The sequence below is a fragment of the Mytilus californianus genome, unplaced genomic scaffold (assembly GCF_021869535.1).
Source record: "Mytilus californianus isolate M0D057914Y unplaced genomic scaffold, xbMytCali1.0.p SCAF_15, whole genome shotgun sequence".
NCBI classification, from domain to species: Eukaryota; Metazoa; Mollusca; class Bivalvia; order Mytilida; family Mytilidae; genus Mytilus; species Mytilus californianus.
This window is the reverse complement of record NW_026262637.1, coordinates 3,061,825-3,350,182: the sequence shown is the minus strand read 5'-3', so window position 1 is coordinate 3,350,182 and position 288,358 is coordinate 3,061,825. Positions and strand designations below refer to the sequence as shown.

Genomic DNA, 288,358 nt, shown 5'->3' with positions numbered 1-288,358 from the left:
CTCAAATTTACCTATTATTTTTACTTGCAAACAATGTTTAATAACTTAAGATAATAATATAATAATTCAAAAATATCCAAGTTGACATTTTCATACAACAAATTGTCCATCACGTCATTATATAAGGATGAACTTAAACTCTATATATTTATTTATAAATATGACAATAAACGGCTAACTGTAAGTTTTAGTGACTTTGAGCACCATCGATGAGCTGATAGCTCAATAATTTCTTATTTGTGTTGAATACCTAACCTTTACGAAAATCCGTACAAACAACGGTACATTGCCGGCTCATCTGCATGTTCTAAAAAAGGAATTCTCCATTAGATTGACAAAAAGTCTGTCCGCAGTGAAAGAGGGTCTTCAGAAATACTATGAAACTCTTTACTCGCCTAGTGGTATTAAACATATGTGGATTCTAAGAAAACTGTTAAGAACTTCTGAATAATTTTAAATCTCGACCTTTCTCTGAAATCAATTCTATCAAAACTTTTGATTTTTCAACCCTGTATACCACCATTCCCCATGTGAAATTAAAAATTGTCTGAAAGAAATAATCCACAATGCTTTTCAATATAAAAATGGTAGCATACGCTATAAATTTATTACTTTAGGATACCATACGGCATATTTTGTTAATAGTGAACACAAAGGTAAAACATACTACAAAGAGGAACAATGATCAGTATGCTGGAGTTTCTTATTGACAACATATTTGTTGAAGTTGGAGGTAGTCTTTTTCAACAAAGTAGTGGCATTCCTATTTGAACGAACTATGCGCCTCATCTTGCCTACCTCTTCTTATTTCGGAGTTCCTTAAGACACTTGTCAAAAACAAGAAGATTAAAGAAGCCAGATCATTTAATTTCACATTCAGATATATTGATGATGTTCTTTCCATTAACAATCCAAACTTTTATGATTGGGTTCCATTAATATATCCTCTAAAACTAGAAATTAAAGAAACAACAGACACGACTTCCTCTGCCTCATTTTTAGACGTATGCCTCGAGTTCGACATACGCGGTCATCTCAGTACCAGAATCTATGACTATCGAGACGATTTTAATTTTGAAATTATCAATTTCCCCCACCTTAGTAGCAATATACCAACTTCACCTGCATATGGGATATATCTTTCCCATCTCATTCGGTATTCAAGAGCTTGCAGCTCTACTCCTGACTTTAAAAAACGTCACCAGTGTCTGAGCAGAAAGTTGATGGACTAGGGTTACGCCAAAGAACGTCTCGTCCTTTTTCTAAAAACGTTCATCGGAAGATACAAAGAACTTGTTGATAAATATTCCGTATCAACTTCATAAATGATACATGATGGTCTTGAAGTATATATTTCAGGTACTGACGTTGTTTATCATCTTAATTACAAATTATAGTGTTCTTTTATTTGTCTTTGTAAATTATTAACCTTTACTGTTTATATAAATAAGAAGATGTGGTATGAGTGCCAATGAGACAACTATCCATCCAAGTCACAATGTGTAAAAAGTAAACAATTATAGGTCAAAATACGGTCTCCAACACGGAGCCTTGGCTCAAACCGAACAGCAAGCTATAAAGGGCCCCAAAAAGACTAGTGTAAAACAATTCAAACAGGAAAACCAACGGTCTAATCTATATAAAAAACGAGAAACGAGAAACACGTATGAACCACACCAACAAACGACAACCACTGAACAACAGGCTCCTGACTTAGTACAGGTGCATTAAAATGCACCGGGTTTAAACATTTTAACAGGCGCCAACCTTCACCCTAACCTGAATCAGTGGTATAACATTACACCATAAAAAGACACACAATAAAATATCAATTTAAATGGCATAACTGGATCAAAAGAAGTCCATTTTTGGTAATATCCTTTTCGCGTGACTCGGTACTTATGCATCCCGTCATTGTGTTGTTGTGTTATGGTCATTTTTTGTATTCTTGTCTTTCATTTTTGCTTATGCCATTTTGTTTTTCTTTGTTGATATATTTGTTTGTTTTTATAGTGTGTTAGTTTTGTTCACATATTGTGGTCAATATGATAGAATTTTATGCGACTGTCATACAAGTGAGAGGTTAAGCTAGCTGTAAAATCAGGTTAAGTCCACCATTTTCTACATAAGGAAATGCTTGTACCAAGTTAGGAATATGACAGTTGTTTTCCATTCGTTTGATGTGTTTGAGCTTTTGATTTTGCCATTTAATAAGGGACTTTCCGATTTGAAGTTTCCTTGGAGTTCGATATTTTTGTTATTTTACTTTTTTCTTAATATAGTATAACAGTACCCCACCCGTTAAACCGCTGAGAGATTTCACTTGCATATATTTCCATATATTTTCAATATATCTAAATAAGAAATAGCAAGAATCCGTTTTACACCTGCTCTAATCAGTTTTGAACATGTAAATAGTATAACTATATTATACACAAGCAATTCGAAACACCTTAGTTCCAACGAAAATAAAATATAATCAAATGAATCTATAACTTCAGATACTACGTTAACAGTGAAATGTGACCACAATGGGCAATACATCCCACATCCAACAGACTGTCACAAATTTTATCATTGTGCTTGGACTACACCAGTAGAAAAGGATTGCCAAAATGGTTTGGCATGGAATGAAATTATACAGAACTGTGATTACATTGATAATGTTCCATTGTGTAACCAGATTGGATCAAAAGAAAACTCTCCTCGGAACACCAGTAAAGATACCTCAGGTCTTCAAATTAAACATGAAATAAATTTGAAGGGTTGAACAAAATTATAAGCTTTGAAAGTATAAAACAGGTATGAATGAAGTATATGTGTCGCACAATTTAAAAAAAACAACTGATATTTTATTCACCAATAAGCTTGTTACATAGTTACATTAAGAGCAAATTAAGAGTAGGCACCGATGAACGGTCGCCGACACAATATATAAAGTAATAAATGTATCGAGGATATTTATTTTTGTATTAGACTAAAACAAAATCTATATACTTGGTAACTTTACATTTTTTTCTTACAAGCAAGAAAATATATATGCAAGTTCAGCTTATTATTTATGTACTAAGCTGTACTGGGGCCGAGACAGATAATGTTAAAACAGTAAAACGGACTCACCGATCAAGACTATGAGAAAAAAAAAGACATAATAACACACAGAACATGGCATAGTAAATAAGTATTAACAAACATACCGAAATTCAAGATAAATTCAAAATACGGGAAGTCCATAAAACCTGACAAATAAAACGCTCGACTGTATGAACAAACGGAACGAATAAAAACAATTGTCAAACTCCTCACTTTGGACTGATATATTCTGGAGGACAAAGTGGGTTAGACAGTTTTATTGCTAGCTAAATCTCTCACTTGTGTGACAGTTGTTTTATTGACAAAAGTAGGTGAGCATCTCAAACAGACATAATTTGTTAACATGACATTAATTGGGATCCAGCAGCTAAAATTTGTAAACATACATTACAGATATACAACACAGCTTACTTAAAAATTCTAACAATATACAAATAAATCTGACAAAGACGCCAATAAAACAGTTTTTTTGTAGTTGATAGTACTCACAGTATAGTAAAACATAACGGCATATACCCTTTCCCGATAAAGTAAAATTTGAATTCACGGGTATACAAAATGAAAACATCACTATAAACTCATGCGTCCGAATCGCACATCTGGACCTAACTGCATTAGGGACACCAAGCTAAAAACCCGAAAGCTGGATGTACGAATACCGAGTAACGTTAAGATTCATACGACCAAAAGGAACATAATCATACAAACACAAATAAATGAAAATATGTAGCGAAAATAAAATGATACACAATCTAATCAAGATGAGACCCAATACAAATCGGTCCTCCGGAACTGTAGGTAGTTTTATCCACTGTTTTTCTAAATATAGGAGATATAAGATTACCTCGGTCAATAAAAAAACTCATCGTAGATTTTGTATTTGCGCCAGACGCGCGTTTCGTCTACAAAAGACTCATCAGTGACGCTCGAATAAAACAAAAATGTTAAAAAGGCCAAATAAAGTACGAAGTTGAAGAGCATTGAGGACCAAAAATTCCAAAAAGTTTTGCCAAATACAGCTAAGGTAATTTATTTTTCAGGAAGAAAAGCCTTAGTATTTCAAATATTCAAAGTTTTGTACACAGTCAATAACATTTCTAATTACAGGTGAATTTGAATGCGGAGATCAGATAGGATTTCTTGCAGATCCTAAAAACTGCACCACCTTTTACCGTTGTGCACATGGACAGATTCACCACATGTCTTGTGCAACAGGAACTTACTTTAGTGGAGGTGCATGCATTGTAGGAGAGTGTTAAACAAATTCCATGTAAGATGATTTATAATTTTGTGATGCAGTAAATAAGTTATAATATAGAAAAATACTAAAAAGTTAAATGAATAAATGTGAACCGAAATAATTAAAAAAAATGCAATCTATGTATAAAATCTAAAACTCTTTCATACCGGAACTAAGCATCGTCTGAAATTTGTGTTTTCCAGTGAAAGTCTGAGAGGGAGAACTGCAGAAATACAATCGCTGGTCCATAGCTGTGGGTTTTGTCTTTTTGAGCGCGTTACTGTATTGATTTCGTCTCAAAAAGGAATGTGGCTAAAATAAATATTTTTACATTTAAAGTAAGATCGAATTTCAATTATCAAACCAACTAAAGGGTTACTTTCTATATTCAACTGCAATAAATAGATTAGTATTGTTTACACGGTACACATGAGTAGAACGCTTAAAATGAGGAAAAAGTTGGAGATTTTTTTCAGATCGAAATTTGAAATATATGATATACATGATATAATTAAAGATGTTTCATTTTCCTTTTTCAGGTTGACATAATTCGATACAAAGATACAACATAATCAGACTACTTTATATAATTTTTAATAGCAATCATATGTGAATGAACACTTATCTTATAATATTCAAGAAATAAGTACGTTGCTATTTTTCATTTAAATAGTGACAAATGCAGACTGTTATAGCTTTTTAAGACAGATTTGTGGTCGTACTTTGCAACTGCTTATGTTCCGTAAGGGGATGACCATTTGATATTCAGGGGGAGATAAGTTAGGGGGATGCAGGAGATTTTTTTTGCGGATTGACTATTTATTTTCGTCTGTTGCTATGCATGCTTATTTTTCCGTGGAAATTTATTTGCACTTTTTTACACCATTGTTTCCTGCAATTTGTGTCATAGGATGATAATTTTCTACCGGTCTTATGCAAGGTTATTTATTCTTTATTGTCAGCTCTTACTAGGCCAGGATACCGGTATTTATTTACCCGCCCCAACCCCCAGAAAATGAAATTGACGTCCTTGTACGTAAAAAATTCCGCTTATGTCGAAAATGTTTTTAAAACAATCAAACTTGTATTGTCTTGGTTTTATCTTTTATATTTATGGATATAACCACAAACCTTTTATTCAGTATACAACTACAATTAAAGTAAGAATAAATTCATTTTTTACTTTCACTTTACTTAATATAAACAGGAGTGCAGAAATTATAATTTGTTTTAAATTTAATACACAGCATTAAGCAAATAATATACATTTGTACTAGTCTGAAGAAATCAAACCATGACACAAACACTAGTTTAAAAATGTATTATAAGTGATTTTAAAATTGTATTATTCTTTTCAATTCCTATATTTAGAACTTATAGCTTCACGTTGCAGGTTTAGTGAGGTAATCATATTATACTAACATAACATTAATTGTACTGCAGAAAATAATCAAACTTTATTTCTTTTTATCATATTGAATCATTTATATTTGCAATTATTGTATCTAAATAAATAAATTTTTAATCATTTAACGCAGTATGGGATTCTTTGCTTTGCTATGATATACTATAATTGTTTTATAAATGTCCACTTTGTTTATTTTATGATTTAACCTTCCAAATTGTGAACTTGCCATTACTATGTAGCAACACCTGTATATGGAGTATATATATATCTCAGTTGATACGATATTCCAGAGCTTGAATTTCCTATAAACCTCGATAGAGGGTTGATGTATACGAGGAAACTATTAAACCAAGAGTTCCAAGTGGTAAAGTTGAAATCAACCCTTTTGAAAATTTACCGACGCCTTCAGATTGTTTTTTACCATATTGGACTATATGTGTCACAGATGACAACGGATATGTTCGACTTGTCGTAACCACAATCTCGTCCTCTTTCCTCGAATGTGACTTTACGAATTAGACTTATCACCGAGTTTGTAGTTACATAAGCAACACGACGGGTGCCAAAACTCTTTCATAACACTTGAGATTAACTCCGATTTTTAATTGGGTTCTTGTTGCTCAGTTTTCTAAATTGTGTTTTGTATACTGTTATTTGCCATTTGATCGTTTTTCGATTTTTGCCATAGCATTGTCAATAGATATAGGAAGATGTGGTATGAGTGCCAATGAGACAACTCTCCATCCAAGTAACAATTTATAAAAGCAAACCATTATAGGTCAGCTTGTTTTCGGCTTATGAAATTGGACACCCCTTTGTTTTCTTTTTCCTCTCTATGAAGACGTAAATCATTTTACAAACAACTATATAAATCTGATGATCACATTTGATTTGTAAATTAAAAAATGTATATTACAGACATTCGCATATCTTATTTTGAAAATAATTTAAGAATTACTAAACATGTATACAATACATCTAGGATTAAACATCCCCTTCAGCTACATGTATTCAGAATATGTTTTATGGTTATAACGCCCAATAAAGCAGCCAACAATTCAAGGAACCTGTGTCCTGTGAACGGATATGGCTACCGTATAATCATTTTATATTTCTGAATAGTTACACCAAAAGTATGAAGTATACTCTAGAATGCACTTTGTAAATACAGCTGTTTCACAAACCACGCCTCTGTTGTGGAATATTTAATATTTATAGAATTTGTTTTGTTTACCCACTGGTTCCCAGATTTAATATCTATGTTCCATCTCATAGAGACACTATTTGGAATGTTTACCATTATAAATACACATAGATAGCGGCCAAATTGAATTCTGAGGAAGACCACAAGTGACAGAAGGGGTAGTATAGAATTTTAGTATACGTTTAAGCTCTTAGAAGTTCGAGGTATATTAATGTTGAAAATATGCCGCACAGCCCTATGTTTTGACATTAAAAACATAGTAATGTATATGATTTTCCAATTCTAGGATATTTTGTTTACGAAACTTCATTGTAAAAGTGACACAGTTTTAGCCGTAAAAGGAGCTCCTATGGGAAATTGCATTGTCTATATTTACAGAAGTGCAACCTCTACACAGATAGAGTTAGATTTTATGCAAGTAGAGCAAAAACAAATAGATAAAACACGGGAAGAGGTAATTGCTTCCAATAAATTGAATCAGAAAAGTTATGTTTCAGATTTTCAAACCCTTTCCTTTCGATACATTGTACAATTGCGGTGAGTTCTAACTTCTATTTTAAAATGTAATAAAGGCTGCAATACTGTAGGTGATAACTGTAAGAGATTTGAAAACTTATTCAAACTGTAGTTCAAATATCGAACTATTTGAGTGCTTAATCTGTTTTGAAGAAGGTCACACAAACATTTTTCCATCCATTATATTATAACAAGACGATTGGGGTATGTTTGACAATGAGTCAATTTTCTACCAAAGACCAAATGATGTAGATATTAGCATCAATAGTTGACCTTCAAAAAAAGCAAAACCAATATTGCATAGTAAGCTATTAAATGTCCTGAAATTACGAACGTATAACAATTCAAACGAGAAAACTAATAGCCTTATTTATGTTCAAAACAATAATCGAAAAAACAAATATTATTCACAGCAACAAACGACAACCACTGCATAACAGGTTCCTGACTTGGGACAGGCACATATAGAATGTTTGCTGGCATCTAACCCTCCCCTAACCAGGGACAGTGATGTAACAGTAAGACATAAGAACACACTATAAAAAATCAGTTGAAAAGGGCTTAACTCATCAGATCGATGTAAAGCACATAAAATCCTAACAAAAACACAAAAGATACAAAGTACAGATCTGAGAGTACTCGCAGCTACTGACAGCTAGTTGAAAGCCAATTACGTCTCATAAAAATCATGTGTCTAAGACTAAAATATCAATCGTACACATCCAACATCCAATGAATTTAGTGTAAAGACGCCATTAGAATTAAAATCATGACCTTTTGCCAGGAATAAAATTTCCAAAGAAAATATTGAATTATTTGGAAAATGATATACTAGTAAATGTACTAGAGTTGTCCTTCTTGCTTTGTATACTGCAGAATTATGTGACTTCTCTACAATTCTAATGATGATCTTCCAGAGTTTTTTTTAAATCGGTTCTATCTGAGAGTAGAAAAAGAAGCAAGTGTATGATGTTCATAGTGTCCACATCAAATAATCATTGCCACACAAAAAATCTTATCAAAATTTATTACGTGTCATGTAAATTCTCTAAACTTTACATTTCACTGAATGTGAAGGCTTTCCAGAAAACAGGACACTATTACCGGTAGAAGCAACACAGACATTGAAACCAAAAAAGGGACAAAATAAAACACTGAAAAGTCATTTTTAAAACAAGAGCAACCCGAAATCCTTTAATAAATTGATGAACTCAGGTGCTCCGAACATGTAAGTACATATGCAGTTCCTGTTCCAAAAGTGGTACACGTTGGTTTATTCATTGCAAGTTAATATTCGATGATGAACTGCCTTCGTTGACATCGCAATCGAGAAAAAAAGTACGGAGTTGTGATCATGACAAGCTGAAAATATATACTTGGTCATCTGTGACACTGATACATTTGTAACCCTTATAACGGTCAACCAAATTATGATGGAATCCATAGAACGTTGAAGGGATGATATATAATCAAATAAACATATATATATATATATTTGTTTTGGAAAAGGGGGGGGGGGGGGGGGGGCTGGGGAAATGAATAGCAAATCATATATATATTTTATAGTCGAATAATTCTTAAATACAATAAAGAAGATCACTAGAAACTGAAAGAAGAAGATGAGTCCTTGGTTAATAGCTTCTATGTGAGCAGCAACTTTTTATCAAAAACACTATACTTCATGAACAGGCGCTGCCGGAAAATAGCTACAGAGGAATGGAAAATTCATAATAAAAACCCGTTATTGTATAGGTCAGATTATTGTACATTTACCCCATTTAAAAGATAACACGAGGAGGATTTATCTTTTCAAGTAAAACTGAAAGATTCATTTACAAGATTTTCATGGTACTTGATATATGATGTGTTTGTACTTAAAAGTTATATCGATAATTATGATTGAATTTTACAAGAAGTGCAATGTATAATTCAAATTCAAATCCCTCTTTCCTTGTCAATTGCTGCGGTAAGTTTCATTAAAATGCCCATTTTCCTTTTCTTTTTTCTTTATGTCTTTTGCATTTATCTTGGTCTTGAAAGACTAACTAATTGAATCTTTTTAATAAACTTGTGTTGTACATATCTGATAATTCTAATGTGCTAATATCTGTGTTACAGATGACCACAGATATATCCCCATAGCAATAATCCCGTCCTTCTTTTTGTCAATTGTGACATCACTGAATGCGATTTGCCATTAGGAAAGTAACGGGTGCCACCGATAGAACAGGAACTGTTTACTCTTCCGGAGAATTGAGTTTCCCCGTTTTTTTTTTATGTGCGTTTGTTTTGCACAGTAGTTTTGTGGGCTGTTGTTTTGTCTTTCGAGGCTTATCTTCTGATCGTGCCTTTTAATTTTTGTATTGACATTATCTGAGAATGAAACATATTCATGGAGATGAAAACAATGACGTTTGTCACTAGTGAGGTAGGAACTGCTTATCGTTCCGGAGTACCTGAGTTCCAGTTTGATTGGGTTCGTTTAACTCCATCTTAAGTTTTCTCAGTAGTGTTTTGTGGACTATATTTGTTTTTTGTCGTTTTTCTTGTGGACATGATGTTGGTTTTTTTTTCATTGTTTCTGGTTGCTTCCTTGAAATCGTCTTCCCCGTGTATGTTGGACAAATGTAGGACAACATTAAAAGTACTAAAAACCTGGAAATGTCATTAAAGAAACAAAACAAAAAAATGAGTTGAGTGTCTTACCTCAAAGTTGATGTAATACTTTTTTTTCTTGAGAAATTGTCAACTCCTCATAAACTAAAATTTCAAATCAACAAAACTTACAATACATGTATGCAACAGTATTCAAAATTTGACTTCTGAACCCCTCAAAACAGCATTCCTCAACTTAGAGTGTAAGCCAAATTTAAAGACATCGCCAGTATAATTGTTGTATGTCCTATCTTACTTATCTTATAGATGAAAACTTTTCGGCTCAAAAGAACTTGTGTTTATGATCAGATTATTATTATATTTTACAGAAAATGAGTATTAACCCTATTTAACCTCAATCACCATGATAACATACTCCTATAATAGAAAACAAAACTTGATGACGCGATAGAATTCACAGTATTTTTGCTTCCAATCTAAACAATGAACATTTAGCTATTATTTGGCCATATTAAAATTTGCTAAGACAGCACCATTCTTAATTCCTTTCAAAATTATATTATATTTTAGAATTTTATTGATAAATAAAAAGGATATATAAGTGGGTAGTTTAGTGTAAAAAGTCTTCTCTGACGTCACTGTGATGTCTTACATTGTAAATATGTCAATATTGACATAAATGATAATTGTACCAATAGTTACGGGATGATAATGAGACTCATCTGACTTCAACAACTGTGTATAAGACACCATACACTATTGGTCAAATCGTTGAACTAATGACAAGACGAGACTTTTGGAAGATTTGTGTGTCCTTACAGGGTATGACGTATGCAGTACTAAACAAATAATCTACACAATAAACATTATGACATGTGAACGATGTTATTTGACAATTCTATAATACTTTTTTATTTTCGAAGTTAATGGACTAACAAGTAGCCTCATTCTGTCTTCACCTTTTACGCAGTTGCATATAAAACTTTAAGATCTGCACCAAAAGTTCTGAAATGACACAAAACCATGCATTATTAATACGCGAAATGTTTGATGTGCGTGACTCTGTTTTCAATATTTATCAGTATATAACAGCAATAAATTAGTCTTGGAACTGAAGTGTTTGATGAATCCAATTGTCAATTTAATCAAGGAAAATGTTTGCAAAACTATCTCACGTAGAAAGTAACAAATGAGGTAGGGCAAACTTCATAAGAATGTATTTGCCACCAGTGGCATTTTCAAAAAGTTTTTTAATCATTACTGAAATTCACATCCACGTGTGTGTACTCTAACATTGTAACAATAGTATGAAGTGTTTATAAACATACAGTATGACTTATGTCTAAAAATAGCGAAACATTGCACGTTTGAAGACGCGATAGAATCGGAAAAGTTTCAAGACTTAATAGATAAATATTCAGTGTCTAATTCACAAATAATACAAGATGGTGTTGAGTTATAGATTCTAGGTGCTGAAATTGTGTATTTTTTTATTTTACTTTAGTTTCCCCGTAATTTGTACATGTCCTCGTTCCATTATGGTTTGTGTTGTATTGGTCGTATGACATTTGACGTGACTCTGTATGTGAGTATCCCACCATAGTGTTTTTGACTTTGAGCATTTCAGTTGCAGGTGGGTCCTGTTGTGCGATTCGGACACCCATTTACAGTATTGTTTCTATTTTGTTTACCTTTGAATTTATATTCAGTTAATTTTAAATGTATCGAGAAAGTGTATACTGTATACTGTATGTATGTACTATCAACGACCAAAATATATTTTCTTGATGGTCATACGTCATTGTCAAATATACTATCTACTACACCTTTTTGTTGATGTATTTCTTAGATTAATTTGTATATGATTGTTTGAATAGTTTAGTCAGTTGAGTTGTATGTCTGTGTGCAAGTTTACACAGTTTTGGCTGCAGGATCCCAAAAATTGTCACATTAACCTATTATTTCTGTTTGGGTTGGTCACCCAATTTTGTCAATATTACAGAACTATATTCAACTGTCATACAATTGGGAGGTTGAGCTAGCTGTAGTTTAAGGTTTAAACTACCATTTTCTTCTAAAAATGCCTGTACTAAGTCAGAATATTGCAGTTGTTTTCACTTGTTCCGTTGGTTGATAGGGTTTGGTTTTGTCAGTTTTTATGGGCTTCCCCCTTTATAAATTTGCCTTGGAGTTCGGTATTTCTGTTATACTTTTTTGATAAAATTGATAAAATATTGAGGATTTTTTTCATAGTTTTGTTATTTGTACATTTTAAGGATCTGCTAGGAGCTTACCATGTACTCAAGGTAAAGACAAAGACAATAATTACCTTTATTCATTTCTTTATATCCTCTATTAAGAGATTCAATGAACAACTATATGTACATGTAAACAGATTAAATTACAAAAGTTTGCATAACATGATAACACAATTTAATATTACAATATGCACGATAGCTATAGTTATGTATTTATTTATTACCAAAAGAAAATTTCAAGAAACTTGCTCTCACTAACGACAGTTCATGTACTGGCACGCTACTATATCATCCTTCTCGTTAATCTGCTATATTCAGCGACGCAGTGTGCATTCAACGTGTCCGTGGCACAGCTTTAGAAAACTGTCGGTGTCTATATTGACTGTTGTTACGTGCTTGCCCAAAAGAATGCAATATAACTTCATTGTCGTAGGAATAAAGCTCCACAAATAACTGTAACGGAAATTTTTCAATTATGAACTCCCACCACACATCTCTGATTGATTGAGTTCTGCTACAGCTACAACATGCATGCACGTATACGTCTAAAAACTGCCTGTTACATAGCTCGCACTTGCTTCCAGTGTTATTTGGAATGTCAGTAAGCAATGTAGTAATAAAATAGTCGTTTAAGATTTCTCTGGATGATCTTGAACTTTTCCAGAATTGTGGAACCCTAACTGATAGGTGAGTATTTCTAAAACGAGAAAGGTTATTGTCATTATTTAAACGACGAGTCCATTCATCAGTTTGCACTTTGTCTACTGTATTTGTTCGGCTTTGGGCGTTCATGATGAAGGTAAATCCAGAAAAGCGCTTCGGACGCATGAAAATTTATAACGTGTTGTTTACATAATTTTTTCACTAAAACTTTCCAAGATTGTTTATTTGGAAAAACTCCCTCTCCCAAAAAGTTTAGCATATACCCATGAAGGCGATATCTATACAAAATATCCATTTTTTCTGGAATGAACCCATGATGTTTGCTTTCATTGTCAATACAACAAGTATACAGACGCACAAGAAATATTGTCTTCGTTTAGAACTTGTCATCAAGACTACAAAGTTTTGCAAGAAAGTAAGGACAATGTTCGCAATATGCCAGTCGTATAGTACCCGAACTTCCCGTGGGTTCAGGGAAAATTGCATAACACATGAAATCTTAGCATTGAAACAAAACCTCCATCTATATGCATAGTCAGCATATATATCTAACATTCGCTGAAGACCTAACGGAGTTGTGCCAATACCTGAAATGTCGTAAACGAGAGCAGGAGAACAACTAGCTATGTGATAAACACCAGTTTTCTGATTACCTTTTTCAAGTTCAACCAACATTTCGTTTATAAAAACTAAATATAATAAACCAGACAAAACCCCTCTTTGTCTAACCCCTTTTAATACAGGAAAGAACTCAAACTGATAGATATAAGAAGATGTGGTATGAGTGCCAATGAGACAACTCTCCATCCAAGTCAAAATTAAAAAAAGTAAACCATTATAGGTTAAAGTACGGTCTTCAACACGGAGCCTTGGCTCACACCGAACAGTAAGCTATAAATGGCCCCAAAAATTACTAGTGTAAAACCATTCAAACAGGAAAACCAACGGTCTAATCTATATAGAAAACGAGAAACGAGAAACACTTATGAACCACATCAACAAACGACAACCACTGAACATCAGATTCCTGACTTAGGACAGGTGCAAACAAATGACACTGGTTTATTATTGCTGAACTCATAGTATCAACATGACAGTCATTAATAATTGACCATATTTTACCTGTAACCCCTATTTTATACAAGTTATACATAAGACCAATTCTCCAGACAGTGTCAAAAGCTTTTTTACTGTCTAAGAAGGCGAAAAATACTTTACTGAGTAATACAAGGTTATGATAAATCGTCTCATGTAAATTAAATGATACAGTTAAACAACTAAGGTACTTTTGAAATCCTTGCTGTTGGAGATTTGGCAGGTTTTTTCATACAACACAAAATGAATTTACCAAGCTTTAATAATACTTTCAAATAATTTCAAAACACAGGACAGTAAACTAACTGATCTGTAATTATCGGGGGAAGTTTTACACTTAGTTCCACCTTTGAAGATAGGAACAAGGAGACATTTCTTGTTCAGTTATCAATCCACAAGGTAAGCATTCACCTTCAACACCACAGGTTTTAATAATGTCATTGTATACTCTCTCAATAGAACATTTAAATTCATAGTCAAAATTATCATTGTCCTTTGGTTGGCACAGCTCATAAAAATACTCAGCGAAACAGTTTGCTACAGACTCCGGAATACTACACTCTTTATCTTCATACACAATCTCGGGGTAAACTTTGGACGAGCAACCTTTAAAACGTTTCATTTGTTTCCAAAACAAACGTACATCACATTCTGCGGTTTTATTGAGATTATCATAACACTTCTGTATATACTGCTCATTAACCGCTTGTTGTACGTGTCTAAATTCGGACTTTGCTCTTTTGTACATTCGATAAGAGTCAAAATGAATTCCTTGACGCTGACCTTCTAGAATCCAACATTTCCGCATTGATCTTTCATTGTCATGTGATCGCTTTACATCTGCGTTCCAATAAGGTTTGGTATGCGGATTGAATCCGCATTTCGGAATTGCGATGTTTGCAGCAGTATGCAATATGTTTACGAATTCGTCATAGATAGTGTCAATATCAGCAAAAGAATAAGAATTCATTTTATCAATTAACATTTCGACGGGGTCGTTCAGCAGCTTTTGGTATTCATTGATCTGGGCACCAGATACCTTATGCCAAGCAGGTAATTTGTCGCTGGAGTTAATTACACGATGCGGGTCGGAGTCCGTCACAAACTCAATCACCACTGGCAAATGGTCGGACGTGCTACTTATCGCCCCTTCATCAAGGATTTCATAGTACCTTAGTTTTCTATATATACTTTCATTACATAGGATATAATCTAACATTGTTTGTTTGGTTATATACGTATAAGTTGGCCCTTTATTGTGTATTTTACCCCCAGCATACAACAAATGATGCCTAAAGACAAATTTTTATAACTCTTTTGATTTATTACTATTTGAAGTAGGTCTGTCTTTATCTATAAGCAACTAGCATTTAAATAACCTGCAATTATACAATTACCATAAGTACTGTAGTATGAATATAAATTATCTAGTATATTTATTTCACTCTTATAGTTTTCAATAGAGTCATGAGATGGTAAGTAAATACCGGTAAAAAGTGATCGATAAGACTGGTTCTTTAGTTCAAGACCAGCTATTCTACTAGAGTAAATGTCACATATTTTATTTACAGAAAGCTGTAGTGAAGTTTTATATAAAATGGCAATGCCACCCTTACCATGGTATGCATTATACCCTGTAGGTAATGCATCAGCTTAATATATACAGTTGTACCTTCTTTCTATAGTAGATAAATTACGTAAAGACCTTTCTTTCAATTTATGTTCAGATATACCACATATATCACAATCACTGTCCTTCAACAATTTACTAAGACAAATAGTAGAGGACATGATACCCCTGAAATTCAATGCTACTAACTTAATACTAGACATAAACTACAAAATACGTAATACACTCCGAAATAATACAACAATTGAAATATTAGTTCTATTCATCATGTATGTATAAGCTGACGCCTTGTTTTTGGTCGCTTGGAACCGCCGAGCCTCGTTGATACCATTCCTGGCTACAAAGCCAACGCCTACAATACACACCGACTGGTCAAAAGTTTCCCCCTGAACAATATTTGCACAGTTTGAAGATACGTTCAACTTAGCAGACACATAGCGCGCACTATTGCGCGATTGAAACAATCTCAGATATGTCATTTGCACATTTCTACTCTTAATATGTCATAATTCCGGAACGAGTTGACTTCGAATCAATTCCTGACAAGTCATACCTTGCGGACCTTTTCCGAGAAATACCAGTAAAAAAATTGTCATCAGTGGACTGAACTGCAGCGGTAGAACCCTGCAAACGAACGGGTATTCTGTACGTCGTGGGTTCATCATTTCTATAATGGTCATCTATTTTTACAAGTACATTTGTACGGCGTGTATCGTGTGCTTGTTGTGATTCATTTACTGTACCGTTAGACAACTCTGATTTTGGTGATTGCATTTGTAAATTATAACTCTGAATTGTACTATCAGAAGAATTCACCGGAACGCTATCTGGGGTAATGTGTGGGTTAACTTTCGTTGCGTACGACTGTTGACACGACATTTTCAATTCGTTTAAACTTTTTTGTGCATTTAGAAGTAATTTGCTGTGTCGTATCTGTTTATTGTCAATCTGTTTAATTTTTTCTGAAAACATCATGTACATGTTGAAATCAAATTCACCAATTGCTTTTGATTGTTGATTTAGTAATTTTAAGTTTGCTTCGTACTGTGTATATTTAGGTTCGCTGAATACAATATGCTTACTCAATCTCTTGTTTGTGTCTTCTAACTCTTGTCTCAACTTTTCATTCTTATTTTGTAATTTGTCAATCACTGTACGGTTTGCTTCACCTAACTTTTCTACTTTGTTTAACCTATCAATAGTCATATGAAGCGTTGTTCTTAATTCGATGAGAGGACAATTCAGTGGTATCGTGCTATGTTTGCTTACGGATTTTGGCTCGTCCTTACGAAAAACTTCATCAATGCTAGATGGGTCGCCAGAAATAAACTGTTGTAATAAGTAACAGTCTTTTGCGTACTTTTGTGAGGATGAACCTTTGTTTGTACTTTTCCTTGTGATTAATTTCCCTAACGGACAATTTACTTAGCTCTACTGGTTAACATACTCCTATAACATGTTATAGTATCATCAGAGCCATTTTTTAATTCAATTTTTCGATATATAGGAAGATCTATTAGTTTTTGGTCTAGCATCGCTTATCCACTTTATTGAAACTTTGGTAAATAGTTGTCTCATTGACAATCATACCTTATTTTAATTTTTATTTTAAATGGTTCTTTTACCCATAGTTACGGGATGATAATGAGACTCACCTGATTTCAATAACTTTGCATTTATAACACATCTTACACCGAAATATCTACTGTGGTGAGGTTGTTTATCATATCAATAAACTAATGCCAAGATCTCAAAACGAGACTTTTGGAAGATTTGTATGTCCTCACATGGTATGACGTTTGCAGTTCTAAACAAATCATCAACACAATAAACATGACATGTGAACGATAGTATTTGACAGTTTTATATCACTTTGTTTTTAATTCTTTAATCTAAAGAACTAACAAGGAGTCTCATTCTTTCTTCTAGTTTTACGCAGTTGCATATAAAACTTAAAGATCTGCACCAATTGTTCTAAAATGACACGAAACAATGTATTCATACGTGAGTTGTATGATGTGCGTGACTCTGTTTTCAATATTTATCAATATAACTGTAATAAATCAGTCTTGGCACTTAAGTGTTAGTTGAATCCAAATGACAGTTCAATCAAGGAAAATGTTTGCGTCTGGCGTATTAAATTATAAGCCTGGTTCCTTTTGATAGCTATTATTTGTGTTTGTCTCTGTCCTGTATGTTCTCCCATTTATTTGTATTGTAGTCCTGTCCAGGCATGGGGTAATGCAAATTTGTAATTGTAATGCATGGTAATGCATTACATTTTTTCCAAGTAATTGCATGTAATGTGTAATGCAGCAATTTGTGCATTACATGTAATTGTAATATAATGCATTACTTTAGCAAAACGTTGTGCAATTTCATGCATTACATGGCATTACATGTCATTACTTTTTTCACATACCACATCTTTAACATATTGTTGGAGTTTTAACTAAACCAAATTTAAGATTTCTTGATTAACTAAGAATATGTTAATCATGAGAATATATTCTTTATTTCATCTTATTTCATACATTTTCTTGCATAAAAAGATTGATATTTGAAAAGCATAACTGTATTGTTGTTATAAGATCAAAGAATATCTTGTCTTGCTTAAATAAAAGAAAATTAAACTTTGTTATAAAACACTAATTAGTTTGTTTTACAATCAATATTTTCACCATTTAGACAATTGTTCATTAATTAAGGTCTATGTTTATTTTATAATTAGGGAAGTAATTCACAGTAATTAAATATTTCGTTTAAAATAAAAAAAACAACAAAGAGTATATTTATAAAAGTAAAGTCAACATTAAATTAAAATTGTAAAAGCCGAATTAAATAGACTTTTTACATGTATACTTATATTCAATTCATGGAACAGTTGCTGCATATGCTAGAATCTTTTGTGACTTCTAGTTGTTTTTCAAGATGTTTAATTTTTCTATTCACTTAATAAAACTTTCAAATGTAATGTGTAATTTAAGGCATTACTTTGCAAAAGTAATTGTAATATAATGCATTACTTTTATAAATGCATGTAATTGTAATTGTAATATAATGCATGGTTTGGTCAAAATAATTGTAATATAATGCATAACATTGCAATGTAATTCGCCCCATGCCTGGTCCTGTCATGTAATCTTGTCATTTTAATGTTATATTTAACATTGCCATAAAAGTGGGAGGTTTGGCTGGCTACAAAACCAGGTTCAACCCACCATTTTTTTCTTAAAATGTCCTGTACCAAGTCAGGAAAATAGCCATTGTTATATTATAGTTCGTTTCTGTGTGTGTTGCATTTTAGTGTTGAGTTTCTGTTGTGTCGTTGTTCTCCTCTTATATTTGATGTGTTTCCCTCAGTTTTAGTTTTTTTTTCGATTTATGAATTTCGAATAGCGGTATACTACTTTTGCCTTTATTTTGCATTACTATCTTACTTAGAAAGTAACAAACGAGGTAGGGCAAACTTTATAAGAATGTATTTACCACGGCAGTGGCATTTTCAAAACGTTTTTCAATCATGTGTGTACTCTAATATTTTAACTATCTTAACCTACCGTATGACTTATGTCTGAAAATAGCTAAACATTGCACTTTTGAATACGCGATAGAGTCGGAAAAGTACCAAGACCTAATAGATAAATATTCAGTGTCTACTTCATAAATAATACAAGATGGTCTTGAGCTATAGATTCTAGGTGCTGAAGTAGTGCATCTTTTTATTTTACTTTAGTTTCCTCGTTATTTATCTTCGTGCTATTATGGTTTTAGTTTTGTTGGTCTTATGACTTTTGACGTGACTCGGTATTTATGCATCCCGCCATCAAGTTTTTGAATTTGGGCATTTCTGTTGCAGGTGGGACCTGAGAAACGGTTCGGACACACATTTACAGTATTGTTTTTATTTTGTTTACCTTTGTATTTATATTCAGTTAATCCAATTGTGTCAATAGAACAGAACTATATTCAACTGTCATACAAGTGGGAGGTTGAGCTAGCGGTAGTACAAGATTTAATCTACCATTTTCCTCTGAAAATGCCTGAACTAAGTCAGAATACGGCAGTTGTTATTGATTTTTTCCGATGGTTGATAGATTTTTGTCAGTTTTATGGACTTCCTTCTTTTTTATTTTGCCTCGAGTTCGGTATTTTTGTTATATTTTCTTTAAAAAATTGATAAAAGTTTGAGGATTTTTTTCTAGTTATGTTATTTGTACATTTTAAGGATCTGCTAGGAGATTATCCTGTACTCGGGGTAAAAACAAAGACAATATGCATGAATTAAAAAAAACACTTCTCAATGAAGCAGATTTACTACGTGACAAACCACCCAAATGTTTTTAAGATATTGTTATAAATCTTTGTCTGAAGTACTTTAAAAAAAAAAATTTTTTTTTACATTATTTAAAACGCAACATGCGTTGATACAAAAAGTGCATATAGTACATAATCGAAAAAAAAATCGAATTTATGACAAGGATGTAATAAAAATAAAAGTATATATGAATATTTTTGTATTTATTTGTCACTGTTGATCACGTTCCGGAGAAAGCAATGAGATCTTTAATCAGTCTGTGTCTGCTACCTATATTTGTTTTGTACGCTAATGGGTAAGTTAAAGCATTATCTACCAGTAAAATTATTATGTTATTTCAATTAGTTTCTTTGTATGAAAGGAAATATTTCGATTATAAAAATGAGGATGAGGGATGGATAAATACCCTGTCACGTTCGGTCTGTGATTATGTTTGAAGGTTTTTTCTGCTTTGTATGGATCTGATGAGTTAAGTTTTTTCAACTGATTTTTATAGTTTGTTCTTATGTTGTGCTGGTACACCACTGTCCCAGGTTAAAAGAGGGTTGAGCGCTCACAAACATGTTTAACCCCGCCACATTCTTTATGTACCTGTCCCAAGTCAGGAGCCTGTAGTTCAGTGGTTGTCGTTGGTTCATGTCTGTCATATTTGGTTTTCGTTAATTGTTTTGTTACAAATTAGGCCGTTAGTTTTCTCAATTGAATTGTTTCATATATATAAAGGTCAGGGCCTTTTATAGCAGACTATACGGTATGGGTTTTTCTCATTTTTGAAAGCCGTACGGTTGCCTATAATTGCTTATATCCACTTTATTTGAACTTTGGTGGATAGTTGTCTCATTGGCAATCACACCTCATCTCCTTATTTCTTTACAGAAATCAAACAAATCTACAACCATTAGTGAGGACATTTTCAAGGGACGATCAATTAACTTGTCAAGCCCTTTATTTCTAATTAATGTGATTAACAACTATGTAGTTCGTATATGTAAAGAGAAAAATAATTCCTTTCTTCATGATTAAGTACGACCGTTCGCGAATAAAGGGATTATTTTTCTCTTACAAACTTAGAATATTGTAAAGTGATCAAGGCTCAAATGATCTGTTGATTGGTTATATTTAAGAATTGGTTCAATTGTCAGTGCCATGTTTGTAATTAATGCATGACTTCCTTTTCATACTTTTCATTGATAGATTAGTTTTAGTGATGAAAGGACTTTCTTTTTCTTTTTTGGAAATTGAAATTAACTATGTTTTAAACAATAGATGACACTATAGCACGATGAAATGGTAGGAATTGTATAAGTTTCCTGATTGTGAGTATGAATGTTAATCATGTAATATTTTAGTGAGGAATAATCTTTTTGTTTGTTTACAGTTCAAATCAATAGATTCAATATTTTATTTACAACTAGATTTTATCTCAGCCAATATTGTAGTCCAGCTCTTTACATCATATACTACAACATTATGTGAGTTAATTAACTAAAACTAAATGTTCAAATAAAATGTATATATATTCAAAAGTTAAATTAAATTCCTGCCTTTTCCTTAATTTTATCGGAATATATATTGGAAATTACGGTTCTTACTAAATAAAGGCAACAGTGGTAAACCAGTGTTCAAAAGTCATAAATCGATTGAGAGAAACCAAATCCGGGTTACAAACTAAAACCGAGGGAATACAATTGTAACCAACAGCGGATCCAGTAATCTCAGTTTTTGGTAAGAGTATTATAGCTGAAAATTTAGGTTTACGTATATTTAATTTTAAAACTTTGTTTTTTTTGGCATCGCTTTAATATTGTTAATATTTTTAGTAATTTTGAAGTAATTAATATTCTCATAATAACATTAAGGGTACAAATTTTACTGCACCAGCAAACTTCAACTATTTATTTATCTTTTTGTTTGTTTTAAAATTCAACTTTTAGTCTGTTTCAAGTCACAAATCATTTCAAGCGGATACATAAGTTTCAGGGCATTTGTAACTCATTTATAGATACTCATTGATTTGAACTGTAAGTAGGCATAAACAAAAGGATAACCCCTTACTAACTAACTTCAAATCCGACAATTTCATCGGTCGAGAGGACTTTGATATATTCTAATTACATTTATTTTTATAATTAAGAGTTATGTAGTGTTTCTAAGTCCTCGGCCGCAGACGAAATCATTTACCAAGTTCTTAATATAGCGACTAAAACATATTAAAAATATATTAAAAGAACAATTACAAATTCATCCTGAAGTAGTATAATTGTATTTGATTTGGAAGGTTTTCAAAAAAGTCGATTGTTCATAGACACTTTAAGATGCCTAGTTATGTCAATACTTCAAAACACGACAGGTTTCATATATTTGAAATAATCTGAACGTCTTCTTGTTTTTTTCTTTCGTCATTTGCCTGCCTACTTAATTCATTACATTTAAAGTACTAGTACCACTTTTGTTTGTCAAAAGCAATGAAGGAAGTTTTTTCATAGTTTTAATAAACGCATATATTTTCTTCCACATCATAGAAGCTGCAAGACATCCTATAGGACAGAGCCATATCAGTCTAGTTATTATATAGCATGTGGTATTTGGAATCGATTTAGATGCACCAGGTACAGGTAAGTCTTTGTAAAGACAATGCCAAAACAAACAAAAAAGGCAAAAGGGGTAGCCTACTTGTGTGATATAAATTTTTGTAACCCCCTTTTTTCGGTGTCCTTTAACACATATTTGAAAATAACGTCTTAATTCTGCAATTCAAGAAGAAGTTGAATTACACAAATGCATTCCTGATCTATATTTTGTGTAACACACAACAACAATTAAAGCATTTAATGGAAAACAAAAAATACTAAATGAATTATAGATAATATATTTTGTTATTTAGGCAGATTCCCTTACTTCTTTTTTCTGTAAGAATTTAAAAATTAAAGACAACTTTTAGAATCGTCTTTAAAATTATAAAATTTGTTCATGAGTAAATGGAGATGATGGAGAAAACGTCAATGAGACAGCAATCCAACAGCCCCCTAAGAACAAAAGAAAATAAAAAATCTTTAGGGAGCAAGCCCACATACCCCTCGCTCCCACATTTACTATGCTTTAAGACTATAAGTTTGTCTTCCGCAAATATATTTTTAGTACGTTTGACTTGATCTTAGACCAAGAGACTTTAAAATCAAAACGAATCTTCTTCTTCATCCTCTTAACTAATGTGACCACATATCAAAGTAAGGATGCAGTTCCATAGACATGATGAAATCAAATTTTATTGTCCCCTGCGTAACGCGTTGCGGGGAACATGGAATTACCGGTCGTCCGTCCGTGTGTCCGTCTGTCCGATTTTGTTAGCGCTCTCACAGGTACAATTCTTGCAAGATTTTTATAACTTATACTATAGGTTAATATCAGCAATATCTCGGACAAGTTCTATAATGGTGGACGATCGACTTTTTTAAAAAGAGTTATGCTCCATAGAAATTTTAAATTTATGGAAAATGGCCTCGTTAGCGCTCTCATGGGTACAATTCTTACCAGATTTTTATAACACTTATACTATAGGTTAATATCAGCAATATCTCGGACAAGTTCTATAATGGTGGACGATCTACTTTTTTTTTAAAGGTCGACAGTGACCTTCCTTGCATTATATGTAATAATATATCTAGGTCAGGTTGTAATCCCATTTGTAATATTTCGTTAAGCATTCGGAAACCCCTTTTCTGCACCAGTCTGTAGTAATTTAATCAATAGGGATCACCGTCTTATCCACCATATGAAACGATGTATCAAATGAGAGTGTATTCCCATATGTAGTTTTTGATTTTGTATCCGGGGATCTCGGTTTTGCACAAATGTCTGTTACTTTGACCTTGACTTTTGATGTGGTGATCCCGAAATCTGTAGGGATCGTAATATCATTATATGTTACCATATAACCAAGTAAGTATGCAATTACATATACCGTATTTGAGATAGCATATGATATGGAAACCACTTTTGATGACACACCTCGGTCTATTTTTAAAACTTCGACTTTTGAGGTGGTGCCCTAAAATCAACCAACCATTATTTTCGGAAAATGTCTCTACCAAGTCAGGAAAAGTAGAGGTGTTGAAAACGTATTGCTTTGTCAGTTTTTATGGATTTCCCCTTTTTGAATTTACCTTGGGGTTCGCTAATTTTTTTCAATAAGAATAAGGATCTTTCTATCTTCACATGTGACCTATATCTATGTAAAGTTGCTATCCGGTATAAAGTATGAACATCCGGAAACTAAAATGACTGACTGACTGACGGCCTAACTGACTGACAGACAGGTCAAAAACTATATACCCCGCCTCCCGTATAGAGGGGTATCAAAACACTAACAAATACACAAATCATAGACCAAATTCACCAAGTTCAAATGCAATTAAGTGATAATCACAGTTTTGATTGGAGAACATTTTTTATTTTGAGGGTGGGGGGATTCCACGTTTTATCGGTTTGTAACTTTTCAGTTTTTATTTAATTTGGATGCGATTTCATGAATGCATCATATGGTCTATAAAAGAAATTGATACCACTTTTACATATTTGGTTGATATATTGGCTCTCAATTATGATGGCTTCAGTATGTACACTAAAGAGATTCATCCTGCTGAACTGACTTTAAATAAAGCTAATACTAACAATGAACACTGCTTTTTCCTCGATCTTGATATCTATATCTTTATCGGGAAGCTTAATACCAAAATTTATGATAAAAGAGATAATTTTTCATTTCCTATTGTTTATTATCCATTTTTAGATGGTGACGTGCCATTGTCACCATCTTAGGGTGTTTATATATCTCAACTTGTTCGATTCGCTTGTGTATGTAACAACGTATTTGATTTTAACGAAAGAAATCTCTGTATTACTGAGAAACTATTACACCAGGGTTTTCGATATCACAAACTAGTCAAAACATTTACTAAATTTTAGCATCGGTACAAGGACATCATTCGTAAATACAAATCAACATGCAGACATCTTATACGTTCAGGTATTTCACATCCAATATTTTATGGTAATATTCTATACAAAGCACAAAAAATGTCGGCACTCACCTCAAAAGCTAACCATACCTTTAAACAGACTTATTCAGAAGGGATATAGTTACGATACTGTTGTCAAGTCATTAAGGATTGCATATTTTGGTATTAATGCATTTATTCTAAAACCAGTTGTTGGCATGATACGGGTTATGTTCTTCTCAAATATTTTATGATGGTATGACACTAAACCCCTAACTGGAGGGATTGTGCTTGATTTTCATATGATGAAGACATAATCTTTCAATCAGTTTAATTGAGGTCTGGAGATGACATGTCAGTAACTGCTAGTAGTCCTTTGTTGACTTATGTATCATTGTCATTTTGCATAGTTTCTTTTGTTACCTATTTTGACATCGGACTCTGACTTCTTTAATCTGATTTTTTCTGTGCGTATTGCTGTGTGTTTCTTTACCAAGTCAGGAAAATGGCCATTGTTATATTATAGTTCGTTTCTCTGTGTGTTAAATTTTAATGTTGTGTTTTTGTTGTGTCGTTGTTCTCCTCTTATATTTGATGCGTTTCCCTCAGTTTTAGTTTGTAACCCGGATTTGTTTTTATCTCTATCGATTTATGAGTTTTCGAACAGCGGTATACTACTGTTGCCTTTATTTATTCTATATTGGCTAGAGGTATTGGGGGGGGGGGGGGGAGGCGGTTGAGATCTCACAAAACAAGTTTAACCCCGCCTCATTTTTGCGCCTGTCCCAAGTCAGGATCGTCTGGCCTTTGTTAGTCTTGTATGTTTTAAATTTTAGCTCATCTATATATTTTGGAATTTAGTGTGACGTCCATTCTCATTTTTGTTTAGGGGCCAGCTGAAGCCATTGTCTCGCCGTTATTGATTTACGAGATTTTAACATCGGTAAACTGCTGTTGCCTTATACTGATGTAGGCCAAACTTGAAATATATTACAGTTATCTCCTAATTATTTGAATACAAATTTTAAAAAAATGCCGACAATATTAGTAAGCACCACCTTTGACGAGATGCCTGCATTCACTGAGGCACATTGAAACACAATATCATAATAATAGTTACCGGAATAGCTTGTGACTCTAATATATCTGTATTTTGTACGATCTAAACACAGCCACAAGCAAGATTGTACTAAAATTATAGCAATCTGCTGATTTAGTACGTCCAACTTGATTTAGAACATCAATGACATGATAAACCAAATTCTGTTATGTTAATTAATTTATTTGAGTACTATTTAACAAAGAAAACAAATACTAGTAGAAAAAACTTATTAGTTGTGTCTCATACTGTTTAAAATACACGACGCACTGGTTGACAAACAAAATAATATAATTGTAACCCGTTGCAATGATGCTAAAATAATGTTTTGAAGAACATGGCTGTGTTGGTTTATAAATGACTCTAAATACTTGACAAAAAATTGACATTAACTGTTAGAGACGGGTTAAAATTACTGCCCTCGATAGAAAAAAGAACAGAACACCAAATGTCTTTTTTTTTTATCTTTCCACATACTGAATCCATAACACTAATTATGCAAACACTTACTGTTAATATTATGATTTCAGGACCTCGTACAAACGAGTATCGTACCTGTATTGTGGTAAGGAAATTGTATCAGTTAACACTCTTTAAAAAGCTCGCATTGTTTTCTTGCTTAAAAACTAAGACTTCACAGGAGGTACTACTAATCCGGTTTTTCTATTTGCTAATGCTTGATAATACTTCCCGTGCACCTTTTATGCAGTTGCATTCCTATTTTGTCAATATTATTTATTTATGCAAAGCAATCACATAGCTACAGGGACGTTAACATCTTTCAAAAGCCCAGTTGTAAAAAGAACATATAGTGTGACGGAGGAATAGAAGTATGTGTAAGTAGATTTCACCAGTGTCACAGTAAACTTCGTGATAGAGGGAGAGTAGTATTCAAGTTTGCGTAGCAAAATGTATACCTTGATGAACCCAATCTAGCAACGTACTTGCTATATGTTTGTTGTATAAATTTTTGAACCTATCCGATATACCCTTGCGAACTGCTGAAAGTTAAAACTATCAACTGTTTTTGTTGTTTTTTTCGTATCACGCCTAGTTACTCAAACATGACTAAATGATAAGGAAAGGAGATTTACAAAGAGCTGTAACCGTAAGCTATATGCATATAGTTAAAAGAGAGAGAACATATAAAGGGGGCAATACAAAAATAAAAGTCTAATAAAACACAAAACACTAGCGTTCAAAAAAAAACACTAAACAAAAAAACTAAAGATTGTGCAACAGGAGCTCAACCAAAAATACAAGGATGAATTCATGTGCTCTGGAAGCGTAAGCAATTCCTTCTTCACAAGTGGTACCCTCGTATTACTGATAGCAATTAAAATTCGGTAATTCGTTTTAATTCGCATTCGTGGATGTTACAATCGATGGAAAGAGGGAAGGATTATAGCTACAAAAGTGGAACCTATACATGGTCATCTGTGATACAGATTTTCCATGACGGTCAAGGAAATATGCTCCCGTTCGTAAAAAATTCGAAGGGATGACTTCAACTTTACCGTTTGAAACTATTGGTTCAATAAATTCATTTAAGGCAATGACTCTCTATCATTGACATCATGATAGAAAACGCATGTCCAGTAAAGTTGTTTTCAAGTCGGATACATATGCTCTATGCGCAGACGCTGATTGAATGTTCCTTCACAGAAATGGAAAATGTATGATGGTAAAATTGTAATCATAATCGTTTTGTTGTTTATGCCAAACTAAGAGATTCTTCACTGGGGCAATTATACAAGAGGTATACGCCTAAATTTGATAATGATGTTAAAATTATGGCAAACATATATATAATCGCTTCACGAAAGTACACAAAAGGATAACAGGAATTACCAAATCATAACATTACAAGGTGAGATATCAGGAATTCACTAGAAGAACGTTCTCATCACTGATGATGTTTTAGGTATATCATTATCAAGCTTTTGAAATAAAACATTAAAAAGTATCAATGAGTAAATCAAGTAAATGAGGTAACAAGCCAAAACAGAATGAACCAAAAGACACACAAAAAGCATCTATAGACAGTTGACTTTCCAATATGTAAAGTTTATCATCGTCCCAAGCCTATAAACGGTGTAACTAAAATATTTCAGATCTGTTACTAACGCCCAATTCTCCAAATAACGAAAAACATACAAAATGGGTATTACAAGTTCGAAGTGCCACATATTGAGCAGGGTTTGCTTACCCTCCGAAGCACCTGAGATCATCCCCGATTTATGATGGGGTTCGTGTTGCTCAGTCTTTAGTTTTCTATGTTGTATTTTGTGTACTGTTTTTCGTTTTTTGCCATCCTGCTCTACATGTGGCACCTCTGAACTTGTGATACCCATTTTGGATGTTTTTCGTTATTTGGAGAATTGTTTTCTTTTAACAAATACCCGAAAATAAGCCATTTCTTAAAATTGATAATTTGTCACTTTTTTTCTGCACAAGAGGAATTCATATCGTGGTTATAATGTCTGTTGAATACATTTTGTCTCTTCAGATGGGGTTGCTTACTCAAAATATACTCCATGCTTTTCATATTTGTTTTTTCTTGTTTTCTTTTTCTTGGTGGTAGTTGTAGTGATATCATGATGATTCACGCTTGTTTCACCTTTATAAGCTAATTCAGACTGGAGCAGCTTTCACTATATTGCACAAAAGAAAACGTTATATTGTGCTTCTAATTACCTCTGTTTAATCTATTTTTCCTCGCCAGATGGAGGTTGGAGTAGCTGGTCTGGAATAAATTGGTCCACCGGTTGTTCCACTACTTGCGACGCAGGAATACAGTATGGACAGAGAACAAGATCATGCACAAATCCGAGCCCTAGGAATGGTGGGAAACCGTGTTCAGGATCGAGTACCCTTAAAGTAACACGTGCTTGCAAAATTACCAATTGCACAATAGGTAAAACATAAATACTCAAAGTAATTAGTAACTTATTTTAATTTCATGAATAAGTAAAAATAAAATTCACAAATTAACAATTGAGTTTCAGCTCTAGCAGGAAATAAAGCTGTCGATAATTGTATGGATGATATCGTGATTTGATTGACCATTATAATTGTTTATCTATGTAGGACTCTAAATTGCGATGGTTCTCTAAAGTGTGATAGTCACGCTAAAGTGCGATAGTCTACGCTAAAGTGCGATAGTGTTAGACGCTAAAGTGCGATAGTGTTAGACGCTAAAGTGCGATGGTTGTTAGTTTTTTTTAAGTGCGATCAGATGACACGCAAAAGTGCGATGGTAAATGACACGCTAAAGTGCGTTGGTTTAACACGCTTTTAAAAGTGCGATGGTGGAACGAGGATGGGGTTCAGGCAATGGTTTTTGTTTTTTGCTGTGTTCATATTAGTTATTCGTCTATTGTGTTGTTTATAAATCATGCTGTCTTTCTCTATTGAATTGTTTTACATTAGTCATTTCGTGGTCCTATATAGCTACTATGCGACGTAAGCCAAGGCTCCACGTTGAAGTTCATAATGTTGCTAAGTGCATATGGTCTTTGGTGGATAGTTGTTTCTTTGACAATTACACTACATCTTCTTATTTGTTTTTTGTTTTTGTTTATTGTTATCCATCTCTTTATCAGACATGACGAACCATATTGTAAAAAAATGTTTTATAAAATAATTCAATTAGAAAGTTAAAACGTAGCTTTTATTTCACACAGGTAAAAGACATGGGATTAAAAACATAGAAGGAGTTTCTAAATTAAATTTGGACGAATGAAATACTTTGACCATTGGTGTATTTTGCCGTTTTCGCTCTCTTTTACGGTATACACCTTCCCCTTACTATCGTCAGTTTCTAAGTTTATGAGAAACACGTTTGTCCCCGTCGACACAGCGGAATCAAAGGTTTGCATTTCTGTTACTGTCGATGATTTTTTGGGAAATAATTCCTCCGCATACAAACTCTTCTAGCACCGACCAAAATTAAAATCATTTGTTTCTCTTTTTGAGTCTAGTAAAAAAACCTTTATCTGCACAAACATTCTTGTTTACCGGCATGTCCAGTTTTGTTTGTACAAACGGCGTGTAGCGTCATAATGCTATTTATGGTTGCAAACGTCCAAACTTTCGCGAACAAACGCATTTTTGCGGAAAACGCACTTTAGCTTGTTCCATTAAATATCACATACCATCGCACTTTAGCGTATCAAACCATCGCACTTCAGCCTAGGCCATCGCACTTTAGCGTGGCCATCGCGTTTTAGCGTTCTTATCGCACTTTAGAGTCCTACATATATATACTGAAAAGTTAACACAATCCCGTTTCCTTTTCCTCGTTGTTATTTTGGGCATTTATTTCTTCTGTTTTTCGTCCAATTATGGTTTCTGATTGCCCTTTTTTGGCAATACAACACATGGACCATATATACTATAAAGTCTCAGTTTTGTTTTATTTCCATGTTTGAACTCTAGTTTGAGATTAAACAGTTTAATCATTTACAAGCTGACAGATAGATAATTTATTTTCAAGCGGACATCAGTCTGAGAGTTTGTCCTCAAAAAATCTAACAATAAGAGAAATGTCGGTACACATACACCGTCTGTTCGTTTTGGAATGTTGAGAAATGAAAAATGATTTTGAGGATTTCTTCTTATAGACAATTCTTTAAAAAAAATTTTAGCAAGCTCCTATGCTTTTATAAGATTAGAAATTTAGCTGTTCAAATTTTAATTACAAATAGATAAAACAAACGTGTGCTTTTCTTTTTTTTTTCGTTTTCCTTTGTTGTTTTGTTTCGAATGGTTAAATGTATGCTTCGTGATTAATAAATAAGCAAGTAGTTTAAGCATTGCTTATTTGTTTTCGAATATTTCATATATGTTTGATGATACTAAATGAAAACAAAATGTCGATAAAACAGCCCAAGGCCACCAATAAGTCTTCAACACAGCGAGAAAAGTACGCACAATATATATTAATAAACTTCTTTCGGTCATACTTTTTGTTAAGTAACAGCCTAACCATGCTTACCCCAAATAAACTTCATGTTTTTCATATTTTTTTGTTGTTGTTGATGGTAGTTGTAGTGATATCATGATGACACCGGTTGTTCCACTACTTGCGACACAGGAATACAAAATGGACAGAAAACAAGAACATGTACAAATCCGAGCGCTAAGAATGGCGGGAAAACGTGTCCAGGATCGAGTACGCTTAACGAAACTCGTGCTTGTAAAGTTAGAAATTGCCCAATAGGTACAAAATAAATGCATAGAGTTATGTGTGTAATAATTTAGTTTCATAAAATAGTAGACTCTTGTGACAATAATTAAATTGCATCCTTAGTATGAAATCAGTTTATAGAGAATTGTATGGACACATCGTGATTAGGTTCTTCGTTATATGTGTCAAAAGCTGAATACTGCCGTAAGCACAATGTTATTCTCTGTTTCTAGATATGGACATAACCGAATTCTGTTTTATTTTTTATCTATCCATGAGAAAAGAACAAATAAACTAGTGTTGGAGCTATTATTTGGTTTTACTGATCATATGAGTTCACCACATATTCCAAGTGAATTTCGTGTTGCTCAATCTTTGTTTTATGTTTAAAAAAGGTTAAGTTAAGATACCAGGCTTATAATTGTGTACGCAAGGCGCGCGTTTCGTCTACACGTCTCAATAGTGATGCTCGAAAAAAGAAGTTATATAATTCTTTTCGTTGTTGTTTTTATTTGTCAATTATGCTGTCTGCTTTTCTACGAATAATGTGTCAACTATAAAACAAATGGATCACATATTTAAGCTTAGCCTACATAAAACATAGGATTTACTGTCGCGAATTGAGTGAAATTAGCGACGCGTAGTGTAGAATTTACCACGTCAAAATATGTGATGTCGTCTAATCAAAATAATCAATTATAAACAAATTACATCAGAATAAACATTTATTTTCAGAATACGTGCATAATCAAACATTTGTTATTGAAAAATGCCGAAAGACAATATATGTTTTCTTTTAGATTTTTGAGAAATGAAAACGATGTTAAAGATGTCTTTTCATATACAAAATGTATTTTACATGCTGACGAAACCATGCAGAGCGCCAACATTTCTGATAATATCTTTTGCTATTATACTCTTAAACGATTAAACTCTCCATTATTTTTAGTTCAAAAGAATAAAACGACTGTGTGTATTTCTTTTTTCTCTCACTTTCTTTGCTTTTTTTTGTTGTATTTTTTGGTTTTGTGTTTCACAATCGTTTGAGAAAATAACATTGTATATTTCTTATAGATAATACAAATGTTGCGTGTTTTGTGGTATAAATTACATACTTGTCCTTTAGTATTTTAGCAAAACAGGCCAAAAATCTCACAAATCAATAAAGAAGTCAAACCATGGGAAATGGACATTTGAAAAGTTTAAATCGTCACGTTAGTCGTAGATTCTACTTTGATGTCGTCTAACTGGTTTTTTTTCGAAAACATATATGAAGCAAATTTTCTTTTTTCTGCATTATAAAGTTTAATTTCATTTTCAATCGGATATATGAGATGCTAAAACTCACGGAAATGTGGGTTATTGAGTGACAGGACATAATGATATATCTGAAAGTCAAATTAAAGAACTCTGTTTTTTTTTCCTTTCAAAAGTAAAACAACAAAAATACCGAACTCCAAGGAAAATTCAATACGGAAAGTCCCTTAACAACTGGCAAAATCAAAAGCTCAAACGAATGGAAAACAACTTGACTTGGTACATGCATTTTTCTATGTAGAAAATGGTGGATTAAACAGGGTTTTAAAGCTAGCTAAACCTCTCACTTGTATGACAGTCGCAAAAAATTTCATTATATTGACAACAATGTGTGAACAAAACAAACAGACATATTAGGTTAAAAATGTCAAAAATAGGGGTACAGCAGTCAACATTGTGTTATAATCTCAATCACTATAAAAACAAACATATGAACACCAAAACTAGTGTCTGCCAGTGCACAATTTGTACTACTCATTGGAATACCGACTGTTTGTTGAAATATCAATTAACCAAACCCAAAAAATATGCAAGAAAAGTATTTACGCTTAAATACATAATTCCCGGTTTTAGTTTAGTATTTGCTTTATTTTGTGTGTAGTCATTTTTTATATACATTTGTAGTTGTGGCATATTTTTATGTATATTTTTTTCTGCCTAGAATTGCCAATGTCAAAAATTCAAACTGAAATAGATTTGTATTCATTTTAAATTCTTTACTATGGCTAGTTGATATTTAATACATACAAAATGCCACATTACTGTAAATTCAGAAATTATTGTTTCCATTTATTATTTTGATTGTTGGCCAATCGTCACAAATGCGACTTTATTGCAATTTCAGGAAATGGTGCATACAAATAATGCTATCAATATTAAAATGCTCGTTTTTTTTTTTGCAACACACCTATCTCGTAGCAATTTTCAAAATAATATAAACATCGCAAACATTTCTGAATTTACACATGTATCTCATTCGCATCAGTCATACTTGTTGAGTAGTAGTGTCAAAGCTGCTTACCTCAAACGTACTTTATGTTTTTTCATATTTGTTTCATTCTTTCAGTTGGTGATATTTATGTATGTTTGTTTTACTTTTTTAAGTGCATGGAGGTTTCATTTACTTTCACTATATTGTATAAAAAAGGTGTATCTATAATGAGTTTATCTAATAATCTCTGTTTAATCTGTTTATTTCTTCTCTTAAGATGGAGGTTGGAGTAGTTGGTCTGCCATAAGTTGGACTATCGGTTGTTCTACAACTTGCGACGTTGGAATACAGAATGGACAGAGAACCAGAACATGTACAAATCCGAGCCCTGTGAATGGCGGGAAACTGTGTGTAGGGTCGAGTACGCTAAACATAACTCGTACATGTAAAGATAAAGATTGTCCACCAGGTAAATGCTGAATGTGTGAAGTAAGATGTTGAATGAAGAGAGGCGAAAGATACCAAAAAGGGATATTCAAAAATCGATAACAAACTGATATTGCCATTGCAAAAACCGAAAGTCGACGAAATCACAAACAAGTTAAGATAAACACTACGCATCTAATTCAGGACTAAGCCAGACGAACCCAACCTACGTTTCGTTAGTTCTAGTAGCATTTGCATATTTCTTTTCTCTTTTGAAGACTTATCTTAGGAAAATGTAACTTGTCTATGAACACAACGACGAAGGTCATAACACAAATGACATCATTAAGCAAAATTATATTTCGCATTTCACTCCCGGTTTTTAATTTGTCTTTTGATTATATTTTTTGTGATGTATTTGTGATACTTTAATGTTATTTTTGCATGCTTTCCATTGCTTTATCAATTTATTGTCCTGAAAAAGAAAAACAAAATTAACAAAAATACCGACTCCAAGGAAATTTCAAAACGGAAAGTCCCTTATCAAATGGTTAAATACGATTTGTATTTCGTTTTAAAATATTTTAAATGTTTGGGTAATTATGCAATGTAAAATGCCCTACTAACACAACACAATATCTAATATTATTCTTCATACATGAAACTTTGTCCGTCGATTGATAATCTTAAATTAATCCCTTAACATATTGTGTTTGTTACATCTGTTCATTGGTACTGTTTACTAGTAGTGCCAATAATACATACTCAATACCTACCCCCATTGTATTCAAATTTGTTACAATGTTTTAGTTGACCGTAGTTGGAATGATTACACGAATATCCATATATTTTTATTCTATAAGTTAATGGTGACTGGAGTGATTACACAGCAGTGTCGTGGAATGACGACTGCTCCACTACTTGTAAAGGTGATTACGGGATAGAATCTGGATACAAAAATAGAACCTGTACCAATCCCGAGCCTGCGTATGGTGGTAAGGATTGTGTTGGAGAATCATTCGCTACTGACATCCGTCAGTGTACTCTCAAAGAATGCCCAGGTATCTGTTTCACTTTATAGTATGACAAATATAATGTAACGAAAAGAGACTGAAATAGTTTTGCTGCGTAGTAATAAGACTGAATCGAAGTATAAACAAAATAGAAATGAACTGGAATACAATAGTCATGTATAAAAATGTGTACTGCCTATTGTGTTTTTTTTTAACTTTAATCGTTACACAACTCAACTAAATAGGTGTAATATGAAAACCGGATTTTGTATAATCATGCTTTCTTTCTGGTATCTATCATTAAACCTACAAACAAATTATTATAAAATTCAGTGTTTTGATTTCCCGTTTATATTGAATACTCGTTGTAACATATCTACATGTTAACGTAAAAAGCTTACTCATAAAAATTTTAACTCTTAAAGTTGATGGCGGTTGGGGTAATTACTCGCTTGTGCAGTGGAGCGGCGACTGTTCGACAACTTGTGGTTTTGGAACAGAATCAGGCGTGAAGACCAGAACTTGTAGTAATCCTAAAGCAGCTTACGGCGGTGAAGATTGTGTTGGTGAAACAAACTCAACAGAAACTCGTCAGTGTAAACTAAAAGACTGTTCAAGTAAGTATGTACTTTACTAATGTTAATTCTTTGCAGTAAGTTAGAGTCTTTAAACGGAAATGTAATATTGAGCCATACGATCGTAGCATTACTTACCCTTAAGATACTACATTTAAAATAGTTGATGACGACAAAATTTCGAATTAGTCAGAGCGGTCGATAAAATGCGGGGGACAATGAATCGATGAATGTTTAATTTCAGGCATCGAAGTATATATATTTTTTTTATACATATAAATATGAATTCATTGTGTAATTTCCCTGGTTATTCAATGACTATAATTCACAGGGATACTCGGCCAACTGCTGTAAGTCGAGTATATTGTCATAACAGCAAAGAATAGTGCAATAAAGATGTTTAGATAAAAAAAAAGAAGATTCTTATTAATGAAGTCGGATTTGTTTAAAGCTTACTTTGTCTCTTTTAAATTGGTTTGCAATTGGCTTTCGAAAATGACAAAATGAGCATCATTCTTGAAAATTCAGCATACAAAATGATTGTAAAAAGTAAAATCACAAAAATACTGAACTCCGAGAAAAATTCAAAAAGGAAAGTCCCTAATCAAATGGCAAAATCAAACGCTCAAACACATCAAACGAATGGATAACAACTGGCATATTCCTGACTTGGTACAGGCATTTTCTTTTGTAGAAAATGGTGGATTGAACCTGGTTTTATAGCTAGCTAAACCTCTCACTTGTATGACAGTCGCAATAAATTCCATTATATTGACAACGATGCGTGAACAAAACAAACAGACACAACGTTAACGTTGTCTGTTGTAATTTCGGTAATTTTAAATTTAGTTCCTTGCCTTTACAAATTGTTTCATGGATTATTAAATCAGCTGGTCAGATGTGCAATTACTTGTGATTGATAAAACAAACCTGTTAAGTAGTTTAATGATCATATAACTTCAGATAATACTTTAACAATAACTTGTGACCACAATGGGCAGTACATCCCACATCCAACAGACTGTCACAAGTTTTATCAATGTGTTTGGTCTACACCAGTTGAAATGGATTGTCCAAATAATTTGGCATGGAATGGGATAATACTGAACTGTGATTACATGGAAAATGTTCCTTTGTGTAACCAGTTGGGATCAATAGGCGACTCGTCTGGCAACACCAATACAAATACTACAGGTATTCAAAGTGAATGATAAGATTTTAATGGCGTGAAACACAATTATTAGTATAGAAAGCATTAATATGTCGAAGTACATGCTGATCAGACATTGATTAAACAGCAAATTAATATTAGCAACGATGAGCAGTCGCTGGTACACATATATAAAGTTATAAATGTCTCAAGGATGTTAATACATGTATATGCATTTGACGGCAAACACATCAAAGGAATCTATAACAATCTGTCACATAGAGTAATGATAATTTCAGCTAGCGCTGTTTTTGGTAGTATTTTCCCTGAGGCGCATTTATGCAGCCTAAATAGAAGTCGTTACATATTTTCACAGTAAAATTATGAAGGAGTGGGATCAAAATGGGATAAGAGTTTCTTTATAGAGCGAATTCATAGAAATTCGGCAATACTCATTTTATGAAAAACTGCTATGAATATAGAAAAACAAAAAAGAGAAAAATATAAAGGCAATCAGAAGTCTACGTCAACGAAAGTCAGATAAAACCGTCAACTAAGAAAAGACGTATGATAAAACTACAAAAAAAAAAAAAAAACACACACATTGAAATTTGAGCAACATCAATCTTAAAGAAGGTTAAATATGGTCTTCCAGATTTGAAAGCAGTTTCCCATTCACTATTGAGTCATACCCAATATTACAATATAGTCATCAGTTAGCTCTCGAGGTCAAGGATTTTTTAAGGATCTGTAATGGTCCTTAGAAATAAGAAGATGCGGTATGAGTGCCAATGAGACAACTCTCCATCCAAGTCACAATGTGTAAAAAGTAAACAATTATAGGTCAAAGTACGGCCTTGAACACGGATCCTTGGCACACACTTTTGCTAAAAATTGTTTTTAATTGTCATCGACATTTTAAGGAGTTATTTGGCATTCAACGACTCGCCATTGCTTCTAGTTTACGTTGCTCTAAAGTCATTGCAACAATATGGCCTCATTTATTTACGTTTTCGTCAAAATGTCCTATGCGAGGTTTAACAAAGTGAACCAAATGCAATATCATCATTGTGTCTGTTATTTAAAAATTTGACCCAAATAGAAGCAAACGAAGCACCTTCTACTTTGTCTAAATAATTTCTGAAGAAGATATAACATCGGTCAATAGTATTTCTATTAAACAGGTGAATTTAAATGTGGTGATAAGACAGGATTTATCGCGGATCCTAAAAACTGTACCACATTCTACCGTTGTGTACATGGACAGAAATACCACATGTCGTGTGCAGCAGGCACTTACTTTAGTGGAGGTGTATGCATTACTGGAGAGTGTTAAATAGATCATTAGTAAGTGATTTATAATTTTGTGATGAAGGATTTAGTCAAATTAAATCAAATCAAATCAAAAGCTGTATTTAAGTCGGCATAGCTTATAACAATAACATAAGCTCTTTGAGCTTTTATAACCGGCGAATACATACATTTACACAATAAACATACACAATACACATACACAATACTAATATTAAAACATAAAAGACATAGAACATATATTCAAGCACAGTTAGGCAAGGCTGAACTAAATTAAATACTAAACATTATATATATATACATGCATGAGCACTAAGCTAAAAACAACATTAAAGCAGAAACATAAAATACTACAGCACAGCAATCACACATTATAAAAAGCTAAGCAAATAAAACACTAAAAGAGTGGAAGTATAATAAACAGCACTAAGTACTATGTTTCAAAGCTGTAACATAAAACATAAAAATATATACTAAGCACATGCTTTGCAATGGCATAAGTTGCCATTCCATGAGTTTATAAGACTCTTAAATTGGGTAAAAGATGTTTCAGTTCTAAAGTGGTTTGGCAACTCATTCCATAGTTTGGCTGCAGAATATCTGAAAGATTTCAAGCCATACCTTGCAGGCATTTAGCTAAATTTTGATATCTGAAAGAATATTTTGTTTCTTTAATGTTTATAAGATCATGTAGGTATATTGGATTTTCTTTATTAACTGTTCCAAATACCTCTATTGCCATGGTTCTTATGCGTCTTACTTTAAGTGATGGCATTTTTTATTTTAAAAGTAAATCATCAAAAGTGGTATTGTTATCATGGTAAATGAACCGGAGTGCTCTTTCTTGTACGTTTTCAATTTTAGTAGGATTTGCCTCGCTGCAGAAATGCCAGGACAATGAGCAGAAATTAAAGTTTGACATAATAAAGAAGTGATATATTGTTAATTTTCCCATTTTGTTCAAGTATTTGCCAAGTCTTTTAAAGACATTAAGTTGTCTGGTTGCTTTTTTGCAGATGTTAGATATATGTGTGTTGAAATTTAGTTCAAAGTCAATGGTGATGCCTAATAGTTTGACCTCTTTTTCACATTTTATTTTGTTACCTGCCATATCAAAAGTAATGGTTTTGCCCATTTTTTTTTTTTTTGGCAAATTGCCAAAGCTTGAAATTTTTCAGGGTTTGCCTTTATTTGAATGGGAGAGAACCAGTCTATCAGAGCCAAACTGTCTTTTTCAAGTGTGGAAATAACTGTGTTTATATCCCTATTTAAATAAGAAAGTGTATCGTCGTCAGCATAATTGTAGAGTAAACTGTGTGTGGTGAAGTGAAAGGTATGATTTAAGAAAATGTTGAAAAGTATAGGATCAAGAATAGAACCTTGTGGTATTCCTTTGGATATATTTTGCCAATTGCTCAGACTGGAGCCATCTCGAACACATTGTTTCCTGTTAGATAAGTATTTTTTATCAGTTCTCAATGATTCTGAGTAGAGTAGTTTGACATCCGTATTTTGGTCGAAAAGCTGATAAGTATGGATGAAAGTGTGTATTGAAGTATTCGACTAGCTGGTTGTAAATTGCTCGTTCGAAAAATTTTGAAATAACTGGAAGTATACTTACTGGTCTATAGTTGCCCACAGCAAGTACATTGTTCTTTTTGTGCAATGGTTCAACTTGTACCTGTTTTAGTTGGTCTGGAAAGTAGCTGATTTTATAATCTTGTTTATCAATTCAGTTATTGGTTTTGTGATAACTGGTTGTGCTAGTTTTAGGAATTTAACTGAGATGCCATCTATTCCTGTTGCCTTTTTTAAAGTTTAAATTTTTTAAGTTGTTTGTCTACAAATTCATTTGAGATGGTACTAAATTCTAGTTTCCAGAATTTAAATCAGTAGAATCAATTTGTGTAGACTTATTTGTTCATTATAGAAAACGGCTAATAACAGGGTTATATAGACCACCATCTAGTTTAGTAAATTATAGAAAACGACTTAAAATATTAAATTAATAAATGCAAACCGAAATAATAAAAAATGATAATATACGTACAAAATCTAACACTCTTTCATGCCGGTGCTAGGAATCATCTAAATCTTGTGTTGTAGGCTTTAAAAGTTTTTTTTCCTTTGGATGTCTGAGATGGAGTAGAGCAATACAATCGTTGGTCCACGGCTGTGGGTTTTGACATGTTGAGTTCTGTATTAATTCAGTGTTAAAAATCAGAATACATGTACTAGAATTCAGAGCATATTTGAATAAAAATATTTTTTGTTAAAATAAATACTTTTGAGGTTAGATCTAATTATCCAACCAACTGTCTATGGTGAAAGTGCTACTTTCTATATTGCACTGGAATTATTAAATTAGTATTGTTTACACGGTACTCATGAGTAGAACTCATAAAATAAGAAATAAGTTGGAAATTTTTTTTATTAGCTCGAAATATAAAATATATGATCTACTGTAACTTATAAATATAGTTTTTTTCTTTTTTCAGGTTGGCATAATTCGATACCAAGTGACAACATAATCAGACTATTTTACATAATTTTCAATATCAATCATTTGGAATATGACAGTTTGATGTGTTTGAGCTTTTGATTTTTTGCCATTTGATAAAGAACTTTCCGTTTTGAATTTTCCTTGGAGTTCAGTATTTTTGTTATTTTAGTTTTTATTTATGAACGAACACTTATCTTATAATATTCAAGAAAAAAGTATGTTGCTATCTTTCATTTAAATATTGCTAAATGCAAACTGGTAAAGATTTCGTAAGACAGATTTTTTTTACCTTACTTTGCAACTGTTTATATTCCGTAACGTGACGACCATGTTATATTCCGGGGAGAGCTGTTAGGGGGATGCAGAAGGATTTTATTGCAGATTGACTATTAATTTTATCTGTTGCTATTTCGCGGAATTTCATTTGAATTCTTACACAGTTTTTTCCTGCAATTTGAGTTGCAGAATATTCGTTTTTTATCATGTCTTGTCCAAGGGCATTTATCATTTATTTTCAGCTCTTATCAGGCCAGAATATACATTTTCAAAATCGTCCTGCCCAAAATCCCCCAGATAATCAAATACCCCCCCCCCCCCCCCCTATTCTATTCAACTTATGTTAACAATAATTTTAAAGCAATCATACTTACATGTTGTCGTTTTATCTTTTATATGTATGCATATAAACATCAAACTTTTATTCAGTAAATGAATAAATACATTTTTTTTTCAATGTCCTTAAAATGAACAGTAGAGCAGAAATTGTTTTTGTTTTGTTTTATGCAAAACAATTATCAAACTAATAACATACATTTGTACTTGTATGAAGAAAACAAACCATGGCAACAGTGCTAGTTTAAAAATGTATTATACGTGATTTTAACATTGTATTATTCTTTTCAGTACGCATATTTAGAACTTACAGTTACACATTGCAGGTTTATTGAGGTTATCATTGTACTTACGAAACATTAATTGTACTGAAGAAAAAAATCAAAAAGTGTTATCTTTTTTCATCATACTGAATCATTTATATTTGTAATTATCATGATGATAATTGTATCTAAATAAATTAGTTTTTAATCATTTATTGCAGTGTTGAGTTTGTTGCTTTGCTATTAAACACTATTGTTATATAAATGTCCACTCTGTTTATATTGTGATAGTCTCTATTATTAAATTACATTAATGATTTCTGTTTCCCTATTGTGAACTTCCCATTTCTATGTAGCAACATTTCTGAAGGATACAAATAGAAATACATCTAACAAAATAACAAAAAACACAGAGTGGACGTGGTCGAGTACTTATACATCCCAACAACAAAAAGACATTAAGTACAGATCTGAGAGTATTCGCAGTTACTGACAGCTAGTTCAAGCCAATAACAACTAAAAAAAATCATGTATCTAAGACTAAAATATCAATCAGTACACATCCAACATCCAATGGATTTAGTGTAAAGACGTCATTAACAGTCAGAGAAAAACATGACCTTGTGCAATGCCAAACTAAAGGTATCGACAGATTGTAGTACCGGAAAAGTACATATGTGTAATATTTAGTATGGTTTTAATTTACTGATAAAAAATTCAATATTTATACCAATAAAAACAATATTCAAAGATTTAATTACAGTGTTGAATAAGTAACCTTTTAGAATAAGTTTATTTAAAGGATTGATAAGTTTACCCGGATCGTATCTAAATTTCCGGGCTCGGTTAACAACATCACCGTAAAATTTATGATGTGCTATTTCGTTTCTTCAGGTACAGCCAAGCTTGCCGATCAAATCTTTGTATCTATAGAAGAATTTAGTAAAGGTTTTAAGTAATTTGTGGTAACGAAATCCCTGACTTTATAATTTACTAGTAATACATAGATTAAGCTCATTGAAATTCAAAACGTCACTACAGACACGAGCATAGCGAACGAGTTATCGGTTTTGAAACCCTTTATCTGTTTTGAAGAAGGTCACACAAACGTTTTTGCATCAATATATATTATGAAACTTGCTACTGACCTGCTGCCATATAACGATTCTATAATTGTAGCGAACTTTGACCAAATTTGCAAATTGATCATTGAATAGTTTTCCCTGCGTTATTACTTACCTTCGAGTATAAAAAAAACTTTAATATTATTTTCTGAGAACATGTCGGTATATAGTATTTGTAATGAAGATATACTAGTAAATGTATTAGAGTTGTCCTTCTTACTTTGTATACTGCAAAATTATGCGACTTCTCTACATGTCAATGATGATGTTCAAGAGTAACTGTTGTTAACATCAGTTCTATATCTGACAGTAGAAAGAAACCAAGTGTAAGCCGTTCAAAGTGTTCACCTGAAAAAATCATTGCCACAAAAAAATTGATAATCTGTCATGTAAATTCTTTATTCTTTACACTTGACCGAATGTGATGGCTTTCCAGGGCACAGGACACCAGTAGAAACAACAGACATTGAAAACAAAAAAGCACAAAATACAACACTGAAAACTCATTTTGAAAACAAGTGCAACACGAACTCCTTTAATAACTGGATGAACTCAGGTACCCCGGATATATAAGTGCATATGTAGTTCCTGTTCCAATAGTGGTACCCGTTGGTGTATTCTTTGCAAGTGAACAATCGATGATTAGCAGTCTGAGGTGACATCACAATCGAGGAAAATAGTACGGAGTTGTGATCATGACAAGCTGAAAATATATATGGCCACCTGTGACAATTGATACATGTGTAACCCTTAACGATTAACCAAACTATGACGGAATCCATAGAACGGCGAAGGGATGATTTTACCATCCTTGTATTTAGTATCTATATGTTTTTTTTTATTTAAATTAAATGTACATATATTGTTTTTCTTTTTTTTTTTGCTGTTTTCTTTTATTTTGTTTGTTTTTTTGTTTTTTTTTTTTTGGGGGGGGGGGGGGGGGGGTATGGGGAGGGGGGTGTTAGTTTGTAAATAACAAATCAAATTTTATAGTCTACGCCCGTCGAGTAATCCTCTTTTGATTACGAAGGATCGCTAGAAACTAAAAGAAGAAGAGCCCTTTGTTAAATGGGTTCTTTGTATTTGCATTGTATCATAGATCAAATTTATTTGTTCAGTGTGTGCTCATCGGTGTTAATATGTCTTTTGATTGAGTTAAGCCATTTCAATTGATATTGTATAGTGTGTTTTTCTATGTTGTGATGTTACACTATTGTTTCAGATAAGGGTGAAGGTTTGGTACCATTAAAACGGGTAAACCCGCTGCAATTATTTGCACCTGTCCTAAGTCAGGAATCTGATGTTCAGTAGTTGTCATTTGTTGATGTGGTTCATAAGTGTTTCTCGTTTTTTATATAGATAAGACCGTTGGTTTTCCCGTTTGAATGGTTTTACACTAGTAATTTTTGGGGCCCTTTATAGCTTGCTGTTCGGTGTGAGCCAAGGCTCCGTGTTGAAGAGCGTACTTTGACCTATAATGGTATACTTTTATAAATTTTGACTTGGATGGAGGGTTGTCTCATTGGCACTCATACCACATCTTCTTATATCTATCTATTTAAGCAGCAACTCTTTATTAAAGAAATCATGATTAGAGACGCAAGCCATGTAGAATCGTATCATCTGTGAGATATACTTCATGAACAAACGCAACTGGAAATAGCTACAGAGCAATGGACAGTTCACAATGAACAAAAACCATCAATGTGTATGTCATATTATCGTACATAACGTCTTTAAACTAAATCCATTGGATGTTGGATGTGTTCTGATTTGTATTTTAGTCTTAGATACCTGACTTTTTGATAAGTTGTTAATGGCTTTGAACTAGCTGTCAGTTACTGCGAGTAGTTTCAGGTCTGTACTTAGTGTTTTTTGTTGTGTGGATGTATAAGTACCCATCCACGTCCACTCTGTGTTTTTGTTAGATGTCTTTATATTTGTATCAATCTGATGAGTTAAGCCTTTTTTAACTGATTTTAATAGTTTGTTCTTATGCTGTACTGTTACACCACTGATCCAGGTTAGGGGGAAAGTTGGCGCCTTCAAAATAGTTGTACCCCGCCATATTCTGAATGTGCCTGTCCCAAGTCAGGAGCCTGTAATTCAATGGTTGTCGTTTGTTGCTGTGTAACATATATTTTTTTCATTATTTTGTACATAAATTGGGCCGTTAGTTTTCTCGTTTGTTTTACATTTTTCATTTTGGGGCCTTTTATAGCTGACTATGCGGTATGGGCTTTGCTCATTGTTGAAGGCCGTACGGTGACCTATAGATGTTAATTTCTGTGTCATTTGGTCTCTTGTGGAGAGTTGTCTCATTGGCAATCATACCACATCTTGTTTTTATATGTATCCCATTTTTAAGATAACACGAGGAGAATTTATCTTTTCAAGTAAAATTGAGGACTCATTTAAACTCAACAGTTATTGTATTTTTCTTTTTATAGTAACGCGTTTCAAAATTACCAGCAGATGTTGAAATTAAACACGGTTATAATTATACTAGTGTTGTAGGGATAATTATCAAATTGCTAACTTATAGTTTGAAATAATAACAAAAATTTACTTTTGTTTATTCTCTGTATAATTTGTCTTTGGGCAGTGCATAATATATTGTCTTCCTGTACTGTTTGGAGAATACTGTGTTGATACAGATCTTTGGTTTGTTTTTTTTTTTTGATTTGGTTAATTTAATTTTAAAGAATCCGGACAATTTAGAGCTTGCCAGGTTGTGTAGACACAGGTCTATTGTTGAAGACTGTATGTTGCCGTCTAGATGTCTTTTATTTTTTTTTCCGTCGTTGTGTTGCTGTCTTATTGACGTCATTTGTTGTACATATTTGCTATAAGACTTCTATTAAATGGAAAGTTAAAACGCTGCCATAATAGTTTTATTTGACATCTTTTAATTACTATGTTTTGTGCATTTTTCAAATAAATAGATTACTGGTGTCTTTACAAAGATGTTGATATGATAGTTGATAAATGAATTCAAGCATTTAAATAGAAATTTCACTTAAGGGTTCATATTGTCGAATATAAACACTTTAACTTAGTAAGGCTTCAAAAGAACTATTGGCTGATTTAATACAACTTTTTGAAAATGGAGCGCATATGATTTTTTCTGGTATAGTTATAAACTGTTACGACATTAATTGATATTTTCCTCTCTAAGTTGTGTTGTAATATGAAACAAAAACAACCTGAGTTAGTGGTATATAGTTTAGCCGGTGGGGATCTAGGAATATTTAATTATGTCTATACCAGGTATACTGTAATGGGTATTTCTTGTATCTTTATTATATCACATAATTCCTATCTACGTTCTAGCCCCTTACTACATGTATATAGCAATGGAATCATGGAGTCTTACAACCATACGATATTGATTAACTCTTGTATGAAGTATATATACATATGAAAAGATTATATCACATTTATACCAGAAGAACTTTTATCTATAGACAATATGTTTACTCCACTTAATTTGTTATCTTATTTAAACAGGTATTATACTAGACATGACTTTAACGATATTGACTAAAATAAACCCAAAATGTAACAAACAGTATATACAGTATATTCTCTGTATGAAATTGAGAATGGAAATGGGGAATGTGTCAAAAAGACATCATTTTGAATTAGCATCGATCTCCCCATAACATGAAAAACAATGTGAAATTTTGAACAAAACAACCCACCTCTTTAAAGGCTCTCAGCTTCAAATCGAAAATTATGAAGATTTCAATATTTTCTTCAAGTGATGTAGTGAAAGAATCCATCCAAAAACTAGAATAGTAGTACATCAACATACAATATTATTGAAACTCACTTTAACCGGAACAATACTACATTGTACTTCTCGTGTACAGTTAAAGCAGGCGGGGTATCATACATCTGTTGTTCAAATGATCAACACTCGCAAAAATTATTGGATCCTGTCTTATTCAAATTCAAATCATAAAATATCTTCAGTAAAGATTCACCTTTGCTGATTTTTGTTTTATTTTCTTTTATCTTTCAATTGTGCAACTAACAATATAGAGGATGATTGTTGGGTATTAGTTTCTATCTAAGTGCAAGTAAACAAGAGAAAACCACCCCATTAAAACTAAAAACAAAAACACCGCAACTGGATCATCGGAACAAAAAAAAAAGCAAATACATGCCATGACAGGGAATCCATTCAGGATTAATGTTTCATTTTATATATTACTGTCGTTCATTTAGGAATTTGACAGTTGGTAGTATTATAGTTTTGTTCTGTTTTTGTAGAAAGCCGTTTTCTATTTTGTACATCACTATAACTATATGTTGACATTGAGATTCTGAAATTCCATTGGACGGTTCACTCGATGTTGGAAAATTATTTTACGATATTCTACCGTAAAATTGAGAATGGAAATGGGGAATGTGTCAAAGAGACAACAACCCGACCAAAGAGCAGAAAAGAGCCCAAGGCCGTAGACTGTAAAAAAATAACGTGTTACATGACATGAAAATGCATACTAAACAACCAGCGATAAATGTTAAAACAAGAAAATAAGATAAAAAAAATTTAATGGTTATCACAAACTTCCAATAGATCTACAATCTTGAAAATAAAATAAAGAATTTTATTGAATTTATTTCGCACCAGTGAAATTTCCAAAAAGCATTTCATTCCTTAGCAAAATAAGCAGCATCACAGCTCCGTGTATGTTATGTGAGATATTTTGTCAACTTTTGAGTATTTATAAGAAAATGTACAAGGACATTAGTTCTTAACCAAAACCAAACTTCTATTAAAATGCTCTATGTAAGCATATTATTAACTATTTAATTTCCATCATGTTCAAACAACTTTTAGATATTGTTTCTGTGAGTGATACATGCGAATATGATTCTACCTCTTTTCCGAACCCAAGATGCTGTAACATGATAATCAAACCCCATAGATCAACATCTCCAGACAAAACCTGTACTAAAAAGCCCCCGAAATCTTCCTGACACTTTAAGCTAGAAAGTTTAACCTTTATATGTCCTTATCACATGGTATCTAAGGTATAAACCATTGAGGATTACTTTTATTTTACATTCACAATGACTATGTAAACTTAATCAAGTCAAGTTTCATTAACTACTCTCAGTGTGTACTAAAACAATTTACTTTTGTTTATATTTGTTCTACGTCTAAAGGAATGTGTTCTTTATAGCCTTCAATTTATCAATACTGTAACAATATATATGAGATGAAAGCAGTGTGTGTGTGTGTGCATCAATTTTCATTAACATTTCAAATCTGACAATATTATGTAATATAAGTTATCCATGCAGTATTTTCACACAGGTTTTATAACAGGCATTGAAGTATTGTGAAAAGACTTGTATAACTATGTAGATCAATCATTTAGACAAAACTAGTCGTCGTATTAAAACGTTGTTAGATAAGAATGTGTATTGCTGTGCAAAAGTATAAGACTAACTCGTATCGTTTTCTCCAATTCGACACTATATATGAATCATCTTTTCTTTCCTTCTTTTTTTATTTTGCTTGCGAACTTGCTAACTATACACGACTGTCATACAAGTGGAAGGATTAGCCAGCAATAATACTAGGTTTGACACACCATTTTCTTTTCGGAAAATGCCCGTACCAAATCAGGAATATTGATGTTGTTTTCATTCGTTCCGTTGGTTGATATAGACTAGCGTTTGATTTTGTCATGTTATATAGACTTTCACCTTTTAACAATATACCTTGGAGTTTTGTATTTTTGTTAATACCTATTTTGGTTATATAGATATAGGAAGATGTGGTATGGTTGCCAATGAGACAAATCTCCATCCAAGTCAAAATTTATAAAATTAAACCATTATAGGTCAAAGTACGGTCTTCAACACGGAGCCTTGGCTCACACCGAACAGTAAGCTATAAAGGGCTCCAAAAATTACTAGTGTAAAACCATTCAAACGGGAAAACCAACGGTCTAATCTATATAAAAAACGAGAAACGAGAAACACTTATGAACCACTCGACAACCAAACGACAACTACTGAACATCAGATTCCTTACTTAGGATAGGTGCAAACAAATGCAGCGGGTTTAAACGTTTTAATGGTACCAAACCTTCACCCTTTTTCTGAAACAATAGTGTAACATCACAACATAGAAAGACACACTATAAAATATCAACTGAAATAGCTTAACTCAATCAAAGGACATATTAACACTAGTGAACATACACTGAACAAATACATTTGACCTATATGTATAGATAAGTTCTTGCTTTACTAATGTCAATTCAATAGTAAAGACGAACGCTTCTTTCTGTCAACTGTTTTCATCCCCTTATTACATGCATTTTTGATTCAACACCCCATTACTAAAGTTCTAAATTTCATTTATGTTGCTTAACTGAATGTCAACACATTTGAAGAAAAAAAAACTAGAATACGCACGCATGCGTAGCAAAAACATGTTGTATTGCATGGCAATGCATACAAGTAACACACATCTGATTCCCTGTAATCTTGTCATTTGTAACTGTTATAAAATGTCCATTTTAGGTGAAGATGACCAATATGTATTTGTATCCGACCCGATTAAGAGATTGATATGATGTTTATAAGACACTATAGAAATAAGAAGATGTGGTATGATTACCAATGATACAAATATCCACCAGATACCAAATGACATAGAAGTAATATAATAATAAGAAGTTGTGGTATGATTGCCAATGAGACAACTCTCCACCAGAGACCAAATGACATAGAAGTAATATAATAACAGGAAGATGTGGTATGATTGCCAATGAGACAACGATCCACCAGATACCAAATGACATAGAAGTAATATAATAATAAGAAGATGTGATATGAATGCCAATGAGACAACTCTCCACCAGATACCAAATGACATAGAAGTAATATAATAATAAGAAGATGTGCTATGATTGCCAATGAGACAACTCTCCACCAGATACTAAATAACATAGAAGTTATATGATAATAAGATGTGGTATGATTGCCAATGAGACAACTCTCCACCAGAGACCTAATGACGTAGAAGTTATATATTAATAAGAAGATGTGATATGATTGCCAATGAGACAACTCTCCACCAGAGACCTAATGACGTAGAAGTTATATGATAATGAGATGCGATATGAATGCCAATGAGACAACTCTCCACCAGAGACCTAATGACATAGAAGTTATATGATAATAAGATGTGGTATGATTGCCAATGAGACAACTCTCCACCAGATACCAAATGACATAGAAGTTATATGATAATAAGATGTGGTATGATTGCCAATGAGACAACTCTCCACCATAGACCTAATGACGTAGAAGTTATATGATAATAAGATGCGATATGAATGCCAATGAGACAACTCTCCACCAGATACCAAATGACATAGAAGTTATATGATAATAAGATGTGGTATGATAGCCAATGAGACAACTCTCCACCAGATACCAAATGACATAGAAGTTATATGATAATAAGATGTGGTATGATTGCCAATGAGACAACTCTCCACCAGAGACCTAATGACGTAGAAGTAATATATTAATAAGAAGATGTGATATGATTGCCAATGAGGCAACTCTCCACCAGAGACCTAATGACGTAGAAGTTATATGATAATAAGATGCGATATGAATGCCAAGGAGACAACTCTCCACCAGATAATGACATGGGAGTAATATGATAATAAGAAGATGTGGTATGATTGCCAACGAGACAACTCTCCACCAGAGACCTAATGACGTAGAAGTAATATATCTTAATTAATAAGATGTGACATGATTGCCAATGAGGCAACTCTCCACCAGAGACCTAATGACGTAGAAGTTATATGATAATAAGATGCGATATGAATGCCAAGGAGACAACTCTCCACCAGATAATGACATGGGAGTAATATGATAATAAGAAGATGTGGTATGATTGCCAACGAGACAACTCTCCTCCAGAGACCTAATGACGTAGATGTTATATAATAAGAAGATGCCATACGATTGCCAATGAGACAACTCTCCACCAGAGACCTAATGACGTAGAAGTTATATAAGAATAAGATGTGGTATGATTGCCAATGAGACAACTCTCCACCAGAGACCAAATGACATAGAAGTAATATGATAATAAGAAGATGTAGTATGATTGCCAACGAGACAACTCTCCACCAGAGACCTAATGACGTAGAAGTAATATATCTTAATTAATAAGAAGATGTGACATGATTGCCAAGGAGACAACTCTCCACCAGGGACCAAATGACGTAGAAGTTATATGATAATAAGATGTGGTATGATTGCCAATGAGACAACTCTCCACCAGATACCTAATGACGTAGAAGTAATATACATTTGTAATAATAAGATGTGGTGCGATTGCCAATGAAACAACTATCCACCAACGTTCAAATGAAGTGGGTAGTCTTCCTCTTCTTTGAAAGACCGTTTGTTGATACTGTTTTTGCTTTTGTGTCGTTAGGGCTCTGTCTAATTGGAGTCCATCCAACCTGTCCTTTTTTACAGTTCGAGTTCAGAGTTTTAAAACCACAACAATCATTGGTAATAACACGATAAACCTGAAAGACAGAAAAGAAACACTTACTATTAAATTCTGTTATAATTCACGTTTGGTGTACATATTTATTTAGTTGCTATCATGTGATTCAATATAATATTCAAGTGTACAGTCGCATAACGTGGAAATTCAAACATTTTAAACGATCTTATCTCTTGAGTTCGATATGATAAACCCTTTACATATCCTAATTATATACGTCAGCCATGATTGATTATTTGTCTAACTTTTCCAAAACTACGTCAATAATAATTGATTTCAAATGTTTTAAAAATTATTTTTATTGCTTCCTTTTAGAATTTTTTTTTTAATATTTTTTTTTGTTTTATCGTTAAGTTATTATACATGCATTTTGTTTTCCTTTTTTCTAACAGTATACATTTGAATTAACATAAGGATAATCCCACTTAATGCTCACATTATGTTAATTAAGAAAAAGCTAAGTATATTTGACGTTTATCTATCCTCTATGAATCACTTTGATGCTAGTATATAATTTAAATACATCTAACTGTCGCATTTACAAAATATAAATAGGCTTGCTCTCTCTTTTGTTACTAGTATAACTTGACAGTGATAATATGAAGCTAAAACGCCTGTAAATATTTTTAGCATTGTAAGGGTCAAAGATCTATAGTTAGGGTGCATGGACAACTATATTCCAGCCTGCAATCTTTCTGCGCAAACTTCACCAATAAATGTTCTTTAAAAATAGTGTACATACATAAGTTATTCAAAGAAATCGAAGTATTTACAAAATGCGTACACCAATTTTCTTGCAGGGTAACAAATTATAATTACCTTTTTACACGAGACTCTTTTAAACAATGATAAATGTACATTGTACTCTTTGCTTTAGATTTCAACGGCAACAAATTTTGAATATTCCCCTGGTTTCTTCCGCCTTTTTTTTTTTTAATTAAGAAACATATGTTATTAAACTATACAAACCGTAATTGACCGTTATAAAAAGAAATATTCACTTATGATTCACGTGTAGTGTATTCTGTATTTCTCTTCAAAGAAGTTAACATGACTTTTGTTTGTCTTGTACGGATTTAATACGAATTGTTTTTCAAGATAACACTTCAAACGTACACCAACAAATAAGTATGCCCGTAATATGCACACTTCACACGTACACCAACAAATAAGTATACCCGTAATATGCACACTTCAAACGTACACCAACAAATAAGTATGCCCGTAATATACACACTTCAAACGTACAACAACAAATAAGTATGCCCGTAATATGCACACTTCACACGTACACCAACAAATAAGTATGCCCGTAATATACACACTTCACACGTACACCAACAAATAAGTATGCCCGTAATATTCACACTTCACGCGTACACCAACAAATAAGTATGCCCGTAATATGCACACTTCACACGTACACCAACAAATAAGTATGCCCGTAATATACACACATCACACGTACACCAAAAAATAAGTATGCCCGTAATATGCACACTTCACACGTACACCAACAAATACATGTAAGTATGCCCGTAATATACACACTTCACACGTACACCAACAAATAAGTATGTCTGTACTATATGATTACTTAGAGTGTGTTTGTATGCCGTAACAACTCTCTCAAAACAAAGTGATTGAATCAGATTGTATTCTAAACTTAGGGTATATAACCATTTCTTTGTTCTATCTCTAAGCCTCTTATAATTTAAAACTTGAAAGTTTGATCGATACCAGATTTATGTGTAAATTTTATTTCCAAACCTTTTTAATTGTAAAGACATGTTCCAAGTGTACAAATTGGCTATTACATACAAAACAGCGTAAATAAAATGGATAAATATTAAATTTACATTGAATTGTAAAAGGTACTTAAGTATAGTAACAAAAGTGTTAATTAAAATGCTTCATGAAAATGACGGATCTTTTGTGAAGGACAATTATACCAAACAAAGACGGGCTTCTAAAGAAAGTCGGAAAAAGAAAACAAAGATAAAATCAAGAGATCACGACATTCATTTTATGACAAACTCTAATGAAAACGAATTAGACGGAGAACAAGCGTTAAACTTTAATGGGAATAATTTAAATCATGATACAGTTAGTGATCAGACCAATCCACGGAGTAATGCTTCTCCACCGGAGGTTTTAAATTGTATTGATAATAGTGGTAATGAAAATAGTGATTTAAATAAAAATCGGAAAGATTCAAATAAAGAACGCCAAGTATTGACTCAAGGTGACGAGACTTTAAATGTCACTAATAAACAAGAAGTTTCGTTCAATAATACAATAGTTAACAAAGTTGTGGATACCGGTGTTAAACAGTCGGAGGAATATAGTAACGACTCGTATTCTTCTTCATTTGAAAGTTCCGATGGTGATGGGGACAAGTGGAGTGCACCAGATAATAAACCAGTAAAACAGGGACCCAGAGATCGAAACGAGAAACAAGTGTCAAAGAAAATAGTGACTAGTGAAAATAAAGAAAATAAAATTACAAGCAAATTTGAAGGAAATGAAGTAGAAAAAAGTAAAGAAGAACCATCGTCAACGTCAACTCCAAGGAAGGATTTAGATCAACAAGAAAATAGTGAAGCCTATGCATATTCCAACACGTTCGAAACTGATTCAAACACTAAGGTACAGTCCAAAACAGTAAGTAAGTCTGATCCCGGAAATCAAAAAGGTGACGCCGACGCTACGTTGAGTGAGTCAAGTTGGCCATCTTATTGTCAAGATAACAAAGATTTTGAGAACGCGGAAACAAAATTAAACAGTAAAACAGCAACAGAGTTAAGCGATAACAAAACTGAGAAAACAGGTGGCGTGAAAAATACAAATGTCAACAAGCAATCAAAGGATAACTCGGATATCAACAAAGATAAAGATGACGATGATGATCCAACACTAACAGAGACAAGTTGGCCGTCATATTGCCAAGACAAAAACAAACAGGAGGCAGGCATCGATCATAAAAAGCATATTCACGTTGAGGAGACTAAACAACAAAACATAAAATCCTCTGATCATAGTATCATTAGTCATTCTGATAAAAGAACAGACCAGGACGAAATCTCGGTAAAAAATCATTCTCAAATTTCTGTTTCATTTTCGAAGAATTCAAAAAATAAATGCGCTGGTGTAGATGATGATACTTTTGAAAAGAAAAAGGAACAAGAAAGCGATGATGCTACAATAAGCGATAACTCGTTTCCAACGTATAGAAGTGAAGATCCTGTCGTATTAAACGGTGGTCACTCTTCTGAAGATAGAGGTTCGAAAATAAAGGTCAGAACATCCGGGGATTCCACGTCTGATAAGTTCACGAATAAAGAAACTGCCGTTTCTTTGTTAAATAAATCTGTAAACAGTAAGGGTAACGAACAAAAACCTCCAATTGACACAAAAACGTTATTATCAGATACACTAACAGACGCACAAAGGGAATCACAAAATAGGAAAAATAGAGAAACACGGAAAAATTCAAGTCCTGACGATACTTTGGAGGATATTGAACCCATTTCAAATATAGTCGCTCCATTGCCTCTTGATACTGACAAAATAAATAGTGAAACAATAACTGAAATAGACAAAAAGCCAATGGCAAGGCAGAAACTTGTGAGACAAGCTGTTAAAAATTCTGATTCAGACGTCGAAACTGAAAAAATGGAAGGAACTAATACCACAAAGGCAAGCGAGGAACAGCCAGTGCACCTTACAAACGGCGATGATGGGGTGTTTTCTGAAGAAAGTGACATTGAAGGGAAGGAACATCATGATAGAGGTGACGATGAAGAACTGACGAATGTAAATGAATCTAATTCCCGACAAAGAAACATATCTGATTGGGGAACAAACGAAGATTTTAAAAAGGAACATGAAACTGGTGATGATAATATTAAGGATAAAATTGAAAACGAACAGGATGAAAATAAAAATACTGAGAACAATCCGGAGCAACCAGTTGATTCCGAGGTTCCAACAAAAGACGAGATACAGGAAAATGGTCAAGACCATACACAAGCACGCGAGGACGACCAAAACATGGATGAGGCACGTGATCAAAATATAGATGACGTTGGTGTTGAATCTGTTGAACAAATCCGAAGGAATATAAAAATCGACAATGCTGTAGAGACTGTGTCTGAACTGGAGGTCAAAGTTCAAGATTTAATGGAAAACATGAAAGATCTTATGTCTGAGTATACAACACGGTTAAATAATCAACCATTGTCCGATTTTGTGATGGATTTAGACAAATTTAAGGGTGATTTTATATCACTTAGAGATGCATACAAGAAATATGAATCTTTATTTGTCTTTTTAAATAAATGTTTAAAGGATTTACGTTCTTCTGGTGATGAAGTGAACAACTTGATAGCAAAACGATTCCGGGAAGAAGATTTAACCACATGGATGGAGTCACAAGAAAAGTTTGAAGAAGGTGAGTATTCCTAATGTTAATAGTTTTAACTTCAGGTGTTAATAACGACCTCAAGGGGGATGAACAAGTATGTTAAGTACGTAAGGGTGTCACGGTAGAAATATGAGTTTCGAGATTACTTTAGCTGTATTTGACAAAACCTGTCGGAATTGGTGGGTCCTCAATGTTCTCCAACTTTGTATTTTATTTAGCCTTCTAATTTTTTTATTCGAGCGTCAATGGTGAGTCTTTTGTAGACGAAACTCGCCCGTCGCGTTGATCTACAAAATCATAAGCCTGGTACCTTGGGTGAGTTTTTTTTCTACATTTCGATACTGAACACAGCAGGTTATGTATGTATGTACATATTTCTAGAGAAGGAGATATAATATTTGAACGAGAGAGCAAGACATAAATGATAGCTAGTTATGTGTAAATAGTTTAACTTATCTGTTATATATCAAAATATTGAGATAAGAGAATGCAAGGTAAAAATGAACATTTTACAAACTTCTACTTTATACTTAAGTGGGTACATTCAACCGAGAAATACTGTGATACTTTTAAAAAAAAAAATAATAACGGATTTAAAACTTAAATACTGAGATTGTGTTGCTATTTTCCCCCTCTATAACACTATAAACATTGCTTTGTTTCATAACAATATAAGACGTTTTAACTCAAAGTGACAAAACTTGATAACTTGTTAATTCTGAATTTTAAATTTTAAAAGTTCAAAAGTTTTATGAAAACATTTGACAATAATATAAATGACGATCAATACATCAAACGTCAGTTTATATTAAACATTCTTTTGTATCACGGGTACATTATATTTTCTTAAGTTATAAAGAAAAATAAAGAACGTAAAGCCTATTTAAAGCGTGACTTTTAAAAACACGGTGTGTAATTAGAAGACAAATCTATCATAAGGCGAGGTTCGTCGACGGGGTTTCACTGTATGTCAATAAAAAGGGGTGTTGGATATAGTGCGTCAGTGATACAGAAACCCAACGACACAAAAAAATAAAGACAAACTGAGGTCAACCTAAGATCTTCGACAGAACAGAAATGTCTATTCAATAATTAAAGCTGTGAATCGAATGGAGTATAGAAATGTTTTTTAGAATTATATCAGAGACTGCAATTAACATCACAATGACAAAACCTATTGATGTAAAGCTAAACATGCGCTTACAACAATATCGGTATAACAAAAACAAAAAAAACTATTATACCGTTACCAATGATTGCTCGAAGTAACAGTCGTCATGAACATGCATGAAATATTTGCCACTGGACATTAAACAACCAACAATCAATCGATCAATCGGAGTTTCAGAAAGCATGCCAAATATACTAAACTTGCTGATAAGCAATCGTGCCGTTCTACACTGTAAAATCGGTGACTGTATTTCTTTAATGTAAATATGTATGCAGAAAAAGATATAAAAATGAAACGATATTTTTTTTTTCGGAGGTTCTGTAAGAAGGATAGATCGAGCGATGACAGATATTCTAAAAAAGAGATAACGTGCAGGCATAAAAAACTTATACTGTGGAAGGTCGAATGAAATTTACGATTTAGATTTAATCAGTTCTTTGACAATTTTAACGACTAAAGGTATATCACCCTGCAATACATCAGTATAGTAAATGTTTATGTGTGACGGAACCCCCACCAGTAAAGGTCTATCTATTCATTATTTTATACAAAAAGGGTTGTTCTAACAGTTTAAAAATTTTCAAATGGTTTAATTATCTGTCAATTTGGCTCACCATGAGAATATTTTAGACTTACTAAACTCGAATATTAAAACTATCTTTTTATAGTTGGACGTTGTACATGGTTTATTTCGGTGATTTTTAATTGTTGAAATCTAAGCCTATTAGTTTCAGAATTCACTTGATTAAGATGACATAATAGCACTGCAAAGTATATAATTTACAGATTATACAAGTAATTGTATAGGTTAAATAGATTAATAGTTCATTAATGATTTTAATCTCTGAATCATTACAAGTAACAGAGAACATTGAATAGTCCCGAACTTGAATATTATATTTATTGAGTATATCAACTTTGCTTATAAAATTAGTTAAATACAAAAAAGGTGCTAAATTGTGTCTCTGTTGTATCCCGTCCTATGTTAAAAATCTTTTTTTCTGATTCAAATATTTTCCGCTGAACACGAATCAAAAACAATTTATCAGTTCATGATTAAATTTAATTTTCTTGTTTTACGTTATGAATACAAACGAATGTTTCATATTGATAATTATATAAGTTCTTTTCAGTAAGTTGAAATCACAAATTTGCTATATCAAAGTAATACTCTTTTAAAATGTTTAATGAATGTGTCAAGAGGAAATGAAGCCTAAACTAACCTTATATGTATAATGGTTTATGTTACATTTTATTTAAATGAAGCATATTTTTAACTCTTATTTACTTTTATGAACTCAGTTTTAATATTATCTAACTGTAATTTGTATTTCACATAGTAGTATATATAATACACAGATAAGAGAACTGAATGAAACTTCCTCTAGACTTATGATTAATACGTTAGTTCGTCTGTAATTATTAATTTAGGCATGAAAATTACTAGGCAAGAAGTGTAGGGTTATAGTACCTTTCTATTCAAGCAGTAAGCTGTTGTTCAAATATTCTATGTAGACTTGATAGTATTTAATAACAGACATTTGTGTACATTAATTTTATTTTACCTATTCAGTTAAGGTTCAACATAATGTATGAGAAGTCATTTATAGATGTGTGAATTAACTAATTTTTTAGAAATACAAAAACCTTCAGTTGAAATGACATTCACGTTTATATAAATCCATTTTGAATCCATAGCTATCTCTGTAGGGAATATCTATTTGATTTTTTGTCAAATATTCTACTAAAATTAAACCTTTCTGAAAAGATTTATAATTGTATTTGATGTTGACATTTTATAAAATCAATTTGGGACAGGAAATTAAATTGGACTTTCACCAAGTAATGAAAATATTAATCAACAGCAATCTCAGATATTTTCCCATGCAGAAACAGAAAAATAAACACTTTACACAAAATTATATCACGGCTTAAATACTGACATGTAAGTTAATTGATTACATGTATAAAATGTTTATCTTTACCTTCAATTTAAACAAAAATTCAGTTTTGTGCGTTACAACAAATATAATAAATGAAATTGATTACCATTACTCAATATGACTTCTGAAAGACTTCGATCTTATGTTGTACTGTTACACCACTGTCCAGGTTAGGGGGAGGGTTGGGATCCCGCTAACATGTTTAACCCCGCCGCATTCTGTATGTATGTGCCCTTCCCAAGTCAGGAGCCTGTAATTCAGTGGTTGTCGTTTGTTTATGTGTTACATATTTGTTTTTCGTTCATTTTTTGTACATAAATTAGGCCGTTAGCTTTCTTGTTTGAATTGTTTTACATTGTCATTTCGGGGCCTTTTATAGCTGACTGTGCGGTATGGGCTTTGCTCATTGTTGAAGGCCGTACGCTGACCTATAGTTGTTAATTTCAGTGTCATTTGGTCTCTTGTGGAGAGTTGTCTCATTGGCAATTATGCCACATCTTCTTTTTTATATTGAAAATTATAACATATTTGATATTTAGACATATTCATCTCCAAGTTTGACTTTGGTAAATAAATATGATCATCCTCGGACTTATCCCGTCAGGCATTACTACTCTTGCTAAAGTGGAGCATCAGTTAGACTGTGCGGGATGTATAAATACGTAGCCATATCAGTTAGACTGTGTGGGATGTATAGATACGTAGCCACATCAGTTATACTGTGCAGGATGTATAAATACGTAGCCACATCAGTTAGACTATGTGGGATGTATAAATACGTAGCCACATCAGTTAGACCGTGCGGGATGTATAAATACGTAGCCACATCAGTTAGACTGTGCGGGATGTATAATTACGTAGCCATATCAGTTATAAATACGTAGCCATATCAGTTAGACGGTGCGGGATGTATAAATACGTAGCCATATCAGTTAGACTGTGTGGGATGTATAAATACGTAGCCACATCAGTTAGACTGTGCGGGATGTATAAATACGTAGCCATATCAGTTAGAGTGTGTGGGATGTATACATACGTAGCCATACCAGTTAGACTGTGCGGGATGTATAAATACGTAGCCATATCAGTTAGACTGTGTGGGATGGTGTGGGATGTATAAATACGTTGCCTCATCAGTTAGACTGTGCGGGATGTATAAATACGTAGCCACATCAGTCAGACTGTGCGGGATGTATAAATACGTAGCTACATCAGTTAGACTGTGCGGGATGTATAAATACGTAGCCACATCAGTTAGACTGTGCGGGATGTATAGATACGTAGCCACATCAGTTAGACTGTGTGGGATGTATAAATACGTAGCCACATCAGTTAGACTGTGCGGGATGTATAAATACGTAGCCACATCAGTTAGACTGTGCGGGATGTATAAATACGTAGCCACATCAGTTAGACTGTGTGGGATGTATAAATACGTAGCCACATCAGTTAGACTGTGCGGGATGTATAGATACGTAGCCATATCAGTTAGACTGTGTGGGATGTATAAATACGTATCCACATCTGGTCGAAAAGATGACATTTAATGTGCTCACCCAGTTTTATAAATATAACGGACATACAAACAACTGTCGTACAAGTGGGAGGTTAACCTAGCTATGAACTAGGTTTAACCCACCTTTTTCTTCGGAAAATGCCTGTACATAGTCAGGAATATGACAGCTGTTTTCCACGCGATCCGTTGGTTGATAAAGTTTACGTTTGATTTTGTCAGTTTTTACGGACTTTACCCTTTTTAAATTTACTTAAAAGTTTGATATTTTTGCTATACTTGTTTATTCCAATAAGTTGGGGAATTTCGAATGCCATTGTCTCATTGGCAATTATGCCACATCTTCTTTTTTATATTGAAAATTATAACATATTTGATATTTAGACATATTCATCTCCAAGTTTGACTTTGGTAAATAAATATGATCATCCTCGGACTTATCCCGTCAGGCATTACTACTCTTGCTAAAGTGGAGCATCAGTTAGACTGTGCGGGATGTATAAATACGTAGCCATATCAGTTAGACTGTGTGGGATGTATAGATACGTAGCCACATCAGTTATACTGTGCAGGATGTATAAATACGTAGCCACATCAGTTAGACTATGTGGGATGTATAAATACGTAGCCACATCAGTTAGACCGTGCGGGATGTATAAATACGTAGCCACATCAGTTAGACTGTGCGGGATGTATAAATACGTAGCCATATCAGTTAGACGGTGCGGGATGTATAAATACGTAGCCACATCAGTTAGACTGTGCGGGATGTATAATTACGTAGCCATATCAGTTATAAATACGTAGCCATATCAGTTAGACGGTGCGGGATGTATAAATACGTAGCCATATCAGTTAGACTGTGTGGGATGTATAAATACGTAGCCACATCAGTTAGACTGTGCGGGATGTATAAATACGTAGCCATATCAGTTAGAGTGTGTGGGATGTATACATACGTAGCCATACCAGTTAGACTGTGCGGGATGTATAAATACGTAGCCATATCAGTTAGACTGTGTGGGATGGTGTGGGATGTATAAATACGTAGCCTCATCAGTTAGACTGTGCGGGATGTATAAATACGTAGCCACATTAGTCAGACTGTGCGGGATGTATAAATACGTAGCTACATCAGTTAGACTGTGCGGGATGTATAAATACGTAGCCACATCAGTTAGACTGTGCGGGATGTATAGATACGTAGCCACATCAGTTAGACTGTGTGGGATGTATAAATACGTAGCCACATCAGTTAGACTGTGCGGGATGTATAAATACGTAGCCACATCAGTTAGACTGTGCGGGATGTATAAATACGTAGCCACATCAGTTAGACTGTGTGGGATGTATAAATACGTAGCCACATCAGTTAGACTGTGCGGGATGTATAGATACGTAGCCATATCAGTTAGACTGTGTGGGATGTATAAATACGTATCCACATCTGGTCGAAAAGATGACATTTAATGTGCTCACCCAGTTTTATAAATATAACGGACATACAAACAACTTGTTTATTCCAATACGTTGGGGAATTTCGAATGCCATTGGAAAGGTGGATGGGGATAGACATTTTGCTTTACATTTACCTCAGAGAATACTTAAAGTACAACACCAATACAAATGATCAACATAAAAACATTAAGAAGCATCGATCAACACTGACCAGCCACTTAATTTCGGAGACAATCACATCCATGCGATTAGCTCGTGTAATTTTAGCCTCTAGACTTTAAACAACCAGTTAAGTTGTATATCCAATTGCCAAATATCTCTCTAAACTTAATAAACAATGAGATATTCATTATTTAAACTCGAATATTGTGATACCAAGTGATAATTTCACTCATAATTATTTTTTTGTTAGAAAAACACAAAATTCGTGAAGAGCGTATTGCTGTGGAACGATCTGCATTGGCCAAAGCTTCAGAAGCGAGGGCATCTATTGCCAAGGCAACCATAGCAGTAGCAGAATCAACTCAATTAGCTAATGAGACAGAGATCGAAGCTGCTGAGGCAGAAAGTCTGGCAAAGAAGGCATGGGAATCGGCTGAAGTGGCTCTGAAAGCCGCTGAGGAGGCAAGGAAAGCGGCTATAGAGAAACGTAAAGCTGATGATGAAGCTAGGAAACGAGCGCAAGAAAGGGCAGAAAAGAAGGCAGAGGAAGAGAGAAAAATAAGAGAAGTAGAAGACAAAGGATTAATGGAAGAAGCAAAGAAGAAAGGAACAACTTTTCAGGATGAACGGAAACGTGCTGACGAAGAAAAAGCCAGAAAAGAAGCAGAAAGAATAAATCCAAATAATTGGCCGAGATACATGTAGGTATATTTTATCGAGAAATATACGATAAATAAAAGTACACTGTCTGTATCTAATATAAATAAGAAGATGTGGTATGAGTGCCAATGAGACAACTCTCCATTCAAGTCACATTGTATAAAAAGTTAACAATTATAGGTCAAAGTACGGCCTTCAACACGGAGCCTTGGCTCACACCGAACAGCAAGCTATAAAGGGCCCAAAAATGACTAGTGTAAACTAATTCAAACAGGAAAACCAGCGGTCTAATCTATTTAAAAGACGAGAAACACCTATGAACCACACCAACAAACGACAACAGGCTCCTGACTTAGGACAGGTGCAAAAAAATTCAGCGGGTTTCAACGTTTTAACAGGCGCCAACCTTCACCCTAACCTGAGACAAAATTGTAACATTACAATATAAAAAGACACACTATAAAATATGAATTGAAATGGCGTAACTCGATCAAAAAGATATTTAAACTAAAACAAGTAAACATACACTGACCGAATAAATTTGATCAATGACACAATACAAATACAATATTAAAACGTAGGTGCCTATATAGGAATGTCTGTCCTCTTTTTGGCCATTGTTTGTCTGTCCTTTCAATGTATATGATCACCTATTGTAAGCCTCTCTTTACTTGTTCAATTTTCAATGGCGAAGCTGTTCAGTCTGTTTTAGTCTGTCTTATCCTTTCTAAGTCTTTCTTTTCATTTTTAAGTCTGTCATTTTCCTTTTTAAGTATGTCTTTTCTTTTTTAAGTCTGTCTTTTTCTTTCTTTTAAAAGTTGTCTTTTCCTTAGCTATTGTAAGTATGTCCATTCCTCTTCATATTGTGTCTGTCCCTTTCTTTGACTATTATGTGCTTAAATAAACTCAGATTGAGGTCATTCAGGAAATTTGTACCTATATTGTGGTATATATGAATAGTTCAGATCAATATTTTAAAGATTTGAATATGTAGCTTACGGTTGATAAAAAGATGAGACAAATGGAACATTCTTATCAGAGAAAGCACTCCAACAATAGTAAATCATGTAGCTATCAAAGTCATAAAACCAATAAATTACCATGCAAATGAAAGTAACTGCATCTCGAAAAGTTCCTATAAAATTACGTCAGGAAAGAAAAACATGTAAACCACTTAAGAATGATTCTTTAACAACAGGCATGGAAGTTAATACACAAAAGGTTGAAAAGTTTGAAAAATAGTATTATGATCATCAAGATACATTAAGCTCATAAAGATCCCAGTTAAACTGCTTAACATGAAAAAGGTACTGCAAAAAATGGAGATACTGAACTATATTACAATTGTTTCATCATACATGTTTTAAATCTGGTGTATATTAACATTCAAATATATATTTTCTTGTAAAATAGATACAGCGTTGACCCTGGGGATTATGACCCTGGAGTTGGATGTATCATCAGATCTCTTAAGGGATCTTTAAATCGAGAGGATGTTGAAGTGACAAGACTTGACCAGGATACGGGTGTACTAGAGCTGACTGAGACTGAAGAGCTCGTGAGCAATATCATAGAGATTAAACCCACAGACAACGAGAAGAAATTTAGTGTAAGTTTTCTATGAAAGAGTTTGTCAAATAGGCTACCGACATCGAGAAGTTGTCTTTAAAAGAGTTTGTCAAATAGGCTACCGACATCGAGAAGTTATCTATAAAAGAGTTTGTCAAATAGGCTACCGACTTCGAGAAGTTGTATGTAAAAGAGTTTGTCAAATAGGCTACCGACATCGAGAAGTTGTCTATAAAAGAGTTTGTTAAATAGGCTACCGACATCGAGAAATTGTCTATAAAAGAGTTTGTCAAATAGGCTACCGACATCGTGAAGTTGTCTATAAAAGAGTTTGTCAAATAGGCTACCGACATCGAGAAGAAGTTGTCTATAAAAGAGTTTGTCAAATAGGCTAACGACTTCGAGAAGTTGTCTGTAAAAGAAAATATTAAATCCAACAACGAGAAAAACTTTATTCGCATGTTCTTATTTATACTTACGGATTGAGAAGTTGAAATAACTGCCTGTGTCTGAAGCCCCTTGTCATGGATTAACCTTCAATATCTTACGGATTGAGAAGTTGAAATAACTGCCTGTGTCTGAAGCCCCTTGTCATGGATTAACCTTCAATATCCTTGAGGTAATACGAAGTAATAGAGAGCCATAAAATGAAAGTAACCCTTTATAAATTGTATGCGTCCGTAAAAGTTAAGAAAGTTATACGCCATAAACAAAAAAAGAAAAATAATGCATATGTTGCGTGTCTATTCCAAGACAAATCGGCCTCTTCTGAGATTAAAATGCGAACAATATAAAAAAAAAGTACTCAGAACTATTATGATTTTCTTTCCAGTCAGACTTTATTCACCAAAAACAATGGAATTTCATTGTTAATATTGATTTTTAAAATAATTCTTTCAATTTAAAATTTGTTTACATTATTAATTAAATTCATGTTTGAATTTCACTTCCGAAGCATATAATTTGATTTGATCTTCATTATTTCATGTTTGAAATCGCATATAAATATGAATAATTCAGATGTTACTATTATATTAATCGATCATTCGATGTTAATGAATGTTTGTTTCAATGTATCAATTGTTGATGTTCATTTTTCTATTATCTAAGTCAATTAACTCATCGGTCAGATAATGCATCCGGGATTTTCGATGCTGAAATACAATATTCTCCTAATGTAATGGACACTGAAATATCTGTACACATCAAATAGAATTTAGTGTAAAGATGTCATAAACAGTCCGAGAAATGTTCTACATCTTACATGCTCTTTAGGTCATCAAAAAATGAAAACTAACAATATGTAACGCAAATAGTTAGTAATGATTGTTTCTGAGATAATTAACTTTCTATCGGGAAAATGATAGTTTATAATTTTTCCCAAAAAATATCTTGTAATAAATAACTACCTGAATATCTCAAGAATATAATAGAAAAAAAAAAAAAAAAATTTCAGAAGTGCATTTGGAGATGCAAGTTACACAACAGTATTGAGAACTGATCCAAATTATTTAATACATAGTTTATGAAACAGCCAGAGCGGAAACAAAATATTGAGAAAAGTTTAAAACTTGCCCATGAAAGGCGATTTTACTTGAAAACTATACATTTGCATACATTTGCTTACATCTTATATTTTGTTTATTACAGTTCGATCAAGCAATGTCTATTGTCATTCCTCACTGTGCACCACGTGGAATACCAGGAAAGGAACCAGTCATTAAATGTTTACAGTCAAATGGGAAATGGACGGAGCTTCCGTCAACAGAACTGGTCTTAAATGATATCAAAGTAAGAATTTACTTGACTGTCTACTTGTATGTCCAAAAACTAATTTTATATTATGTAAAAGTAGAGTTTTTTTCTACTTTTTCGTCCCTTCTACTAGTAACAGTAATTATAGGAGTACATCCACATTGTAGCGCTTATATGCCTAGCAATTGTGTTTCTCGTTCGATTTTGAGAAACTTGCACAGTTCTTTGATAGCTTAAGTGAATTTAAAGATAATTTCTAGTATTCACCGCATTACTTTGTTATATTTAAATGTTAATTTGTTTATAACTTTTCACATACCCCTGTTGGGATCTTTGAGAAATAAATAGATATGTTAGGGATCTATTGAAAATATCTGCAATATGTATTCATTCTGTAATACGGAGACCGCATTTTAAATTCTTTTTTATGGTATTGATACACAATGTATGATATTGTTTCATCAGCATTATATGCTCTATGAATTCGTTTCATTTAAATACATTCTTGAAAAATCAATACTTGGTTCAGTTTCTTGTGCGATCTATAAACAAAATTAAAGCTTTAAAGTTTCAACGTCTACAATATTGAATATCACAATCAGCATTAATATTTCTTTCCAACCTAACATACTCAAAATCATTCACCATCTGGCTGTTGCAACATTTTTCTAAAAGATTACAAATAAATTACTAATGAATTTACGTTTCAGGAATTGAGGTTTGTTGAAACGAGAACGAGAAAATTCGGGAAATACGTGGTGGTACTAAGACTTAAACGAGACACACTAACGTTTACTAAGAAAGGAAACAAAGTGTTCTCATCAGTTGATGCAAGAGTTTCCTTCACATGTAAACCATCGATGTTTAAGATGAACACCAACTTTAATGTAGAGGTTAGTACATTGTGTTTCCTTTACATGTAAACCATCGATGTTTAAGATGAACACCAACTTTAATGTAGAGGTTAGTACATTGTGTTTCCTTTACATGTAAACCATCTATGTTTAAGATGAACACCAACTTTAATGTAGAGGTTAGTACATTGTGGTTAGATAAGCTTTAGTGTTTAGCTCCTGTTCCATGTTTGGTTAAATCAAAATTTTACAAATACGGATTTTCTTTTAAGTGTACTATAGAGATGAATCCAGAAGGTTGAAACTGAGCATTTCAGTAATATACAAAAGTAAGATGCGATATATCTATAAATCAGTATTGTTTAAAATATTGCACGTTCTTCTTTTTTGAAGGAAGAAAAGTAAAAAATATACAACGAGTTTCTATATTGTTATTATTCAACTTTCAACTCAAAATATATGAATAAAATGTATATACCACTTTCAATTTTTGAATACCTCTATTTCTGTATATTTTAGGTGCAGTCGGTTGAATTATCAGCAGTAACAGAATTAAAGCAGCGATGCCCGGTTGAATGTAACAGCTTATTGGCTGCTAGTCCGATCCTTAAATTTTCAATACCAAACCGAAAGTTTGCCAAACCTTTATTAATGACTTTACCGCTCCCTCCTAATACCAGTCGACCCAAACGACCACAAACAGCAACAGCCACGAATAGAAGTGAGTCAGATAGTGGACAAGATGCCAGACCATTGACTGCTCGACCGTCCACAGCATTCCAGTCTTCCAGAAATGAAGGTGATCTAGTTTTTTCTGTTGTATATATAACATTAAAGTTCCAGTCAGATTTAGCTATTGACCAAAGCGTAAAGGATATTATACTTATAAGAGCACATAAGTGAACTGTGGCATATTCCGAAATACTTTTTGACAATATTATAATGTGTCTTTAAGCAATCTAATACAACTTATATATTCGTGTTACTCATATTACTCATATTAAACAATACTTCTATTACCAAAAAAAATATTTATAATAGTTAAGAAAAATGTGGGGTATCCATTCATGACACAAAATCAGTAAATGCACAGCAAAAACATAAAAAGCAAAGAAACCGCGCTTGTATTGCTGTTCTTCATCTCAAAGTTACTATGAGGCCTTCCACATTGCTTATTTAACTCTTTTTGTGTTAAATTGGCCCATACATTTAAAATGATTAAAATAGAAAAGTATTTACGGATTACTCTTTAAAACAAACATGCCAAGTGACAGAACTTCATACGAGTGTGTACAATCTTTCCCTTTTTATGAAAACGGTAAACATAGTCCCTTACTACTGAATTTTCATGCGGATTGTGGTGAGAGAAATCCATATACACAATATTATGATACATTTATAGTCAAAGTTAAAAAGTCCAGTACAATGTCATCCAAAATTGAATAATCGAGAACAGCGAGTAAAAACATTACAATAGACTCTGGTGTAAATGAAATCTAAATCGATCAAATCATATTGCAAAAGTTAATGCGATTTCGTTTTTGATTTAGATGAATCAGAGGAGGAAATCCATCTTTTGATTAGGAGTAACAGAGAGGATACCTGGACCAAGCTACAAGATGTACCTCTATTTCAGGCCAGGAATAAAGACATTGTCTCCTTTGAAATCAAAGAACCAAGTGACAGGTATTGTATACAAAACAAATAGATAGAAAACTGAAACCATTGAACGACTAGAATTGATAAAGAGTGTAACAAACTTATGTTAACATCAGTCAAACCTTAGAGATAAGTTATAACAAACTTATGTTAAGATCAGTCAAACCTTATAGATAAGTTATACAGATGATTTAAGGGCAAGGTCTAGAATAAAATGGCATGGTTTTTTTTAATTCCTGATTAGAATGTATTCACGATCGAGACTAACGAAACACATTGATTACTAGTGTGGACATACTTCGAAATGTTTAATTTTATTTTGTTTAACTTATAGTTAGGTACACTAAACTGTTTTTATCGCACGTTTTACTCTGCATTTTGTTGTTGTTTTTTTTAGTTTTCTCTGCTGAAAGTATGCAAAAATGAAAGATTTGATTCCTCAAAACAAAAAGTTGCACCATTCCACGTTTTATAATGCCTTTGGACGCCATAAGTCAGTTTATGGTGTTGTTGGATTGTTACTGAGGGGCACTCTACATCTCCATTATTTCATATTGTATAGAACGTAATATACATCTTATTATAAATAAAGCCGAAAACACAATTACCTGTTTTATTCATACATTTTTTCTCTTAAATTTGTTTTGTGCCGATGTAAATATACTAAATGTAGTAATGGCTACACATGCATTGTCTAGATGATGATTTTTTTTATACGTTATAGATACCTCGTCCTGAGAACAAAGGAAGGGATGACAGCTGCACAAGTTGAGAGGATAGCGTTCATGTTGGAAATATCAATTATGTATAGGACTATTCAAATATTCTTACGCCAAAAGAACGACGATCCAAACGAAGTGATACTATCTTGCGAGCAATCAAACAGAACTGAGCGCGCTATGCGCAAGTTTGGAGAATTAGGTTATGAAGAAGGACCAAATCCTAGTAAAGATCTTATAGTAAAAGAAGGACAAATTTTAGACATCAGTTTTAGAGGAAACATTCAATGTACAAAGGAAGCTGACAAATTAAGACTTATATTCAACACACATTTTCGAAGCAGGTTGGATTTTAATGTTGAAGAAATTGAAAAATTTGCTCAGAAAAGTTTCCACACGTATAGAGGATTTGCACAAGTCTCTTCCGATGTTGTTCATAAAAAACTACATATTATGGAACATCAAACCCCTGGAGCTCCAAAGAAACCCCCACAAATAGAAGTTACAAAGGAACGGCTATTACTGACTGAACTATTGATAAATATACCCAAGGTGACATATACTGTTCCATTTCTCTTGTAATAATATCGCACAGGGAAAGAAGTCCTTTTATTTTTTTGTTATCAATGCTAGTATATCTACAGTAATGTTGGGGAATATACAACAAGTTCAAGCTAATGAAGTCTTATATAATAGAAAACTATTTAGCAAAAATCAGTTTAATTGATCGTATTTTTTATCATTTGTGTTCTTCAGTTTTTTCTAGCTTATCGTTTTTTACGAAAAAAAGATGGATAAACGAAGATATGATATATACGTCAACAAGACAGCAACCCTACGACTCTATTGTTTTCTGTTGATAATTGACGTCTTCACTGCTACTGGAATAAAAACCATTGTTGGCAAAATATGAAAATGACAGTATAACACGAATTAACAGGTGCCCGTCGGATTTATATCACGATATTTAACAAAAAGCACTATTTACATCGACTTTATTACGTAAAAGCAACCGACGAGGATCTGCATGTTAAAAGTTGATTTGAGTATTAAAAAAACATAGTGTTGTGAAGCGAAGTTTTTTTTTTAAATATTGACATTGGTGTTGTTAAATAATCAATAATTGGGGTAATTTAAAATAAAATTTTCCTTTTATGACATGTTGGTTAAATCAGGCCTTTTATCTACGTTTTATCTACGTTTTATAATCCCTTTTAACTTTATGTTTACGTAACGATTCTGATTATCCAAGGTTTTATAATTTCATGGTTATAAACGTTCTTACTTTAAATCATTCTGATTGTAATATATACAAAACTCATATCCTCGGATCGATTTGAATTAAATTGAATAAGATTTGAAGATGCATGTATTACTTTGCACATTTATTAGTTGAATTCAAAGTCTACTTAACGTTACGTAATGCACAATCACACGGCAATAAATCTTGAATTATGATCATTATTTGACGATAGGGAATCACCTACAAATTACTGAAGCTAAATAAATCATTTATCAGACTTGGTAAACGAGTTTAAACTGTGATCAGAAGGCAACCATAAATACAATTAATAGTAACCATGGTAACATTATTTGTTTTATTTGCAGCCTGATCCAGAACCACCCCAGCCTTTAAATACAGCTCCTGTGAAAATACATGTTGAAGGTGAATATGTCTTTATCTTCTATGGTAATTCTATATTACCCTCTCATTTTTATGATACTTATAAGAATTTATTAGGTCTCCGATTAATCCGCGAGGAAGGCCTATAGTAATCATCTTGGTCGTCCATCTGTCACAAATCGTTTTCGTTCTCTAACTTTCAAATTCCTTGAAGTTTTTAAATGCAATTTTGTAAGATTATTCGCCACTACTACAAGGTGTTGCGCGTAAATAAATGACAACTGTATATTGGAAGTCATGGTCAAGACCTCCATGTGCATATATATATACAAAATAAGTACCTCTCTCCAGCTGTCAAACCCCTTACTGTTGGTATGAATCTAGGCATGATTACTATCCACAGTGACTACTAAAATGTGTCTCAGGTACAAATATAAATCCGTACAATTTAATTAAGATGTCTCAGGTACAAGGATAAATCCGTACAATTTTATTAAGGTGTCTCAGGTACAAGGATAAATCCGTACAATTTTATTAAGGTGTCTCAGGTACAAGGATAAATCCGTACAATTTGATTAAGGTGTCTCAGGTACAAGGATAAATCCGTACAATTTAATTAAGATGTCTCAGGTACAAGGATAAATCAGTACAATTTAATTAAGATGTCTCGGGTACAAGGATAATTCCGTATAATTTAATTAAGGTGTCTCAGGTACAAGGATAAATCCGTACAATTTAGTTAAGGTGTCTCAGGTACAAGGATAAATCCGTACAATTTAGTTAAGGTGTCTCAGGTACAAGGATAAATCCGTACAATTTAATTAAGGTGTCTCAGGTACAAGGATAATTCCGTACAATCTAGTTAAGGTGTCTCAGGTACAAGGATAAATCCGTACAATTTAATTAAGGTGTCTCAGGTACAAGGATAAATCCGTACAATTTAATTAAGGTGTCTCAGGTACAAGGATAAATCCGTACAATTTAATTAAGGTGTCTCAGGTACAAGGATAAATCCGTACAATTTAATTAAGGTGTCTCAGGTACAAGGATAAATCCGTACAATTTAATTAAGGTGTCTCAGGTACAAGGATAAATCAGTACAATTTAATTAAGATGTCTCAGGTACAAGGATAAATCAGTACAGTTTAATTAAGATGTCTCAGGTACAAGGATAATTCCGTATAATTTAATTAAGGTGTCTCAGGTACAAGGATAGATCCGTACAATTTAGTTAAGGTGTCTCAGGTACAAGGATAAATCCGTACAATTTAGTTAAGGTGTCTCAGGTACAAGGATAAATCCGTACAATTTAATTAAGGTGTCTCAGGTACAAGGATAATTCCGTATAACTTAATTAAGGTGTCTCAGGTTCAAGGATAAATCCGTACAATCTAGTTAAGGTGTCTCAGGTACAATGATAATTCCGTACAATTTAATTAAGGTGTCTCAGGTACAAGGATAAATCCGTACAATTTAATCAAGGTGTCTCAGGTACAAGGATAAATCCGTACAATTTAATTAAGGTGTCTCATGTACCTGGACAAATCCGTACAATTCAATTAAGATGTCTCAGGTACAAGCTAAATCCGTACAATTTAATTAAGGTGTCTCAGGTACAAGGACAAATCCGTACAATTTAATTAAGATGTCTCAGGTACAAGGATAAATCCGTACAATTTAATTAAGATGTCTCAGGTACATGGATAAAGTCGTACAATTTAATTAGGGTGTCTAAGGTACAAGGATAAATCTGTACAATTTAGTTCATGGTAAAAAACTTCGTTCAACTTAGCCATCCCAGTTTCAGTTCTCTTAACTTTAAAACCTCATTGGGTTTGGGTATGCATAAGTAGTGGATTTGAAAATATCTATGTTCCTTGGGTATAAGATCTAGATATGTTTAGTTCCTTGGGTATAAGATCTAGATATGTTTAGTTCCTTGGGTATAAGATCTAGATATGTTTAGTTCCTTGGGTATAAGATATAGATATGTTTAGTTCCTTGGGTATAATATCTAGGTATGTTTAGTTCCTTGTGTATAAGATCAAGATATGTTTAGTTCCTTGGGTATAAGATCTAGATATGTTTAGTTCATTGGCTATAAGATCTAGATATGTTTTGTTCCTTGGGTATAATATTTCGGTATGTTTAGTTCCTTGGGTATACGATCTAGATATGTTTAGTTCCTTGAGTATAAGATCTAGATATGTTTAGTTCCTTGGGTATAAGATCTAGATATGTTTTGTTCCTTGGGTATAATATCTCGGTATGTTTAGTTCCTTGGGTATGAGATCTAGATATGTTTTGTTCCTTGGGTATAATATCTAGGTATGTTTAGTTCCTTGGGTATAAGATCGAGATATGTTTAGTTCCTTGGGTATAAGATCGAGATATGTTTAGTTCCTTGGATATAAGATCGAGATATGTTTAGTTCCTTGGGTATAAGATCGAGATATGTTTAGTTCCTTGAGTATCAGATCTAGATATGTTTAGTTCCTTGGGTATAACATCTAGATATGTTTAGTTCCTTGGGTATAAGATCGAGATAATTTTAGTTCCTTGGGTATAAGATCGAGGTATGTTTAGTTCCTTGGGTATAAGATCGAGATATGTTTAGTTACTTGGGTTTAAGATCTAGATATGTTTAGTTACTTGGGTATAAGATCGAGATATGTTTAGTTCCTTGGGTATAAGATCTAGGTATGTTTAGTTCCTTGGGTATAAGATCTAGGTATGTTTAGTTCCTTGGGTATAAGATATAGATATTTTTAGTTCCTATGGTAAAGGAAATAGATATGTTTAGTTCCTTGTGTATAAGATCTAGATATGTTTAGTTCCTTGGGTATAAGATCTAGATATGTTTAGTTCCTTGGGTATAAGATCTAGATATGTTTAGTTCCTTGGCTATAAGATCTAGATATGTTTTGTTCCTTGGGTCTAATATCTAGGTATGTTTAGTTCCTTGGGTATAAGATCTAGATATGTTTAGTTCCTTGAGTATAAGATCTAGATATGTTTAGTTCCTTGGGTATAAGATCTAGATATGTTTTGTTCCTTGGGTATAATATCTAGGTATGTTTAGTTCCTTGGGTATAAGATCGAGATATGTTTAGTTCCTTTGGTATAAGATCGAGATATGTTTAGTTCCTTGGATATAAGATCGAGATATGTTTAGTTCCTTGGGTATAAGATCGAGATATGTTTAGTTCCTTGAGTATAAGATCTAGATATGTTAAGTTCCTTGGGTATAAGATCGAGATATGTCAAGTTCCTTGGGTATAAGATCGAGATATGTTACGTACCTTGGGTATAAGATCTAGATATGTTTAGTTCCTTCGATATAAGATCTAGATATGTTTAGTTCCTTGGGTATAAGATCTAGATATGTTTTGTTCCTTAGGTATAATATCTAGGTATGTTTAGTTCCTTGGGTATAAGATCGAGATATGTTTAGTTCCTTGGGTATAAGATCGAGATATGTTTAGTTCCTTGGATATAAGATCGAGATATGTTTAGTTCTTTGGGTATAAGATCGAGATATGTTTAGTTCCTTGAGTATAAGATTTAGATATGTTTAGTTCCTTGGGTATAATATCTAGATATGTTTAGTTCCTTGGGTATAAGATCTAGGTATGTTTAGTTCCTTGGGTATAAGATCTAGGTATGTTTAGTTCCTTGGATATAAGATATAGATATGTTTAGTTCCTTGGGTAAAGGAAATAGATATGTTTAGTTCCTTGGGTATAAGACCTAGATATGTTTAGTTCCTTGGATATAAGATCTAGATATGTTTAGTTCCTTGGCTATAAGATCTAGATATGTTTAGTTCCTTGGGGTATAAGATCTAGATATGTTTAGTTCCTTGGGTATAAGATCTAGATATGTTTTGTTCCTTGGGTATAATATCTAGGTATGTTTAGTTCCTTGGGTATAAGATCGAGATATGTTACGTACCTTGGGTATAAGATCGAGATACGTTTAGTTCCTTGGATATAAGATCTAGATATGTTTAGTTCCTTGTGTATAAGATCGAGATATGTTTAGTTCCTTGGGTATAAGATCTAGATATGTTTAGTTCCTTGGGTATAAGATCTAGATATGTTTAGTTCCTTGGGTATAAGATCTAGATATGTTTTGTTCCTTGGGTATAATATCTAGGTATGTTTAGTTCCTTGGGTATAAGATCGAGATATGTTTAGTTCCTTGGGTATAAGATCGAGATATGTTTAGTTCCTTGGATATAAGATCGAGATATGTTTAGTTCTTTGGGTATAAGATCGAGATATGTTTAGTTCCTTGAGTATAAGATCTAGATATGTTTAGTTCCTCGGGTATAATATCTAGATATGTTTAGTTCCTTGGGTATAAGATCGAGATAATTTTAGTTCCTTGGGTATAAGATCGAGGTATGTTTAGTTCCTTGGGTATAAGATCGAGATATGTTTAGTTACTTGGGTTTAAGATCTAGATATGTTTAGTTCCTTGGGTATAAGATCGAGATATGTTTAGTTCCTTGGGTATAAGATCTAGGTATGTTTAGTTCCTTGGGTATAAGATCTAGGTATGTTTAGTTCCTTGGGTATAAGATATAGATATGTTTAGTTCCTTGGGTAAAGACAATAGATATGTTTAGTTCCTTGTGTATAAGATCTAGATATGTTTAGTTCCTTGGCTATAAGATCTAGATATGTTTAGTTTCTTGGGTATAAGATCTAGATATGTTTTGTTCCTTGGGTATAATATCTAGGTATGTTTAGTTCCTTATGTATAAGATCTAGATATGTTTAGTTCCTTGAGTATAAGATCTAGATATGTTTAGTTCCTTGGGTATAAGATCTAGATATGTTTTGTTCCTTGGGTATAATATCTAGGTATGTTTAGTTCCTTGGGTATAAGATCGAGATATGTTTAGTTCCTTGGGTATAAGATCGAGATATGTTTAGTTCCTTGGATATAAGATCGAGATATGTTTAGTTCCTTGGGTATAAGATCGAGATATGTTTAGTTCCTTGAGTATAAGATCTAGATATGTTAAGTTCCTTGGGTATAAGATCGAGATATGTCAAGTTCCTTGGGTATAAGATCGAGATATGTTACATACCTTGGGTATAAGATCGAGATACGTTTAGTTCCTTGGATATAAGATCTAGATATGTTTAGTTCCTTGTGTATAAGATGGAGATATGTTTAGTTCCTTGGGTATAAGATCTAGATATGTTTAGTTCCTTTGGTATAAGATCGAGATATGTTTAGTTCCTTGGGTATAAGATCGAGATATGTTTAGTTCCTTGGATATAAGATCGAGATATGTTTAGTTCCTTGGGTATAAGATCGAGATATGTTTAGTTTCTTGAGTATAAGATCTAGATATGTTAAGTTCCTTGGGTATAAGATCGAGATATGTCAAGTTCCTTGGGTATAAGATCGAGATATGTTACGTACCTTGGGTATAAGATCGAGATACGTTTAGTTCCTTGGATATAAGATCTAGATATGTTTAGTTCCTTGTGTATAAGATGGAGATATGTTTAGTTCCTTGGGTATAAGATCTAGATATGTTTAGTTCCTTTGGTATAAGATCGAGATATGTTTAGTTCCTTGGGTATAAGATCTAGATATGTTTAGTTCTTTGAGTATAAGATCTAGATATGTTTAGTTCCTTGGGTATAAGATCTAGATATGTTTTGTTCCTTGGGTATAATATCTAGGTATGTTTAGTTCCTTGGGTATAAGATCGAGATATGTTTAGTTCCTTGGGTATAAGATCGAGATATGTTTAGTTCCTTGGATATAAGATCGAGATATGTTTAGTTCCTTGGGTATAAGATCGAGATATGTTTAGTTCCTTGAGTATAAGATCTAGATATGTTAAGTTCCTTGGGTATAAGATCGAGATATGTCAAGTTCCTTGGGTATAAGATCGAGATATGTTACGTACCTTGGGTATAAGATCGAGATACGTTTAGTTCCTTGGATATAAGATCTAGATATGTTTAGTTCCTTGTGTATAAGATGGAGATATGTTTAGTTCCTTGGGTATAAGATCTAGATATGTTTAGTTCCGTTGGTATAAGATCGAGATATGTTTAGTTCCTTGGGTATAAGATCTAGATATGTTTAGTTCCTTGGGGTATAAGATCTAGATATGTTTAGTTCCTTGGGTATAAGATCGAGATATGTTTAGTTACTTGGGTATAAGATCTGGATAAGATATAAGATCATACAATACATATTAACTAGTGTTTTTACATTAAAACTATATTACTGAGTAATTCTTTCAATCTTGTTTTGCCTGAAAACCGTGAAACTATTTTTGAAAATTCATTGCTATGCGTTGTTATAAGAGAGGTTCCTGGTGCAGACGAACCTTTGCCATTTAAACAGAAAGTCTCGGTATAAATAGACCATTTAAAATATAGCGTGATCTCAAAATTTTAATAGTTACACAATATTTGAACAAATGTGTTTAATAAAAAGTAGAAATACAAATTGTTGTTTTATTTAAATGCAAATAATAACAATATTTATGTATATTATGTTTCTGTATAAACTCAACAAGAAAGAGGCTTTTAGCGAGGATATAACACAGTTTACGAACTTTTAAAATTTAACTTAGAAATTGGAAAAGAAAACCATCTTAAAACTCTTGAGACAGACTAAGAAGTTCTACTGAATGAAATTGCTAAAATGAATGCAGTTCTACATATACATTAGGTTTTTAATAGGGGGTCAATATGTAATTCAAACAAAAGTCAATGATAGACTACATGTACTTCAAAACCAAAAAATACAAAATTTCGGATCCCAACAGCCATATTCTTCATGTAGAAACTATGGCGTTTTCGTGGTCTTCTATAGATGAGACGTGTTGTGCCTGATTTATTATCTATCTTTATGTTAATAAACTGTGATTATCATTTTATTTTGTTGTTGCTATAGCTCCAAATACGAAGGATGTCCTGGAGTTTGTTGCAAACGAGCTGGGAGACGAATGGAAGATGTTAGCACAGTTACTGAACCTTAAAAGTGTGCGGATCCAAGCTATACTCCGACAGAATACAGCTAATCCGGATCCAAAGAAGATCCGTTATGACATGTTAGTATCCTGGGCAAAGCGAATTCCTAGAAGTGCAAACAAGGTGAGAATTAGCCTGGGAGAGAGACAGTGCTTTTGTCCAGACATGAAATTAATATAAATGACTTTTAAAAGTCCGCAAATAGGTACATGTATAACCGAAAATGTAGAATTTAAGGTTAAATCCCGATATACATTATTTTGTTCTTTATCAAGTTTCAGTCTCTATTTTTGTCCTACTGTTATATCTCTTAAATGTTGATGAGGGTTAACTTTCCTTTTGTTTCGAATACCACTGATGAAAAATGTATTTCATTCGCAATGCGCACATTGTTCAATAAATCATAGTAAGAAGAAATCTTGTAATTTTGTATTAAACAATTGTTAAAATGAATATTTTTGTTTGTGTTTTTTTTTTAAAGAGACTTTGCAATTAAAAAAACACCATTACACTTTAATGTGCCTGTGTAAAGTCAGGAATCTCACCGTAGGTTGCCTTTTGTTTTATTTATTTTTTTTTTAAATTCTATTTCAATGTCTTTGTTAGATTCTTCGTTCATATGTATTTTTATTAAAAATTATTTGGAGTGCAACTGTTTGTCTGTCTTCAGACTTTAATTGTTTTTTGTTATTGTTTTGTATGGGAGAGGGGAGAGGTTTGTTTACTGTTTAAAAAATTGGTGTTGATGCAGATCTTCGGAAGTCTCTATTATATTTATACAAATGTATCTACTATGATCAGAAATGACTTCTCTCAACCTAGTTCGGCATTTAAACACTGTAGATCGTCCGTTTGAATGTGCGGGATGTAAAGATACTCAGCCAATTTTCGATGCCTCGTCTCAGCAGAGAGAGTGCTGCACTCTATGCATGTTAAAACAATTGCAAAAACTCTCCGTGGATGGCCTGTCGCAAGGTCAAAATTCTGTCCATATCTTACAAGCATTTTCCAGTGGCAGTCCAAATTTATCTCTTTTTACCCACCAACCCGCTCTTAATCTATGTTTTGTATTAATTGTTTAATTGTTCTCGTTCTGAATATGCATGATATAATTGCTGCATGATTTTAAACAAGCAACAATCAATCAATCAATCCATTTACTAGTATGTCTAAATGTCCAATTTTATTTTAGCTTGACATCTTAGCAACAGCACTGACATCTTGTGGACGAAGTGACATAGCTGGTGAACTGAGGGATAAAGATCTGGAATACAAACGAAACATGGCTAAAGCAAATAAAAGTATGCAAAAGTTATATACATGTAGCTTAGAAACATCACTTGAAGCAACAACGTTATACACAATGATTTGTGCATGTAGATAATAAACTAATTAAGGCAGTGAGTGGTACAAAGGTCTACAGATTTTGTTTACGTTTAAAGAATATGCATATAATAGCAAACGGAGATAAATTAAAGACAAAAAGGGTAGACAATTTTTTTTTGTTTATATGGATGTGTAAAAGGAAAAGACTTTTGCTGCTGTGAACAAAGTTGTACACTTAATAACCTTTAACACGGACAGTTGTTTGTTAACTTAAAAAATACATTAATTTCTCTTTCAAAATAAATAGAAGACAGTTAAGATAATTTAAATTTAGTATACATGTAAACATACAATTTGTTTTTATAATTTCAGATACACTTTTGAAACGAGCATTTGTGAAAGTGGCACAGAACCCGGATGCTGTCAAGAATTGGATGATTATTGCCAGACGTCTTGGAGTGGCTGAGGACCAATTAAGAACCATAGATCAAAGTAAACCATCTGTTCAGGAAAAGTGCTTCAAGAGTTTACAGATATGGCAATCATTGGTAGGGGAACAGGCTTCCGTCCATCAACTAACAGATCGCCTTAGGAAATGTCGATATCGTCAGTTAGCGCGTAAGTTTTACAAACAATTCTGGCACAATTTATAATAAGGTCAAATAATAAGTTTTTAACTTACAAAGAAAGGCAGGATAGCAAATCAAAAAGCAGATTTCATGGATTACCAATGAAACGTTAAGCGAACTTGTGTTCGTGGATTTATTTAGCAACGTTTTTTTTTTTTTTCTATCATATTTTGTAGATGTAATTCATACAAAATGAATTTTAGTTATTCAACTATGATCAAAGTATGAAGAAAAATACATTTTACTGTAGAAAGTTAATGACGACATAGTTGATTATCTAGATATACTTATCATTATATTATTGATGATTGATTGATTGATGATTTTTGGTGACTAAATATTATGTTATTAATGATTGATTGATAATTTTTTGGTAACCAAACATCTTCTGATATACTCAAATCTAATAACCAAATTATGTGACAAAATCATCACAAAACCGTTGAAAGTCTCCGTTATTTAAGATTATTTACTTACTATGTTGACACCAATTAGTTTCAGTAGAGGAAACTTGTAGCACAGAGGATGAGTATGTATTCATTTCTTTCTCTTAACAATGAAATGGACCCGAGTGATCTCCCTTCCTGGTGACTGGCTTCAAAATATTTCTGTATTAACAAATGAATGCTTAAAACGGAGAATGTTTTCCTTTGTTTGTGCTCAAAATCATAAATGAAAAACCTCACTAATCTTACTTGATGGGTGTTATATTGCTTTCATTATACGCTTCTGGTGCAGGCGTTTGTCCTAAATTCTAACAGTAAGGTATATTGACAGGAGATGATATGATTAGTCATTTTTTGTCCCTTGAATTCGAAAATCAAAAAGTGTCACAAACATTTTAGATTTTTACAAGACGCTAGTGTGTTAAACATGATCAATAAATTTTGTTATGTTGTTTTGCATATGAATAAATTTTCTTTAAGCATTTAAATTTTCACATTAAGCGAAATGTGCAAAAACTGACAAAATATTAGCCTCGCTTTGAGATCCTGTCATTAATATGTGTATATTAGCAACAATTTATCCAAAATGTATTTTGCTTTAATGTGGGGTACATGGTACATTTAAGCATTTACATGTAAAACAATTGTTTTGATACAATCTCATCACAGATACCTGGCTTATAATTTGTAATGCCAGACGTGCGTTTCGTCTACACAAGACTCGACATTGGCGCTCGAATTAAAAACATTTGTAGGCCAAACGATAAGGCTGTTACTCATAACTTATTTTACAAAACAAAACATAAATACATAACATAGACAATTTTAACATGCCGATGATGACAACGTGACAACATACAATATTTGTCTGCACCAGTGAGAAAACGAATTACATGAGTTTGAATGCATTGAATAACTTCATCTTTAGTACAATTTCCTGGTACAACTTATTGTTCTCATCTTTTGTCCCAATGCTTGGGTTTGGTTACTAGAATATATGCATTTGTACATTTTGTAACTAATTCCTAAAGTATCTTTCGCCTATCTTTTATGACAATAACTAATTGAAAATGTAAGCCAATTACTTATCATTTTGACAAGTTTTTGAATTATTAGTTCTGACTTGTTTAATGCATCTGTAGTTTTCAAGCTGTTGTGTCTGAGTGTCAGTTAAAATTGAACAGGCTCAATGGACACAAGACAATTCCGTTTTCACTTAAATCTACAACCACATCCTTTTGCAATACTGGTGCATGGTGTTATGCTGCTGGAGTCGTTATTGCTAATAGTGTATCCGCCAAAGATTCAGTCGCCCGTCCTTTAGCACTAATCAAGATTACTTCATGACTTTTATGAACATTCCAGTTCGTAGTGCGTGCAATTTCTAAGCTTTAAAACGACATGTATCAGTACAAAATAATATAGGAGAGGGTTGCGCTATTTCACTTTTGTTCCGTTATTGCCCTCCATGTATTTAAACATTGTTGAGAAGTCTGTATATTTCATGGTCATAGACAATCTGTACAATGCTCAATATAATTGAAATAATAAATTATATTTGTATCTTTTGTTTCAGGAGAAATTGAGACATTAAGTTGAGGATGTAATGAACTATAGAGTGAGATGTGCTGATTATCTGTGATACAGAGTTAGATGTGCTGATTATCTGTGATACCAGAACTAGTCTTACAGTTTCTGTCTCTACAGAACATTGCTCTTGTAGATATTAACTCTTAAATAGGCATTACAATTATACAATTGTAGAAACCCTTGCATGTATACATGTACGATTAATTTATATCATAGTAATTTGAATACATTGATGGCTTCCTTTTAATGAAATTGGTTATTAGAAATAAACATAATTTTGTTATATAAAATCAATACTTAAATTTCATATTACCTATTTGCCATTGAAAAATGAATAATCCTTTGAATACTTAGAAGTTTCATGAATATTCATGTAATCTTAATTGGTTGGGGATTTAGTGTCACATAGATAGACATGTTACTACATTTTGTTTCAATTATTAAATGCTTGCCATTTTGTATGCATTTATTCAATAGTTTATGAATATTTTTACTTTATAATACTTATACCTTATAGAAGTTTATATATCCTATATTAGTTTTCTATATTATTTATATGCTATTTATATAGTTCTTATGAAAGCACCGTTCTGTGATATTGAAAAATAAAACATTGCAATAAGCTTCACCAAAGTATTCGTTCATATAGTCATAATAACAAGTCTCATCGCATTAGACACAGTCATGTTATAATGTCTCTTGCAAAAACCTTTATTTGTTACACTCGAGAATAAAAGCCTCAATTTTGCATTTGGTATTTGAAACCTTGATTTTAGTTTACTAACCGTTAACATCATTTTCTTTCTCTCATTGGAAATCATAATGTATGTGTTCTGTGTTATATTGAGTCAATTTAGTTGTGTCGCTTTTCCACAGATTACGCGGTGCTTATTTTTAGTAAATACAGAGACTAGTCTGCCCAGAGTTGGTTACGGTGACATGTCAAACGGAATAAAACTACATTCGTCGACAACTCCAGCCACGTTTGTTGATCTGGCATGAAATAGGATTCTTATTTATAACACATCTTCCCGTCCTCAAATATGGATCAAAATGTCCAAGTTGTAGTCTGAACATGAATCTAAATGTCCTTGTACTGCGAACATCAATCTAAATGTCCTTGTACTGCGAACGTGAATCTAAATGTCCTTGCACTGTGAACATGAATCTAAATGTCCTTGTACATCGAACATGAATCAAAATGTCCTTGTACTCCGAACATGAATCTAAATGTCCTTGTACTCCGAACATGAATCTAAATGTCCTTGTACATCGAACATGAATCTAAATGTCCTTGTACTCCGAACATGAATCTAAATGTCCTTGTACATCGAACATGAATCTTTTATGTCCTTGTACTCCGAACATGAATATAAATGTCCTTGTACTCCGAACATGAATCTAAATGTCCTTGTACTCCGAACATGAATCTAAATGTCCTTGCTTAAATGATGATGAATACAGATTTAAAAGGTAATCAAACTTAGAGATCTTTGCTCCGGCTACAGACATATGGCTGATACATGTAGAACCTCTTTACGGCACATATAAACAATATCATACTTCAGTTTGAATTCATGAGGTATATGTACACAAATCAGCATGGGTAAAATCGATATCTATATTAACAATGATATTACCGGTTACTTTTTCCGATTGTTTCTTTGACATGTCATACGTCTTTGCCACATTATTCAAAACAAAAAGCATGTTCAGTTTGCATAACAGGAGATATGAGGTATACTTAAACGACAGCAATCCGGCAAGTCAACATAAAATCCATCTAGCGGTCAACATACGGTCTTCAGTAATACTGTTTACAAAACTTTACATTTTTGAAATACTAAGGCTTTTCTACCTCAGGAATAGATTACCTTAGCTGTATTTGGCAAAACTTTTAGGAATTTTTGGTCCTCAATGCTCTTCAACTTCGTACTTTTTTTGGCCTTTTTAACATTTTTTGATTCGAGCGTCACTGATGAGTCTTTTGTAGACGAAACGCGCGTCTGGCGCAAATACAAAATTTCAATCCTGGTATCTATGATGAGTTTATATACTGGTGTCTATACACAATGTCACGCTATAAATCATCAGGAGTCTTATATCAAAGCTAAATTCTTCAAGATGACAATATCGTAAACCAACCAGACTCGTAAAAAACCTGACTAGTTATATGTTTGTGGGTAGTGAACACTACAAAAACACGTACTGATTAAGCATAAACTGTTCGAACAAATTTCTTACGTGCAAAGGGAAGTAATTGGGAAAACTTGGAATATTTTAAAAGCGCCAGGCAATAACATAGACTTGTTATGCCCTCACGACTTTGTTAAATTCCGATGCTGTTTTTAATTTAATTTTAATTCTTTTTTTTATTTAAAGAGGATATCCAACAGCCAGAGGCTCGCGTGTTAGTCTCCTCAACATAGACATATACAGATTCATAATTAACAAAGAGGTTTTTTTAAATACATTTTTAACACAAGACAAGTCAATATGTAAAAAAAACAAGACACGAGGATGTAAACTTAACACCAATCCAATCACCCACCTATTCTTACCCAGACTCACACGACTTTACAATCATGTTGAACTCAGTAATATAAAACAATGGTTAAGGAAAGACGATTTTGAGTACAATCAGGTAAAATCCGGGGGTTGGAACCCCCTTTTTTTTACGATCAATGCATTTGAATGGGGACATATAGTTGGAACCCCCCCCCCTCTTATCCTGGGTTAGGACCCCCCCCCCTTTTTTAAAAATGGCTGGATCCGCCCCTGGTATGTGTTTCAAACCTAATATGTTTTATAACAAGGAAAAAAACATAATACAAATAATTCATTGATCTATCTAGAAAAAATGTTTGACGATTTAATATATCGAAAAACACACTCAAACAGCTCTAAATTAGTATCATCAGACAGATCGTCACTAACTTCTATTAAAACTTTGCTCAGGTAGTTAGGACATAGATCACGCAACATTGCTATGTTCATATCTGGACAAATCAGATCCTTAATACCAAGTAGACGAGTATTCCGATAGTTCGTGTAACGGTCGCAATGAATTAGATAGTGCTCAGTGCTTTCAATACGGTTACCTGGGCAGAAATCGCGAAACCTATTTAATGTAAGATTATATTTGTACAAGTGGTCATTAAGGACACTAAGCTCTAATCGTAATCTAGTGCATATGGATCTTTTTCTCGTAACCATTCCCACGTGAATAAATGGATGAACATTACAGAGATAATCTGGAACTAGATGTTTTTTAATTTTGTACATTGTACAGATATGTAAGTCTGAACTTTACGATGTGTTTTAAGAAGCTCATGTCCAACCTTTTTCAATAAAGTGACATGTTTTGTGACCCTGATTACCCCAGTAGATATAATGCAGACACGTCTCTGTATCCGTTCAATGTTTGCAGAATCAGCGCTAGAACAGTTATCATAGATAACATCTGCATAGTCTAGTAATGGACGAACAACTGTTTTATATAACTTTTCAATGCACTATCTAGGTAATAAATTTCGCATCTGCAGGATAGTGTTTAGTTTACTGTGACATTTCTTACAAATATCAGCAATATGATCAGTCCAAGAAAGTTTATCATTCAAAATAAGACCTAAAGGCTCTTTATAGTAACATTATTTAAGATTAATGGAGGGTACTGGGGTATATTCTTCTTCTTAGAAATTATAAGATACTCAGTTTTTTTGTGCATTGAAAGTTACACACCATTGCTGGCACCATGTGTTCAACGTGTCAAGGTCACTGTTCGGAGCTTGAAAACAATCTGAGATGTCATCAATTTGTTTGATGAGGGAAGAATCCGATACTGTTTTGTGTTCTTTAAATATTTTATGTCTCTCAAGAAAAGCTGCTCGTCAAAAATCAACCAAGTGTTATGATAAGAAAGGTTACGTTTACCGAATTTTAATGAATATGGTTAGGCTAGCTTTAATATGGTAAGACATCTACCAATCAACTATGATATGAAAATCATCACTAACTATAACTTAGCAAATTTTAATACGAATAAAACGTCTGGTATCACTAATGAATCCCACTTGGTCGCATGGGTTCACCCTTGTTTTTGGAGTTCGTGTTATGTCTAGTTTTCTGTGTTTTCGTTAATTGTTGTTTTTGCTTTTCGTCTTCTGATGGTATTATCTGTTCTTCTTCTACTAATGATTCGAAAAGTCTCTTCGGTATCGGCCTTTTCAATTGAAATACACAATGTCAACAGTTCTTGTGTCAACTATGAGGCTATAAGACTGTGTGTCATATCTGAACATAATCATAACAATATAATAAATGCTGAAAGATTGCTCAAACATGAATTTGGCATATTTTGATACCTATACTATTCAAATTACATCAAGTATTAAAATTTAAGTGTCTTTTAGATAGAATTTAAAATTCAAATACTCGATTCTTCCTTTTATCTCCATTTATATGGGTTCGTCGTCTTTCTGGTTTTGTTCCATGAACCTAATTCTCAGGGATCCGGTCATATCGCATGTCTACCAAGAGATGTAATGTAAGAGGAACTGTATATAATGCTTTTCTCGTAGTAATGTCATGAAATAAAAGTTCCTTCATAATATAAATTCCAAATGGAAGGCGGAACAAATATACGTTGACAGTTTATCTATTTCACTTGAATAATAAATAAATGTATTTAAGGTGGTTCCTAACACTACAGGGAGATAACTCTGTAAAAATCAGCTAAACGTTTTAATCACGTTGTATTGTTAAGGAAATATTAAGCTTCTCAATGATCAAAATTAGTGTTTGTTAAACTGCTATATAACCAATGAAATTTTTCTGATAAAGTGGTTGGTTCAAATTTTTTGAAATTTTTATATTTTTGTCAAAGGGTCAAAGTAAACATTTTGTCAAAATTTTATGAAAATTAAACGAGCCAAATTAATATAAGTCAAGGTGTTGGGTACCACCTTCAGTGAAAATAATGCTTCAACCTGTTGTATTTACACTGACTTATTTTGATACGTATATGTTTGTTCCTCAGCAATTCGTATTTTCAACGATAGCAGAACCTCTACTCGATCCAAGTCCTGGTAATTTCCATATATTACTTTAAATAAATAGTTTATATTTATCGATTACGTATCTAACAGGAAGTGATATAGGTTTGTGTTTTGTTTACATCTAGCGATTGTAATGATGGAGCGTAAAGTTAACGTAAGTAAATCAAGAACTCCAAAGTATTTCAAAATTAATTTGACTTTTTACATTAACATTTTCGCCTTATAAGAACAAGGTATAAGGACTGTGTCTCACTTCCTCGTGAATTTGTTTCACTCTTGGGTTCAAACCCCAGTGAAAATCAAATATTTAAGAGACTGAACTGGATTTTGCCACAGTTTCACATACATCAACATGATATTTAGTGCTGTGCTTTCAATTGCCTTACATAAAATAACACAATTGTGTTCAAATATGGCAAATTGTACATGTTTTGTAAAGAAATATAGTACCAATTACCAATTCCCCCCTGAATATAATATTGTTCACACTAAAGCCATTTGCGGAAAATTTTCAAATATTTAATCAAATTCCCAGTATGACAGATTCATGCGTGTAATCATTCTAAATTTGCGTATTTCTGAACATGTCACCAAATTTGAACTCAAGTTTGTTGCAATTTTGGTAGATTTTGGGAAGTCATTAGCATTAAATAAATATATCAAAAATTAGTAAGAAATGTAACATTTATAGTATTTGATATTAAAATTCCAGTAGTTTTTAAAAAATTGTGTATTTCGACCCTGTGAATAAACGAATTCTGGTGAATTTGGCCCTTCATCTTTTGCATCGAACACCCTTAACCAAATATAAACTATTTTGTATATTGGGCATAGTACTCATGGTTTAGTGACAGGTGGTTTTTTACCATGATTATAGGTAGGTCTTGAACAGTCATTAAAATTCTCAAAGTATAATAATATACACTTGCTTCTTAAGAAATAAGATACTGACATCGTCGATAAACTAAGCCTACACAGATATCTATTGAACGCCATAGCTGCCTTATATGTACTTATTTCTATATATGCACATACTTGTCTATATATGCACATACTTTTTCTATATACGCACATACTTTTTTATATATGCACATACTTTTTCTATATATGCACATACTTTTTCTATATATGCACATACTTGTCTATATATGCACATACTTTATCTATATATGCACATACTTGTCTATATATGCACATTCTTTGTCTATATATGCACATACTTTGTCTATATATGCACATACTTTGTCTATATATGCACATACTTTATCTTTATACTTTGTCTACATAATATGTACATACTTTGTCTATATATGCACATACGTTTTCTTTATACTTTTTTAGCTCACCTGGCCCGAAGGGCCAAGTGAGTTTTTCCCATCACTTGGCGTCCGTCGTCGTCGTCGTCGTCGTCGTCGTTAGCTTTTTACAAAATTCTTCTCCTCTGAAACCACTGGGCCAAATTTAACCAAACTTGGCCACAATCATCATTAGGGTATCTCGTTTAAAAAAGTGTCCGATGACCCCGCCAACCAACCAAGATGGCCGCCATGGCTAAAAAAAGAACATAGGGGTAAAATGTAGATTTTGGCTTATATCTCTGAAACCAAAGCATTTAGGGTAAAACTGATTATCAGGTCAAGATCTATCTGCCCTGAAATTTTCAGACAAATCTGACAACCTGTTGTTGGATTGCTGCCCCTGAATTAGTAATTTTAAGGAAATTTTGCAGTTTTTGGTTATTATCTTGAATACTATTATAGATAGAGATAAACTGTAAACAGCAATAATGTTCTGCAAAGTAAGATCTACAAATAAGTTGTCATGACCAAAATTGTCAGTCGACCCCTTTAGGAGTTATTGCCCTTAATAGTAAATTTTTAACAATTTTTCGTAAATTTTTGTAATCTTTTACAAAAATCTTCTTCTTTGAAACTACTGAGACAAATTTAACCATACTTGGCCATAATCATAATTAGGGTATCTAGTTTAAAAAATTTGTCCGATGACCCCGCTTTCCAACCATCATGGCCAACTTGGTTAAAAATAGAACATAGGGGTAAAATGCAGTTTTTGGTTTATATCTCTGAAACTAAAGCATTTAGAGCAAATCTGACAGGTGGCAAAACTAATCATCAGATTTAGATTTATCTGCCCTGAAATTTCAGACGAATCTGACAACCCGTTGTTGGGTTGCTGCCCCTGAGTTAGTAATTTTACAAAAATTTTGCAGTTTTTGGTTATTATCTTAGATATCATTATAATATCTAATATCTAATACTATTAATTATGATTTTAACCTTATTTTACATGATTTCCAAAGCATCAGTTAATACAGGTGAGCGACACAGGCTCTTGAGAGCCTCTAGTTCTTTATACTTTTTCTATATATGCACACACTTTTTCTTTATACTTTTTCTTTATACTTTTTCTATATATGCACATACTTTTCCTTTTAACTTTTTCTATATATGCACATACTTTTTTTAAATGATCATTTCGATTCCATATATATTTGTTTAAAACCAGGGAACACCCACTAAGATGCAAATATGTATAGCTAAGTGTCACCTAGTATGTATTGCTTAATAAAAAAAAACCATTTTCTTATCGGGGGGGGGGGGGGGTGGGGGGCAGGGATTGTGTTTTGTATTACATGTATATTAAACATTGAATAAAATACATGTAATACAAAACACAATGAAAGGTCAAAGTTGCGATCTATACCGTAAATGGGGGGGGTATGATCATTTAAAAAAAAAGTATGTGCATATATAGACAAAGTATGTGCATATATAGACAAAGTATGTGCATATTTAGACAAGTATGTGCATATATAGACAAGTATGTGCATATATAGATAAAGTATGTGCATATATAGACAAGTATGTGCATATATATAGAAAAAGTATGTGCATATATAGAAAATGTATAAAGAAAAAGTATGTGCATATATAGACAAAGTATAAAGATAAAGTATGTGCATATATAAACAAAGTATGTGCATATATAGACAAAGTGTGTGCATATATCGACAAAGTATGTGCATATATAGACAAGTATGTGCATATATAGATAAAGTATGTGCATATATAGACAAGTATGTGCATATATAGAAAAAGTATGTGCATATATAGAAAAAAGTATGTGCATATATAGACAAGTATGTGCATATATAGAAATAAGTACATATAAGGCAGCTATGGCGTTCCATAGATATCACTAATGGCAGATAATTTGTTCATTGGGAGTCTCCACAATGTTCCCAATGTTTTCTAACAATTAAATTTGCCAATTGTATATTCTACCGTAACACAGTACAATAAAAAAAAACAGATGGAAGATCACAAATTCATTACTTAAAATAATCCAAAACTAATGAGAGCATTCGTTTTTTTTTCAATTAAGAATTATATAAAACAAAATACAGAATATAATTTTACCTCTACAACCAAGTTTAAGAGGTCATTCAGTCAGTATATGTCGACATTTGATACGGTCCCTCTATTTTTGTAGTCAGTGTAGGTATCGGTGTCGGTGTAAGTGTCTGTGTAGACGACTTTTCGAAAATGTCCACTAACACTGGATATGTTCAACACGGACAAAACAGTAGGCCCAGGATCACAGTTATCGTCCTTTGTTTTTAGTTTTCTTAACAAATATAGTCCCTATAGTGTGGACAGTGTATTCACTTACACTTTTTTTTAATCACCTTTCTTATTTATTTCCTCTTGTTTAATGCCTCAAAAAGTAAGTACACTATAAATAAATTTGAGTCAAGAATTTTAAAGTGTTAAAGGTGTGATTCGGTTCAGTTGAAAAAAAGTAACATGTCTGAAGCTGTCAAACTAAACTCAAGACCCCTCAACATAAAATTTTCTATTTATGAGTTTGAGCTGATTAATTTTTCTATAGTTTTGAAATAATTTGTCCCTAAAGCAGTACACCACACTGTTTTATTATTGAGCAAGCGCAGTCGCGATGTTTTAAAATTAACATTAAAAGATTATAGTCTTAAAAAAGTGTACTTTGAAAAAACTGTGTTCTCGGGCTTTGCTTCCAATATGATTTTACATTTGGTAAAAAATGTCGTTCTTAGTCTTTTTTCTTCTTTTTCGTTTTGTTTATCTACTTGTTTATGTGAAACTGTGTACGCAAGCACATACATCTTTAGAATGATTCCCAACTATACGATTTAGAAGGTTTTTTTCCCAGTGGAATTAGAATGGAGATATCAGCATTATATATTTAGATGTGCGGGCGTCAGTTGTTTATTTGATGGTCACATTAAATTCAGTATGATACCATCAAATTACCACTTTACACCTCGGCAAATCTTCAAATACTGAAACTTTACATTGAAAACGTATCTTTTGAATTATTTCAACACCGATCCAACTGCTACTGGACTAAAAAAAACTACCACAAACAGATTGAAAAATGTTGATTTTTTTTTCTAAAATTGAAACATTATTTGAATATGTTTTATTTCAAACATTGTTGTGAATATAATAGTTTTGTCAGACTTGTTAGCTATGTATTTTTTATTACAGTGCTGGTAAATCAGATGTCATAGAGAGAAAAAAATAAGTAAAATTCAAACTTTGAACATATCAGAACAATGGTCGAGCATGCTAGCGAGACTGTCGTTAAATACGCCAATATAATCCACAGGTGTATAGAAGAAGACAATCCCCATAAGATTATAACTTCTTTGTGCATGATGACAAGAGAAGAAAGAAAGTCAGTTGTTTCGTACAAGGTTAACAGTAACCCAGCATTATGTTTTGCTTGCTTAAATAACCGACTAGGCATAGTTAAGTATCTCATTACGGAATGCGACACCGATATTGAACAAAGAGGGTTTTACTTAGAACCTACACAAAATACAAGAATTGAAGCACCTCCGTTATGGTGTGCGACCGTCCCAGTTAATGGAATTGATGTCGTTCGATTCCTTGTTGAGCACGGTGCTGACATAAATGGATATTCTGATACCCAATCTACGCCGTTAAGAGCGGCGTGTTTTGAAAACAATATCCCCCTTGTTCGGTATTTAGTTGAAAATGGCGCTGACGTACACAAAACAAATATATGGAATCAGACATGTTTAATGAGTTCTGTAGGAAGTTCCGAATTGTGCGAGTATCTCCTTCGGAATGGCGCGGATGTTAAATCTACGGATTCTTATGGAAATACCGCTCTACATTTCGCTGTACACGAAAATATATTAGATTCAGTAACAGTATTAATCAAATATGATGCAGACATTTATTGTAAAGTAAACGATGGAGAAAGTTTACTCAGAACTGCAGCATATAAAGGCCATGATTCCATAGTAGAATATTTGTTGAACATTGGTTCTTACTCGGGAGAATATATAGTTGAAGCGTATGACCTATTAGGTGCTTTTCATGTAGATGATGATATTTCTAAGTGTTTAACAGTATGGACGAAAGCTTTAGAAATACGTTCTAAATCAGACCTTGGGGTAACACATTTGAATTGTATTACAAACAATCCAGATGTATTTCAGAATGCAAACGAATTGTTGACGGTAGACGAAGTTCAGAAACTAACGGATCCAAATGATATTCACATGCAGGCATTACTTAAATATTACCGCATTTACGGAGAAAATCATGTAAATACATCTTCAGAAATTATGTATCGTGGAGAAGTATATTTAGAAAACGGTTGTTACCAAACGTGTATAAATCTATGGAAATATGCATATAGGTTAAGGTTCAAAGAAGAAGATCCATTAGACAGAAATTCTATTTATTCTGCTCGTAAAGTAATATATGCATTTTGTGAAATGCAGCGTGCATGTGAAAACAGTTCTACAACGGACAAGGTATACCATACATGAATAAAATGAAATAATTAGTAAATCTCACTGAGGCAGCAACCCAACGACATACACTTCATTTGAACTTTGGTGGATAGTTGTCTCATTGGCAATCATACCACATCTCTTTATTCTTATATAACCAAAAGACATCGTGAGATCAACATAAAGTCTTTTACAATAGACAGGTGTTCAAATCATACAAGTATGCCAAAATCTAAATAGTAAAATCTTTTGAATAAGTAATAGATAAAATTGAGAAAGGAAACGGGGAATGTGTCAAAGAAACAACAACCCGACCAAAGAGCAGAAAACAGACGAAGACCACCAATGTGTCTTCAAAACAGCGAGAAAATCTCGCAGCCGGAGGTGGTCCTCAGCTGGCCCCTTAAAACAATGTATACTAGTTCAGCGAAAATGTACGTCACAGTAAAATCCGAAACATATAAATGAACTAAAATTAAAACAAGCATACAAGACTAACAAAGGCCAGAGGTTCCTGGCTTGGTACAGGCGCAAAAATGCGGCGGTGTTAAACATGTTTTGTGAGATCTGAACCCTCCCCCTATACCTCTAGCCATTGTAAAATAAAAAAAAAAAAAACACAGCAATACGCACAGTAAAACTCAGTTTAAAAGAAGTCCGAGTCCGATGTTAGATAAGGTAATAGAAGAAACCTAGAAAAATTACAGTAATAACAAAGGACTACTAGCAATAAGAAGCCATTATATAATTATTATATTATAGAAGCTATTAAATACCAGATTCTCATAAAAATAAACTAAAACAGATATGACTTAAGACAACATTGACAAGACAGACGAACATATTACAGGGTCATACTCGTTTTTTGCAATCTCTATCCCCTCTAATTTTAAATGTCGACCGATTGTTTGTAATGCTCTGCACCGAGGCCAGCCCTTTCCGACTAATCATAACAGTTTTTTTCATATATTGTGATGTTACACTTAACACACATGTTTGACCCCGCCACATTCTTTTTTTATTTTATTGTGGGCTTTGCAAATGGCTGAACTTTCTGTTTCTATTACACACTATAAATATAAAAAAAGAAGATGTGGTATGATTGCCAATGAGACAACTCTCCAAAAGAGACCGAATGACACAGAAATTAACAACTATAGGTCACCGTACGGTCTTCAACAATAAGCAAGCCCATACCGCACAGTCAGCTAAGGTTGGTATTACTTTTTAATAAGCAATCAACCGAATTGTTCTTCGTTATATTATTTGTACACTTTCCAAATGGATTACCTTTATTTTCTTTTTACATAATGTGTACGCTTTGCAAATGGATTATTTTTATTTTTTAGCTGGACATAAACGATTTGATAGCAACTATTGACTTATTAGTTAACCAAATGAAATGCGGAAAGCGGTTTCTGAGAGTGTTCCCAATAAACTTAGCAGACATTGAACAATACCAGTACTGTAAATTCAGAAATTATTGCGTGCATTTATTATTGCGATTTTGTCATTTCAGACTAAAATGCGATTTTGATTTTTGCGATATTGAGAAAAATCCTGTTTAATTCATATAAAAAATTTCAAAATGCGAGTTTAAATTATTGCGATTATAACCCTGTTGCATTTTTCGCAATAATAAAAACATCGCAATAATTTCTGAATTTACAGTATCTAATGGAACTAACGTTACACTGTATCCACCTGTATCAGGGTCTCAGATCCAATCCAACGTGAAAAGTTCGTCAATCTTGTGTGCCGACTGGTTCACCTAGATCCCAGAGGAACTGTTAATCAAACACTGCTGCATTTAGCAGTAAATCCTAATACTTCAAAAATAGAAAGTGATGAATATACCACATTTCCTTCTGTGGACGCCGTGCGAATATTACTTCTGTGTGGGGCAACTTCAAGTTCAAAAGATGAACATGGGTATACGGCTTTCCAAAGCAGTATCAAGTTTTGTACCGATTTGCATGCAGAAGACAATAAATAAAGGAATTAAATTTCAAATAAATGGTAATATTTGGTTAATCATTGTAAGAGTAGATATTGATGACTTGAACTGCAGATATTCAAATTATTATGTACTGGTCATTATGTAAATATTATAGAAAAAGGAATATATTCGACGAAATCCGTACATATGTCTTTGAATGACACCTAAAGATAAAATCAGTCATGATTTATCGTAACATGATGTAGCGGCAGCTTTAAAATAAACCAATCTGCATAACTCTGACTGATAAGAGAAAACTGGCACATGAAAAACGTAAACATTACAGCTACACATTGAAAATGAGCCTATTTTCATTGTAAACTACTTTATTTGTGATTTGATTTCTCTCATTAATCAGACTGTTGGGTTTCTCGTTAGTATTTATTCACATTTTGTGATAGCGGAGCTTTCATAGTTGGGGTTTTGTTTGATGTGTTCTTGACGCCTGTACGATGACCTATACTTTGAATCGCCAGCCCAGATAGCACACTTTTATCTATAGAACGAAACTGACCTTTTTTCCAATTCAGACTGGTCGAGTTAAAATCAGTGCAGTCGAGTACAGATATCGGCCTTTTTTACTCGACTGCAATCTGAACCATACTTAACAGTCTGAACTTGTACTTGAGCTTTACTTGACCAGTACTTAACTATTTTATTTGTGTCTGAACCATTTCATTTACTGAAAAGTAGTTCCAATTTAATATCAACAAAAATTTTCTTATATCTAATAAAAAATCATGTATCTAAGACACAAAATTATCAATCAGTACACATCCAAAATATTTAGTGTAAAGAAGTCAGGAACTGTCAAAGAGAAAACATGATCTTGTACAATGCAAAACATTTGTATCGACAGAATGTAGGACCGTAAATGTTCACAACTTTAAAGCAATTATATTTAGTTATGTTTTAATTTATTGATAACAAAATCAATATCTATACCGATAAAACAACATTCAAAGGATTATTACAGTGTTAAGTTGGTAACCGTTTATACATGTTATAATAAGTTTGTTTAAAGAATCGAAAGGATTACACGGGTCGTATCTAAACTAACGGGCTCGATTAACAACACCACGGTAAAAATAAGCCTTTTATATGTGAAATATAGAACGTCATATCCAATTTTCAAGCATTATTTTGTCTTGTTTTGAATTTTAGAAACACAGAATCGTATATAAGACTCTTGCTCCCAACCACCCATCCAGCCTCTGGTGTGGCATTTTCAGCATACAAATCGTCTTCATTTAACGCTAGAACTTTCGGAGAACAACGGGAACTGGTTTATGATAAAACCGAGTGCAACGTCGGAAATGGCTACAGTACTTTAACGGGAATATTTACTACTATCGCTGGAACATACACATTCACCTGGACAACATGCGCTGGTGGTGATGATATTTCCGTAGGCCTGATCAATAACATGGTCAATGGGTTAGTGTGGACTGTATCTCAATCCTTAGGAGAAGTGAATTTGTCATACATACGCTTAATACAGGCGATGCTGTCTTCACGAGATCACAAAATCAAGGATCTATAGGTACTCCTCGTAGTGACCAATACACGAATGATTGTTTATTGATTTAACATATACAATGGTATATGATGTGTACCTTGGTAGGCAACCTTGGTAGGCGACATGTGGAAAATCACATTATCTAGCAGTTCCCAAAAATATTTTTCTCTGAAACGAAATAATGATGAGTTTGATCCATCGAAATATCTTTCTTTCGAACGAATTCATTATTTTGATTCATCAAACCGTCAACAAATTCAATGATTGCAATTTCCACCTCATAATTTATTATACATGTATAAAGAAAGTGTTTGTCAATGAACGGTGTCACGTAAGACATTCGTTCAAGAAAACTACTAGTATATCGATGAAGATATACTAGAGAAATTCCTGGCAATAGATTAAGTTGCTTGTTGCCACGACGTTGTCGTTTTCATAAAAAATAATGTTAACTGTTATTATAAAATTAAGAAGATGTGGTATGATTGCCAATGAGACAATCCTCCACAAGAGACCAAATGACACAGAAATTAACAAATATAGGTCACCGTACGGCATTCAACAATGAGCAAAGCCCATACCGCAAAGTCAGCTATAAAAGGACCCGAAATGACAAATGTAAAACTATTCAAAAGAGAAAACTAACGATTTATGTACAAAACGATAAACGAAAAACAAATATGATATACAGCAACAAACGACAACCACTGAATTACAGGCTCCTGACTTGGGACAGGCACATACAGAATATGGCGGGGTTAAACATGTTAACGGCCGCCAAATCCTCCCCCTAACCTGGGACAGTAATGTAAAAATCAGTTGAAAAGGGCTTAACTCATCATATAGATACAAAGCAAAAACAAGTAACAAAAACACAAAGTGGACGTGGCAGGGTACTTATACATCCCCGCAACAAAAAGACACTAAGTACAGATCTAAAAGTTCTCGCAGTTACTGACAGCTAGTTCAAAGCCAATGACAACTAATAAAAAAAATCATGCATCTAAGACTAAAATGTCAATCAGTACACACCCAACATCCAATGGATTTAGTGTAAGGACGTCATAAACCGTCAGAGAAAAACATGACCTTGTGCAATGCCAAGATACAGGTATCGACAGATTATATAGCCATGAATATGCATATGTATATACAAATAATATTAAGTTTGCTTTTAATTTACTGATAACAAAATCAATATTCAAAGTTCTAATTACAGTGTTGAATCGGTAACCTTTTTATGATAAATTTATTTAAAAGACTGATAAGTTTACTCGGATCGTTTCTAAGTTTCCGGGCTCGGTAAACAACATCTCCGTAAAAATTAGGATGTGCTTTCCCGTTTGAAATAAGTTTTCTACAGGTACAACCAAACTTCAAAACCAAATCTTTATATTTAGGGAAGAATTTAGTAAAGGTTTTAAGTAATTTGTGGTAACGAAATCCCTGACTTAATAATTTACCAGTAATACATAGATTACGTTCATTGAAATCCAAAACGTCACAGCAGACACGGGCATAGCGAACGAGTTGTGATATATAAACACCGTAAGATAGTGCCAAAGGAACATCACCGCCCAAAAAAAAGGAAAATTAACAATAAATTTTAGCGTAGAGTTTCCCGTGTGAAACTTAAATATCTAAATCTAGGAAAGGACAGCTATTACCATTATTGTCTTCTGATAAAAAGATAAATATCAGAGGCATTTTTTAAAAATTCTAATTAACTTTGAATTTTCTTCTTCATGCTGCAAGACAAATGTTTTGTTTTTTGATATGAAAACTTTGTAATCGGGTCTCGACAGATGAAATGTGCATCTGGTGCAGTCCAACCAGTATCGTTAATGTAATTGATACCCCTAGTCGATATCTCTGCTGGTAGAATATTAATTCCTTAGGGTTTCAGTAGCCCAGTAGCCAGAAATTTGGCACTAGCATGAACATACGCATATTTGTTTTTTCTTTTTAAATTTGCTATTATAACGAAATCATTAATAATTAAGGAACATATCTTCCTTGTGCATATCTCTGATTTATATATATATATATAGTCCGGGTTTGGCTTTACGTTTGGTCCTTTTTTGTTTTACCAGCTTTTATCATTTGTATTTGGTTTCGGATTTTCAAATATTTTGATCTCGATCATCACTGTAAAGATATTAATTGTCGAGTGCAGTAAAATAGGTACCGCTAATGTTGTTACTACATATAATGCTAAATTGATATCGATGTGTCATTAAGTCACTTTACCTTAAATTCATTAGAATTTTAAAGGAACATTTTAAAACGGAAGTTTGCTTCGTTTTTAAAGATATTTTGGAATTTTAATGGAACAAAAGCAAAGCGATTTATTCAAATGGGACGGAATAATGCTTTCAGCAGCGGTGTTAATACAGTTCAAGAACTAAACAAGGACACTAAGAAGTTTGTATTTAGGTGTTGGAACGATTAGACTGGTAACAATACCAATAAAGAGATATTAAATGTCTACTTATTTTGATTATATTGATAAAGAAATTTACGTCTATTACATCGTATATCCATCCACGGAAGACGTTCATGGTACAAATGAGGGCATGACAGAACCTGAACATGATCGGTTTTGCATTGGATGCGTCAGTTATATAGTGCAATTGAAAACAACCTATTTCAAGACAACATATACCCATTGAAACCTTGGTATAGGAATCCATTGAATTTCATTGTCGTAAACATCATAGTTTCAGACGTACAGTGGATTTTTGTTTGTTGGCATAACTTCGTAGTTGGAGACATATATGATATTTTTAGTGTTTTATGGTTTCTTATTTCGAGGTTTCACAATATACTCATATTAATGTTTTTCGTCGAGTAATTTTAACTCGTGGTATCCCGCTACAAACGAAACCCACAAAACTTTAGTTAGTTAAGAATATTAATCCAGCTACAGTATATTGAATACCCCATACCTTAATAAAGTAGAAGAAATTTGCAGACGAATATTTTAAAACGATAAGCGGACAAAAAGATTATTTTCTCTTCCAACTTTCCCATTTGTTCAAGCATTAGGGTGAGAAGATTTACATGCACTGATATTGGTTTTTGTTTTTGGTGATATCTTTGGGTTTGTCAAAAGAAATTAATCAATCTGCTATTTTAAGTTGCCTTGTCATGACACGGGTTATGTTCTTCTCATATATGTTATGATGGTATGATACTAAACCCCTAACGGGAAGGTTTGTGCCTGATATTCATATGATGAAGACATAATCTTTCAATCAGTTTAATTGAAGTCTGGAGCTGGCATGTCAGTTAACTGCTAGTAGTCTGTTGTTATTTATGTATTATTGTCATTTTGTTTATTTTCTTTGGTTACATCTTCTGACATCAGACTCGGACTTCTCTTGAACTGAATTTTAATGTGCGTATTGTTATGCGTTTACTTTTCTACATTGGCCAGAGGTATAGGGGGAGGGTTGAGATCTCATAAACATGTTTAACCCCGCCGCATTTTTGCGCCTGTCCCAAGTCAGGAGCCTCTAGCCTTTGTTAGTCTTGTATTATTTTTAATTTTAGTTTCTTGTGTACAATTTGGAGTTTAGTATGGCGTTCATTATCACTGAACTAGTATATATATTTGTTTAGGGGCCAGCTGAAGGACGCCTCCGGGTGCGGGAATTTCTCGCTGCATTGAAGAACTGTTGGTGACCTTCTGCTGTTTTCTGTTCTATGGTCGGGTTGGTGTCTCATGACACATTCCCCATTTCCATTCTCAATTTTATAAATACTGTTTATAACTCACCAATGTGTTTTTAAGAGAGCAACACAGCGGATGTCACTAGTGGAACAGGTCCTTCCGGAGCATCTAAGTTTACCCCGATTATAATTAGTTTATGTGTTGTGTTTTGTGAACTATTGCTTGTCCTTTTGTCTTTGGCCAAAATGTTGCCTGTTTTTATTTCACTATGGTTTTTGATTGTCCTCTCTCCTCCCTAAGTATCATCTCTCTATTTTTTCGAATAGACAGAAAACAATATGACAGTCGTTCCTTATAATTAATTGTTAAGGAGTAAATCATATAAAATCGTTGATGATAAAATTGTGTCTATGAGCTGATAGACAAAAAAAAAAACTTTCAGCCAATCAGAAGACGTGTAACATCCAAAATTAAATTATTAGGACATAATATAGTTCTGAAATTATAGTAACTGTTGTGCATTTTAATAATTTCTCTTGTAAAAGTATTTGACTTTCAAGTTATTGTCTTTAGTTAAGTCTATCTTCATCTGCCCAGGTTTAAGATGAAATGATAAAGTTAAATGTTTGTTTTTGTTAAAACAGATACCATAGCAAACACATGAATCCAAGATGAAATGTGTTTGCTTTGTGATGAATAATATATGTAATAGTAAAGCAGTTTCAAATTTAAAAATATTGTTGTTTATGTAATTTTCTCCCATTTAAATGTTTACACTTGATTACTAAAAAAGCTCAGATCTGTGACTCATTCGACATCAAATACTTATTTCTTGAAAACCCTTATTTAGCAGAAGTGAAACATCTTGAAAAACAAATACATATTGAAAAAACAAACACATATGGAAATATGTATACACATTGAAAAAAAAAACATCTATATTCACAATTCGTAACTAGGAGTGTTTCGAAGCGAGTTGTGTTAAAAGAAATATTATCAATGGATTCTACATGACAACAATTTCTGCTTTGAAACTGTAAATCCAATAGATATACAGCAGGAGTTATCCAGTGATCTCCCATTTCTTATAATCATCGCCAAAAACATTTTAAAAAGGTTCAGATGTTTTCTTGTTATAATCATTCTGTAAAGGATATTGTTTCGGCTGAAGCCATATAATCATTAAAATACCAGTAGTGCTGAAAGCTTCTGAATATTACTCTTAGTGTAATTTGTTAGATTTGTGTATTTTTTCTACCACAGCATATTCTACATTGCTTCCGTTTTTCAGGAGTCACATGTTTTATGTTTTTATCAAGTCTACCACTGCATACTCTGCCTTCGGGGAAGCAGAATATTCTGGATTTTCATCAATCCTACCGGTCTTGTTTACCACGGCATACTCAACATTATTCCCAGTATCAGTTGTTACGTGTTCTACCTTGTATCCTAATTCTTTCTTTGTAATTTGTGTTTTACATTTAGGTTGAATTCCTGGCTTTGATTTGTGTCTGCTGTTAGAACTTAAGTTTTCATCAATGGAAATATAATCGCCATCAATGTTCTGTGTATTCTCTACTACCTGTCTCTCTTCTAATTCTACTGTGTGATAATTACCATCAGTAATATCACATTGTTCACTTGATTGGTACAGAATGTTACGCTTCAATCCTTCAGAATCATAACCAGCATCGTTATCTGACTTCATTTTGTTTAGTTCTGTATTATTGTAATCATTTATTGAATCATTAATTTGTTTCTTCCTACAGTAAAAATTGTTTCATTTTTCATGCATCTACATTTTAAACCCTTTTTATAACATTTAATTACAATATTACAAATTAAATTTATCTAAGATCCAGTACTATGGTTGTCATCTATTTGTAAACGACCATTGCACTTCTTTTCTCTGCATTTCCTAGAGATGACTTTTCGTTACATTAAATTACCAACAATGAATAGAACATCTGTTATGGAAGAAGATGCCATATTCTATAGACCGTAAGGCTTTATGTTTGATATTTAAATCATAAGTACTGCAGTTTTATACAACTAACAAATCAGAATTATTACTGTTGTTCTGTTCTTAAATTCTTTAATGTTAGTGGCGGATTCCGATGGGGGCGTAGCGAACTTCGAAACAGTGACAACGTCGTCGTCGTCGTCTGTTCCAAGTCAGAAATATGGCAGTTGTTTTTCACTTGCTCCGTTGATTGATAGCGTTTGATTTTGTTAATTTTTATGGACTTCCTCGTTTTGAATTTGCCTCGGAATTCGGTATTTTTGTTATATTGTCTTGCCACGCTACGCTTACTTATACTTTAGGAAAGCAACGTCACCGCTGTTTCAGAGTTTGGGAGTGTAGATGATGTAGTCCCTCCATTTGTGACACAGAAAGGAATATTTGGCATAAAATCTTCAAAAATAAATTCGCCTCATGAGACCTGTATTTTTAACCATTTCGGACAATTGAAGTCCCCTTCCCTAAAACCATTGATTAACCACACTTGATTGTTGCAACAATCGAGTAGCATCTAAAATGAAGCATACGAGAGGCGAAGGATACCAAAGGGACGTGCAGTATTAACCATAAAATGAAGTATTAGCAATTCTACTAAACAGAAAATCAGAGTCGGCATAAACACTTAAAATGACACAGCACCACACTCAATATCGACAAAACTGAACATTATGAGGTCAACATGTCTTCTAGAATGGTTAGCAGGCAATCACTAACACATTTAAACTCATAGATTGATTATTTTAACAATCAGTGTCTGAGCAAACAGTTAATGAGTCTGTGTTATGTCAAAAAATGTAATAGATACATATTTCTGATGAAGGTAAATTCAGAAAAGCGTTTCGGACGCATGAAATTTATAACGTGTTGTTTTCATCTTTTAACATCAAAATACATAGGATTAGTTAAATATTCTAGGTACTAACGTTGTGTATCATTTTATTTACTTTTCAGTTTTCCCTGTATTTGTCTTTATGCTTTTGTGTTCCTTTTGGTCGTATGACTCTTGAAGGGGCCCGGTATTCGTGCATCGAGGTTTTTGGATTTCTGGTTGTGGGCGCTCCTGATGCGGTTGGATTTAGATGCACGATTCGTACGTATGATATTTTCAAAGTGTTGTGTTCACATTTTACTTAATGTGTACTCTATCGGGTAAGTATATATGTCATTATGTGTTACTATAGTGTATGTACTATCAATACAATTCTTAATTTTGTTGGCGTCTTTGTCAGATTTATTTGTACGTTTAGATTTTTTAAGTCAGTTGTGTTGTATGTCTGTAATGTATTTTAACATAGATATGGCTACTGGATTAAATTTATTATCACGTTACCCAATTATATCTGCTTGGGTTGCTCACTCAATTTTGTCAGTATAACTGAACTATAAACGACTGTCATGCAAGTGGAGAGTTTAGCTATACAACCAGATTTAACGCTTCATTTTCTTCGGAAAATGTGTGTACCAAGTCAGGATATTGTCAATAGTTTTCCATTCGTTCCAATTGTTTATATAGTTGAACGTTTGATTTTGTCATGGACTTCCCCTTTAGAGTTAGGTATTTTTGTTCATACTTTATCTGCTATGCACATACTACCGGCAATGCGAATCTTCATAGTCGAAATGTCACAATCGGGAATGTCACAGAACCGGTGAATTGAAAGATTAAACGACTTTTCCGTTATGAAATGAAAATAACACTGTCTGCATTTCGTGCGTGCAAAGCGTTTTCTTTATTTACCTCAAACTTAAAATAAAAAAGCCAGGCATGTATACACACGTAGAAATGTTAGAAGCTAAAAGACAAAAGGACATAAAAAAAAATTGCCTGCAGGAGGGTTTGGACTTTCAAATATTTTGGCATTGAGCTTGCTAAACTACTGAGTTGATGATATTCTCAGGCACTAATAACCCATTAGCAGTGGTATCGATCCAGTGCTAATTAATCCAAATAACACTATAAATTTCGTTTTTTTCCATATAGCTCTGTTGGAGCAGTTTTTGTTTGGTCACGAAAAGTTTGCCATGTTTTTGGCTTTACTTTTTGTCCTTTTCTGTTTATAAGCGCTTCATTTTTTTCAATAAGTTTGGATTCTCAAATATTTTGGTCTTGAACATCTGTAAAGAGCATCTGGTTTAGTAAAATGTGTACAGTTAATGTTATTAAGTCTACCTTTATCGTGACTGTCATTCAGAAATAATACCCTATTCATTAAACTGTGATAATGGGCTATTTTTATTTTTTTTATCGAAAATGTTTACTTACCGAATACAACTTACAACAACAACTGCGATGGATATTACAAAAACAAATCCACCAGCGCAAGCTCCAATGACAACATACTGTGTTGAACTAGTATCTGGAAAATAGGAACAAGGAAGTGTATTTGTCTGGTTATTGATTCAAGGATAGTTTCTACATTTAAATACTTTCTTTCATTGTGATACACAGTTTATGTGCACAACCATATGCATGTGAACTGAATTGATTCCTCTAATTTCAACTATTGCTTAATGTTGAATTTGTGTAATAGATATATTTGATAAAAGAGGGACGAAAGATACCAGAGGGACAGTCAAACTCATAGATCGAAAACAAACTGACAACGCCATGGCCAAAAATAAAAAGACAAATAGACAAATAATAGTACAGATGACACAATATAAAAAAAAAAAATACTAAGCAACACGAACCCCACCAAAAACTGGGGGTGATCTCAGGTGCTCCGGAAGGGTAAGCAGATCCTGCTCCACATGTGGCACCCGTCGTGTTGCTTATGTTATAACACATTCGGTAAATAGTCTAATTCGGTAGGTCACATTCGTGAAAAGGGAAGGGTATTGTAGTTACGACATAAGGAACATATCCGATATCATCTGTGAAACGGTTATGCCATAACGGTCAACTAACTCGTGATGGCGTCCGTAAAACTTACAAAGGGATGATTTCAACTTCACCATTTGGAACTCTTGGTTTAATAGCTTCCTTGTGAGCAGCAATCCTCTATTAAGGAAATCATGATAAGAAGTACAAGCCCGGGAATATCGTATCAATTGGGAGATATATACTCCGTATGCAGGCGCTGCTGGAATTTTGCTACATAGAAATGGAAAGTTCACAATTGGGAAGCTGAAATCATCTCTTTTGTCGTAAAGTTTTGTTTTCAACCGACCCTCATTGTCAATTTCTAGATGTAAGTCAAGATATGAGGCAGACTTAACTTTATCTGTAGTATCCTTTATCTCTAGTTCGATGGGATAGATTCGTTTAACATAGTCACCAAATTTTGTATTATTTAGTGAGAGAACATCATTTATATAGCGGAACGTAAAGTTAAAGGATATTGCTAACTTCTTATCTTTCTTCCTAAGAAGCTCCTGTATGAAGTCAGCCTCATAATAATAAAGAAACAAGTCGGCAAGAAGAGGGGCACAATTGGTTCCCATTGGAATTCCGACAGTCTGTTGAAAAACACGTCCTCCGAACGTAACAAATATGTTGTCAATCAAGAAATCAAGCATCTTGATAATGTCAGTTTTAGAGAATTTTTGTTCGAATCAGAGTGATTCTTTACAAAGTACGATTTATCCCTCCCCAAGACAAGATACTTGTATCTGCGTTCGTCATTCTTTTTAATGAAACAAAGTAATACCAACTCTTTCAATTTGTCTTTTAGTTTGGAATGGGGAATACTTGTGTAAAGTGATTTGTAGACTTTCATTTTAGGAAAGTAAACGTACTTCCACTGTACACAATGTCAGAAGATGTGTTATATTGACAGTGTACAGTAATAGTTTATTTACGAATGTTTTAACTACAATTAAACTATCTTACCTTCTTTCATAACTGGACTATAATTTGTTTTGTTAGCCGTTACTTGCGTGCAGGCAATCTGTAGAGAAGGATGACTTGTATTAGGATTTTCTGTAAAAGATTGATACAGTTCCATCTTTATTTCATGTATTAGTTCATCAAGCTTTTTTTCATTAAAGAAGGAAGGTGTGTGGTAAACGGCCGTGACAGCAACCCAATAGGACAAACACCATCTGGTGTTCTACATAAAATCTTCAATATATAAATGCAGCTGGAACACTTCCTGTGTTCTTTATTTACAAAATATAGTCACAAAAGGATATTTTGTGAAATGTTGATTTCATATCACGTCACTTTTTTTCACACTACGGGGTTCGTTGAGGAATAAAAAATAAGTTTTATTTTTGTGTGAACATTTTCAGTTTGTTTTTTTCATTGTAAGGCAATCTTTTTTTCATATTAATGTTAAAATTCATGTCTGCAGGTTTTATATTGTATATCACATAACCATGTCCTTGTCCTGAATTTGCATTTAATTTGCCGCTGGACGTTGAGCAGTCATCCCACCTTCTCCTCCTCCTCCTTTTTTATTTTTAAAGCTAAATTGTCTAGAATAACAAAAAAAGTTTAAATCTAGCTTAAAATAAAAGCTTATGTTATCAAAATACACACACGACAAAATGATATATAAATAACTAGAGTTAAAACCTTTATCCGTATTTCTGTTGTATATTTTCGTTATTCCGGGGTTGTTTCAGTTTTTGTTTAAAAATTGGCTTTTATTTTTTAATTTGATTATTTTAGGAAAATAGTACGTTCATAGAAATCTGAGACGTAACTACAAAGAAAGAGTATATCTATTAAGGAAAGGCAAATGTACAAATGGGAAGAAAAAAGTTTTATTTGTGGTATAAAGAATACTAGTTTCATAAGACTGTAAACTTAAAAAAACGACTCTGTGGTAATTGTCTGAACTGTTACTTCGTGTTTTTTTCTCTCGCATTTTTCACTATTTTGTAGTTAAAACACGGTCTTTATTTTCTTTCCTTTTTGCTTTACTTTAATAAAATCTTAGAATTTAAAATATATGTACATATATGTATGTGCTCTTACTTCTGAAAATCTGCAAGCAGTATCCTCTTGTAAAAATTCCTTCAATTACCGTTGATTTAAAATTGAGCGTTCCATTTATTTCTAGAGAAATCGGTTGAAACAAAGTTCCATTCGCACATTCAACTGTTTTCAATATTTTATCTGTACCAACTCCGTCATATACACTAACATTTATCACTAGCCCACAGTCAGAGCTATTCGGTGCCGCTGATGTCAATTTATTATTCTTCTGCATATAAACTGTATATGTATCAGTCTGGTTTTGTAAGTAAACCTGACAAGCACAATTGTCCTGTCGAGTTGTTATACGTAACGCTACACTATTAAATCTGAGTCCTTCAATAGAGTCCTCTTCTTTTCCTGAGCCACCTTGGCTGTTGGACAAGTAATAAATCAATTTAAGTACATCAAAATATTATCCCTTATCTCAAGCTATAGCTGTATTTTCCAATATTAATACAAGCACATGCAATGTAGATTTAAATATTTAAACCTACAATATAATTGACCACAACAAAAGTCAGCTTATTCCAAAGTATGGAAAACAAATGTGTTCTCACGATTTGTAATTGAACTTACAGTTCTCGTTATGCCTTATACATGAATTTACTATATTATGATGCACGTTCTATTTCGTGTATATATTTTCTTTTAGAATACAAAAGATGCTATTACCTATTGACCGTCTTGGTGTAGAAAAATGACATGGCTCTGGAACTGTCTGTTGTTGCACTTCTAAAATGATAAATTAATTTCTTTTATGAAAGAATGAAAATTATTATGCTTGTAAATATTTTGCTGAAGGTCCTTTGCCTATTATCGCATACACGTCTGTCAGATTTTTGTTTCCATTATGGTTTATCATTAATCAGGCCGTTGGTTTGCTCATTTGAATTGTTTCACATTTGTCATGTCGGAGTTCTTTACAGCTGACTACTTGGTATGGATTTTTCTCATTGTTGAAAGCCGCATGGTGACTTATAGGTGCAGACATCATCGTCATTTGAACTAGTTATTTCATTTGCAACCATGCCACATCTGCGTATGTCGATATATGTATGGCCCTTGTTGCGTTGTAAACTATTACATAGTATCAAATTCATGAAGCAAGGATTAATAAAGAAGGCTTTTTTCAGATAATAAATAAATGGCCAGTTCTCAAAATAGGTATGATTGATAGTATCTTCACCAAACAAGTATATCCTCTTTCTCCAATAGAAGGCGAAATTTCCTGCCCTCAATCCCGATTGACCCATATTTCAGATACTGATTTTCTGTTTCATTGTGGTTTTTTCCTTTTGCTCTGAACATGGGTGATATATTTACCATTGGTTGTTTATTAGTATAAATCACTGAATCATGAGTTCAGAGAGATTAATATTGGTCATACATGTGTTTCTATGATACATGATTATTATGAACATTGTACTTTTTTTATTTCGCAAATCCGTTGCAGATCTGTTCAATGTTGAATTCATATTTTAGTAGTGTACCAAAATATGTATATTGATATGATTAGATGATTGATTTAGGGAATTCAGATATTTGAACGTTGAGATATTCAATGTTTTTTAGTTGATTTACTCTAGTTTTGTACTGAGGTAACACATTCGAAGTTTCTGACTGGATACCAAACAACTTACATTCCATGTTACTTTTATTTTCATTTAAAATAATGCTGATCAAGAACTTTTATTAAAGAGGCAAACTGAATCCCGTGATTCAATGCATATGTTTCCCTTTCAGTACTCTTTGTATGAAGATTTCCATTCAGAAGTAGGAAGTAGATCACTGATAATCAAGCTCTAATACCGTATTTAAATGCACTGGTATTTTGCCTTGGGTATTAAATAACATAGTTGAAATATTACATAATAAACAATAGTCATTACGTTGCACATTTATCAAATATACAGACTATACATTTACAAATCAAAAGGGAAAACCATTTGCGTAGACTAAATGCAATTCTGACTCTATTGAAAATCTGTTGACTGTAAGGGGAAAATATTACATCCCATCTTTGTTATGAAAGTACATGTATGTGAAATTGGCATACATGCAAATAAAACAGCAATACAATGGCACAACAAGGAATCTAGAGGTAAACATATGATTTCCAACGATAAGAAAAGTGTCTCATACAATATTTCGATCATAAATCGACACTCGTTATGAATGAACTGATTTGCAATGTACTAGAGACTATCAAATAACTGCTGTATTCACCAAATTAAAAAAATAATAAGTTATGACAAAATCAAACAACAAAGAGGTTCTTGGCTTGGAAAAGACTTATGGTCATGTTAAAATACATTTGGCAATAAAGAATCGCTTATAAAACTAAAATGAGTTGATACGCAAATCGTCCGACGAGCAACTAATGGACGAAAATGGTTAACCGATATCCCCACAACTATTATTCGCCGCAGAGTCACAAAAAAAAAAAGAAACAAATACGACCTAATCTACTAAACAACATTTTATACGAAAATGGGGGAAAGAAGAAATTATTTTTATTGCTTAAGAGTAAAAAAGAAATAGTTACAACGATTTGTTAAAATATACAATTTAAGGATTGTTTTGATTATTTCTAGAAAACTACACACATAATTTGGTAAAGACTATTATCCATATTTAAATACAGTAAGTTCTAGATCTTTAAAGAAGGATGTATTTTATAGGATATATTTCTATGATAAACCATACCAAATTAAATTTTTGTCATGATACTACCATAGAAAATTTATTTTTTTTAATTGTTAACATATTAAATGATATTTCTTATCTATTTGACTAATGCTTCTTACTTGTTATTGTAAATGAAATCCACACAAAAAATAGTTGCACATTAACCTTTACAATGATCTAAATTAAATATTGAAATCCGGAAGTCTACATATACAAAGTGCACCCTTTTAAATACCTTACAAGCATTGTGTGGTATAATTGGCTTTATGAAGTTGTGAAAATTACCTTTAAAAATGTAAAGTACACTAGATCTGACGTTGAAAAAAATACAGAACTCCAAGGTAAATTCAAAAAGGGGAAGTCCATAAAAACTGACAAAATCAAATTGTAGACTTCATCAACCAACGAAACGAATGGAAAATATTCCTGACTTGGAACAAGCACTTCCCGAATAAAAAGGTGGATTAAACCTGGTTAAATAGCTAGCTAAATTTTCCACTTGTATGACAGTTGTTTATAATTTGTTAATAGTTTCGTTATATAGACACAACTGGGTGAGCTACCCAAACAGACATGATAGGTTTATGTGACAATAATTGGGAACTAGCAGCCAAAACATTCAAATTAATCTAACAATGACGCCAACTATAAAAGTTTTTGTTTTCTTAGTTGATAGTAAATTTTACAATGACGCCAACAATAAGTGTTTTTGTAGTTGATAGTATATTCAGTATATAGTATACACTTTCTCAATAAAGCACAAATTAAGTAAAATATAAATAATAGGGTAAACAAAATGAAACTGAATACAACTGTAAAAACCTCTTGCGTCCGAATCGCACCTCTGTACCCACCTGCATCAGGAACGCCAAAAATCAATAACCGGATAGCTTGATGCATAGATACAGAGCCACGTCAAGAGTCATATGATAAAAAGGAACATAATAGAACAAAGACAAAAAAGAGAAAATTGTAAAGTAAATAAAAAGATACACAACGTATGCACCTAGATTCTATAACTCGACACCATTTTGTATTATTTGTGAAGTAGACACTGAATATTTATCTATTAGGTCTTGGTACTTTCCGATGAACTTTTGGAGAAAAAGGACGAGACGCTCCTTGACAAACCCTGGCGTATCAATATTTTGCTCAGCCAGCGATGACGTTCTACAAAGTCTGAGTAGAAACTACAATCTCTAGAATATCGTATGAGTTGAGATATTCCTTACTCGAATGATGTTGGTATATTACATCTAAAGCGAGGAAAATTTATAATTTCAAACTTGAAATCGTCTCCTTTGTCATAGATTCTGGTACTGAGCTGAACGCTGTAGTCAAATTCGAGGTATATGTCTAAAAATAAAGTGGACGAAGCTGTATCTGTGGTTCTTTAATCTCTATTTCAAAAAAGGAAAAGGTATGATAAGGACATTTTTTTAGTTAGTACTTTGAATTCAAATGATTGATTGATAGTTTTTTTCTTATAGCTCAGTGGCAGACTTACGGTGCGAATGTTTCACAACTTGTTCGCTATGCCCGTGTCTGTAGTCGCGTTTCAGATTTCAATGAAAGTAATTTACGTATAACTGATAAATTGATAAGTCAGTGATTTCGTTACCACAAGTTAATCAAAACGTTTACAAAATTCTTTCATAGATTCAAATATTTGGTAGAAAGATTGTAACCTGTATAGTTCTTATCAAAAACGGGATATCCCATCACATTTTTACGTGATGTTGTTTATAAAGCCCGAAAACTTAAATATGACCCATGGTAACTAATTGATCCTTTGACAGAAATTATTCTGAAATGTTATAAATTTAACACAGTTGTAAAATATTTAAATATTGTTTTTATTGGTACTTACATTGATTTTGTTTTTGAAAAATTAAACCATAACTAAATATATATTGCTATATATGTACATATACAAGAGTCCTCATCTCACATCCTGTCGATACTGTTTACTTATATTTAAGCATTGCACAAGGTCATGCGTTTCTTATACTATTGATGACGTCTTTACACTAAATCCGTTGGATGTGTACTGATTGAAACTTTTGTCAAGGAGAACATGACTTTTATAGCTGACTATGCGGTATGGGCTTTGTTCATTGTTGAAGGCCGTACGATGACCTATAGCTGTTAATTTCTGTGTCATTTGGTCTCTTGTGGAGAGTTGTCTCATTGGCAATCATACCACGTCTTTTTATTTTTAGATGATTTATTTATTATGTTTTTTGTGCCTCGTACCGATCTTTTTATGTAAGCCAATTGAAACTGATTTTTACAGTTTGTTCTTATGTTGTGATGTTACACCACTGTTTCAGGTTAGGGGAGGGTTGATCGCTCACAAACTGTTTAACCCCTCCACATTCTGGTTGATAGTCGTCAATGGCAATTATACTATATCTCCTTACTTTTATATTAATACATTAGATTTTTCAATATGTAGACGATTTCTCCTCATGGAACAATACCAAGTTTGATGACCATATGATTTGAGTGAAGGAAAATGCTATGGATACAAATGTACGTCATTGAATAGCAATCCAGCATTTAAAAAAATACGAAATATTTGGTCAGAAGAATGATGAGTAAGACGACTTACATAGTAAACTATTTGTATAACAATTGTTTTAATGACACAGTATAGAAACTCTCTGACAAGACAGTTACAACCTTTAGCCCATATCAAGTTACTTCCATCCAAATACAAGACACCGTTCTAATATGTATATTAGTCATTTACATGTGCTGTGGACCATTTGTTATTAGGTTTGTTTTGTTCTATGATTGGTTTAACCATGAGAACTACTGTGGATGTATTCATAAAATACGTAAGTCTTTACTATTGTAGTGTTGACTGTATGACAGATATCACTGTTTACGTATGAAAGATATCACTGTTTACTGTATGATTATATCACTATTGACTTTATGACAGATATCAGTGTTGACTGTATAAAAGATACCACTGTTGACTATATGACAGATATCAGTGTCGAATGATGAACGATATCATTGTTGAATGTATAAAAGATACCACCATTGACTATATGTAAGATATCAGTGTCGACTTATAAAATATGTCAGAATTGACTGTATAAAAGATATCACTGTCGACCCTGTCAAAGACGTACCACTAACCAAACCAAGTTTTTCTAAGGTTGAATTGCCAAATCTTCATTTTTTAGTGATATATGACAACACCAGTTAGAATATATATTTCAAACGCAGAGATGATAAAGATACCGAAATACAGTTTTATTATATATACTTTATAAACTTATATTAAGTTTTATTAGATTTGTATTTTTTTATCAATAACAGCATACTCTACATTGCTATCGTTTGGAGCAGTAACGTGTTTTACTTTTTTATCACTTGTTCCTCTATTGTCTACAACGGCATACTCTACATTACTATTAGCCATTGGAGTCACATGTTTTAAATTATTACTCGTCTCTTCTTCAGTTCGTTGTGTTTCTGATCTATCTGTTGTGGTGGATGTTGACTTAATTTTATTGTTGGTTTTTGAACCATCCTTCACAGGCATGTTAACTATATCAATGGAGCTATAGTTTCCGTCAACTGCACTGTAGTCGCCACCAAAGGTTTGTATCCCAGTTCTATTTTGTTTCCTTTCTAAGTCAACAGTATGATAATCCCCTTCCATGATGTCTTGTTGTTCAGATGCATTGTATAGAGTATTATATTTCAATCCGTCTGAATCATAATCAGTGCAATCTGTATCAGGTTGAACTTCGGTATTATCCTTATTTGTATTAACTTTTCGCCTTCAAAAATTGTAAAAAAACATAAATTAAACAAATATATCAATTTCTCGACACAACAATTATGTGTTCATTGCCTGTGAAGTCTTACAAATCAACACCATAAACAAATTACATATTAAATAAACATAGAAAAGATTAAAAGGGAGATGGTCTAAGAAAAATAGTTTAACCCACCATATAATCATGTCCCTGTGCAAAATCAAGAGCGTCGTTGTTTGTCATTTGGGAAATTTGATGTTCATTACAAATCGTTGTATAGTCTACTATACTCAAATTGTAGGACTGTAGATGTCTTTTGGGTTTTTGTGTCGTTGAGTTTCTGTCTCATTGATGTATATCCAACATATTCTATGATTTATATCAAGTTTTAATCATAATCCATTATAGCCTATATGATATATAATGGTCCCACTGTGTTAAACTGTACATGCTCAAAGCCTCGAATCATTCATTTAGTAGTAGCGTTTGTTTTGTTTTTTATATTTTGTATTTTTATATGAACAAGGTTTATCATGTTTATGATCATGTATATAAAAGTTGCACTAACAGTTTATGAGGACTGTTAAGAATTTTGAATGCTCACGATGATGGAATAACCTCAAACTACTTTTTAGTTTTAGAAATCAACGAGTAATGCTTCAAATCAAAATTTGATGTGTAGTCAAATAGTTTGCAAACATGAAGATAGTGAAACTATACAAACCATTCGACAAACACTTTTCAAATTATAACTGAACATACTTTCTTTTTCAATAAAGTAAATTGGAACTCGGATGTAACCATTACAAATAATGTAAAAATTATCAGATCTATGGAAAAGTTTTACAAAATGATAAACCAATGTTTTTAAAAAAAAAATTATATTACATTTCTTTGAGGGGGGAATGCATAGATTATAAGATAACGAGAATGTAAAGTCTCTAATGAAATTCCTAACACTGGACACTTTTAATTTGCAAAACACTCATTTGCAAATCCGCCGCCGCCTCTCCTTAGACCTACAATGTCGTGTATATAACCAAAATGTGCGGAATTACATGGGATTCAATAATTTCATTGCTTTTCTACTGTTATTATTATATATATTCTGTAATTTGATTTAGAAAAACATGGGATTTTCAATATCCCATGGGATAAGGCAAATCCCATGGGATTGACCATTATCCCATGGGATTTTGGTTAAATCCCATAGGATTTTTTTGGGTCCCATGGGATAATTGTAGTCCCATGGGATATTTGTTGTCCCATGGGACAAAAAAAATCCCATGGGACTATAATTATCCCATGGGATTTTTCATATCCCATGGGACAAAATAAAATCCTATGGAATTCAAATAATAAATATACAGTAATGTGTATGTTACAATGAATTCTGTTTGGTAGTAAAAAGTTTATAATATATATATGACGTGTATGAGTGTATTTTGGTTTTTTTCATTTTGTCACAAACATGTTTTTAATTTGTTTATATGACAATAAAGATTATTATTATTTTGGAAAGTATAATACTATTTAAAGTCAAAAATAAAATCCTTTAACTGAAATAAAATGATGACATGTCTTAATAAAAGAAAAAATATTGATTTGAAATCTTTGTCTTGTTTGTTTTATTATGAAAAATAGAACTGAAAAAAATATTTCATATTCTGACTGAATAAATTGACAAAGCACAGTTAATAGTTTACTCTTTTCATGAGTTAAAGTTTTCTTTGTTATAGTTCCATTGCAATACATGAATATGCAAACGATTTGAATCTTATACCTTTGTGGTGTTCATAATATTACGTTTATATTTGCAAATTTATAAAATAAACACTTTTCCTGTTAAGTTTTAGTTTTTCTTGTTTCAGCTTGCTATGTACAATTATTCAGCCCACTATATAAGAGTCAAGTAAATAAATTATTTCATCCACTAGAATATTCCTACAATTCTAAGACAAAACCTCTTTTGCAATCTGTTCTTCAAAAATCTTTCACCGTACATCTTTATTGGATGGAGCGATTTAAATGAGTGGACAAAGCAAGTTCATTTGGACAACAAAATACTAATATATTTTTTCATTCCTCCCTTCTTTCAATTGATAATTACGTTGTTGCATTTACATGATTAAGTTCTTGTGCATCTATGATCATGATGATATGACGCCTTTTTGTTTATAGTCATTATGATGAAATTTCCTCTTTCTTATGTAGGAAAAAAACACATTCCATTTCAAATTAATACAAAAGTCACACTATGTAGAAAAATATCAACTTTAAGTTTTCTGTTCAGTATTGACTTGTTGAATGATGATCATGAAAACCAAGATGTCTGACCTACAAATACACAAAACTCAAAAATTATAAATGAAGAGAAATACAGCAATAAAATGGCTATTTTATCATGTTTATGTACATTTGGATAAAAATTTCATCTGAATATTTAAAATTGTAAGAACTCTTATTTCAGTGCTTTGTGTCTATGGTTTTCATATTAGTTGTTTTTTGTGCCTTGTTGCAGTCTTTTGAGTTAAGCCAATTGCAACAAATGTTTACAGTTTGTTCAAATGTTGTGCTGTTATTAAAACCACTGTCCCAGGTTAGGGGTGGGTTGGGTGCTCACAAAATGTTTATTTTATTAGTTGATATTTGCTTTGAATTAGCTGTCAGTAACTGTCAGTACTAATAGATCTGTATGTTGAGTCTTTTTTGTTAAAGGGAAAGAATAAATTTCCAGCCACATCCGGTCTGTGTTTTTGGTAGCTGTTTTTCTGCTTTGTTGCATTCTAATGAGTTAATAAAATTGAAAATGAAAACGGGAATGTATCAAAATAACCTGACCAAAGAGCAGAAAATAGCCCTTTTCAACTGATTTTATAGTTTTTATATTTAAATGAACTGACACTTACACCACTGTCCTTAATTAGAGGATTTGGCGCCAGCAAACATGTTAAACCATGCCACATTTTGTAAGTGGCTGTCCCAAGTCAGGGGCCTGTTATTCAGTGGTTGTCAATTGTTGCTATATATCATATTTGTTTTTATACGACCGCAAAAAAATTTTTGTGGTCGTATATTGGTATGACGTTGGCGTCGTCGTCGTCCGGCGTCGTCGTCGTCGTCCGGCGTCGTCGTCGTCGTCGTCGTCGTCGTCGTCGTCGTCCGGCGTCGTCCAGCGTCGTCCGAAGACACATTGGTTTTCGCACTCTAACTTTAGTTTAAGTTAATGGATCTTTATGAAATTTTACCACAAGGTTCAATACCACAAAAGGAAGGTTGGGATTGATTTTGGGGGTTATGGTAATAACAGTAAAGGAATTAGGGGCCAAAAAGGGGCCAAAAATAAGCATTTTTGTAACTTCCAGACATAACTTGTGTGTTAGTGTATGGATCTCTCTGACATTGTACCACAAGGTTCCATATCACTAAAGGAATGCTGGGATTGATTTTGGGGGTAATTGCCTCCAAATTTTAGGAATTAGGGGCCAAAAAAGGGGCAAAAAACAAGCATTTTTCTAGTTTCATGACAATAACTTGTGTGTAAGTGTATGGATCTTTCTGAAATTGTACTACAAGGTTCCATATCACAAAGGGAAAGCTGGGTTTGAGTTTGGGGGTAATTGCCCTAAACGTTTAGGAATTTGGGGCCAAAAAGGGGCCAAAAAACACATTGTTTTCTAGTTTCCAGACAATAACTTGTGTTCAAGTGTATGGATCTCTCTGAAATTGTACTGCAAGGTACCATACCACAAAGGGAAGGCTGGGATTGAGTTTGGGGGTGATGAATCATAATGGGGGTTCAAAAAATTTTGGGGGGGGATTTATTTTTTTTTCCTTTTTTTTCTTTTTTTCCTTTTTTGTTTCTTTTAAAATATTCCATTTTAAGTTGGTTATTTCTGATTTATATTAAAATCAAATAAAAATTATATGGTAGGAGATACACACCAAACAGGATGTGTAAATTATTATATAATAAGTATTGTGCAATAGCAAGAAATTTTCAATTGCACAGTATTGCACAATAGCAAGAAATCTTCAATTGCACAGTATTGCGCAATAGCAAGAAATCTTCAATTGCACAGTATTGCGCAATAGCAAGAAATATCCAATAGCACAATATTGCGCAATAGCAAGAAATTGTCAATTGTACAGTATTGCGCAATAGCAAGAAATATTTAATAGCACAGGATTGTGCAAAAGAAGATACTTCCTATAAATTGCTTATTTCTTGACCAATTTCGATGGGGTTTTATTCTTGATTTCATGGGGTTCTTTAATATGCTGAATCTAACCGTGTATTTAGTTTTTGGATTTTGGGCCCCGTTTTTAAATTGGTCCACATTGAGGTCCAAAGGGTCCAAAATTAAACTTTGTTTGATTTCATCAAAAATTGAATTATTGGGGTTCTTTGATATGCCGAATCTAACTGTGTATTTAGATTCTTAAATTTTGGTTCCGTTTTCAAATTGGTCTACATTAAGGTCCAAAGGGTCCAAAATTAAACTTAGTTTGATTTTAACAAAAATTGAATTCTTAGGGTTCTTTGATATGCTGAATCTAAACATGTATTTAGATTTTTGATTATGGGCCCATTTTTCAAGTTGGTCCAAATCGGGGTCCAAAATTAAACTTTGTTTGATTTCAACAAAAATTGAATATATGGGGTTCTTTGATATGATGAATCTAACCATGTATTTAGATTTTTGATTTTTGGGCCCCGTTATCAACTTTGTCCACATTGAGGTCAAAAGGGTCCAAAATTAAACTTTGTTTGATTTCATCAAAAATTGAATTATTGGGGTTCTTTGATATGCCGAATCTAACCGTGTATTTAGATTCTTAATTTTTGGTTCCGTTTTCAAATTGGTCTACATTAAGGTCCAAAGGGTCCAAAATTAAACTTAGTTTGATTTTAACAAAAATTGAATTCTTAGGGTTCTTTGATATGCTGAATCTAAACATGTATTTAGATTTTTGATTATGGGCCCATTTTTCAAGTTGGTCCAAATCGGGGTCCAAAATTAAACTTTGTTTGATTTCAACAAAAATTGAATATATGGGGTTCTTTGATATGATGAATCTAACCATGTATTTAGATTTTTGATTTTTGGGCCCCGTTATCAACTTTGTCCACATTGAGGTCAAAAGGGTCCAAAATTAAACTTTGTTTGATTTCATCAAAAATTGAATTATTGGGGTTCTTTGATATGCCGAATCTAACCGTGTATTTAGATTCTTAATTTTTGGTTCCGTTTTCAAATTGGTCTACATTAAGGTCCAAAGGGTCCAAAATTAAACTTAGTTTGATTTTAACAAAAATTGAATTCTTAGGGTTCTTTGATATGCTGAATCTAAACATGTATTTAGATTTTTGATTATGGGCCCAGTTTTCAAGTTGGTCCAAATCGGGGTCCAAAATTAAACTTTGTTTGATTTCAACAAAAATTGAATATATGGGGTTCTTTGATATGCTGAATCTAACCATGTATTTAGATTTTTGATTTTTGGGCCCCGTTATCAACTTTGTCCACATTGAGGTCAAAAGGGTCCAAAATTAAACTTTGTTTGATTTCATCAAAAATTGAATTCTTGGGGTTCTTTGATATGCTGAATCTAACCATGTATTTAGATTTTGGATATTGGACCATAATAGGTGAATGTCCAATTTAAAATTTTTAAGTTCTTAGACCACATTCAATCTGTGTTAGAAACCTATGCTGTGTCAAATATTTAATCACAATCCAAATCCAAAGCTGTATCAAGCTTGAATGTTGTGTCCATACTTCCCCCAACTGTTCAGGGTTCGACCTCTGCGGTCGTATCAAGCTGCGCCCTGCGGAGCATTTTATTTATTTTTTGTTTTGTGCAAAAATCAGGCACTTAGCTTTCGCCTTTGTGGTGTTTCCCCCAAGCATGTTTAGCATGGATAGACACCATGCCCTTTTTAAATTGTTTTACATTTGTTATTTCATGGCCTTTTATAGATTACTATGCAGTATAGGATTTGCTCATTGTCGAAGGCTGTACATGAACTAATTTTGTTAAATTCAATGTCATTTGATCTCTATTGGAGAAAAGTCTCATTGGCAATCATACCGCTTCTTATCTTTATATCAACCCTGCCATATTTTGCCTGTCCAAAATCAGGAGCCTGTACATAGTTCAGTGGTTGATGTTGGTTCAAGTCCGTCATATTTGTTTTTTCATAACTTGTTTTTTTTTATAAATTAGTCTGGTATATTTGAAGTTTGAATTGATGTTTTGTTCCAAATTTTGTTTGTGGTGTCTTTTATAGATGACTATATCATGTATAGGGTATGGGTTTTCTCATTATTTACAGGTCATCATTGGCCTCTAATAAGTAATTGCATTGCTTACATCCACTTAATTGAACTCTGGTGGATAGTTTTCTTATTTATCATACCACATCTTATTTTCATAATAATCATTATTCAAGGGCAATAACTTTTATAGAAGTGGACTTACCATTTAGGCTTTGTTGACGTCTGTAAATCTATTTTTGTTGATAATTTCTTTTGTTTATAGTTTCCCTTTATCTTTAATGTCCTTGCCCTACACATAAAAGGGTAAACATTATCATTTAATGACAATAACTACTATCACATAATTAGTCCTAGTAGGCAACTGACAATTTTGGATCATTTGTATATCTTGTCTTGCTCATCATTTTTGCTGTTTAATATTATCAATATTCTATGAAAATGAGGTCACAGCAATATTAACCTTGGCAGACAGACATCTTGTTATTTTTATATGACACCTTGCAGTCATTCCATACACCAACAAGTAGACATATGCTTATAATATCTGATAAAATGAAAAAACCAAGAAAACTTAGCATTGACCAAAGAACCATAAAATGCAGTCATGGTTATATGAATCTGCCAGACAGACATGCATACCTTACAATCGTTACATCCACCAAATATAATTTACCGGTTGCTTAAAGCATATGATAAACTGACAAAACAATGCAAACTTTTCATTGACCAATGAACCATGAAAATGAGGTCAAGGTCATATAAAACATGCCAGACAGACATGTGCATCTTACAATCATTCCATTCACCAAATATAGGGGCCTTATTGCTAACAGTATCCGAAAAATAGATCAAACCACAAAAACTAAACATTGTCCAATGTACTATGAAAATAAAGTCAAGGTAAGATGAAACTTCTCAGTCAGACATATGCACCTTACAATCATTCCATACACCAAATATAGTTGACCTATTGCTAATTTGAAAATAAGGAAATAGAAAAAATAGACCAAAAAACAAACAAACAAAAATAACATTGAGCAATGAACCATAAAAATGAGGTCAAGGTTGAATAAAACATGCCAGACAAACATACATCCTTAAAAATTTCATACACCAAATATACTTGACATGATGCATACAGTATTAAAAAAACTGGACATTTTTTCCTCGGAATAGTGATGTCATGGACTAGGAAAATTAGTCTGGGGACATAAATTACTGACATCGGACTAAATATACTAGTAAATTCTGTATCCAATGGACTTTTAATACTAGTTATATTTGTCTGACCAGACAATTTTCATTATTTTTACCAGGACTAATTTATCTCTTACACTAGTTCTCTGAGAGACATGTCACCTTACCTTGACACATTATTCTGACTCTGAACAAACCAGTATTTGCTCTTACACCTTAATAATACAGCATGCTTAAGGGAGAAGCAGCAAATACCAACTTTAAAGTCTTTGGTTTTACCTGGTTGGGTTCAAAATAAACAACCTTCTGCACTTGAGGTGAACACGCTACCACCAGACCAGGCAGTATAATATAAGGAGTTTACCCAAGATCTAAAATGGACAGTAGATTTTTTTTTCAACATTCTGGACATTTCTACCCTTGTCAGATATTGTCTATCTATTTTGGCCTTTTGTAGCTTATTACGCAGTTTGCCTTTTTAGCCCATTGTTAAAATCTGTACGGTGACCTATATAGTTATTAACTTCTACGTCTTTAGTTTCTGTTGAAGAGCCGTCACATTGTCATGATACCATATTTGTATATATTTTTGTCATGTAGGTGTAAGGAGACAACCTTTTGATATTCTGGTGGGATAAAAAGGGGAGACAGATTTTTTATCACCTGGCCTTGTTAGTTTTTCAGGATTCGTAAGGATAGTAAACCCGGTAAATTGTAACAAACCCCTGTGGTACGACCATATTTGCCAAAAGATTAGTCCAAATAATTATGACGTCTTGCAAGGCTATTTTAACTTTTTTCTGGGCACGTAATAGTCGAAGTTGTGACTGAGTGCGGAAATATGAAGATAGATAGATAGAAAAAAAAATTAAAATAGCCTTGCAAGACGTCATAATTATTTGGACTACCAAAAGATGTAACCTAATTCTTACTTGTTTGGGGAAGAGGGGATTAACCGAACCACTATTCAATCTAAATTAGTGAACTGAATTATTGTCTTTTGCAGTAGTCCGAGTCGACATCTGTAACTAATCGTGCAAATTGATAGTCAACAGTATACCTTTTTTCAGAATGTCAGCTTACAACAAAGAATCACTGGTGATAGGGGAGTGTAACCGATAAATTGATCCTGAATCAGATAAGATTTTCCCAGTAACGGAGAACCCCTTTCTTTGAGTGAATATAAATAGTGACGGGGTCTCACAAATAAATATAAATCTGAATTACAGGAACATCGATTAGCAAAGTAAACTTACATATTAATCTCGAAGTTAAGGTCGATAAAGTTCCAATTACTTGTATATGAAAAGCCCTGTCATTTTTTTCACAGCCGAAAGTCTCGCCGTAAGTAAACATTACACACAGAATCTTAGCCTTAAATATTCCACTTTTCCAACACACCTCACGAAACCCAATCAATATGAGAAAAGGTTACAATTTTACCCTCGCAATATATGAAAAGGTATACATTTTTAAGATCTAAATTATATGAAAAGGGTGGGGTAACAGAACCCCAGCGACACCCCCTATCAATTAAATATTGAAGTGCACCCCGTTTTAGGACCGTTGTCAACATAGTCAAATCCGACCTGCCACTTTGCAACCTGACCTGCAAAAATATAATTCGACTAAAAACAATGCCAGTCAAAATTGCTTTTTGAGACTGGGCGACTGAAAAAGTTTTAAAATGTGACCTTGTGACCCTATTTGGAATTCTCCATTCGTCGGTGTGGCTAAAAAGGGGGCATCTTTATTAAAAAAAAAAACCAAGACCAATCATAAACTTTTTTTTCAAAACTCAGTGTCGTATTTTATTGTCTTCCCAACAATTTTTTATTAAAAGCTTAAAATGTTTGTTTCACTTCCTTCTGACTTCCCTCCTGATTTTTTTCTCTCGAGAAATTATAGAATCAGTAAATGTATATATATATATATATATGTCTGTGGTCACCGTCATGCATTTAGATAAGAAATTCCAGCATGCATCATCAAATAATTCATGTGTATTTGTGACATCAACATAACTGAAACATTATATTTTTTCCCAGTAATTAGGTAAATCATTTTGATTTACAATTATATATGTCTGGGACTTATGCATGTATATGTCTCACAGGCACTTGTCTCAGAAAAAAAATCCTATATATTTTAATAAAGGTATATAGGAAATAAAATTCTGAGACAAGTGCCTGTGATATATCTGTCAGTCCCAGAATAATAAATATAATTGTATCTTAATCTTTGGAAAAATCCGATTAGTCAATTGTTAAATTCTTTTACTTCATAATTATGTCAAAGTATACTTTTAAAGTTTTAAATTTTAAAGTTAAAATGAATATTCCGTTTTGATCTGAGGAAAAACTTTTTAAACTGTAATGACATGGTCAGTCAACTGATTTGTTACATGGCTGATTACAGGTAATTAAAGCATGCAGTAATTTTCCATTACGACAGTGCGTGTACCCTGGGGTGTGTATAACGTATTAGAATTATACCATAGTTATCTAGAGAACATCCTGTCTATGTGTAATACAGATTGATGACATTACACAAAATTTCTTTCGTTAAATGTAGTTAAGTATCTGTGTCCATTCCCTATTGCAACACTACAAATTTTTCGTAGAAAAAATGTTAAAAATTAAAAAAAAAAATCATTTATATAAAATAAAGAAGAAAAAAGTAGCAAATAAACTTATGTAACTACGCATTTAGTAAACATAATTTCACTTTACATGTACAAACCCTTGAGAAAACGTGTATATAGTTGTGTTTAAAAAGGCCAATTCCCAGTGGATTTATTTCACATTAGGACCACAGGCACTTGTCTCAGAATTTTGTTTCCTATATACCTTAATATAACATTAAAAGTATATAGGAAATGTTTTTTTCTGAGACAAGTGCCTGTGACTAGGACCTAAGATAACTAGAACTAAGTTCTTTGGAAAGTTTTTTGTCTGATACATGTATACCTATAGATAATGTACATAATTAAGAACAGCTTCAAATATATGCCTATAAATTAACGGTACGTCTAAAAACCGCTCAGGATCTCCTGAGTGCAGACAGGACATAAAAAGTCACTCAGGACATGTTTTACGTCTAGTAATGGACTTCTGGTTTTAGTGAGCGTTGTTTTATTTTAGAGATATTGAGTTTTTTGTAAAAAAAAAAAGAAAGGGGGTTTTCGCATGTCACGCCGTATGTCAGAAACTATTTATGCTTATTGCATAAAAATTCACACACAAGACGACGGGCGTATCATGCGCTCATGGCGCATGCTGTTTATTGATCTTATAATTTTGGTTTTGATAAAATCAAACCAACATTAAAGAAGTTATTTGGGATACGTCATGCATAACCGATGATCATATTCAATACCAATCATCATTTTGATTAGATCGTTTGATCTTTAATAATTAGGACTGATTGGTGATGGTTATAAACACATACAAGTAAACTTTGCAAAAAAAAAAAAAAAAGAAAGCGTTTCCTTGGAAAAATTATAATAATACATGAATATTGTTTTTACAAAAAAAAGTTTTGTATGTAATAATTGAAGCCATTTAGAAATATAAGAAATCTTCACATAGTCGGGAAATTTTCAATTCAAGTTATTTCATTTGAAAACGTTAAAATATATATAATATATAATATAGATCTTATTCGATGTAAAATGTGGGGTCCTTGGAGATCAAAACCCCGTTTAAATAGGGTTTGTCTACTTTCGTCAATGCCGAACATTCTATAATCAAGGATTGGTACAAATCCTTGCTATAATATAATGAATCGCGTCTCCAATATCACCACCATTACATAAAGTACAAATACAATCTTCTCCTAAATATTTGGAATCTAACAATTTCATTAGGAAATTTTGAGTCACGATTTAGTTTTGGGATATTTTTTTCTTTGAATAAACTTAAATTTAAAAACGTTTCAGTATTTTTCTGAAACATTTTTAAAAGGAAACGGACTTGTAAACAAAATTTATTTTTGAATATTAATATTGAACAATGATTGTTAAGAAAACAATCTGCCAAAGTGGTTTGGTAATTAACTGGCTTCATTCTGTCAAAAATGTCTCCTTTTTATAAGTTAATGATAAAAAAAAAAAACTATTTGAAAGCGAATTAATCATTTCCTCAACTAAATACCATCTATAAATAAAGTCAATTCGTCAAGAACTTTCTCTCATATATTTAAACAATTGTAAAATAATTAATTTAAACATTTGTACTGCGACTTTCTGTCCGTTTACCGATACTTATTCCTTGTTAAGTTTTTTCATATCCATTTACGAATACTTATAATGTGATAATTTTTCCGGATGCTTTTTATCCTATTTTCATATCAAACAACCATGTTACCCGTAGAATGGAGTTTAGTACAAATTTAGGAATTTAGTACTTAAAATTGTCAACAACAAAATTTTACACTTTCATTTACCTGGATTTTTTTCTACGCTTCGAAGCCGCCACCCTGTATCAAACATAGCCAACACCTCGCATGGCGTATTCACGATGTTGAGGGATTGACAATATACAGCAAGTAAGTAATTGGGTGTTGAATGCCAGTAGATCTGAATTTGTAAATTTGTAAATTGAATTTAACCTGTTTAGAACGTGTATTGTTGAATTGTTTAATAAAATTACACACACAATCTGGGCTGATATGCATAAAACCACTTTAAGTTCAAGGTATCTATGAAACTGGGTATGACTTATCACATAGTACCAGAATCTATGTTTATTGTTAGATGATAAGAAAATATAGCTGTAGGCCTAGTTGAAAATCTTTACAAATTATTTATTCTTTAAATTTCTATTTGACTGTCTGGGTGCTTCTTTTGTGTTTTAAATGTTTGCGTTTTGTATGCTATAGTTAAGTTTATAGACTGTTGTACGTCATTTGGTCGTTTTTAAGTTTTTGCCATGGCGTTGTCAGTGTGTCTTCGACTTATAAGTTTTATATAATATGCATCTCTTGTGCTGTATGTTAAAATGTATCTACACAATTGCTGCATCTTTACACATTCATCAATACACCTAAAAATATGAATAAAGCTTTCGTATATATAAAAAATAAGGAGATGTGGTATGATTGGTAATGAAACAACTATCCGCCAGTTCAATTCAAAAACCTGATATAAGCAAATGTGACTTACTTACTTAAATCAGAGAGATCTTGAATCTGAATTCAATGATACGAAGTGGGAAGGGGTAGAGGTGGATTAAGGTGAGGACATGGGGCCCGTCCCTTTTTTGGAAAAAATTGGTTGATTATTTAGAGAATCACTGAAGCGGGCCCCTCTTTATGCATGACAGTTAGTGCCTCTTTATGACATTTTTTGGATCCGCAACTGGTGAGGACTTCATAAAAAAATATTTAGTAAGTTTTTGTTTTGTGATAAATAAAGTATTTACATTCACATAGACAGAAATAGGATGAAATAAACTACCGAAAGCTTAAATCCACATAAGAGGGTATGGATGGGGGTTAACAGAATAGAGAATAACGGGCAAACAATAAAGATTAAAGAATAATGAAATGCTAAAATATGAGGAAAGAGAGTAATGATCAAAAAGTGTAAGTTTGTAGAAATATAGCTAAAAAAAATAAAGAACACAGAAAAAGAAGTCCCCCCCTCCCAAGATCCTGACTTCAACTTTAACGCTGCCGGGATATTTTGAGACAAAGTGCACGTATTAATAGTAGTCAGCCGAAACCACTACTGAAGCGTTTTGCATCCATACGTTTTTTTTTCGGGATACTGACTGCATAGTAAATTATCAATGTACTAGTTAATGTTAATATTTTCTAAAGAATAAACATAATTGATAAGTTTCTTTCCCCTGCATTCCTCGATCGCACTTGTAAATAGCACATTGGTCCCAAGACATTGGTACACTATACGTTACAACACTTGCCGTCAGTACTCAAAATTGGAAAAATATTAAATAAGAAGGTATAGAAAATTAATGCACACACACTACTATCAACCACAGACATGATGTTTTTCTCAATTTGCCTAAATCGTTATTCCGCAATACAACGAGGGTGATGAAAACACGGGCACCGGCATGCTGTGAATTTGAAAGTTTCCCAAATGAGTAACTATCCCTTACTTTTCTTGTGTAAAGTTTTATTAATACACATTTGATTTGAAATGGGATATCAGAGAGATATATAAACACATATATCATAGGCTGATCCAGGGGGGGAGGTTGGGGGCCCGGGCCCCCCTTTCTTTGGTTGATTATTTAGGGAATCACTAAAGCATGACTGGAGCCGGCCCTCCCTTATGAAAAGTTCTGGATCCGCTAAATGAGAAACTCAAGACATTGTTTTCAATTAAGATAAATACATGCAGTTTATAATGGTTTTCAGTTGTTTTTTAAAGGAGAGGCAGATTTAGTGGGCGGGGGAAGGAGTTCGGGGCCCCCTTTTCTTGAAAAAATTTGGTTGATTATATAGGGAATCACTGAAGCATGACAGGAGCCGGCCCCCTCTTAGGCAATCACTTATGAAAATTTCTGGATCCGCCACTGTAAAATCGTCTTCAGTTGTATTATATTAAAAATTTTATACCTGTATTCTATAGTACAAATCAAAGGAAAATAATGTAAATTATCTGGTAGTAGCAATACAATATAAATATTGAGCAAAATTTCTACAAACTTTACCATACTCTATTCAAAAATAAACATTATACATCAAGATAAACAAAATAAAATTTAAAATCAGGGCGGATGGACCCAGGGCAAACAGATATTAACTTATTCAGGCTAACAAGTAATTAAGGTTGAATGTGAATCAGGGCGAATGGACCTAGATCCAAACTCCAGTAGGGTAACTCCTATAGTTCAAAAGTTCATGTTTATAAATTTCGTCAGGTCACCAGTACCTTACTAATAAAAATGAAACAACATGTTACAGACAATTTACATCTTTAATTTCAGCATAATTTTGGTTTTGGTTATGAATATCTTTCTTCTACATTTTTGGATAAATACTCATTATCCGGCAAATTCCAAGTTGAACCTTCTTCAGTAGGCCAATCCCCACCAGAGACCAAATGATGCACAAGTTAGGTATAGGTAACAATGTAAATGCAACAATGAGCAAAAGCTATACCATCTAGCTAGCTATAAAAGGCTTTGAATAATATAAAATAAATCAAACAAGGAATTTAATGGTTTTGGGCAACTGTTTTGAATTTTTAAAAAAAGCTTTAACAATGTTAATTTTTGTGTACATTAATTTTTGCTAATTTTGAATAATGGACAAAATGTGAGATTGATTATTGTGATTTAAGAAAAATCTGCATACATAAAATTGAAAATGGAAATAGGGAATATGTCAAAGAGACAACAACCCAACCAAAGAGCAGACAACAGCGGAAGGCCACTTACGGGTCTTCAACGCGGCGAGAAAGTCACGCACCCGGAGGTAGTCTTCAGCTCATAAATATGTATTAGATATAAGAATGCAATACAGCTCTCAGTCGCATTAATAAAAACCTCACAATAAGTTCTGAAAATCAGAATAAAAAGTATTGTAAGATTCTCAAAGTGTACACATGGAGTTATGAAACTTAAATTAATCATGCTAATTAAACATGTTAAAGATTGGCATACAACTTGGAGTAGCCTTATGGCATTGTATAGTGTAATGAATTCAGGGGATAATGGCACTACGTCTTTGATTTTAAAGTCCTCAGAATCAATCTTTAATATTAATATGCATACTCTTGTACAAAGGAATATAAGTATGCAATAGACATAAAGTCTTCAAAAATAAGAGGTATCCATGCTATACATTTATGACAAGATCTTAATCAAGTATTAATTTTGGTTTGTTTAAATATTTCGGAGGTTAGTATGACGTCCTTTCTAATGATGATGTTTTCGTTTAAAGTTGGAAAAAATTGTTTGTACTAACAAAAATAAATACACGAAGTTTATCCAGAATTATGTGTTTATCATTTTTTTTATGTTTAGGTTGCCAGCAAGATGAAAAGAACAATGCAGTTCAAAAGTCAATATGTGGATAAGCTGAGATACAAGGTCCTACTTTTGCAGATTTTCATATTTTGCATGAATGAATTTGAAGTTTATATCATGGAGGGCAGAGAAAGAAAAGAAACACTTCAACTTTCCTGCTTCTGAAGAATAAATGTAAAGCATCTTGTTCGGTAAGTTTTATGCTCTGTTTTGATAGTGTTTGTGCATTCATCTGTCTTTCTCTAAATTGTATTCACTTAAAGTTTTTGGTTACAGTTCACCATGAACTTCAGTTAGTAACTTGTGGTTTTACATGTATATACTCAAAATTTAGTACTTTAAAATGTTCATGTATTTTTGTCGAGCCTGCGACTTTTGTCGCAGAAAGCTCGACATAGGGATAGTGATCCTGCGTTGGCATTAGCTAACTTCCTAAAAGCTTTATATTTTAGAAGGTGGAAGACCTGGATGCTTCATACTTTGTATATAGATGCCTCATGATACGAATTCTGTCTGTCACATGTCCATTGTCCTTGACCTCATTTTCATGGTTCAGTGACTACTTGAAAAAAAAGTTCAGATTTTTTGTAATGTTAAAATCTCTCTTATTATGAGTAATAGGATAACTATATTTGGTATGTGCGTACCTTGCAAGGTCCTCATGCTCGTCAGAGAGTTTTCACTTGACCTAGACCTCATTTCATGGATCAGTAAACAAGAACAGTCTTAGATGCATGATTTTTTTTATTAGTTGTTAGTGGTTTTGAACTAGCTGTCAGTAACTGCGAGTACTCTCAGATCTGTACTTAGTGTCTTTTTGTTGTTTGGATGTACAAGTACCCGGCCACGTCCACTTGTATTTGTAGTATTTTTATCTATCTGATGAGTTAAGCCTCTTTGAACTGATTTTTATACGACCGCAAAAATTTTTTTTGGGTTCATATAATGCTATGATGTTGTCGTCGTCGTCCGAAGACACATTTGGTTTCCGGACAATAACTTTAGTTTAAGTGAATGGATCTCTATGAAATTTTACAAGAAGATTCAATACCACAAAAGGAAAGTTGTGATTAGTTTTGGGGGTTATGGTACCAACAGTTTAGGAATTAGGGGCCAAAAAGAAGCATTTTTGTAGTTTCCGGACAATTCTTGTGTGTAAGTGTATGGATCTCACTGAAATTGTACCATAAGGTTCCATATCACAAAGGGAAGGCTGGGATTGAGTTTGGGGGTAATTGCCCCAAACATGCAGGAATTAGGGGCAAAAAGGGGCCAAAAACAAGCATTTTTCTAGTTTCTAGACAATAACTTGTGTTTAAGTGTATGGATCTCTCTAAAATTGTACTACAAGGTTCCATACCTCAAAGGAAAGGCTTGGATTGAGTTTGGGGGTAATAACTCCAAGGGGGGGGGGGGATTTTTTTTCCCAATTTTTTTTTCTAAAATATTTTTGAAATTTCAAATTTTTTGAAAAGTTTCAAGAAGAAATCTTCAATTGAAAGTATTGCGCAATAGATTTTTAAGATCTTTGACCACATTTATTTTGTGTCAGAAACCTATATTATGTCAAAAATTTGATCACAATCCAAATTCAGACAGTATCAAGCTTGAATATTGTGTCCAAATTGCCCCAACTGTTCAGGGATCGACCTCTGCGGTCGTATCAGGCTGTGCTCAGCAAAGCATTTTATTATAGTTCGTTCTTATGTTGTACTGTTACACCACTGTCCCAGGTTAGGAGGAGGGTTGGGATGCCGCTAACATGTTTAACCCCGCCACATTCTGTATGTATGTGCCTGTCCCAAGTCAGGAGCCTGTAATTCAGTGGTTGTCGTTTGTTTATGTGTTACATATTTGTTTTTCGTTCATTTTTTGTACATAAATTAGGCTGTTAGTTTTCATGTTTGAATTGTTTTACATTGTCATTTCTGGGCCTTTTATAGCTGACTGTGCGGTATGGGCTTTGCTCATTGTTGAAGACCGCACAGTGACCTATAGTTGTTAATTTCTGTGTCATTTGGTCTCTTGTGGAGAGTTGTCTCATTGGCAATCATACCACATCTTCTTTTTTATATTTAAGGTTAAGTTTTGGTGGTCAAGTCCATATCTCAGATACTATAAGCAATAGGTCTAGTATATTCGGTGTATGGAAGGACTGTAAGATGTACATGACCAACTGGCAGGTGTCATCTGACCATGACCTCATTTTCATGGTTCAGTGGTTATAGTTAAGTTTTTGTGTTTTGGTCTGTTTTTCTTATACTGTATGCAATAGGTCTACTATATTTGGTGTATGGAATGATTTTAAGGTGTACATGTCTAGCTGGCAGGTGTCATCTGACCTTGACCTCATTTTAATGGTTCAGTAGTCAAAGTTAATATTTTGAGTTTTGGTCTTTTTTTTCTATTACTAAATGCAATAGGTCAACTATATTTGGTGTATGGAAACATTTTATGATGTACATGTCAGTCTCGCAGGTTTTATTTGACATTTTCACGGTTCATTGCTCAGTGTTAAGGTTTTGTGTTTTGGTCTGTTTTTCTTAATCTATAAGCAATAGGTCAACTATATATGTTGTATGGAAGGATTGTAAGCTGTACATGTCTGCCTGGCATGGTTCATCAGATTTTCACCTCATTTCCATGGTTCATTGGTCAATGTTTAGTTTTCTTGTTTAAGTCTGCTTCTTAGAAACTATAAGCAATAGGTCAACTGTATTTAGTATATTGAATGATTGTAAGGTGTACATGTATTTCTTGTTGGGTTTATATGACCTTGAATTCATTTTCTTGGATCATGTTGAGTTTATGTGATAGTTGTAGTAAAGCTTTATATTTAGGACTATCAACATGATATCAATGATTAGTAAAGAAGGCGCAACATTTCAGCGTGTGCACTCTTGTTTATACATTATACACCACATTTACTGTTTTTACCCTGATTTTATGGATCACTGAACATAGAAATGTCATAATGTGAAATTATAGTACATTCTTAGGTTAAAGTTTTAGGTTAAGGTACCATGAAGTTGAATTTCATAGGCATGTTCATTATGTGGTGAACTTTTAAATTCAGTGCCAAACTAAGATTTTGAGCCTGATTACATGATTGACTAGACATTGACACATGCTAGTGTTTGCCAGGCATGGTGTCCTGTACTAGGAATTTGTCCTGTACTAAGATCTTTAATAGTACTCGCTGAGTATGGAGTTTTTGTGAAAGTTTAATATTAGTGAGATTTTTGCATGACATCCTGTCAACTGCTTGTTGATCATGTTTATACACGTCTTAAAATTAATATCTGACACATTGGTGTTTTGTGAACTTGGAAATAAGTTATTTGATAGAATAATAATGTTTTGAGATTATCAAAATAAAAAATATCCCATTTTTACTATTAATAATTAAGTGTTAACAAAAAGAAGATTTAGGATATATGTATAACCATATATAAAAATGAGACAGCAACCGAACAACACAAAAATAAGAAAAAAAAACAATATAATTTTTTGTATCAATGTTATAATTTCCAATATGTCAAAAGAGTTCAAGGTATTTTCTCATTGAAATAAAACACAAGTGGAACTCTTTCAGAACTTCAGAAGCTTAAAGAAGTGGTGTTTCTATTGTTGGCGTTTTGTATAATATATTGCAAATTCTTGTGAAAAATGGAATGTTATTGTAATTGCCTAAAGTTTTAACATTGATCTATATATATATATATATATATATATATATATATATATATAACTGGGGAAAATACCCAAATGTTATAAAGAAGAATACATAAATTGATTGTTATATAATATTAGAATAGGAAGATGTGGTATATTGCTAATTTGACAACTCTCCATCAGAGACCAAAGGATGTAGGAGGTTAGCAACTGATGACACTGGACAACCTTCAACAATTAGTAAAATCCATACCGCATAGCTATTTTTATTGAAAATCATATGTTATTGCTACATGTATACAAACAATTTTTTATAATGCATAACTTCGAATTTATTGGTTCTTTTTCAGAAGGAATGAAATTCATCACTTAGAATAAAAGGAGAAAACACAGAAACAAGACCAGAATAAATTCAAAGACAAATGTCAGATCAGTTATTATTTTCATCACTCAGTCAATGAATCGAAGTTCTATTAAATATCTAAAGATATTAAAACCACAATAATGACAATGTTCTGTGCTGAATGGCCAAAAAGTGGACTATACATTAAGATCACACAATGCTGGATGATAAGAAACTATTAATTTTTTGGATGGAGGGATATCCTGAAAAAAAATTATATTTATGTAAAAAGCTACTAGTATGTTAAGCCTAATAATAGAGTTTTCATTGATTCCAAATGGGAAAAAATTGTGTTTCAAAAAAGTATTCTAGAATTCATAAATAAACATATATTGATACTTACATTATCTGCTTTGTTGTTTAAAAGTTTAGTTTTGAACAATTATAGAACAATATGATTGCATTAACATTTCCAAGGAAAAAAAGATATTCAACTAAAAAGATTCATCTTAAAACAATTTACTACCAAACAGAATTCATTGTAACATACACGTTACTGTATATTTATAATTTGAATCCCATAGGATTAATTGGATTTTATTTTGTCCCATGGGATATTAAATATCCCATGGGATAATTATAGTCCCATGGGATTTTTTTTGTCCCATGGGACAACAAATATCCCATGGGACTACAATTATCCCATGGGACCCAAAAAAATCCTATGGGATTTAACCAAAATCCCATGGGATAATGGTCAATCCCATGGGATTTGCCTTATCCCATGGGATATTGAAAATCCCATGTTTTTCTAAATCAAATAAAAAAATATATATAATAATGACAGCAGAAAAGCAATGAATTTATTGAATCCCATGTAATTCCGCACATTTTGGTTATATACACGACACTGTAGCTCTAAGGAGAGGCGGCGGCGGATTTGCAAATGAGTGTTTTGCAAATTAAAAGTGTCCAGTGTTTCCTATTCCTCTTACCTGGTAATTGCAATAGCTACTACTACAATCAAAGCGATAACCACAACAACAGAACCTACACTGATGGCAATATACAGTGTTGAATCTTTATCTACAAAACATACTTGAATATTGTACTATTTTTACATTCTTTGTTATTTTTTACAAATCTACATGTTTATCAAATAAATCGCAGATATTGAATTGACCAGTGTCAAGTATGAACTTTGATTAAAACAAAGTATGTAGTGTGTAAAGTGATGACACAAATTCATAAAACACGCAGTTGACATAGTAATTAGAAAAGGAACCGATTTTTGTTATGTTGTGTTAAGTTTACTTTATAGATAACCAAAAGGAGCTTTTAATGGTACCTCGTTTTGGATGCAGTGAAACTTTGCACAGTGTTTGGTGCATTATTGAAATTTAACAGTCAGTTTTAATCACGAATATACAACTTCATCATACTTTATATTAAGCATTGTTTCATAATTAGAAACATATCTCATGCGGTGCTTCAGTTGTCATTCTGAATTACAGAATAAACAAATTGTTATAATATATATAGTACTGGAATACTATATTTGATTTTTTGATTTTTGGTGTTTTAATGCCACTTTTAAGCACCGCTTCTGGGCTATTTCGTGGCGGCCAGTTTTTATTGGTGAACGAAGCCGGAGTGCCCGAAGAAAACCACCGACCTTCGATAGGAAAACTGACAATCCTAGTCAATTAAGATTGGAGTCGAGTGCACCTGTACCAGCGGGGTTCGAACTCACAACCTCAGTGTTCACTGGCTAGTAGTAACTACTTAGACCACTCGGCCACCGGGCCCCCCTGGAATACTATATTTGCCATCATATTAGTTGCAACTATTTCTTTTCACTTTTTTTTTATGATATCCAACTTGTGTCGATTTTCTGAGGTTTATTGCAATATTTTTGTTTAACTAGTAATATCTTCAGTTAATTCTAGATGTACGATTGATGCGATCTCATTCTCTTAAACGTCGTTAATTATTTTAAAATAATTTATTACTTGTGGACCAATCAGTGGTGCACTTACCATACATAAGTAAGATGTTTACACGAGCTAACATGTGAAATCCCATGTCAATTCCAGGGGAATAATAAACACACTCATAAATCCTCATAAACAGCTTTTATTTAAACATGGGATAAATATTTATGAGATGAGAGCCAAGCTAGTTCAAACTGTATAACAAACGTTGACTGGTCCAAAACAAAAAAAAGAAAACCAAGCAACAAATTATACTGAAAAAACCTGGAAAACTTAGTTGTCACAAAAGTTTACATAAACTCATCATATATAGATACCAGGATTAAATTTTGTATTTACGCCAGACGCGCGTTTCGTCTACAAAAGACTCATCAAACGTCTCTGTCTCTGGTAAAGTTGTGCATAGAATAGACCAAGGCTAGGAATATGTCTGCCGAGGAGACACATTATTGTACAATATTTATAATGGAAAAGCTCCTAGTTATTTACATACACTAATATCATCTCCAGTATCAACTATTTCTGGATATGATTTTCGAAGCAACACTGGCCTCATAGTACCATTTTGTAGATTAGAACTTACAAAAAATCATATTTTACCAATACTATAAGGCAATGGAATGAAATCGATAGCGTAATTAGAAATGTAGATTCCATCTCCAAATTTAAGTATAATTCCCTACGAAGGAAATCACATCAACCCCAAGCCTCAAAACACAATTATGTTGGAGAATGTAAGGCAAACATTATATTTACAAGACTTAGACATTCATGTTCAACTCTAAATTATGACCTTTTTAGATTCAGTTTAATAAATTACCAAAGCTGTTGGTGCGGCAGTCTGACTGAAGACAGATTTCATTTTTTCTTTGAATGTCCGCTTTATGCACAAATCAGAATTCACCTTTAAGACAAAATACTCATGTCCCGTCTGTAGATCTTGGTACTTTACTAAATAGAAACGAGTGGGGACAATAATCCCCTTATTGGGCCCAAATATTAGTGCAAATTAAAAAGTTATCATAACTAGACTGAGGTTTAAGGTAATCAGAAAAAATAAAAATAAATTTCACATTTAGTGAGTTACATAGGCAAAAAACCATAACGGAATTTAGTATATTCTTTAGCATTTCGTAATTTTCCTTGTTTTTCATAAAATGTTAAGTATACTTTAGATTGGCAAAGTATGTGCGCACCCAAGAAACAACTTTATATTTGGTGAAATTATGTCAATAGTTATTATAGTGCTTCACTTAAATTATTTTGTTGTTTCTATGCTGCGCACCATATTCCACAATGGAAATAACAATGGAAAACTGCATAAATTCTGTATTTTTCTTCATTTTCATGAAAACGGTACATATTATTACGTGAAAATTGTGACGTCATCAGATGAAAAATCTTATGTTTTTCATTTATATTGCTTGATTTTATGCATTTCCAAATATAATGTGCAAATTTGAAATAGTTGTCTTACATTTAATTTTCTTGGACCAAAACCGGGCCTTTACTCCTTTAACTCTTAGTCAAAATACATCCTTAATATTAAAGAAGTCTTGTTTCTCGTTTCTCGTTTTTTATATGGATTAGACCGTTGGTTTTCCTTTTTGAATTGTTTTACACTAGTCATTTTGGGGCCCTATATAGCTTGCTGTTCGGTGTGAGCCAAGGCTCCGTGTTGAAGGCCGTACTTTGACCTATAATTGTTTACTTTTTACACATTGTGAATTGGATGGAGAGTTGTCTCATTGGCACTCATACCGCATCTTCTTATTTCTATTGAATTGTATTCGGAAAAGTGAACGTTTTGACCTTTAGAAAGATATTTTTCTTTCTTTTTTTGAACTGATATAGTTTAGTATGTCGATGAATAAGCTTTTTGACGTAGGACTGTTGTTTATCTATTTGGAAAATTGTGAACTTTCTTTGTTCTATAACTATTGTACATATCTATTATAATTAACTGATGTTGTTGTTGCATGTTTTTATATCCATACATTATAACTTATTATATTTAGGAGAGGACTATCTAAGTTGTGATAACTTGTGTCTGATCCTTTTTGTTATGTGTCATAACAAATAAAATATGTGTAAACGAGCCCCGTAATATATTTTGTCTGTCATTTATTTTCAATTTTACTATTTTTGGGTGTTTCAAGATTTGTAATTTAGGAACTATTTTATTTTATTTTTTTTTGTCGGGGAAAGGCGGAAGGAGCAAAATATTTGTATTGATTTCTTAGATTAGTTAATGAAAAGAAGAATTTTTTTATTCATTTAATTTTTTTCGGGGGAGGGGGGGGGGGGGGGGGTGTTCGTAGTTGAGCACAATTTTTCTTCTTATGACGAGTCTGTGTTTGGCAAATTTTGTTGAGTTATCTCCTTCACCCTGTTTTTTTTTTATATATTGTTACATCGTACGTCACGTAATTCCTATTTTTAATGAATATCAAGTTTGACAAATGTCTTTGCATGCAGTGTTTTGGTCCTTGATTGGCAAACATTGAGGCGAAGCGCATCTTAGTCCCATGACAGCCTTGATTAAGTTTACATAATTGTGTCGAATTTTAAGAATAATTCAAAATAAAGGATCCCTCAAACGGGTCTTACGTATGATTCGTCAAGTGTATGTACCTTTCGTCAACTTGTAAGAAAGCTCTAATAGTAATATTGGTGTAAACTAACTACACACGTTTATGACGAAAATTAATTGTTATAGTCTTAGGATGTTAGACATTTCAAATGTCTAAAAAGATTTTAAAAAGAAAACATTTTCCGGGACATATGAGGGCAAACTATTGCCCTTTTCAATTGATAGGGAGGACAGAATTCATAAACGCAACCATTTACCTTGGTAATATTCCATATCTAGTTATTTACATGTATCTATGTGAACACGTTAAGCCTTCCTTACCTGATGCCGTCGTGTCTTGAATGGAAGCATTGGTCGTTTGTTGAGTTGTTTGTGTTGTACTATGTTCTAAAAATTAGTTTCTAGATTCATTTGGTTTTGAAGTAGGCATACAGATTTTTTTACATATAATTTTTTCTATTGGATTCTGAACGACAATTTTAAACACATACAATCAAATACGAATTACTGCCCATTTAAATAAATTTTATGATGATATTTCATGAAACATGTAATGAGTGTTTATTATTTTTGTTTCTTGAGATAAAATACAACCAACAGCGGTGGCTAGCTGAAGCAAGATTCCTGTAGTAGAGTCATATTTCCGTGTTCCAGTTAGTGGGTATAGTTTTGGAAGATGGACTGTCGATTCTACGAGGTTTATTCGCAACATTTTTTTTAAAGTTAGGAAATTGCCTCGACATGCATTTACGCATTACATATTTTCATTAAAAAAAAGTAAGCTACCTCAAAAAAATAACAGCGGCTGATATCAAGCCCAAAGTGCTACAACTGCTCCCAAATTGACGTTTGAAACTGATGCTATAGTTATATTGGTGTCAACTTACTACACACGTTGATTACAAAAATTAATTGTTTTAGTCTTAGGATAATTAATAAATCAAATTTCATAATAGATTAAAAAAAACCAACATTTTCCGGTCACATAAGGGCAAAAATGCTCCCTTTTCATTTGATAGAGAGGAAAGGGATTCATAAATGCAACCATTAACCATGATAATATTCTACATCTAGTTATTCATATATTTCTATATGAACACTTTAATCCTTCCTTACCTGATGCAGTCGTGTATTGAGTGGCAAGATTGGTCGTTTGTTGTGTTGCTTGCAAATTAGGATTACTGCAATTCATTTGTATACTTAGGTTATCGCCATTGTTGTGTTCTAAAAACAAGTTTCTATGTTAATTTGGTTTTGAAGTAGACATACGGATTTTTAACATATAACGTTTATATTGGATTCTGAACAAAAGTTTTTAACACATACAATCTACTACGATACACTCGTGGAGAAACCTCAACCAGCAGTGACATCGACCCAGTGGTTGTAAATAAACTCATCATAATTACCAGAATTAAAATTTTGTATGTCAGAAGCGCGTTTTGTCTACAAAAGACTCATCATTGACGCTCGAATCAAAAAGTTGAAAAAGTCAAATAAAGTACGAAGTTGAAGAGCATTAAGCAGCCAAAATTCCGAAAGGTTACGTCAAGTACAGTTTAGGCAATCTATTCCTGAGTTAAAAAATCCTTAGCATTTCAAAAAATTCAAAGTTTTATAAACAGTTTATTTATAATAATGACCATATCAATGATAATGCATGTCAACACAGAAGTGCGGACTACTGGGCTGGTGATACCCTTGAGGAGAAACCTCGACCAGCAGTGACATCGACCCAGTGGTTGTAAATAAACTCCTCATAGATACCTGAATTAAAATTTTGTAAGCCAGACGCGCGTTTCGTCTACAAAAGACTTATCAGTGACGCTCGAAGAGACGGTTTGTTTGCAGGTAAAACTACATTAATCTGACTTTATACTTTTGATTGTACCGCGTCAGTCTATCTGGATCATGTGTTGTCTAAATTTATATTTTTATTCAGAGGAATCTGTTGTAGCTCGTTGGTGTGGTCTGTTGTACAGTCCTATATTTTGGAAATTCCAGCTATACTTTTTTATTCATAAAATTACACTTAGTTTTGTTTTTAAGTCTTTTTCAGTATTTGTTGATTATCATTAATATTTCAACAGCATCCGTGTAGTTTTTAATTTAAAATTACAAAAAATCCATCTTATCGAATGATCGAAAGCGTCTTATCTTAATATTTGTACTTGTCACTTGCCATGAGTCCTATATTGTGATTTTTGTGACTGTTTTTCTCGTCGTTATTTTTATCTGTTTTTGGTTAACCCTATGGTATCTTCTTAGATTTTGACATAAGTTATGTTTCCAAAATAAATATTATACCAATATGTACATTTTTCAATTAAAGTCTTTGTGTCCTTTAATGGTAGCAGTTACTTCAGATTTTCTTATTAATCTCATTTACCATTAAAAAAAAATGTACCAATACCTACGTCGATATATTTGCATGCAATATCCTCTTTTGAAAATACCGCCAATAATTTTAGATCGGAGAAATAGAACTCCATTTTTTGAAAGTGAAATAGAGCGAGCGTCTGTTCCTTTTGTACATTCAACTGGATCCTTTGTCTCTGGAAAATTATTTGGTATGTTGTAGTCTATTTCAATGGCAAGTCCACATTCCTGATTTTCAGGAGCTGCATTTGTCTTCATATCATACTTCCTCATAAATAAAGTATATATACTAGTCTGATTCTGTAATGTAACTTCACATGTACATCCATCTTGTTGTGTCATAACCCGTAATGCTACACTGTCTATTGTTGTTCCTCCATTAATTTTTTCTTCTTTTGCATACTGTGTGGTACACATGTTAGCTTGGAATGTTGATGGAATGTAAAATAAAACAAAACATATACAGGTAAGGGAAAGTTGTGCTTTTTATTTAATTGTCTTGATGCACTTACTTGTACTTCTATTTTTTACCAAGTTACAAAATCTTATCACTTATATTTTCATTCTGGTCAACATTTCAGAAACGTTACAACTTTTTAAGAAAAAAGCCAAGTTTTTTTGAAATTGAAATGAATGTTATTATTATCCATTCAGTTTTCACAAATTTAAGTCGAGATAAAGAAAACATTTCAAATGTGAATCTATACAAATTTAGAAAAAAAAACTTCAATTAGACAATCACTTACCGATTGTTGATTTAGCGCTAATATCTAGACATGGATTTGGTACTGTTTGTAGCTGAGCATTTTGCATATCTAAAATTGATAGGATATTGCATGTGCTTTTAAACTAGTTCAACATTATTAAAGGGTTACTGCAATGACATTATGATAATTAATGTTCCGAGCAGTATATCATATTTCACGAGCTTGTGAGTGCTATAATATATACAGCGAGGGACAAGTTTCCTCAATACCAGTGTAATTACCCTTTTATAATGTAGTACCAAATATGTCTGCAGCATTGCTGATACATCGTCTAATTCCTGCAGCTCTGATAACTGCAGTAAGGACGCAATATACGTTTCCATCGCCTTGTCAATTTCTTTTCTGCTTGCATGCAAATATCGGTTTACTCAAACTAATGTATAGTTCAGCTAAAATTATGAATGATCTACGTTTTAGGTATTATTTATGAAGGAAGAAAAGTAAAAATATTGGCAAATAGTTCATTTTATATTACAAAATCTACATGAAATATTTAATATACTAATATACTTGTTCATCAGTGCTTGCCTACATTTGAAATCAAATCTATGTGATCTAGGTTATTTAGGTTTGACCTTTTTCCGTCGGCTACTGCTGTTACGTTGAACATCCCAAATGTTTATGGCACAAATTTTTGACACGACCTTCGTTTTAATTGTAATGATCAAATGAATGCATTTATTTGTATATCTATCCATGAGAAAAATTGACATGAATAATTGTACAAAATATAATAAATGCAGACCATGTTTTCCACCTCAAAAGTGTTACTTGCGTCAGCTTTCATATACTAACCGTGCGAGACCATTATAGATTGTTAAGGTCTTTAACAACCCCGTAGTAGTTTGCATACTTAAAATTATAGCTCATTGTCAAAATAAGCATCATAGATTAAAATTCCATTTTATGTATTAAACAGTTGTGTCTGTATTCTGTGTCGAAATCGACACAATAAACAGAAAAACGAGTAGTGTGTTGGACTTGGTTCTTTGTGCGTTTTAAGTCTACATAGCGGAACTATATAGAATTTCGCGGTGCAATGTTTTAGATTCATGATCTATACAAGATACATACAAACTAATCGATATACGAAAACGCATATCTGGATATCTACTTAAATTCATATCTCTAATAATTTCTTTTACCTGTTATTGACAGAAATACACATATCCCTGAATAAAGCATTGAAAGATTTTCCACCATTTTGTTAAGCATGTCACTTATAACTTATTTATGTTTGTTTTTAAATCTTACGGAAGTGTCATTGTATTGTAAACAAATGAAATAGTTATGTAAAGGTTTTAACAGATCAATGATTTTGATTGTCGTCTATTTTAATATAACGCATACCAGGAACTGTGCAGGTTTAGATAAAGTTTAATACATTTTAAACACCTATCACATTTAATCGATTTTAACATGCAAGGATTTCCCATCAAACCTTTTAAGTCAAAGTTTACATGTACATGTACATTACTAGGAAGTATTTCGGATGTTTCTGAAATTTTGTAGGATTTCATTCAATATAAAAAATACATAGAGCCCATGATTTACTAAGAGAGTGTGATATTAAGATTTGAATGAATAGTATACACATACAAAAGACCATTATCACATCCTAAATATTACGGTGATGTTGTAAACTGACCCCGGAAATTTAAATACGATCCGGATAAACTTATCAATCCTTTAAATAAACTTATTCTAATCTTGTAATTAAATCTTTGAATATTATTTTATTGGTATAAATATTGATTTTGTTATCAGTAAATTAAAACCATACTAAATATTATACATATGTACTTTCACGGTAATATAATCTGTCGATACCTATAGTTTGGCATTGCACAAGGTCATGTTTTTCTCTGACTGGTAATGACGTCTTTACACTAAATCCATTGGATGTTGGATATGTACCTCTGATATTTTAGTCTTAGATTCATTAGTTGTTAATGGCTTTGAACTAGCTGTCAGTAACTGAGGGTACTCTCAGATCTGCATTTAGTGTCTTAGTGTTTTTGGGATGTATAAGTACCCGTCCACGTCCACTCTGTGTTTTTGTTAGATGTATTTCTATTTGTATCCATCTGTGTTTTTGTTAGATGTAATTCTATTTGTATCCATCTGTTGAGTTAAGCCTTTCTCAACTGATTTTTATAGTTTGTTCTTATGTTGTACTGTTACACCACTGTCCCAGGTTAGGGGAGGGTTGAGCGCTCACTAACATGTTTGAATTGTTTTACACTAGTCATTTTGGGGCCCTTTGTAGGTTGCTGTTCGGTGTGTGCCAATGCTCCGTGTTGAAGGCCGTACTTTGACCTATAATTGTTTACTTTTTACACATTGTGACTTGGAAAAAGAGTTGTCTCATTAGCACTCATACCACATTTTCTTATTTCTATCAACACCGCCACATTCTGTATGTGCCTGTTCCAAGTCAGGAGCCTGTAGTTCAGTGGTTGTCGTTGGTTCATGTCTGTCATATTTGTTTTTCGTAAATTGTTTTTATAAATTAGGCCGTTAGTTTTCTCAATTGAATTGTTTCATATTTTTCATGTCGGGGCCTTTTATAGCAGACCATACGGTATGGATTTCTCTCATTGTTGAAGGCCGTACGGTGGCCTATAATTGATTACATCCACTTCATTTGAACTTTGGTGGATAGTTGTCTCGTTGGCAATCATACCACATCTCCTTAATTTTATATAACAAGAAACTAACTGTAAGTTGTGTATGCTTCCTCTTACATACAATTTCGTGTTCACCTTATAGATATCATTTTTCTATATTAAGTTCAATTTTGATATTTTGTTAAAAAAAAACAAAAAAAAAACACATATAAACGCGGTGAACTGAAAAAAAACCGACGTGTGATTGGTAAGATTAATTATAGACAAGACAAGACAAAGACAAAATATTTCATTAAAGTCTCACCACTTGTTACATATAAGATATACAGCATTGTAAAACACAAGTTAATATCAAAAGCCACTCTATAAAGAATTATGAAAATCTATAAACAACAAAATATAATAGAATTTAATTAAATGAAAATCAAATTCGTTTATTGAATTAACATATACGTGTACTGAGACTCGACAAATCGAGTCGTCCTTTACTCTTATTGTTATGCTAATTTGAGCATGTGAGAGTTGAGCCGTAAAAGTCCGTGCAATTTAACAGTCACTTTTACCTTGAAAACCAAACGGAGAGGACGTTAAAACAATTTAGAGAAATATTACATCAAGATCAGTATAGATTGCATTAGTTTATTTAGCAAGTCATATTTTAAATTTAATTCGAATTTAAAGATTTCATTTGTGTTTTTTGAAATAGTTTAATTAATTTCTTACTTCGTCGAATTATATATGCGGCCACGTGGTATTGAAAACATTTTTAAATGAATAATCTTTACATTTTTATACATGAATTGCCTAAATATGTTTAATTACACATTTTATTTTATCGTTGATTCAGAACGTTAAAGTACACCTGCTATAATGCGTAAAGACAGGTAGGTGTGTGCTTACAGGTTAAAATATTGATAAATAATTTATATATTTTACATGTCACAATTCTGATATACCGGTGATAAATTCATTTAGATAAGAGACAATTTAAGGAATTATTGATTTAATTTCAAATAATTCAATAATTTTAATTGATAGATAGGAATAAAAACGAATACTGAAATAATTGCATTGAAACTGTTTTTTAAATTAAATTAAGTGACAGAATAATGATCGCGTGATGTTAGTAAGTACTAAATTTTTAACCTATTTTGTTTATACAAATGCCTAGAATTGGTCGACGAAGAAATGGAAATGGGCGCGCACGAGTGCCTGTTGTTGAAGCGCAACCCCCAGAGAGACGTCGCGGAAGGAGAAATCGTGGTGTTGCTGCACCGGGAGTTCAAGAATTTGGGGCAGTTGTGGGTGAGGTACAAGAACCTGTTCCTCTACAAATCCAGTCTCCTATGCCAATTGAAGGACAACCTGCCATGCAAGGTCCCGTTACACCAGCACTCAACGTACAAGCGCCATTTGCGCAAGTTGAGATACCAGCTCCTGTGCCAATGCCTAATCAAAATGGTGAGATAAATAATGATCCTATGCTTATACCTAATCAGTCAGAATGTGATGTTTACGTATCTCAAAATTTAAAAGAAAAAATATGGAATAGAGAATTTATAGATTTGTCATTACTTCTTTATCAAAATCGTATCAGTCAAATTGACAAACCTCAAAATGTGATAATTTATGATAACGCAGCCGGTTCACTTGTAATCACATCAAACAAAAACAGCAAAGTTAAATCTATTCAAAATATTGAGTCATGGACTGATGCCCTTAGTTTTCTCAATTGAATTGTTTCATATTTTTCATGTCGGGGCCTTTTATAGCAGACCATACGGTATGGATTTTTCTCATTGTTGAAGGCCGTACGGTGGCCTATAATTGCTTACATCCACTTCATTTGAACTTTGGTGGATAGTTGTCTCGTTGGCAATCATACCACATCTCCTTAATTTTATATAACTAGAAACTAACTGTAAGTTGTGTATGCTTCCTCTTACATACCATTTTCTTGTTCACCTTATAGATATCATTTTTCTATATTAAGTTCAATTTTGATATTTAAAAAAAAAAAAAAAAAAAAAAACCACATATAAACGCGGTGAACTGAAAAAAAACCGACGTGTGATTGGTAAGATTAATTATAGACAAGACAAGACAAAGACAAAATATTTCATTAAAGTCTCACCACTTGTTACATATAAGATATACAGCATTGTAAAACACAAGTTAATATCAAAAGCCACTCTATAAAAAATTATGAAAATCTATAAACAACAAAATATAATAGAATTTAATTAAATGAAAATTAAATTCGTTTATTGAATTAACATATACGTGTACTGAGACTCGACAAATCGAGTCGTCCTTTACTCTTATTGTTATGCTAATTTGAGCATGTGAGAGTTGAGCCGTAAAAGTCCGTGCAATTTAACGGTCACTTTTACCTTGAAAACCAAACGGAGAGGACGTTAAAAAAAATTAGAGAAATATTACATCAAGATCAGTATAGATTGCATTAGTTTATTTAGCAAGTCATATTTTAAATTTAATTCGAATTTAAAGATTTCATTTGTGTTTTTTGAAATAGTTTAATTAATTTCTTACTTCGTCGAATTATATATGCGGCCACGTGGTATTGAAAACATTTTTAAATGAATAATCTTTACATTTTTATACATGAATTGCCTAAATATGTTTAATTACACATTTTATTTTATCGTTGATTCAGAACGTTAAAGTACACCTGCTATAATGCGTAAAGACAGGTAGGTGTGTGCTTACAGGTTAAAATATTGATAAATAATTTATATATTTTACATGTCACAATTCTGATATACCGGTGATAAATTCATTTAGATAAGAGACAATTTAAGGAATTATTGATTTAATTTCAAATAATTCAATAATTTTAATTGATAGATAGGAATAAAAACGAATACTGAAATAATTGCATTGAAACTGTTTTTTAAATTAAATTAAGTGACAGAATAATGATCGCGTGATGTTAGTAAGTACTAAATTTTTAACCTATTTTGTTTATACAAATGCCTAGAATTGGTCGACGAAGAAATGGAAATGGGCGCGCACGAGTGCCTGTTGTTGAAGCGCAACCCCCAGAGAGACGTCGCGGAAGGAGAAATCGTGGTGTTGCTGCACCGGGAGTTCAAGAATTTGGGGCAGTTGTGGGTGAGGTACAAGAACCTGTTCCTCTACAAATCCAGTCTCCTATGCCAATTGAAGGACAACCTGCCATGCAAGGTCCCGTTACACCAGCACTCAACGTACAAGCGCCATTTGCGCAAGTTGAGATACCAGCTCCTGTGCCAATGCCTAATCAAAATGGTGAGATAAATAATGAGCCTATGCTTATACCTAATCAGTCAGAATGTGATGTTTACGTATCTCAAAATTTAAAAGAAAAAATATGGAATAGAGAATTTATAGATTTGTCATTACTTCTTTATCAAAATTGTATCAGTCAAATTGACAAACCTCAAAATGTTATAATTTATGATAACGCAGCCGGTTCACTTGTAATCACATCAAACAAAAACAGCAAAGTTAAATCTATTCAAAATATTGAGTCATGGACTGATGCATTTATAAATTATATGAAGATATTTATTCAACGTTTTCCAAAGTTAGCTAGTGAATTGACCACTTATATGTCAATCATTAGAGGTACACAAGTTTGTTTTGAGAAGATTTATCGTTACGACCAGCAATTTAGATTAAGAATGGCAAACAGTCCTACTAGATCTTGGTCTTCCATTGATGGCATTTTATGGTACACTGTCATAGCTAATGGGGAACCGGAATGTAATACAATTCAACAGACAAGTCTAGGTAATCGACCATGCTATGATTATAATTTAAAGGGAGCTTGTTATCGACAGAATTGTTTTTACACCAATTCATGTTTGAAATGCGAAATGGCCCACCCTTTTGCTGGCTGTCCACAACAAGTAAATAGCAACCAGACATATGCTCGTGTTCAAAATGCAGCCCGAGGCACATATCAAAATACTAGTACACTAAGAGTTGCTAGAAATTTTGCACCTAGGACCCAAACACATTTTCAAAGAGCAGCGAATTCGAATCAAGGATTTAGACCTCGAGGAAGCAGATTCCCTGCCCTAAGAATGGCTGCACCACATACATTTAACAATTAAATTTTATGTTTTTCAGAATCTTTAATTAATCCGTTGGACGTATGGTGTCTTGGCTTTACTCCGATCAATGTCACAGAATTAAATAAACTCCTCTTCAATTATCCAAATGAACACGATGCAATGATATTATATAAGGGATTTTCTGAAGGTTTTCGGTTAAATTATTTTGGACCACGATGTAGGATTGAATAAAAAAAATTACGATCGGTCATCCAAAATCCTGGGGTCGCATGGGAAAAAGTCATGAGTGAAGTAAAAAATGGTCGCATAGCTGGTCCGTTTTTTACCAGACCTATATCTAATCTAAGGTGTTCGCCTATAGGTGTAATTCCTAAGAAAACTGGTGGATTTAGATTGATTACGCACTTATCTTTTCCGCCAAATTTTAGTGTAAACGACTTTATTGGTTCACTACAGTAAAATAATCGTCTTTTGACAATGCTATTGATATGATTAAAAGATTGGGTTCAAATGTTGAAATTGGAAAAAAGTACATTAAATCCGCCTTCAGATTATTAAAAATCTATCCAGGGGATTTTGATCTATTAGGGTTTAAACTTAATCAATATTATTTCATAGATAAATTATTGCCTATGGGATACTCAGAATCAAATTTTATTCAATGGGCTGTCATTAATGAGTCCAATTCAGATAATCTTGATCATTATTTGGATGATTTTTTGTTTGCCGGTAAAAGCAATACCCAGGATTGTAAAAATCTGATGAATAGTTTTGATACAGTGTGTTGTCGTCTTGGAGTCCCAATTGCTCTTGAAAAAACAGAAGGCCCAACAACAAAACTTAGTTATTTAGGCTTGCTTATAGATACAGAAAAAATGTTAATACAAATTCTGGACGACAGAGTATTGGAGTTGAAGTCGAGAATTAAATGGGTATTGGGTAGGAAAAAGATAACTTTAAGGGACCTGCAATCTCTGTGTGGGTCATTAGCTTTTTGTGCAAAAGCTCTACCTGCAGGCAGAGCATTTAGCAGACGAATTTATTTGGCAAGTAGTCACGCAAAGAAACCACATCATTATGTCAGAATCACAGAAGGCATGTATCAAGACTTATTGGTATGGGAATTGTTTTTAGACAAATTTAACGACATAAGTTACATGCTCGACATTGATTGGACTTCAAATTCAGTTTTACAACTATTTACTGACAGCGCTGGTGGTTCAACACAAGGGTGTGGCTGCTATTTCAAAGGTAAATGGGCTTTTCTTCAATGGCGTGTTGAATGGTCTGGTACTGAAGTTCTCAGGGATATATCATATTTAGAAATGATACCTATTGCACTATCTGTTTACTTATGGGGTAATTTATTTCAAAAAAGGAAAATTTTTATTTAATTCGGATAATAATGCCGTGTTGAAATTTTAAATTAAAAGACATCAAAATCTTTGCGAATAATGAACCTTGTTAGACAAATAGTATATTGGTCGTTATTAGGCAATTTTCACATATAAGCACATGTACAGTTCATTCCTGGTTACACAAATATAATTGCAGATTGTATTTCTCGTAAAAAATTTCAGAGATTCAAAAGTCTGGGTCTAACAGCAGATACTCCTCCAGCTACCATTCCGGAGGAATTTTGGAACATTTTAGACCAGAAGTAGCAAAATTATTGGACGCATCGAATTCTCAGATACATGGAAAACTTATAACAATGGAGTGGCCTCATTTATTGCGTTGTCAGTTTGTTTTCGATCTATGAGTTTGACTGTCCCTCTGGTATCTTTCGTCCCTCTTTTGTTTCATTTAGATTAACAGAAGGTTTAGGAAATACATGGCCGCCCAGTATTTCGCATTTAGTAAATTATGTTGCTTATTTATCAAAATTAGGATATGCCCCTGCAACGGTTAAGGTATACTTATCAGGTTTAAGTTATTATTTACGAATAAACGAGCTCACAGATTCGACTTCATCGTTTATTATACAAAAGATGTTGAAAGGAATGGACAAATTATACGGTGTAGTAGATAGTCGAGAACCTATGACTTTAGAAATATTAATGCGATTAATACATTCTTTGCAATTTATATGTTTTTCAGTATATGAATGTACGTTATTTAGATCCATGTTTTTATTAGCATTTTTTGGCTTTTTTGAGAATCGGTGAAATTACAATTAAACGAAATACGCAACATGTCATTAACAATGATGATGTCAATGTTTCACATCAGTCACAATCTGCATATATCACAATCCCCTTTTCAAAAACGGATCAAAAAAGATTATCTACAACACTAACAGTTGAAAGTTTTAATCAAGCAGATATTTGCACAGTGAGATTGTTATTAAACTTTATTTCAATCAGAAACAAAATCAATGGACCATTTTTTTTGTCATTTCAATTTAACCGGTGTAACACGTTATCAATTTTCTAGTGTACTATGCAAGACCATGAAATTTATTGATTGTAATCCAAATGAGTACAACACACATTCATTTCGAATAGGTGCAGCTACACATTTTGCTATGAACGGTCAAACTGATGAAGAAATTATGACTTTAGGTCGTTGGAAATCTGCATCCTTTAAACGTTATATAAGAATTGAGCTAACAAAATAATTTATATTTTCATCTTGTCTTAGTAATGAAATATGGATAATTGGTTCTTCAATAATATGCAGTGCTCGTGATTACTCGGAGAACAGACCTTCAGGTAGTAATTTAGGTCTCTTAAAAAAGTAATAATTGTTTTTTGCAGGCTGGGCAGGCAAATCTGGTATGAAATGGGACGATGTTGTTGTTACCGTTCACAGCATAATTAATTTATGCAACAAAATTCCAAATGCGTTAATATTGCATTGTGCTGGGAATGACATAGGAAATGTACCATGTGGTGCTCTGCTTTACCACATAAAATTCACAATAGCAATTTTGTCTCGTATGCTCCCAAAATGCTCACTTATATGGTCAAGCATTCTTCCCAGACGTTCATGGCGTTACTCAAGTGATGACCATGCCATGGAAGTTACAAGAAGAAGAATAAACAAGGGAGTGAGATCTTGTATACTCAAACATGGAGGATACGTTATTAAGTATCCCGATTTTGACGACCGTCATCCTGCGCTATTTTCCGATGACGGAGTACATCTATCATTTATTGGAAATGATATTTTCTTGAATCAAATTCAATCAGCACTAGAAACATTCATAAAGCATCCACATTGTGTTGTATTTCCTCACGATCACCTGTAATCTAACATAAACATAGTTCATGTTGACAATGGATGAAAATACATGATATTTTTGTGAAATTTGGTTGCTATATAAATGTTAAATACGCAATATCTTTTATTATTTTGATTGTTCAAATGTTGTTAAAAATTGCTCATAGAATTGGATATAACTGAATTGTCATGGGTAAATTTTGTGGCTGATTATCATTCTGTACTTATAGTCCGAATGATAATTTTGGCGAAATTTACTTCATTTTATGCAGACTATGGATAGCCCAGCTGCTAATTCTGAAATATTGCTGAATGGACCACCCTTCATTACACCAGCTTTGGATCGCCCAGCTGTGATACAGTGATAGTTCAATCGTCATCAAGATTTTATTGATTGACAAATATTTTGGTTGTGTACTGTTGTTGTAACAGTTGTTGTTGTTTGAATGAATTTTGATTAAATGTTGCCATGACAATTCAATATCCAAACAAAATCAGTGTTTGTTATTTGTTGTAGTTAAATACAAATCAAATCATCAATGGTGTCTGTTCGTCAATTCTGATATTTGGTAATTTACATCAAGTGATTAATTTGATCAAATGATATATTCAATAATACAAATATAAGTCAACTATGAGTATAAAATACCTCGCTGTAAATGAGTAAAATTTCTTTGCAGATTTTAACAGTATAAAATACCATATTAAAAAAGAAATATCAATTTATCAGACATTTATGAAATATTCTCATCAACAAAATATGTTTTGCACCTTCAATGTCATCAGTGCAATTAAAACATACTTTATTTTCTATATATGTTCTGATGGGCGCAACACCACATCTAAAGTTTGCTAACGCACTCCTGTATCTACAAGGTATATCAAAAATCAGATAATTTTCTACACCATATACATTTTTTACAGTATACGTACGTAATTTATCTTATTTTTTTTTCAAAAAGATACATTGTCAACATACAGATCCATATTAGATGTGTATTTTTTCACACCCATGAAAAAGCGCATGGCTCTATTTTTTTTTTACATTATTTAAATATGCAAATTCACGTGTTCCCCATAAAGAGGCACCATAATCTATTACAGATTATACAAGAGTATCAAACAATTTTGTTTATATTAAATATGTAAAACCCCCGTTACCTTTACATTAAGAAATCAACATTTACAAATTCATCATATATATTGATAACATTGTTTTGCATAACATTTAAAATCTCCTAATGCTGAATTATACTATCATTTTCACTTACAGCGAGTTCCAAGGTGAGTCAGTCTTCAAGTAAATTCCTGATATTATACTTGATTTTCGCAGCTTTTTTATTACTTTCGCCAAAGTTCAACGTTAATTTCCAAGTAAGTGTAACCAGGTTGTTTTGGTCGTATAATAAAATAAACACCTCAGGATCAATGGATTCGTTTTATTGTGTAATATAAGAAATGACCCTGCAATACAAATACAAATAATAAATACAAAGAAAGATACCTCTATTCATTCTAGGTGACAATACCTAAAATACAATACTCAAATACTTCCTACTGGACAACTATGGTTTTCCATGTTATTTACTTACAAATCTATTTACATAGAATGTTAATCATGAGAAATATTGTTCTCATCATAAATTACACATCTTAACATTTAACATATTGTATTCTACCAAATATTCTTCTGATAGTCATTTATGGGTCATTCCATTCAAATAACTAACAACATTGAATTAGTACACATAAAGCAAAGCGTACAGTAACATAACACATAAGCTTATTAAAACAAATATTATAGCCATGCTCAAGACAAATGTTAAGCACAAAAACACACATATAAACAGAATACACAACCTACCATGTATGAGGTACATAGGTCCTGTATTTACAATATGGAATCTTCTACATGATATACGAACAGTATGGTTCAAATATCTGTAATAAAAATATTATCATAACTATTTGTGTTTATAGTTTACGTATCAAATTATCAAATCATTTAATAGTTTAAAATATGTCTTAACATACAAATTACTATTTTATATCTTTACTATTACTTCTTTTCACTAAACTGAGTAATTCATATAATTTTACTGTTTATGGCTTAAATACTTACAAAATGATTTGTTTGACTGTGTCAATTTAGTTAAACTGATTTAAACAATATTTAATATACTTTTATATGTTTTAATCTATTTTATACACCTTTTACTCTGAAATCATTCATTCTGACCATTCATACCAAGTCATCTATACAATCTATTCATATCAGTATTTTAGTATGAATGTGACATATTAAGTAGAGAAAACTGACCTGATAATGGAATCAAAGATGTCCACAAATATAAATTTATCAAAGCAATCAACACACAACTATACAATTCAAAGTATGAGTAAATTCTGACCTAACAATAGAATTTCCCTCCAAAATGACCATATGACTAAATTAGCCAATTATCACAAAGAAGAAAAAGTTTCACAATACAAACTAGTAAAACCCAGAGAGTAAACAAATAACCAATATATCAAAACTCACTGAGCCATGTAAAAATCATACAATGAACATAACCAGTGGAGCATGACTAGAAACTAACTCACTAAATACTTAGAATTAAAAATAGTACACTCATCAAATATATAGTATCACAATATCAAAGTATAATACAAAAGTAAAAATATCCAAATTAACACACTACCACATACTCCCCGCTGCAGGAAAAAAATGACGTCCCGTCATTTATCAGTATGTGTAGATGTCTTCAAAATATCTAAAATAGTGCGTGCTGCTTCACTCTTCATATCCACAAAAAGATCAGACTGTACCAGATCAGTAATGCAATCAATCTTCTGTTTCCACTCACTCTTAACACTAACTGCTGACTTAGATATATCATAATCACCTGATGTATACCAAGCGGGTGGTTTTCTAGATCTAGTTGAGCGTCTGACAGGAACATTATCTGAATCATCTGACTCTAGTGAAATATCTGCCTCAGGTGTATCATCCTGTTGGCCATCACTTTCCTCTACTGGAGCGCTTTCTATGTGTACAGATTCCTCCTGCTCAGCCTGTGTAGCAGTATGGGCGTCCCCATGCGGATCTGTAGTTTCTACAGCTTCCCTGTTGTTATCTTCGAGCTGTGTTTCATCAACATCTGGATCAATTGACTCTTCAGTGATGATTCTATCACTGTCCAAATATCCATCTGAGTTGACAATGAAATGGTTTTGAGAATCAGACTCGTCTTCTGATGTGGTATCAGAATCTGAACCTTCTTCTGGTTTGTCCTGTTTCTTCAGTGAGTGTTTAATATGATCTTTTGTGGATTTATGAAGTGATGTTTTCTTGTCACAGATCAATCCAATGGGTAAAAGTAGGTTTCTATGTAATGTTCGTGTTCTTCCTGTTCCATTTTCCCTTCTTACAGTATAAACTGGTATATCTGTGTTTGGCTGAGTCATGACTTTGTATGGTTCTTCTTCCCATTTGTCAGACAATTTATGTTTTCCATCAAATGCAAGGATTCGGACCAAAACTTTATCTCCAATGCTGATATTAGCTCCTCGGACCTTGGTATCATACATCTGTTTTTGTTTTTCTCTGGCCTTTTTGGCAGCCTCTTCAGCAAGTTGGTATGCCTTTGATAAACGCTCCTTCAATTCCTTAATGTAATTTGTTGAAGGCTCAAAGTCATCCTTCCTTAATCCAAAAACAACATCAATTTGAAGTCTCGGATTACGACCAAACATCAGTAAATAAGGTGACTGACCAGTAGACTCGTATCTAGTGCAGTTGTATGCATGTACCAAAGGTCCAATGTATTGTTTCCAGTTGACTTTCTGGTGATTTTCCAAAGATCCAAGGATGTTTAACAAAGTTCTATTGAATCTTTCTGTCATACCGTTACCGATAGGGTGATAGCTTGTTGTTCTTGACTTTTTCATTCCTGTTAATTTACAAAGTTCTTTTATTACTTTTCTTTCAAAATTTGCTCCTTGATCTGAATGAAGTCTTTGTGGAATTCCATAATGTACAATATAGTTGTTAAATAAAACATCTGCGGTGGTTTTGGCAGTCTGATTACGAGTTGGAATGGCTTGTGCATATCTTGTGTAGTGATCGGTTATGACAAGTATGTTCTGATATCCTCCTTTTGATGGTTCCAACGTTAAATAGTCTATAGCAACAAGTTCCATTGGCGTTGAAGTAGTGATACTTACTAATGGCGCTCTTTGTTTCGTTGTTGTTTTTCTCCTTATACAGCGATGAGAGTGTTCTTTCTTTTCCAGGATGTCCCATATCATTATGCATAGCTTCCAATACAGTTGATGCATAAGTAATAGGCAGAACTAATTGCTTCCTTATTTTTCCATCTATAGTTGTTTCTCTGTATAGGATGTTATCAATCAATCTAAGATGTTGAAATTGGCGCATAAATGGACTAGGTCCTATTTCTTTAATTCTAGGTTTTCTATTCTGGTGGACAAATTCAATCCATGGTCTGATGTCTGGATCCATAGTTTGTGCTTTTTCCCAGTCAATAATATTTCCTAGATTGGTTCCTCTGTTGTCTATATCCTCAATCACTACATCAGGTGAAATAGCTGAACTCTCAATATAAGCTGGTGGTAATGCTTTTCGACAAATAGCTTTGATGGATTCAAGCGGTATATTACATCTGTCGTTGCAATCTGTATCAGCAAGAAGACGACTTAGAGCATCTGCGTCTGCATTAGCCTTCCCTGGTCTATAGAGTATATCAAAATCAAATGCTGATAATGCAGCTAACCATCTATGTCCTGTTGCATCAAGTTTTGCAGATGTTAATACATAAGTAAGAGGATTGTTGTCAGTCATGATGGTAAATTTCGTTCCGTATAAGTAATCCTTGAATTTATCTGATACTGCCCATTTCAGTGCCAGAAATTCCCTCTTATGTGTAGCATAGTTCTTTTCAGCTTTAGATAAACTGCGACTGGCATGGCTAATCACTCTTTTGAGTCCATTCTGTTCTTGCTATAAAACAGCACCAAGAGCGTCTCCAGATGCGTCTGTATGAAGTTCATACGGTTTAGAACCATCTGCGTAGCCAAGTATAGGTGCTGATATGAGTTTTTCCTTCAGTTGTTCAAATGCTCTTTCTTGTTCATTTCCCCATTTCCATAATTTCTTTGTTTTAGTCTTGTTTTTCTGTCCTTTCTTTGTTGGTGTAGGCATTAACTCTGTTAATGGTTTTGATATCTTACTAAACTGGTGAATGAAACGACGGTAATATCCAACAAATCCTAAAAATCGACGAATGTCTTCTGGTGTAGATGGTTTTGGCAAAGATGTTACTACTTCTGTCTTTTGTTTATCTATTTGAATTCCTTCTTCAGATACTATGTGACCAACATATTTAACCTTTCGCTTGAAGAATTCGCATTTTCCTGGTGCTAATTTTAAATTTGCTTCTCTAATTTTGTCAAAAACTAATTTTATGTTGTGAAGATGTTCTTCGTAAGATTTTCCAAAAATGATGATATCGTCGATGAATATGCAACATATCTTTAAATTCAAATCGCCTAAAATTTTCTCCATGAGTCTTTGATAAGTTGCTGGTGAATTTGTTAGTCCAAACGGAAGACGGTTATACTCATAAGAACCCAGTGGTCCTACAGTGAACGCAGTTCTTTCCTTATGTTTTTCTTTGATCTCGACTTGATAATATCCCAACTTCATGTCGACAACGGAAAAGAGCTTGCTGCCAGCTAAACAATCTAATAATTCCTCTATCCTTGGCAAAGCATAACTATCTTTTCTTGTCTTTAAATTAATTTGGCGGTAATCAATGCATAGTCTGAGAGATCCATCCTTTTTCTTAACAAGTACCACGTTAGATGCATATGGTGAATGAGATGGTCTTATGATTCTATTGTTGAGAAGTTGGCGTAAATGTGAACGAACTTCATCATACATTGCGGTTGGAATTCTGCGGTATCTCTGTTTGAATTGTCTTTCATTTTCGTCAATTAAATCTATTCGGTGTTGCACCCTATCGGTATGTCCTACATCACCATCACCTTTTGAGAAAATATCTTGAAATGAATTTATCATATCTTTTCCTTCTTGAAATTGTTCATCTGTCAAATTACTTTGCATGATATCCTTGACTTTTTCTGTAATAGGTATATCATCAGTGTTTTCGTCCTTTGGTATATCTTCAATAGTGACTGGTTGAAGTTCGCAAACTATAGCTTTAGGTGGAATGGCTATTGTACTAGTTGTTACATTTGCTATCTTAATTTTCAATATATTGTTGTTGTTATATCTGTATTGATGTATTGCTGGCTCTATATCTAAATCTTGTATATGATGATCAGATACTAATGTTGTTTGTAGTAAACAAGCTGTAGGCTTAAACGGTATTTCCTTGACGCAATATCCTTCAATAATTTTCTGGGTATTTGGAGGTATTATAATCTTTTGTATTTCTGCAGATCTTACTAAAGCTAATCTGTTTTTGTTCTTTGTAAGTTGTTTTTCTTGTAGTGATATAGTCCTGAATGTAAGATACCAAGGTGTAGTTAACTGTGCATTCTGTAAAAATCTATCTCCATGCTGTTGTTTAAGTTCTGACATCAAGGTTTCAAGTATATTAGTTCCAAGTAGTAAAGGTACATGCTGGTTATATTGACTATCTGGTATAACAAGTATCGGATAAGTTCTGTTAATGTTGTTTTTAGTTGTTATTCTTGCTTCGATAAATCCTAAATATGGTAATTGAGTTCCTCCTGCACATTCAATATTCAAAAGTTTATGTAATTCCTGAAGTTCTAATGAGCTTTTTAGGTAACAACTCAAAATAACATTTATAATATTCAATACCAATATCAATACACGATTGTCTCTGTGGTATAATACTATATGTTTACTTCAAATGACAAAGCCTATTTCATGTTATTATATTACAACTGTTCTGTCAAATCTCTATCCACAGCAAATAATCAAATTCTTCATTTGTTTATACCATGAAAATTTTCAATTTCTAAACCAAATCTTTAATAAATTTCTATGACAATGTCAACATCATGTACAAACACAAACACAAGACGTACAAACATACATATAACATACAAATAATGATGATAAACACCTACAGTTAGCTGGTTTTTTTCCAAAAAAAATGTCTCAATCCAATTCACGTTTCCTTCACCAGATGTTGAACCGGAAGTTACGAACAGCTGTGTAGTAGTTACGCAATCCACAAATGAAAATAATTACAATTAAAATTCGAATTATCCACACAATAAGTCGTTGGGCGCCATCTGTAACCAGGTTGTTTTGGTCGTATAATAAAATAAACACCTCAGGACCAATGGATTCGTTTTATTGTGTAATATAAGAAATGACCCTGCAATACAAATACAAAAAATAAATACAAAGAAAGATACCTCTATTCATTCTAGGTGACAATACCTAAAATACAATACTCAAATACTTCCTACTGGACAACTATGGTTTTCCATGTTATTTACTTACAAATCTATTTACATAGAATGTTAATCATGAGAAATATTGTTCTCATCATAAATTACACATCTTAACATTTAACATATTGTATTCTACCAAATATTCTTCTGATAGTCATTTATGGGTCATTCCATTCAAATTACTAACAACATTGAATTAGTACACATAAAGCAAAGCGTACAGTAACATAACACAATACGCTTATTAAAACAAATATTATAGCCATGCTCAAGACAAATGTTAAGCACAAAAACACACATATAAACAGAATACACAACCTACCATGTATGAGGTACATAGGTCCTGTATTTACAATATGGAATCTTCTACATGATATACGAACAGTATGGTTCAAATATCTGTAATAAAAATATTATCATAACTATTTGTGTTTATAGTTTACGTATCAAATTATCAAATCATTTAATAGTTTAAAATATGTCTTAACATACAAATTACTATTTTATATCTTTACTATTACTTCTTTTCACTAAACTGAGTAATTCATATAATTTTACTGTTTATGGCTTAAATACTTACAAAATGATTTGTTTGACTGTGTCAATTTAGTTAAACTGTTTTAACCATATTTAATATACTTTTATATGTTTTAATCTATTTTATACACCTTTTACTCTGAAATCGTTCATTCTGACCATTCATACCAAATCATCTATACAATCTATTCATATCAGTATTTAAGTATGAATGTGACATATTAAGTAGAGAAAACTGACCTGATAATCGAATCAAAGATGTCCACAAATATAAATATATCAAAGCAAACAACACACAACTATACAATTCAAAGTATGAGTAAATTCTGACCTAACAATAGAATTTCCCTCCAAAATGACCATATGACTAAATTAGCCAATTATCACAAAGAAGAAAAAGTTTCACAATACAAACTAGTAAAACCCAGAGAGTAAACAAATAACCAATATATCAAAACTCACTGAGCCATGTAAAAAATCATACAATGAACATAACCAGTGGAGCATGACTAGAAACTAACTCACTAAATACTTAGAATTAAAAATATTACACTCATCAAATATATAGTATCACAATATCAAAGTATAATACAAAAGTAAAAATATCCAAATTAACACACTACCACATAAGTAAAGAGTAATCTTGGATGATCTTCTGAAGGTCAAGTCTACTACTAACACATATTTATTCTATTATTAAACTAGTTCTTGTTACTTTAAATTTGTCAAAAATTTCCATCATTTCGTATGGTATTACACAGTAATCAACGAAACTTAAAACGTGAGCTGATACATAAGCACAGCTTTTTTTTTTTTACAAAACTAACAATTCTAAACTCGTATAACTAGATACAAACTAGATATATATATAGATTGCCTAACAATGTAATTTTAACACACTATTTAGTATGTAAATATAAGAATGTTTAAAATATTTACAAAATGATGAAAATAAACGCAATATTTCGCTAGACTAACTAGCTTTATCAAGCGTGCATCTATCCAGGTGAAATCGGATGTAGATGATAAGAAACTTTTGCAGCTCAATGTATATGTTGCACTTGAATTTAGCTGCCTTGAAAATAATACATAATTTGGATGAAGTTCAAGATTTTTACAAAATTGGTAGTTGAAGTTAGCAACGTCCATTGGCCAATATTACAGGATAAAAAGGACGATGCTGTGTACTAAATTATTCTTTATCTTTCCTTTTCTCATCTTTTTCGTTAAGACCATCAGGTTCTAAAGTGTGGAGTTGGTGGATCCAAAAATTTTCTCTTCTCCTTCTCGCCGTGGTGTCCCACTCGGTGTTGACTTCTATTATTTGGAAAGTAACATTATCAAAAGAATGTTTCGTTGAACGAAGATGTCTTGTGAGAGGACAGTTTTTGTTGGTTTTGTACCATGAACGATGGTTATTGAGCTGAATATTAAATTTGTCCATTGTTTCTCCCACATACTGAATGCCACAAGTGTCACATGTTAATATATAAATTGAGTTCTCCGTTTTACAGTTGGAATTTGAGTAGATGGTATAATTTTGTTTAGTAACGGAGCTGATGAAAGAACTGCTTGTGAGGATACAATAACAACATCATTGATAGCGCTTTCGAAAAAGCAAACTAAACTAGTCGCCAAGAACTTCTAGAGTACAAAGATAAGAATAAAGCAGCTAACAGAACACCTCTTGTACTCACTTACCATCCTGATTTTAAAAATGTGTCTTCCATTGTTCAGAAGCATTGGAAAATTATAGTAAATGATTTAAATCTTAAAAAAGTATTTTCCTCACCACCAGTCATGGCCTTCAGAAGACCTAAAAACATCCGTGACAAATAAGTGACCTCTGTATTAGCAAAGCAGCCTACTTCATCTCCCGGTTGCTACAAACAATGTGGTCGAAGGAACTACTTGTGTTGTAAAGCTGCCAATACAAGCAGTTCTTTCATCAGCTCCGTTACTAAACAAAATTATACCATCTACTCAAATTCCAACTGTAAAACGGAGAACTCAATTTATATATTAACATGTGACACTTGTGGCATTCAGTATGTGGGAGAAACAATGGACAAATTTAATATTCAGCTCAATAACCATCGTTCATGGTACAAAACCAACGAAAACTGTCCTCTCACAAGACATCTTCGTTCAACGAAACATTCTTTGGATAATGTTACTTTCCAAATAATAGAAGTCAACACCGAGTGGGACACCACGGCGAGAAGGAGAAGAGAAAATTTTTGGATCCACCAACTCCACACTTTAGAACCTGATGGTCTTAACGAAAAAGATGAGAAAAGATACAGGAAAGATAAAGAATAATTTAGTACACAGCATCGTCCTTTTTATCCTGTAATATTGGCCAATGGACGTTGCTAACTTCAACTACCAATTTTGTAAAAATCTTGAACTTCATCCAAATTATGTATTATTTTCAAGGCAGCTAAATTCAAGTGCAACATATACATTGAGCTGCAAAAGTTTCTTATCATCTACATCCGATTTTACCTGGATAGATGCACGCTTGATAAAGCTAGTTAGTCTACCGAAATATTGCGTTTATTTTCATCATTTTGTAAATATTTTAAACATTCTTATATTTACATACTAAATAGTGTGTTAAAATTACATTGTTAGGCAATCTATAATTTTATTTGTTTAATTGAATTAATCTCTGTACTGATTAATACACACTCCCATAGATTTGTATGTCATGTGCTGCTATTTATAGGCACTTATATATATATATATATAAATCTAAATTGTTAACAATGTTTAAACCTATGATTTCGTTGGATAAAAACCGCAATTTTTATACGTGTGCATGTAAAACAAATTTCGTTGTAGAAGTGTCTGAATACAGCACAAACAACATTTTCCAAAAGACCAAAAGAGTGAAAAAGTATATTTTAACAAAACGCATTTGACTAACAGGTCGAACAACTGATGTTCTTAATCCCTGCTGACTGCCATTAGCGATTGCCAAATAAATTGATTACAAGATGTAACAAAATGGATCTTAATATAAATTAAGTACTAAACAGAAAACAATAAACTTGCGGCAAAGATGTTATACTCCAAACATGAGGTGCAAATATTTGTACACCATATCCGGATTTCGACAATAAATGTCTCTTCAGTGATGTTATGGATCGAAACGGTATTTGGAAGACCATATAATTAACCTGAATTTAGGATAGACTCTTGAATTTTAAAGAGTCAAAATAGGATGAACGATATATGTTTATAGTAAATATACAGTCCGCCAAAAGTTAAGCACCACCTATATATATGATACCTTATAAATTTTATAAAAGTATTGCTTAATCGTATGTTTTGTTTTTAAATGATAACAATAAGCATACACAATATTGTGTATCAATTTTGTGCAATAATAAGTTCATTTAAGCCTGTTAAACGGCTTTTAATTAACACCGTCGTGGTCAGTGTGGAAAACAGGTTTGGGTACATTCAAACTTTCCACTATAAGTTACCTGCACAGATAAAATTAGCACTTTCTAGCAAGTTTATCTGTGATGGCAAGACGTAAGTTATCTGAAGCTGAAAGATGGCAAGCTGTTGGCATGTCAACTGCAGGTATGAGCACAAGAACAATTGGTGACCATTTTAACGTCAATCATACACTCATCGTTCGACTTTTACGACGTCAAAGAGACACAGGAAGTGTAAATGACAGACCTCGATCTGGAAGACCACGTAAAACGTCAATTCGTAGTGACAGATTGTTGATTCGCACCGCAAGGGCTCATCCATTTACACCTGCAACTCATGATCAGTTACGACAGCAAAGGCCACTAGGTGGAAGGATAAGTGTTCGAAGTGTTATCCGTAGGCTCCATAACGCTAACCTGCGAGCACGTAGAGTTGTACGACGTCCACATCTGTTACCAAGGCATCGACAAATTCGTATGCAGTGGGCCTATGACCATCTTCTTTGGAACATTCGAAATTGGCGGAAAATCCATTGGTCTGACGAAAGTCGATTTCTTTTACGGCCCGTAGACGGGCGTATGCGCGTTTGGCGAGAACGCAATACAGCCCATAACGAAAGGAACATTTTCCCAACTCATGCTTTTGGTGCAGGTGGTATTACGCTGTGGGGATGTTTTTCGTTAAATTGTAAACTTGATATGCATGTCTTACAAGGGAATATGAATGGTCAGATTAACAGAGACTTAGTGCTACGTGACATCGTTGTTCCACATTTCGATGGCCATCCACTTGCTGATCGTCTCCTGTACATGGACGATAATGCAAGACCACACAGAGCAAGAATTGTGACAGCGTATAAGCAGCATGAGTCAATTGACAGTATCTTTTGGCCAGCCATGTCCCCGGATATGAACCCAATTGAGCATGCGTGGGATGGAATTGGACGAAATCTTAACCGCCGGAACCCACCTTGTCAAAATCTCGAAGAGTTACGCGCAGCAATAGTAATCGAATGGCAGAGATTTCCACTAGCAAATCTGAGACGCCTTGTCCACAGTATGAGACGCCGTGTAAGAGAACTTTACCGGAAGCGGGGCGGATACACATCATATTGATGCAAAATTTCATGTGAACATTACCAGTAGCCTTTTACTTTATGCTATGATAATTGTGTACAAATTAAATGTTGATAAACAATAAAATTCTTTTGTCAAAGTGAAACTTTATTCTTGCCTTAACACTTTGCAATTTTGACAGTATTTCAAACATAAATTTAGAGTGCCAAAATTTTCAAAAATCTGTTTTAAAACTTGACATAAATTTTGTTTACGATTCATACCTTAACAAAAGTATGGCACTTTTTAGCTCACTTTTGAGTTTGTTTGATTAAAAGGTGTTGTAAAATATCATAGGTGTAAAATATAGGGTGGTGCTTAACTTTTGTCGGACTGTTTATATAGACTGTTCAGTCCACTAAATTTATTAGTTGTTCATAATTTGAACTCGCTGTTATCGCTTTTAGTGGGGATACACACAAGAGTATACGACAGTAGATAGATTTCGTCGTCTATTGCGTGACTTTTTAACTGATCCTGATTGAGTCTAACATTCTAATAGTATTTTTCCACGGATGAAATAATTCTTGTGAGTTTCAGCATGAACATCGGCAGTAGTGATCTCCTTCACCTTTTGTGACTCCATTTCTGTATATACGATTCCGCTGAATTCAAATTTAAAGGATTTTTGTTTTTTAAATAAGTTCATATCTTCCATACAAATTGTAACAATCCAATATTATTATTCATATACAGGCGTATGCAATAGTAAAAAAGGTTTAATCACTCTAAAATACAAAAAATCGAGAATTTGTTGTCTCTGTCAAAATAAGAACGTTTGAACTTGGCGCATGCGTATCAGCGTATTATATGATTAATCGCTCCTTTATGGCGATAAGTACAAATATACAAATAATATTACAGAAAGGCCACGTTTGGTGATTGACATAAGTGTACAATGTAATAATTCGAATTCTTTTATTGAACAACTCCATATCGAGGCAGCCAAATATAAATACGACAATAACTCTTCTCAATCCATATAGCATGTATGGAGTAGACATTAGAAGTAGTAATATCAAAATTAAAGTAATAATAAAGAAATGCAGTATATTTGCACATGGGAAAACGATCAACCAGAGACTAATAGCGTGAATGTAAGCAACCATATGTCACTATGCGGGCCTTCAATAATGAGCAAAACGTATGCAATTTCGTATAATAAGTACGTTATCATTTTTAAATCTTTATAATCCAGTCTGGATTAAAAAATGACACTTTACCAATTTGTTGCATCTGAAGTGCTTTTCGGGATTTACCTTCATCATGATAAAGATACGTGAGAGTTATTTGATCAAATTAATAACCAAATCGATATTGGCCAAATTTGCCTGATAGAGTTGTATTTTTGTTTTTAAATAAATTCTAAATTAACCAACTGAGAATATAATTGCAAAATAAAGGCAACAGTAGTATACCGCTGTTCGAAATTCATAAATCGATTGAGAAAAAAACAAATCCGGGTTACAAGCTAAAACTGAGGGAAACACATCAAATATAAGAGGAGAACTACGACACAACAGAAACACAACATTAAAATGTTACACACACAGACACGAACTATAATATAACAATGGCCATTTTCCTGACTTGGTACAGGACATTTTAAGAAAAAATGGTAGGTTGAACCTGGTTTTGTGGCTAGCCAAACCTCGCACTTTTAAGGCAATGTTAAATATATTATATTATAAATCATGAAAGTAGCGATGCACAAACTACTGATCAAGCTTACATCTACCACGAATGTCCAGTTGATGGAAAACACTGGCAGCCCAGACAATGACAAGCATATGGGAATGGAAACAATTGAAAACGAAAAACCTCAAAGCTAAGTGAGACCAGGATCCTAACATATGGTGGACGTAATTTTATTGGCTTTATCACCTGTTGTGAAAATTAAATGTCCATTTGAGGTGTTACATAAAATGCACAAGAAGCTTGACAAATCCATAAATCAACTTTAATATCTTAAACAATGACCATCAAAGATAGTTGTTAGTCGATAGCCCGAAATACTGAGTCCCATTCCAATCAACTAGAAAAAGAACTTCAGGTTGCTTACACAGTCAGAGGTCAAAAGTGTTTCACCATACCGGCATATTCTATGTACAAACACTTTTTTTTATTAAAATTATCTTTAATGAATCCAAGCTGCTTGTGAAGTATAAATATAATTTACAATTCTATTGTTATGATAAAATGATACATAGTATTGGGAATGGAAACAGGGAATGTGTCAAAGAGAAAGCAACCCGACAAAGAGCGGGAAACAATCCAATGCCACCTATTGTTCTTCAACGCAGCGAGAAAGCCCCGCAACCGGAATCGGGCTTCAGCTGGCCCCTTAACAATAGTGTATACCAGTTCAGCGAAATGGACGCCACACTAAACTCTGAAACAAACAAATGAACAAGCATACAAAAAAAATATAAAATTTGTAGCAGTAGAATTTGAGATATTTTACAGTTTATGGGGATGTAGAGTCGTCAAAAGTTGTAAAGATGGCCCTTTTAATGAATTGATATAACAAATATCAAGTCTCGATAATATCTTAGGGCTTAAAAATCAACATATAAGGATTAGGTGAGTCCGAATATATCATGAATAACGAAGTAACAATTTATTGTCTATAACATTATAAAAATCATAGTATTTGTGGTACTAAACGCAGCATATAATCATTGTAACGAGTATTGACGTCGATACGGCTCAAATACAAAATAAACTGGTAGTGTAGTACATGTACATGCATTCAATGAAATTGTATTTATAAACTTGATAAATATTACAGTAGTGTATTTAATCGATATGGCTTCACTAGAACAATTTGAGGAACTAAATACCTCTATTATGGTTGTTGATAAGAACATTTTAATGTAACCTGGCAAGTATGACACTTGAGGTAAAAACAGATGCTGATGGCCTCACTGTTAAGTTTGAAACCTCACAAAAAGAAATAAATACTCTTAGACATGATTTTACAGACCTTGCAATAGGTGACGTGTCTAATATAGATTTACAGTTACAGGATTAAGAAAACGATAAGCTTGTAAAACAAAAGATAAAGTTTCAGCGGCAAATTAATGACCTTAAAGCAAAGGCCATATTGTCCGAAAAGCACGACAGGATGTATAATACACTAATTTATGGTATAGACGGCAGCAATCCAGATGAGAACGTCTATGCAACAACACGAAAACTATATCAGAAGGTTCGCTAATGGACGCTCGATAAACCAATACCATACCGATTGTAAATGCGCATTTAGTTCCAACACATGGAAAAGGCCCAAAGCCTATCCTACTTCGTTTTCTTCATTTTGGGGATAACCAACTTATTATGTCCAAAGCCTATAACTGGAAAGGAACATAAAGTACGCTTATTAGATGACCTGACTGTTTATGAGAAGGAGGAACGATTCTTGCACTCTCACAATGCATTCAAAATAAGAAAAAAAGGCACAAATTGCAAACACGAATTCGTGCTAAAGGGGCCCTTATGACCAGGCATGGGATAATGCAAATTTGTAATTGTAATGCATGGTAATGCATTACATTTTTCCAAGTAATTGCATGTAATGTGTAATTCAGCAATTTTAGCATTACATGTAATTGTAATTTAATGCATTACTTAAGCAAAAAGTTGTGTAATTTCATGCATTACATTGCATTACATGGCATTACTTTTTTTCTGACACTATATATATATATATATCTTTTAACAGATTGTTTGATATTTAACAAAAGCAGAATATAAGATTTCTTGATTAACTAAATTATCATTTGAGTATTGATTTTCTATTTAATTTTCACACTTTACCCACTTGTACTTAATCATAAAGAATGGGATTATCATTCTCTTACTTAGTTTTTTATTAGCTCACCTGGCCCGAAGGGCCAAGTGAGCTTTTCTCATCACTTGGCGTCCGTCGTCCGTCGTCCGTCGTCCGTCGTCGTTAGCTTTTTACAAAAATCTTCTCCTCTGAAACCACTTGGCCAAATTTAACCAAACTTGGCCACAATCATCATTAGGGTATCTAGTTTAAAAAATGTGTCCGATGATTCCGCCAACCAACCAAGATGGCCGCCATGGCTAAACATAGAACATAGGGGTAAAATGTAGATTTTAGCTTATATCTCTAAAACCAAAGCATTTAGAGTAAATCTGACCAGGGTAAAACTGATTATCAGGTCAAGATCTATCTGCCCTGAAATTTTTACACAAATCTGACAACCTGTTGTTGGGTTGCTGCCCCTGAATTGGTAATTTTAAGGAAATTTTGCAGTTTTTGGTTATTATCTTGAATATTATTATAGATAGAGATAAACTGTAAACAGCAATAATATTCAGCAAAGTAAGATCTACAAATAAGTTGTCATGACCAAAATTGTCCGTCGACCCCTTTAGGAGTTATTGCCCTTTATAGTCAATTTTTAACAATTTTTTGTAAATTTTTGTAATCTCTGAAACTACTGAGACAAATTTAACCATACTTGGCCAAAATCATTATTAGGGTATCTTGTTTAAAAAAATTGTCTGATGACCCCACCTTCAAACCATCATGGCCGACTTGGTTAAAAATAGAACAATGGGGTAAAATGCAGTTTTTGGTTTATATCTCTGAAACTAAAGCATTTAGAGAAAATCTGACAGGTGGCAAAAATGTTCATCAGATTTAGAGTTATCTGCCCTGAAATTTTCAGACCAATCCGACAACCCGTTGTTGGGTTGCTGCCCCTCAGTTAGTAATTTTACAAAAATTTTGCAGTTTTTTTATATTATCTTAGATATCATTATAATATCTAATATCTAATACTATTAATTATGATTTTAAACTTATTTTACATGATTTCCAAAGCATCAGTAAATACAGGTGAGCGACACAGGCTCTTGAGAGCCTCTAGTTTCATTTTATTTCATATATGTTCTTGCATAAAAACATTGATATTTGAAAAGCATTTCTGTAAAAGTGTTCCATTGTTGTCAAAAGATCAGAGAGTACCTTGTCATAATTAAATAACAGATAATTGAACATTGTCATAAAACACTAATTAGTTTGTTTTACAATCAACAACATTTGGTCATAAATTAAGATCTGTGTTTATTTTATAATTAGGAAATAATTTCTCAGTAAATATTTTGATTGAAATTTAAAAAAAAACAAAAACAAATGTATAATAAAAGAAAAGTTAAACATTAAGTTAAAATGAAGATTAAACTTCATCTCTGTCACTTCTTTTTAGAGAAACACAGAGATGTATTATATATTGAAACTTTAAAATCAAAGATAGAAGAGCAACCAACTTTGGTAAGTTTTGTGAAACAGTCAGGTAGTCCGAAATATCACTAGGATTATCCTAAGCAAAAGGAGGCTACAGATGCATTAATTCAGTATATTGCTGGTGATTTACTTCTGTTTGCTACATTTGATAGCCAAAACTTCAAGAACGTTGTTAAAAACTTGACCAAAAATTTAACATTCTAAGCAGAAAACATCTCTCGTCTAAACTTATTCATACTAAAGCCAAGGATATGCTAGAATCTTTTGTGATTTCATGTTGTTTTTCAAAATGCGTGATTTTTCTTTTCACTTGATAATAAAATTTACAAATGTAATGTGTAATTCAATGCATTACTTTGCAAAAGTAATTGTAATTTAATGCATTACTCTGATAAATGCATGTAATTGTAATTGTAATTTAATGCACGGTTTTGTCAAAATAATTGTAATGTAATGCATTACATTGCAATGTAATTCGCCCCATGCCTGCTTATGACATTAGAGACCTGATTTATAAATAAGAAATTTAATACTTACAAACTGTAATTACAATTATCATTATATTAATGAAAACGTTATACTTCGTTCCTATATTTTATTCTGTTATATCGTAATATCATTCCCCCTTACATTTGCTTGATTATGCTTATTTGTTCTCGATTGCTTAATTTTGTGCCACTATAGATAAATATATGTTAATGTCTGTCAGTACACGAAAAAAAATAACAAAAACAAAAACCAAAGACAGCAGCAGACGACACCTTGTCGTCTCCATCTTTCAAAATTACAATGATAAACGTAAATTAACAAATGACTACTAGCAGTTTACTGACATGGCATTACATTTTTTACATAATTAGTAAATCTAACTTCTTCCAATATTTTAGTATATCGTTATTGCTTTTTAAATTCCCTAATGAATAGACAAAATTTATCACATTCTTCCGTTTTCTGATCAGATAAAAAGTATTATTTATAAGTTGAATGACCAATTATAGTACTAGGTATAGCGTATTAAGTCAAATTCATTGTTTACTATAATACATTTATCGTTTCGTTTTCCCATGATCAGGAGAGCAGTTCCTACAAGCTTTTAACAAAATCTTTCTAAATGCGGAGATCTTTATTTTTCCTGATTACATCTCTTCTTTACTTCGTACTTTATTTGGCCTTTTTAACTTTTTTGTATTCGAGGGTCACTGATGAGTCTTTTAATTTGTTGACAAAACGCGCCTCTGGTGTATACATTTTTAATCCTGGTATCTATAAGGAGTGTATTGATAACCTTTCCGAATAAGACTATACAAATGATCAATGAGTTAACATGAATGTTATCTAAATTTACCGGCCCTTTGAAATATCACCGTTAAATACTATGATGTGATGTCCCGGTTTAAAAACACTATAGTCTACAGAGAAAACCAAACTTCCCTAACAAAATCTTTGTATCTATGAAAGAATTCATTAAACATTTTTTTTATACAAGCAACAATTCAAATGTAAAAATAACAATCTTTACCTTAGTACGTCATGTGTGATTATAAACAGCACTGAAGGTATAATTTGCTAATACAACTTGTATGTGCAATTCAACTAAGGGGCGCTCGAAATACAACTCATTTGGTGACTGTTGATCAACTTAAATAGATATAAGAAGATGTGGTATGAGTGCCAACGAGACAACTCTCCATCCAAGTCACAAATTGTAAAAGTAAACCATTATAGGTCAAAGTACGGCCTTCAACACGGAGCCTTGGCTCATACCGAACAGCAAGCTATAAAGGGCTCTAAAAATAACTAGTGTAAAATCATTGAAGTTGAAATTTTGAAGTTCATAATTGTTAAAAAGCATTTGAATTATTCACCCTTTATACAAGTATTCACCATTATAATTACAAATACAGATCAATCAAAATGCAGCGATGTACTATAAAAACAATGGCCAACTAGAATATAGTTATCATGTGTTAGGAAGAAGCAAATCATACTTTGTAAACACAACGATGATTCAAACAAAAAAATTCTTGAACCTGAATCCATCAAGATGCTTGATAGTCTTATTGAATCACTGAATGCGACGAGTTACCGAATTTTACCCTCTATGAGTTACACGACGGATGTCAATAAAGGTACAGGAACTACTAAAACTTTAGTTTCACCTGAAAAAACGCAGTTTTGTTTTAAATGGGTTCTTGTTGCTTTCAATGTCTTGTGTTGTTTCAACAGTATGGAATGTAAAAAAATACACAATTGTTTCCATTTTATACGTTTACATTTTGTCAAGTTACAGGTAAGAACATTTTTGAGACCAATGGGTTCAGGAATATGCCGATGTTTTATGATTGGGGATTAGATAGGTGACAATTAGACATTCACAATTGTGTGATGCATTGTCCCAAGACATTTTATATTTACTTAGAGTACTAGATGGATAGATGGATAGATTATTACTTTATTCTCTGAAAATGAAGTACATGTTTGCTGAGAAACAAACAAACATACTGCTAAAAAAACTGGTTGCTCCCTTATTTTGGTGGCATTCTTATCGCTCCTCAATCTTCTGTTTTCTGTGTATTTTTAATGTTGAAGTAAATCTTTTTGTCATTTTTATTTTGGCAATGATGTTGACTGTTCTTCAACTCATGTTTTGTTTTATTACCCCTTTTGTTTACGACAATTGAGAATAAATTTAACCGGAGCTTTCAATGATTTGTAGTTTTTAAGAACTATTTATTGTTTGGCTAAACGTATCTTTTTCTTTTAGTCATAGTGTTTTCATTTTTACTATAATCGTCTTACATTTTTACCCCAAAAAAATTATTAGGATCATTCAAAGCACTTTTGCATTATCTTAAATTACGAGACAAGAATGAAATTGGTCGTGTGGTCTATAAACATGGAGAAATACCAAATAGAGTTAGAACCTTACTTTTTTTAACCATTCCTAATTTTATCAAAGCAAAGTTAAAAAAAAGATATGTTAGAAAAAAAGGAAAACAACACGTTATAAATTGCATGCGTCCGAAGCGCTTTTCTGTATTTACTTCATCAGGAACGCTCAAAGCCGAATATTGGAAAGCCAAGGATGTATAAGTACCTTAACAGATGAAGAGCTATATAACCAAAAAGGATCTAAAAAAATTAGAACTCATGTTAGTATTTAGCGGATGATACTCTCGGGACAAGCAGTCAACAAGCAGCGGTATTGAACCAGGGCTAGAAAAGAAAATTTCACTTTATTTATTTGATATGTGCGTCCGTACCATTTTTCTGGATATCCTTAAACAGAAAGGCTTAAACCTAAAAATTTGAAGCCAATAATGCACTAATGTTTTAATAAGTTGATGCTATATGACATTAGCTTCTTAATACTTTCTAACAATTTACAAAATAGCGCTAAATTTATTGTAAAAACCTCCGTCTATTGTTGAATACTCCGTGATGCTTCTAGACATACAAATCTTATTTTGGTCTTGAGTTACTGTTTCCTAGACTGATATCTAGCATCTACTTTCATTGATACAGAAAAAAAACTAAAGATTGATCGACATGAACCCAAACAAATTCTGGGCTGAACTCATATTATGCCCCGAAAGGATAAGTTTTGACTGCTTTATTAGTGGGACTCTAGTAGTGCCAATGAGGAGTGAACATCGAGTGCTAAGTCACTTCAGGTAATAATCATTAGCAAGAAAATGCTCCTGGAATGATGATAAACATATATTAAATGTTTATGATTAAGGAAATAAAATAAATAAATATAGTAATGTTTACATACCAGTGTACATAATTTCAATAAATATACTTATATTAGTTTAAAATGAAACGGAGACTACTAAAGATGTATTGACGTCGACAAAATCAAGACACGTGTTATACACAATAATTTAAAAGTCCCTCGATAGAAAAATATATAGAAATCGGGCTGAATTAATTCTCTGTTGATAAATGTAGAAACCATTAAGAAAAAATGTTCCTATTTCCTTAGTTGGATTAAATTAGATTGATGTGGCTATTCTTTTGATCATTTAGGTGTTCAGGTATCAAAGCCATATATATTCTAGACATTTGCATTTGAATTTTAGTGTTCCTGATGTAGTTTTGTCCATTAAAGCGCCTCGAATGCAACATGTTTTACATTAAGGATAAGTTTCAGCATGAACACTGCGACTGTAGTTATATATATATATATGTTAGCGAGCGACAATAAGTGAAATTCGACATAAAGCTTACATCCTAGGATATAGGTTGCACTTTGTAAATACAGCTCTCAAAACCACGCGTCTTTTGGGGAGATATATGATATTCATAGATATTTTGTTTTGTTTACGTAGTGGTTCCCAGATATGATCTCCATGTTTTATCTCATAGAGACATAACTTGGATATGTTACCAGCATAAAAACACATGGATAGCGCCAAAATTGAAATTTGAAGTAGACCCAGGATGAATGGAGGGGTAGTACAGAATTTTAGTATTAGTTTAAACTACTAGAAGTTCGGGGCATACAACTGTTGAAAATATGCCGCACAGCCCTATGTTTTGACCTTTGAATAAAATATCAGTGCATATCAACTTTCCATTCTAGGATATAATTTTTATCTTCCAAAAACATGTATTTTCGATGAAATATTCTAAATGGATAATATTTTTTAAATAAATTATATTCTAAATATTCATATACATTCATAGGTTGATAACTAAAGTAAAGGAGAATGATGAGGGAAATTTCAAAATTTATGTTGCTATAGAGATACTGTATGGTATTTTGGAAAAGACGCACAAAAAAACAGGTTATGACATATTAGACCATATGATAAAACAAAATAATTTTAGATTTGCAAAAATTCCCGTGATGACATATAACCAATTTTTTCTCTTTGCGAAAATTGTAAGAAAAGGCAAATAGGAAGGCAGTAGACCTTTTTTATCCAAATAGTTTAGCAGTAGAGAACAGGTTGATTAAATGGATTTCCAATAAAACCCAGATTGAAGATATTATAAGTTATCTACGTTCATATCCGTAGATATGGATATTTAAACACCCTGAAGTATCCAAGTACACCCTGAGGCGCAGCCGAAGGGTGTACAGGGTACTGAAGGGTGTTAAAATATCCATATCTACGGATATGAACGTAGATAACGAATTTATCCCCGGTCTTAGTCTAAATCTGGCGATTTTTAGAGAAATTCGACCACAAATTTAAACGTGAAAGCAACGTTTTTTTCATTTTTTAAATATCTTTTATTGAAATTTGGGAATTTGACATATTTTTAACGGGGTGTAGGGTACTACCTTTGGTAGAACCCTACAGGTAGACAAATATAAGACGTTTTTAAACTAGAGACAGAGAAACTGAAATGGGTCGAATTTGGCGCGCAATGTTGTGAGAGTTACATCATAAACGGTGTGACGTCAACGTGGGTCATTTACATAGCTAGGTCAGTAGTACCATTCATTGACAATGTGGCTGCATATTGATGCATTTACTAAAATGAGTGCAAATACTCGATATAATAAGATAAACTCGTTAGTGGATTAAATATTTAATTATACAGACATAATGGAAAATCTACAGAATTCGATATTTCATAAGGAACAACCATGGAACTAAGGAAAACGCGCGTGAAATTCCCCGATGTAATTGGTAGCAACGTCCGGGGATGTGGGTTAGCAACACCCAGGGGCTATGGGTTTTGTAACGACGTGCGTTAACCAATCAGAATCCTAGAAATATACTAAGCCGGGGATAAAAATGTATATATATGGTGTAACAAGAACACCTAACAAAATTTTGTAACAAAAGGGCTCTTACACCAGAATCTGCATAATAGGTGACTTTTAATTTAATTGATTTTTACAATTTTGAGTGCACCCCATATACTGCAAAGAGACAGTGGTAGTGAATTTACAGTTTAGAGTATATTGTTTAAATGTGCATGGAAATCTAAGTGTTGGAAAAACAGGTTCAAATGCAAGAAAACTGGAAATAAACACATCATTGATACCATGATTAAAATTTTGTACGTCAGATGCGCGTTTCATCTACTAAAGACTCATCAGTGACACTTGAATCATAAAAGTTAAAAAGATTAATGCCTGGACATATTTTTAAGTATTTACGCTTAATTCCTAAGAGTTAAGAGTAATGCCTAACATCAGTCAGGTAGTTGTCTTATAGCCTATGCGTTAGCTAGTTGCCAATGATTTAAGGTTAATGCCCAATTTCACTTATTGCCACTAACATACATATTTTATACGAACACTGATATGTCCAAATTGTCTAAGCCTGTTGCAATTTTATCCGAATTGTACTCGTCTTTGACATCATTTCCTTGGTCTTTATGTTTGTTGACTTTCGATAACCTCATTAGTTGGAGCTCGTCTGCATATTGCACTCAAACAGAAGTTTAAAGATTCAATTCAACCATCTCATTAACTTACTTTTATACTTAAATTCACCACTCGAAGAATCTTCTTACTGAGATTTACATTATTCTAAACATACTGGATGGATATGTATTATAACATGGTTTCAATATTCATATTATATAAAAGATTGTCTGTTAGACTTGAAAATAAATGTTAAGTTGTTCGGCATGTAATAATGGTTTACCTTCAGCTATATAATACTATTTACGCTAGTGACGTTAACGAAACGTCTTATATAATGTGTGAATTTCACTCAAAATTACATAAAATCCTTAGAGAGAGTATAACCGAATTTGGGTAAAAAAATCTTCAAATTTTTCCTGATGCTTTTTTGTCAAACAATTCAGTTTATCTTGGTATTCGATTCGTTACGCACACCAAAATGAACGTTTTTCGTCTTTAATAATTTTCACAGCAAAAGCTTCGTGTTAAAATAACGAGAAATGTGAATAAATAGCAGACAGTTAAAATCGGAAGTGTATATTTCATATATAAGCTTTTTTTGGTAAAACTATTGTGAATTTTGGTGAAAATTAACTGATTCAGATGTAAATTAAGCACATGGTCTATGTATAAATGTACACATGGCAGATGACATTTATCTGTATATTTTATTTTCTTATATTATACGGAAGTCCAATGTGCTCATATTGTTCTGCATTACTACTAGAAACAGTTACTGTTGCTGCACTTAGGGAACTGTAGCAGGATGAAAGTCTTGTTGCATGCAAATCTTCATACTGTGGATTCACATTTTGCTCAACAGCAATGTTTTGTTGTGGTTTGCGTTTTCTGAAATATTAAATCACGCTTCCTTAAACAAAAAGACAATTCATAACAATTTGTATCAGATCAAAACATTACTCAATATAGTCTTTTTACAAGCAAAAAAGTAGACTATAAATATTTTAATTAAGAGGATACACGAATGCATAGATGAAAAACGTAACATGACATTATTTTCACTAAAGTTATAGCAGTTAACAGTAAATTATCAATGAGTGGATTATTATGGTTAATTATGGACTTACCTATAAGTGTAACGTTTACGTATGAATATATATTTATTTATTTACCTTCTGTACAGATAACATACTGTAATGACAAATAGTGCTATCAAACACAAACCAATAACAGCTGCAATAATAACAGGTAATCTTACATTGTCATTTTCTACAAAATACAAATTTAAGGGACTTGAACTTTAATTTGAAATGATTTGGCCAAAATGTTGTTTTCTTATGTTGTTAAGGTGGTTTTAAGAAATATGATAATGAGCTATGTATCATCCGTCTTGTATTTTATCGTAGAGGTTGTCCAAGTTTCTTTTATTAAGGAATATTTTGGGCTAAATATGTGAAAGATATAAACACTGGTAAAACAGGAAAATGATAATAGATAATAAAATATCAATTTTAAAACTTAGTACGTCCGTAGCAATGTCTTGGATCAATCTTCATCGTGGCGGCTCAAACCCAATTAAATGAATGCCAAAGTTGCATACTTGAATACGCAAGGAGGTTTTGACAAAAAAAAACATGTAGAAATATAATAATATAACCATTAAGATCAACTTTGCCTGAGTAAGTATAGTTTCAAATTCTAATATGACATTCTTCATTTGCTTAGAAAACAAAGTAATGTTTTAATTCCAATAAAACATGGGCTGCACGTGATTGACTTCACAATTGAAATTGCAACGTTAGTTGTATTTTAAACAACGCTGGAGATCATAATGGACATTTGTGTTGCTCGCTAGGAAATGAAATAAAAACATTCTAAGAGTAAGTTTACATTTTTTTTTATCATGAAACGGTTGATTTTCTTTAACGTTTTGGCTTCATAAAATCAAAATGACTGCATTTCGAACGTTTATCATAGGTCCGCTTCAAATTACAAAAGCTCTATATTTTTCTATTAGAATCGAAATAATTCTATCATGCCATGCTCTATGCTCATTTTAACATGGGTAGCATTATATTTGTCAACATTTTACACCTCGCTGACACTCGGTATAAGATATTGACAAATATAATGCCTACCCATGTTAAACCGAGGAAGGATAGAGCATGGCACGAAAGAATTATTTCTTAAATCATAAATAAAGGGGTACATTTTAATGAATAATTAATTGGAAGAGATACCAAGAATCGCCACAAATACCACACATTATAACAACCACCAACAGACGTACATAGAAGGACAAACAATACTTGATGCTGATATCGTATAAAGGAAATAAAAAAAGGACAGTTTGGACAATATCGGTAATTGAACTGTGCTTTTATACTATCGGAGTTTCTAGCCCTTTTGATTAAATTCTTGACGATTTTAAAGGAAGAAAAATAGTGTTTGTTTTGTAAAGAAGGAAACCACCATTAGATAGAAATATTGAAAGCGTTTGACATAACTGAATGGCCGTGCCTATGAATTGCATTTTCTGTATAACAGAAAGGCACAAGAAATTTGGGTCCTGAATTCTCTTCAACTTCGTACTTTATTTGGCATTTTAACATTTTTGAATCGAGCGTCAATGATAAGTCTTTTGTTGACAAAACGCGCGCCTGTCGTACACAATTTTAATCCTCGTATTTATGATGAGTTTATCCCACAGGACGTTCAAACTCGCAAGTCTAACAAGACAAGCTAAGAACGCCATTGCAATAAACGAGTAAAACAATAGTCTACAAAACACAGAATAGAAAACTAAAGACTGCGCAGCACGAAAAAAAAAAAAAACAACAAAAAAACATGGAATGATGGCAGGTGCTTTGGAAGGGTTAGCTGATCCTAATCCGCATTTGGAACGCGTCATGTTGCTCCTTTCAAATCATTACCAATTACAACAACAAATAATACTAGAATTACAACTTTCATTGCAGGGTTGTTGTTCTTGTATTGACTGCAATATTCCATATCGTTATGGTAATGCTGAACTTGTAAGATAATGGTTTTCTTATTGTCTTAAGTTCTCTATTGTTATACCATTTTCTTTTATATAGAAATAAGTATAAATTCTATGATTGCCTATGAGCGAACTATCCTCCAGATATAAAATGAATTTGAAGTAGGTCACAGTACGGCATTCAGTAATGGGCAAAATCCTTCTTCCGAAACAATTGGCACAAATCGGAAACAGTGAAACAGCTGAAATGCTATAAAGAGACATAAACATTGATAACCTATTATCTAATCGAAAAAAGAAGATTTACCCGTTTGAAATAGTTATTTGTTTTTATTGTAATAAAGGTTATAAAGTTGATTGCTGTACCCCTAACTTTGACATGTTTACCTATTATGTCTATAGATTAAAGAAGATGTAGTATGAGTGCCAATGAAAAAAAACTCTCTATCCAAGTCACAATATGTAAAGTAAACCATTATAGGTCAAAGTGCGGTCTTCAACATGGAGCCTTGGCTCACACCGAACAGCAAGCTAAAAGTTTGAATTACCCTTGGAGTTCGGTATTTTTGTTATTTTACTTTTTACCTCAAGGAAGCAGGGAGCTTGGTTACTAGAGCTGGATTCAACTTGAGGTCAAGGTGTTCCAACTGTGCTAGATTATCATAAATAGTTAACGAAACAAAACAAAAAAATAACATCTTAGATATGCACAAGTAAACAACTACATCTACATCAAAATACAACCAATTAAAATATTGAAATTGTTTTCAGATATTTACGACCCACTTGACTAATTTTTTCCGGTAACATTTACACCAAAACGCATGATACAGTATCAGGAGTAATGGAAATGTGGATTCGAATGGTACAAACCTATTCCGGATAACTTGAAAACAAATTTGACCAAAGAATTGGAAAAAGAAACAACGTTCACCATTCCACGATATTAATTTACCAAGACGACTACATAAACGGAATTAATATGCCATGTGTCTTTAGACGCATGTCTAAAGGCATATGGGACAGCAGCGATTTAAAAAAAAAATTAAACTACTGGCAAAAGAACAGTACCAAAAGTAAAATGCCTAACCCTTCCAGAACATGCCGTCATAACAACACTCATCGGTTCCTGATTAGCTTCACGTCTTCGTTCAATTTCATTGAAACTTTTTATAATAAATCTAATAAGGAAAATAACATAGCTCACATATCCGTTCGAATGGCGATAGTTCGCACTGATAACATCCCAGCAGATCAACAGACACGAGGAAACAAGGCAGAACACAATTGAGAAAAGGGTACCTTTGCAGAAGGGACCGACTTGTTGATTGACAGTACTAAATAGTCCGAAATAAGCAGTACGCAAAACACCGTTTGAACGTAACTACCAGATGGAAGTGGAAATGCAGAGGATTCGAACTTTTTCGATATAACACACCAAATTAAAATATATTTGTTTTTCCCATTGCCAATGTCGGCAACTTCAGTTATGTCCACTGGTGCGCTGCATGACTGAATTGCTTTTTAAAGTTAATCTGGAACAGAAGTGTTTACATAATTTAGCTGATCTTGTCACAATTTAACCCTTTACAAAAATACAATCTTCAAATTTGATTAAATTTTTTACGCCACAAAGCAAAAAATTATGGTTTTATAAAGTCAATAGGTCAAGTGTAGCAGAATCTTAAAAAAAATAGTTGAGAGACAATAAAGGAATTTTTCAGCTGCTTGTTTTATAATACTGATTATTCGTTGATTTCAAATTAAGCCCTGGATTTTGGTTGTCTAGTTTTATCACCAGAAAAGTCCTGTTGAAAATCAGCTGCCAGCAGCCTTTGTACACTTGATATCTTAATCTCAGAAGCATCTTCAAAACAGACTCCGAATTTAGTAAAGGTTTTGAGTAATATGTGGTAACAAAATCCCTGACTTGATAATTTACCTGTAATACATAGATTACAGTCATTGAAATCCAAAATGTCACTACAGACACGGGAATAGCGAACAAGTTGTGATACATAAACGCTGTAAGACGTGTCAAAGGAATATCACCGTCCAGAAGAGGAAAATTAACAATAGGGAAAGAAAATTCATCCCTTTTGACGTTTTTTTTTTGTGTAGAGTTTCTGGTGCAAAACTCAAATGTATAAATTCAAGAAAGAAAAGTTATTGCTGTTAATATTTGATTTATTTAAGGTAAGTTCCTTTGGGTAAATTTCGACAGTGTTGTTGAATTTATCAATTAAATGGAATTTAAACGGGCTTTACTGAGTTTAGCTTTAAACTGCGATTCATAACAGCACAGGAACATGTCTGCTATTACAGGAGCACAATTGGAGCACATAGGAATACCTACAATCTGTCGATAAACTTTATTGCCGAAACGTACATAAATGTTGAAGAAAATATATGACTTTAATTATCTCATCACACCTCCACTATGTCAATGTATGTATATCTAGCATATTTACCCTTCTCATTTGGGAAAAAGGCTTTGTATGAATTGCAGCATATAAATTTGCAGTCAGATTTATCAAACTATATTGGAGTACTGAAAATGACTTAAATTGCCATAACTTAAAAAATTACTGAAGTGTCTAGTACTGAAAAATTACTGAATCATTAAGTATGATAAGCAGCTTTTTCTACAGTACTGAAAATTAAGATAATTGATTTTGTTGAACAGATATAGGAAATATTTGTACTGATTGATGTTATTTGTTACCAGTACTATATATATAGTGGCATTGAAATAATGTTGGCGCTCTGTAAATTCATGGTATTGTATGTTATTTTTATTATTGATTAAAAAAATGCATTTGAAATTCATAGAGTTTTATAAATAGGGTATATTTATATCGTATTTAAATTAATTAAGTATGAATTGTAAACGTTACAATTTTTTTCTCTGAATTTATATCTAATAAAGGAAGAAAACAGGAGTGTGGTTTTGCAATGTTAAATGTGTCTAGTGATATTGATCAAACTGTCCAAGATTATCCACAAACGTTTGTTCTTGTATAAGTAACGCTTTAAAAACAAGATAGCAGATGGCAACTGCATATTATTTTAATTGTCAACTATCTGGACAGAATGGAACACTGTAAACACTTAGAAAGAAACAAACATGTTGGTTTACCTTATTTTAAATATTCATCTTGAAACAAATAAAGGTTCGATATTCATTTTTAGAAAGAAAACAAAACGAAATACTATTAAGCATATTTGTACAATCTAATAACATTCTAAATGAAAAACATTTAAAATTAAAGTTATCAAGTTCACTTTTCTATCGTTCTTATTAGAGGCGGATTGAGGGGGATATGAGTAATCCTCTTATGGAGCTATATATACAATGAATGCATAGACTTTTACAACTCACACTTGTAACATTGCCTTGTAACCCCTCTCATTATTTTTAAATCCTGGATCTGCATCTCTAATAATGGCAGCGTTATTTACTATGACATTTTTTCCTGTGTCTTTTTCCGCTACTTTTTTATACATTGGTGAAAATGCCTTTTTTTATGGAGACAATCACAATTTTACATCAACCTGTTCAAACATTGAAGACAATTATAAATATAATTCTTCAACTTTTGTATTCCATGTGATAATTTCACATATTTTCATATACATATAGCTGACAATTTTACTTGTCTTATTAGTTTCTGGAAAAGTTCCATACATAGCAATAAAGGTAGAAAACTCATATTTGAAAGTAAATGATATCTAGTATCCATTTTTCCTTGAAAAACTGAGAGTAAAGGATTTATTGCAATACCAGTCTCATATTTTCCAATGTTTTCATAATCTTAATAAGAGTAAACAAATTAAAGAAGACACAGACATGCATGAAGGTAATACCAGATATTTATAGAAATAGAAATATTTCTAAATAATCAATCGGTCAATCAAATTAATCTAGGCAATTTCATTTGATATAAAGGTTAGACATTTATACAAATTCAAAACAACTGTCATAACTCTACTAGAGTTAAATATGAACAGTGGTAGAAAATATATAATTCAAAATCCAAATTTTCCTGTAGGTGCATCTAATTCACCGTAAACATGTTAAATAAATAGAGAATATCATATGGCTTTTTCAATATCACATCCGTATCAACCCGAGACACCAATATAATCTCAAGAGCTCTGCTCGAGGGATTATATTGGTTGAGGGTTGATACGGCGTGTGATATTGAAAAAACCATATCATATACACTTTATTATATACATATACCTCACGTAGATGTTTTTTATGTGACGTGACGTCTTACAGGTAAGGAGGTTTGAAATGACGTCATACAGATTATAGGTTTGACATGACGTCATACAGATTAGGGGTTTGATAAAGCCTTTGCAACAGTGACTGCAATCGATGTTACGTCATACAGATTAAAGGTGTGATAAAGCCTTTGCAACCGTGCTGATATCGATATCATCACGGATGGCTGATACAGCACGCTTGCCAATGATTGTATTACACATACAATTTTATCTGTATTTACTACTAAGTATATAATAATAGAGAATAGTACATGGTAAAATCCGTATAACATGGAGTATCAGCCCGAGTAACCAATATCAGTCAGAAGGCCGAAGGCCCGAGTGCTGATTTTTGTCGAGTGTGATAGAGCATGTGATACTGATTTTATAATTTATTAATCACTTTATCATATATCATATATATTTAAACAGATGACTTTATTTTTTCCAAATTGAAGTCTTCTTCCTAACAAAATATTGGTCGAGGATATATATATATATATAGAGCATCCAATATGGATTTTACATCACAAGTTAGGCAGATCCAGGGACGACTTTTCAGTTGCACTTTTGAAACAGTGATGCAACAGCACCACATTTGCATTTAGACTCCTAAAAGAATGGGCCAGTGTGTATGGTCCACCACCAAAATGACAATGTAAACAAGTAAAACTTGATGTTTTAAACAGTATTAGTTCTCAGTCCTTAATTTTAACTTGTGTGCTTCTTTTATGCAATTATGGTTCATCTTGTGCTGTTGATGTATATTTACTGTTTTTATTTTGATTGAATTGGTAGTTGAAATAAATAGAATAAATTTGTTGCATGTATTTTGTTATTTAGCTAAAGATCAATGCATATTACCGTATATGAAATTACCAGTATACAGTAACAAAACAAACAAACTATAGCATGCATGGTGAAACATATCTGACAAAAGGATTTGCCATCAACACCTACTTCTCCTAATTACAATTTAAAAACATAGATTACGAATTTATAATGTACTCCATTGATGATTTAATATAACAAAATATTTGCTTTGACTGACCCCCCCCCCCCCCCCCCCTCCCCCAATACTCATTGTGGCCACTTAATAATAAGGTATAAACATGATAAAAGCTCAACAGTTTAAATATAAAAAAGTAGCTTTATGAGGTACCGATTTGTCTAGGTGTTGATTTGGCTTGTTACCGAACTGTCTTTCTTGAGTGCCAAAATGTCTTTCACGGATGCCAAATTATCCTGGCGCCGATTTGTCTTGGTGCGAAAGTGTCTAAACCTCGTTCATGTTATGCCGCATCCCGCAGACAGAGGAAATGAGAGGGAAAACAACCAATTTTTTGAACTCTTAGATGATCAGTTTTGGTTCTTAGTTTTAAATTATACAAACACAATCAGAAAAACTAAGTCCATTATGAACAAATTTCAGGCATATGCATGGTTGAGGTAAATTATGTGTTTCTCCCATTTCCACTGTTTGTGGACTGCGGCTTTAACCTACTGTTGTCGCTAATTAAATGTGGTTACATTTCTTATCATTCTATGAAATACAGCAATTGGACATCATATGTCTAATTTTGTCGTCATCCGATAAATGACGTCAAGCCCTGATGACCTTACATTGAGGAACTATTGAAGAAAAAGACTACACTATATAATATTCGATGTTATATTTGAAAGAGATACGGTATTAGACAAGTGCTTGCATAACTTAAATATATGGGCACATGTGTCCCTCCAGCAGCAAGAGGGTTAACATGTCCGACATTGGCGTCTGCTAAGATTTAAAGCGGATCGAGATGTTCCGAAAGGCGTGCGTTACGTGGTATGCGATATGGGTTTAACAATACGGGGTATGCGATACAGGGTAGATGATAAAGACGGGAGAAAAGAATCTTTACTAAATATACAAAATTTCTGCATTTAATACTAAATAGATGATAAAGGGACATAATGCATGCTAAACATGCTGAAAAAAAAAATTAATATTTTTTATTGAAATCTAGGAACAAAAAGCATAACAGTTTGAAATGATACAATTTAGCAAAATTTTGGGAATAAATTCTGGTATATGTAAAATTTTAGTGAATTTGAATCTCATGCTACAAAATTAACTCAAGAATGTAAAATGTCTCTTATACATATAAATGCATTACTTGATTCAGATGAAATTAAACATGAACATTGATTCATGGTATATTAACATGAAATTAATTAAACGTGATATTTTTCACCAGAATCTAATTCAGTTTAGAATGAGGAAATGAAATCGTAAAATTCAACTATAAATCATGAGAACTTTTACATTATGCCATTTACATGTATCTCTTTGCGAAAACATTTAGCCTTACGTTGTACAGTCTTGTCCTGAATGGCAGCATTGGTCGTTTGTTGTGTTGTTTGCATATTAGGATTGCTGCAGTTTATTTGTATACCTAGGTTATCGCCAGTACTGTGTTCTGAAAACCAGTTTCTATGTTAATTTTGTTTTGAAGCAGACAAAAGGATTTTTCTTTCCATTTTCTATTAGGGACAACAGTTATAAATACACACTAGCAACGAAGAAATACTGCTGATTAAATTATATTATATAATGACAATGTTTTCCTACGACTGAGTAGCTTGAAAATCCCTTTGGTATCTTCCGTCTCTCTCTTGGTAGTTGAACTGGCTTTTTTTTATATGATTTACGTCAACGATATATTATCTAGAAAGGCAAAGAAGAGGTTTGTGCTTACCTAAAACTGCCCTAACCTCGCCTGATCTTTTGCCTTGATCACGCCAAGATATCTTGATCATGTGTTTGCTGTGTTGTCTTTTTTATATGTCGGTTGTAGCTAATGATCTTTTGTATCATCTAATAGTTTAAAACTACTCCCAGTTTGTCCTATGGTTAAAGTTTCATTTGATAAGAGAATGATTCAGGGCTCATTGTGGTTTTTTTTTTATGGGCCCATGTTTTGTTTTTTATTCCTGTTTTGTGTTTTGAGGGTTTTTGTTTATCTCTTCGTTATTGTTTTTATTTATCTGTCCCTATATAGCTTTTTTATTGACCCATCGGTATCCTCCTATATTTTGTCCTATTACATATTACCAAACAAATTATTATTGCCAAAATGTTCATTTTATCACTTAAAATCTTTGTGCCATATTACGCTAACAGTGACAAGTGTTCTTTTGTTTTTAAATATACCTCTATTTCTATTAATGAAGGTTACGAACATTACCATTTAAAAATTACTTACGTCGATATATTTGTATGCAGTATCCTCTGTCGAAAATACCACCAATAATTGTTGATCGGAGAACTAGAACTCCATTATTTGAAAGTGAAATGGAGCGAGTGTCTGTTCCTTTTGTACATTCAACTGGAACCTTGGTCTCTGGAATAGTATTTGATATGCTGTATTGCATTTCAATGGCAACTCCACATACCTGATTGTCTGGAGCTGCATTTGTCATCAAGTCATACTTCCTCATATAAATAGTATATATACTAGTCTGATTCTGTAATGTAACTTCACATGTACATCCATCTTGTTGCGTCATGACACGTAGTGCAACACTGTCTACTGTTGTACCCCCATTGTTGTTATCTTCTGTTGCATAATCTGTGGTGCACATGTCCGCTTGCAATATTTAAGGAATGTAAAATTAAATATAAATAAACAAGAAAAGGAAAAATTGTGCACATTTTTATTTATATGTCTAAATGCAGTAACTTGTATCTCTACATTTTTTCTATCACATATATTTCTATGCGGACACATGTTTTAGAATAACCGTTTCACAGATGATATCGGATATGTTCCTTATGTCGTAATTACAATCCACTTCCTTTTCCACCACGAATGTGACCTACCGAATTAGACTATTTACCGGATTTGTAATAACATGAGCAACACGACGGGTGCCACATATGGAGCAGGATCTGCTTACCCTTCAGGAGCACCTGAGATCACCCCCAGGTTTGGTGGGGTTCGTGTTGCTTTGTCTTAGTTTTCTATGTTGTGTCTTGTGTACTATTATTTGTCTGTTTGTCTTTTTATTTTTTAGCCATGGCGTTGTCGGTTTGTTTTCGATCTATGAGATTGACTGTCCCTCTGGTATATTTCGCTCCTCTTTTAGAATTCAAAAGAAAATGTAATACTGCAGTGATTGTTATTACTATCATAAAATGTCCACAAATTAAAGTCGACATGACGGAAATGTTTCAAACATTTATCTTCCGAACATCTACAATGTTATCATTACTTACCTATTGTTGATTCAACGGTAGTATCGGGACATGGATTTGGGACTGTTTGTAGTTGAAGATTTTGCATATCTGAAATAAATAGGAACATGACTGATGGTTAATTGATTGAAAATAATAGTACATACCTGCTTATCAAAACTTGTATAGTAGTTCTGCATTCAAACTTTGAGGGTCTGGGTGGAGTTTTGAGAAAAGAAAATAAGAAAGAATAGAAAATATACAGAACAGTAAGAACGGAAGGTATTAGCGCCACACCCATTTTTTTGGTATATTTCTTTAAACCTTTGCTTTATATCGCAAACTGTTGCGAGAGAATACAATTTAATGTATGTGATTTTGTAATGGTTTGGTGATAAAACGATAAGTAATATATTTTTATTTAGAAAGAAGCCTGAATGCCATAGGACTCTTTCATTCGAAGTTTTGCACACAGTAAGGTCTAAAGCAAAGTGTGCCAGTTTTAAGTGAAAAACTTGAATGAAATTTGGCCTCAAAAGGCATATATTTGAACCAATAACTATTCTACAGAAGAAATTTAAGGAAGTATATCAAATGACACAGGTACATGTACATATACACTGATCAATATAAAGTTTTTGTTATACAGATTTAATTAATGAAATTTTAAGGATGAAACTTTTTATGCACAAATCTCCTCACATATATAGGAGGAAAAGGGGGGATGACTGAAAAGACATAACCTTTGCCAAAACAGGATGAAAATTAATACTTTAATATTTTACCCAACCAAATACAGGATACAAAAGTACAAAAATGAAGAAAAAAAAATGCGGTAAAGCTATGCAACAAAATATACTCGTAAAAGGTATACATTTCTTCAGAAAAGATATACTCCTCCCACCCCCAACACCCCCAAAAACATATGCAATAAAATTTCAGTGATACTTATAAGAATTGGTAAAGGATAACCAAACACTGATGAATTGTCTGCACCCACCTCACCAACTTTCATTATCATTTAAATAAGATCACTTAGTTAACACAAAGACATTAATACAAGAAAACTGATGTTATCACCTATGAGAGTTCTATATATATATATATATACATATATATATATATATACATATATATATATATATATATATATATAAACAAGTCTAAATTGAAAACAACGTTCAAACCTATGATTGCGTTGGATAAAAACCGCAATTTTTATACGTGTGCATGTAAAACAATTTCGTGGTAGAGGGGTCTAAATACAGCACAAACAACAATTTCCAAAAGACCAAAAAGAGTGAAAAAGTATATTTTAACAAAACGCATTTGACTAACAGGTCGAACAACTGATGTTCTTTAACCCTGCTGACTGCCATTGACGATTGCCAAATAAATTGATCACCAGATTTAACAAAATGGATCTTAATATTAATTTAATACCAAACAGAAAACAATAAACTTGCGGGAAAGATGGTATACCACAAACATGAGGTGCAAAAATGTGTACACCATATCCGGATTTCGACAATTAATGTCTTTTCAGTGTTGTTAGGGATCGAAACGGTATTTGGAAGGCCATATAATTTACCTCAATTTAGGATAGACTCTTGAATTTTAAAGAGTCGAAATAGGATGAACGGATCATATAAACCCGAGGAAAAATATAATACAAGCCCAAACGAAAAAATATAAACAAGTCTAAATTGAAAACAACGTTCAAACCTATGATTGCGTTGGATAAAAACCGCAATTTTTATACGTGTGCATGTAAAACAATTTCGTGGTAGAGGGGTCTAAATACAGCACAAACAACAATTTCCAAAAGACCAAAAAGAGTGAAAAAGTATATTTTAACAAAACGCATTTGACTAACAGGTCGAACAACTGATGTTCTTAAACCCTGCTGAATGCCATTGACGATTGCCAAAAAAATTGATATATATATATACATATATATATATATAAATATAAAAAAGTCTAAATTGAAAACAACGTTCAAACCTGTGATTGCGTTGGATAAAAACCGCAATTTTTATACTAGTGCATGTATATAAATATGATATACTTCTTTTCTGATGTGAACAAAGGAAACTCAACATAAACGATATTCTATCCAAGTGTTTAGAAAAAATACCACAGGACACGAGGGACTGATTACAGATCTGATGTACTTCAGTGGTAAACATTGGCTTAGCTTGTCAAATTGGGAAATTTGTCATGAACAATTATAGGAAGATTATGTAAAAAAATGAAAATAGCCTTATTTGGTCACATCATTATTCCACTTTGAAAAGAACAAATTTAACAGTTACAGAAAAATAATACGGAGATTAGAATCTGGACACTGAGGTATGTACCTTTGTTACGTTCCTGGCTTTTCAAATAATATTGATAAAGGACAAGTGGTTTGTTTATCATCAAGACTAAGTAAATGGTCATCTAGTATCTTGGTTCGTCTGATAATTTTGTATATTATTAAGCGCATATATATTCAACTTGTTACACGTGTAGCCTCTGCCGTTTAGAACAGCTGCTTCTACTGAAACGTAGATAAGAAATAAGATAACACAAAGGTTTGCGTAATAACGCAAACATAGGAAGAAATATAAAAAGAAGGTTTATGTTTTATAGACCAAGGAGTAGTACAAATATAAAGAATAGAGAATAATGAATAGTAAAAAAAAGAAGTGAAAAAAATAACCTAAAAACTAAAGATTGTAGAAATGAACACCCCAATCAGACCCTTATATGTGAGATTGTTGTCTTGTTAATTTTTCAATAGAACTTAGAAGTATCCGGTAGAGACCTTAGAACTCTTCATAATATTCTATATACCAGTTCCGTAATTGACCAGGTAATTAAAGACCAATTTTGTATGATGTTTCCCTCAGGAGTAACATACATTTTCATTGACAGCGAAGAGCTAGCAGACAGAGCCAATGTATCTGTGCGTAAACTTGGTAATCTTTAGGTCTTGAAACCAATAGTTTTTTTTCCATTAAAAATTGGTTAAACGCCAATATACTACTTTAAACTTTTAGTCTTATATATATTACAGTAAATAGGCAAAATTAGATATTACACGTAATTATTAAACAATTCAGTAAATACCTGTAATTACTAATCAATTTAGTAATTACATGTATTTACTGATTGTTTCAGTGATTACAGGTAATCACTGATTTATTTTGGTCATTTGTACAGCTATTTACTAGCTTGATATTTTGTTTCCAAATCTTAGACATAGTCCAAGAAACGAAATAAGAAGGTAAAGGGATAGGGACAAAGAACCTGGTCCTAATTTGCGAGTAGACAGACGCACATGGACATTATTATTTCCGGTCATAGGTTTCGTGCTTTCTGGTATGGTTTTTACGATGTGTGTACGACTGTATTTATTTGCATCATCAATCACAAAGATAAATGGGGGAGGGTGTTAATACGACAAAACTAGTTTAACCCCGCCGCATATTGCATGGGCTTGTCCTAAGTCTGGATTTAAGACCCTAAACGGGTCCAGGAAAGGTACCCGATAGGGAATAAGGGTTTACAAAGCAAGGCAACGACAGGGGTGCACATGCACTTATAAACCCCCCACCTTTTACTCCAGCCTTTAAACAGGACTGTTTAATAGATTTTGATGAGTTGAATTATTTGAAATACAACAGAAATGTCATGAAAACCAAAATATAGCTTGAGAGAAGAGAGGCGAAAGATACCAAAGGGACATTCAAACTCATAAGTAGAAAATAAATTGACAATGCAATGGCTAAAAAAGAAAAAAGGCAGACAATAGTAAATAAAACACAACACATAAAACTAAAGACTCAGCTTCGGGAACCCAACCAAAAACTGGGAGATTGTAATCATCTCTTGTCTTTTTTGTTGTTTTACAAAATGTTCAATCTGCTGATTTTAGTGTTCAGCTTCTCCTCTGGCAGTAGTATGGTTTCGGACATTTTAGGCACCATGAATACCTAAGGTTCTAAGGTTCCAAGATGGCGTCCAACCAACTTCCGGTTTCCATGGTTCCAAGATATCGATCAACCAAAGTCCACTTTCGATGGTTCCAAGATTGCGTCCAACCGACTTCCGGTTTCCATGAATAAAAGTTGGGAATTCCGCCGTTACCCAAAATAGAAAGTACCTTACTTCCGCTCTCTCCTATTCCGCTCCATAGAGGATTCCCCAACTAATGGAAATCCCCATAAGTTTCAAGGAAGAGGGATAACAATAATTGAAATAATAGAAATTGATTAAACATCGAATTGATTGTAAATCTGCTGCGTATTAATAAAACGGTAAAAGGCATAACATTATATGCCTCCTCAAACCATTATAAACCTTCTCAAAATCGGTTCTTTTTTTAAGAACCACCAAATCAATGTAATGTTAGTCTAATACCCTAGGCATGCAGATGGAGTGTCCTTCCTGTCATCGACTGTTTTCCATGTTCGCCTCTCTATGATAATATTGGAAAATGAGAAAAGAGGAGGAGGGTAGAAAGTCAAACAAGGGGACAAAGCATTTCGGTATGATTTCATTCGTACCTGGATAGAAAACAGTAGGATGTCAGTTGACGCTATATATAGGTTTGACCTAATGCATGACCTCATATATCACATTATACATAAATAAACCTTTTAATTCCCCATACACAAATCCTTTTAAGGAAACAGTGTTTGCTTCATCGCATTATTATGAATTGCCTTACGTATATATGACCAATGAAATCTGTTGCATAATATAACGGTATACGGATGTTAATTCCCTGGCAGGGATTAAGTCGTCATCCCTTGAGAGATTAATTTGTCGTAGGAGAATTGGATATCGTTCTATCTTATACAAATAAATGAATACATTGATGAATATAATGTTGAATATGCTTAATATGCAAAATTTAAATGACTTGATCTTTCAAGCAAGAGGGATAGCAAAAATTAAAACACTAGAAATTGATTAAAAATCGATTTGATTGTAAATCTGCTACATATTAATAAAACGATAAATGAATGTTAATCCCTTGCCGGAGATTATGTCGTCATCTCACGGGAGATCAAGTTGTCATACGTATATTTGACGAATGAAATTTGCTGCAAATTAATATAATGGTATAAGCGTATTTTTGCCGGGAATCAAATGGTCATTCCCTGGGAGATTAAGTTATCATAATAGAATACAATATAGTATTGTTCGTTGTTGTACTTTTTTTAATAAACATATTATCGCGCTTAAAATAAGCATGATACCTTCGATATCTAGGGTGTCTAAAATGTCCTAAACCATACTACTTCTGGCATTAAGACTCTATCACATTTTTCATTGTACAATGTGAACAACTTCTCTGCCAATATTTTTTTATTTTTATCATCGTTCATTTTCACAACAAATATGTTTAAGACAGTTTAATTTCAAGGTATATTTTAGGATAATCACTTTTTAATAGTACCCATTGATCTTCTTATCAGCATTACCCTAACTTTTGATCAGCCGACCATATTACAACATTGTTGTAACAGTTAGTAAAAAGTGTGTAAAACTTTATTTAAAAATTAGTAATTACGGGTTATACGTGGGTAGTTTCAGGAATTTATTGTAGTAACTAAGTGCATTAGGAAATACATGTAGTTCCTAATTTTAGTAATAACGTGTAATTCCTAATTTCACTTATTTCCTCTATCATATATGTCGTACTGTTACACGACTGTGCTATGTTAGGGGAACGGTTTGGTGCCAGTAAACATGTTTAACCCCGCCATATCAGGGGCCTGTTACTCAGTTGTCGTTTGATGCTATATATCATATTTGTTTTTCATTAAGTTTATTGTTTTGTTCATAGATAAGGCCGGTAGTTTTTCTTGTTTGAATTGTTTTACATTTGTCATTCCGGGTCTTTAATAGCTAACTTTGCTTTATGGGGTTTGCTCATTGTTGAAGGCCATACGGTGACCTATAGTTGTTTACTTCTGTGTCATTTGGTCTCTGGTAGAGAGTTGTCTCATTATCAATAATACCACATCTTCTAGTTTATATATTATCATGGTTTGTACTGAAACGTGTAACCAGTAAGGCGTTTATATCTTAAACGATCGTTCCAGTAAATACATGAATTCAAGCTGCGCATAAACAATACAGCGTTACCAAAAATCTACAACTACCTATATATGTATATTATGTCAACGAAATAAAATACACATACTGACTCTTTGTCGATATAAAATAATAATAAACAATAAAATATACAAGTATTATACAATCTAACAGCCTTTCCTCCAGATGGGACAATCTGTCACTACCAACAAGACAGTGCGGGCTGGTACAGCCTGTCCCACGAATGGAACAGTTTGTCACTACCAGACAGTGCAGGCTGGTACAGCCTGTCCCACGAATGGAACAGTTTGTCACTACCAGACAGTGCAGGCTGGTACAGCCTGTTCTCCGAGTGGGACAGTTGTCTGCCAACTTCCTATATTAAACCAACTTGTACCCACTACCCCTATAACCTTCGAACCGGCCACTGACTTTTCAGCCAAAGGTCTAAATCTGCATAACGCTTTATCAAGCGTTAACCATATATCTTTACGATAAGATTCTTCGTATTTGTAACCTCAACGATCAATAATCATTACAGTACAGGCAGCAGCCCATTTTGTTCGGTATAGAACCAGTCGACGATTGGCGAAGGGAAAAAACCTATGTTAAAATATGTGTAGTAACAGAATCAAATCGGTATATTCGCAAATATACTACTAGTATTGTGTACGGTTTTGTCTTAAGTGTTTCGTGGTTGATTCATTTTTGACACTGCACATTTTTATTGCGACTGTTGGATGCATGTGGTGTGTGCATTAATATGATCAATTCGGTGACAAACCAATAAATACAGGCGATGTTTTCCACATCGAACAAACTATGTACTCTATATCTTATTCCAACAGTTCGAAAACCGCAAGCCTGTTAAGCAACCCTGTAGTTATTTTTATATTTGAAAATAAACCTTTCAACACTTAGCGTCCGTCGTCTGTTCTCGTCCGTTATCTTTTACAAAAGTCTTCTCTGAATCTACTGGGCCCAATACATCACACTTGACCACATCATCATTTGGGTATCTAGTTTACAAAATGTGTTCGATCACCTCCCACAGACATCTTTTATAGGCGTTATTGCCCTTAAATGAAAAATTTTACCTTTTTCTTTTCATTTTTGCCTATCATCTTGAAAATTATAATAGTTAGAGAAAACGTTATTTAATAGCAAAAAAGATTAAAAAAAAAACGATCTGCAAATACATGAAATATGTCAGTATATATGACATTGTCAGTTGTCTTCTTATAGAAGAGAGGCGAACGATACTAGAGGGACATTCAAACCCATCAGTCGAAAATAAACTGACAACGCCATGGCTAAAAATAAAGACCAACAGACAAACAAAAGTACATTAAACAGAACATAGACAACTAAAGACTGAGCAACAAGAACCCTAACAAAAATTTGGGGTGATCACAGGTGCTCTGGAAGGGTAAGCAGATCCTGCTCAGCAAATGGCACCCATCGTGTTGGTCATGTTAGGACGAACCCGGTAATAAGTTTAATTCGGTAAGTCACATGCAGGAAAGGGGGACGGGATTGTAGTTACGACATAAGGATTATATCCGCTATCATCTGTGAAACGGATATTCCATGACGTCAACAAACTCGTGACGGCCTCCATAAAACTTGCGAAGGGATGATTTCAACTTCACCATTTGGAACTCTTGGTTTAATAGATTCCTTGCGAGCAGCAACGCTCTATCAAGAAAATCATGATAGGAAATACAAGCCCTGGAATATCGTATCAACTGGGAGATATATACTCCGTATGCAGGCGCTGCTTGAATGTTGCTACATATAGTAATGGAAAGATCATAATTTGAAAGCTGAAATCATTATATTTTGTCGTAAAGTTTTTTTTTCATCCGACCTCAATTTTGAAATGTAAGTCAAAATATGAAGCAGACTTAACTATATCTGTTGTATCCTTTATCACAAGTTCGATGAGATCGATGTGTTCACCATAGTCACCAAATTTTGAATTATATAGTGAGAGAACATCAACTGTATAGCGGAAAGTAAAGTTAAAAGATACTGATAGCTTCTTTTCTTTCTTCCGAAGAAGATTTTGTATGAAGTCGGCCACATATGAATAAAGGAGTTAGAAGATATTTCTCTTAAATGACATTTTGTATACCTTTGTTGGCAAAAACTAAATAATAGAAAGAAAATTTAAACATACAAATGATCAGCGATACACTTGATTAAAAAACAAGAGATTTTAGTCATGTGTACATTCTAGTCAACAATGCCCATTTTGTTAAAGATGCATATAGACCTAGGTGAGCGACACATATTCTTTGAAGCCTCTACTTCATAACGTGACACACAAAAAAAAAATAGAATTATGTCGGTTTATTCGTATGTGTATTTGAATTGGATTTCACATTGCAATACTTTACTTCCCTGTTTTGTACAAGAAACATATATACTAATTACCTTCTCAGTCGTGCGTTTAAATATATTATTCACAATCTGGATATTAATCTCTCCCTTACATTTTCTTTTACCTGTTATTGACAGAAATACACATATCCCTGTAAAAAGCAACGGAATGTTGTCCACCATTATGTTTTCGCTATAGCATGTCATTTATATTTTTGTCTTAAATCTTACGGAAGTTATCGTTGTATTGTGAACAGTAGTGTACAGGTTTTAACAGACGAATGATTTTGATTGTGGTTGAATTTAATATACCACATACCAGGTTCGAATAATATTCAATACATTTTTAACACCTACCACATTAGTCGATTTTAACATGCAAGATAATCCCATCAAACGTTCTAAGGCAAAATGTACTTTAATAGTCGATATTTCTGATGTTTCTGAGATTTTGTAGGGTTTCGTTGAAAATAAATAAATATATATATATATATATATATATATATATATATATATATATAAGTACGTCTGAACCAGTGACAACACAACGACAGATTTTATCCATCGGATCACCAGTGATGGTGATACAAGGCTTAAAACACTTTATATTCATAATTACTCTTAATATCAGCACAACAATGTTAAATCTGTAAATTTGCGGAGGCAAATTTTTGCTCTTCCCTCGATTCGAACTCATGCTATTGGGATACAGAGACAACACTGCCTGCACTGTGTCCAGCGCTCTAGACCACTCGACCACCTAGACTGAACTAAAAATTCAGCTTTCGGTGGCCTAGTGTTACCTTTCCTCGTCAGTAGAATCTAGAGTTGTAACACAGTACATGTTATATTAGACATAAAGATGGAATCGATTGCAGATTAGCTAAGATGCAGTCACAGAAATAATTATATATAGCACTTTCACATGATTTACTAACAGAGACCAAATATATCATTATGTGGATTAAGATTATAATGAATAGTAGACGTACAAAAGGCAATAATTAGAAATTTCACTGTAAATAGTGTATGGAATTGCTTCGTCTTAAATACAATAACAATTTACCTTATAAATGTTGGTTTTTTTCTGTTCTCAATAATTTTTTAAAACAACAATGACGCATATGATTGGGGTAAACTGAAATCAAACTGACGCTCTGACTGCCCCTTCCGTATATCATGTATGCAGTAGAAATAAGAAGAAGTAATATTAAAATTTATGTAATAATAAGGAGATGTAGTATATTTGCAAATGGGAAAACTATCCACCAGAGACTAATGACGTGGAGATAAGGAACTATAGGTCACCAAAATCAGCAAAACTTATGCTATCTAGTCTAATAAGTACGTAATCATTATCAAATCTTGATAAATCAGTTTGGATAAAAAAAATAACACTTTACCAATTTGTTGAGTCTAAAGCGTTTTTCGGGATTCACCATCATTATAAAGGCAAATATACATTTCTGCAAAACAAATAAAATCATAAGGCTATTAAAGAAAATATAAGACTTAATTTCAGTATTTGTATACAAATGATAATTTCTCAGTAATGACATATCATAAAAATATTTCATGATGACCATAAAAACTGTACACCTTTGTGACTTTATCTTATACGAAATGATAGAGGCATTTACAATAGATGAAACACTTTTGACCCAAGACTGTAGTTGATAGCTACTAGTATACAAGAAAATGCGTGTAGCAAGAACCAGACGAATCGAAACTGGACACCTGATCTAAATGGATTTGAGCAGTTCGGTCATGCATTCACAAGCGCAATAGAAAAGCTACTTTGTACAATAGCACACGGGTTTGTAACTATTTTCGGATTTGGCTTGACCTTTTGCTTTTTTTGGTTTAATCAGATCTTGAACGTTTGTACTAGGTGTTGGACTTTCAAACATTTTGATCAGAAGCATGACTGGAGGAAGTAAATTGTCCAAATGTGCATTTGGTGCAATAAAATTGGTACCATTAATGTTGTTACTACCACTGGATACATTTGCTAGTAGACTGTTAATCCCCGAGGGTATCACCAACTCAGTATCTTTCTAAGTACTGGCATGAAAATACGGATCTTGTTCTACTGAAATTTTTGAATAATTTAAAGCATCTTCCTCATGCATAGCTCGGATCCCTTTTCCGGGTTTGGACGTTTGTTCTGGGTTTTGGACTTTCGAAATGTTTGGCCAAGAGCATCACTAAAGAGAAATTAATTGTCGAAAAGCGCATCTGGTGCAATAAAATTGGTACGTTAATGTTATCAAAAAACCTATAGTTGTGGATACTAAAACCTCTAATTGCGACTCATATGTTATTATTCTAGAAAAAATTTAAACAACCTCAAATTATTTTGAATGCACAATTGTCATTTGGATTTCCTAATAGAATTGGAACATTCCCTTTCTTTATATTGGATGACAAACCGTTGCAAAAACCGTGGATGATCAAAGTGATCTGAATTCACTGATGGGAAGATTGGAAGAATTGCGTGTTGAATTTCAATCATAGTTGAGTCTTCCATTGAAGTGATAGTGGACAAGTACACACTATTGCATATTTGTAAGTTACAATGCAGTTTTTGTTAAGAAAGACAACTAATCTTATGACGTGATGGAAAGAAAGAGGAATGTTCAAATGTTTATTGAATTTGATTTCATGTTTACCAGAAACAGGTTTTTCAAGAAGAAAAAATTCAAACATTAATGTTATGTTGTGTTAAAATGATATGTCATTGTAAAAATATATTTCCTGTATTAGAATACTAGTGTACAAATACCTTCAGTGATAAATGTCATCTAAATTATAGATTAATTACAGATAATTGTTGCACAGATTTTGCAAGCAAAAAAGACTCCACTTGGAATGTTCGCTCTTACAGATTTTTTTTTTTGTGTCTTTTCTCAAAAAACCCAATGCATTGTATGTATCCTTAATCGATCATCTTTGAGACAAAGTTTAACGATCTTTTATTTAATACAGTGTCTATCAGAGGTTATAGATAGGAAAAAGATTAAAACTCTCATCTGTATTTTATTTTATCAAAGAAATGCATAGTTCCTTGATCATGACAGTTGTCAATCATACTGGTATTGAAAAAAAAATACTCTTACTTAATTAAAAGGAAAAAAATTAGTTAGTAAAATGAAAAAAAATAATGTCTCGAAAATGGTCTACATTAAGATGTAACAAAATTTTTGTCAGTTCATTTGTGCATATGTACACAGACATGGGATAATTGGAAACTATATGTCGTTGTGTATATATTTAGTTACTGATTTAGTAGCAAAGCTGTCCACTTTTTGTTTGGGAGGCCAGTGCCTTAGGAAAGAATTGGAACAATAGTTCCAAAAAACTAAATATGTAAGGCTCTTCTAGACATTCTTTCTTAGGTAAGATATGGTCTTCAAAATAAAATTTTAATATTGATGTGAGCGAACAATATTTCTTAAATTATCAAAAACAGATCTATACCAAAATGAAATCAACATTTTCCACATCGAAGAATGTTTTGCTCAACATGATGCGTTAATACATTTTTTTTTTCTGTCATAAATATACATCACTTTATACATATGACTTGTAAGAGTATTAATACAATAAGTGATAACAACTCTCTTTTTTTTTGCATTGATGCTCATTTTACGTATCTTAATACCATGTACAATTTTTCTATGGTTGTATGTCCCTGTTATCTAAACATGGCAAATTCATAATGACCCCTTTCTGCAGAAACTCTTTCGGTGTTGTTAAACTTATGAGTAAATCTAAATCTTGATAGTTATCGTGAATTCCAATCTATCAATAACATGTTCATTTACATGTTATTAACAGAAATATACATATCTCCAAAACCAGCAACGAAATTTTTTTTAACATTGTGTTTACATTCAATTATGTCGCATATATTTGTGTATTTTAAACTTGCAGAAGTTGTCATGTTATTTTGAACAGTTGTGTATAGGGAAACCGGTATTATTTATTCCTCCAGAGGCGACAATACTAACCTTTTTTTTAAAAGTTATCACTTTTTACAATGAAAACCTGGATAAAACAGTTATGTAAAATACTATTACTTTATTATTCTGTTTTAGAAATTGAAGTCAAATGGTGGCATGACCATCTTCCAAAGGAGCATGTTATGGTATCCATGGCCACCGTCATTTAACATCAAATATATTAAAATGTTGGAAGCCTTTTTGAATTATTCTCTAGAAAATATTCTAATGTGTTTCAAGATTTATATTCTAAATATACAAACTGCAGTAATTCATAATTAAATTTAAAAAAAAATATTATTCCCTTACATCCAATCACAGCGCTCTAAATTTGACTTCCTTCACCAACCTACACAAAAGACGCAACTAAAACCGAGAATGTAATACTACTTTTTTCCTATAAGTTTTAACCGATGAATTATTTTGTTTGTCGTTAGGTTTAATAAATATTAAACAAATTAGACTTGGATGAATTCCAAAACATATCCCATAAATATTACATGTAAATAAATTTAAATACGAATTAAAACTAAAACATTAAAGTATTTTTAGAAGCATAAGAAAATGAGCTGCTTTCATTCATAACGTTTTTATACTATTTAATTGTTATTTTCTAGTAATATCTTAAAGGAACAAAGTCAAAATAAAACAATGTTAAAGAAAGTAAAGTTATCTGTAAAATGTTGACTATCTACACAGCAGAAAAAGGAAATGAAATATAATGAGTAATATTATTCAAAAATAAAATAAACATGTAATAAGATATATACTCAGGTTCTCCGCACTGAGAGAAATTTCACTATACACATATAACAACTGCTCTCTTGATCAAAGAAAACTAAATGAACAAATGATTGTTGAATATTTGTTATGAATTTTTTTGGTGAAGCAATACAAATGAAAATAATAAAGATCAGGTAGTTAAGCAGGACGAAGATCTTTTATGCATGTATAAGAGATGAAGAAACCAAAGGGATAGTCAAACTCGTGAGTCGAAATCGAACTAACAATGGCTTGGAAAAAAAACCCCAGCCAAAATACAAACACCAGTCCACATCACACAACACATAAAACTAAAAAATGAGCAACACGAGCTACAATATTAATCCGGGGTTTGTCGAAGGTGCTCCGGAAGGGTCAGCAACTCCTGCTCCACATGTGTCATCTGTCGTGTTGCTCCAGTAAGTACAAACTCGATGATAAAGTCTAATTTGGTAGATAAAATTCGGACGGGATTGTGGTTACAATTGGAACATCTCCGTCGTCATTTGTGATATTACATAATGATCAACCAACTCGTGTTGGCGTCCATACAGTTTTTGCCATTTGCCTCTTCCCCAGTTGGAACTCTTGGTTCAATAAACTCCTTGTTAGCCTTTATCAAGGAAATCATTATAAGAAATGCATGGTCTGGAATATCGTATCAACAGAGAGATTTATACTCTATATGTAGGCGCTGCTGGAATATTGCTACATAGAAATAGAAAGTTGACAATTGGGAAGCTGTTATTATAGCTGTTGTCGTAAGTTTTGTTTTCAACCGACCCTCATTGTCAATTTTCAGATGTTATTTAAGACATGAGGCGGACTTAACTGCACCTGTTGTTTCATTAAGTTCAATGAGATGGATGCGGTCAGTATAGGTACCTTTGATCTATTCAGTAAAAGGACACCTTCTATACAGCGTAACTTTGATGATTTAAAAGATAATACTACATGTAGCTTGTTTGCATCTTCCCTATAAGCTCATGTATGAAGTCTGTCTCATGTGAATATAGCAATAAGTCGAAAAGAAGACGAATACTGTTTGTTTCCATGGGAATGTCGATTGTTTGTTGAACACATATGTTGTCTGTTGTCAATGAAGAAATCAAGCATTTTTATAATGTCGGGTTTAGAGAATGTTTTGTCTGAATTATAGCGATTTTTTTTACAAAGAAAGATTTATCCCTCCCTAAAAGAAGATGATCTTCAACAAATCCAAGCTCACTGTGAAGTATAATATAATTTACAATTCTTTTATTGTAATAAAATTATAAATAGTATTGAGAATAAAAAGGGGGAATGCCAAAGGGACAACAACCCGACAAAGAGCGGAAAACAGCCCAAGGCCACCTATGGTTCATCAAAGCAGCAAGCTAATCCCGCAACCAGAGGCGGGCTTCAGCATACTAGTTCAGTGAAATGGACGCCACGCTAAACTCCAAAACATACAAATAAACCAAAATAAAAAAAAAAAAAAAAAACACACACAGTAGACTAACAAAGGCTAGAGGTTCCTGATTTGGGACAGGTGAAAAAATGTGGCAGGGTAAAACATGTTTTGTGAGATCTCAACCCTCTACCTATACCTCTAGCCAATGTGGAATAAACAAACACACAGCAAAACGCACATACAACTCAGTTTAAAAGAAGTCCGAGTCCGATGTTAAAATAGGTAACAGAAGAAACTAGGCAAAATAACAATGATAAACATAAATTGACAAATGACTACTAGCAGTTACTAACATAACATGATATTTTTTTTACATTAACAGTAAATCTTACTTCTTCCAACTTTCTAGTATATTGCATTTGTTTTGTAAATTCTCTAATGAATAGACAAAACGCATCTTATTCTGTCGTTTTCTGATCAGATAAATAGTATACTTTATAAATTGAATGGCCAATAGTAGTTATAAGATTGTTAAAGCCGAAGTAATTTTTGTCTGATATTTTATCTTTTTACGTAATAGCATTTTTCTATATTTACTTATTTTGCAATAAATTGTATATCCCCCCATAAGTTATTCAAAAAGGAACATGATATAACATAATGATAATACTCTTCTTCAGTAAAACATTTGTTTCATAAAAAAATGTTTTTTACCTTCAATCTAAACAAAAACTTTTTTGGAAGTAAAATATTTTTGTAAACGTTTCCATCTTTACATCCTCAATCTATTTTCTTCTAAATAATGAAGAATAAAGCTGTACCGTTCTTTTGTAATGAAACAAAGCAGGAGCAATTGGTAAATTTGTCTTTCAGTTTGGAATTGGTAATACTTATGGAAAGGGAACATAATTCAAAGGTTTTAATACTATTGCAAAAGGAAAGAGGCTAATATTGTAACTTCAGGTCTCATAAATCGACTAAAATGAGAAATCAAAGTGAAAGAATCTCATAAACTCAAATGGGATCGGGAGCAGTTGAATCAACAGGATATGCGTTTATATAATGCATTCATCGTTTTGTTTCCTCATGATCAGGAAAACAGTTCCTATAAGATTATAGTAAAATGCTACTTAATGCAGAGAACGCCAGTATTCCTGATTATATCCCTATTTTCTAAAACTTCGTACTTTATTTGTCCTTTTAACTCTTTTTGAATCGAGCGTCACTGATAAGTCTTTTGTAGACGAAATGCGCGTCTGGTGTACATAATTTTAAACCTGTTATCTATAATGAGTTTAATGATAACCTTTCAGAATAAGTTTATACAAAGGATCAATGAGTTTACATGAATGATAACTAAATTTACCGGTCCTTTAAAAATTCACCGTTAAATATTATGATGTGATGTCCCGGTTTAGAAAACAATAGCCCACAAATAAAACCAAACTTCCTAACAAAATATTTATATCCATGAAAGAATTTAGTAAAAGTTTTAACTAATTTTATTTTTATTTTAATACCTGAAACAATACAAATGTACAAATAATGGTCTTTACCTAAGTACATTATATGTGATTATAAACAACACTCAAGGTATAATTTGCTAATACAACATGTATGTACAACTCCACCAAAGGGTACTCGAAATACTTAAAAGAATTAAAAAAACACAACATCAAACAAAAAAACTTAAAACGACGACAAGAGAAACAACGTACAAAACACCAAACAGGAAACTAAAGATTGAGCAACTCATTTAATGACTGCTGAGCTACTAACACCATTGAAGTTGAAATTTTGAAGTTCATAATAGTTTAAAAGCATTTAAATTCTTTACCCTTTATACACGTATTCATCATTATAATTTCAAAGACAGATAAAACAGCAACAATTATTCCAGCGGTGTACAATAAAAAAATGACCAACTAGAATATAAGTATCTTGAATTAAGACGGGACAAATCATACTTCGTAAACACATTACTGATTCAAACAAAAAGATTTTTAATCCTGAATCTATCAAGATGCTTTATATTCCCTTTGAATCACTGAATGCGACAAGTTACCAAATTTTACTTTCCATGAGTTACGGGTGTCAATAAACAGGAACTACTAAAACTTCAATATCACCTGAGTTTTATTTTAGATGGGTTCTTATTGCTTTCAATGTCTTGTGTTGTTTTAACAGTATGGAATATAAAAAAATCAACAATTCTTACCATTTTATACGTTTATATTTGGTCAAGATAAGGGTAAGAACATTTTCGAGACTAATGGGTTCAGGAATATGACGATGTCTTATGATTAAGGATTAGATAGGAGACAATTATTAATAACAATGATAACATCGAAGGAGTAGGAAATTTGTCAAGTCCAGCCTGCAGTGATGTGAATGTAATGCGCTTTTTTAATACTACTTTAAGACACCAGCGTAGTCATGGGCAAAAACATTACCATCGGTCCAATGTAAAAAAGTCTTCCAAATCTAGATCGCCTTCTGATATCTTTGATGACCTTCATCATCCGCTAGGGTAACATTATATTGGAACTATTCTTTTTTCACTGACTGATAATTTTCTAAAATGTTTGAGATTATGCACTTGACAAGGGATGCATAAATACATTTTCTCAAATATATAGACTGGTCAGTATAATTTGTCATGTAGCTCTTTTCCGTCTTTTTAAACCAGTAAGATCGGGACCTTTACATGAAGAAAAGAAGGACTTCCTTTTAATTCAGTTTTAAAATAAAGGAATTGATGCAATCAACATCAGCAACTTTCTTCATCACAAGGAGAAAAAAGTAAAATAACAAAAAAACCGAACTCCAAAGAAAATTTAAATCGGAAAGTCCCTTATCAAATGTCAATATCAAACGCTTAAATACACCAAACGAATGGAAAACAACTGTCATATTCCTGATTTTGTACAGGCATTTCCTTATGTAGAAAATGGTGGATTTAACGTGGTTTTATCTAGGTAACATATAAAATTCCACTTTATTTTCAAACATCAGTCTGTTCCTATTGTAGCCTACAGTTACACCAAAACCATTGCATCTAAAGTATTTACCTATAAGCAGGCATTGCAGGACCTTGATTTAGAGGAATACATAGAACATCTTCTGACATGTGACTGTTCCCGCTCGCCTTAAATTTACAGCCCCTCTGGCCATGTTATAACTGGGGATCTACACATAATTCAACATGAACATCTCCGAAAGGTAATATATCATGGTCCTAAGTTCAGAGAACCCCAACACATGAACTGGAACCATAACTTCAAATTAATTATGAATTCCATTGAGGACTACGCCAGAGCATGGGCTAAACGAGAAGAAATTGAACAGGACACCTTGTCAGAATGGGTCAAAACAATCAGGTCTCTGATTAAACGTAGAATTTATAAGTTGAAAAACTGTGTGAATGATCGACCAAAGTCCGCGTTCAGATACAAAGAAGCTGTGAAATGTCTATCATCTCTTACCGATAAATATGTTGTTGTTCCTGCGGATAAAAGCTTCTAATAATATTGTTTTTGTATGTAAATCGTACTAATACAAGTGTCTTGTAAAAGAATTAGGAATAAATGAGAACTCAGGTAGTCCCACATACAAAAATATATCATTTGACAAGGTTGAGATTTTTGCGACTCATAAGTCCTTCATGGCTTCAATGAATATTACATTGACAAAATCTGAGATCTTACTTAGTTTGTATTGGATACCTAAGTTTCACAAAATTCCGTATAAACAACGGTACATTGCCGGCTCATTTGCAAGTTCTACAAACGAATTGTCCATTAGATTGACAAAAATTCTGTCCGCATTGAAAGAGGGTCTTCAGAAATACTGTGAAACTGTTTATTCGCGTAGTGGTATTAACCATTTGTGGATTTAAAAAAACTCTAAAGAACTTCTGGATAATTTTGAATCTCGATCTTTCTTTGAAATTCATTCTATCGAAACGTTGGATATTTCAACCTTGTATACCACCATTCCCCATGTGAAATTGAAAGATCGTCTAAAGGAAATAATCCATAATGCTTTTCAACATACAAATGGTAACATACGCTATAAATTTATTACTTTGGGATACCATACGGCATATTTTGTTAATAGATAACAAAAAGATAAAACATGCTACACAGAGGAACAAGCGATCAGTATGCTTGAGTTTCTTATTGGCAACTTATTTGTTGAATTTGGGGGTAGACTTTTTCGGAAAATTATCGGCATTCCTATGGGAACGAACTGTACGCCTCTCCTTGCTGACCTCTTCTTATTTTCATTTGAGTCGGATTTCCTTCAGACACTTGTCAAAAACAATAGGATCAAAGAAGCCAGATCATTTAATTTCACATTCAGATATATCGATGATGTTCTTTCCATTAACAATACACATTTTTCTGATTGGGTTCCATTAATATATCCTCAAGAACTAGAAATTAACGAAACAGGCACGTCTTCCTCCGCCTCATTTTTAGACTTATACCTCGAATTTGACATAAGCGGTCACCTCGGTACCAGAATCTATGACAAACGAGACGATTTGAATTTTGAAATTATCAATTTCCCCCTACCTTAATAGCAATATACCAACTTCAACTGCATATGGGATATTCATTTCCCAACTCATTCGGTAGTAAAGAGCTTGCAGCTGCTACCCAGACTTTATAAAACGTCACCAGTGTCTGAGCAGAAAGTTGATGAATCAGGGTTATGTCAAAAAACGTCTCGTCCTTTTTCTAAAAATGTTCATCGGGAGATACCAAGACCTTGTTGATAAATATTCCGTATCAACTTCACAAATAATACATGATGGTCTTGAAGTATAGATTCTAGGTGCTGACGTTGTTTATCATCTTAATAACGTGTTATAGTGTTCTTTTTATTTGTCACTGTATATTATCAACCTTTACCGTTTAGTCCATTTTGGTAATATCCTTTTGACGTGGCTCGATACTTATGCATCCCGCCAATGTGTTGTTGTGCTGTGATAATTTTTTGTATTCTTGTCTTTCATTTTTGCTTATGCGCATTGTATATATGCCATTTTGTTTTTCTTAGTTGACATGTTTGTTTGTTTTTATAGTGATTAAGATAATAACACAAAGTTGAATTATGTATCCCTATTCTTGACATTTTTACCTATTATGTCTGTTTGTTTTGTTCACACATTGTTGTCAATATAATGACATATGCGACTGTCATACAAGTGAGAGGTTTAGCTAGCTATAAAACCAGGTTTAATCCACCATTTTCTACATAAGGAAATTCCTGTACCAAGTCAGGAATATGACAGTTGTTTTCCATTCGTTCGATGTGTTTGAGCTTTTGATTTTGCCATTTAATAAGGGACTTTCTAATTTGAATTTTCCTTAGAGTTCGGTATTTTTGTTATTTTACTTTTTTTAGACATTCACAATTGTGTGATGCCTAGTCCTAAGATCTATGCATTACTATCCACATATTTTACTTGGAGTACTAGATAGATAGATAGATTGATACTTTATTCTCTAACAAACAAACATACTGCTAAACAAAACTGGTCATCCCAGGTCCCCCCTTTATTTTGGTGGCATTCGTATTGCTCGTCAATCGTCATTTTTATTAGGGCAATGGTATTGACTGTTTTTCTTCAACTGATGATTTTTTTTATTTTCCCTTTTGTCATTTTATAACAATTGAGAATAAATTAAAAGTTGATAAACAGATATTCAAAGTTTATAATAAGAAGGAAGTAAAACACATACATATGGGAATGATAACATACCAGTGTACATAATTTTAATAAATATATTTATATTAATTTAACAGAATCTACTAAAGATGTATCGACGTCGACAAAATCAACACACGTGTTAAACACAATAATTTGAAAGTGCCTTTGATAGAAATATATATATAAAATCGGGTTGAAATAATTCTCCGATGAAAATGTAAAAATCATTAGGAAAAAAGATTCCTATTTCCTTAGTTAGATGACCTAAGATGGATGTGGCTATTCTTTTGATCATTAAGCTGTTCGTGTATTCAAAACCATATATATCTTTGACATTTGTTATATCTATGTTAGCGAGCGGCAATAAGTGAAATTAGGCATGAAGCTTAAATCCAAGGCTTTAAGCTGAGGCCTAAGAATTAAGTTATCTCCTGAAACTTTCAGGCAGTATGGTGATTTCCTTAAATCTGATGAAGATTTTTCAGATTATTGCCGACATATATCAGGCAATAAGTGAATTTTTGGATTTTTTTTTTATCTTCCAATTACATTTATCATGTGTATGTTTGATGAAATATTCTTAATGAGTGGCATTTAAAATAAATTATATTCGAAATATTAACATACATTCTCAGGTTGATAACTAAAGTAAAGGAGAATGATGAGGGAAGTTTCAAAGGTTTATGTTGCTAAAGAGGAACTGTATGGTATTTTGGAAAAGACGCACAAAGAAACAGAATAAGACATCTGAGACCATATGATAAAACAAAATAATTATAGATGTGCAAAAATTTCCCGTGATTACATATAACCATTTTTTTTCTCTTTGAGTAAGAAAAGGCAAAAAAGGAAAGGAGTAGTAGTTGAACCTTATTTTTATCCAAAGAGTTTAACAGTAGAGGACAGGTTGATTAAATAGATTTCCAATAAAACCCAGATTGAAGATATAAATGTTTATGGTGTAACATAATTACCTAACAAAATTTTGTAACAATAGAGCTCTTACATCATTATGCGTTTAAGAGGTGACTTTTAATTTAATTGATTTAGTGCACCGTATATACTGCAAAGAGATATTTGTCGTGAATTTACAGCTTTGATTATATTTTTTAAATGTGCATGTAAATCCAAATGTTGAAATAACTGATTTAAATGTGAGAAAACTGGAAATAAACATATAATAGATACCAGGATTTAAATTTTGTACGCCAGACGCGCGTTTCATCTACAAAAGACTCATCAGTGATGCTTGAATCATAAAAGATTTCAAAAAGGCACGATACAGTAAGAAGTTGACTGAGGACCCACAAATTCTGCAGTACTCGGTGCCACAGCTAATGCCTGGACATAATCTATCAGGATTTATGGTTAATTCCTAAGGTTAAAGAGTAATGACTAACATCAGTCAGGCAGTAGTATATGCCTATGCGTAAGCTAGTTGCCTATGTTTTAAGCTTAATGTCTAACTTCACGTATTGCCGCTAACATATACATATATATATGACATGAAGTCTGATATGTCCAAAATATCTTTAATTTTATTTGAAATGTTACTTTTGATAACCTCATCAGTTCGAGCTCGTCTGATTATTGCACTCAAAAAGAAATTAATAGATTCAATTCAACCATATAATTTACTTACTTTTATACCTAAATTTACCACTTGAAGAATCTCCTCACGGAGATTTACATTATTTTAAACCTACTGGATGGATATTTATTATAATATCGTTTCAATATTCATATTGTACATAACATTGTCTGTCAGACTTGAAAATAAATGTTAAGTTATTCGGCGTGTAATAATGATATACCTCCACCTATATAAAACTATTTACGCAACTAAACGTCTTATAGAATGTGTGAATTTCACTCAAAATTACATAAAATCCTCAGTTAGAGTATAACCGAATTTGGGTAAAAATTCTTAAAATTTTTCCGGATACTTTTTTGTTAAAAAATTTAGTTTATCTTTGTATTCGATAAGTTACGCACACCAAAAAGAACGTTTTCGTCTTTAAATTTGTCGGGAATTTCACAGTAAAAGCATCGTGTTAAAATAATGCGAAATTTGAATAAATTTCAGGCCATAAAAAGGACTTGTATATTTCATATATAAGCCTTTTTTGGGTAAAATTAAATGACTCAGATGTCAATTCAGCACATTACCTATGTATAAATGTACACATGGAATTTATCTGTACATGTTATTTTCTAATATTTTACGGACGTCCCATGTGCTCATATTGTTCTGCATTACTAGAGAAAGTTACTGTTGCTGTGTTTAGGGAACTGTAGCAGGATGAAAGTCTTGTTGCGTGCAAATCTTCATACTGTGGATTTACATTTTGCTCAAAAGCAATGTTTGGTTGTGGTTTGCGTTTTCTGAAATATTAAATCACGCTTCTTTAAACAAAAAGACAATTAATAACGTTTTATATCAGATCAAAACATTACTCAATATAGTCTTTTTACAAGCAAATTAGTAGACTATACATATTTTAATTAAGAGGATACAAGAATGCATAGAGAAAAAAACGTAATTCGTAACAAGAAATTATTTTCACTAAAGTTATAGCAATTAACAGTAAATTGGCCAATGAGTGAATTATTATGGTTAATTATGAATTTACCTATAGATGTAATGTTAACGTATGAATATATTTATTTACCTTCTGTATAGATAACATGCTGTAAAGACAAATAGTGCAATCAAACACCAACCAATAACAACAGCAATAATAACAGGTAACCTTACATTGTCATTTTCTACAAAATACAAATTTAAGGAAATTTATCTTGAAATTGAAATAATTTTCTCAAAATTTAGTAGTCTTATGCTGTTTAGATAAATATAATAATGACTTATGTATCATACGTCTTGTATGTCATTGTAGAGATTGTCCAAATTTCTTTTATTTGTAGAAATGCCAAAGGGGCAAATATGTAAGAGAGAAAAAACACCGGAAAAACAGGAAAATTATAATAAAATAATAAAATATCAATTTATAAACATAGTACGTGCGCAGCGATTGTTTTAGATCAACTTTCATCGTGGCCGCTCAAACCAATTAAATGAATGTTAAAGTTGTATACTTGAATGCGCAAGGAGCTTTTGACGAAACAAATATTTAAAAACATAATAATAAAATCCATCTAAGATAAACTTTGCCTGAGTAAGTATAGTTTTAAAATCAAAATTAAAGGAGTACATTTTAATGAATGATAAATTGGAAGGGATAACAGGATTCGCCACAAATACCACACATTACAACAGACCACTTCAACCACCAACAGACGTACACAGAAGGACACACACTATTTGATGCTGATTTTGTTTAAGGAAAATAAAAGAGAAGACTAATTTGGGCAATATTGGTAATTGAAGTGTACTACAATACTATCTGAGTTTCTAGCCCTTCTGATTACATTCTTGACGATATTAATATTGTTTGTTCTGCAATGAAGAAAACCATCAAAACAAAAGAATATTTAAATCGTTTGACATAACTGAAATTCCGTGCCTATGAATTGCATTTTCTGCACAACAGAAAGGCACACAAATTTTGGGTCCTGAATGCTCTTCAACTTCGTACTTTATTTGGCCTTTTTAACTGTTTTTTTTTCGAGCGTCACTAGTGAGTCTTTTGTAGACGAAACGCGCGTCTGACGTACAAAATTTCAACCCTGTTATCTATGATAAGTTTATCCCACTTGGACGTTCAAACTCATAAGTCTAACAATTCAAACTGACAACGCCATTGCAATAAACGAGTAACGACGAAAAGAAAAAACAATAGAAAACAACAAAAAAACAACTAAAGACTGCGAAGCACGAAAACCAAAAAAAAAACATGGAATGATGTCAGGTGCTTTGGAAGGATGAGCTGGAACCCGCTGTGTTGCTCAGTTAAACTCATTACCAATTTCAACAATTATGAAATACAAAATTTGTAGGGTTGTTGTTCCTATATTGACTGCAAAATTTCATATCGTTATGGCGATGCTGAACTTGTATGATGATGGTTTTCCAAATAAATGCACTTTTGTTTTAAGTTCTCTATTGTTATACCTTTTTCTTTTATACAGAAATAAGTAGAAATGCTATGATTGCCTATTAACGAAAGTGTAAACGTAACAATTCGTTTTCTCTGAATTAACTAATAAAGGAAGAAAACAGGGTTGTGGTTTTGCAATGTTAAATGTGTCTAGTGCAATTGATCAAACTTTCCAAGATTATCAACAAACTTTTGTTCTTGTATAAGTAACGTTTTAAAAACAAGACAATATATGGTAAATACATATCCCTTTAAGTTGCCTACTATCTAGACAAAAATTAACTTGGAAAAAATTTGAAAGAAACAAACATGTTTATTTACAGTTTTTTTTCAATATTCATGTTGAAACAAATAAAGGTTCAATATTTATTTTAAGGAAGAGAAACAAAATGGAATACTGTTAAGCATATTTGTACACTTAATTAAAATTTTAAATGAAATTCTTAAAAAAAAATAAATTAAAAATTAAATTATCAAGTTCACTTTTCTATTGTTCTTATCAGAGGCGGATCTAGTGGGTATAGGAGGGCCCTCTCATAGAGCTATATATAAAATGAATGCATAAACGTTTACCACTCCCACCCATAACATTGCCTTGTTGCCCCTTCAACTTTTGAAAATCCTGGATCTGCTAATTATTGCAACTTTATTTACTATGACATTTTGTCCTGTGCCTTTTTCCGTTACTTTTTTCCTATATTGGAGAAAATGCCTATTTTCATGGGGACAATCACAATTTTACATTAACTTGTTCAAAAATTGAGGACAATCTGAAATAAAAATTCTTCAAAATTACCTTAGTTACAACAATCATAAAAAATATAACTATTTGATTTTAATTTTCCCATTGATTAAAGTATTTTTTGTTTTAGAAGAAAGCATAACAAATTTTGACAACTCCTACACTCTTCAAGGATAAATTAAAAAATAGTGTAAGTCATTAGGAACTATACATTTCAAAGTGTACCAACTCATGCATTGCTATGCAGTTCTGGGGGGAAATTCTCTTTTCGTCTTTTTTTTCGAGAAGGAATAGGATGGCGGATTATGGGTAGGAGGGAGGGAGGAAATTATTAATATTTACAACTTTTGAATTCCATGTGATAATAATACATGTTTTCAGATAAATTTGTGAACATAAAGTATATTACATATAGAAAAAAGAATTCATTGCAAGCATACTCGTTTCATTCTGCACTACAATTGGACTTAAATAACATTCAAATTTATATTTACTGACAAAATGTTGAACAGATACATTTATTTTCAGTATACTCACTTGTAATTATTTATATGTCCTAATGTTAAAACTTATTTATGGTTAAAAGCTGACAATTGTACTTGTCTTATTAATTTGTTGCAAAGTTTTATACACAGCAATAAAGGGACTCATGTTTGAAAGATAATGATATTCAATATCTATTTTTCTTTGCAAATTGGAAAGTAACGGAATTATTACAGTACCAGTTCCATATTTTCTAATGTATTCATAATTTTTATAAGAGAACAAAAACTAAAGAAGACACAGACATGCATGAAGGTAATACCAATTATTTATAAAAATAGAAATATTACTAAATAATCAATCAGTTAATCAAAATAATCTAAACAGTTTCATTTGATACAAAGGATATAGATGTATACAAATTCAAAACCACTCTCATGGCTCTACCAGAGTTAAATATAAACAGTTTTAGAAAAATATAGTACAAAATCCACATTTTTTTCTGTAGTTGCATCTAATCCATCTTAAAGTGGAAATAATGCATGCTTAACAAAAAATAAAAAAACATAACTCATGACATTTTGAAATGATACAATATAGCAAACATAAGGTCATAAATATTGGTATATATATAGAATTTTAGTGAATTTGTATCTCATGCTACAAAAATTTAACTGAAGAATGTAAAATGTCTTTTATAACTTTATTACTTGATTCAGATGAAATTAAACTTGAACTTTGTTTGATGTTAATCTTACATGAAAGAAATTAAACGTGAAATTTTTCATCCGATTTTAATATATTTGAGAGAGAGAAAAGGGAATATAAAAATTCAACTCTAAACCATGCGAACGTTCTACATTATGCTATTTACATGTATTTTTGCAAACACGTTTAGCCTTACCTGATACAGTTTTGTCGTTAATGGCAGTATCGGTCATCTGTTGTGTTGTTTGCATAATAGGATGACTGCAGTTTATTTGTACACTTAGGTTATCGCCAGTTATATGTTCTGAAAACCACTTTCTATTTTAATTTTATTTTTTCATTTAATTTTTCTATTAAGATGCTGGACGATAATTATAAATACGTATTACTAACGCAAAAATACGTCCGATGAGATCATATTATATGATGATAGTTTATGAAACTTTTTAGTAGTGATGTGTGAGGTTGTTTTATTGGGCACCAAAATACAACCAACAATTAAGAATACACCAGGAAGTTTCCTGTAGAAGTGTGCATCATTTTACTTTCCAACTTGCTTTACAAATCGTCTGACAGTCTTTTATTTCCTTGATAAGTGTTGTGGTTATACTGTTTTTATGGGAACCAACTGTGCTCATCTTACTTTTTCTTTTATTCATACGAGGCAGACTTTGTTTAAGGGCTTCTTAACAGGAATGAAAAGAAGTTTGCATTTTTCTTAAACTTCACTTTCCGCTTTATAGAAGATATATTCTCACTAAATAATGCATAGTTTGGCGACGTTGTTGAATGCATCTATCCCATCGAAGTAAAGAATGCAACAGCCATAGATAAGTCTGCAATTAATCTTGACTTAGATTTAGACATTGACAATAAGGGTCGGTTGAAAACAAAACTTTTCGACAAAAATAGATGATTTCAGCTTCCCAATTGTAACTGGCCATTTCTATAGTACATTCCCAGCGCCTGCATCTGAGTATATATCTCTCAATTGATACGATATTATATAACTTGCATATTCTGTCTAAATTTTCTTTTTAGAGTGTTGAAGGTTACAATGAAGCCTTTAAACCATGGGTGCAAGTGGTGAAGTTAAGGTCATCACTTTAAAACATTTACGGACGCCATAACATGTCGATTGACCGTTATTGAATCACAGTTGACAAGAGATATGTTCAAATTCTCATAACCACAATCCTGTACCCTATTTACCGAATTAGTCTTATCACCGAATTTATACTTACATACATTTTGTAAGCAACACAACGGGTGCCACATGAGGATCATTATCTGTTTTCCCTTTTGGAGCACATGAGATCACCCTGGTTTTTGGTGGGGTTGTTGTTGTTTTGGTAAACTGTTGTTTGTCTTTTGGTCATTTTCGTTTTTTGCCATGGCATTGTCAATTTATTTTCGACTTAAGAGTTTGAATATCCTTTTGGTATCTTCCGCCTCTACATGTATCTTGATTGTTGAACTGTGTTTTCTTTTGTATGCTTTACGACATGTTTTTTGGAAAGTCAACAAGGGGTTTGTGCTCACATAAAACTGCCTTAGCTTCATTTGATTTTGTGCCTGTACCAAGTCAAGCTATCTGGACCGTATGTTTTTTGTGTTGTCTATTTTCTATAAGTCGTTTGTAGATGGTGATCTTCTGTATTATCTAATATTGTTGGAAATTTTGGCATATCATGTTTGTGTTCTACGAACACCTGTTACATTTAAGGTCAAAGTACTGGTTATGAGCTATGTCACAGTTTTTGATAAAATTTTGCACACATCTTTGGCCTTTTGATTTATAACTGTAAAGCGATAAAAAAATCTACTCACGTCTTGTATTTCCTGAAATGTAATTACTTCTTTCAAAATAAATGCACATTTTGAAATAGAGCATATGTAATCGGCGAAATAATCATACGGTCACAGACTTCGTTTTTACGGTAAACATCATTCAAGGTGGTGTTATAGATGAAAATATATCACAAAACATCAAAATAGGCGTAACATCATTGAGTTGTAAGCCGTTGAACGTCGATTTTTTACTTTTTAAACCACAAAACTAGGTAACTTGATGGTTAATACAAAGACGGTGGTGACTATATGGCTATTAAACATCACTTAAACGGAAATGTATGTATTAACAATGTATCAATTTGTAATAAAAATGTATGGACTGACAATGAGATATTTGATGATTTTAACACAAATTTAAGAAAGTTTTTCGCCGATCTTATGTCCACAAAAGTGCGTATATTATCAAAATATGTGACAAAGCCCATTTACTGTTCCTTCCCATTCAGTCTTTGATTGTTTTCTTGTTTTTGTTTTATTATTATTTTTTGTTTAATTTTTTTGTTTCTTTAATTTTATTACCAATAACATTATGTATTTTAATTTAAAATTACATCCATTCTGTCCTATGGTCAGAGTTGTATCAGAGCAATAACTGCTTACAGTTTCAGGGCTTATTGTAGTTTTTTTTATGGATTCGTGTTAAGTTTTGTATTCCTGGATTGTGTTGTAATAGGCTTTGTTTGTATCTTTGTTTTTTGTATTAATCCTTTTCTGTCACTACATAGCTTTTTGATTCACCCGTCGTTTAACTCCTACATTTTGGCATATAAATTATCTGTATAAAAATATTTGTGCCATTCAAAGCTGACATTTAAGTGTACCTTGATTTTTAATCTACCTCAAATTCCATTACTGAAGTTCAGAATTATCAACATTTACAAAATACCTACGTCGATATATTTGTATACAGTATCCTCTGGAGAAATTACCACCAATAGTTCTGGATCTGAATTTAAGAACTCCGTTTTGTGAAAGTGAAACAGAGCGTGTATTTGTTCCCTTTTCACATTCAACTGGATCCCGATTCTCTGTAAAATCATTTAGAATGGTGTAGTCTATTTCAATGGCAAGTCCACATGCCTCCTTTTCTGGAGCTGCACTTTTCAGTAAATCATACTTTCTCATGTAAACAGTATAAATCTCATATTGATTTTGTAAACTCACTTCACATGTACACCCATCTTGCTGTTCCATAACACGTAATACCACACTGTCTACCGTTGTGCCTTCATTATCATTTTCTTCTGTTGCATAATCTGAGGTGCACATGTCCGCTTGAAATAGTTAAGGAGTATACAATTAAATATACATAAACCAGAACAAGAACAAAGTATGCATTTTTTTTTTATTTAATTGTCTTACTGCAGTTACTTGTACCTCTATGTTTCTCCATCACATTTATTTTCATACTGACGAATGTTTCAGAATTTAAAAAAAAACTTCAATATTGTAGTTATTGTTATAATTATCAGTATGTGTCCACAAATTAAAGTCGAAATGACGGACACATCTTAAACGAAACGCTACAATGTTAACACTTCTTACCTATTGTTGATTGAAGGATATACTCAGGACATGGATTTGGTATTGTTTGTAGTTGAACAATTTGCATATCTGAAATAAATGGGAACATGTCTGATTGTAAATTGATTGAAAATAATAATACATACCTGCTCATCTGAACTTGTATAGTAGTTTTTAATTCAATATATGAGGGTCTAGGTGGGGATAATAGGAAAGAAAATAATGAGTAAAATAATAAAGGATAGAGAATAACGCGGGATGTTAAAATATACAGAATAGTACGGAAGCGTATCACCGCCATACACATTTTTAAATATATCTTTAAATGTTTGCGTTAAAACGCAATTTCTATTGCTGAATAACGCAAACATTTGCGAGATAATGCAAATATTACATTTTAATTATTCATTTAGTTTTGTACATTTTAGTGTAAACAATATTTTATTATGAATTATACGAATGACAATATATATTCACATTCACAAAATATGATTCAGAAAGTGCTTATGTTAATCTGTTTCCTTGTTCATTTTATTAACAAAAACTATAATGAATTTACACTTTACATTTTTATATGAAGAGAACAGTAGTGTTTTGTAAATATCGGCATTTGCATGTATGTCTGTCAGTAAAATACAGATGGGTATGATGTAGCTAAGGATAGGACCATAGACACAAGGCATAGTCAGTATCATAAAGATACATAGGAAGAACTGAATACTTGTGTTACACACAAATTAAGAATGAGTTCTGTATCTTTTTTTTTTTAAATTAATATGAAAATAGATGAGTCCAAATAATTAAGACGTCTTGAAAGTCTATTTATTTTTTTTCTTTGACGCCTTCCTACGACGTAATAACGCCGAAGCTATTTCAGTTGGACTTTGTGAAAGAGAATTTACAGCTTTATTAAATCGTTTAGCTGATTTCTCAAGACGCTTCACTTTAGTAGAGTATGAAATAAATGTTTGCACCAAACTCGGTAAAATTTGTCGGACATGAATTTCAGGATAATATAAAACAAACGTTCCGGAAATTCGGGTCTGTCAAATTTAACGAGTTTGGCGCAAAAATTAATTTTATTATCTCCAAAAGTGAAGCATCTCGAGAAATCAGCTAAACGGTTTTAAAAAAGGCTGAAGATTATCGTCCGCCTCAGATGGAGTTGTAACTGACTTTATCATTAATTTTAGAAGTTATTGGAAATACTTGGCACAAATGAACACATACAAGGTAAGAATTTGTATATATGCAAAAACTTCTAGCCGTCAAAGAAAATTTTATGGCTAAATTGGGTCTCAAAGTTGAGAGAGAAATTCCTTCTCAAAGTCCAACCGAAAGAAAAACAATGGCTTCAACGTTATGACGTCGCAGGAAGGCGTCAAAGCAAAACCATATAATAGACTTTCAAGACGTCAAAATTATTTGGACTAGAAAATAGATATGGTATTAGCAATTTTCAATGGAAAGGACATAATATTGAAATTTTGATTTACGGAAAGTGGCAAAGTAGAAATGTGCAAATCAAAATTCATACGATTGTGAAACGATGAAGCTAAATAGACAAAATGATTTTTCTGTTTTTCAATTATTTAGAATAAAAAAAACAAAAATCAAATTTTGATGTAATTAGAAAGCGTTTTTTTTTTTAAACTCAGAATATGATAAAAATTAACTGACAAAAATCAACGGGTTTCAAATTTCATTCTAGTAAGGTAACTGTTCAAGACGCTTGACTAGCAATTTGAATGTAACACATAATAATAATAATAATAATAATAATAATAATAATAATCATGATAATAACATGAATAATAAAAATAATAAAGATAAATCTGTATCTGATTCATTTATTCCAAGAGGGTAGCTTGAATGGATCTAACCAATCCTACAAAAGGCTCATACGAACGCTTGCTTTGAAAGTATATATATATATGTTCGATCGCATTAACAGGGTTGGTTTTTTATTTTCGTCCGTATAACTAACATTTACTCGATTTTCTTTGTTAAGTTCGCCTGCTTATTATCATGTCGTGATTATGTGCTAATACTTTAAAGCCAAACATGAAGAACTGAATCTTCCATCACTGTATTGGATACATAAACTACATAAGTGTCCTTACAAACAACGATGTATTGCTGGGTCTTCCAAGTGCTCCACAAAACCTCTTCCTAAATTATTTACATCACTATTATCAGCAATCAAAGCAGGGCTTCAAAGTTATTGTATAACACTATTATTCTAGAGGTGGCGTGAATCAGATCTGATGTGGATACTTAAAAATCAAAGATGTTTTAGAGTACATACAATGTAAGACTCTCTCATCTTGCAGTAGTATTAAAACATTTGACTTTTCTACTCTTTACACAAGTATTCCCCATTCCAAACTGAAAGAGTTGGTCCTGCTTTGTTTCATAAAAAAGAATGGTCAACGTAGATACAAGTATCTTGTCTTAGGGAGGCATAAATCTACTTTGTAAAAAATCACTCTGGTTCAAACAAAATTTTTTCTGAAACTGACATTATTAAGATACTTGATTTCTTGATTGACAACACATTTGTTACGTTTGGAGGACATGTTTTGCAACAAACAATCTGCATTCCCATGGGAACCAAATGTGCCCCTCTTCTGCAGACTTGTCCTGTATTCATATGAGGCTGGCTTCATGTCGGAACTTCTTAGGAAGGAAAAAAAGAAGTTAGCAGTATCCTTTAACTTTTACTTTCCGTTATATAGATGATGTGCAATCACTAAATAATTCAAAATTTGGTGACTATGTTTAACGGATCTATCCCATCGAACTTGATATAAAAAATACAACATTAAGTCTGCCTCATATCTTGACTTACATCTAGAAATTGACAATGAGGGTTGGTTGAAAACAAAACTATACGACAAAGCAATGATTTCAGCATCCTAATTGTGAATTTTCAATTTCTATGTAGCAACATTAAAGCAGCTCCTGCATACGGAGTATGTATCTCCCAGTTGATATAATATTCCAGGGCTTGTATTTTCTATCATGATTTCCTTAATAGAGGGTTGCTGCTCACAAGGAAGCTATTAACCTTAGAGTTCCAAATGGTGAAGTTGAAAGCATCCCTTCGTAAATTTTACGGACGCCATCACGAGTTGGTTGACCGTTATGGAATATCCGTTTCACAGATGAACGCGGATATGTTCCTAATGTCGTAACTACAATCCCGTCCCCTTTTCACGAATGTGATCTACCGAATTAGACTTATTACCGGGTTTGTACTAACATGAGCAACACGACGGTGCCACATGTGGAGCAGGATCTACTTTCCCTTCCGCAGCATCTGAGATCACCCCCAGTTTTTGGTGGGGTTCGTGTTGCTCAGTCCTTACTTTTCTGTGTTGTGTTTTGTGTACTGTTGTATGTATGTTGGTTATTTGTTTTTAGCCATTGCGTTGTCAGTTTATTTTCGACTTATGAGTTTGAGTGTCTCTTTTACGTTAACAACGTTGTAAACAATTGTAAAAAACTAAAAACATTTTCACGTCAATGACTACTCGTCTGAAATAAATTATTTATGTTCAGGAAAATTAAAATTAAACAATTTATCTTTTAAAAATACACCAAAAAATAAATGAATGGTCTGCGCCCAAGTTATCAACTTTCACAATCATTCTTTTTGATAAGATTATCAAGTTAATACAAGAAAAAAGATGTAATCATCTACTAGATTTATATATATTTGAATATAATATCATTCTTTTCTGATATAAGCACAGGAAACTTAACGGAATTTTATGCGACTGTCATACAAGTGGGAGGTTAAGCTAGCTTTAAAACCAGGTTTAATCCACCATTTTCTACATAAGAAGTGTCTGTCCCAAAATAGGAGTAAACCAGATGTTAACCATCCGTTTGATGTGATTGAGCTTTTGATTTTGCCATTTGATTACGGACTTTCCGTTTTGAATTTTCCACGGAGTTCGATATTTTTGTTATTTTACTTTTTAAAATAAATGATATATCATCCAAGTTTGTAGACCACAGGGCATGAGGGACCGAATACAGAGGCACTATGTATTGTTACGGCCAGACATTACCTTTAAATTGTAGCCGACAAAAGAAACAAATCAATAATAAAATTTAACAAGATTTATTATACACAAGTTTAAAAGAAATATTACACATTGAAATGTCAACTTAACTGTTAAAATATATGTCCGATCGATTTGTCTTTTTTTTATTCGGAATTCTTCTCTTCACGGTTGCGGAATCCAAACAGAATATTACACTGTATGTCCAATAATTCACAATCTAGTATGATGTACTTAACTTAAATAAAAGTGTCAATCCAACTGAGAGAACTTCTGAGAATACCAGCTTATTAATGTCTATGTCTGAGAGTCTGATATATATATATAGTTGTCACGGAAATCTCTAGAACACTTTAGAAGGGAAACTCCTAGAAAATTGTAGAACGAAAACTTCTAGAATACGACAGAAGTTTAAATTACACATCGTAGATTATGATCATTCCAGAATTATTATGTTATTCAAATAGAAAGTTCCAATCATTCCATCAGTATTTATGATTGTTCCAGTGATTTCTTAACTGCACAATATAAGTTTACCTTGTAAACAACTATAAGGCCACACAAAACAAATTAGGCCAAGATAAATAAACATAATAATTACAATATCATAACAGTATTACAGAGGTAAAATTTTGCTGAACTTGTAATATAGTGAAGTCTGTCACGAACAATTTCAAAAAGATGGTTTAATACAAAAAAAAATTATTTGATCACATTATTATTCCCCTTTGTAAAAATTAATTTAAACAGCTACATAAAAATAACGACGATCTTTAATGGCTATGGGCATACGAGTGCGATCACAAAAATCAACTGACTTAATCTAAAAATGCATCAGGACAAATTGTAACTTGAAATTGTGTGGTGATCTAGATACTAAGGCATGCATCTTCATATCTTTTCTGACTTCAGAATAAATAATAATAATGTAAGGACAATTGGTTCGTTAATCAACAACGCTAGGTAAATTGTTATCTTATTTCGTCTGATAACGGTGTTGTAACATCTGTTTAGTATTCAGTGCAAAATATATATATATGTATATATATATATATATATATATATTCAACTACGTTAGATATGTAGCCTCCTCCGGTTTTTTTTAACCGCTGCTTCCTATGAAATTTGGATGAGAAATAAGATATCACAAAGGTTTGTTTTATCTCGCAAAAGTTTCGTGAATATCGCAAACATAGGAAGAAATATGAAAAAAAGGTATGCGTGGCGCTAATATGCTTCTGCAGAATAGAGAATATTGGGGTGTAAAAATATAATGAATACAAAATAATGGATATTCAAAAAAAAAGAATAGAGGAAATAACATAAAAATGAAAGTATATAGAAATAAACACCCTAATCCGACCCTTATACATGTATGTGAGATCTTTGTTTTGTTAACCTTTCACTAGAACTTAGGCGTATACGTCAGAGACGGTAGAACTCTTCTTACTTGTCTATATACCAGTTCCGTAATGACCAGGTAATTAAAGACACACTTTGTGCGATGTTTCCCCAGGAGGGACATACTGTTCATTGATAATGAAGAGCTAGCAGAAAGACCCAACAAATATGTGCGTAATATGTGTAATCTTCAAGTCTTGATGCCAATATCTATTTTTCATTAAAAAACGCCAATATAACACTTTCAACACTTTTAGTCTTAGATACTTGAATTTTGATATTAGTTGTTATTGTTCGTAGTTTGTTCTTACGTCGTACAGTTACATGACTGTCCTAGGTTAGGGGAGGGTTTGGCGCCAGCAAACATGTTTAACCTTCCACATTCCGTATGTGCCTGTCCTAAGTCAAGGCATATTACTCAGCTGTGGCCAATTGTTGCTGTAAATCATACTTGGTTTTCGTTTATTGTTTTGTACATAAATCATGCCGTTTGGTTTTCTTGTTTGAATTGTTTTACTTTGTCATTCCGGGTCTTTAATAGTTTACTTTGCTGTATTATTTTATTCATTGTTGAAGGTTATACGGTGACCTATAGCTGTTATTTCTCCGTCTTATGGTCTTGTGTGTTGAAAGTTGTCTCATTGGCAATCGTACCACATCTTCTTCTTTTTATATTATCATGGTTTGTACTTGCAGCTGACCATATTGTCCGTTATAGAACCAAACTACAATTGGCAAAATGAAACAACCTATGGTAAAGTATGTGTAGTGACAGAATCAGATTGGTATATTTGCAAATATACTATCGTTTACAGGGGCGTTTCTAGGATATTTGAAAGAGGGGGCGTAAAATCCAATCTTTTGCCGAACGGAGCGAGGCGAAACATATTTTGACCTTTTTTTTGCTAAAAAACATAAAATATGATAAATTGCCATATTCAATACAATATTAGCAGATTACGATAGTTTTTTTTTGTTTTTTTTTTAAAAGGGGTGGGCGTACGCCCATTACGCCCTCACCTGGACACGCCCCTGGTTTACGTTTTGTTTCAAGTGGTTGATTCATTAAGGCCGTTTTAACGCAAAACGTCGCTTGCTGTAAACCTGTTTACAACTAGTTTCATGTGATGAACACTGGTTTCACATTAAATTTGCTATCAACTGTATATCGGTTTTAATTAACTGTACATGAGGATTGTTCACAGCAGTAAACTACATGTACACGTAATTTACATGTACATTACATAGAATTGAATAAAAAATTTCTCTTTAGACTTTTTTGTTTTCAAGAACACGCAGTCCAATTCATATTTGTTTTCATATTTTTTGTTTGTTACTAAAGTAATACGACTAATTTGGGAGTTTTTAAGATGGCACGATTACGTAGGCTAAAGCAGCGTAAGAATAGGCGAAAAAATGATTTTGAAAATGATTGAGTGATTGATTCAAATTGAGAATGGAAACAGGAATGTGTCAAAGAGACAACAACCCGACCAAAGAGCATAAAACAGCCCAAGGCCACCATGTGTCTTCAACACAGCGAGCAAATCCCGCATCCTGAGGCGGGCTTCAGCTGGCCCTTAAACAAAAATGTGTACTAATTCAGTGAAAATGGACGTCACACTAAATTCCGAAAAATATAAATGAACCAACATTTAAAAAAAAAATACAAGACTAACAAACACCAGAGGTTCCTGATCTTGGATTGTTTGTTGTTTAACGTTCAGTGGCAAATATTTTAATACAGGTTCAGGAAGACAACACATTAACAATACATAAAATAGTAAGGTCCTGTTCTAGAGGACGTCTGGGATGAAGATGGGGAAATTCGGACAGCCATTGGAAAATGAGAGCACATTGGATAGGGACAGAAATTTTCCTCGCAGAAGGTCACCTACGGTCCTCTTATTCTGATCGGACGTAGATGCGTACTTGTACACATTGATTTGTATCAATGTGAGCGTATTAGAGTTTAGTTCAAGTGTTGAGTATACTTACACCACACCGACTTTATCTCAATGTGAACACGGCCATAGACAAATCACATTTTGAGAGAGACTGATGGAGGCATGAGTATGATCACTTGTTTGACAATCCAATAAATACAGGCGATATTTTCCACATCTAACCAACTATTTACTCGATATCTTACCCCAACAGTGAGGAAAAATCAAGCTTTTTAAATAACCCATCTGTAATTTTTGTATTCATATTTTAAAACAAACATCACTTGGCGTCAGTCGTCCGTCGTCGTCCGTTAACGTTTACACAAATCTTCTCATCTGAATCTATGGTGCCATCACACTAGGCCACAATCAGCATTGGGGTGTGTAGTTTAAAAGATGTGTCCGATTACCATGTCTGCCAACCAACATGTCCGACAAGACTAAAAATATTTACTCAAAAACCGTCAGTAGTCTCTTATAGGAGTTATTGCCCTTAAATAATAAATTTCATCGTTTCCTTTTTATTCTTGCCTATCAATTTGAAATTTGAAAATTACAAATGACAGAGAAAACTTTATATAGTAAAATATGATCAGCAAGACAAGATCTACAAATAGGTCAGCATATATGAAATTGTCAGTTGTCTTCTTATGGGAGTCATTGCCTTTAAATGACATTTTTTTTAAATCATTTTTCGCAAAAACTATAAAAGATCTGAGTAATGTAAACAGAAAAATGATCAGCAACACACTCGATTAACAACAAAAGAGATTTTAGCGATGAATTATAATTCTAGTCATCAATGAAGGAGAGTGCCCATTGTTGAAGATGCACATAGATCTAGCTATATAAGTGAGCGACAAAGATTCTTTAACGCCTCCTGCTCATAATGTGATACACATATAAACATTATATGTTATGTATAACACAGTTGGGTCAGTATTTTGTGTCAATAAAAGTAATGTTAAACTAATTGCAGTTTACGCTGTAATATTTTAGGTCCCTGTTTTGTACAAGAAACATATATTATGGCAACTCCCTCTATCTTGTGTTTGAAAATACTATTCAAAATCTGGATATTTACCAGAATTTCCTATATTTAACATATATATTTACCTGTTATTGACAGAAATACACATATCCCTGAAAAAAGGATTGACATGTCATCCACCATTATGTTTTTGCTATAGCATGTTATTTATCTATTTATGTTTTAAATATTACGCAGTGTATATAAAGTGCGAATCCAGTTAGTTCATTTTCACTGTGGTACGCGAGTATTACTATTGTAGAATAAAGGATGATTGGAAAAACTGCTTTTGTTTACATTTTGAAAATACAAAATTAATTGATTGGAATGTATGTTTTGACATTATTTCATTGGAATATAACTTTTTAATGTATAATAACAGGAATAAAGTCCAAAAAAGTGTAATTAAAGCAGCTGAATTCATAATATTGATTACCGAATGCGATTCATTTTAACTATAGATTCTGATGTGGCATTTATGGAGCTGCGATGAATTTTCATTGTTGTTTTATATGATAATTCGACATGCAGCAACTGAAAATAGTCATTTAACGACTTTAATATTGCTGATATTAACAATTTGAAATGCAAGCTAGTCGTAGATGCTTACTTGAATATACATGCACGGGTATAACCAGCGTATGGTTGATTCCGGACGTTGTGCGTTGTGTACAGTTCGTCGATTTTTTTTTTTCTGTACGGTGGTTGCGTGTTTTCGTCGTAGTTCTGTATCGTTCGTTAGTAAAACATCGAGAACATAATTTGCTGTTTCTATTGAAATACCTATCTTTTATTTTTTGTTAGCTAGCATGTGCAACTACTAAAACTATTCTAACATTTCATATTGAAGATTAAAACACCTGAATTTTGTATTTGTGTGTCGTGAAACATTTCTGGTGCAAGAGAAGCCCACTCATCTCAAGCACCTGATTGCAATCCAGTTTCTTAGAAATCCAGTATTTTGATCTTGAGATCAAAGGTCAAGCTCACACGAAGGTCAGGGTGATATGCGTCACATCGTATTAATGAGATACACGTTCATATCATGCATATTCAAATATTTTCGGTGAGTTTGATATTAGTGTGTCATGGATCCGAAAATATACTGGAGTAGAACATCCATGAATATAAATTATTGAATTGGCGAAGTTTTCTTGAAAAGTTTTAGTTCTCGCTTAAAAAACCTTTACAAATTTGTCACGCGGTTTCATACATATTTCTAACATTTCGCACAACGAACAGTACAAGAATTTACAACGGATGGTACTAAAGTAGGCAAACAAACTACAAAGATTATGAATCGTAGTCCCGAAATTCTGAGGTCAGTTATTTCAAGTAAACGGCTGTAAATAAAATAAAACAACGGGTTTTTCATTTGCATTATGTATTTTAAACAACAACAAAATCACAAAAATCACGGTCGCATTTAGTGTAAGAGCCAACCAACTATATGCTTTATTTGTAGTTTTATCAAGTTTGAGTTACACAGAGTGTTTGTTTCGCGATGTTTACAAGTAATTCACAGACCTGTCTATTTAAAATAGTCACAGGGTGTTCATGTAATATAAATAATAATACAATGCTGTCAGCAGCAGTAAATTTTGTTTTCATAAACATTGAAAACTGAACTGAACAGTACGTCAATTAGTCTTTGGTGAAAATATTAGGACGGTTTATCTACCTAAATCGCTTCGCGATGCATCGATTAACGTCCAGAATCAACGGTTCGGCGGTAATACCCCGTGGCATAGAACCATTAAAGCATGAAAAAATAAACTGTATTCATTATGGCATTGTATTCTTACAATCACGTATTTGCTTATTTGTAGCTACAATTTGTAAGATAATCAAACATAAATTAATGTAAGCTTAAATGTCCAAGATATATGTATATAATGATGGCGTGTCATACATTGTCATAGGAATGGATAAATTTCATCCTACATATAGATCTGGACAAATTATTAGAGAAAATAGAATTGACTATATCAGCAATTAAAGCTATTTCTACGGATACTATTGAAATATTACCTCAGACTTTTACTGCAAAGTATGCATATATAATAAATCCAACTGACTTCATAAATTTTGTTAGAGAGTCGACTGAACTAAGACTTTATATGATGAAAATTAGTTAATTTCCTTCTGTGAAAATGCACCGCATATACAATAGAAATGAATCGCCCCTACAGTGAAAATGAAAGTTTTGTATCATTATTCGACAGTAAACATGAACCACATAACGAAAGCAGCATAATGGAATTTAATTCAATATCAACAAGCTGGATGACAAAGCCTGTTTTAAGTTATACAACATTAATAATTATGTTGAAAGGTACATTTTTCTGCAAATGAACCTTAACTGCTGCTTTTAAATCTCTTGCACGGTCTGTTCGTGAACTATTCTTAATATTCATCTCTTTGTGTATCAATTTTACACCTGGATGGCTGTAGGCGCGATGAAAACACGTCCGCATCTCTTACCTATATCAGGAATTTATAAAAACAATACATATTATATATTATTTCTTAGAAATTCATAACGGATACAATAAAAATTGTATTTCAGGATTCGCACATTATATACACTGTTACTGAAGTTGTCATTATATTGAAAACAGTAGCGTATATGTTTAACAGATGAGTGAGTTTGATTGTGGTTGATTTTAATATACCACATACTAGGTTTGAATAATTTTCAATACATTTTTAACACCTTTGACATTTAATCGGTTTTAACATGCAATACAATCTTATCAAACGTAGGCAAAATGTACGTTACTAGGAAGTATTTCAGATCTTTCTGAAATGTTTCAATAAATATTTATATATATATATATATATATATATATATATATATATATATATATATATATAAAACGTCTAGATATTAGTCAACGATCTTTCTTACGAGGGCGCTGGATCGTTACGAGTACACAATAAATAAATTATATAAACGCCTAAAAAGTGTACAAAACAACACCAATATTAAAAAAAGAAAACATTAAATGCAATTATCTATAAATATTTCGGATAACAGATATCCTTCATCAGTATGATTATGATGTAAAATGAATCATATCAATCTATTCTTATTTAACTATAACAATCTTGAAATTTATACAACTAAAACTGAACACAAAAACGCTTGTACAATTCTAAAATTTCAAAAATGACGTAGGTTATATAGGTATTTACAACAGAGACTGCATAGATATGCTTCTAATAAAAATAGTAATGTGCGATATGAACTGGTAATTTCTAAAATTTCAAAGGTGACGACAGTTAAAATGTCACAACAAAGACTGCGTGGAAATACATTCCCAATGAACAGCACTGACCGATCTAAGCTGGTATAATATTACAAATTTGACAACGGTAAAGTAAGCACAACACAGGCTCTGTATTTAAACATCCAAAATAAATAGCAGTTTGATAATGATTTAAAAAAACATTATAATTTTGACAAAGGTAAGTAGTTGAACGTGGCTGCCTACTTAAACATCCCAAAATGAATAGAACCCTGCGATTTGAACTATTATAATTAAAGAATTTTAGAGTTGACAAAGGTAAAGGAATACCAACAGAGACTGCGTAGTAATATGTTATATAACCCAGATTAAAAGCACGGCGCGATTTAAAACCTTTTCATTGATCCCATTTGGTGCCAAATTTTTTAATTTTCTTATCCTAAATCTTTCCCGAGTGAGTCTATCCTCCCTATACCAAGCAGTGTCGTGGTCTATGATTGTAATTGTCAGTCGATTGAGGTCTGCCTTAGTGTGGCCAGGGGATCTATGGTTACCAATTATTAGTGCTGTAAAGTCGCCAACACTGACCACTCTTTACCAATTGTAAGTGCTGTAAAGTCGCCAACACTAACCACTCTTTCAGCAGCACAGTAACAAAGCAGCGATACATCATCTATGTTACATCTAATTGCAAAACGGAAAATAGTATGCATATTCTAACTGCAGTATGTTGGTGAAACAGAAACGAAATTCAACATCAGTCTTAACAATCACCGGTCTTTTTATACAAAAGGAAGAAACTGTCCAATTACGAGACACCTCTTAAGAACAGGGCATACTTTTGAAAATATCACCTTTCAAATAATTGAGGTAAACCAAAATTGGGACTTCCAAAGGAGAAAACAGAGAGAAAGGTTCTGGATGCATCAGCTACGTACTCTTGAACCTGATGGACTTAATGAGAGAGATGAAAAACAGTTCTATCCAAAACCAAAGGAATAAATCCTGAACTTCATTCTATTTAACTATAACAACTATTTGTTTTGATTTAAGAATTGCTATGTACAATAAGCGGCAAAAATATTTTTCTAGACATTTAACATTAAGCTGCAAAAATTTCTTTACAGCCTCTAACTTTTACCTGGTTGGCTGCACGCGCCTAATGAAGCTAATTTGTTTAGCGAAACATTGTTGGACTGATTTTTAGACGAGTTGTATACACATAATGTACACATCCATGTATCACCATCACTGCTGGTGATCCGATGGATAAATTTGTTGTAGAGTTGTCACTGGTTCAGACGTACTTATATATATATATATATATATATAGCATGAGTTCGAATCCCGGATATAACAAAATGGATCTTAATTATTTATTAAATACCAAACAGAAAACAATAAACTTGCGGAAAAGATGGTATATGTATTGTTCGACCTGTTAGTCAAATGCGTTTTGTTAAAATATACTTTTTCACTTTTTTGTTTTTTTGGAAAATGTTGTTTGTGCTGTATTTAGACCCCTCTAACAACAAATTTGTTTTGCATGCACACGTATAAAAATTGCGGTTTTTATCCAACGCAATCATAAGTTTGAACGTTGTTTTCAATTTAGACTTGTATATATAAACATGTATATAGCCTATGATTTACTAACAGAGCGTGAAAATAAGATTTGAATGAAAAGTCTCCACGTACAAAAGGCCATAACTAGATCGTTTACTGTGAATTGTGTATTACATACGATAACGTTTTTACCTGAACTATATTGTTTTTTCTTTATTATGTTTATTTTCTTCAAAAAAATTAAACAACAACAACAACACATATGAACGCGGTTAACTGAAAAAACAAACTGATCTGTTATTGGTAAAATTTATATGATAAACATGTAATCGTTCCTTTACTGACGATACAAGTCTTAATAACAGGTAAAATAGACAAACAATATTACTGATAGCCTACGTTTGGTGATTGACATTAGTGTACAATGGTAATAATTCGAATTCTTGTATGAAATTACCTTATATCGATTCAGGTCAATCAGGTGCCAAATATATAAAAAAAAAACACGTTCTGGCTGACCAATTCATATAGCATGTATGCAGAAGAAATAAGTAGAAGCAATATTAAAATTTATGTAATAATAAGGAGATGCAGTATATTTGCAGATGGGAAAACTATCCACCGTGGATGTAAGCAACTGTCATTGGTAAACCAATTTTGATCTGAAACGGTCATTTTTATCTGAAAAGCCTTTAAAATAGATATAAGAAGATGTGGTATGAGTGCCAATGAGACAACTCTCCATCCAAGTCAAAATTTATAAAAGTAAACCATTATAGGTCACAGTACGGTCTTCAACACGGAGCCTTGGCTCACACCGAACAGTAAGCTATAAAGGGCCCCAAAAAATTACTAGTGTAAAACCATTCAAACGGGAAAACCAACGGTCTAATCTATATAAAAAACGAGAAACGAGAAACACTTATGAACCACATCAACAAACGACAACTACTGAACATCAGACTCCTGACTTAGGACAGGTGCAAACAAATGCAGCGGGTTTAAACGTTTTAATGGTACCAAACCTTCACCCTTTTTCTGAAACAATAGTGTAAGATCACAACATAGAAAGACACACTATAAAATATCAACTGAAATAGCTTAACTCAATCAAAGGACATATTAACACCATTGAACATACACTGAGCAAATAAATTTGACCTATGACACAATGTAAATACAAAATAAATAAACTAAGGGAAGAATAATAAAAGTAACATGTTATATCGGTAAGAAATGTTAAACAATTAAAGAAAAACAATAAGCTGGTCCGAGTACACAGTTATCGTCCTTTGATTTTCGTTGTCCACGAATATAGTCCCTAGTGTGGACAGTGTGTTACTTGCCAATTTTTTTTATACCCCTTCCAAATTTATTTCTTCATGTTGTATGCCTCAAATAGCAAGTAGGGGGGTAAAATTACACTGTAAAAAAATTTGATTCATCAATTTTAAAATAAAGTAGTGATTTGGTCCAGCTGGAAAAGGTTAAAAATTAGCATTTCGGAAGCTGTCGAAAGATTTCAGGACCCCCTTAACATAAAATTATCCATATTTTGAGTTAGAGCCGATGAAGTTTTCTATAATTTTGATATAATTTGTCCCAAAAGTAGTACAACACACTGTAAAAATATAATTGAGAAAGCGCTGGTGGGATTTTTTTTATTTCCATTTATTGTCTAAAAGAAATGCACTACGAAATAACTGTGTATTCGGACCTAAGAGGTGAAATCAGTAAATATAGAATCTGTACTTTGGCAACTTCCCTGAATGATTTAATGGTGTCAATTTGTCAAATACCATGAAACTAAAGGATTTAAACTTTTATTTGATAGAAATTCTGCAAAAATGACCAATTTTGGCATTATATGGTCAAAATAAGCATTTCATAGCTTTTTCAATTTTGATGCTAAAGTGGCATTCTGACTTTCTATCTGACAGGTTTTCATGTGTCAATATTTGTGTTGCTATGCTTTAATCCAGTTGTTTTACTCATTTGTGGACTCTGAATCTACAGAAAAAAAGGTTATCTCAGACAATATGTGCAAAATGTGTTGTATAAATGACCCTCGTCTAACGCCCTGTTTGGATCAAGTTAAATGTGAGGAGCTTGGTACATAAAAGTTGAAGTCCATAATAAAGACCTCACTAAATTTGAATATAAAACACTTTACAATGTCTTTTGTACCTGTTTCATTTCACATAATATCTTTCTTTTCTTCTGTAGGATAGAAAGTGGTTCAAATATAAGCCTGTTGAGACTAAAATTGCATGCAAGTTTTTCACTAAAAAGTGAAAAATCTTTGTATCAGACCATACTGTCTGCAAAAAAAGTCGAATGCAAGAGTCTTTTTGCGCTCAGATTTATTGTATCATGTCACCTGAGTATAGAAATGATGAAAAAGAAACAAATGTTTATTTCCTATAGATTCAGTATGCATTTATTAATGTAAATATGTGCTACGGCCTAAATTGACCCTTAATTATTTTCAGTCTTACTTGGCCTAAGACCCTTTTAAACTAATATGATAAGCTATTTGTAATTTTTCTTTACATTTAAAGTACATTAAATACATATGTAAGGATTATTTATAACCAAAAAACTTCACAAATTTAAAATTGCTGGAAAATATTACATCTTCATGTAAGCCCCCCCTTCATTGGAAAACCTCTATTTTTAGGCACAGGCTCATATAAATTTGACTTTTGAATAATTATGCAAAGTTTGATAAATCAAATGAGTATTCTATTGCTTTCAATACATGATATATTATATATAAGAGCCAATCTGCCAGAAAACCATGCAAAACCACACAATTTTTTTGGGAAAATATTGAACCGATCTGGATATTTTTTGAGCGCCATGTTTTAACGGATGAAATTGCTCGAAAACAGCAAAAATTTGCCTTTTTTGGCATATTTCGCTGGTTTAAATAAAAAAATATGGTAACATTTATAATTTTTTGATAGTTGGTCCTAGTAATATATCACTTTAAGTGTAAGAATGCATAGAATTAACAATGCTGTCTATTACGTGTATGTATAATCTAACTGTTTCAATATGTCTTATTTAGCTACATGTCCAAAATGGCTGATTTTGGTCATCTTTCAGAGCCAAAATACTCCAAGACCCGTTTATTATTGTAAAACAACATATCTACTTGCAAAGTATAACTATATATACCCAATCAAAAAAAAAATCAAGCTCGGCAAATAATGTTGGTGTCTGGTTTATGCCACAACAAAATGGGGTAACCTGCATATTCAAATTTTCTCAATTTTGCCGTCTAATTTGTAACTACTGACATATGATAGGATCTGGACTTATAAATAAGTATAACAACAAATGGAAAAGAATAATTAATGTTTCATTTAATACATTAAGAAAATAATCATACATAAATACAAATTATTCATTATAAATCTAGAGGCTCCCAGGAGCCGAAATAGATCGTATTGACAAATTGTGCACCTAAAACGATAAAAAACACATATTTCAAACGCAATCAATTTAAATTAGAAGTTAAACAATTCAGAATAAGTTCAGACTGTAAAAAAAAAAGTTTCTTCTGACCACTTTTGCAATTTATTCTTATAATATATTGATATAGTTGTCGGATAGTAGCAGAAAACTGTGAACATATGTAAATTTACACATTTCAGGGACAATAGCTCATAGATGTTATGTCCAATTTTTCAGAAAAATTTTGGGTATTAAGATCTTGTCATGTTAATAGTTTTTATCAATATATATATAATTTATAAAAACATATATTGAAAAGTTTTTAAATTTTGTATACATATATATATGTATGACACTTCTTCTAAAGTTATTAAGATGATGGTTTAAAAGTGAAAACTGTAAACAGAAGATTTTAACAGACACTTAGTGATGGAAATTTTTTTATGACCCTTTGAGCCTAGTATGCTAACAAGGCAAGATTTGCCAGGTACCTATATCTATGTGGCTGCAACGTGGTCAATACAAACATGAAAATCATAAATGCTCCTAAAAAAAAACCCATAACTAGACGAAAAACAAATTACTTAGTCTATATATACCAGTGCAAAATTTATAAAGAATTTTGAATGAAATTGGATAGCTGTTAAGATTACTGTACCTATAATGCTCAACATCACATCCTCAGAGATAACAGAATTAAAATAAGTCATATGAATCTTCCAATTTCAATAAAGTTGAATATGTTTTTTATACTTGAACGGCTATAGGTTTTACTATAAAACAAGTCTACATTAACTTTCTTGTAAAAGAAAAACCATAACATTAAAATCTCCATAAATGATGAACTGTTATTTTTTGAGACATCATCCCATGGAAGATTTAACTGATGTTTTAAAGTTGGAAAGTTTCTGTTACTTGTTTGGTTGGTTGAAATTGTTTCTGTTAGAAGCATTATCAGTCTCCCAATCTGATGTTGACTGCTGTGAAAGTTCAGTTGTTGTTGACACTGACAGAAAGGTTAGCTGCGAGTCTAGATCTGAAAACCACAAAACATACATACATAAATCAAGCTGTTAGTTTTCATTTTTTTTTCGTTTTCTTATTTTGGGGCCTTTTATGGCTGAATATATATGCAGTATAGGTCTTGCTCATTGTTGAAGGCCATATGGCGTATGAAGACCTATAGCTTTACTTCTATGTCATTTGCTCTCATTGGCAATCATACCACATTTTTTTTTAATTTCATATATACCACTGACAGGAAATAAAATTGACAACTTTTACTGTAAGTGGATGCAGTTACGAAATTCTCCCAACTACATTGTAAAGCCAAATCATTTTTGCAGAATAGTTATTATCCACTCCCTTTAAGCATGTCCAAATAGCCCTTAACAACTTTACAACAATAAAAATTGCCTCCATTTGGTTTGGCATGTCAAATTACCTCTCAATATAATTTTACATTGAAAACAGACAATGGTGATAATTTGACCGCTTTTAGTGACAATCTTTGAAATGGTGGCCATCTTTATATCTGTTCTCTGTGTCAAAGTACAGCTAAATATCAATATTCTTTAAAATCAAACTCAACAAAATTAAAAATTTTACTCTTTAAACTTTGCTGTGTCCATCTTTAAAAAAACATTTCATTGTTTTGTTGGCATGTCAAAAGTGCTATAATTCCTTTATGTCAATTTTCATATAAGGCCGTCTTGAAAATGTTTGCCATTTTGGAGGAAAAAACAACCTTACTTTGTTTAGCAAGTCAAACTACCAAGACTATCCCTAATTAACAAGTGTTGAAATTTGTGCCATCCTTGGTGGCCATCTTGAAAATGTTTGACATCAGATAATCATCCACATATTTTTCACTAAAGTTTCATTTAAAAAGATAACACCAGTTATCTAAGAAAGTACAAATTTTGTGGAAGATGAAGAAAAAATGCAAGTTTGGACAGAACATTCAAGCTATAACAGCTCTTAATTTGTAATGGGATTAAATATTTGACAAAGAATAGGTTTCTAACACAGAATAAATATGGTATAAAGATAAAGTTTAATAGATTCAGCATATCAGAGAACCCCAAGATCAAATTAAGATTTAAAATTTAGCTTAATTTTGGACTCTTTGGACCTCAATGTAAACCAATTTCATAATAGGGCCCAAAAACTAAATACAGGTTAGATTCAGGCTGAATTAGCATCTTTAAAATTATTGTTGAAATCAAACACAGTTAAATCATGGTCCCCATTTGAACCAACTTGAAAACTGGGACCAAAATCATAAATCTAAGTACATATTCATATTCAGGATATTTGATTATTTCTATTTATCATTCAAAGAACCCTAATTCATTGTAATTAGAGTTCAAGTTGTGTTAAAATTAAACTAAGTTAAAATTTGGACCCTTTGGACTTTAAAATGTGGACAAATTTGAAAACCGGACCAAAATTAAAAATCTAAATATAAAACATTTACATTTTGTATATCAAAAGAACCTCAAGAATTCAGGTTGTGTAGAAATAAGAAAAAAAAATTTGGACCATTTTGAAATCAATGTGAACCAATTTAAAATGGGGCCCAACTGCAACATCTTAAATTATTTAAATACATTGTTAGATTTAGCATATTAAGAACCCAAATAATGCATTTATTTTAATTTGTTCTTGTCCTAAACATGCATGAACTATTTGCCATTGGACATTAGCATTACCAACAACCAATCAATTAATCGAACAGGTGAAATATCTTCAAAAGTACCAATAAAAATCTCCCCCTTTTATATTTGAAAAAGTAAAATCACAAAAATACTGAACTCCGAGGAAAATTCAAAAAGGAAAGTCACCAATCAAATGGCAAAATCAAAAGTTCAAACACATCAAACGAATGGATAACAACTGTCATATTCCTGACTTTGTACAGGAATTTTCTTATGTAGAAAATGGTGGATTGAACCTGGTTTTATAGCCAGATAGTAAACCTCTCACTTGTATGACAGTCGCATCAAATTCCATTATATTGACAACGATGCGTGAACAAAACAAACAGACACAATAGGTAAAATTGTCAAAAATAGGGGTACAGCAGTCAACATTGTGTCATCATCTTAATCACTATAAAAACAAACAAATGTAACGAAGAAGCACAAAAAGGCATACATCAAAGGAGTAGGTCCGGTAAGGGCCGATTTCGGCCTCAAAATTCAGTTTCATTTGATGACACATTTTGGACACTTTTTAAACCCTTAAGTGTCTACTTCAGTCGATTCAATTAGTTTAGGTGAAAGATTTGAACTGATTTAGTCATTAAAGACGCTCAAATTCAAGCTAAGATATGAAAATTCTATCAAATATGCCATAATATGTCACTTTTCAGATGGTTTTTGTCAAAAATGAAAGTGGCCGCATCCGTGTTCATTCTCAACCTTTATATATGTTATGTATTATCATCAAATACAACTTACATTTAAATATTAAGAATGAACACAAATGCGGCCACTTCCATTTTAGACGGAAACCGTCTAAAAATTAACAAAAATGCTGAAATTTCGAAGATTTCAGTAATTGAGCATGACTTAATGATGCTAGTACCCGATACATGTGCATTGTATTGTCAAAAACAGCCCATATTTATGTAACAGAAGTATTCTTCTTTCCAATAAAAAGCTAAAAATTTACATTTTAACAATTTTGTAAAACTGCTATATTTTGGGGCCAAAAAAGGGTCTTACTGGGCCTACTCCTTTAACATCCTCATTTTGCTTATATTATACGATTTTATATATCTATGTAAAATCCACCCATAAAGGATGGAAGGTTTTAAGTACTGGCGTAAAATCGCGCGTTTGAAATTCGTACAGGTAGACATAAAATAATTTTGTAGTTCAAAGTATGACGGGATACATACATTGTAAATACAGAGTCACGTAAAATGGATATCACAAAAAACAGACTTAACAGTAAAAGTAATACGTATTAATAAATAAAATAATTGAAATGGAATGTATGAACAGTTCATTAGTCATTGTTAGTTATTGAATGGAAACTATAGGAGCCGCCCAATATAGCACTACAAATTAAAATTAGCAAAGTGATTTTTCAATGGGAAAACCAAGTTAACAAAGACCTGTTTAATAAAACTGATGTACAAATGTATAACATGTAATTGTATAATTATGTTATTATATAAGTGATTACATATACTTTGTATGATTACCATGTTATACAAACAGTTAAATTAATATATAAGTTAATAATAACTTACTAATATCCTCTTCTATACATGTATTTAGTTTGACCTGGCTATTGTCACTTTTACAAAAATTCATCTTAATTGAGCATTGCTTGCATATATATAGCCCTACAAATAAAAAGTGTTAAACTATAAAATAATTCTTCAATTTTGTTTTACATGAAATAAAATATATCAGACAGGAAATGTAGGGTAGTGTAGCATCACTGTGCATGTAGTTTAAATGTATGTTTTTTTCTTTTAAAAAGGGTTCTATAAGTAATCTACATACATGTACATGTAGGGTCCTAAAATTGAACTTTACAAAAGTTTGCAATGCTTTTGATTTTTTTAGTCTCCATGGCCTATTAGTTCATTAAAAATATTATTCTCTGGATAAAGTTGTCTAGTGTTACATGTACAGTATGTTGTATGTAAAACATGTTTTTGTAGGAGGCTTTTCCACGAGATAAAAGTTTTTTTAGTAGACAAAGAGCTGAACAACTTCCAGTAAGAACTGAAAATATAACTTAGGGGAAGAGAATAAAAACTTGACCTGCTAAACGTTGAATATGTTGAAATAGATTTTGATTATTATCATGATTCTGGTCTATAAATTGATTTTTTAAAGCAGAAAATAAATATATATTGTACCCTGGTTAATAGCTTGAAAATTAAAATTCTGTCCTAAGCTGACAAGGACATAAATATTTTGACCATTCTAACCCTCCCCCTTGCTTTTTTAATCAAATGGTCCTAAGACAGAACAATGTATATACGGATATATATTATTTGCTTGCACTTTGCCATAGGAAATAAATAAGATGTCTTAGAAACAGGTCAGGTGTAAAAGAATATTCACATGCCCCTTCAACACCCACCCCTTCCCCTTTTTTTAATCTAGCTAATGTATCAGTTGTTGGTCCCCTAATTTCAGATTGACAATATGGAACAAATGAAAATTGATTGTAAGATTTGTATCTGTTCCTACTGGAATAGCTCGTCCTGTATACAGCCTGTTTTGAAAGGGTGAAGATCCTTGGTCAGCTTTGGCTTTGCTGGAAGAGGGTTGGACGAGATGTTGACATCTTGCTTGACTATCATGTCAATGAATTCCATAAAAAGTCCCTGTACTTCGAGCATATTTAAAGACAAGATGATGTAACAACCATGGGAAAATAAAACCACTCCTTGTCTTATATAAAATAAGGAGTCCTGTTGGAAATTCTACACCATAGTTTTCAGTATTATTCAGACTTCCTAAATGTAGATGAATGGTAGTCTGTATCTGTATGAATATGTTTGGTTACCAATGCTGTTTTCAATACCACGGTAGAGAGAGTGTCGTTGATTTATTGATGGTGCGCCAGAGCAGTTTTGACACACTCAATCTCAATTTTGGTGCGAGCAAGGTGGTTCCACTCGCTCACTTTTTTTATTACGAAGAATGATTAAGAATACTTTTGTTTTGCTCGTTGAAATCTAAAAACACTTTTTGCTGTTCATGGACTTATTTTTCCAATCAATATTTATTTATCATGTTTGTTTACTAAATTATTGTCATGATTGTCAAATTTCTTGGCAGTAATAATTTTTTTTTTGGAAATGCTATTTTGGTCTTTAGTGCATTCAGATATCTTAAATAGTTTGTAATATGTAGATATATAAGGCTGGGATAGCCCACATGCTCATATTAGATTATTAAAGTCACAAACTTCACTGTAAACATTTGTCTGCCAAACCATCACTGGGAGCTGACATGTTTGAGATCTTACCCAAGGGAGATAAGTCAATGGAAGAGCATAAAAGATGGACTCCCTGGTTTCAGACAATTTATTGATTTTTGGACTTGCAGTACAAATACGTCTTATTTCATTTTTCAGACAAATTGATTTTACTTGTTCGAATGATTTTATGAGCCATTTTAGTACCAATTGTGTTTAGAATTTAATTAAAATCAAAATCAAAATGTGTCAATTTGGGACTAAAATCACCATTCTTCCAAGGCATACATTAACATATAATAGTCATTTGCCAAGCTTAATATTTTGTTTTGATATAAAACATACCCCATAGTTAAAAACGATATAAGTTGCAAACAAATCCGGAATGGGTCTTGCAAGATAGAAGCGAATGAAAACCACGTAAATTCATGTATGAAAAACCCCGCCTTTGTGTCCCTGCTCCTGGCAATGTTCCAAATCGTTTAAATTTTCATTTGTATTGATCATAACATAGTAAAATGGATGAGTTTCAGCTGACATTACTCTAAAAAATCAACTTCCCCATTTAATATGCTTCTGGGTCATTCTTAAAAGGCATAAAAAAGTTGGATTTTTCCTTGGTTTCATTATGAATTTACAGAATTATGCAAATGAGGCTGTTACTAAAAATAGATACGCTTCTGGGAAAAATCAAGTGGTCAAATTCTTTTATTTTATGTCAAGGATTAAGATGATGTATAAAAATTTGTCAAGTTGTGATTGTCGATTTGGACGATTTTCTGAATATTGCATGGTTTTCTGGCGGATTGGCTCATAAAGGCATTTAAAAAGTATTTTTTTGCAATATTTTGATTTTTAAAGCCCCAAATGTTGATAGTTGAAATTTTTCAATTTTAACGTCAAATTTTAACAAGCAATGTTGAATATAGAATTTATCATACTGTCTATAATATATATCCTATTGCCATGAAACTTTGTAAGCAATCTCATAATTTATTAAGCTTAGGTCATACTAAGTTTTATTAAGATTGGTCAACTTTTTCTATCCTATTAGGTCCGAGTACACAGTTATCGTCCTAGTGTGGACAGTGTGTTACTTGCCAATTTTTTTTATACCCCTTCCAAATTTATTTCTTCATGTTTTATGCCTCAAATAGCAAGTAGGGGGGTAAAATTACACTGTAAAAAAATTTGATTCATCAATTTTAAAATAAAGTAGTGAATTGGTCCAGCTGGAAAAGGTTAAAAATTAGCATTTCGGAAGCTGTCAAAAGATTTCAAGACCCCCGTAACATAAAATTATCCATATTTTGAGTTAGAGCCGATGATGTTTTCTATAATTTTGATATAATTTGTTCCAAAAGTAGTACAACACACTGTAAAAATATAATTGAGAAAGCGCAGGTGGGATTTTTTTATTTCCATTCATTGTCTAAAAGAAATGCACTACGAAATAACTGTGTACTCGGACCAGCTCGAACAAAAATATCAGCCATTTGCAAAAGCTTTAAACACAGGTAAATGAAAATAATAATAAATCATTAAGTCATTTTCAGACTTATCCACTGCGGTAAATTTTCTACTGTTTATACATTTCGCTGGCAATCAAATAAGATCTGTTCAGTCTATGTCCTGACTGTTCAGTAGCTGTTACCTGTAACCATCAGTATTATACTGTATTGTCTGAAATGCTACTGAACAGTCCTGAATTGACTGAACGCCAACTGTCTGAACAGTACTGAATTTACCACAGTGGATAAGTCTGAACATTAACTGAAAAACTGAATATGACTGTATAATTTATTGTTCAGACTTTTCAGATTATTCGGTTAAGATCAAAACGAACGTTTCCGACTAACTTAATAAAGGATCAGCAAAACTTATGCCATCTAGTAAATTAAGTACGTTATCATTATTAAATCTTTATCAGCCAGTTTGGTTAAAAAAAATACCTCTTTACCAATTTATTGCGTCTGAAGTGCTTTTCAGGATTTACCATCATTATAAAGGCAAATATACATTTCGATTGAAATCATATCATATGGCTATTTAAGAAAATATTAGTCATAATGTCAATATTTGTATACAAATAATGATTTCTCAGTAATGACATGTAATTAAAATATTTCATGATACCAGAAAAAACTTTACTCATTTATTTGATATTAAAACTTTCATCAAAATCTGACCTGAAATGAGTTTTTGACAATATTTTAATAAATGTGTGTTTATATGAAACGATAGAGGAATTTGCCATAGGTTACACACTTTTAACCTAAGACTATAGATGAAAACTACTTGTATACAAGAAAATGCGTTTAGCAAGAACAAGACGAATCGAAACTGGACACTTGATCTGCATGGATCTAAGCGGTTCGGTCATACATTCAAGCGCAATAGCAAAACTACTTTGTACAAGAACACACGGGTTTGTAACTATTTCCGAATTTGGCTTGACCTTTGGCCCTTTTTGATTTTATCAGATCTTGATCGTTTGATATAGGTGTTGGATTTTCAAACATTTTGATCAGAAGCATGACTGGAGAAATGTTACTTGTCCAAATGCGCATCTGGTGCAATAAAGTTGGTACCGTTAATGTTATAACTACCACTGGGTCGTTACCTCTGCTGGTAGACTGATAGGACCCGAGGGTATCACCAACTCAGTATCTTCCGAAGTACTGGCATGCAAATACGGATCTTGTTCTACTGACATTTTGAAATCATTTGAAAGCAATCAATGTACCTCCCTCATGCATAGCTCGGATCCCTTTTCCGGGTTTGGCTTTTCCTGTGGCCCTCCTTGGTTAAATCACCTCTTCAACGTTTGTATTAGGTTTTTGACTTTTGATTTTTTTGGCCACGAGCTTCACTGATAAGAAATTTATTGTCGAAATGCGCATCTGGTGCAATAAAATTGATACCGTTAATGTTATTAAAAACCCTAATTGCGACTCATATTTTACTATTCCAGCAGAAAAAAAACTCAAATCATATTGTTTTGAATGCACAATTCGTCATTTGGATTTCCTAATAGAATTGGGATTTCACCGTAAATCGGAGAATGCCACTTGTATATTCACTCAACAGGATATTGTGGAAATCATAACAACAGCCCATCTTTAATTTGGTATTAACATTAAAAGGACGATGGGACTTCCTTTTCTTCATATTGGATGATAAACCATTGAAAAAACCGTGGATAATCAAAGTGATCTGAAATAACTGATGGATAGATTGGAAGAATCGTGTGTTTAATTTCAATCAGATTTTAGACCTGGTATTTAAGTTATGGTAGACAAGTATAACACTATTGCATATTTGTAAGTTACATTGGATTTTTTTTTAGAAAGACAAGAATTTTTCAGTGAATAAAACAGCTTTATAGTTGTCGATGTCGGTGGGTCACTAAATTTGCATATTAACTTAATATTTAATAATATTTTTTTAAACATAAGAAATTACCTAATAAAAATAGTTATCATTGTTGTTTTTCAGTTAACCTGGACCAATGGATAAAGAGACTTGAAATTAAGTCCTGTTTGTCTCCCAAAATATCCCTTCGATGGTTATTTTTTTTGGGGGGGAGGGGGTGAATTTCTATGTTTTAACATGTATCCTTATTTTCTCACTCCTAAGGATTGCTTATTTATTTTGACAAAACAAAATATATGACACTAAAGATGCATGATTGTAGGGTGGCATTTAGGGTAATTTGTAAATCAATAAACCGAACATTATGTTTTTCTTCTATTGTTCAAAGATGAAAAATTTATCAATATTTCAATTTTAGAAAGTTCACTGATATTTAAAATCTTATAACATAATGATAAGAAAGAGCAATGTTTCAATTTTTTATTGAATTTGATTTCATGTTCACTAGAAACAGGTTTTTCAAGAAGAAAAATTTCAGATATTAATGTTATATTTTGTTAAAGTGATACTTCATTGCATTTTCTGTATTAAAATATATATAGTATACTAGTACAAATAAATACCTTCACTGATAAATGTCATCTAAATTATTGATTAAATGCAGATAATTGTTGCACAGATTTTGTAAGAAAAAAGACATTTTTTTTTGGGGTCTTTTCTAAAAAAAAAGCATTGTATTATTTGATACAATGTACATTAGAGGTTAAAGATAGGTAAAAGATTAAAACTGTTGTCTGTATGTAATTTTATTAAAAAAATGCATTGTTCCTTGATCATGACAGTTGTCAATCATACTGATATTGTATAAATACTCTTACTTAAATAAAAGGGAGAAAAATAGCTAGTAAATTGAAAAAAAAAACCAAATAATGTCTATTATTCTTGATAAATGCTCTACTTTAAGATGTTACCAAATATCTGACAGCTCATTTGTGCATATGTACCTGATATGGAACAACTGGGAACTATATGTCATTGTGTATATATTTAGAAACTGATTAATTAGCTAAGCTGTCCACTTTTTGTTTGGGAGGTAGGTGTCTTAGAAAAGAATCTTTCCAAAAAACTATATATGTCAGGCTCTTCTAGATATTCTTTCTGGGGGTAAAATATGGCCTGGAAAATTAAATTTTAAAATTGGTGTGGTCAAACAATATTTCTTAATATATCAATCACAGATCGACCAGAAAAATGAAATCAATATTTTCGACATCGAAGAATTATTTGCTCAACATGATGCCTTAATACATGAAAATCAATTGTTCTCTCATAAATATACATCACTTTATGCATATCACTTGTAAGAGTATTAATACAATAAGTGATAACAATCCTTTTTTTTTCTTTGGCATCTATGCTCATTTTACGTATCTTAATAACACGTACAATTTGTCTATGGTTGTAGGTCCCTTTTTTCTAAACAAGGTAAATTCATACTGAACCCTTTCGCCAGACACTCTTTTTGTGTCGTAAAACTTATAAGTAGATCCAAATCTTGATGTTATCATGAATTCCAATCTATCAATAACATGTGTATTTACCTGTTATTAACAGAAATATACATATCTCCAAAACCAGCAACGATAATCTTTTCAACCTTGTGTTAACATTCAATCATGTCGCATATATTTGTGTGTTTTAAACTTGCAGTAGTTATAATTATATTTCGAGCAGTTGTGTATAAGGAAAACGGTAGTATTTATTCCTCCAGAGGCGACAATATTAACATTTGTTTTTTAAGTTATCACTTTTTACAATAAAAACCTGGATAAAACAGTTATGTATAATACTAGTACTATATTATTCTGTTTTAGAAATGGAATCAAATGGTGAAATGACCATCTTCCAACGGAGCATGTTAATGGTATCCATGGCCACCGTCATTTAACATCAAATATATTAAAATTTTGAAGCCTTTTCGAATTATTCGCAAGCAAATATTCTGATGTGTTTCAAGATTAATATTCTAAATATACAAACTGCAGTTATTCATAATTAAATAAAAAAATATATATATATTATTCCCTTACATCCAATCACAGCGCTTCAAATTTTACTTCGTTCACCAACCTACACAAAAGGCGAAACTAAAGCAGAGAATGTAATACCAATGTTTCCCTATAGGTATCAACCAATGAATTATTTTGTTTGTCGTTAGGTTTGAATAAAATGTAAAAAAAATTAGATTTTGTTGAATTACAAAACATATCCCATAAATATTATATGTAAATACGGATTGAAATTAAAACAATAAAGTACTTTTAGAAGCATAAGAAAATGAGCTCCTTTCATTCAATACTTTTTTATACTAATTTATTGTTATTTTCTAGTAATATCTAATAGCAACACAGTCAAAATAAAACAATGTTAAAAGAAAGTAAAGTTATTCTGTAAAATGTTGACTATCTACACAGCAGAAAAAGGAAATGAAATATAATGAGTAATATTTTACAAAAATAAGATAAACATGTAATAAGATATATACTCAGGTTCTCCCCACTGAGCAAATGCTGAGAGATATTTTATTTTAAACATATAACAACTGCTCTCTTGATCAAAAGAAAACTAAATGAACAAATGAGTGTTGAGAATTCGTTGAAGCAATACAAATGAAAATAATAAAGATCAGGTAGTTAAGCAGGACGAAGATCTTTTATGCATGTATAAGAGATGAAGAAACCAGAGGGATAGTCAAACTCGTAAGTCGAAATCAAACTAACAATGGCTTGGCAAAAAAAAAGGCCAAAGGACAAATACCAGTCCACATCACACAACACATAAAACTAAAAACTGAGCAACACGAGCCACAATATTAATCCGGGTTTGTCGAAGGTGTGTCGGAAGGGTTATCAGCTCCTGCTCCACATGTGTCATCTGTCGAGTTGCTCGTGTAGGTACAAACTGGATGATTAAGTCTAATTTGGTAGACGAAATTCGTACGGGATTGTGGTTACGACAATTGGAACATCTCCGTCGTCATTTGTGATATTACATAATGATCAACCAACTCGTGTTGGCGTCCATAAAATTTTTGCCACACGCCTCTTCCCCACTTGAAACTCATGATTAAATAGATTCCTTGTTAGCATAAACCTTTATCAAGGAAATCATAATAAGAAATGCATGGTTTGGAATATAGTAACTCAGAGATTTAAACTATATATGTAGGCGCTGCTGGAATATTGCTACATAGAAATGGACAGTTGACAATCGGGAAGCTGTTATAATCTCTTATTTTCGCAAAGTTTTGTTCTCAACCAGCCCTCATTGTCAATTTCCAGATGTTATTTAAGACATGAGGCAGACTTAACTGCACCTGTTGTATCATTAGGTTCAATGAGATAGATGCGGTCAATATAAGTTCCTTTGATCTATTCAGTAAGAGGACACCTTCTATACAGTCTAATGTTGATGAGTTAAAAGATAATGCTACATGTAGCTTGTTTGCATCTTCCTTAGAAGCTTATGTATGAATGTTGTCTCATGTGAATAAAGTAATAAGTTGACAAGAAGAGGAATACTGTTTGTTTCCATGGGAATGCCGATTGTTTGTTGAACAAATATGTTGTCTGTTGTCAATGAAGAAATCAAGCATTTTTATAATGTCAGTTTTAGAGAATGTTTTGTCTGAATTATTTCGTTTTTTTACTAAGTAAGATTTATCTCTCCCTAAAAGAAAATGATCTTCAACAAATCCAAGCTCCTTGTGAAGTATAAATATGATTTACAATTCTATTGTTGTAATAAAATTATAAATAGTATTGAGAATGGAAACGGGGAATGTGTCAAATAAACAACAACCCGACAAAAAGCGGAAAACAGCCCAAGGCCACCTATGGTTCTCAACCCTCCCCTATACTTCTAATGGAATAAACAATCACACAGCAAAACGCACATGAAACTCAGTTTAAAAGAAGTCCGAGTCCGATGTTAAAATAGGTAACAGAAGAAACTAGGCAAAATGACAATGATAAACATAAATTAACAAAGTTACTGACATAACATTTTTTTTTACATTAACAGTAAATCTAACTTCTTCCAACTTTCTAGTATATCGTATTTGTTTTGTAAATTCTCTAATGAATAGACAAAACGCATCTCATTCTGTCGTTTTCTGATCAGATAAATAGTATGATTTATAAATTGAATGGCCAATAGTAGTTAAGATTGTTAAAGCCGAATTACTTTTTGTCTGATATTTTATAAACAAAACCTTTTACGTGATAGCATTTTTCTATATTTACTTATTTTGCAATAAATTGTAAACTCCTCGACCACCTCCCCCCCACCCCCCCGCAATAAGTTATTCAAAAAGGAACATGATATAACATATTGATAATACTCTTCTTCAGTAAAACATTTGTTTTGTAATGAAATAAAGCAGGAGCAATTTGTAAATTTGTCTTTCAGTTTGGAATCGGTAATACGTGTGGAAAGGGAAGACAATTCAAAGGTTTTACTACTATTGCAAAAGGAAAGAAACTAAGATTGTAACTTTCAGGTCTCATCAATCGACTAAAAGGCAAATCAAAGTGAAGGAAACTCATGAACTCAAATAGGATCGAGATCGGTTGCATCGACAGGGTAGGCGTTTCTATAATGCATTCATAGTTTTGTTTTTATAAGATCAGGAAAACAGTTCCTACAAGTATATAATAAAATGCTACGTAATGCAAAGAACGTGAGTATTACTGATTATATTTCTATTATCTAAAAATATCGTACCTTATTTGGCCTTTTTAACTTTTTTTTTATTCGAGCGTCACTGATAAGTCTTTTGTAGACGAAACGCACGTCTGGTGTACAAATTTTAATCCTGGTATCTATAATGAGTTTATTGATAACCGACCCTTTAAAAAATCATCGTTACATATTAATTATTATGATGTGATGTCCCGGTTTAAAAAACAATAGTCCACCGATAAAACTTCCTAACAAAATCTTTGTATCTATGAAAGCATTTAGTAAATGTTTTAACAAATTTTAACTAAATTTTTTTTTATACAAGCAACAATATAAATGTAATAATAATGGTCTTTACCTAAGTACATTATATGTGATTATAAACAACACTCAAGGTATAATTTGCTAATACAACATGTATGTACAACTCCACCAAGGGGTACTCGAAATACTTAAAAGAATTAAAAACAAACAACATCAAACACCAAAAATCAAAGCGACGACAAGAGAAACAACGCACAAAACACCAAACAGGAAACTAAAGATTGAGCAACTAATTTGATGACTGTTGGGCGACTTACACTATTGAAGTTGTAATTTTGAAGTGCATAATAGTTTAAACAATGTGAATTACCCTTTATAAAATAGATAGATAGATAGATAGATAGATAGATAGATAGATAGATAGATAGATAGATAGATAGATAGATAGATAGATAGATAGATAGATAGATAGATAGATAGATAGATAGATAGATAGATAGATTAAACAATGTGAATTACCCTTTATAAAATAGATAGATAGATAGATAGATAGATAGATAGATAGATAGATAGATAGATAGATAGATAGATAGATAGATAGATAGATAGATAGATAGATAGATAGATAGATAGATAGATAGATAGATAGATAGATAGATAACTAATTCTTTATTGCACATATTGCTGTTTAACAATAAAACTTGGTGTAAAGCATTCCATCCCTGTTAAATTTACCACTGAATACCCAGGGAGAATATTCAGTAAAATTAACTATAAATAACATTAGTATAAATATCTGAATACATAAATAATTGTAACAAACAGTCTTTGTTACTCCACAATAAGTATTTTTTTTCTATATTCATAAACATATCGAAGTTACAATATCTATAACCCGGAATGTTTTTATTTAATATCTCTAATCAGAAACGAAATGCGGTCAGTGACCTCGCACGTTTTTTCCTCTCCTCGTGTTTGGATATAATATGTTTTGTATTGTTTTGAAAATTTGGATTATTAATTCGATGAGGTTTTGAAAGTCTGGAATAATGATGCGAAAAGGTAAGTTGTATTTCTAATATATTTTTCTCTGTTGCACCTTAAATCTTAAATACATTTGTTATTGATTTGATCCAGATAAATATCGTGTCGAGACCTTTACCTATCAAATGTTTGTAAACAATATATAACGTAAATGTGTTAACAGTACCTATATATCAAATAAGACCCACACTCGCCTATACAGCATCACATGACACATTCTTTCAGCTACGTGTAAAAAAATAGGAACCAACTGTCTGTAAAGCCTGTAGCTTTACCAATAGTACCAGCCCGATTTTATAAAATTACATCAGTTTCTGCTCATAGTATAGAGCATGTTTGTTCATAAACTATATGATACATACTTCGCACAGTGTTTTCTTTTTGTACTCATTTCTTCGCATCATAGTGAATTTATTAAATCATATTTTTTACAAACAAATTTATTCCAAAAACTTACACACACGCACTCCTACCATAACACATATAGATATGTACTTACATTTTACATTTATAATAAAAAATCACATGCAATAACACATTGACAGCATCTGTGTTTTTCACTAGCCTAAGTTATTCTATAAAATGACATAATTTTTTTCTTCAAAATATTCAACACCTTCTTTAATAATCAGCTTTTCTCTATATTTACCATACTATATAATTCTAATATATTTTCTTCTTCATATCTAAAATTTTTTAATGTGTCTACCATTTTAGCCTTTTTATTAGAGACATAATGTGCTTTATAAACTGAAAAGAACATTAAGCTAAGCAGATGATTTAGTGCATAGTATGCATCATCATGAATGTTGTATCCTATAACAAGAGAATGGAGACTTATTTCATCAATGTAGACTTTTTTAAGTAAATCTTTCATTGATTTCCAAAATGTTTTATGATATGAACATGTAATGAAAAAATGATTGTAATTATCTATTTCATTGCAGTATGAATAAAAAATTGTTTTGTGAAATTTTCCACTGGAAAAGCAGCTCCTCATTTGGCAAAGTATAATGCATTAATTTCCACCTAAACAGTTTTATTTTATTATCTTTAAGATATTCAAAAGTGAATATAATAGAGTCTTTGAATTCATTTTTTAGTCTACCTTTGCTGAAGACTCTTTTCCATTTCAAAAATCCTGTTGGTATTTCTGTTTTTAATGGACATAGTACTTTTGTATATGTTTGCAATATTAATAGTTAGTACATCATTATTATCTCTAAGTTTAATTTTAGTTCGGTTAATCTGGACTTTTGTTTTGAATGATTCCTCTGATTTTAATTTGTCTACCCATTGCATTGGTATAGATTTTTTTAGTTTTGAGAATTCAGAAATCCAATTTCTTTTATTTCTTATTTTTGAAGTAATTATTTCTTCTGATATATTTCCCCTGTTATCAATTATGACATTTATATATAATATGTCACTATCAATCCAGTTATTAAAGAACAAAGAACAAACATTTTCCTTGAAATTTTATGAATCTATTGCCCCATATTACTTGTTTTCTGATTTCTAAATAATTACCGATTTGATCATGATGATTGTTTTCACAATTATTCACTGTTATCCATGTTTTTATCACCTCTTGATAGAAGATTGGTGTATTGTTCCATATTTTTGTATCTAGCAATTTTGTGGTATTTACATTTATCTTGAAAATAAGAAGGTTTTTTTCAAAATTCTTTAAGGTATAGTTTTGATAATACAGACCAATTTGCATTTCCTGATTGTAATAATTTTATAATCCATTTTAAATGTTTTGATTTTATATAGGACTCCATAACAATCATTTTTACCCCCCCCCCCCCCCTCCCCCCCCCCCTCCCCCCCAAAAAATACCAAGGCTTTTGATTGGTTTGTTGGTCCAATTTATATTTTCATTTTTAAATTACAAGATTTTCCATCTAATTTCATGTTTAAACCCTTTAAAATCTTTATTACGTCTAAGTCTTATTGCCATTAATTCTACTGTTATAACAAAAAGGAGAGCTGAAATCGTACATCCTTGTCGTGTTCCACAATATATTTTGAACGGACCTGAGACCCACCCATTATTCAAAATACATCCCATAATGTCGTTAAACATAGTTTCAACCCAACTGGTAAAGCTACTTTTAAATCCAAACCTTTCTAGAGTTTCCGTCATAAATGTCAATTCTAACGAGTCAAAGGCTTTACTAAAATTCAGAAAAAAAGAATTGCTCCAGCTATATTAAATTTCTCAGAATAATCTATTTTATCTTGTATTTGTCTGATGTTAAAACCAATGTATCTATTTTATTACATATCCGGTTTGATCTAGACTAATGAAAGATGGTAGAACTTTTTTAAGTCTCTGAGCTAACACATAAGCTAATAGTTTTGTATCAATATTCAATAAAGTTACGGGACGGTAATTATTTAAGGAAAGAGGGTCATTTGTTTTAAATTTTAGTGAAATTGCACCTTTCTTTTGCGAGTTTGTTAGTTTTTTTTCATAATTATAATTAGATATCTTGACATTAATATTTTTAAAACTCTTCCAAAATTGCTTATAAAATTCTACTGTCAGCCCATCAAGACCTGGGGATTTATTTAGCTTCATTTTAAATATTGCATCTGTGCATTCAGTTTCTGTAACTTCCCTTCACATTGATTACTATCTGAGTCTTGAAGCTTTTTTGGTAATTCTGTTTCTTTAATATACGTTTCAACATCATTTTCACAAGGGTTAGTTGACTCATAAAGTTTTTTGTAGTATTTTAATGTTGAGTTAATCTTTTTGTCATTTTTTTTTAGCAATGGTGTTGACTGTTTTTCTTCATTTTACGTTTTTTTTTTTGCCCTTTGTGTCATTTGATAAAAATTGAGAATGAATTGAACCGGAGCTATCAACGATTTGTAGTTTCTAGGAACGATTTATTGTTTGGCTTAACGTCTGTTTCCTTTTAGTCATAGTGTTGTTATTTTTACTATAATCTTCTTACATTTTTACCAAAATAAATTCTTAGTTTCAATCAAAGCAATTTTGCATTATCTTACATGACGAAACAAGAATGATATTGGTCGTGTGGTTCAAAAACGTGAAGAAATACCAAAATGGAGTTAGAACCTCATTTTTGTAATCATTTTTAAATTGATCAACGCTGAGTTCTATACAGATATGTTATAAATCACGTCGACAGTACTGAATCACTGATTACTTATCTAATGATACCAACGGGACAATCAGTCAAACAGAAGCGGTATTGACCCAGGGTTCGATAAGAAAATTTCATTTTATTTATTTGATGCGTGCGTCTGAAGTGTTTTCCTTGATTTCCTTCAGCAGAAAAGCTTAAACCTAAAAACTATGAAGCCAATAATGCAAAAATATTTTAATAATATTGATGCTATATGACGTTAGCTTTTTTATACTTTCTAACAATTTACTATATAAAGCTTAATCTATTCTAAAAACGTCCGTCTATTGTTGAATACTGCATGATGCTTCTAGACATCCAAATGTTATTTTGGTTTTGGGTTACTGTTTCATTGACGGACACCTGGCATCTTCTTTCATTGACACAGAAAAAAACTAAAGATTGTTCAAATGAACTCAAATGCAACCGGGGTTGAACACAGAATATGCCCCGGAAGGATAAGTTGTGACTGCTTACTTAGTGTGACTCGTGTAGTGTCAATGAGGAGTGAACATCGAGTGCTAAGTCCGTTCAGTTAATAATTTTTAACAAGGAAAATACTGTTGTTGATAAACAGATATTTAAAGTTTATGATTAAAGAAACAAAACAAATACATATGGTAATGTTTACATACCAGTGCACATAATTTTGATAAATATATTTTATATTAATTTAAAATGAAACAGAGACTTCTAAAGATGTATTAACGTCAATAAAATCAAGTCACATGTTATACACAATAATTTGAAAGTGCCTTTGATAGAAAAATATATATAAAATCGGACTGAATTAATTCTCCGTTGATAAATGTAAAAATCATAAAGAAGAAAGATTCCTATTTCCTTAGTTCGATGACCTCAGATGATGTGGCTATTCTTTTGATCATTTAGCTGTTCAGGTATGCAAACCATATACATCCTTGAAATTAGCAATTGGATTCTATCGTTCCTGATGTAGTGTCATCCATAAAAGGGCTTCGGACGCACCATTTTTTACATTTAGGATAGTTTTTCAGCATGAACACAGCGACTGCAGTTATATCTATGTTAGCGAGCGTCAATAAGTGTAATTAGGCATTAAGCTTAAATCATAGGCTTTAAGCTAACGCCTATGCATTAAGCTTAAATCCGAGGCTTTAAGCTTACGCCTAGGCATTAAGTTATTGCCTGAAAGTTTCAGGCATTATGATTATTTCCTTAAATCTGATGAATATTTTTCAGCTTTTGTCGACTATCATGTCAGGCAATAAGTGAATTGTTTTGATTTTTGTTTTATCTTCCAAAGTACATGTACGTTCGATGGATTTTTCTTAATTGATGGTATTTAAAAAAATACATATTCGAAATATTAATATACATTCATAGGTTAATAACTAAAGTAAAGGAGAATGATGGGGAAAATTTCAAAACTTTTGTTGCTATAAAGAAACTGTGTGGTATTTTGGAAAATGTATACAGAGAAACAGGCTATGACACCTGAGACAGTATGACAAAACAAAATAATTTTAGATGTGCAAAAATTTCCCGTGATTATACATTACCATTTTTTTCTCTTTGAGAAAATTGTAAGAAAAGGCAAATAAGGATGGGAGTAGTAGTTAAACCCTTTTTTATCCAAAGATTTTAACAGTAGAGGACATGTTGACTAAATGGATTTCCCAAAAATATCAGATTGCAGATATAAATATTTTATGGTGTAACACGATTACCTAACAAAATTTTGTAACAATAGAGCTCTTACATCAAAATCTGATTATAAGAGATGACTTTTAATTAATTGATTTTTACAATTTTTAGTGCACCCTATATACCGCAAAGAGACAGTGGTCGTGAATTTACAGCTTTGATTATATTTTTCAAATGTGCATGTAAATCCAAATGTTGCAATAACAGGTTCAAATACAAGAAAACTAGAAATAAACACATTATAGATACCATTAAAATTTTGTACGACAGACGGGCGTTTCATATACAAAAGACTCATCAGTGACGCTTGAATCATAAAAGTTAAAAAGGCACAATAAATTACTAAGATGAAGAACATTGAGGACCCACAAATGCCGCAGTAGTCGGTGCCACAGCTCTGCACCATCAAGTTTTCATATCTTTTATTTTAAAAATAGACTGTTTTCATGTCATTAACATTTTAAACCTTAGTTCTTATGTGTTATGCATGCACACGTATAAAAGCTGCGGTTTTTATCCAACGCATTCATAGGGTTGAACGTTGTTTTCAATTTAGACTTGTTTATATTTTTTCGTTTGGGCTTGTATTATATTTGCCTTCGGGTTTATATAATCCGTTCATCCTATATCGACTCTTTAAAATTCAGGAGTCTATCCTAAATTGAGGTAAATTATATGGCCTTCCAAACACCGTTTCGATTCCTAACATCACTGAAGAGACATTAATTGTCGAAATCCGGATAGTTACATCTAGTGATCCGTTTATTTGGCAATCGCCATGGCAGTCAGCAGGGTTTAAGAACATCCGTTGTTCGACCTGCTAGTCAAATGCGTTTTGTTAAAATATACTTTTTCACTTTTTTGGTCTTTTGGAAAATGTTGTTTGTGCTGTATTTAGACCCCTCTACCAAGAAATTTGTTATGCATGCACACGTATAACAATTGCGGTTTTTATCCAACGCAATCATAGGATTGAACGTTGTTTTAAATTTAGACTTGCTTGTATATATATATATATATATATATATTTATAAGTACGTCTAAACAAGTGACAACTCTACGACAGATCCATCTATTGGATCACCAGTGAAGGTGATACATAGCTGAAAACACATATTATATTCATAATTACTCTAAATATCAGCACAACTATGTTAAATCTGCAAGTTTGCGGAATCAAATTTTTGTTTTTCCCTCGCCGGGATTCGAACTCATGCTAATTGGGAACCTTTCACAACAATACTTTCATTTTTTTGTTTCCGTCTTTTAAATTTTCTTTTTCTAGGGGCCATAGTATTTGTAGTATTGATATCATTAATATGCTGATGTGAAGGAACAGTGTGAACTTAATCTCTTTGAAATTTCTTCCTTTGTTTTTCCCTATGTTTAGATTGTTAAATTTTTTCGATATCTTCGAGGGACGGTTTATTCTTGGTAAATCGTCACGTGAAATGTGACTACTATTGATGATATCAGATATTTCATTTTCAATTTGCTTGTAATGTGTGGTCGTAAAAGAAAGTAACAGTTGAAGCAGCCGGATTGAACAGTTAAGCAAAATTTAAACATCAGCATATTAATGATATCAATACTACAAGGAGATGCTTACATTCCGCCTTGATATTCTTGTAATGAGTTTTCTTGTAATGAGTTCCGCGTTGTCATGTCCGGTGTACGGAACATAAAGGTTCAAATTTTGTTAAGAGAAGCTTAACTGTCTTTCCCATTTTCCTCACCTGTATACTATTTTCATGTGCAGTAATTGTCATGTTTGTTGGTGGTGGTTATAGTGATAGTGATTGATCATGCTTTTTGCAAGAATCCTAAGAGCTTAAAATTATCCTTGTGATTTTGTAAGGGAATGGCTTTTTGCTGCTCCAGGCGCACTCGGTACACTCTTTGAGGGCCCCTGGTTTTCGGGGTTTTACTGCTGCTGCTGTTGCTGTTCAAAGGTTTCTTGTTAGATTACAATATTCCGCTGCTTATTTGTGGCTGATGCATTAAAAGACGGAAATACAATACAAAGTCCGAAAAACAATGCACAGAAGAAGAAAAAGGGCAAACACTATAACCGAAGAATTGACACAAACCTCATCTTAAACGGGATGGACGGTGGAAGGATGACATAATGAATTCCAGCAATGTGTTGTTTTTGGTGAAAATTCATCAAGCGGAAAAGACTTCAATAAGATGTCATCTCTGATATTTCGAGATTTGAGACTTAGTTTATCGATGTCAAATGACATAAATCCATTTCGAAGATACAAATCAAAGTACAAATGTATGAATAAAACCTGAGGGAATCACAGGATCCAAAAAAAGGAGCGAACAAGGTTCGTCGACAACCTCGTGAATATTGGAACCGTGACACTTTGTATGTTTAACCCCACCGTCTTCGTTTGAAAAATATAATCTACGAAGTGTACCTTTTTAAATACTAAAGTAAAAATTAATTGTGTGGTATAATTGACTAAATAGAGGTCAGAATACAATTAAACCTGTGCAAATGTAAAGTGCAGTAGGAGTTAAATTGGCATACAACTTAGATCAGTTGGATTGTTGGTACTCATATTGACATGATAATCAATATGTTGTCGATGTCAAAGGCAATCTACAGCTCGCAGTAGATGTGATCATATTAGTTAATTTTTTTTAAATGCACGCGCTTTCCTTTGATATATCGGTCATTTCCTAGTATGAGCTGAGAACGTTTGTCTCAAATATTGTCACCAAACAATATTAAAGAAGAGACATGTGTTTGGAAATTACGAGGATATATATTTAGCTATCCTCTTTCGGGACCTTAATTAATGACGTATAATTCCTGAATGCACTTGACAAAACCAAAACCCAAAAATAGTGATGCCTTCGACATTGGGATAAAACTCACACATCACTACATATCTCCTAGCATGAATTTGAGCGGATTTCTTATTACTAATCTATATGCTGTCCATTTATTGACACAATTGTTAATCTTTTTACATTTCTACTACAAGATACAACAGTTAAATATGTGCACCAAAATTTAGAATTTATAAAGCACGTCCAATCTATCAAAAAGCACCAAACAAGCAAAACATTTAAAGGTAATGGCGGGTCAAATGTTTTGATTAGATATTTGACAAATCGGCTTTTCACAGATTATTTATATTGTAAAAATACAGACATGTGGTTTGCTATATTAAAGCAACAAGGTAAAAACAAAGCTCATAAATTTGAACAATTAATAGCCCAGATCTGTATATTTAAGAAGAATGTTTGAGTATCCTAACATAGTCCGTGCGGCAATGCCATGCTAATGATCACTTCAGCTTGGTATTCATTGCATACCAAAAATGTGACTGTCAGGATTTTTTTCAGTAATAATTGCTCTAAAACAAACTAGAGGCTTTAAAGAGCTTATGTCGCTTACCTAGGTTTATGTACATCTTCAACAATGGACGCTCTCCTACATTGTAGACGAGAATAGAATTCAAGACAAAAATCTCTTTAATGTTGATTTTGCATTGCTGATCATGTTTTTGCTTACAGCTATACTTTATAGCTTTCAAGATAATAGACAAAACCCGAAATATTAGTAAAAATCGTCATTAAAGTGGAAGAACTCCATTAAGAAGTTAATTGACGATTTTGGCCATATTGATTCATTTGAAGATCTTGTTTTATTGATCATTTTTGCTATTAAAAGTGTCTACAATGATCTATCTATTCTAGTTTTCGAAATAATAGTCAAAAACACAAAAAAATTGGCAAAAATCTTCACCAAAGAGCAATAACTCCACAAAAGGAGTCGACTGACGATGATGGCTATTATACTAATATGTAGAACTTGTCTTGTTGATCATTTCGGCTTTTTAAATTGTCGATCTATCTACTATTGTTGTTAAGACATTAGACTAAAACACAAAAAAAATAAATGCCATGTTGGTTGACAGACATAGACACAATTTGGAAACTAGATACCACATGGATGATTGTGGCAAAGTTTGGCTTTTATTGGCCCAGTAGTTTCAGAGGAAAAGATTTTTGTAACGTTAATGGAGACCAAGTGATGAGTATATCTCACCTGACCCTTTGGATACAATACAAAATTAATATTCAGGATATTCAGTGATAAAATACAAAATACAAATCCATGTTAAAAAAAAATCAGCAATACTTGATTTTTATTTTTACTTGTTTTTTTTTTGTTTTTTTGGTCAGTAACTGCGAGTTCTCTCAGATCTGTACTTAGTGTCTTTTTTGTTGTGGGGATGTATAAATACCCTGCCACGTCCGGTGTGTGCAAATTGTTAAATATCTAGCTGCTTTGTATCAATCTGATGAGTTAAGCCCTTTTCAACGGTTTTTTTTTTTTATGTTGTACTGTTACACCACTGTCCCACGCTAGGGGAGGGTTGGCGCCTTCAAACTAGTTTAATATTGCCACATTATGTATGTGCCTGTCCCAAGTGAGGAATCTGTAATTCAGTGGTTGTCGTGTGTTGCTGTATATCATATTTGTTTTTCGTTCATTATTTTGTATATAAATGAGTCCGTTAATCTTCTCGTTTGAATTGTTTTCATTTGTCATTTCGTGGTCTTTTATAGCTGTCTATGCGGTATGAGTTTTGCTCATTTTTGAAGGCCGTACGGTGACTTATTGTTGTTAACTATTTGTCATTCTGCTGATATGTAAAAGCACTCGTCAGTATAATGAATTGTGTGAAGAGGCTACAAGAGTAATAAAAGACAAGTAAGCTTTATTATTGATGCATTTTATTTTTATCAATAACAGCATACTCGACATTGCTATCAGTTGGAGCAGTAATATGTTTTACGCTTTTGTCAGTTTTTCTGCTTTTGTCAACAACAGCATACTCTACATCATTACCTTCAGCAATCGGAGTCACGTGTTTCACATTATTACTCGTGTCTTCCTCAGTTCGTTGTGTTTCTGATCTACTTGTGGTAGTAGATGTTGACTTAATTTTATAGTCGGTTTTTGAGCCATCCTTCGCAGGCATATTAACTATATCAATGGAGCTATAGTTTCCATCGACTGCACTGTAGTCGCCATCAAAGGTATGTCTTCCAGTTCTATTTTGTTTCCCTTCCAAATCAACTGTATGATAATCTTCTTCCATGATGTCTTGTTGTTCAGATGCATTGTATAATGTATTATATTTCAATCCGTCCGAATCATCATCAGTGCATTCGTTATCAGGTTGAATTTGGTTTTTATACTTGTTTTCATTGCTTTTTCGCCTAAAGAAATTGCAAAAAAAAATAAAGAACATATTAAATGAAAAACAAAATTAACGACAAATCAATTATGTCTGGCTTTCCTGTGAATTTTTCCAAAACAAAAATATTGGAAAAATCAATTAAAGAGATAACCAAACCTGGACAAGATTAAAAGAGAGATGTTTCAGATCGATAAAAAAATAATTAATATAGTACTTTAAACTGTCATGTGTGCATGTTCTGTATATGTAAAAAGTAAAATCACAAAAATACCGAACCCCGAGAAAGATTCAAAACAACTGTCATATTCCTGACTTGGTACAGGCATTTTCTTATGTAGAAAATGGTGGATTAAACCTGGTTTTATAGCTAGCTAAACCTTTCACTTGTATGACAGTCGCATAAAATTCCGTTATATTGACAACGATGTGTGAACAAAACAAACAGACATAATAGGTAAAAATGTCAAAATAGGGGTACAACAGTCAACATAGTGTTATAATCATAATCACTATAAAAACAAACAAATATGTAACAAAGAAACACAAAAAGGCATATAGACAAAGCACATAAGCAAAAATGAAAGACAGGAGTACAAAAATTTACCATTGCACAATAGCACAATGACGGAATGTATAAGTACCGAGCCACGTCAAATGAATATCACCAAATATAGACTAAACAGTAAAAGTAATATTCAAAAAGACAAATAAAAGAATATTATAACACGTTATTAAGATGTTAAACAACGTCAGTACTCATAATCTATACTTCAAGACCATCGTGTATTATTTATGAAGTTGATACGGAATATTTATCAACAAGGTCTTGGTATCTTCCGATGAACGTTTTTAGAAAAAGGACGAGACGTTCTTTGACATACCCTTGGTTCATCAACTTTCTGCTCAGACACTGGTGACGGTTTACAATGTCTGAGTAGCAGCTACAAGCTCTTGAATACCGAATAAATTGGGAAATGTATATCTCATATGCAGGTGAAGTTGGTATCTTGCTACTAAGGTGGGGGAAATTGATAATATCAAAATTAAAATCGTCTCGTTAGTCATAGATTCCGGTACTGAGATGACCGTGTATGTCAAATTCGAGGTATAAGTCCAAATAACATCTTGTTTTTGTCATTTTGAAACTTTTATGTTAAAGATATATGAGTTGATTGTCTGCTATATTTATACACTTGTTATGTTTTTCATTTTTTTTTTCTATAAACGCAGCTTTACATTCATGTATATTTAAGTTTTGCACTAATCTTAATAATAATTTTCAACCATTTCGAATGGACACGATGACGGAAGGCCCTCATACTACATTTGAAATGTAGTCGAATAGTTTGCAGACTCGTAACATAGTTATACCATACAAACCATTCGAAAAACAATTTTTGCAAATTATAACAAAGAATATTTTGTTTTTCGTAAAAGTAAATTGTATCTCGGATGTAGACATTACAAATAAAGTAATAATTTATCAGATCTATGGAAACCTTTAACAAAATGATAAAACAATGTTTGTTTGTTTTAAATCTATATTATATTACTTTGATGTGGATATATAGAAATTATAAGACAACGAGAATGTAAAATTTTGTAATATTTGATAAATTTTGCAGTTAAAGTTAATGTTACAAAACAACATGTCTATACCTAGTTGTAGTGACTGGACCTGGCTTCTAAATCTAAAATGAAATTCCTTTACCTCTTACCTGATAATTATAATAGCTACTACTACAAACAAAGCGATCACCACAACAACAGATCCTACACCGATGGCAATATACAGGGTTGAATCTGTATCTACAATACATACTTGAATTTTGTACTATTTATACATTCCTTCCTAATTTTTGTTTTTCTAAATTTACATATTGATCAAATAAGTTGCAGATATTGAATTTACCAGTTTGAAATTTTACTTCAAACAAGAACGTAAATGGTGTGTTAAGTCATGATACAAATTTACAAAACACACAGTTGACAAAACAAAAATGATCAAGAACCTATATTTTATGTTGTATTTACTTCATAGATAATCAAAACTAGCTGTAAAAGGTAGTTTAGCACAAACCACGTATGGATACAGTAAAACTATGGAACGCCACAGCTGTCTTATGTGGAACTCTGATGTAACGTTATGTTAGTCTATTATTACTTGGTGATAGTTTGTCTTTACATAATTTTGTTTTGACATTACGTAATGATGTTTTGATATAACTCAATATGAAATAGTCATTACTTAATGATATTCCGATATTACATGATATGGTTTCGTATTGACTTGATATGGTTTTTTCATTACTCGATGTGGTTTCACCATTATTTAACGTGGTTGTGTCATTAGGCAATGTGGTTTTAACATTACTTGATGTGTATGTGACTTAACGTAATGTAGTTGTTTCATTACATGATGTGGTTTTGTTATTTCGTAATGATGATTTGTCAATTCTTTATATGGCTTTAACATTACGTAATGATGTTTCAAAATTTGACGATTTTACCTTACAAATGTACATGATGTGTTTGTTTCAGTATTTGGTGTGGTCATGTCAGTATTTGATGTGGTTATCCCATTACTACTACGAGGTAAAACCACGTGACCATTTTGGAAAAAATATGTTCTATTTTTAGACCGATTTCCATATGTAGTTTGTGTAATGCGCTTTGGATGAGTACCGCTATCCATTAAGTTAAAGTTCAAATTAAAGTTCAAGTTGTTGTTTATAGTTATTTGGTATGAAAAAGAGGAACGGCAGACAAAAATAAGAAAAAAAGTACTAAAAAATTAACAGTAATTCAAACATAAGGGGGACATCCCCAAACCATTTGGTCCTACCGTTTTTTCCTTAATTCTCAAATGGAAGCTGTAAATTAATAAAGAAATTAAAGAATCTTTTTAACCCTGTGTCGCACCTGATAATTCTGCTGTCAGTGTAAAATCGTAATGTTGACTGACTGTACATTAACCGGTACACTTAACTGGGGAAAAAATGTTTTTTCTGTAGATGCTTTTATCTTGATCTTGAAGAATAACTCCTATACAAGTTTTATAACAATTCATGGAGGTTTACAAATTTATCATGTCAAAACAGTTTAATTCGGTAATATTTAATGCATTTAAAAAAAAACCTTATATAGAAATAAAGAAATGTGGTATGATTGCCAATGAGACAACTTTCAACCACATACCAAGTTTCGAGTTGAACTTCGAGTTTGAGTCACATTTAAAGATAGAGTTCCGAATTATAATTCGACTTCAACTTTGAATTTGAGTCACCTTTTGACGTAGAGTTCGAGGTAAACCCTTATTTGAGTCTCATTTAGATTAAGATTTAGAGTTGAAATTCGAGTTATCTAATATGAGTTCTATTTTTTTTTTATCGCGGATCAAGGGCTTTTGCTTGAGCTTGCGAAAAGAGGGTTCATGGGTAGGTATGCGTACATAAGATAAACAATTTTACAGCATACAAAACACAACATAGAAATTGAAATAAAGTTAGATGTGGTGTGATTGCCAATGAGAAAATTATCCAACATAGTTTAAATGCAGTGGATGCAAGCAATCATAGGCAACCGAACAGCCTTCAACACACCGTATAGTCGACCACAAAAGACTACCACGTGAAAATGTGAAGTAATTCAAACGAGAAAACTAACGGACTAATTTATAGCTAAACAATCTACGAAAAACAAATATGACACACATGAAACAACGACAACCATTGAACTACAGGCTCCTGGCTTGGGGCAGGCATTTAAAGAAAGTGCACGCGGCGGAGTTTAACATGTATGTCAGCTCTAAACCCTAACCTAATCTAGTGTATAATAGCACAGCATAAGAAGAAAATGTAAGGACAGTTTTGATTGGCTCAACTCAATAGATCAGTATGACTGGGTAACATAAATCCATTAGCGTGATCTCGGGTGCTTCGGAAGAGTAAGCGGATTCTGCTCAATTTGTGGCACCCGTCGTGTTATTCGTAAAAGTACAAACCAAGTGATTTGGTTTTATTTGGTAGTTTACATTCGAGGAAAAGATGACGGGATTGTGGTTACGACAACTGGAACCTATCCGTCGTCACCCTTGAAACAGATGTATTTCAATTATTTTTTTTTCAATTAGTGCGTGGTATATCTGCAATTAATAAAAATAAAAGTTTAATATTCATATGTTCAAATGAACATACACGTTAAAAAAAAACCCGGAGAATTCTTATTTTATAGAATTGATGCTTTGTCGCTTGGAATCAATTACGAACTCATTATAATACTGCTTCCATTTGAAAACTAAGAAAAAACCGGCAAGTGGTTTTGGGATATCCCCCTTATGTCCGAATTACTGTAAATGTTTTAGTACTTTTTTCTTAATTTTGTCTGTCGTTCCCCTTTTTCATACCAAATAACTATAAACAACAACTTGAACTTTAATTTGAACTTTAACTTAATGGATAGCGGTACTCATCCAAAGCGCATTACACAAACGACATATGGAAATCGGTCTAAAAATAGAACATATTTTTTCCCAAATGGTCACGTGGTTTTACCTCGTAGTAGTAATGGGATAACAACATCAAAGAATGACATGACCACATCAAATACTGAAACAAACACATGCAGTGTAAAATCGTAAAATTTTTAAACATCACTACGTAATGTTAAAGCCATATAAAGAATTGACAATTCATCATTACGAAATAACAAAACCACATCATGTAATGAAACAACTACATTACGTTAAGTCACATACACATCAAGTAATGTTAAAACCACATTGCCTAATGACACAACCACGTTAAATAATGGTGAAACCACATCGAGTAATAACAAAACTATATAAAGTCAATACGAAACCATACCATGTAAAATCGGAATATCATTAAGTAATGACTATTCCATATTGAGTTATATCAAAACATCATTACGTAATGTCAAAACCATATTATGTAAAGACAAACTATCATCAAGTAATAATAGAACAACATAACGTAATATCAGAGTTCCACATAAGACAGCTGTGGCGTTCCAGATAAAACGTCTCCAAGTGTTTTGGTGCATTATTGAATTGTGACAGGTGATATGGTGTACGAATATACAACTGCATCATACTTTATATTTTAAAATCTGCATTGTTTCAGATTTTGAAATTTGTATTATTCGGTCTTTTAGTTGGCTTTCTGTAATGCGGTAATGGATTATTATCATATACTCTAGTCGCCATCATATCAGTTGAAACAAATTGTTTTGCTTCAGAAAATCAAACTTGTAACGATTTTCTAGCGTGTTTTTTTTTGCAACATTTTTAGGAAATAGCTTTGAAATGCGTGGAGCATGACGTATTTTCCTGAAAGAAAGTAAGCAATAACAACAAAAAACAGCGATAATTATCTTAGTGATGTAAGCTAGAGAGGATAAGCGCATGAAAAGTATGTTTGTCATTTTCAAAAAAAATTTGCATTTAGCCTTACTTGAATTATTCTTGTCCTGTTGCGTTGTTTGCTTATTAGGATGACTGCAGTTAATTTGTATGCCTACGTTTCCGCCAGTTATATGATCTGAAAATAAATTTCTATGTTAGTTTTGTTTTGAAATAGACAAAACGATTAATTACATTGAGTTTTTCTTTTAGGATGCTAGACAACAGTTATAAATACATACTTGTATCGTGGAAATACTGCTGATTAAATAATTTGATGATAGTTCATGACACTTGTAAGTACAATATTGGTACCATTGCATTTTCAAGTAGAAGTGTGCACATTTTGGCCTTTCTTTCAAAATCGTGTTCCGTCTTTTATTACATGATCAATTTAGTGGTAAAACTGTTGTTAGTAGAACTGTGTTAGGTTTCTTATGTATAAGAGAGGCAAAAGATAACAAAGGTACATTTAAACTGGCAATTCGAAAATAATCTGACAACGCCATGGCAAAAAAAAACCAAAAAATCAAAAACAAAAGCAAAACCTAAAGACAGCAGTTTACAATACACAACATAGAAAACTAAAGACTAAGTAACACGAAACCCATTATGTTTTACGTAAACAACATATAGTTTAGAAAGGCAAATATGAGGTTTGTGTAAAGCTAACTCAACCTGACCTTATTTTTTTGCCTGTAGCAATGTAGCAATGCAAGTCAGACAATCTGGGCCATGTGTTGTTAGTGTTGTCTGTATTCGTAAAGAAGTCGGTTGTAACTGATGATCTATCGTACTGTCTAATATTTTTGGTAATTTTTATATATTCTTTTTATGTTATTTGAAAACTTTATACAATTTTAAAGTTTCTGTGTGTTTGTTCTTGTTTTATCATTATTATTAGTATTTTTTTTTATCTTTATTTTTTTATTTAAGTTCAAAATCACATCAAGTCAGAGATTCGCTTAATAAGAACAAGAACTGCTTACAGTTTTGTGGCTAATCAAAGTTGTTTATGGATTCGTTATATTTTTCTGTCCGAACATAGCCTTCTGATTTTTAGCTGACCCCTCAGTATCTTCCTACATTTTGACATATGCAATATTTCCAAAATACGTTTCATTACCAAAATGTTCATCCTCAATTACAATATTTGTGTCATTTGAAGCTAACAGTTACATGTGTATTTCCGATTTTTCTATCTCACATTCAATTTCTGCAGATAAGAAACACAAATATTTCGAAATACATACGTCGATATATTTGTATGCAGTATCCTCTGACGAAATTACCACCAATAGTTCTAGATCTCAGATATATAACTCCTTTTTGTGGAAGTGAAACAGAGCGTGTATTTGTTCCTTTTGTACATTCAATTGAAGCCTTATTCTCTGGAATAGTTTTTGGACTGGTATAGTCTATGTCAATGGCAAGTCCACATGCCTCCTGTTCTGGAGCTGCACTTGTCAGTAAATCATACTTTCTCATGTAAACAGTGTGCATCTTATATTGATTTTGTAAACTAAGTTCACATGTACATCCATCTTGTTTGGTCATGACACGTAACGCAACACTGTCTGTTGTTGTGCCTCCGTTTTTCGAATCTTCACTAGCAAAATCAGTGGTGCACATATCCGCTTCGAAAAAGAAAGAAAATAGAGAAATGATAAATCGAAAGAAGAACATAAACTTTCAATTTTCTGCATATCATTCCCATCTGCTTGCATTGAAAGAAGTGATAACAAATAATCCTTAACAGAATTTTTTTTTTTCAATCTTAAACCAAAGCATACCAATTAGCAGAACAGCAAATATCTTAAAAAAGGTTATTTATTGTAAACAACAATTTGATCACTTACCGATGGTTGTACTGTGGGCAATATCTGGACATGGTTCTGGTCCTGATAATAGCTGAACATTTTGAAGTTCTACAATTGAATTTGACATGTTTACATTCCAAAATTATTTTATTTATTACCAATTGGTAAGGGAGAATGTGGACCGGGAACTGATAACCCTTCTGAAGCACCTTAGGTCAACCCCAGTTTTTATTTTGTGTAGTTAATTCATTGTGCGTAATTTTTCAATTTTCTGTGTAATGTTTTGTTATTGTCGTTTGTCTCGTCGTTTTATTTTTTGCCATGGTGTTGTCTGTTTTTAATTGACTTATGATTTCCGAGTGTTAACCTGCTATCTTTCATGTATAAAAAACAGTGGAAGATACCAAAGGGCAATCAAACCCTTCGATTTTTACTCTAGTAAATGGTAAGCAAAATGCGATAGCTAATTGACATGTAAATGTTATTTTAAGACAGAAACTGACGTTGTAATAAATACTAAATCGAATTCAATGCATGTATTATCTAGCCGATTTATTCTTCTGACCTCTAAATGATCATGTTACTATAAACATTATGATTAAGGGGTATTGGGTTGTTTTATTGTTGACGTTTACTTCACATCTTCATTTATTCAAATGTAAACAAAATACTATAAGTCTAAATAAAAAAATCTGTATTGCTAAATTAGTTAATTCATTTATTTGATCATTAAAGAACTTATCCGTATATTTATGACTACACGTTGAAATATATAGACAACAATAAACTGCTTGCGATTAAATTCTTATCAAACATATATCCAGGTATTTCTCGGCATGTTTTATACTTGACAATTAAGCTACTAGATCATGATGAATAATATATGTCTTAATATCGTTAAATTCTGTATTTTGAGTTATCAACTACTTACTTATAAAATATAAAGCATAAAAACCTTGCAGTTTGTTGATACCTATGCCAATTATGTTTTTGAATTGAATTCAACGTTGCAGGTTCCTGCTCTATATATAGAAAATACTTACTGAACCCTTTTAATCAAACTTCTCAGTATGTTAATAAAACCAAATATGACATTTCTATTTACCTGTTGAGCACACAAATATACAAATCCTTAAAATCCGAAACGAAATGTTCTCCATTAATGTGTTTACGCCAAATTATGTCAATTATATTTATGTATTTTAATTTGCGGAAGTTGTCATTGTTCAAATTGTCGTAACCACAATGCTGTCCTTACAAAGCGTATAGGTGAATCCCTTCAAATAATTTTGTTTATCGATGATTGAAATATAATATACCTGTTAGGTTTGGACGAATTTAAAACATTTTCTACACATATAAGAACATTTAAATGGAAAAGATGTGGAGCATTCTTTTCTTCATCTTATAAAACTTATTCAGGGTTAGTCTTAAACTTTCTCCTTAAACAACAAGGAAGATAAAAACGCCATTAACTGAATAAATGTGACCGACCAGACCTGGATCGCAAAAATGTTTAACACATTAACGCAAAGGAAAAAAGAAATAGATAGTAGAGTTTGTAACATTTTTCTTCAAAAACAAAAATCAAAATGTGATCCCATATACTGAGGTTTTCCATACTGGTACGTATATCATGCTAGATATATAGCTTTCAATGGATGGTTTGGGCGAGTTTAAGGTAGACGAAACTTATAACAGGCGTATATTAAAAATCTTATCTCTGTAAATAAAAGTTTGAATAGTATATTTGAGCTTCTAGTTGAACAAATGTTTCTTCTACATTTTGAATCATATATATTTCGGTTTTCCAATGAAGATCAATGAAGCATCGCATCACACTTCATTTTTACATCTGTTTGAGTAAGAGTTTATTTCGAAAGCGAGAGAAAAAAAAGATATCTCAAATATGTAATTTATAAATAATGCTTATCTTGAATACTGTAACAGAGGAACCACATTTGATATGTGTTCGTAAGGAAAAACAGGGAAGGCACAAAAGAGATTGTAAAAGCAACAGTCGAAACACATATGCACCATGTCTAAATAAAAACAAAGGAAAAGACAACCACTACAAGGAAAGATTGAGCAACACAAATTTCACAGAACAGTAGGAGTGAACTTTGGTGCTTCGGTGAGGTCTGCAGTTCATGTCCCTTACTAATACCTTCCCTGATACTCTCGTTGATGGTTATATCAGTGGCTAATATAAAAATAAGAAGTCGTGGTATGATTGCCAATGAGACAACTTTCCACCAGAGACCAAATGACACAGAAATTAACAACTATGGGTAACCGTACGGCCTTCAACAATGAGTAAAACCAATACCGCATAGTAAGCTATAAAAGGCCCCGAAAAGTCAAATGTAAAACAATTTAAAAGAGAAAACTAACGGCCTGATTTATGTACAAAATAATGAACAAAAAACTAATATGATATACAGCAACAAACGACAACCACTGAATTACAGGCTCCTGACTTGGGACATGCATATGTCTGTACTGCATAAGTATGATGTATATAGGTTTAATTAGTTAGAGTTAGATTTCAACTGGAGGTATTCAATTGCAACATAATACATATTATTATTATTATTGACACTAAGGAGAGTTGATATCAAACGATATCTAATTCTCACGAGTTTTCAAACCTTTTTCTCCTTATGTTAAAAGAAAAATCATGTGAAATATTATCGATTTCGCAAGCTTCATTTAAAATATAAGACCGCTTGCAAGTGGAAGTTACATGATAACAAAATAAATTATTTCCTCTCAAGTCAAGGATGTAACTATTAAAAAAATACTCAACACCAATTCAATAGTTTTATGTTGATATAATATCATTAAATTGTCTGTAAAATTATATGCTTTTATGCTAAGATCTATGAAATAGCAACGTTCTAAACTATGTATTGCAAACTTTGTGTGTAAATGCTGCTACGTCACTTGTACAGATTATCACATTAAAAATCGACATCTGTTTTATATTTTCCTTTATATATTCCTGTCAGCCAAATCAATCTCTACATATGTGTATGAATGACATTATCCTTCATATTCTTTATTCTAGTAACTATATGGGTGTCAAATATGATCATGTCGTTCAGCATTAATAATGATTGATAAATCAACCTCATTGTAACAAGATGAAGTCCGTGATGCTCTTAAATCCTCATATTGCGGGTTGGTATGTTGTTCAATAGCAGTATTTAGTGGTGGTGTATTTCTTCTGAAATTGAAATTGTAATTCATGAAGTGGCATTTGGAAGTTATTGGTTTTACAAGTCGTAACAATAATTGTAAGAAGTAATTTTAAGTTTAAACTTGTCCACTGATTAATAATGCGGTATTCAACGCCATACCAGCCTCTTTTTAGATGATGAAAGAAAAACATGCATGTCTGAGAAGAACAGTATCTTAAAATCATCTTTCTTAAAATAATAACCGTTGAAACGTATATTGATCTTTTATGCTAAGATCAATATATCTATTGTGAACTTGTGTGCCGGCATATGAATCATATATCTCAATTTGATACGATATTCCAGGGCTTTTATTTCCTATCATGATTTCCTTGATGGAGGGTTGCTGCTCACAAAGAAGCTATTAAAGCAAGAGTTCCAAGTGGTCAAGATGAAATCATCCCTTCGTAAATTTTTCGGACGGCATCACGAGTTGGTTGACTGTTCTGGAATATCCGTTTCACAGACGATAGCGGATATGTTCCTAATGTCGTAACTAGAACCCGCCTCCTTTTCCCACCGGGTTTGTACTAACATGAGCACCACGGTGGGTGCCACATGTGGAGCAAGATCTGTCTATCCTTCCGGAGAGCCGGAGATCACCCCCAGGTTTTGGTGGGGTTACTTTTTGCTCAGCCTTTCGTTTTCTATGTTGTGTTTTGTGTACTATTGTTGGTCTGTTGGTCTTTTTCTTTTATAGCCATGGCTTTATCAATTTAGATAAGAAGATGTGGTATGAGTGCAAATGAGACAACTATCCACCAAAGTCGTAATGTGTAAAAAGTAAACAATTATAGGTCAAAGTAATAATAATAATAAATTCTTTATTTAACGAAGGTAACTAATTTAACATACAATTGTTAATCTCACACGAGGCCTTCACACATTAAAATGAACAATACATATAACAATCAATGCATATAACACAATAATCAATAGAGATGTACACAATTACAAATGTATATACAAAAGCATGAAAACAGACTGTTGAACTAGCATGGTAAGAATGTCCTAAAAAACAAGTGTGTCTACTCATTTTGTTTTGTGATAAAAAGATTGGCACATTTCAATTTAAAGCTTTCTAAATGTCTTGAATCTTTTATATCATTTGACAAACTATTCCAAATAATTAGACCAGAATATTGAATAGTCTTTTTGATGTATTCAGACTTTGGCCTTGGTATATGAAGATGTCAGGATGTTGTTGACCTAAGAGAATAACTATATAGATCACTGCACGCAGTAAATTTAATAGTAAGATAATCTGGCGCTAGTCAATTCATACATTTAAACATTAAAATGGCTTAAAAATATTTTATCCGTGTAAAAATGGTCATCCAATTATGTTCAAGTACGGCCTTCAACACGGAGCCTTGGCTCACACCGAACAGCAAGCTATAAAGGGCCCCAAAATGACTTGTGTAAAACAATTCAAACAGGAAAACCAACGGTCTAATCTATATAAAAAACGAGAAACACTTATGAACAAACGACAAGCACTGAACAACAGGCTCCTGATTTAGGACAGGTGCATACAAATGCAGGGGGGTTAAACGTTTTAACAGCCGTCAACCTTCATCCTAACCTGAAACAGTAGTGTAACATTACAACATAAAAAGACACACAATAAAATACTAATTGAAATGACTTAACTCGATCAAAAAGACATATAAACAAACAAAACAATATAAATAAAAAAGATGTAACAATGTCAAACAGACAACTTTAACCTAGGACAAAATGGCGTTAAAATAAAGTAACGTACACAGGTAAATTTAAATATAATAATTCTGTTGTTAGGAGTACAGACACATTTTCTACAAAATAAATTTATGTTCAGTTTATTTTCGACTTAGGTTGAATGTCCCTTTCGTATATTTCGCCACTCTTTTACAGAACTATCATTCTATTTTGCCATTTTATTTAATGAATGGCTATTATTTATTTTGAATTTATTGAACCATAAAATTAATTTTTGACTCTTCACATTGAATAATCCGCGAAGCGGATTATGTAAAATGTGATGAGTCAAAAATTAATTTTATGGTGCGATGAATTCAAAATAAATAATAGCCATTTATTATAAATACATTTCTATCAAAAATAAGGCTCAAAGAGCTTTTTATATGATTTATATTAACAATAACAACGTACACATATGTTGGCGTATGAATACACAACGTCAGAGTGTGCGTGTCGCCATAAAAATTGACAACATTGAAAATAAAGGTAATACTTTTAACCAATCAGAAGACAGTAAATACACCAAATTTATTTATTCTTTTGTGAATATATATAATGTAGGTAAAAATATTAAAGAAGATGGAGGAATGTTTGTGTAGAAAGGGGTAAATGATAAATAACTATATTTAAAGATATTGTCAGTTACAACATAAACAATAACTTATGTCTTGATCTTAATGGTTTTGGGAGATCTAAATATAGATAAAACAGTTTCGTAAGTTTATATTTACTTTCTGTACATATAGATCGTTGATATGGCAAACAATACTGTTAAACACCAACCGATAGCAGCAGCAACAATTACTGGTAAACTTACAATGACATTTTCTACAAAACACATACAAAGGGACTATTGCTCGAAACAAAACTCAACGATTAATTTTGAGAGTTTGTAAATAAAGTATATTAATGCTCTTTAAACAGATATAATGAATTAATAGTAATACAGTTTTATGTTCGCTTATCGATTACGTTAGTGTGCTAAGAGCTCCGTTTTTTTGTAAGAAGAAAAAAGTAAAATAACAAAAAATAAACTCCAAGGAAAATTTAAATCGGAAAGTCCCTTATCAAATGGCAAAATCAAAAGCTCAAACACATCAAACAATTGAAAAAAAAACAACTGTCATATTTCTGACTTGGTACAGGCATTTCCTTATGTAGAAAATGAAGGACTAAACCTGGTTTTATAGCTATAGCTAGCTAAACCTCTCACTTGTATGACAGTCGCATAAAATTCCATTATATTGACAACAATGTGTGAACAAAACAAACAGACCAAATAAAAGAACACTTTAACACGTAATTAAGATGATAAACAACGTCAGTACCTAAAATCTATACTTAAAGACCATCATGTATTAATTTTGAAGTTGATACGGAATATTTATCAACAAGGTCTTGGAATCTTCCGATGAACTTTTTTTGAAAAAGGGAAAGACATTACCCTAGTTCATCAACTTTCTGCTCAGATACTGGCGACGTTTTCTAAAGTCTGGGTAGTAGCAGCAAGCTCTTGAATACCGAATGAGTTGGAAAATGTATATTCCATATGCAGGCGAAGTTGGTAAATTGCTCCTAAGGTGGGTGAAATTGATAATTTCAAAATTAAAATCGTCTCGGTTGTCATAGATTCTGGTACTGAGATGACCGCTCATGTCAAATTCGAGGTATAGGTCTAAAAATGAGGCGGAGGAAGCCGTGTCTGTTGTTTCTTTTATTTCTAGTTCTGGGGGACATATTAATGGAACCCAATCAGAAAAGTTTGTACTGTTAATGGAAAGAACATCATCAATATATCTGAATTCGAAATTAAATGATCTGGCTTGTTTGATCTTCTTGTTTTTGACAAGTGTCTGGAAGAACTCCTACTCATATGAAAATAAGAAAAGGAGAGGCGCATAGTTCGTTCCCATAGGAATGCCGACACTTTGTAGAAAAAGTCTACCTCCAAATTGAACAAATATGTAGTCAATGAGAAATAAGAAAACAATTACCACAGTTATCTAAAAAGAAAGAAAAAGGACATTTTAAATTTCAATTGAAATTGGAAGAGTTGGGTTTCTAGTGAATGATTTAGAGTACAATAAGAAAAAATGCGGGACATCGATATCATTCATCGTGTGACATAGGAAAATGTACAAGTATAAATCATTATATATTAAGAATTAAAATTGTCAGAGTCTTGGAATTTTTCATTAATCCTTAAATTCTCCGTTCTGCAATACAGACAGTAAGATCTGTAATTGTGTACATCTTTGTTGTGGTGTTGATGGATAGTTGTTTCATTTGCAATCGCACCATATCTTTTTTTTTTATGTAGGAGAATATATAAAACGTATTTACATTAATTTAATGAAATTTTATCACAAAATTCGCATTCTCTTCACTATAGTATGACAATTTATATGTAATCATTAATATAACAATTTCGGAACTGTTAAGAAGGTTCTTTTTGTGTCTGTTCTCCTGTTTTTCTGGGAATATCATTTCTCAATGTTAAATTCGCAAGTTACTGTAATTTTTCCCCTCATAAGTTATTTTTATTCTTAGACTTAAAGTTTTCTTAAGTAATACTATCTTCTGTAAGTTTATTTAGTCTAATTCTAACCTGGCATTGTCTCCTTGTGTTTTGTAATACGTGTGGTTGTACGAAATTGACTGCAACTTATTCGCAGACTTTGTTCGTCGCCAAGTAATTGTTCTGTAAGAAAACTGCAAATACTGAGATTTGTAAAATATATCATAAACATAGAGTTTATCAATGTAAGTCACTAAAATGATTTTTACCCGTTTTGAAAATGTTCTCATTCCTCATTTAAATGTACAATGTATCAAATCATCAATATTAAGATTTAAATTGAATACCTACGTCTATATATTTGAATACAGTAACCTCTAGTAAAAGTACCATCAATAATTCTAGATCTGAGATTTAGAACTCCGTTTTTCAAAAGTGATATAGCGCGAGAATTTGTTCCATCTGTACAATTTATTGTATCCTTAGTCTCTGGGAGATTTGTTGGTATGGTGTAGTCTATCTTAATGGCAAGCCCACATGCTATCTGTTCTGGAGCTGCACTTGTCATCATATCATACTTCCTCATATATAATGTATATATATATTAGTCTGATTCTGTAATGTAACTTCACATTCACATCCATCTTGTTGTGTCACAACACGTAGTGCAACACTGTCTTCTGTTGTACCTCCATTGTTATCTTCTTCTGTTGCATAATCAGTGGTGCACATATCCCCTTTCAACAAATATGTAATTAATAATAAATAGATTTAAATAGGATGTAGTACATGTAGTTACATTATCTTTAATCAACTTTGTTTTGCAGCTGACATTGAGACGCATTTGCTTACTGAAAACTGACCAGGAAGCATTTTTTTTACAAAACAATTGCTAAGCCTAACCGTTACCTTATATGTTATCTCTTTACTTCCAGCAAATATCAGGTTGAATGTTTGAAGGTAAACTTAAAGAAACTAGAATAAACTCACTTACCGATGGTTGTACTGGAGATATACTCTGGACATGGATCTGGAACTGTTTGTAGCTGTACATTTTGTATATCTACAATTGATACAGTCGTACTTTGAAAGTAATGCATCATACTTGTGTATATAGAATGGTACGCGTTTAATAGGATCATGTATAATATACATGTATAGTTTTATGCATGTATGTTTATCATATGGTAGGTATTATTTATGTCACACATGATATCTATTTAAATTGTTGAATAATATATTTCATAACTTGTCCAGAACTAAACAAAATCTGGATATTACGCTTGTGGTACCAAGGGTACACTCAAAACTTATAGAATTCACAATTTAAATACCTTAAAGAAAAACTACTATCCTAAACAACAGAAGTAAAATACTCTCCTCCATAGTACTTTATATTTACAACTTTGCGGAAGTCATTATATGGGTAGAATACATGTTTAGATTTAAACTTGAGTGTTACGCACTGTTGATTGAAATGGAGTATTTTTAGAAGTTTTGTAACATTATAAATATTTTTGATGCGTCTCGGGACTTTACTTTTAAAGTATGACACTGATTTCCCTGCATTGATATCAAAATAAGGAGATGTGGTATGATTGCCTTTGAAACATATAGCCACCATATTCCAAATGACGAGAATTTAAGGAACTATGGGTCATGATATGGCATTCTTCAGTGAGCAAAACCGATACCGTATAGTCAGTTATCAAAACCCCTATATGACAAAATGTAAAAAATTTTTTAAAAAAAATAAAAAAATAAAAACAAACCTAACAGCCTGATTTACTAGTGACAAAACAATTATCGGAAAAAAATATGACAGACGATAAAGGCTTAAATACAGGTTTCTGATTTTCATTTTAAAATTTCAGGAAAAGCACATTTAGAAGGTGGTGTGTTTATACATATGTGTAACCTGGGACGGCGGTTGTACCAGCATCAAGCATAACACAAGAACGCCACAGCTGGCTTATGCTGTACTATGATATTACGTTACGTGGTTTTATTATTACTTTATGATATTTTGTCTTTACATAATATGGTTTTGACATTTTTCCAACTATACAGGATGAAATAGTTTGCCCCATATCACCCACTTTTCTTTTCATATAAGACTTCAAAAGCTCATCAAAGGTCATTATCAAAATTTAAGCAGATTCTAGATTTCTGTGTTTACGATATGAGACTCAAATAAAGCCAATGCCAATGCTAGATATAACGTAAAAGTCCGAGTCAGCCTTTTTCCGCCATTTTTTAAAAATCAAATATTTGCATTGGTATTATTTGGGTCTCAAATCGAAAGAAGAGAAATCTAGAATCTGCAGAATTTTTTATGAGCTATTGAAGTCTAATATGAAAAGAAAATTGGATGATATGAGGCAAAGTATTTTACCCTGTATCGTAGAAAAAAAAAAGGAGGCCGAACATCTGACACAAATTTCTAAACCTAAGTACATTCTTAATGTGGTTGTGTCACTACGCAATGTGGTTTTGACATAATTTGACGTGTATGTGGGTTAACGTTATGTACTTGTTTCATTACATGATGTGGTTTTGTTATTTCGTAATGATGATCTGTCAATTCTTTATATGGCTTTGAAATTAGAATCTATGACAAACGAGACGATTTTAATTTTGAAATTATCAATTTCCCCCACCTTAGTAGCAAAATACCAGCTTCACCTGCATATGGGATATGCATTTCACAACTCATTTGGTATTCAAGAGCTTGCAGCTGCTAACAAGACTTTAGAAAACGTCACCAGTGTCTGAGCAGAAAGTTGATGAACCAGGATTATGTCAAAGAATCTCGCGTCCTTTTTCTAAAAACTTTCATCGAAAGATACCAAGACCTTGTTGATAAATATTTCGTATCAACTTCACAAATAATACTTGATGGTCTTGAAGTATGGATTCTAGGTATTTAAGTTGTTTATCATCTTAATAACTTGTTATCCTACAGTGTTCTATCATTTCATTTTTTTTTGTATTCTTGTCTTTAATTTTTGCTTATGTGCTTTGTCTATATGCCATTTTGTTTTTCTTTGTTGACATATTTTTTTGCTTTTATTGTGGTTAAGATTATAACACAATGTTGACTGCTGTACCCCTATTTTTGACATGTTTATCTATTATGTCTGTTTGTTTTGTACACACATTGTTGTCAATATAATGGAGTTTAATGCGACTTTCATGCAAGTGAGAGGTTTAGCTAGCTATATATAACACCAGGTTTAATGCACCATTTTCATCATAAGGAAATGCCTGTACCAAGTCAGGAATATGACAGTTGTTTTCCATTCGTTAGATACATGTATGTTTGAGCCTTTGGTTTTGCCATTCAATAAAGGACTTTCCGTTTTGAATTTCCCTTGGAGTTCGGTAATTTTGTTATTTTACTTTTTACATAATGATGTTTTAAAATTTGACGATTTTACGCTACATGATGTGTTCGTTCTAGTATTTGATGTGATTTTGTCATTCTTTGATGAGATTATCACGTTACTTGATGAGGTAAAACTACGTGAGCATTTTTGAAAAAAAAAATTTCTATTTTTAAACTGATTTCTATGTCGTTGTTTTATGTGCCTCGGCTGAGTGTGGCTATCCATCGAGGTAGTGTTCAAGTTTAGTATCGAGTTACAGTTCGAGTGAAATGTCGAGTAATGCTTCGAGTTCGAGTTAGAATTCAAGCAATAATTAAAGTTAAAGTTCGAGTTAGAGTTGAGTTTCAGGTTACAATTCGAGTTAAATTTGAGTTTGAGTCACAATTAACGGTAAAGATCGAGTAACAATTCGAGTTAAACTTTGAATTTGAGTCACAATTAACGGTACAGATCGTGTTACAATTCAATTTAAATTTTTAAGTTTCAGTCATAATTAACGGTAGAGATCGAGTTACAATTCGAGTTAAACTTTGAATTTGAGTCACGATTAACGGTAGATATCGAGTTTAAATTTGAGTCAAACTTTGAATTTGAGTCACATTTAACGGAAGAGATCGAGTAACAATTCGAGTTAAACTTTGAATTTGAGTCACATTTAACGGTAGAGATTGAGTTACAATTCGAGTTAAACTTTGAATTTGAGTCACAATTAACGGTAGATATCGAGTTACAATTCGAGTTAAACTTTGAATTTGAGTCACATTTAACGGTAGAGATCGAGTTACAATTCGAGTTAAACTTTGAATTTGAGTCACAATTAACGGTAAAGATCGAGTTACAATTCGAGTGAAATTTTGATTTTGAGTCATGATTAACGGTAGAGATCGAGTTACAATTCGAGTTAAACTTTGAATTTGAGTCACATTTAATGGTAGAGATCGAGTTACAATTCGAGTTAAACTTTGAATTTGAGTCCAAGTTAAATTTCAAGCTAAACTTTGAATTTGAGTTATATTTAACGGTAGATATCGAATTATTAATTGAGTTTACATTTGAGTTTGAGTCACATTTAACGGTAGAGATCGAGTTACAATTCGAGTTCAACTTTGAGTTTGAGTCACATTTAACGGTAGAATTCGAGTTACAATTTGAGTTAAATTTTCAATTTAAGTCCAAGTTACTGTTTAACTTTGAGTTTGAGTCACAATTAACGGTAGAGATCGATGTACAATTCGAGTTAAACTTTAAATTTGAGTCACAAGTTATGGTATATATCGAGTTACAATTCGAGTTAAACTTTGAGTTTTAGTCCAAGTTACAATTCGAGTTAAACCTGGAGTTTGAGTCACAATTAACGGTAGAGATCGATTTACAATTCGAGTTAAACTTTGAATTTGAGTCACAATTAACGGTAGATATCGAGTTAAAATTTGAGTTAAACTTTGAATTTGAGTCACATTTAACGGTAGAGCATGAGTTACAATTTGAGTTAAACTTTGAATTTGAGTCACATTTACCGGTAGAGATAGAGTTACAATTCGAGTTAAACTTTGAATTTGAGTCACAATTAACGGTAGATATCGAGTTACAATTCGAGTTAAACTTTGAATTTGAGTCACATTTAATGGTAGAGATCGAGTTACAATTCGAGTTAAACTTTGAAATTGAGTCCAAGTTAAAATTCAAGCTAAACTTTGAATTTGAGTTACATTTAACGGTAGATATCGAATTATAATTTGAGTTAACATTTGAGTTTGAGTCACATTTAACGGTAGAGATCGAGTTACAATTTAAGTTCAACTTTGAGTTTGAGTCACATTTAACGGTAGAATTCGAGTTACAATTTGAGTTAAACTTTCAATTTTAGTCCAAGTTACTGTTAAACTTTGAGTTTGAGTCACAATTAACGGTAGAGATCGATGTACAATTCGAGTTAAACTTTAAATTTGAGTCACAAGTTATGGTAGATATCGAGTTACAATTCGAGTTAAACTTTGAGTTTAAGTACAAGTTACAATTCGAGTTAAACCTGGAGTTTGAGTCACAATTAACGGTAGATATCGATTTACAATTCGAGTTAACTTTGAATTTGAGTCACAATTAACGGTAGATATCGAGGTACAATTCGAGTTAAACTTTTTATTTGAATCTCATTTAGATCTTATTTGAGTTGAACTTCGAGTTACAATTCTAGTTATATGATATGAGTTTGTATTTAAATTTTACTTTCGCTTTGAAAAGGCGGACTGAGGGTAAATTACTGAAGATCGGTAGAAAAGAATTAGAAAATAAGTACACAAAAACTTAATTTTTTTAACACAAAGAGAATGTCCCCTTCCAATATTTCCATACGCTATTTTTTTCAATAAACAAGTTAAGATGAATTCTTCCAGTGTTATAAACGAGAAGCGAAATGTACCAACGGGATGTTCAAACTCATAAGTCAAAAACGAACAGACAATGCTATGGCCAAAAAAACGGTAAACGATCAAAAGAAAACAACAGTATACAAAACACCAGATAGAAATCTAAAGAGTGAGCAATACGTATCCCATAAAAAACCATGAGTGATATCATTTGCTCCGGAAGGGTAAGCAGATCCTGTTCCACTTGTGGCACCTGCATCGTGTTGATCATGTAAGCACAAACACAATGATAAGTTTGTGTTGGAAGGAAACATTCGAGGCCCCCGGACAAGAGGATGGGATTGTGGTTACCACATATCCGTCGTCATCTATGAAACTGATATTCTAAATATCTTCTTCATTTGATTTTGTCAAGCCTGCGACATTTATGTCTCAGAAATGAGACACAGCGATTCTTGATTTCGTCATCTTTGACGTCGGCGTCGTCAAAATTAAGGTTCAGTCTGTGTTTAAAGTTTTTTAGACATCAATAATTTTTTCAAACCTTTATGGACCTTCTGAAATTTGAACATAAGCTTTGGAATGACCAAAAGACAGTATACATAATAAAAATTTGAAAATATTTGTTTTCATTATCCCGTATTCTACTGATAAATGGACTTAAGTCTTTTACAGTTAACATTTTAATGCAGACTTAAGTTAAAGTTTTTTCAGTCATTAATAACTAATGACTTTGACAAAGCTAAATGGAAATTTATAGAATTCGAACAGAAACTTTTTTTATGACCAAAAGACCGTTTCTCTATTTTTTTTCACTATTTTCACATTTTCCAACCTATTGTAAAAAAAAAATGTTCTCCTCACTAGTGAAATAATTGTTCTCGGCACATGATTGGTCGAAATGTAGTTATGACGTCAAATTGTCATGGTGTCTTCTGAATTTCCTATTGTGACGTCATGAAAAAAGGCGACCATACCTGATTAAAACATGTAAAGAACACTTTCTGCAAATCTTTGCAAAGGAAGGATAAAATATTAGAGAAACATATGCCACCACTATACTATAACTCGTGTACTACGATATTTCCCAACTCTCAACAGTAATTTTTTTATTATTTAAAAAGCTCGGCGAGCGTCGCGCTTTAGATATTAAAATCTAACTGTCTCGAGTGGGGAACATCTTTTGAGAAATATCGTAAAACATTTGTTGCAGTGGTGGAATCGATAAATCCATAGCATAATCATATAAACCTGAGGTTGGTCTGAGAAACAATATAAGACGATTACATTGTGGCAATTAGAAACTGCAAACCGGATAAAGATATCTAGCAGACAGCAAAAACGATTAAAATTTGGAAGATTTCTATTTGCATACAGGAAACACTAGAAAAAGTACCACCAAAAATTCTAGATCTGGGATTTTAAACTTCATTTTTTGAAAGATACATAATGCCAATATATGTTCCGTCTGTACATATAATAGGATCCTTACACTGTAGCAAATTTTGGAACTGCACATGACATTAACTCACATTTCTCTTATTCAGAGTATATATGTACATTTGTAGGACTCGAAGGTGTGATGGGGACGCTGAAGTGCGATGGTCACGCTGATGTGCAATGGTCTACGCCGACGTGCGATGGTCTGTTCCTAGGCCTGATGTGCGATGGTCTTTATGAAGCTTGATGACTTGTTTGAAATATACAGATTTGCAATTATTATAAGAAGTAAAATTGAGAATGGAAATGGGGAATGTGTCAAAGAGACAACAAACCGACCAAAGAGCAGAAAACAGCCAAAGCCAACAATGGATCTTCAACACAGCGAGAAAATCCCGCACACGGAGGCGGGCTTCAGCTGACCCCTAAACAAAAATGTGTACTAGTTCAAGGAAAAAGACACTCCAAAAGTAATTAATTCCACTATTTTCAAAGGTCTCATTTGAACAATGTTTGATACGAGAAAAAGGACTATTATGGGAGTAAATTGTTCTTTAAAATGTTTAATACGAATATCAACTTTGTTCATTACTAAATTAAACAAAGAATCTAAGAATTTTTTGTCAGCTTTTTCTCGTTTTATCCATTTCGTGTAGTAAGTACGGAGTGTGTCGTGGATGATGTTACGGTTCCAATTGATAATTGACGGGGGACGATATTTAGGTGCTTTACTGAGGAATAGCTCTCGGTCATGGACGATGTTAAGGTCTCCTGTTATAACATAGGAACTAGGGTCATAAATGTATTTGGAATTACTGCAGTCGTTGTTTCTATAATTAAGATATAATAGCATTCATTGCTGTCTATGTATGTCCTTATTTAGAGTTTCATACTAAATGAGAGATCATTCTCTTTGATTTTCTACCTGTGGACATAATTCTGCGATCACATTTTATCTTTACTTTGTCCCTCTCATGAGTTCGTCGTTTGCCGTAATTTTATAATATGAAGAGTCTATCTGCGGACCCGTGTGTACCTCGCTCAATCGTACGTAAAAAAGTACCTTCACAAATTTGTATATTTCGAGAAAAAAAAAAACACTACAGAAAGTTGACTTTCCCTCCTCCACTAATCACCACTCCCCATTTTTCGTAGTAAATCAAATCAAATAATTTTATTGGTGTAAATTCCAATACAAGAATGATACCAGCTGACATTTACGAAATACAAATACAAAAATAAACAAAAATAAACAAAAACAAATATACAGAGACATCTTTTCTCAATGATAAGAGACACATATTTTATATCTTCATTGCATGGAGGTGTTATTCATACTATATTATCAATTCAAGCTATTACAATAAGCTTTAATACTACAACATTTCTTAACAACATTATGTTTGCTTTAAATGAATGTTCGAATCATACATATCGCTTATTCCAGCTACACATACAGTACAAATGTCAGTATCATTACTTTTCAAAATGAAACTAAATTTATCTTGTTCAGACATATTAACAAAAGATGGAACTATATCACTTAAATTACGAAAGAGTATATTTCTATTAAATTCTTACGCTTTACATTTAATGAGGAAATGGAATTCATCTTCAATTCCATCCTTGCAAAGTGGACAAATTCTCTGTTCTAAAGGCGTTTTAGTATATCTGCCAACTGCTATTAGTAATTTGCTATTACTAATTCTAATTTTTACGATTTTAGAAATAACACTTTTGTTAAGGTCCAGTAGGAGATATTTTTCTTATTCGAAATTATTTTTAACTTTGCGATACGTTCTTAGTTTATTACCATGACTATCTTTGTTAGAGTCACAAAAAAGAGCTTGTTTCCAGGATTTTATGAATTCCTCCTCTAATTTCTTTTGAAATGAAAAAAGTAATTTTGTCTTTGACATAGTATTTTGATTTTCCCAAACATGCTGAAAACCAAGTTTACCTAATAACACTTTTATTTTACTACAAAAACCATTAGACATGTTAAAGTTTTCACTGTATGCTTTCTTTACCATACTCTCACTATTCATATTAATGATATAAAGCCAGATATTAGTTGTATTTTTAAGGGCTGACAATGAAAGTGGGAATAAACCTAATTCAGAAAGTACGACATTATTAACAGCACCTTTATTTACACCCAATAAAAATTTAGCAAATTTGATTTGAATCTTATTTGGACTAAAGTTTGCATAGTTTGACTCGATGGTAGTATTTTGTTTCACTAAACTAACAGTAGCCCAAACTTTACTGCTATATAATAAAATAGGTTTAACACATGAATCAAAAAGCTTTAAATGTGGTAGTAAATTCATCTTTTCAGAAAACAATAGTTTTCTAATACAAAATATAGCTTTGCTAGCCTTTTTAGATAACTGATCAATTGCTGTAGTAAAAGATCCAGATGGTTTAAAAATTATACCTAGATACTTGTATTCATCAGTCAGCTCTAGTAGTTTTCCATTGTAATAGAATTTGTGTTTTTTTAATTATTTTCCCTGTTTAATTGAATATTATAATCATGGTTTCAATAAGATTAACAGATAGATTCCATTTATCACAAAATATATTTAATCTATCTAAAGCATTTTGCAGGCCAGATGCAGATTCTGATATTACTACTAAATCGTCTTCATAAAGAAGACAAGACACTTGTTTGCATGTCTTCTAGGCATGCTGGATTACATTTGTGGTCAAACGTTTCAACCAGTTCATTTATATACAATGAAAATAATGTAGGGCTTAATATACAACCCTGTTTTAATCCTACACATGAGGGAAATGTTTGTGTTAGTCCCTCTTTTAATTTTACAGAGAAAGAGACATCTTTGTACATATCTTTTAAAATATTAAAAAAAGACCCTTTTATATTATATTTTAGTAACTTATGAAAAAGGCCATCTCTATTGATTGTGTCAAACGCTTTTCTTAGATCTACAAAACAAGTGCTTAGATGTTTAGATTTTTGAAAGGTCTTGTCAATCAGAGTTTTTAATGTTAAAATGTGATCACTTGTTCTGCTATTTTTCCTAAAGCCTATTTGCTCCTTGTGAAATATACTGTTATTTTCAAGAAAGTTCTCTAACCTGGTAGATAATATCTTTAAGAAAAATTTAACTAAACAGCTAGAAAGAGCTATACCCCTGTATATGGAAGGAAGATTTAAAACACCCTCCTTTAAATATAGGCTTAATGATGTTTTCTCTCCATATAGAAGGAAAGATTCCACTTTTAAATATCAAATTAAAAATCAACACATATGTTTTAACTTAAATTTACCACATGACACTCTAATCATTTCGTTTGTTGTACCATCACAACCAGCAGATGTTTTTTTTAACTTCAAGTCTTTTACAACCTTTAACACCTCCTCCACAGTAATACTATCATTTAAACAATCATTATTACAATCAATACTACTAATGTGTTCATCAAAATTATTACAATGTTGAAAATTCATTAAATCTTTAAAGTACTTCAACCATTCATCATGTGAAATATTGGAGCTAGGATCTTCCTTCGCTTTGTCCTTTAATAAATTTACAGATTTCCAAAATTCCGAAGGATTTTTCTCGGATAGGTCAAGTATATTTTTTAGTATTTTATTTTTATAGACCCTATGTTTTTTACGTACAAGCTTGTTGAAGTTTTTTCTCTCTGTAAAATTTTTTAATCTCAAACTAGAATCCCAAGGATTCCTACCTAAAGTTCTACAGAGAGCTTTTATATGCCTATATTTAGCATCACAGTCTTTGTCAACCCATGGTTTTTTAATTTTCCTTCGTTTTTTGTTTATTATGCAATTTTGATTCAAATCTGTTATCTAGGGTTGCTGCTCCCTTTAGTAATTTATTAAAATCAGATACCACGTCATCCACTTCTGATGTGCTGTAATTAGCATTCTCACTTGCTATCAGCTTTTCGGTTTTTGTACAAATATTATTTAAACTATCATAATTTAAGCTTTCAATAAATTTTTGCTCTCGTATTGGAGACCATCTTATGACTGGTGGCAATTTCCGAAGATTACATATGTCCTGTTTAGGACCCAATATATTACTACAAAACATGTTTACGGTTATTTGACAATAATTTAATTTTGAAATAACACGTCTTCTGATTGGCTGAACGTTTTTTGTCTATCAGCTCATAGACATAATTTTGTCACGTGACCGTTACGTCATTAACGTTTTTCATGATTTACTCCTAAAAAAATGGAATTTAGAATTAAATTATAAGGAATGACTGTAATATTTGTTTCTGTCTATTCGAAATAACCTCAAAAATGTGGTGCACACTTTTAAATAAACCGCTACGCGGATCATTCAGTGTGCACCACATTTTTTATGTTATTTCTTCATAGACAGAAACAAATATTATAGTCATATATTATAGTCATTCCTTAAGTGATCTGAAGTATTTGGATGAAAGTCTTCAATTCTGAAGTTCAGTATATTTGATAGAAATGTTGGACTACAGATACAATAATCATCTATTGAGGTTCCATTGTAACTATGGTAAGTTACTTTCCCTATAGAGTCTCCTAAAGTACGTCCATTTAAAATACGTAACTGGGAGCTAGTACACATTTCTATGATACTTTTTCCATAACTATTTGTACGTTGTGGAATTAGAGTATTTCGTTTAATTTGTACATTATCTGCAATGTAGTTAGGTGGAAGAAAATCTTCCCAAGGGTCATTTAGTTCATCGCATATAAAATCTTTTTCTTTCGAATCAATATGAGCATTCAGATCTCCCATTATCCTGACTTCACCTAGTACTGAGTTAAGATTAGAAATATCAGTCTCAAGTTTTTCAAATATTTCTTTATCCATACCAGTTCTTAATGTATATGATGAATTAGAGGGTGATATGTACACAAAACAAATATAAAGATCACGTTTAAGACCAAAGCAGGTGTGGTCTAATTTAAACCATAGCATGTCATTCAAAGATTTATCAACTAATTTCACACCACCTATTATTGTTCTCTTTACAAATACAGCTAAACCCCCTCTTTTTCTACTACTTTCAGTAGATCTACAATTAACAAAACATGTATATCCTTCAAGGTATAAAACATCATTAGAAAAAGAATGAGTTTCTGATAGAAATACAATATCTGACTTAATGTTTTCTCTGAAATTTTGGTCATTTAACTTTCTCATTTTATAACCATTAATATTTCTATAAAGTCCATGTACATTCCATGAACTTACAGACACACATTTGGGTATTTTAATTGTCATAATATTTGATTTTCTTTTGAACTTATCTATGGGATCCTTAATCACACAAATAAAAAAAGATAAAAGAGTAATAATCTACATATAAAATATCAAATATAAACCTTTTAATTCTTAGCAAAATAAAATAAAATACGGATTCTAACAAAATATAATAATACTGATTAAAGGGAAGTAACTCTAACTTTCCTTTGACTAGAATGAAGTAAAAACCTTGTTAACCGCTAAGAACACTCAAGAGTGCTGATGCTAGTGAATTCATCAGATTGTTATTAGACTGAAATTGAGCACTCTCCGGATTTTTAAACACATTTCCTGGATGTGTGTTGTGACTAGGTCTTTGATGGAAAGAGTTATTTGCATATGAACGGTTCTGATGTTGACGGTCATAGCTCTGTCTCTTTGGCATTTGTGAGTTGTTAGTATTGATTGAATAATCAAGAGAGAAGATTGTTCGTCTTAAGTTACTGGCAAGTACCTTCACTCCTTGGTCTCTGGATAGTTTTGTAGTATTAAAAGTTTATAAGCCACTTACAAATTTTAAAATGAAGAAAAACTGCTCCTAACAAATTAAATTACTTCTATTCGACATGAAAAGCATACAGTTTATGTAATACATCGCTCTTCCGCGTTACCACCATCGCACTTCGGCGTAGTTATCAACAAGATAGCGTCACAATCCCACCTTCGCGTGAGCAACAACGTACTTCAGCGTCAAACCATCGCGCATCAACGTGACCATCGGGGTTTCAAATCCTATATATATATATTGTCCTGGTTAAGTAAAATAACTTTACATGTGCACCCCTTTTGTTGTGTCATACCAAATAATGCAATATTGTCTGCTGATGCACCTCAGTTTTTATCGACTTCTCTTGTAAGATCTGTTGTACATATATCCACTGCAATAATAAAGCTTAAGCTTTGAGAACTAATTTGACTAATGTGCTTTCTTTAATAACCGCATTTAAGAAATTTGAATTTGAACATTTATTAATCATTGTTAATGGAATGATCAGCAAACAATACTTTTCTAATTTTTAAATGGATGTAAATATCAATCCATTCGTGTCATCTTAATAATTTGAGTAGGAATCCAGAAAAACCTTCTTAAAAGGCATTCCCCACAAATATGTAACACCGTTACTTACCCGTAGAAATACGCACTAATCGAGGGAAATACGCACTTACCGAGGGATACACGCACTTACCGAAGGATATACTCATTCACCGAGGGATATACTCATTCACCAAGGGATATACTCGTTCACCGAGGGATATACTCATTCACCGAGGGATGTACTCATTCACCGATGGATATACTCATTCACCCAGTGATATACTCATTCACCGAGGGATATACACACTTACCGAGGACTATACTATCATGGTATTATTTGGGCATTGAACTGGAACTGTATGTAGGTAAAAGATTTTTTTTTTCGTTAATCTAAATTTGATTTAAACATGCGTGCTAAAGAATAGCATCCCTGCATCCCTGTGTTTATAGTCTTGAACGACATACATGTTAGAAGATGATTTTTTTGTGCAATCAATTATATGTAAATGTTGTGTATTAGAAATGACTTAACCAAAAACAGAACGATGATAATGGACCATACAATACCACTCAAGTAGATAACAGTTGTTCCCATTTTAGACAGTGCAAAATTCGTAATCTATGGTTACATGAAAATTTGTAATATTGACCGAAAACATAACCTCGAAATGAGAATACTAAGTATTTTTAAACACAAAATTATCAAGGTTTTTTTCAAAACTTAAAACAAACACATATAACACACAAAAAACATAAAACTAAAAAAAAAAAGACGATCACTTCCCCTGTAGTTGATCCTGTTCCACTAGATTGACCCGTTGTTTAGCTCATAAAAAATACAGATTCGGTCAAACAAATAAGTGTTTCCTATGTTGTGCTGTAACAATAGACGTATTTACACCTGTATGCAAATTTGTCCGCCATTACGTAAAATCACACATATTCCCGTAAAGTTTGACGTCACTATTAAAAAGTGATTGTTGCTTGACGTCAGAAGATTATTCGGAGCAGATTTAAGGTCATTCGGAGACAAAATTCAGCTAAATACCAAAAGTGTAAATACGTTTATACTCCCCGAAGTAGACTTGAACGCTAACATACATATCAAACTCCGTCATTAGCAAGCCCTCAAATATCGTATCACATTTACGTAAAAGCAAATGAGAAAAAATGTGTACAAAAGAAGTTTCAAAGTGAAAAATTAATCATATTTTTAAGCTATAAATACAGCTTGGTAGATCTTGTATTACAATATTGCAAAAAAAAACAACAAAAAAACTTGAAGTATTACACAATCTATTTTAAAATCAAATAATTGAAATATTCATATGATTTAGTGAACACTTTCAGTTAATAACTGTTCTCTTTATTTACATAATGACTCTTCAAATAGTGTTTTCTATTTCACAGCTGTTCCGATTGTTGTAAACACAATCACCGTCATATCTCCTATAATGTGACTTACCGAATAAGACTTGTCACTGGGTTTTTACTTACATGAGCAACACGAAGGGTGCCACATGTTGAGCAATATATTCTCGTGTTGCTCAGTGTTGTGTTTTGTGTACTTTTATTTGTTTATTTCGTCGTTTTTCGGTTTTTTCCCATGGCATTGTCAGTTTGTTTTGGATTTATCAGTTTGAATATCCCTTTGGTTTCTATCGCCTCTTTTTTCGACTTTTATCATGTGTCTATGCTTCAAGATATACATATATATATAAATATATATATATCAATATAAGTAAAATATATTTTTGGTTATATTTCCTTGAATTCAATTTTACTTATATAATATAAAATTGACTGTTTTTTAAAAGATGAATATGATAAGGCGCTGGTGATGTCATAGTGACGTTATCAGAATAACACATTTATTTAAGTAAAATTGAATTCAAGCAAAAAAAAACATGTAATTGGCATAGACGTAGCATCAACACAACGTTAGAACGCGTATATACAAATACAGTTCCTACAATTTTGTTTAATTAACATTTATTAGAAGTCAATGTAAATAACAGAATAACAAATCAAAAAATTCAAATATAAGCAAATATTCTATTCGTGATCGAACAACACTGGCTATTCACTTGCTCCGCGCATTCAGGAAATATTGTGTTGTTCGATCACTCGTTGAAATTTTTCAGATATTGTAAT

General features: G+C 32.5%; 5 protein-coding genes and 4 long non-coding RNA genes across 16 annotated transcripts; 4 read left to right on the top strand and 5 right to left on the bottom strand.

Moving 5' to 3' along the window:
• Positions 1-28,297: 28,297 nt before the first annotated feature.
• Positions 28,298-35,083, top strand: LOC127725940 (thrombospondin-1-like). Its single transcript, XM_052233245.1, has 3 exons — positions 28,298-28,301; positions 28,863-29,006; positions 34,866-35,083. The coding sequence occupies exons 1-3, from the start codon at positions 28,298-28,300 to the stop codon at positions 35,081-35,083; spliced, it is 366 nt and encodes a 121-aa protein (XP_052089205.1).
• An 18,170-nt stretch (positions 35,084-53,253) lies between these two features.
• On the top strand, positions 53,254-82,393 carry LOC127725221 (uncharacterized). Its single transcript, XM_052232074.1, has 14 exons — positions 53,254-55,578; positions 62,049-62,499; positions 63,872-64,067; positions 65,678-65,818; positions 66,493-66,675; positions 67,156-67,435; positions 68,187-68,322; positions 69,020-69,566; positions 70,623-70,680; positions 77,578-77,777; positions 78,847-78,955; positions 79,353-79,598; positions 80,105-80,138; positions 81,632-82,393. Exons 1-14 carry the CDS (start codon positions 54,735-54,737, stop codon positions 81,639-81,641), a joined length of 3,435 nt encoding a protein of 1,144 aa, XP_052088034.1. The 5' UTR covers positions 53,254-54,734; the 3' UTR covers positions 81,642-82,393.
• Positions 82,394-86,789: 4,396 nt separating this feature from the next.
• LOC127725214 (protein fem-1 homolog C-like) lies at positions 86,790-94,903 on the top strand. Of its 2 annotated transcripts, XM_052232068.1 has the most exons (3): positions 86,790-86,856; positions 91,253-92,556; positions 93,885-94,903. In XM_052232068.1, the coding sequence occupies exons 2-3, from the start codon at positions 91,321-91,323 to the stop codon at positions 94,101-94,103; spliced, it is 1,455 nt and encodes a 484-aa protein (XP_052088028.1). In that variant the 5' UTR covers positions 86,790-86,856; positions 91,253-91,320; the 3' UTR covers positions 94,104-94,903. The 2 variants fall into 2 exon arrangements, with proteins under 2 accessions (XP_052088028.1, XP_052088029.1); XM_052232069.1 differs by lacking the exon at positions 93,885-94,903 and having other exon boundaries at positions 91,253-93,876.
• A 9,111-nt stretch (positions 94,904-104,014) lies between these two features.
• LOC127725219 (uncharacterized) lies at positions 104,015-107,045 on the bottom strand. The gene is made up of 3 exons (XR_007992870.1): positions 106,677-107,045; positions 105,585-105,674; positions 104,015-104,109 (listed from the first exon to the last, which is right to left on the bottom strand). It is a non-coding gene; the product is annotated as an uncharacterized LOC127725219 (long non-coding RNA).
• A 5,573-nt stretch (positions 107,046-112,618) lies between these two features.
• On the bottom strand, positions 112,619-266,551 carry LOC127725216 (uncharacterized). 4 transcript variants are annotated; one of them, XM_052232072.1, is made up of 7 exons: positions 224,280-224,334; positions 140,364-140,432; positions 139,656-140,039; positions 138,355-138,462; positions 137,560-137,625; positions 133,647-133,737; positions 112,619-113,170 (listed from the first exon to the last, which is right to left on the bottom strand). In XM_052232072.1, the coding sequence occupies exons 1-7, from the start codon at positions 224,323-224,325 to the stop codon at positions 112,675-112,677; spliced, it is 1,260 nt and encodes a 419-aa protein (XP_052088032.1). In that variant the 5' UTR covers positions 224,326-224,334; the 3' UTR covers positions 112,619-112,674. The 4 variants fall into 4 exon arrangements, with proteins under 4 accessions (XP_052088032.1, XP_052088030.1, XP_052088031.1 ...); XM_052232070.1 differs by lacking the exon at positions 224,280-224,334 and adding an exon at positions 194,619-194,732; XM_052232071.1 differs by lacking the exon at positions 224,280-224,334 and adding an exon at positions 141,530-141,659.
• LOC127725217 (uncharacterized) lies at positions 115,038-121,895 on the bottom strand. 2 transcript variants are annotated; one of them, XR_007992868.1, is made up of 3 exons: positions 121,563-121,895; positions 119,636-119,722; positions 115,038-115,486 (listed from the first exon to the last, which is right to left on the bottom strand). It is a non-coding gene; the product is annotated as an uncharacterized LOC127725217 (long non-coding RNA). The 2 variants fall into 2 exon arrangements; XR_007992867.1 differs by having other exon boundaries at positions 121,691-121,895.
• On the top strand, positions 143,467-146,824 carry LOC127725220 (uncharacterized). The gene is made up of 3 exons (XR_007992871.1): positions 143,467-143,898; positions 144,186-144,475; positions 146,609-146,824. It is a non-coding gene; the product is annotated as an uncharacterized LOC127725220 (long non-coding RNA).
• On the bottom strand, positions 151,741-157,583 carry LOC127725218 (uncharacterized). The gene is made up of 3 exons (XR_007992869.1): positions 157,468-157,583; positions 152,186-152,262; positions 151,741-151,785 (listed from the first exon to the last, which is right to left on the bottom strand). It is a non-coding gene; the product is annotated as an uncharacterized LOC127725218 (long non-coding RNA).
• Positions 266,552-268,015: 1,464 nt separating the features above from the next.
• LOC127725213 (uncharacterized) lies at positions 268,016-274,133 on the bottom strand. Of its 3 annotated transcripts, XR_007992864.1 has the most exons (6): positions 274,017-274,133; positions 273,677-273,745; positions 273,034-273,419; positions 272,773-272,865; positions 270,896-272,167; positions 268,016-268,408 (listed from the first exon to the last, which is right to left on the bottom strand). XR_007992864.1 is itself a non-coding variant. In XM_052232067.1 (5 exons), the coding sequence occupies exons 2-5, from the start codon at positions 273,266-273,268 to the stop codon at positions 268,264-268,266; spliced, it is 570 nt and encodes a 189-aa protein (XP_052088027.1). In that variant the 5' UTR covers positions 273,269-273,419; positions 274,017-274,133; the 3' UTR covers positions 268,016-268,263. The 3 variants fall into 3 exon arrangements, 1 of the variants encoding a protein (XP_052088027.1); XR_007992865.1 differs by lacking the exon at positions 270,896-272,167; XM_052232067.1 differs by lacking the exon at positions 273,677-273,745 and having other exon boundaries at positions 270,896-270,992.
• Between the last annotated feature and the right edge of the window lie 14,225 nt (positions 274,134-288,358).

What these genes read in the sequence shown, in the direction of transcription:
- LOC127725940 (XM_052233245.1), top strand. An exon ending in GAAACCGTGTTCAGGATCGA is followed by an intron (nt 29,007 to 34,865) that starts GTACCCTTAAAG and finishes TTATTCTATAAG; the next exon opens with TTAATGGTGACTGGAGTGAT.
- LOC127725214 (XM_052232068.1), top strand. Translation starts at nt 91,321, where the DNA reads ATGGTCGAGCATGCTAGCGAGACTGTCGTTAAATACGCCAATATAATC. An exon ending in ACAGTTCTACAACGGACAAG is followed by an intron (nt 92,557 to 93,884) that starts GTATACCATACA and finishes TTTATTTTTTAG; the next exon opens with CTGGACATAAACGATTTGAT.
- LOC127725216 (XM_052232070.1), bottom strand. Translation starts at nt 194,700, where the DNA reads ATGACATGCTATAGCGAAAACATAATGGTGGACAACATTCCGTTGCTT. An exon ending in TTGCATGCAAATATATCGAC is followed by an intron (nt 138,463 to 139,655) that starts GTAGGTATTGGT and finishes ACTTGTTTTTAG; the next exon opens with AACACAACAATGGCGATAAC. An exon ending in TCAATACACGACTGCATCAG is followed by an intron (nt 137,626 to 138,354) that starts GTAAGGAAGGAT and finishes ACTAATTTTTAG; the next exon opens with AACATAGTACAACACAAACA.
- LOC127725213 (XM_052232067.1), bottom strand. Translation starts at nt 273,268, where the DNA reads ATGAGGAAGTATGATATGATGACAAGTGCAGCTCCAGAACAGATAGCA. An exon ending in ACACAAGGAGACAATGCCAG is followed by an intron (nt 270,993 to 272,772) that starts GTTAGAATTAGA and finishes TGTGTTTTGTAG; the next exon opens with AAAATGTCATTGTAAGTTTA. An exon ending in ACGATCTATATGTACAGAAA is followed by an intron (nt 268,409 to 270,895) that starts GTAAATATAAAC and finishes TTTCAATTTCAG; the next exon opens with AAGAAATACACCACCACTAA.
- LOC127725221 (XM_052232074.1), top strand. Translation starts at nt 54,735, where the DNA reads ATGGCAAGGCAGAAACTTGTGAGACAAGCTGTTAAAAATTCTGATTCA. An exon ending in TGTGAAAATACATGTTGAAG is followed by an intron (nt 70,681 to 77,577) that starts GTGAATATGTCT and finishes TTGTTGCTATAG; the next exon opens with CTCCAAATACGAAGGATGTC. An exon ending in TCGATATCGTCAGTTAGCGC is followed by an intron (nt 79,599 to 80,104) that starts GTAAGTTTTACA and finishes GACACCAATTAG; the next exon opens with TTTCAGTAGAGGAAACTTGT.